Source organism: Eptesicus fuscus, chromosome 8 (assembly GCF_027574615.1).
Source record: "Eptesicus fuscus isolate TK198812 chromosome 8, DD_ASM_mEF_20220401, whole genome shotgun sequence".
NCBI lineage: Eukaryota > Metazoa > Chordata > Mammalia > Chiroptera > Vespertilionidae > Eptesicus > Eptesicus fuscus.
The window spans coordinates 74,963,677-75,237,355 of record NC_072480.1 but is presented as its reverse complement, the minus strand read 5'-3'; the positions used below and the strand labels follow the sequence as shown (position 1 = coordinate 75,237,355).

The following is a 273,679-nucleotide window of genomic DNA, read 5'->3' as shown; positions in this document are numbered from 1 at the left end:
ACCAAAGCCCCCTGGCAGCAATGTTGGGAGCCCCGGGCATTCTGTTAGGGGAAGGGGGTGGGGGAGCAAAGGGAAGTTGAACATGCCTGGACGTTTCTAACTGCATGCCCAAGCAACCCTGTCACTGTCACCAAAAAGCCAGCCAGCCCCCACCTGAGCGGCGGCCACAGCTTGGACCAGGACGCCTGTGAACCCACGCCTGTGAATGACCGAGACAGCCATTGGGATGGCCTGGGTGACGGCCCCCAAGGAGGTCCACAGCCTCGTCCTCAGAACCTGTGGATATGTCACCTCACGTGGACAAAGGAACCATGAAGACATGATGAACTGGGGACCTCGAGATGGGGAGATCATCCTGGCGGGTGGCTCAGAGGCAAAGAGGAGATGTGCCGATGGAAGCAGAGGTTGGAGTGATTTGGAGTCACGAGCCAAGGAATGTGGGTGTTTCTAGAAGCTGGGAAAAGGGCAGGAAATAGTCTCTCCGCTGGAGCCTCCAGAGGAACCTTGGTCTTGGACGTCTGACTCCTGAACTGTGAGAGAATAAGTGTGCATTGTTTAAGCCGCTGTTTGTGGTTATTTGTGACAGCAGCAGTAGTTAAGTGATGGAACCACGCACACCAAAACCTTGAGGCCCCCTCCCACCCCCTGGAAGAAGAACCTGACTGCCCACCCCAAAGTCCAAAGTCCCCAGGAAGTGACCTTGAGGACCCACTGAAGAGCAGATGACAGGGACAGGGCCCCTCTGGACAGGGTGAGCACAGGCACCTCTTACAAACCCTCCAGCGTCAGGAGGAAGAGCCCTTCTTTGTGACGACATGTGAGTCTGCTGCCCGTAGAGATAAATAGGCTAAACATTTAAATTATTCACCTCCCACCATGTAAATATGTGTGATTATTCAGAAAACCTAGTGAGTGTGTCCATTCTTAATATATATTTTTAATCCTCGCCCTTCGATATGTTTTTATTGATTTTTAGAGAGAGAGGGTGTGAGAGAGAAACATCAATTGGTTGCCTCCCATACGTGCCCCAACTGGGGATGGAACCCACCACCTTTCAGTGTATGGGACGACACCCAGTCAACTGAGCCACCCGGCCAGGACCCATTCCTGATATTTTAAACCTGATTTTATGGTCTCGTCAGGGAGTGAGGGTCAGACCCAGTGTCCCGTGTGCTCATGAACGACACAGATGTCTGGCTGCAGCGGTTCCATGTCATCGTGCATGTGTGAGGTTGTGTGAGGCTAAGGTATTATTCACTTTTTAGATTTTGACGTCCCTCTTACTTGTCCACCGATATCCGCCTATGTCTGTGCTGCGAGAAGGGAGTATTCATTCCCATCGTGAGAGAGCAGCACGAAGAAGACAAACAAACCGAAACAGTGGAGAATGCCTTTAGCAGCTGAGGTGCAGGAAAACAGGGCAGCTTCCTCCTTCGGCTATTGTTCTGGGAGCTGCCCTTAGAACGCCCAGCGCCCCCCCCAGGATGACTCACCTACCTCCCCGCAGGAGCAAAGGATGCTCTGTTCTCAAGGAGGAAGAGCCCCACCCTGGAGAGAGAACCCCCGACCCAAACGTGGGCGTCTGTGCCAGGGGGCAAGGCCTCCTCGTGCCACACGCTGCTCTTAGAAGAGGATGCTCTCATGTCACACCAGGTCCAAGAAATTCTCCACAAGAGCCCCAGATGGCAGGGAACTTATATCAAATAACCGCCACACCAACTGCTCCGGCCCAGAGGGGAGACAGGGCGATGTCTGCATACCATCAAAGGGAGCATGGGGGGGGGGGGGAGAGAGATGTGGGGAGATCATTCCTGCACAATCGCTTAAATTCTTTCTAAAACGTACATTAGAGAGAAAAAAGGCATCGAGTTCAACATTAAACTGGACTTTCATTGTATAAAAATTTTTAAGTTAACACGTATTAATAATGCCACCACCAGATGTTTCAGACCCTTGATCTCCACGGTTCTTCATACACAGCAAGGACCTAAAAGCTCTCTGCAATTTGGACACTTCATAGCCGGGCTGCTACTGACTCATGAATACAAGCATTAGCTCCGTCTCTGAAAACACTGCGTCTTCTGAGAAGAAGAGCATCAGGGACTCCTGGAAAATGCTTCCGCGCTGCCGGCTGTCCTGTGAGGACACCTGTAATAACACGGCGGCCCGTCTGTGGGAGCAGGGTGCCCGCGGGGCAAGGATCTTCCATGTGTGAGGTCCGGTAAGAACCCTCCAGGCTCACATTCACAGATTATCACCATTAATCCTTTGCTCTTTGTTTTCCTTATTTATAGGTCAGCCTATAAATAAGGCTTCAGACACAGCATCACAAAGCCGCCCATCCATAGACTGAAAAAAGGAAGAGGCAGGAGTCATTGCCGCTCGGCAGGCACCGACGTGAGAAAACACAGGCATACTGCTCAAATGTGCACCAATGACAGCCCATGACAAGAGCCTCTGGCTGGGAGGACAAAGGATCGGTCTACCTGGGAGCTAATAAAACCCTGGGATGCTATATAAATGCCTACAAAATTTGATAGTCTTGCAGTCACCCAATATTTAAGGAAAACCTCATGCATGGTGTGTCTCTCATCCATGGAGATAAGCTTTTGGTCAGATACACGAAAGAGCAAGAGATTTTAGGCACAGTGTGGGCCGGCTTTCCAGGAGACCTGGTCTGAAAGCCAGGCCTAGGACACACCTGGACCCAGATTTCACCTCCGTGACTCCTGTCAATCCAACAGCAGTAGATGCCAGCCAACAGAAAGTGTACAGGCAGTAAGCTGTGAAATGCAGTGCAGTGCTTGGTCAGGCTACCCCCCTCTGCCCCCCCCCCAGCCCCGCCCCCCCCCCCCCCCCCCCCCCCCCCCCGCTCAAGCAAACGCAGGATCCCAAAGACGGAGAAGGAGCTGCATGCTGCCCCGAGGACAATGGCCTGTCCAGACCCCACTCACTGTCATCACCTGGGCCAAGTGCATGTAAACCACGTGATCTGATTTAACAGTGACTGTGCTAAACGTATCAGGTGTTCTATTACATAACTGACCTCTTCCAGAAAAGGAGGTTTCAGAATGCCATTACAACTTCACTCTAGAAAACAGCGTTTTCATGTGTCTTTTCCAGGCCATATCTCTTGATATTTGACTCTCAAAATAAGGTCCATTGTATAAAACAAGCACAGGCTGGAAATACTATAGTTTTAAAAGGCAAAATACTTAAAAGCTAACTTGAGCTCGAACTTCTAATATTCTCCTTATATTATCTGAACACGAGTTCAGGTTTCCAATACAGAACTGTTCCTCCTCAGATCAGAGCAGTGACTTCCCTCTCGCCGGGGTGGCCACGTGGGTGCTGGGCCAGTGCCACTGGCTCTCAGCTTGTATTTGGCTACTTGGGTTCCTTGGTAATCATGCCTCCTGGGAAGTAGGGAAAATAAATCAATACACTGTGGCAACTGCACGTTCTTTCTACATTTCAAATACTTTCCAAGAAACCAAATGAAACTAGAGAAAAGCATACCGTTGGCATTAAAAGATCCAGCATCAGTCCCTCTGGGACTCAATGCAACATCTCAACTCAATTCTGGCAACCTGAGTTGATTTTATTCTCCAAAGTATCTGGGGATTTCCTGGATAGATCCTATATAATAAAAGGGTAATATGGAAATTGGCCCTAACAGGGGACCGACCAGGAATGACAGGTCACTATGACGCGCACTGACCACCAGGGGGCAGACACTCATTGCAGGAGCTGTCCCTTGGTGGTCAGTGCGCTCCCACAGGGGGAGCTCCACTCAGCCACAAGCCAGGGTGAGGGCTGCGAGCACAGCGCCGGTGGCAGGAGCCTCTCCCACCTCCTAGGCAGTGCTAAGGATGTCTGACTGATGGCCTAGGCCCACCTTGGGGAGCAGGCCTAAGCCATCAGTTGGACACCCCCAGAGAGCTCCCGGGCTGCCAGAGGGATGTCTGACTGCCAGCTTAGGCCCAGTCCTCCAGGGAGCAGGCCTAAGCTGGCAGATGGACATCCTCCGAGGGGTCCCGGCCTACACCCTCTCGTGCTGAGGAACCCCCCTGAGTGCACGAATTTTCGTGCACTGGGCCTCTAGTGTATATATTAAAGGCCCACACAATCAGGATGTGTGCACAGGGCCCCGCCCCACAGTGAGCCATTGATCCTGGTCCTTCCAGATGACATTCACATCCAGAATGTTGAATGCTTGAAGTACTCTTTGTGGTGATGGAAATGCCTATTCCGGAAACTTTGCCTTGTAGTGTGGTTCAAAGTTTGGGTTCCAGAGTCAACCACCTGGGTTCAAATCCCAGCTTGGTCCCTTACTGGGTGGGTGACCTTGAAGAAGTTACTTAATCTTTCTCTGCTTCAGTTTCCTCATCTGTAAAATGGGGTTCATAAAGTACCTACATCATTGGGTTGTTTTGAGGATTAAATATGTACAAATGATTATAACAATGTCTGGTGTGTGGTAAGCATTCAATAAATATTAGCCAATGTTATAATATTCAGAGAATTAGCCCATGAAAGCCAGAATGGACCACAGAAAGAATCTAAACCCAATCAGATCTACGACCACGTTCCCTGTGTTTCAGAGTTTGTTCATGATTTCCCACGGCGATCTGCAGGGGCCCGGAGCTCCCTCCCACTCCTGACCCATGAAACACAGACTGAGACTTGAGGTTTGCCATTCATGTTTTGCTGCGGATTTATTTGTCCAGCACCTACTTGGGCCTCCACATCTGTGGCTCAAATCCTGGCGATGTCACTCTTCATTTGTCCCTGAATTCTGAGGTCTGAGGGTGCAAGCCCCTGAGCCTGGCACGGGCCAGGTCTCCACACATCCCAGCAGGCAGGTGTGACAGAGGAACTCTGAGTATCTCTCCTCACAGAGCAAGCCAGCGAATATGAGCACCTGCTGTTGTCGAGGCAGAGTACACAACCCTGCAAAGAGCACACACACAGCAGAAGCCCCGGGGCATGGTTCTCCTGATGCCCCGCCTTGTAAACCAGTGTATCTGGGAGCCCAGAGCCTCCCGGAGGGGATCGCCCGAGAGGGTGTGCCAAGGGGGAGAGGCTAGTCCAAGGAAAGCGGTCGTTTGGGGGGACCATTTGGCCCTACATCCTCACCTGACTAAGTTATCAGGATAACCAGGTTCGGCAGAGAGATTAAAAAGTAAAAGTGGTCCCACTAACCTCTTTTTAAGTTTTTATTTCAATATTTTCTTTTTTTAAATAGCTTTATTGAAGTTTAATTAATATACAAAGAAATGCACATATTTAATGTGTACAAGTTGATGAGTCAGGACCTACAGGAACACCAGGAAACCCTTGCCACAGTCTTAACGGACATGTCCCTCACCTGCAAAGGTTCCCTTCTGTCACCCCTTTGTATAGGAAGAACATGAGCTCTACCCTCCTAACACGTTGTGAAGTGCACAGAACCGTGGTGCTAGCTGAGGGCACTATGCTGCCCACTGATCTCTAGGAATTGCTCATCTCAGGTAACCAAACTTCACAGCTAGGGAACACGTCCCTTTCGCCTCTCCCGGCCGCCTCTGCAACCACCATCCTACTCTCAGCTTCTGTAAGTTTGACACTTAAATATCTCTTGTAAGTCGAATCATGCAGTATTTGTCCCTTTTTGCCTGATTTGCTTTACTTAGTAGAGTGTCCTCCAGGACCACCTGTGTTGTCCCAAATGGCAGGATTTCCTTTTTTAATAAGGCCGGATGTCTGAGTGAGGTGTTGAGAGCATTGGCACCTGCATAAGAATGTAGATGGTGGGGGTGCCAAGGGACCTGCCTGGGGGTTTTAGGAAAGGGCCACCTTCCCATCCCTGGGAGGTGTAGGATGGAACAGGGAGGAGGGACACTGAGAATAGTAAAATGACCCAGAGCCCATGCCCAGCTCAGAAGGAGCTGGGAGGGAGGGAGCAGGGATTCAGCAAGACAGGTGGTCAGAGCTGGAGAGTTTCATTCTCTTGCTGCCACTATGCTTGAGGCCTGGGAAAACTGGTGTCACAGGAAAATAAAAGATGGCCTCTGGCTCAAGGCGCTTACAATCTCATTGGGTGACAAGACAAACTCAGAAAAAGTTCAACAATGAAAGCAAACTTAAGTAGCACTTCACTTATACTTAGAAATGTCAGGTGACTACACAAGATTGTAAAATAAAGTGCGTTCGGAGAGCCTCAGGGAAGAGGGCTCAGAGCAGACACAGGCAGCCTCCTCGGTCCTGCCCTGCCTTTGTCTGCTCCTGTCCCAGCCCCACCGCTCTGGCCCTGCCGGTCTGGGTGAGCTCCCAGATTTCCAGCTGGAAGGCTGAGAAACAGGGATCATGGCAGTCCCTGGTGTTGGGGCCTGGATGGGCCAAAAGAGGAATATGATCCGAGAGTCTGGACCTCCCTCCCTCCAGGGACCACAGGTAAGATCTGTAGGGGGATCCCTCCCATCTCCACCTTCTGCCATTGAACTTTGTGTCTCTGCAGAAGTAAGCCCCTGTGAAGCAGAGAGAACACGTCCCCCTTCTGTGAGCTCCCACTCCACCCTATGGGGTTGGTGGCTCAGGACATATCTATTAGTGTGAATACCGCCTCTCAGTCAGTGAGCCTGGTCCCTGTGGTTGCTGATGGCTGACCCTCCCTGCCTTCACCCCGAAGTGAGCTTCACACATTCCTACAGGAAATCAGAGCTACAGATGCACCTTCCAATTCACCAGAAGCACATCAAACACGGACCGAATCCAAAATAGGGCTCTCAGCAAAGGGTGGCATTACATTTACCTCCTGCAATGAGCAGAGATGGTTCCGCCGTCACCAAAGGGGATGCACCCAGAGCACCAGCCCACAGGACAGGCTCACCGCTGAGAAGCAGTCCCTCACCCAGGTAGTACCCATACTCACACTTGCCCCTCCTAAGTAGGTACCAACTGCTCTTTGTAAAAATAGCATGTGTTTCAAAAACGGGCATGGAAGTGCCATCTGCCTTGTTAATTTTCACACCGAGTGCTCTGTGCCCCATACTCTCTCTGGCCAGTGGACCAGACATTGAAGTGGAGAGGAAACTGGTAACAATGGAGCCACCGATGGGAGTGATAACGTGGTCTGCAGCACAGTGTCGTCCCAGTTCTGACGCAGGTTGCTGTTTATAGCCCTGCTCCGTGTGAATTCCGTCCAAAACAGTAAACACTGGAGAACACGCCAATTTATAATTAGGAAGTTGGTTTATTACTTTGTTTAGAAAATCGAAAAATTTAAATTCAATCTCATCGTACATTTTCAGATTCTCCTCTCCAAAAGGCCCCACAAACAACCCGCAAAATACCAAAAAGGTCAGAAGGATGACGGCACCATCATGGAGGGTCTGAAAAAAAACTTGGGTTCCCATTGAGCCAAGAGGAGGAGCAGGAGCTGGTATGGCGAGCCTTGAGCATTTTGAAGCAAATTCAGCTTCCTCCCTTTCCTCCTGAAGAGGGATGTGGTTAGCAGGGAAAACAGAAACTAGGGAACCCAGTGTGTGTGTGAAACACCCACCAGCCAGGGCACCTGCTGTCCAGGTAGTAGGAGAAGGCAGGTTGTCTGTGGGTCTTGAAGCTCCAACTGAGACTCCAAGAGCAGGAGGAAGTGATGTGCAGGGCCTGGCACTTACCTTGGAACCGGTCTGTTGCCTCCTACCTTCCTTAACCTAGTGCTGAATATTTAAACACATCTGATTTAATTTTAGAAATGTCATTTATTCAAGCCTTAACTTAGAGGCAATATTTTCCAAGGCTCAACACCAAGGTCACTGAAATTGAGTTAACCTACCTTGACATCTATTTAAACTTTTAGATCTGGGCCTATAAATCTGTAGCAAATATTCATTTAAGCTGGTCAAGGTCATAGCTATTTAAAAGGAAAGCTCCTTTTCTCGCTTTTTCCCACACAAATACGATTCTACGCATTGATAAAACTTCTAATGCAACCCAGATGTGTGAACTTGGCTGCAGGGCTATTCGATGATCCATTTCCTATTGAATGAGATGTGGCAGTTTGTGTTTTTTGAAGAAAGTGGTCCAATTTCTGTAAGTTGTCAAATAGATGTACAGAACAATCCTATACATCTATTTGACAACTTACAGAAATCAACCACTTTCTTACCTCTCACTGGCTGCAGAGTTTGTAGTGGTATTTCCTGTTTCACTGCTGATATTGGTAATTGTGACTTCTTTATTGTGTTTTTTTTTTAGTCTTGTTAGAGATTTGTCAATTTTATTGACCTTTTCAAAGAACCAGATTGCTGCTTCATTAATTTTGTCTACCGTTTTTCTGTGTTCAATTTCACTAATTTTGGTTCTTGTTATTTTCTTCCTTCTGTTTTTGCCTTGGGTTTATTTTGTTCCTCTTTCTCTAAGTTCCTGAGGTGGGAGCTGAGATTGTTGACTTGAGAATTTTTTCCTATTCCCTAACATATGCATCTGGTCCTGTAAATTTCTCTCTCAGTACTGCTTCAGCTATGTCCCACATATTCTGATATGTTGCATTTTCATTTTCATTCAATATATTTAAAACATTTCCCTTGAAGCTTTCACTTTAGCCAAAGGATTATTGAGAGGTGTGGTATTTATTTTCCAAGTGTTTATCAATTTCATTACCTTTCTGTGCTTGATTTTTAGTTTACTTCCATTGTGATCAGAGAACACACTCTGTATGATTTCAATTCTTTAAATCCGTTGAGGTTTGTTTTATGGCCTAGATATGGTCCCTCTTAGGGGGACCATGAGCTCTTGAAAAGAACATGTATTACGCTGTTTTAGGGTGGAATATTTTATGAATGTTGACTAGAGCTTGTTGGTTAATGGTGTTGAGTTTTTCTAAATATTTGATGATTTTCTGCCTAGTTCTATTTCTGCTTTCAGTTCTATTAGTTTTTGCTTCACATATTTCACAGTTCTGTTGTTTGGTGTATGTGCATTTAGGATTGCTATGCCTTCTTGCTTAATTGCCCATTTATCACTATGGCAAATTTTCTTTGCTCTAATGTCACTTTATCTGATGCTAGAGGCCCAGTGCACGAAATTTGTGCACGGGGGAGGGGTGTCTCCTCAGCCCAGCCTGCACCCTCTCCAATCCAGGGACCCCTCGGGGGATGTCCGACTGCCGGTTTAGGCCCGATCCTAAACCGGCAGTTGGACATCCCTCTCACAATCTGGGGCCACTGGCTCCTAACTGCTCACCTGATTGCCCCTACCTGCCCCCATGATGGCCTGGTCACCCCCAACTGCCCCCTGCCATCCTACTTGCCCCCAACTGTCCCCCCGCCAGCCTGGTTGCCCCTAACCCACCCCTCCCCCCACCAGCCTGGTTGCCTAACAGAGCAGCCTGTTGCTCTATCATTTGGTCGCCCCTCACTAACACCCCTGCCAACCTGGTGGCCCCATGCAGCCTGCTGCTCGGTCGTTTGATCACCCCTCACTAACCTCCTTGCTGGCCTGGTCACCCCACGCAGCCTGTTCAGTCGTCTGTTCAGTTGCAATGGTCACTTAGGCTTTTATATAGAGAGATTAATAGAGATAGTCCTGCTTTCTTTTAATTAATGTTTATATGATATATTTTTCCCATCCTTTTACTTTCAACCTGCCTATGCTATTATATTTGAAGTGAATTTCCTGAAATCAGCATATGATCAGGTCATGTTTTTTTTCATCCACTCTGCCCAGCCCTGTTTCCTAATTGGTGTATTTAGACAACTTACATTTAGTGTAAGCATTGATATAATAGGGTTTAAATTTGTTTTCATTTCTCTGCCTTCTTGTGGTTACTTTAACATATTTGAGAATTCAATTTTTACTTTCTATTATGTTTTTGGGTATGTTTTTTTGCATAGATTTTTTTTTAATGGTTACTCTAGGTATTACATTATACATATACTAAAGGCCTGGTGCACGAAATCCGTGCACATGTAGGGTCCCTAGGCCTGGCCTGCGATCACGGCCCCGGCACTGTCCACATCTGCCACCACCCACCCCCGGTTCCCTGTTCCCCCTCAGGTGATCAGAGCCTGCCAGCCAGGGGGGAGGGACTGAGAGGTTGGCCGATCGGGGCCTGCGGGCTGGGGGCAGCTCCTGCATTGAGCGTCTGCCCCCTGGTGGTCAGTGCGGGTCATAGCCAACCAGTCGTTCTGCCGTCCAGTCGATTTGCATATTATGCTTTTATATATATAGACTAGAGGCCCGTTGCCTGAAGATTTGTGCAAGAATAGGCCTTCCTTCCCCTGGCTGCCGGCACCGGTTTTCCTCCGGCACCCAGGACCCAGGCCTTCGCTCCGGTTGGAGTCTTCGCTCCGGCCAGAGCCTTCAGTGTTCGCTCTGGTCAGAGCCTTCAGTCTTTGCACTGGCCAGAGCGCTGCTCCTGTAGCTTCCTCCACCCCCCACCCTCCCCTTCATAGTAGGCATCCTGCCCTGCCGGGCTGCTCTGTGCCTGCATATGCAAATTAACCCTCCATCTTTGTTGGGTTAATTTGCATATACACGCCTGATTGGCTGGTGTGTGACGCAGATGTACGGTCAATTTGCATATTTCTCTTTTATTAGTGTAGATAACCTATCACAGTATACTGGTGTTACCATTTTACCAGTTAAATACAAGTGTACAACCCTTACTTCTCTTTATGTTCCTTTATTCACTTATAAAATATTTATCTTAAATCAATTCCTTTACATACATTGAGAATTATATCAGACAGTGTTGTAATGTTTGCTTTGTCTGTCAAACATGATTTCAAAAGCTCAAGAGGACAGGGAAAGTCTATAGCTTCACCCATATGTATTTTTTTTACCATTTTTTTCCTTCTGGTATTCCAAAGTTTCTCCTTTGATCTTTTTTTATTGGTTTATTTAGAGAATTTCCTTTAGTTACTCTTTTAGAATAAATCTACTGGCAATAATTTTTCTAAGTTTTCTTTCATCTGAGAATGTCTTGATATTTCCTTCATTCCTGAAGAATATTTCCACTGGATATAGGATTCTGGATTGACTGCTGTTTTCTTTCAGCACCTGCAAAAATGTTGTGCCCCTTCCTTGTGGTGTTCCTCTTCTACCAATGAAATTGTTTTTCCCCTGTAGGTAAGGTATCAGCTCATTCTCACTCTGCTCAATGTTTTTTCTTTGCTTTCAGTTTTCAGGAGTCTGTCTAAGATATGTTTTGGTGTGGTTTTGAGGGGATTTATTCTGATTGGGGTTCTATCAGCTTTTTACATATTTGTCTTTTAACATTGTATCTTTTATGCCAAAATTGGGCCATTTTCAAGCCATTATTTCTTTGAGTACTTTTCAGCCCGTTTATCCTCTCTCCTTTTGTGATTACAATGATCTAAATGTGGAGTTTTTGTTAGAGTCCAACAGGCCCCTGAGGCTCTGCTCAATTTCTTTTCATTCTATTTTCTCTCTGTTGTTCAGATTGAACAACAATTTGTTTTATCTTCAAGTTTACTGATTCTTTCCTCCACCTCTCCTGTCTGCTGTTGAGATCACTGATTAGGGTTTTGTTTGTTTATTTCTTTTAATTCAGTTACTGTATTTTTCATTTTCAAAATTTCCATTTCATTCTCTATATCTTCTGCTCCTTTGCAGAGACTTACTTTTTTTTCCCCTTTTTAAAACATGTTTGCAATTGCTCAATGAAGTGTTTGGTGGCTGCTTTAACATTTGTGTCAGATGATTCTATCACCTCTGTCATCTTGGTGTGGACATCTATTACCTTTTTTAAAAAATATTTTTTATTGATTTTTTTACAGAGAGGAAGAGAGAGGGATAGAGAGCTAGAAACATCAATGAGAGAGAAACATTGATCAGCTGCCTCCTGCACACCCCCCACTGGGGATGTGCCCGCAACCAAGGTACATGCCCTTGACCAGAATTGAACCTGGGACCCTTGAGTCCGCAGGCCGACGCTCTATCCACTGAGCCAAACTGATTTCGGCTCTATTACCTTTTTAAAAAGTCAATTTGAGATTGGCCTGGTTCCTGATGTGACAATTTTTTATAGAAACTTGGACATTTTATATTCTGTTATACAACTTTGGATCTTATTAAGTCTTATAATTTAGTTGGCTTCTTCTGGGTGCTACAACAGGGAGGGGAAGTAAAGGCCCTGCCTCTTTAATGCCATGTGGTGGTAGAAGTCCAGGTTTCCTCCAGTTACATCTGAGGCCGGGGCCAGGGGAAATTTTCTTATTATCACTGGGCAGCGGTGGGAGACCTGTCTCTCCACCAGGCCTACACTGATGCCCCATGCCTAGGACAGCTCAGGGTGCCTGGCTGTACTCCCCATGTGTCTTCACAGTTACTGTGATGGGGGTGGCTTTGTTACCCCTGGGTGGTGGTGAAAATCCTGACCCCACTAGAACTCCTCTTCTGTCATCCCAGTGGTGGGGATGGGGTGGTACACCAGGCTCCCCGTGTGACCTCCACCACCAAGTGTCAGTGTCAGGGGTGAGGAACTCAGTGGGAATGAAAGTCAGGCTTCTGACTTGGCTTTCTCTGCACCACCTTGTGGGGTGTAAGGAGACCTCATGCAGCCTCGTAAGGCTGGAAGTCTAGACCTCCCACTCATCTTTGGGACCTGGGTGGGGTGAGGTCACAGTGCTCCTGTGGTGTGTGGCTGGGATAGCTATCGCCTAGAAGTTTTCTGTCTGGCTACTCGGCCCCCTTCCCTGGTCCTTTGGCAGAGAGAGCAGTCTTTGGTTTGGAGTTTTTATTTTTTTTTCTATGCCTATTGGTGTCCCCAGGTGGCCAGCTTCTCTAGCATCCAGTCTGGATGTATTGAGACAGAAAAAATCCCAGGGACCAGGTACCCCCACCCCCGCCCCTCGCCACCACTGTGTCTTCCTAGGGCTCTGGGGTCCTTGGCTGGTTGGTTTCTTCTCTCCACCTTTCAGAGTCTTCCTATGTCTTTTCGTATATAAAGTTCAGGGTTTCTCATTTTACGTAGTAGGAAGATTAGGAGAAAGTATATCCACTCTCTCTTCCAGGAAGTGGTCTTTCTTGGGTTAATTTTTAATGTTATGTCATGGCACAGGCATCCTCCTAAGCTGCTCTTCTGAATAGATGAGCTCTAAATATACACCTCACTCTGGCTCTCTGGTTGAATTCATTCAAAAAGAATTCCTGAGACAACAAAGGATGTTGCTGTTTCAGTTTCACAGATAAGAAGGAACCTTGACCTTGAGGAAAACTCTAGCCCATTTTCATAGCAAAATCTCAGGGGGTTTGAACAACTCTAACCTCCTCTGAGCCCTGTGGATTAAAAGAGCCAGTTTTCATTTTTGTTTCTATTTTAATTTCAAAGTGTTTATTTTGCTGTAGTAGATCATGCACATCGACATAGGTTTCAACAAAATAAAGCGATATGTTGGCTTACCAAGACATCTAGCTAGTTATTATGCTTATGTGGGTCACAGTGACATCTATTTTATTTATTTTGAAATTAAAATTATTGTAATTTTTAATCAGAAAGAGAAGAAAAATGATCTATAGTGATATCTACTGGAGGATCTTGGCTAGTTTTACTTGGAATACTCTGGATAGGTAACCAAATGATGCCTACATGGATTTTGACCTTTCAAGTGAAAAGCTGATCTAGCAAAAGAGTGAATAAATTTTAACATGAGTCATCCAGAGCTCTAGAATGTCAACAAATACAAATGAAAAGTATTTTAAATTTTCTAAGAGAAATCCCCTCTAAACACGATACTCTGGAAGGAAAAGACAGGGCTCACCCACGGATGGGGGGGGAGGTCCGGTTTTTCATAGTAAACAGCCAGGGATTTCCAGTCTGACTGAAGCCATAGGGAAGCTACAAGAATAGTCGTAAATGACACCTGAAGAGTAAAATCTGAAGAGTAAAATCCATGGCAAATACCCATGCCTCAATGAGCCAAGGTCTCATGAATTAACACATCTATGCTTCATTTTTGTGAGTCTGAGAGGGATGTTAGTACCAGCCCAACCACTGATTTTAACAGCCTCCCTTACTGAGGGTATAAAATGTGCCAGACACAAAGTGATGGGAAAAGGGCTAGTGAAGTCGTTGCCTCGACAGTTTATAGTATGACAACCCTGCTCACATCCAAAGTCTGGACATTTGGATAGAACCTGAGCTTAGGATTCCCACCTCAAGTTCCCACCTTGCTTTTCCCAGGGCACCTTTTATTTATTTATTTATTTTAAGTATATTTTATTGATTTTTTTTACAGAGAGGAAGGGAGAGGGATAGAGAGTCAGAAACATCGATGAGAGAGAAACATCGATCAACTGCTTCCCGCACACTCCCCACTGGGGATGTGGCCGCAACCAAGGTACATGCCCTTGACCGGAATTGAACCTGGGACCCTTGAGTCTGCAGGCCGACGCTCTATCCACTGAGCCAAACCGGTCAGGGTCCGGGGCACCTTTTAAAATAACCACTTAAGAGTTGAGCCTTCAAAAAGTTAGTGACCTCGGCCCCACTGCCTCCTACCCTGCTCTCTGTCTCTTGATTGCTTGTGACCTGGGATGGAGGGCTGCCCTTCTTCCTTCTGCTCATGGCATCCCATTCTGAGACCTGTGAGTAATGAATCTTGTGGCTGCTTCCTTCGTCTGAGTGTATTGAAACGGAGCCCTCAATCAAAATGATCTCTGAGTTTTCACTTCTTCAAAGAGAGGTCAGATGCTGAGGGGCCTACTTTATGCCTCCTCATTCAGCAAGTCATAATTTGCATATTCTTTTTTTATTGTTGCTAATCCTCACCCAAGCATATTTTTTGCATTGATTTTTTTCTCTTTTCTTTCTTTCTTATTTTCTTTCTTTCTTTCTTTTTTTTTTTTTTTTAGGGAATGGAAGGGAGAAAGGGAGGGGAGGAGAGAGAAGAGAAAGAGAAACACTGATGAGAGAGACCTCTGGTTGCCTCCCGCATGTGCCCCGACCTGGGCCAGGGATCAAACCTGTAGCCCAGGTACGTGCCCTTGACCGGGAATTGCATCCATGACCCTTTAGTGCGAGGGCAGGGCAAATACTCTAACACTGAGAACACCGACCAGGGCTCTGCATATTATTGATTTAATATACCAGCTACTCACCCCTCTACACACATGCTCTAACCCATTCAAACAGGACACAGGACACTCGCACTGCAAGACACCATCGGCACCTTACAGGTGAGGTTTTAGCTCCTTATGCTCATCAGGAGCTGCCTTCACACTCACCCCAGGTTCTTGCTGCTCAACAAGACAGGCTGTGCGCTCAAGGTCAAAAAGGTGAGTCAGAAGGTGACACAGCAGTGCCATCGCCACAAACCCATCATCACCGCTTTCAACAAATCTCATGGGGGAAGATCCCAAAGACTGTGACACAGAATCACTTGTTTGTATAACTGGTGCTTAAAAAAATAATAGACTTTAATTTTCAGAGCAGTTTTAGATTTATAGAAAAGTGGGCCAGAGTTCCCCTATATCCCCCCTCTCCACACACAGCTTCTCCGATTATTACCAACCTGCATGCCATCTTTCCCAAATGCGGTTTACAGTCCAGATGACAGATGGCTGCTCTGTGTGCACAAGACCTTGGACCCACTTGGGAGAGAGTGGTTTCCAGGCAGCCTGGAGGGCGCCGGGAGGGCCCACCCAGCCGCGTGCCTCACATGGATAGCAAGAAGACGCAGATAGTGGCCCAATCCATAGTTCCACTAGTGCTGCTGGGTAAGTCCATCTTTTTGGATAAATCTTTAATCTTTGTGATTTTCTCTCTCTCCTCTCCAAGATGGTGCTGGGGTGTGGGGGGGTGGGAGTCTTTGTGCTGCGCCCCTCGGCTCTGAGGGGTCTGCACTGTCTCAGGTGGATCCGAGGCCGCCGCGGCTTCAGCCCCTCACAGCGCCCCCTCTGGAATGCTGGTTCCCACTCAGTCCCTGGTGGCCGCATCCTTTAAACCCCCCACATGGGGCCCCTCCCCTAAGCATCCCACCAGTGCACCCCTCAGAGGCTTCGGGAAACTTCCACAAGGTGCACTCAGGCTGTCTCACTGCCTAGCCCTGTGGCCACTCTAAGCAGTTCGGGGGGGTCCCTGAGATGTGGTCCATCTCAAAGGACGCAAGCGGGGACCCTACCTGGCATGATGGGTGAGGAAACTGCCCCTCCTGTCCCTCCGCAGGCCCTCCCTCTCTCCCCATCAATTCCCTGATCTCCCCACCCCACCCCCCGCCCCATGTCTCCCACAGGGGCGTCCTCCCACTCCCAGAGCCCTCTGTAAACTGCCCCCTAGAGAAGCAGCAGACATGCCTTGGGGTGCACGGGTCTGCAGGCACACATGAACTCTGAAACACGCTGCGTCAGGGAGGCACCACTCCCCTTTCCTGTCCTCCACCACGAAAACCTCCTTTGAGAAACTCCGCGTTTGAGTCTGATGCGTGCACCCGCACATGTACATGGACCCAGGGACGCACACGCACTCCTGTGCAGGGAGGGATACCCGAACACCATCACCAGGGGCCCTGCAAGTGTCCTTGGCGGATGAGCACATTCAGCTAACGTGGCTTCTCACCCAGAGCAATTCTGACACCTAGGGGACAGCCTTGGTTGTCACAGTGGGGTGCTGCTGGCCTCTATGGAAGCCGGACATTGTGAAACACCCCGCAGTGCACACGTCGCCCACAGCAACAGACAACCCACCCAGACGCCCATCGTGCGGAGGTGAGACCTGCGCTGCAAGCCACAGGGGCCTGGGACGTGTATCCGGAGCTCATAGAGCACTCCTACACCAACCATCACAAGACAGCTGCCCCCAGTAAAAAATGGACAGAAGACCTGGACAGACACATCTTTAAAGAAAACACAAAATGGCCAGTAAACACAGGAACATATGCTCAATGCCATTAGTCATCAGGGGAATGCAAATCAAAGCCACAAGGAGACACGACTCCACAGGACGGCCTGGATGAAAATGATGGGCGACAGCCAGTACCAGCGAGGATGCGGGGGAACTGGAACCCACACGCTGCTGGTGGGAGTGTGAACTGGGGCGGCCGCGGTGGAAAACTGTGGGCGCTCCTCCAACAGTTAAACCCAGAACTACCACGTGACCCAGCAAGTCCACTCCTAGAGAAATGACAGCATACTTCCACACATACACGCGTACATACAGATTCCTCATAGCGTTACTCATAATCGCAAACAAGTGGAAACAACCCAACTGCCCATCAACCGATACATGGATAACAGGGGACGATCCAAACAATAGAATATTAACCAGCCATAGAAAGGGAGGAAGCACTGACGTTTGCTACCCGAATGAGCCGTGGGGCATTGTGCTAAGGGGAAAAGCCGGACACAAAGAGCTGCATGTTATATGATTCTAATTACATGCAATGTCCAGAACATCCAGACAAAACCACAGAGACAGGACACAGATTAGCGGCTGTCAGGGACTGGGGGTCGGTGGAAATGGGGGGAGTGACTGCTAATGGGTATGGGTTTTTGTTCAGGGTGATGAAAATGTTCCAAAATTAGATAGTGGTGATGGTTGCCCAACTCTGTGAATAGACTAAAAGCCAATTGTACAGCTAAAAAGGATGAAATTTTATGGTATGTGAATTATGCCTAAATAAGGCTCTTATTAGAAATCAAGTGAGTGGTAGACCAGACAATCTATACCCACACACACTCACACGCACATTTACTCACCCATGCAGACAGACAGACAGACAGACACACACACACACACACACACCTCTCACACATCAGCCCCTCCTGGAAAATACCAAGCTCTCTCACAAATCACTTTCACTACTTTTCCTGCCACAATCCAGAAGCTGACTGAGAAATGCATGAGGATGCTGTGCGTCCCTGAGAAGGGGACTAATTCCTAAGCTGACCGCACTATACCCTTATATTTCTATATAAGCCTCTATCACAAAGCTTGCTGGAAATCTCTCAGGCCTGTATGAGTACTTTGCTAGATCTTTATTTCCTTGTACCTTCTAAATTGTATTTTTCTAAAATTTCCACATCATTTTGACATATCCTATCCTTTACACACTTCAATCCGGAGCCTCTGTGCGGTTCAGACTTTGCCTGCTCAGCAGCACCACCTGCTGGCACATGAGGGCCCTGCAGGGGGTGGTCTCAATAGAAAAGGCCCCTGTCCACAGCTGGTGGAACTGAGGGAATTTTAAGCTGTCCACAACGGGGCACATAACTGCCTCAAGAACTGTCCACGCTCTGCACCCCTCTGGTCACTACTGCAGGTAAAAACTTGGTTGCATGTATCTCAGTCTGGACACTCACACTACTTTATACATAGCCAAACAGCATTTTTGACCCATTATTAACATACACTAATTTTCTTACAACAAATTATTGTGTAAATCAAAATGAAAGTGTACCTTGGTTCTTAAGACCTTCACCCAGAGCTTTTGTGCGATTTCAGAAAGCACCATCAGTGCTGTTTGTGGGTTCGGTCACCAACATCCACACCTGCCCGGCCTGCACCTGTGTGTCATTCATGGTATTCTCCATGGTCACCAACATCCACTCCTGCTCATCCTGCACCTGTGTGTCATTCACGGTGTTCCACATGGTCACCAACATCCACACCTGCCCGGCCTGCACCTGTGAGTCATTCACAGTGTTCCACATGGTCACCAACATCCATCCACACCTGCCCGGCCTGCACCTGTGAGTCATTCATGGTGTTCCACATGGTCACCAACATCCACACCTGCCCAGCCTGCACCTGTGAGTCATTCATGGTGTTCCACATGGTCACCAACATCCACACCTGCCCGGCCTGCACCTGTGAGTCATTCATGGTGTTCTACATGGTCACCAACATCCACACCTGCCCGGCCTGCACCTGTGAGTCACTCCCAGTGCTCCACATACCTCAGGACTTCAGCTTGCCTTCTGGAGAGTCTGCCAAGCACTTACATACACAAATATGTTTCATCGTAAGTTGCTTTCTTTTCTTTCTATTTGTAATACAGATGAGGCATACTGTTTCTTTTAGCTTGTGTTTGGGTAGGTATATGGCCTGTGAATTCCATTTCAAAAGATGAAAGGAGACATTGCTCCAAGGTCTGTTGAAAGAAGGGTGCTGGGTTTGATGCTGAGCCCTTTGTCAGAGAGGGCCCTTTTCAATTCTTCCATTTTCCTGGTTTTGAGGACACACTGGGTTTGTACTTTTCAACTACTTCTCCCATCTGTGGAGCTTCCCAGAGGCCCCATCATGTCTTTCGGCTGTGCTACTGCTTCTCTCTTCCTAACACTTCTCCTGGCGGGGCAACTAGAGGCCGCTCGCCCATGTGGATGGCAGCGTGGAGAAGCCCACAGGAAGCAAGCAGGCCCTGGGGCAGTCAGCCTGCTTAACGAGCAGCCTGTTCTGCCCGGTCGGTCGGGGTTTCTGAAGGGCTGAGCTTGCCTGCAAGAAAGCTGGAGCCACGGCAGCCTTATTTCTATCCTCCAACAAGGACTCAGGAGGCAGCCCAGAGCTGGCGTAGCAGCTCAGCCTCCTCTCAGGACTCGCCTCTGTCTAGCGTCCTTCTCTCTCAGCCATCTCAGCCTGTGGCTTTGGTCCTCAGAGACACAAGATAGCTGCTGCCCTTCCCAGGATCACATCTTAATCCACGCAGGGGGCAAAAAGAAGGGGGAAGCCCCAAAGCCTCTCCCCACGGGACCGTCTGCCTGAAGCTCTGCTGTAGAGCTGTCACACGGCCACCTGGGAAGGTGAGAGGGACGACTGAGCAGTGCTGACAGGTGTGTCATCCTCACTAACAGAAAAAAAAATCCAGGTTCTGCTAGAGGGAAAGGGGGGCTAATATGAGCGGGAAATTGCAGTTATGTCTCCCTCACTTCTTCCCTCGGTCCCAGCACACAGGGACGGGGGGGACGGCATATTTCATGGGCACCGGGTTAAGTGCCATTGCAAGGGCACAGCTGTGGCTCTGCCCTTCTCTTTTCCAGTTAAAAATAAAACGTTTGTGCCTTTAAACGCCATATTTAAAACAAGTAAATATTTTTTTGCCTAACTGAATAATAACAGTTAGGCAGCTGTCCACAGGTGCCTCCCGCTTTTCGCCATCCACTTCGTTAATTGTTCAAGGGCTGGTCTCTACCCAGCGGGAAACAACTACCGACTAGACCACGGAGCTTGCGCGTGGTTCCCGCTGCCTTTGGTCTTCAGACTCCATTCATTTCCAAAGGGGCCCCAGTCAGCACCGTTCCCCACCCCGTCACCGAGGTCGTGTCACAGCCACACTGAGCTAGCGTCCCCTGTCACAGTCTGCCTTCCCTCCCGGGATCCCCTGACCGCCTAATCTTGTACACGTTAAAGCATCACTCTCTGTGCTCTGAAGTGCTATGGGTTTTGACAAATACACATTGCTATGTATCTACCGTTAACGACATACTCAGAATGGTTTCACGTCCCTGTAATCCTCGGTGCTCATTTCCTTTTAGCACTGAATAAAAGCACTGTCTGGTGTACCAGTTTATTTACCCACTCACCTGCTTAAGGGCATCTTGGTTGCTTCCAACTTTCGGTGGTTAATAAAGCTGCCATAAACACCCGAGGGCAGGTTTCTGTGTAAACACCAAGGAGAGTGATTGCTACACCGTATGGTAAAAGTGTGTTTTGTTTTATGAGAAACTGCCCAATCGTCTTTTGAAGTGGCCCTGCCATTTGTATTCCCTCCATTTCCATTCATGCCCAGTGAACGAGGCCCTGTTGTTCTGCCTCAACACGTTTCAATGTCCAGTGGGAATGACAAATGTCATAAAGCGGGGTCACCTGAGAAAGGAAGCATCCACACAAAAGGAGGAAAACCAACACGTCACGGGCTACTGCCTAGAGGAGCTGGGCAGTGACCGTGCCAGGCCCCTTCTCCACCTCACGCCCAGGCCCCGCGGCAGTTCCCAGTCTCCCTTTGCCCAGGGGAGAAGCTGAAGCGCGGAGGAGCCAGGCAGGTGCTCAGCACGTCCCGGTGGTGATCACAACAGGCCCCGGGTGCTTGGCTATTGCCTACTGCCCATTCTACATCGTGTGTGTCAGCCGTAAGGCCGAGAGAAACTGCCTACTTCATAGACTTCATCAGGGAACTTGAAGAGTTAACCTGGAAGTGAGTTTCAAATCAACTCCCCGTTGTTTTTTCCAGAGTGACTTTGCTAATGCATTTAGGAGAAGGCGGAAATGGCAGGCTCACATCCCCGATGAAAGATAAATTGCTTTCTCCAGTTTCCTGGCCTCCAAACGGCGGGGCTCCAACAAGATCAGGCTGCTGACCGCATCCGACAGCACGGTTCGAGTTCAGCTCCCTGTGGAACAGATAGCGGTGTCGCTGCGGTGGCGCGGGGAGGGGTCCTTCACACAGGTTCATGGGAAGGGCCGCCACCACTCCAGAATCAGCATCCAGCTTACACAGAGACCCAGCTGCCATTGACGGGAAAAGCAAAATGAACCGACAGGACTCCATTTGGAGGCAAGAAAAATGGATATGGAAAGAATCCACTCCAGCCCTGGCCCGTGTGGCTCAGTTGGCTGGGTGTCGTCCATGCACTGAAAGGTTGCCGGTTCGACTCTCGGTCAGGGCACATGCCCCAGTTGTGGGCTGGATTCCCGGTGGGGGAGGGGAGAGGGGGTGCAGGAGGCAGCCAATCAATGTTTTGCTCTCACATCCATGTGTCTCTATCTCTTCCTCTCCCTTTCTCTCTCCCCAAAAATCAATAAATATATTTAGAAACAAAGAAAGACTCCACTCTACCCACTCTTCTGGTGGGATGCACCATGGACACACATCTCAGAGGAAAGACAGACCTGCCTTTGGGTTTGCAGCTGCGGTGCAGGAAGCTGGGCAGGAGGCCTGGGGCCGGGTCCTTCCTGGCACTAATATTCTGAGCGTCAGTCCCAGCAAAGGCTCCCGGTTCTGTGTCCACAGGTGCCAACCTCAGACAGCCACCTCACTTAGCAGAAAGCCAGGAGGGAGGGTGTCCTTTGGGTGCCCAGAAAAGCCACTTGACACAGAAGCCCTCCTGAGGGAGGGTGACACACACATGTCCGTTTCCACTTTGGGTCAGAGTCATGAAGCTTCTAAGAGACTCTTTTTTAACACGTGGCCCTTTCCCAGTGCCAAGGCCACGCCCATTGCACTGTGGCTCTGAGTGTTACCCATGCCCGTACAACTGGCAAACTGAACAGTTTCGTGCTGCCTGCTCTAGCGATGAAAAGAACCTAAAACTGCCGGCACTTTCATAAACAAAACACTAGGAGCAGATGGTCGTCATGATTTTTGTAAGGAGGAAAAAGCACCGTGTTTATCTGAAAGGTCCGGAAATCGCTCCCTTACATTCAGGTCATGTATTTGCAAGCCACGTGAACTTCTGGCAAGGCTAGACAGAAACAACCTCTGTGACTCTCTCCAAGGATGGAATTAGCCACATTCACACACCGAGTTAGTCCTGATTGTGAAGACCCACAGCCGCTGCAGCATGCAGGTAACCGAGGACCGCAGAGAGGAGGGAGATCTCTACCTTGCAAGTCACATTATGGGAAGATTTTCTATTAAGTGATAGAAATGTCAAACTTATACAAAAACAGTGAGAACAGTGTAATGACTGCACATTCACATCTGTGCCCAGCCAGCCTTGCTTCCTATACACCCCCCAACCCCCAACTGCTGCCCCCACAAATCACCTAAGGCAAAACCCAGCCACTGTTGTATTTGCACATGTAAATCATTCGGTGCATAGCTCTAAAAGGCAGTGACTTTTTATAAAATATGAACACAATACACTCAGTAACGCCATGGCCGTGATACAGTTAATAGTCCTTCAGGATTAAATGTCTAGCCAGCGTTCCATTGCCTTTTCTCTGTTTGCTAAACCCAGTTTGCCTGTTTGTTTGTTTACACTGGAACCCTCACACAGCCAGCCCATATACTGCAGTTGGCTGCTCTTTCTCCCAGGTCTCTCTTGATTTACAGGTTCCCTTTCCAATTCCTTTTCCTTTGCAATTTTGTTGTTGTTGAAGGAACCAGGTCGCTGGTCAAGTAAACCTTCCCACAGTCTGGAGTTTGCCAATGCTGCGCCTTTAGTGGTGTTTATGGTGCTTCCTGCATCCCTCGGTCCCCAGTACCTCCTTTAAATTGTCCGTTAGATCAGAGGCTCGTGCAGATCCAGTTCAGCGTTTTATTTATTTATTTACCCTCCTTGGAAGAGCACCTCAGACTCTCTGTGTCATCTCCATCCCCTTCCCTTCCCATCTCCCTACATCTGCTTTGAGGTGAATACCTGCCTACCTATAGGGCAATCCAGTCCCGTTCCTGCCAATTTTTGTAGTTGTCTGAGCAGAGGGTCACCACACACGGTACTGTGTCCCTCAGACTGGATGGGTCTCTTCTTCTCCACCTACTGAACTCTGTCCACCCTCCAAAGCCCAACGGAGCCTCTGGGGGCCGAGGCACCCACCCCCACAGGAGGCGACTCCATGGTTAACGACTGTCTGTACTCATGGGACATACATCAAACCCAGCCTGTCCCTGACATCTCTGTCTGCAGGCCCCTGGCTCCATTCTTCAACCTGGTTGAAGTCCTGGTCATTTTATTTAACCACACCCAGGATTACAGCTCAGCCCAAGAGACACGTAAGTGCCCATGAGTGTTGGGTCACTGACCACACACACACATGCCTGCAGCAACACGCACACGTCACTTTTCACAGCCTCTTGCCAGGGGAAAGTTGTCTTCTGCAGTTTGAAAGAAGACATTATATTTTCATTAGATAACCACAGAACTGGATTCTAAAGACTCCATTCCCTCTTCCTACTTCCCAACACACAAACCTGTGTGCTTCCCTATGCAGGTCGGGGAGGTATGCAGACCCCTTTTCCTTAAATTCCTAACTTTGCAGCTATTGCGATTCTCTTCCTGTGTCTAGCTTCAGGAAACAGCGAAAGTCCAAACTGCATAAGGTGGGAAACCTTAGCACAGTAACTTCAGATACTGGAAAAGAGGGCATTTCATGACGAGCCATAAAAGTACTTGATGTGTCTCTTTAAGAAGAGAAGGAAAGAAAAGGATTCAACATGCATAATTCAGCCAAGCCTGGATATTTGAAGGAGAAATTATACAGAGAAGTCATGCGGGTTGTTGGGTTTTTCGAAGCATGGAGAAATGTAATATTGCATCTCAAATACATTTCATGGTCTACTTAACTTAATAAATAAAAAATTGCATTTCTGAGTTACAGATGGTGCCGATAAAATGAAGGCACACGTGAATACCGTTACCAAGAGTGTAACTGGAAAAGTTGTCTATCTCAGTATTGAGATCAAATTTTCAAATAGCTAAAATGAGACTACAAATACAGACTTATGGGAAAAACAAACACATATATGATACCATAATCAAAGTTTGCATAGGTTATATGCTTTCTAAAAGTATTTCAAAGTTTTTTGGTGTTTTTTGTTTGTTTGTTACAACACAAGACAGTGGTTCCTAATGTTTTTGGTATGAAAATGTAATTTCAATATAAAAATTGCAAAGTCTTACCAGATAGTCATTTTTGAAAATATATGATTCAGAAAATGCCTAAAGACTAAAAGTTATTTTTGTAAAATTTCATGTCTTTTAGATGAATTTGAATGAATGCAATTGTCTCTAGAACAGTGAGAGGGAGAGTAACAGAATCCCACAGGAGGCACTGAGTCCACACAGAGGCCCACGCCGAGATCTGAACCGCCTCTCACATCACTGGAGGCCGAGGAAGCAGGGAAGCAGCGGAGTCCTCACAGCTGGCATGGAGATGCCCCCAGAGCAAAACGGAGAAGAAGGAAAAACCACATGTGAAAACAAAACCTACAAACTGCAAATCGCAAGGAAGTACTTTGATGTCTGCGAGGGAGAAGCTGCAAAGCTGGACCAGGAAGAAAGTGAGGGGACCCATGGCAGATCTTGGAGGTCCCTCACAGAAGAAGGGAAGAAGAGGGCCGTGCCTGAGAGGGAACTGCCACTGTGGGCTGAGGCAGGGGATCCAGGAAGAAAGCTACAGAAGGTGACAGAGGGGCCGAGTTGTCAAGGTCCTGGCAAACCAGCACAAGGACGTTGGCTTTTGGCTTTTGTCCTGAGTAAGATGAAGTCACCGGAGGGTTTTGTGCAGAGAAAGGGCTTGAGCTACCATCTTAGAAAAAACTCATCTCTTGCCCTAACTGGTTTGGCTCAGTGGATAGAGCGTCGGCCTGCAGACTCAAGGGTCCCAGGTTCGATTCCGGTCAAGGGCATGTACCTGGGTTGCGGGCACATCCCCAATAGGGAGTGTGCAGGAGGCAGCTGATCGATGTTTCTCTCTCATCGATGTTTCTAACTCTCTATGCCTTTCCCTTCTTCTCTGTAAAAAATCAATAAAATATATTTTAAAACAAAACAAAAAATCACACAACTCATCTCTTTGCTCTTTTGAGAGATGGCGGTGGGGTGGGGGTGCGGGGAAAACAAACATAGATGCAGCATCACCTAGGAGGATTTGGCTTCTGCATCTATTCTGAAGGTGCACCAGCAGGACTTCCTGGCAGAGTAGAAGTAAGGGTGAGAGAAAGCACAGTCCATGTGATAAGGTTTATGGCTTATGGAACAGAAGGATTTGCAGTGAACTAAGGCAGATAGAGAAGGCTGTGAATGAAGCAGGTGTAGAGCCATCTATGACTCATTCAGGTGGAGGTGTTGAGGAGGCAGTTAGATGTGGTTCGGAGGAGAAGTCTGGGCTAACGGTATAGAGTTGGGGGTCACTGATATAGATGCACCAAAAGCCACAAGGCTATGGAATCACCAAGGGATTGAGTGCAGGCAGAGATGGAGAGGAAGCTCTAGAATGGGAGAAATAATCACATCTTTGAACTGATATGAATCCAGTAGAGAATAAGGACTCTATGATGGAGGGAAGATAAAGGGGGACAGCTGGAGTGAAGTCCTAGAGTGGAGAGGGGGGTACTGGGGTCCAGGTGGCAGGACTAATGTGAGGAAACGTCCTTGTAGTGCAACAGACAGGAAGGCAAGCATGTGGTGGAGAGCCACGGGGTGGGTGGGCAGGTGGAGAGACAGGTAGGAGGCGCTCTTGTGGTGGATTCAATTCTTCCTGTAGAGTAAGAATCAGGGTCTCCGTAGGAGAGAGTAAGGATGGAGAAAGGTATTGGGGCCAAGCAGAAAGGAAGGGTGAGCTTCTATTGGGAAGCTGGACAGCCTGTGGAGATAGAGCAAGATTGCCCAAGATGTTGAGGACCCACTGAGGCTCATGGTCAGGAATTTAAAAGCAAACAGTCTGTATGGTAGTATATTTTGCAGAGCTTTATTGAGACCTGGCTAACATACATAACGTCCGTCTTCCCTTACGCAAGTACAAGCAAGGGCTAGGCAGAGCTGGAGTCAACCAGGGTTCTGGTTTTGCCATGCTGCCGCAATGAAGCAAGAAGATGTTCCAGTTGAGGAGTGTACAGGAGTGTGATGCCTGACAGTGGACGGAACACTGGGTAAGAAGGGGAGAGAGGACCTAATGGGGGTGAGGAGGGAAAACGTGGTAAGATCAACAGATTCATTCCATTATTTCCCCAAAGATTAAATGAAAAATAAATGAACGAATCAAGCATGAGCTCAACAAATTTTTAAAGATAAGTAAAGTCCAAGAAATAAAGACAAAGCAGAAACAAGTGAATTAGAAGTTGGAAAAATCAATAGAACTAAAGTTAGAAATCAGTGGCTGAAAACAAAAGCAAGAAAAGAGATCTATTCGCTAACTAATCAAGAAGAAAAGAAAGTAAAAATATTCACATTAAGAAATGAAAGAGGAAAATAGTCTTGAAAGAAGAGAAGTTTTAAAATTATATAAAATTTCTTTGTACGACTATGAACTTGTTTGAAAACCTGGGTAAAATGGGTACTTTTCAGGGGCTATATAACTTATCAAACAGACCAAATTCCATGGAGGAAAGAAAGTTTCCAAAGAGCTACTCCTTCCAAAAGCACTAGATCCAGCTGGTTTCCAAAGCTTCATAGAATGGGTCATTCCAACACATATGACAATTACCGTATAGAAAGAGGACACATTTCAAGTTCTTTTAATGAAGAGAACAAAGCATTGATACCAAAATCTGACAAACACTGCACAGAAGTAAAACCTAGACAATCCTACATAGAAGTACCAAAGTAAAAATTCTTCAATAAATAGCATCAGATATTTCCAGTTCTTATGTGTAGGCTGCACTTAGCAACATGGTTCCAAACAATACAAGCTGGAAAGGGGGTCAGGGGAGTCACCGTACTGTAGAGGAACCAAACAAACATGACCTCAGCTCAGTGATCAAGGTCAACGTCCACAGTGATGAATTGTGGTGACAGCATGTTCCCCTGACATGATGTGATGAGAGGGGCACTTTACCTCTGTTCTTCCTCCCCAAAACTCATGACTCCATCATAGCCATGAGAAAAACATCAGACAAATCCCAGAAGTGCAGTCTACAAAACACCTGCAATCCTCCTCAAAAATGGGAGATTATATTTTTCTAGGAATTCGTCCATTTCATCAACATTGTCCACCTTTGTTGGCAGATAGTTGCTCACAGTATTTTCTTACAATCCGTTATATTTCTGTGGTGTTGGTTGTTACTTTACCACTTTCATTTCTGATTTTATTTATTTGGGTCCTCTCTCTTTGTTTCTGCATCTATTCTGAAAGTACGCAGGACTTGGCTTTTGGCTTTTGTCCTGAGTAAGATGAAGGCTAGAAGTTCATCAATCTTGTTTATATTGGTTTCATTGATATTTTGTTTTGTTTTTTTAGTCTCTATGTCATTTATTTCTGCTTTAATCTTTATTATTTCCTTCCTTCTGCTTACTCTGGGATTTTCTTGTTGTTCTCTTTCTAGTTCTTTAAGTTGTAGGATTAGATAGTTGATTAAAATTTTTTCTTGCTTTTTGAGGTAGACCTATAGTGCTATGAACTTCCCTCTCAGGACTGCTTTTGCTGTGTCCCATAGATTTTAAGTTGTTGTATGTTCATTTTCATTTGTTTCCAGGAAATTTTTGATTTTTTTCTTGATCTCATTGGTAACCCATTCATTATTTAATAACATGCTATTTGCCTACATGTATTTGAATGTTTTTGAGTGATTTTACTGTAGTTGATTTCTAATTTCATTCCATTGTGATCTGAGAAGAGATGCTTGATATGATTTCAATCTTCTTGAACTTGTAGAGACCTGTTTTGTATCCTAACATGTGGTCTATTTTTGGGAATGACCCATGTGCACTTGAGAAGAATGTATATTCTGCAACTTTGGGAAGAAATGTTCTGTATATGTCATTTAAATCCATCTGATCCAATGTGCCATTTAGAGTCACTATTTCCTTGTTGATTTTTGTCTGGAAGATCTATCCAATGAAGTCAGTGGGGTGTTAAAGTCCCCTATCATGACTGTCTTAATGTTGATCTCTCCCTTAAAGTTCTTCAGAAATATATATATATATTTGGGCACTCCTATATTGGGTGCATATATGTTTACCAGGGTTATATCCTCTTGTTGGATCAACCCCTTTAATATTATGCAGTGACCTTTATTGTCTCTTGTAATGGCCTTCATTTTGAAGTCTATTTTGTCAAATATGAGTATTGCTAACTCAGCTTTCCCCCCCTCCCCCCCATTTGCATGGAAAGATTTTTTCCATCTTTTCACTCTCATCCTGTGTGAGTCTTTTGTTCTGAGGTGGATCTCCTATAGATAGCATATATTTGGGTCATGTTTTCTTAACCATTCCCCTACACTATGTCTTTTGATCAGAGCATTTAATCCATTTACATTTAAGGTTATTATTGATAGGTACTTATTTACTGCCATTTTAATTCTTTATGCCTATGTTTCTCTCTCTCTCTTATTATTATTACAGAAGTCCCTTTAAAATTTCTTGCAATGATGGTTTACCTTTTTTGTTTTTGTCTGAGAAGTTCTTTATTTCACCATCTATTTTGAATCATTGCCTTGCTGGATATAGTAATCTTGTTTTCAGATACTTGCTTTTCATTACCTTGACTACTTCATGCCATTCCCTTCTGGCCTGTAGAGTTTCTGATGAAAACTCAGCTGACAGCCTTATGGGGATTCCTTTGTAGGTAACAAATTGCTTTTATCTTGTTGCCTTTAAGATTTTGTCTTTAATTTTTGGCATTTTAATTATGATTTGTCTGGACATGGGCCTCTTTGGGTTCTTCTTGCTTGGGACTATCTGTTTCTCCTGAACTTGTGTGACTTTTCCCTTCACTAGGTGAGAGCAGTTTTCTGCCATTATTTCTTCAAACAGGTTCTCTATCCCTTGCTCACTTTCTTCACCTTCTGGTACTCCTATGATGCAAATATTGTTAAGTTTCATGTTGTCCTATAACTCCCTTAAGTTGTCCTCCTGTTTTTTAATTGTTTTCTCTTTTTGGTTCTCTGATTGAGTGATTTTTTTTCTACCCTCTCTTCTAATTCACTGATCTAATCCTCAGCTTTTCCTAATCTGTTTATTTCTTCCAATGTGTTCTTTATTAGTGCTATGTCATTCTTCATTTCCAATTGGTCATTTTTCATAGTTTCTATATCTTCTCTCATGCTGTTCAGCATCCTTGTAATCATTACTCTGAACTCTATAACTGATAAATTTTTTATCTCCATTTCATTTAGTTCTTATTCTGAAGAATTCTCTTGTTCTTTCATTTGGGATTTGTTTTTTGTCTCCCCGTTTTGGCTGCCTGTTAGGGTTTGTCCTGTGGATTAGATAGGTCTGTTACAACTCTGTCTTTTTGGAGGGACTCTGGTGGTCAGATGCTGTTTGTGACTGGCACTGAGTACCCTGTTTGGGGATATAAGCAATCCATAGCTTGTGGCTCTCTCTGCTGGGTGCCCTTAGAAAGGACTAAGATGTGCATCAAGGTCTGCTTTTCCTAGGCCCGGGTCCAGAAGCAGATCAGGCAAAGACTTAAAGCATCCAGAGATTTGCCTCTGCCTGTAGGCTGATTGTTATTTTCAGTCTCTTAATGAGCCTCAGGCTGCAGATCACAGCAAGGCATAAACTCCACAGGGTGGGGAGAGAGGTTTTCCAACAGGATGGGACAATTGCTTTCCCCCCAGGCAAAAGCTGCCTGGATAGTAAAGGTCTGCCTAAGAAAAATGTCCTCTGCAGTATGGGGGAATGACTCAGCACAGGAAACCAGGCAGCTCTCACCCAGAGCCCCAACCCTGGATTCTCCTCACACAGCTCTAGTCCACTCTGCCTTCCCTCTACCAGAGCCCAAGGTGAGTGGTTGCACACAAAATTTTGTGTGTTTGCCCTTTAAGAAAGTCCCTGCATTTCCAGCCGTCTCTCCCTGGCAGACAGTAACCCCACTGCTTTCCACAACCAGGATACGTGGGCACCTTTTTCAATTCTGGTGCACTGGGCTGGGGAGCCCAGCTTGGTGTTTAGGCTCCAGCACTGTCAGTGGGGATGCCCCACAGCTGAAATGTCCCTCCGGAACGCCAGCTGCTGTCTGTGGGAGCCTGGCCAGCCCTCTCACACCTCTGCACTTCCTACTAGTCTCTATGTGCACCCCACTTTATGTCCTTGGTTATAAGTGTTCTCTCCAGCTAGTCTTCAGTTGATTACTCAGGATGGTTTTTCTATATTTTAGTTGTAATTCCATTTTGGTCCTGGGAGAGTGTCAATGCAGCTTCCACTTAATCTGTTGCTATTTTGGAAAGTCTCTCTGCTACTATTTAATATTGTCCTGGAGATACTGGACAATGCAGTTAGACAAGGGAAAGAAATCAGAAATATAAAGAAACACATAGAAGAAATAAAATGATAATTATTTGCAGACTTGTTTGTGCAATTATGTAATTAGATGGTATGAACTTTGGTTCATATCAAAATAAAAAGGTAGCATGAATGGCCAGGAAAACTCTACCAAAGAGCAATAAAGTCACGTTAGCCTGATCAGAATTAAAACATGCCATAAAGCCTCAATAATTAGTGTGGTACCAGAGAATGAAAGGCAAATAGACCAATGATACAGAACAGAAGCTCCAGAAATTGACTCAAATGCATACGGAAATGTAACATTTTCATGGTGGTATCTCCAATCTGTGGAATAAAGATAGGAATTTTTATTTATTTTTATTTTTTATTTTTAATATATTTTTATTGATTTCAGAGAGGAAGGGAAAGGTAGAGAGAGATAGAAACATCAATGATGAGAGAGAATCATTGATCGGCTGCCTCCCGCACGCCCCCTACTGGGGATAGAGCCCGCAACCCGGGCACGTGCCCTTGACCGGAATCGAACCCGGACCCTTAAGTCTGAAGGCCAATGCTCTATCCACTGACTGAAACCAGCTAGGGTAAGATATGGATTTTTTAAAATGGCATTAGGACCACCAGACTAGAAAAGCAAAGTTGGATCCATACTTGACACTAGACAACAAAATACATCCAAATGGGTCAAAGGTTTAAGTATAAATAAAAGTACTAGGAAAAAATGGGTGATTCCTTTATAACCCTGGAATAAGAAAGCCTTTTAAAACTATGACTCAAAATCTAATTGAAGTCAACTACATTTTTAAATGGCAAAAAGGAAAGTCAAGAAAATGATAATCTGAGAAAAAGTACTTTCAACACATATCTCAAGGGTTAATCTCCCTTAATTTATAAGGAGCTCCATTATAAATTAAAAACATTAAATGATTAACAGGCTAATTTTAAAAAGGCAAACAAGAGACTTAAATAACTTAAACAAATGAGAAAATGCTCAATCTCACCTGTATGACAAATGCAGTAAGCTCTAGCTAAGATAGTTGTTCGCAATTCTCAGACTGACAAACACAAAAAGTAGAAACTGGCTCCCATGGGGAATCTCTACAGAGAGTCATTCATGACTCCTTGTGGGTGAAAAATGGAAACCATGGGGTGGGGCACAATAGTAACCTTGAGCGAAACTGTCCAAAAGCATTTGCCCCTGACAGCCTCTGAGAATCTGAAATCCAGCATATGCATGAAATATATACAAACATACATACACAAAGGTCATTAACTGCAGCACTGTATGCAGTAACAAAAAATTGAAAAGAACTCAAGCATCCACCAATGGCTGTTGAGCTATGGTATAACCACACAGAGGGTTATTGTGTGACTAAATAAAGACTAAAGACATTTCCTCTTTACTGATATGGAATTATCTTCAAGATATATTAAATGGGGGTAAAAGATACAGATCAGTATTTGCAGTATGCTACTTCTTGCAGAAAACAGGAGGAAACCAAGAATACATCAGTGTGTCTTTGTATTTGTGTAAAGACCCCGGGAGGCACATGGGATCCTGAGGAAGTGACTGCCTACAGGGTGAAGAATGGGCACATGTTGACGGGATCAGAGCAAGAATTCTCAAGGTGTACCTCTCATATTACAGACACTCCTCCATTTACGAGGGGGTCATCCTATATAATAAAACCCTAATATGCAAATCGACTAAACAGCGGACCACCGGACGCTATGACACACAGTAACCACCAGAGGGTGGATGCTCGATGCAGAAACTGCCCCCTGGTGGTCAGTGCACTCCTACAGGAGGAGCGCTGCTCAGCCAGAAGCCAGGCTCGCTGCTGGTGAGCACCAAGGTGGTGGCGGGAGCCTCTCCTGCCTCCGCAGCAGTGCTAAGGACCCCTCAGGGGATGTCCAACTGCCAGCTTGAGCTGCTCCCCACGGACATTGCCCAGGGGTCCCAGACTGCGAGAGGGCGCAGGCCGGGCTGAGGGGTCCCCCTCCCCCAGTGTACAAATGTCGTACACTGGGCCTCTAGTATCCTCATAAACCCATCATAAGCTGAAAATATCGTAAGTTGAAAGTACATTTAATACACCTGACCTACCAAACATCATAGCTTAGCCTAGCCTACCTTAAACATGCTTACAAATTAGCCTACATCTGAGCCATTATCTTGAGTCTCATTTCAAGAATAATTGCCTTCCTCTTCTTCTCACCAGAAGCAGGAGGCACAAGCATATGGGCTTTTTGTAGACATGATGGGACACAGAAACACAATATCCAAACACGCTGGCAACACAACACACTAGAGTACTGGTTGTTTCCCTCATGATCACTGGGTTGAATGGGAGCGGAGGCTCACTGCCCAGCATCACAAGAGAAATCAACCATATTGCTAGCCCAGGAAAAGATCAAAATTCAAAGTACAGTTTCTACTGAGCGTGTATCGTGTTCACACCATCGTAAAGTTGAAATACCATAAGTCGAACCATTGTAAGTCAGGGACCATTAGTATTTTGACTTTGAACCATAAAGATGTTTACTATTTATTACAAAGCAAAACACAGGAAAGATGACAGTGAAAGTAGTGGCGGGAGGAGGAGAGACCCAGACTGGCTCCCAGGGAGAAGAGATGCAACGGTGAAAGATTCAGTATCAATATGAAACTGAGGTTTGGACTTGGTATAACTACTAAATGGGGAGTCTTGAAGGTCTCTCTCAGCAACCAGAAAATAATATAATCCAATGTTCCATATGTAGAGCAATTGAGAAATAAAGTGCAGAACTCAGAAAAGAGGAGATCTGGGACCTGGAGAGTATATGCTAAGCGAAATAAGCCAGTCAGAGAAAGACAAGTATCACATGATCTCACTCATATGTGTAACCTAATGAACAAAATAAACTGATGAGCAAAAAAGATGCAGAGGTCTTGAAGCATGCAACAGACTGACCTATTTCAGAGGAAGGGAAGGGTGGGAGTGGGGTGGGGGGAAGAGATTAATGAATAAATTTATAGGCATAGCCCATGGACAGACAATAGTTCAGGGAAGGCCTGGGGAGGGGAGAGGAGCGGGAGCAGGGTGGAAGGGGTCAATGCGGGGGAGGTAAAGGGGACATCTGTAATATTTTCAACAATAAAGATAAATTTAAAAAACACACACAAAAAACAAAACAAAAAAAGTTATAAAATTCCTACACAGTGTATGAAACTGAATACAAAATTACAATACACTGCAATGAAATGTTGCTAGCAGCCCATCTTCCCAAACCCAGGATTCCAAAAGTGCCTTATGAAACCATTCTCACTTGAATGAACAAAGATTATGTTTGTCCCCTGGAACAAAGGAGCCAGCCACATTCCAGAAAGGTCAGTGTTAAGGTAATCTCAGGTGATCTCTGCAATTGAGAAGCTGTAAACCTCTGAGAATCTCTCAGCAGCTTTTTGCTTTGCCAGGTGAGTTGAGCCATTATGCTCTGTTTTGGGTTTTACATGCACACATGCACTCACTCACAGACACACAAACACAGACACACACACACACACACACGCACACACACACACATCCCTTCTCCTAGGGTTACCAACAATTATAGCATTAAGGGCCCCATAGCAGGGAGGCCGCCTCTCCCAGGGGATCCACAGCCACCTCTCCACAGGCCCTTTAAGAGCTCAGGAGGGACAGACTCCAGGACCAGCTTTTCCAGACTCTCCAGGGCCCTAGGGAAGGCCTCAACTTCCAGAGGCAAAGTGTGCTGCTAACCCAGAAAGACTGGATCCCAGGGAAACTCCAGGTGAGTATGCTCACCTTTGGCCTAGTCTCTCACTGGGCTGAGGAGGTGGGGATCTGCCCCTGGGCTTGCCCATTGACCTGAGGCAGTCATTGTTGGCAGTGCCTTTAGGTAAGCGGGCCCTCAGGTAACAGTGGCTGTGGCCACTAGGCAATTCCATTCCTGCAGTTAGAGACCCAGAGGCCCAATATCTCTGATAGACAACCCTGCTAGATAAAAGTTACCCGCTTAAAAGAAAGTGTGTGAATGAAAACATGTACAGTATCAGCCATTTATACAAAAATGAGAGCTATAAATATACATGCTTATATTTAAAAAACACACACAATAGAAGGATATACGTCAAAAACTAAAAAGGAAAAATAAATTACTTATGGAGGAAGGTTAAAACAAGAAGGAAGACCCAGGGACAGACCCTAGACATCTCTGAACCTTACTTGGCTTTGGAAATATGCAGTTATCCTATACAGTTACAAAACGAAGTGGGAATTTAAGCAATCATTGAAAAAATAAAAATAAAACAAAGGAACTTATTCACCGGGTTGGTGGCATTGCCACACAGAGAGGATTTCAAAACACAGTAATCTGACTAAATCTCCCAAATTCCTACAGGCCAAAAATCTAAATTCCACCTTCCTTGGGGAAAATGTTATTGTGACCGTGAGTATTGCTGTTCTGACACTATTGGATGTGTATGTAGGAAATAGCAAATGAGCAATTATATTGCTGTCATTGGAAAAAGGGATTTGGGGCATGGGAACAGAAAAATACAGATCCAAGATCTAAGTGGTCCTAAAATTGAATTGCAAGTATCAGAACTAACTCATATAGATGTTTCTCTTCTCTAGACCATCTGTGAAGTGTAACTTGCACCTAAGTGTGCAATTGATGAGTTTTGACAAATGTATACACTTGTGCACCCACTGTCACTCCAGAAATAGAATATATGCATCACCCAAAAATTCCCCTCCTCACCTCTGCAGTCAATCCCCACACCTGCCTTTGACCCTCAAAACCCTGACGTGCTTCCTGTTGTTGTAAGATTAGCTTTCCCTTTTCTAGAGCTTCCTGTACATGAAGTCATGTGGTAGCGACTCTTGTGTGTGACTTCTTTCACGCACAATGCTTCTGAGTTCCACCTGGGTTGTTGCATGAGTGAACAGCCTGTTAGCTTTTATTGCTGAATAGTATTCTGTAGTATGAACTCATAGATATATTTTAAGTTAAAGCGTATAATATATCCCAGGCCTGTCCACTGAAAAGGCATAGAAGCAATGACCAACCCAATGCAATGGGTATTCCGGGTGCCTAGCTTGTATACTATTCTTTTTAATTAAAGTACAGTTGGCATAAGTATTATATTAGTTTCAAGTGTACTTCTCAGAGTTCGGAGATGGTCCAGGTCTCCTGAACCACATTGAGTGGAGTCAAAAGCCCACCATGAAGAGGTTTCCAAGGCCTCCAAAAAGGACAATTTGACTAATAAAATAGCTGTGATGGATTTTAAAAATATAAAATATTAAAATCATTGAGTTCAAAATTATATATTTTTTTAAATAATAAGTTTACTGATCTTTGAGAGAGAGAGAGAGAGAGAGAGAGAGAGAGAGAGAGGTGAACCAGCTAACTTCCTGGTGCAGAGAATGATACCAGGATGATGCCCAACCAACTGAGCCACTCTGTCAGGACCAAAATATTTTTTTTTAAACTCTAACCAATTCCCTTAGGACATTGCTATGGAACAAACACCCTATTCTAGAAACGTTTAAATAAGAAGGAAAGAATTAAGCATTTCTACTGACTCTCCTAGAACTTAAATAAATGAAAAAGGAATGACTGAATGAGAACATCTGCAACTCTCGAGAATTAATAGACCTATGTAATAGGCCAATGGCTGCCAACATCCCCAAAAGACAGATAAGCAAACAGTCACATACTTCTCGGTTGGAAGGGTGCCACCATGACATCATCTTAAAAATAAACAAAGATCCAGGAGCTGGTTCAGGTTCTCATGAACTACCAATTTATAAGAGATAAAGGGACAAAGACGCATGCACGTGCTGCTCTGAGGTACAACAGCACAGTCTAGACACTCCACATAGCAAAGGACACACTCATCTCAGCCACTGAATTACAAGGAGAGTCACCAGCTGTGTGGCATGACTACCTCCATGGCCACATGGTTCTTGGTGATGTGGTAGAAATGACTGTTGAAGGGTAGCAGCACACACCACCCCAACATATGCCACTTTGGTGTACAGATTGTTTTGAGCTGAAGGCAACTAAGAAAAAGCAGATACACGATCTCTTCTGCCCAGGAGGCCCAGCTGCTCCCCCAGGCCTGCCCTTCCCCTTGTGACTGGGAAGAAGCATTGGGGCTGCCTTTATTCCTTTATTCATATCTAGCCCTTCCCCAAGGGCCACCAACAGAGTTCCAGGCAAATTCTCCAGAGACAATTTTCCTTCAGAACTGCAGGGTGAGCTCCCGCCTTTGGCATGAGCACGGTTGGGTGCAGTCCCAGTGAGAAAGCAAGGATGGGGACAGCGCCTAAGAATTGGCACCTGTATGAACAGCCTGCAGGGGTGGGGTGAAGGGGGTGCAGAACAGGGGTCAGCACAGGATGGGAGACCAGTCCTCAAGCCTATAGGGTACAATCTCATATATTGCTTTCAGAAATGTATATTCTCAGAGAGATAATAAGGTTTCCCAAGCAGAAAAACAGAGAAAAATTGTAATAATAAATGTGTACATTTTGGTGCATATTTAAATTTTTTAAAAATATTTTTTATTGATTTCAGAGAGGAAGGGAGAGGGAGAGAGATAGAAACATCAATGATGAGAGAGAATCATTGGCTGCCTCTTACATGCCCCTACTAGGGATTGAGCCCACAACCCAGGCATGTGCCCTTGACCAGAATCCAACCTGGGACCCTTCAGTCCACAGGCTGATTCTCTATCCACTAAGCCAAACCAGCTAAGGCTCAGTGCATATCTATACTAATAAAAGAGTAATATGCTAATTATACCAGATGTCTTCCGGACATCCTTCTGGACAAAGCCACGGTGGCAAGGGCCGAGGCAGAGGCAGTTAGGGCCGATCAGGCTGGCAGGGGAGGGCAGTTGGGGGTGGTCAGGCCAGCCGGGGAGCAGTTAGGGGGCAATCAGGCCGGCAGGTAGAGGCGGTTAGATGTGATCAGGCAGGCAGGCAGGTGAGTGGTTAGGAGCCAGCAGTCCCGGATTGAGAGAGGGATGTCTGACTGCCGGTTTAGGCCCGATCAGGCCTAAACCGGCAGTCGGACATCCCCCAAGGGGTCCCAGATTGGAGAGGGTGCAGGCCAGACTGAGGGATACCCCCCTCTCCTGTGCACAAATTTCATGCACTAGGCCTCTAGTTTTTTATCTTTTCTCAAAATGATACATACCTTGTATTTACAAAATTGCTATCATAGTGCATGGTTTTATAATTGGCTGATTCACTTCTTAGAACATAAAACATGGGAGAATGATCATCCTAACTGCTAAATAATTTCACCAAACCCCTAATACTGTGATTTTGCTTTTCCCTAAATATTCATCATCATAAATAATGACCATGATAAACATCTTTGTTCATGAATCTTTGTAACAGTTTTAAAAATTAATTCCTTAGTTTAAATTTCTACAAGTGGAAATTGCTGATTGAAAACACAATATTTGAAGTTTTTATCCATACCATCAACTTGTTTTCCAGTATAGCTACACGGATTGACATTCTTACCAGCAGTGGCTTTTAACTTTTTGTCCATAAAAATGGAGAAAAGGAGCGCTCCTTGTTAAATTTGCATTTCTCTCTTTATTTATAGTGCAGTGTTTCCTGTCTTTATGGTGGTGTGTCATCTCTGCAGGCCTCAGAGTGAGCTTTCTGCTAAGGCATTCATCCTGTTGATTCTGCTGTGTAAGAGATTTGCATATATGAAGGCCATATCTTTTGTCATGTGGCCATTTTTTTTTTTCTAGTTTTTCACTGGTGGTTAATCTTCTTCATTGAGATTGCTAACATACAGTTTTTTGTTTGTTTTTTTAAATATATATTTTTACTGATTTTAGAGAGAGAAAGGGAAAGGTATAGAAAGAAAGAAACATAGATGAGAGAGAAACATCAATTGGCTGCCTTTCTACATGCCCCCTACTGAGGATCAAGCCCGCAACCTGGGCATGTGTCCTGACCAGGAATCAACCGTCACCTCCTGGTTCATGGGCCAGCACTCAACCACTGAGCCACACCGGCCAGACTCTAACATACAGTTTTAATGTTCAGGTAGTAAAATCTCTTCCTTTTCTCCATTTCCCTCAGATCCTTTAGTAGAATGCATCCCCTTCTCTAACAGAATCACTTCCAACAATCTAGCACTACTTGCCGCTCAGTTTGGCCAATCCATCCACTGCCTATCCTACGTGCTAGTGTAGTGCCTCCCAAATATTTCCATGGTGTGTACATGAAAGATGAAACATCTGTACAGGACACAGTGAGTGGCCAGGGCTGTCTCAGACCTCCACAGGAGGCCGAGGGGGTCAAGGCTTCAGTCCGCCCTAACCCACGTTGGGCACAGCCCACTGCTGTGGACCCCAGGGAAAGAGATAGTCCGAGTCCTCACACTGCTCAGTGGCTCTAGAGACACAGGAACCCAGATTGCCAGAGAGGAAAACAGTAAGAACCCTGCTGGAGCCCAGGCACACCCCCAGGGCAGAGACTGTGAACAGCAATCACAGGAGGACTGCTCCAGGAACAGGTGATATTTTTGTGGATCTTGGATAAATGGGCAGGGTTTTAACAGGAAGTGAACAAGGCAAGAGGGAAGAAGGGTTTCTTTGCAATGAGAATGGTTCAAACAAAGCAAAGACCATGTCCCCAGGTGACCCACTCAGCACAGCTGGGAGAAGGTGGAGGTGCACACAAAGTTTGGTATCTTGCTGACACAGCATGTTCTCCACTGATTCATACTGACAGATGCACTTTCTCTGGAGGAGACTTCGGCGCCCTGATGACCTTAATCATACAGCACATATTATAAAGCACACAGTTAGATAGAAAACCCACTGCCTTTCTGAGAAAACACTCACAATACCACCGCCCCTCCTGGGCGTGCCGCAGAAGTGGTGCTGGCTGCCAGGGATGGGGGATGAGAAGATTTGGGGCTCTCGTAGCGGATCTGCTTTCCAGGCACCTTCAGGTCGTGTGAGGAACGTTCCTCCACCAGCTCAGAGTCATTATTCCCAGTTCTAGGTAATACGTGGCATCCATTCAAATCAATGATGAAAAGCGCCAAGTCAATTCCACTTAGAAGAGTCCATCTCGGAGATCTTGGAGACCAGAGGACTCCCTGGAATCTCCAAAGGCCATGCAGAGACTGTTGGGAGACTGATCCACTCCAAGCCCTTCTTACCTGCGACCTGGAGCCCCTGTGCTCTCCCTCTGTCCACCACCACACCTCACCCTGGCCCTTTAAGACCTATTAGGAGAAGTATTCATGCTTCTAGCATCAACTAGTAACACTGCAGTCATTTGTAAATGCATGTGCAGTGAACACGTATTCTAAAGAATCAGAACTCCTGCTAGCTTCCTGAATAATATAAAAAGTCCAAGCGAAGAAGACGAAGGGATCAGGGAAAGTTAAAAAGAAGTTAATTATTTATAGCAACACTGAAAGCTCCGTTTCCACAAAGAACACATTCGCCTTTTGAGAAGGCCCCGCTTGGGACTCATAAAACCGCAAAGATAAGACCAATCAGGGTCAGCCTCTTAGTGGGCACTTCCCAGGACAGCTTTGCAATATTAGACGGCATACAAGGAGAAAACAATGACTCTCTCGGGAAAATGACATGAGCTTTGGAAGACAAGGCACCAGGAAACCGCAACGCCTATTACACTGTGCACAGCTTGGCCCCCAAAAAGGCCACAATCATTGCGATTCGTTCATTCTTCATTAAGCGGTGATTACAGTCCACGCCAGAAACACTGGAGATCATCAAAGAGCCAATTTCCTTCCAAGCATCAGTTTCCTGTGGTCATTTTCGCCTTTCCCAAAATACATTTTCAGTCCAAGCTGCTTCCGCAAACCCCTCTGTGAGACTCTCCCATAATGTGACCGCTGTCGCCTCATAGTTTTCAAGTGCCCCTCTTCCTGCAGCTCTTTCCGACCCCTCCCTCTCCCCCGCTTTCTCCAGGTGGATACGCCCACACCTCCCGGCCCCTCCCAGAATTCTGTACAATCTCACATCACACATGCATGAAGGCATTTTGTTTAGCCACCTGAAGTTACCAATATTCAAAGGTTTTTTGCCTTGCACAGAGGCAACCTCATGATTCAACCTAATATTTCAGATGGTCTTTATTTACTTTAAGTCCAAGTCAGGGACTGCATTTTAATTGTGGTGTTGTTCCTGCCCCAGCTTCACACACACACACACACACACACACACACACACACACACACACAAACCTGTGCCCAGTACTTGTTTAAGACACTCAAGAAATTGTTGGGGCGTGGGGGTGGGGAAGGTTGGCATCATTCACCAATCAGAATGCACAAAACTTGTAAAAGAGTAAACATGCATGACAATGGCATTCTAAAAACAGGAGCGCTCACCTGTGCCACCTGACAGGCCGTCACAGCCACTGGCACTGGTTCTGCCCCTTCACCTCTGCTGGGCAAGGAAACTGCTCATCATGATAAGTACATCTTCTGGATCTCTCACACTCAAGTCTTACGATGAACAAAATGTTCCCAGACAAATGCTTCCTTGCCTGACTCGTAGCTTGTTTGGTGAGACATCTCCAACTGGGGGAACAGGAAGGCAAGCCGAAACTCTGCTGCACAGGACTGTGGGTACCACGGACATCGGGTCACCTGTTCAAGGGGCGCTGCGGGCGTGTGTGGGGCAGAGGCAGACTGGAGCAGACTCTATCATTCACTCCCGCTAAGGCAAGAACGGCAGTGGTTGCTCCCACAGATCTGGTGTCTACGTACGAAAGCACCATATGGAATCCAGAGAGCTAGAAATCTGGAGAGCCAGTCAAGCTTTAAAGCTCCCCTTGCTAAAAGGTATGGTGTATACGTGCCCATGTGTGTGCACACAAGCCCATGTGTGCATACGAGCACGTGTATATAGCTCTATGAGGATTCTGCAGGTTAGAGGAGAAAGAAGAAATCACAGGACGGCGATGTTACTCAGAGCAGAGACACGTTCTGGGACACAGCTCTGACCACCACTGTCGGGCACACCTTGCACTCATAGGACCCTGACAGCAGCCCCCTGGCACGGTGCCGCCCCTGCCCACATGATGGAGAGGAGGTTCCACCCCTCGCTCACGCTTGTGGGGCTGGCGAGTGACAGGGTGACACACTGGACTTTGAACCTGGCGTTCTGCTCTGAGTCGTGTTGCTCATCACCACACAGGCACCTCGTGCTGCTCAGCTGGGGAGACTCAGTTACACTAGGAAACGATTCAGGCAGTCAGGTTGTTGATGGAGGGTCTCCATTTCCACCCAGGTCAACCCCACCCCAGCCCTCAAACCCGATACACAGCAGGGTCACTGAGGCCTGGGAGGCCGGCCACTGCCGGGCTCCGAGTGGTTACGGGCAGTTAATGTGCAGCCATGCTGAGCACTGAAAGACTAGCTCACCTTCCAGCCATAAAAGCTAATGATAAGTGGGATCTGGACCCTCTAAATCGTCCTCTCGCCGAGGGGGAAGCGTGCCTCCTTTCTAAGTCCTTTTCACAGAGCAGAAGCCGCAGGCTTGGGGCAGCATCCTCCCAGCAGCCCTCTCCCCCTTCGCTCTCCCGAGAAGTGACCATCTCACTACCCACTTTATTCCTCACGTGGGTACATCTCCGAGAACCGCAACTGCACCTGGGCAGTAAATAAGAAAGCTTGTCAGAAAGACGAGGCGCTCCCATCACAGGAAGACAAACAAAGTTTTAGGTTTCAGCCTCTCGTCTGCGAACCATCACTGACCAGGGAAGTGACAAAAATCAAGTTTTCATCCTGCAAAACTAAGCACAGATGCTGGTGGGGCGACCACACTGGAGTTCAACCTCCCAGCCAGCCAAGTTCAAACAGCCAACCATGTTTACAAGTGCAAGGGTCTGTCAGCAGAATTGTGGCTCAGGACCGCTGGGTCCGGGGCCATTTACAAGTTACCCCCCCAGGAGCCCACAGGAGAATGCCAGACCTCCAGAGACGGCACAGCTGTGACCCTTAGCCAGGCACACCTGTAACAGGGTGGAAACCCCCACAGCCCTGAGCGCGTGGCCAGGGGACAGCAGCACAGTCTTAGCTGTCCCCAACAAGTCCAACAGTGTGGGCTGATTATGGCGAATGCCAGCCTAGGGCAAGGCTGAGAAAGCTCTGGATTTAGAGCACAGGAAGTGTTATCAGTGTGACTCAGTGGTTGAGCGATGACCTATGAACCAGGAGGTCACGGTTCGATTCCTGATCAGGGCTCGATCCCCAGTAGGGGGGCATGCTGGAGGCAGCCAATCAATGATTCTCTCTCATCATTGATGTTTTCTCTCTCTCTCTCTCTCTCTCTCTCTCTCTCTCTCTCTCTCTCTCTCTCTCTCTTCCTTCCTTTCTAAAATCAATAAAAATGTATTTTTTTAAAAAAGTGCCCAGATGAGCCTCTAGCTGCTGGCTCAGATTCACACCTTCCCCTTCGGTAGTCGGTGAGAGTGTTGCCTTGTCTAGTGAAAATGGTACTATGCAGTTAGTTTGGGGAGAAATAGCAACACATAATTAAATTCAGGCAACACTGAAAACGGGGAGCCAGCACGTCCTTCCATTAAGGAATGCACGCGAGCTCTCAGGTTAGCCAGAAACCAGGAGAAAAGCATCCCCAGGCAAGGATGAAGGGGTCAGACTGAGCTTGGAGGAGTGTGGTCCTCCCCCGCACGGTGTGTGCTCCTCATTCTGTCTTTGCACTGATTTGGTGACTGGCAAGAGCTTCCGCACCCTCTCAATACGGCAGCACTACAAATTTAGACAAAAGCTCTTGTGTTTTTGAAAAGTGAAGCCGAGGCTGGGAATAGTTCCCTTCAGGTGCACAGTGTTTTGTTTAAAACCTAGAGACATTTCTCATGATCTCTCACCGGAGCCAACCTCATTAAAAAATGTTAACTGAAATGAGCACCAGAAAGGCAAATGAACAATCATCTTGAGATGTCCTCACCGAGGTGTCAGTTTGCCGGCCCCCAGCATAGGACCAGTGAAGCCCTGTGTCAACTGTTCTCCCAGATCCAAAACCCATCAGCCTCCTACAAAGACCAGAATAGCTAAGAGCAAGGCTTTTGGGTCTGATTAGTAGCAAGAGCTTCCGGATCAAAATAAAGTTTAAAACCGGCCTCTACCTGTAGCTGTCCCCTCTAGTTGATCTTGAACAAGCCTGATGACGTCAGATACATCGATCTGATGGTCACTTTCTTCCGTTTGGGCCTCATTGGATCCTCGCGGGGAAGAGCAATCCTTGCTTCCCGTTTTCTTGCACAGGATAAATCTCCAACAGTCAAACATCGGTCTGTGGGGTGGGAAACAAATTTTAGAAGGAAAACGAGGTCACACTGCCAATACATATCTGAGTTATTTTTTTTTTTAACAAAGCCCAAATAGCTAGATACAGCCTTTAGCAGAGTTTATACTGAAATGGATATAGTATGCTTAAAATTAAATTCATTCTTGCCCTGGCCAGTCTGGCTCAGCGGTAGAGTGCTGACCCATGCACCAATAAGTCACTGGTTCAATTCCCAGTAGGGGGTGTGCAGGAGGCAGCCCATCAATGTTTCTCTTTCATATTGATGTTTCTCTCTCTCTCTTTCTCTCGCGCTCTCTCTCTCCACCTTTCCCTTCCTCTCTCTCTAAAATCAATAAAAACATACTTCTAAAAAATTAAATTCATTCTTCTCCAGTGAATATCTATCAATGTTCAGTTAACCAAACAACCTTCTTTTATAATATTGAAGTGAAACAAAGGGTTGTATAAACAAAAATTTACTTCTGCTGTTTAAGAGAAAGCAAAACCTAGATTCCCCCCCCCCCCCCCCTTGACATTTAGGCTCTTGTTTCAAGGATATAAAAACCCCTGGTTCTCCTGGTTTCAATGTCACAGTCTATTTCACTGAACTGGCAAACTTTCAAAACCATGCCGAAGGCTTATTCAGATTACTTAAGAACATTTTAAATCCCCTAAGAATGTCCTCAGAGTTCCAGAACAAACAGTAAAATCTTATTTCTCCGGTGAAAATTTGGCAGAGAAACATAAATCAGGTTGTTTTAGGAGCAATCTTGAATTTAAAGAGACAACTAGTAACTATATCTCGAACAGAAGCCATCTGAAATCCTTTGCTGGGCAAACAATTCACCTTTATTAGGTAATTACTAACTACACTTCTTCAGACTTAGTGTTTTGGAATATTTATGGTTCATTACCATTTCTTCCCGTTGGCTTCATACTGGCAGGGTCCCCTCTTTAAGCATAAAGGCATAAATAATTGGACTTGAATAAATTCGACGTGCAGCTCCACAATCTCACCTTTACATTCTGCATTATCCATTTCAGGTTTACTTTGGTCCCTGCCGCAAGGACCCCCCAGGGAAACCCTTACTGCCCCTTCAGGAGAACGCTGGGAGATTAGAGACTGTGGCCTGCCCATGGCCACTGTTCTGCATCAGTCAGCGGAGAGCTCCCTGCTGTCCCGGACAGGTCCTGGACACTCGGTCCATCAAGGTTCCCCCTGATCCCCGGCCACAGGATGGCCGCTTGCGCCCAGCGAGGCTCGCAGGTCTGGCCACCCTCTGGACACACAGGAAGCTTCATAAGCTCCCCCAATGCCGGCTGGCCCTGGGGTGGGGGGAAAGGGGTTCCAATATGCCGCCTACGTGACAACTGCGGCAGAGTCTCAGTGATCGTTCCAGAGAGTAAGGAGCCACCACAAGACCCGGGGGGGTGGGGGGGAGGCACACAGTTCAGATCCCAAACACTTTGGGGGTGTCACCAATTCCACACCTGTCCCTAACAAGGAGATGTCACATTTCTCCCACCCCCTCCTCTTCCTGCCAAAACACAGTTGCCCTGGGCTTCACTGCCTGTCCTATAAGATTCGCCCTTCCCTTTGTTTTTATTAATGCTGTTGTTGGTCAATAACTTGTTTGTTACCCATATGCATCATTCGTGACCCTTGTCCAGGAATGTCTTCCAGATTCGTATAACCTTATTCCTTAAACTTCTTTGCACACCACCACCACCAGGAACCTTCACCGTGAAAATGAGAGAAGATGAGCCATATGCCACACCCACTCTCCTCTGGCAGGACCTCGCGCCTCGTCATTTGTCACTTGTCCTTGGTCCTTGCTTCATCTTTCAGAGAAGATCAGACCACCATACCAGGTGCTCCAGGAAGGGCACAGACTGTCCAGCACAGCCAAGGCCTAAAGACTTCCCATTGCTTAAATCTAGTTTTGACATTAAAAAAGAGGAAGAGGCCCTAGCTGGTTTGGCTCAGTAGATAGAGTGTCGGCCTGTGGACTGAAGGGCCTCGGGTTCAATTCTGGTCAAGGGCACACACCCGGGTGGCAGGCTTGATCCCCAGAAGGGGCATGCAGAAAGCAGCCAATTAATGATTCTCTCTCATCATTGATGTTTCTAGCTCTTTCTTCCTCTCTGAAATCAATAAAAATACATTTTTTTTAAAAAAGAGGAAGAGTTCTCTGATTTAAAACAATAACAACAACAGAAAATACTGATTTGTCCTCTTTTCTTCTAGATTCTATTGGGAGCGTTTCAAACCCCAGCAGGCTGATGGTGATCTTAAACCTGCCGAAGGACCAAGAAAAGGCTCTTCTGTGCCCACGGGCTGGGATCTCCCCCAGGTCCCGAGAGAGCTGTCCATAATCTGAGCCCTTCCAGCAACCCAAGAAAGGTTCCGGCGGTTTCTGTCCTCTATTCGGCAAGATTTTACAAGTATCAGTGTTCACTCGGTCTCCAGATAGGATTGAGAAGATCCAAGGTTTGGTTTTAATTTAGTTTGTTCTGAAAAACAGAACAAACGCGCCCTTCACCTGACTTGCTGGGGAGGCCATCCCCCACTGGGACAGGACAAGGTCCAGGGCGGCCTCCCCTCCCTGGCAGGCCAGCCTGGGCACCTGAGACTACTGGGTTTTGCTGAGGACAGCTGGTGCCCGGGGCCTGGGGAGGGTGGGGCTTCTGCCCAAGGCTCCCGCCTCCCGCTGGGATTTTTATTGTTCAGCTGTTTTGGACAACAGTATTCCCAAGAGTCAAGAATGTCATGCCCCAAACAACCCTGAAACTCACAGGCAGACACAGACACAGGCACAGTGGGTTTTCCACGGCTCCTATAACCCTGGGAGCACAGAGCACAGTCCAGATGTCAGACCAACCTCGCCTGTCATTAATATCTGTTCACTTTAACAACGTCAAGACTGGCATAACCACAGAGCAGCAAACCATGGCGATGCCCTTTGGGTGTTGTTTCCGACTGAAAAACAGCCATGCTAAGCAGCTAGGACTGAGGGGAAATGACAGTGGGCCCAGGGCTGGTCTTTGTCTCTCGCTAGAGCCGAGGTGTTTCCCACACAGCACACAGGTGAGAACTCGGTCACTGGATAGCCGGGACTTGGCCAAGCACAGTGGGAGATCCAAGTCAACTAGCTTCATTGGCTCTTCTATCTGCCCCGCCGGCGTTCCAGCATCCCGGTGTGGTCCACCTGGGCACTCAGGGCACAGTCATCAGGGCAGCCCCCACCCTCAAGGAGCTCGGGTCCTGGGAGAGCCGGTCTGTACATGGACCACAGTCCCACGCAAACAAACAGGCCGACATCCCGGCTCAGCGGCGCTCATGCTCACGGTGCAGTCACAGGGCCCTCGGGAGAGTTTGATGAAGGGAGAACTGGGGGCCGTCCCACCAGGGCCCATACTCGCGCCAACAGGGAGCAATGGCATCCGTGTGAAAATCGGACTCTGCCTGCTCCAGCTGCTGCTTAATTAAAGCAGGAACACGAGAAAAAGGCACTTCAAATAGTAATATCCCAACCAGCCGCATTGGTGGCACTCATAACAAATGCATTCTCAGTTATGAGTCGCCCATATTAAAAATGTAGTCTTACCATTCACAGAAAAGGAAGAGCTGAAGGTGAGGGGGGAGGCCAGTGTCCAGATGTGAGGGGTCCAGCTGCTTTCCCTGCACCCCCTTATCTGTCATCTCCTCCTCCCCACTGCTCCATCTCCTCCATCCATCTCCATCTTCACCCCCCCCCCTCTCTTCACCCCCTCACTCAGGTTCTACCTTGCACGCCCCTTTTGTGTGGACAAGAGCAGGGCCTATCCCGCAGGAGTCAGTCCAGCCCTGCATTCTTTCTCTAAGCTTCATTCTGAATAAGAAGCGGACAAGGGAGAAGGGAGACACTGCAAAGAAGTTCAATGCTTGCCAGCTGGTACTCTCATTGGCATCCACATCACCACTTTCTGATTAAATTTGTTCAGAGTTTTATCTTTGTTTCAATTTAGTAAAGCGAACCTCGTTTCTCAAACGTCTCCCATCTCGAACAACTCGCTTCTCAACCTGACAGCCCTTTCATGCTGATGCCTGTAGGATGCGTCATGCATCTCTTGGGTGGCAAACAAGGAGAGAATATGAGTCCATTTACCACTGTTAAAATCCCGGGATACTGTGCTATGAATATGTTCGTGTGTGGTTTTGCTTTTGTGGCTGCCTATAATTATTGTTAAATTTTCATTTATATTTCATGTCTTTTTGTTTTTAAAGTGTTTATAGATTAAATAGTACAAGAGACATACACTGTATATAAGAAAGGTTACAACAGGGAATCTTTTGGGGTTCTGGAACAGATTAATTCAATTTACATTATTTCTAATGGGAATAAATGACTCTGTGTTCCTTCCGGAACAAATTAAGTTTGGGAAATGAGGTTCCACTGTCATTTGAATAATACTCTTCACTTTCTCAAGAGACTGGGCCGAATGGCCCCGAACTGTGAGTTACGGCCAGCAAACACTTCACCTGCCAATCCCAACGGCTGCCTGCCAGGTGCAGCCTCTTCAGATGGACACTTGGTCGCTCCGTGCCCCCTCCAGCTGGTAGGGACTGGTCGTTTGGGCTCCAAAGAGATACTGGGAGGTTCTGGGGAGGGCTTGGGTTTCCTGTGGATTCTGGAGCTGACTAGGGCTGCCATGATGTTTGATGAGTCACACTCAGGATAGGCCCCTGACCACAAAGTCAAGCTGTCCAGCCCTCCAGATATCCAAGAGCTTCAGGGTAACCATGGAGTGTCTGGCTCCTGTCATGGGCTGCAGTTCTGAAAGTTTTAGTGGAGGAAGCCAGGAGACAGCATATTTATGTGGCAGTCCCAAGGGGGAAAGGCTATGGACAGGCTATGCCAGCTCAAAGCCCATGAGGACACTGCAGGCACCAGGGCGGTCCTCAAGGGGTGCTGTCCTCCAGATGGTGCTGTCCTCAAGGGGGTGCTGTCCTCGAGGGGGTTCTGTCCTCAAGGGGGTGCTGTCCTCGAGGGGGTGCTGTCCTCGAGGGGGTGCTATGTGGGCCTCTTCCAGCCACCCTCAACAACTGCACAGCCAAACTCCGCCCAGTTCCCCCGTAGCCTTCTCTGTAACGCAGGCGCTCAGCCCAAAGCAGTTCTTGCTGCAGGTGTTTTGGTGAAGACACCCCCACCCCATCCTCTATGGGCCTCTTCCAGGGAGAAAAGTCACTGCCATCGCCAGGCCTGCTTCAGATGCGGCTCCAGGCCCACCTCGGCCAGGTTCGGAGGGCGTGGGGGCCCAGGACCCACATTCTAACCAGCAGCCTATGAGACTGCGTGCAGCTGCAGGCCTCTCTCCCCTGAAGATCACTATGAAAACGAACCTGCGTGTCCTCCGTGCTCAGCCCAGGGTCTCCCTGTTCTCGGGAGCTGACACAAAGGGTGAAATGGAGTGAACTTAAGAGAAAAAAGCTTTACACAGAACATTACATTTCTCACATGATTGTTACTATCACGCTTCTAACTCCTACTTCGCCAGGAGCCTCTTACAATCGTACCACATCAACTAAAGTGGGGCCAGATGCTGTCAATCAGAAACGTTCTTGAAGATACTACAGTCTCCTCTGCTTCAATTTCAGGCTCTCTCCCCACCCCACCCCCCATACAAAAGTTACTAAATAACCTAGCGGCAGAGACCTCTCCTTTTGAACTGACTGTAATTTCCCTGCGAGTCACCAAGATGCTGCCTTTCCCGGGTAAATGTCCAGATCTTATTGAAAGTCTCCAACCTCCGAAAGGGAGCATGTCGACTAGAAAGCTGATCTTGGCCCACTTGGTTATGACATGAATGCAATAAAGCCCAGCGGTGAAGGGGGAGGGTTTCGCACAGAGATGTTCTCCCTGCACGGCGCCCTGCAGACCCAGCACCTGTATAAGGTAGATTACTGTCCCCCTCCTCACTGTTCTTGCAGGTCTCTTGTATGAAAACCTTGCCTCTACCACTCTTTAAAAAAAAAGAGTCGCTCCAGAAATTGGGAGTTTGTAACGCAAAGAGAGTTGTAACTAAGCCTCCAGGGCCCCAAGCCCCCCCTCTCCGCTGCAAGCCTCTTGGTACAGTTCCCTACAGCAGCCTTTCACACCCATCACTTGCTTTCACAATTCTGTGAGGCAGCCAGGGGAGGCGTCACCCCCATTTCACATAGAACAAAACTGAGGTTCACAGAGGCACTGGTGTTCCTGACCAGCACTGCACCCAGGTTTGCCATCTCTGCCCAGACTGTGAAGGCAGGACTTGGGAGGGTGCAGCAGGGCCCAAAGTCTGAGCAGCTGAAAATCGAAGGGGATTCTAAAATAGAGCCTAAGACCCTCTCTTCCTATGGGTCCCGTTTCACCAACTCATCCTCCTCTCCACCCACCGGGGGCTGCAGGACAGGACGGTCCCCTGTCCCCAGAGGTGTGAGGAGAGGGCGGTGGGCCCTTCCAGCGGCAGCTGATCCGAGGAGGCTGGAGCAGAACTCAGAACTCGAGAAATTTCAGTCTCAAAACCAGCTTTGGGCCAGTCAGTCCATCGATTTGCATATTAGAAGACCCTCCAGTGTGAGGGCTCCACAAAGCCCCCCCCCCACACACACACACTTACCAGCCAAGTGGGGTCTCCTGCCTGCACCGGAGTGGGCTGCAGGCACTCCACCAGCACCTCTGGGGATGAACTTCTATTTTTGTGGCTCAGCCCTGCCACTTGGTGGCCACGCATCCTGGGGCCTCCCACGGCCATCCCCTGCACATCCTGCCTGTGAGCTCGGGGTCACCTTAACTCCTTCCTTGGCCAGGGCTCACATGCCGTCTGTTAGGGACAACACCAGGCCACCTGTCCCCGGGCAGGGATGTTTCCAGTAAAGTTAAGACTGCAGTTGCTCCAGAAAAAAGTCTCCTCCAGGTTCCTCCCCACCCCCCACCCTCCATCCGGGATCCTATTTAAGTGTTTAGTGCTACACAGGAGCCAACCAGGTGACGAGTAACAAAGGTGACGTTAAAAACATGTGGTGAGAACAGCCTGGGAGCTGGATGAGAAAATGACATTCTCTTCTTTAAACTGCAGGAGTCCTCTTGTCCTTACCCCTTTCGAAGGCAAAGCAGCTAGACTTCCGGCCAAGGTCCTTTCCACTGCTGAGCTGGGGACCCCACCGGCCCAGAGGAGCGTGGCCAGGCCACACCCATCCACACTGCCCTGTCCCCACACCTGTCCCCCAAACGGATGCTCAGCAGGCAGGGGAGCTAGCGGTGCGGCTCTAGGAGGTGGGAGGGAACCTCAGAAGGAGAGGGCCCCTTTGGGTGACACCTGCCTGGTCCTGCCCATGACCATGGAGAGGGTATCTGTGCAAGTGACGCCCTGGATCCGAGCTCCCAGGCAGGGATCCTGGGGCTCCCAGAGGCCCGACACCTGGCGGCAGCAGAGGTTTAGGGGGGAATAGTCCGAGTCCGCCCAGACCACAGTCCCTTCGCCTCCGGAAACCCTGTCCGCCCACCTCCTCCGGCCACTCTCCATGCACCCCTCCCGCCCCCCGCCCCGCACACCTTGCCCAGCCGTGGGGCCGTCCGCTCAGCTGCCCTGCGTTCTCGTCCTCCAAGCCCACAGGTGCCAGCGCGCTAACACCAGGCTCCCGGGCGCTGGCCAGGGGAGCAGGGGGAGGGGAAAGGGGAGGAGAGAGGGAGGGGGAGGGGAAAGGGCAGAGGAAAAAGTGGGAGAGGGGCCGGAGAGAGAAGGCACGAGGGGGTCGGGGGGAGAGGGAAGGGAAGGGGCAGGAAGGGTAGGGCTTGGGGAGAGGCCGCTGAGAGGTGGGCGACGGGAGTAGAGCAGGAGAAGGGAGGAGGGGAAGGAGGAAAGGGAGGAGTCGGGGGAGGGAGGGAGAGCGGCGGCAGAGGCAGGGAGGCCACGGGGCCGGGAGGAGGGGGAGAGGGAGGGGGAAGGGGTTAAAGTTTGGGAAGAGGGGACGGACCGGCGGAGGAAGGAAGGAGGGAGGTGGGAGGGCGAGGCCGGGGGAGGGGGCGGAGTGAAGGGCAGGTGCGGGGAGGAGTCGGGGAGGGACGGGGTCAGGAGGAGTTGAGTCCAGGGAGCCGGTGACAGAGCCGGCGGGGGAGGGGAAGACCCCCACAGGTCAGCCAGGAGCGAGAGGGCTGGGGTCCTGCCTCTGCGCCTGGAGTCACTCCGGCCCCGGATCAGACCGCACGACCGGAGGGGCATAGGCTGGACTTGGGGGTCTGCTCGGGATCCCCCCGGGCCCCACCCCACGCCCCGGGCTCACCTGCACAACGGGGGTCCCACCCGCTCCCTCGATGGACCGGGCCAGACTCGGCCAGAAGGGAGAGATTGTGAGTCCTCTCTGAGCCCGGGTGCGCGGGGACCCCCCGTGGACCGCAATCCTCCCCTGAGCGCCGCGACCTCCCCGGAGGAGGAGCCGCGCTGCGGGCCGTCCTGGGTGGGAGGCGGCTGTGCCTGCCCGTAGCTAGTCGCCGCTACACGTAGGTCAAAACCCAGGAAATCTGGGCTCCGCAATCTGTGAGGACTATGGCTACCCGAGGGCGCTTGAGGCGGCTGGGGCTCTCTGCACCCCTCGATATTGATGCCAAAGCGCCTCCCTGAGAGAGGCGCGCAGGTGCCGCGGCGCCGGCTGCAGGGCACCTTTCCTTGGAACACGTTTGCAAGAAAAGGAAAAAAGACCGCGCCTTTCAATTCCTGTCTGCCACGGTTCCCGGGAAGCGGAAGATCTAGATTAGAACTAAACTTAAAAAATAAAAAAGTGGCACAGGAAGACTAAAACATCCTAAATGTTTGTGTCTACATAAACTGTAATCGGGGCTTTAAAATGTCTGCCTTTAGTGGGTACAAGTGGGCAGCCCGTTTGAATAAAACAAAAAACGGAGTTCTGCCGAGAGGAAAATAAATACAAACCCAAAGGCGACTCCTAGTGCAAGACGCACCAGGTGAGGAGTCACGGGGCCGCCGGAGCCCCGCACAGGGACTTGCCCACACTGAGCTGGAGGGGAGGGTGCTTGGGCCCTGAAGACCCAGGTGGGACCTGACGGGGTGGGTCCTGGGGCGTGGGTGGGGGGGAACCTGAGGCGCACAGCACCACCTGAGGACTTGTGGAGAATCGGGGGTGCTCCCGGCCTGGGCGTGCACCCTGGGGTCCAAGGTCTCCCTGCCTACGATGCTGTGTCTCCTCCAGGCACCACACTCTCCTGCGAGGTGTTGAGGCAGGTGGTGCGTGCTCCTGGGAATAGGGGTTCCTGAATGAACAGGGCCAGCAGGACGGGCAAGCTGTGCTGGAGAAGGTCTGGGGCGGTTTGAGGGGGACAGCAAATTAAATGGAAGGGGAACGCCCTTACCCAATAGCTTTGAACCCAGGAAACAGGAGGGGCTCATTACTAGAAACACCCCCAAAAACCTGTGAGAAAAAGGTCGTAGTGGGCCAACGTGGTGTTTCTTACCTGTTTTTTTTTAAAGCCCAACCCCCCATTTCCCATGAAAGCATTCTCTCTGACAGGCTATATTAAATATCGTTTAATTGAGCGATAAAAGTCCCAAAGGAGGCGGCCCCTGGGGCGCGCCTGGGAGGAGCGCTGTGCAGGATGTGAGAGCAGCGAGCACCGCTGGTGCAGAAAATGAGGGAATCGGCCAGTGACCCGAGCCCAGACCCCGGCAGGAGAATGCCTGCAGGCTCAGATCCCACAGCAGCACAGCCTAGACCCCAACCTGCCGCAATGGGGGGGGGTTCCCACGCAGGATCCTGAATAATCATCTCTGTTCTGCACCCCACGAGCTGGCGTGGAACTGGTAGGCAGCTCCCTGGTACCAACAAACCAACAGACCCAGCCTGTCTTACCTGCTCCATGAACACTTACTACTTTGGGACACGGCCACAGTGAAAACACAGAGGACAAACCCCAAGATTTCTGTGCTGTTCAGAAAATCTTAGGACTAATTCTTAAGATGAGGTAATTCAAGAGGAAATGAATTCCCCCAAGAACAAAAGCCCAGCTCAGCTTATCACTGTCCTGAGCAGTGCCCTGCTGATGTCTGGCTTGTTATGGTCAGATGAGTCCTTTGTGACTCTGTGGTTTTCACAGTCACCAGAGCCCCAGTGAGGCACACAGGAATTACCATCACAAAGGGGTTCTAGAAAGTGCAGCGGAGGAGTAGAAACCTAAGGGATAATTCACACAGGGGTGTCATGTGCTTGCGGCGAGGAGGTCCAGCCGTCATTCCGTGTTCAGAGCACACAGTTCGTGCCTTGGCACACGCATGTTCTGAGCTCTGTCTGGAGAGGTGGGACTTTCCAGTTCACCTGCTGCAGATCCCACATCAATCGCAGAGGCCTAGAGCGATCACGTTACATTCAGCAGCCTCAGGAAGGTTGTGAGAATGGGCATCTGTGATCCGTTGTGTTTGGAACTCCATTTGGTCACTGTGCCCAGCAAGCAGTTGAGAAAGGTTCATCTGCCTTCCAGATTTTCCCCAATTTCTCTTAGTGTTTGAAACGTTCCCATTTGAGATTAAACTCTTTATGTAAAGCATTGGTCTCAAAATAAGTCTAGAGCAAAATAAATAATAACACCTTAGCTAGTAAACACTTACTATTCTCCATCTGAGATGAAAAAAAAAAAGGTGTCAGGACACCCTTCCTCCCTCCCTCCCTCCCTCCCTCCCTCCCTCCCTCCCTCCCTCCCTCCCTCCCTTCCTTCTGGAAACCTGGGCACCTCAGTGTGTTTTGGAATCTGTCCCTCACCCCCTCCCATGCTGGGTCCAGGTGGAGAGGGAACAAGCTGGGACACTGGGAGCAAGGTGAGGGCTGGTTGTTGGGAGAACTGAGGGCCATTGTTGGGGGGTTGGGGCTGCCTACCCCATCCCCAGGGCTTCAGAGAACCAGTCTGGAAAGGGAAGGGGGGAAGGAAAACATTATCTTCTGCAGTCCCCTAAATCAGCAGCAACCCTGCCTTCACCCTGGCAGCCATCCTCCCCTCTATCCGCCCCCCCCGCCCCCCCCTCCCTGCTTACTCCTGAAGGAAGGAAGGCAGAGGTCTGGTTTAATTGCTGCTCTGCTGATCATGGCTCCTCCCAGCTGGTGCCTTGGCCCCACAGGGGGAGGACTTCTACAAATCTAGTTCTGAACGCATATGGCCCCCAAAATGCTGGCTCGGCAGGGCAGGTGGGGTGGGGCCCAGAGCCCTCCAGGCAATGGGGTTTGTTCAGGCAGCAACGTGATGCCTGGCCCAGAGCTACATTCTGGACATTCACAGGGCACAAAGCATCGTCTGCAGTTCCATGGAGCTCACCTCCCAGAACCAAGCTGGGCTGTGAACACAGGCCAGGCAGGGGAAGAAGACAAGACAGGGCCCTGAGTGGTGGGGGGGGCCCCTGGGTTGTCCCAGTGGAGCAGGAGACAAACCTGATTTGGGTGGGCTGAGGAGAGAGTGGCAGGCAACATCTAGACACCTTTGGAAGGTTTTGTAAAAGGGGAGATGAGAAACGTGTCAGCAGCTGATGGGAGGCTACAGTTTCCGATGGGCTCTCTGATGCTGATGGGACCACCGAGCAGATAGGGAGATGCTGGTGCCAGTCGAGAGGGAGGGGGAGATTGCTCACCTGCCACGGGTCACCTCTGTTAGGAGAGATGGGTTACATCCTAATTTCCAGCCTTCCATTTCAGGAGCGCTCTTCTTCCCCATCCAGGTTCTGCATGTCAACGAGGTGCCCTCCCAGGCTCAGTGGCCCAAGGAGCACCAGAGGAAAGGCATGGCTGGTAAGCCTCCGGTACAGCTCTGGGCGGAGATGTGAGCTCAGGTGTAGCTGAGCGGTGCCCCATTTAAATACCCACCCTCCGTCCCCTACTCATCTCTCCACAGGCACCCTGCGTGCACAGGCTCTGTGCTCACCTGACTGCTCTAAAGCCAGACTAAATGTCTCCATGTTTCCCCCAAACTATTATGGCTTGAACTGTGTCCTTCCCCCCAAAAGATATGTGGAGATCCTAACCTCCAGCGCCTCAGAATGTGACCTTACAGAGGCAATTAGGCTAAACGAAGGTCATTGGGATGGGTACCTAACCCAATATACCAGTGTCCTCATAAAAATGGGAAATTTGGCCACAGACATGAGCAGGGGGAATGCCACGTGGAGGTGAAGGCAGAGATGGCTGATGGGTCTAGAAGCCCAGGGTCACCGAAGATCACCAGCTCCCCCAGAAGCTGGGGGAGAGCGTGGACCAGATTCTCCCTCACGGCTCCGAAGGAACCAACTTGTTGACACCTGCTCTGAGACTTGGGCCTCCAGGACTGACACAACCGATTCCAATTGTTCAAGCCACCCAGGCCATGGTGCTTTGTTACAGTCACCCCAGAGAAGGAATACAGTGAGCAGCAGGTAGCTTGCTCTTCCATTGAGTGCTGTAGAAGACACAGACAGGTTTCCAAGACGGGCGGCCATTTCTGTGCTGCCTGATTCTTCTTTTTATACAAACTGTCCCCCTGTCTAACTGTCCTAAGACAACCTCCAATTGCTGACAATAAGAGTGAGGTCTCAGGTTTCGTATGTTAATGTCACTGGTCAAGATTTTAACCTGCATTTGCCTCTTATCACATACATTTTCTTTTTTACTTAACTAGTTTATAAAGACTGAGGAACTATAATCATCCATAAATGAAACAAAATCTTAGCTAATTAAAGCATGCTTATTTTGATATTTATTTCATATTTTGAGACTTTATAACAGATCTTTTGAAAATTCTGAAGGTATCAAAACTATCTGAAATTCTCAAGAGGACATATTTCTTCTTAGTTTACTTAAACCCTCTCCCTTTCTTTCAATCTTGTAGAAACCAAATAAATAAGGCCCTACCCAGTTTGTCTCATCGGATACAGCATCGGCCCTCGGACTAAAGGGTTCCAGGTTTGATTCTGATCAAGGGCACCCGTACCTCGGTTGCAGGCTAATCCCTTGTGGGAGGCAACCAATCGATCTCTCTCACATCAATGTTTTTTGCTCTGTCTCTCCCCCTCCACTCTCTCTAAAAAGCAATGGAAACATATCCTTGAGTGAGGATTAACAACAATAAAAAACAAAGACAAATGAATAAGAGCATTGATGAGTATATTTTTTCTCAAATTACGATTTTGTGTAACTAACTTTAAAGGATAATATATACTCTTAATAAGTAACACATCCAGGAATCCATATTTTCATTAAAGTTTTAATAAATACATTAGGACAGTCCGTCAACAGGCCCAGGGTGCAAGGCGTGGCCTTCTGTGGCTCTCAGGGTGTTGTGATTTCCCATATCTTGCTGATGGGTCAACAGAGCAAATAAAATGATGTAAGGACGGAGACAGGGTGCCTCGAATAATCTGCTGTGGGCAATGAGTGTACATTTCTCTGGACATCGAGCAGCAAGTGTTTACTCAAGGTCCACCTCCTTTAGCCATGACCCTTGCCCCCTAATTGTGGGGTTGAATTTAATATGAAATTCTTCATCTGATTCATAAATGGTTTCTCAGATTTCCGTAGGGCTTCTGTTAGGCTCAAGACTCATACATGTATGTCAATGATGAGTTAGAAATCTGCTATCTGATTGGATGTTTCTGAGTGATTCTAATAGCTCCCTGGATAATAAGAATGAACAAAGGTGAGCATTTTCCCTGAGGAAGTTAATATGACTCTAAAATTTTAGGGGTGTCCTCTGGCACAAGAAAGGAATTGAGAAATTAAATGTTCCAAGATTTCTCCATGAAAGAGAAGCTTAATAATGTATGGGTATTGATCAAGCTGGGATGTGACCCAGAGAAATAAATGGTTGTGCATTCCCCATGTATACAGGTGGATGGCATTGGCTGTTTACACCTGCCAAGCCTCATACCAATGTGCAATCTCCTGGCTCATCCCAGCTGCCAGGGTTAATGCGGTCACACATTCAAGTCACCTGAGGCAGGTGTGAACCGTGGACACTAAACAGCAGCCAGCAGCACTGGGAGCCTGGATTCACCTGTGGCATTTACTTCCTGCTGCAGCCCTGGCATTTTGTAGAGTTCTGTGTTGGCTACTGGGGTTTGGTCTGGGACAGTGAAGGTCACCCATTCCGTGTGTTTCTCAGTGCTTGCTGTGTGCTTGCTTGCTGGCATTCCAGGGCTGGCAGGGGGAAAGTTCCAAGTTTATATCTATATTTTTATTGATTTCAGAGAGGAAGGGAGAAGATAGAAACATCAATGGTGAGAATCATTGGCTGCCTCCTGCACGCCCCCTACTGGGGATCGAGCCCGCAACCTGGGCGTGTGCCCTTGACTGGAATCGAACCTGGGACCCTTCAGTCTTCAGGCCCACGCTCTATCCACTGAGCCAAACCAGCTAGGGCAAAAGTTCTAAATTTAGAATTGCACACAGCAGAGCCTGAGGCCTGACAGTCCCTCCCCGGGGTCTGGGGTGGTGACACCTCAGCTGAGCAGGAAGCCTTCAAAAGGACAGTGCCAGCTCAGGTCCAAAGAAGCTGTTCCTGGGGGTCCTCAACTGACTCCACCCTTTTCCCTCATGCATGTCAGAATCCCAGGAGCTGAAACCTGGCATCAGGCTTTGGGAGGGGATGGCAGCGGCCAGTGGACGGGGAGGCAGATGGTCACCAGAAGATGCAGGGCTGGGGAAGATGAGGATTGGGGGCTAAACCACAGGCACCCCCCAGCCAGGTGGGGTGTTCCTGGGTGTTCAGGCAGTGCCTAGGATCTAACTGGGTGGGCAGTGGTGGGCGCACAGAACTAACGAGATCTCCATCATAACAGAATTGGGTGCAAACAGCATAGCCCAGGAGACCCATGAAGGGCTGGGGGCCTGGAGTTTGGCCAAGAGGAAAGGGAGAGGAACCTAATGGGAAGGGGAAGCTTATACCTCAGGAATGTGGCTGAAGGCATGAATCTTGGGTATGATGATCAGGGAGGGGGGCGTGTGGATGGGCAGAGCATTAAGAAACCTCAAAACTGTGTTTCCTGTTCTGTGAGGCCCCTCAACCACAGCTGGGCACTATGGTCTCAGTGAGTTCAGGGGGACCCTGGGCCAGCAGGGGCAAAAGGGGCAGAAACCACTCCACTCCGTACGTTTTCAGGAAAGCTGTTTCCACAGTCTGTTGTCCACTTGATCTGGCAACAAAAACCCTCACTTGGAGAGTGTTTTTTCTCCATAGCTTCCGTTTGCAGACATTTAAATCCAACTTCTCAGATGATTTTTATTTATAAAGAAATTAAATCAGACATTTTTTCTTCTTTATTGCAAGCAGATTCAAGACTCCTGCTTAGATAATCTGCAGAAAAGTCCAATATAATTAATATTAACTCATACTTTATCTACAGAAATAAAAGTTAAAAACAGCATACAAAATAAAACTGTACAGAAATATAAGATTTGGTTTAATTTATAATTTAATGTTTCAAAGCAGGTTAATGAATTACTATCAATTAAACATGTCTGGAGGCTGACATTATCTTAAACGCACCTACTATAGTCAATAACTTAAAAATAAATTCCAGTATTTATGATGATGACAACTACAGATTCCATACCTGCTAAATACATTTTTGAAGATTCTCTTTTATTACATTACATAATCAATGGACATTTTAAATGGCAATGCAGACATACATTATAACTTTAAGTCACAGACAATATATGCATATTAAAATTCTGTGTATTTTGATAAGGTAAAAAATAAAGCTATATAAACTGATCTTTATATATTTTTTCTGCAAAAGTAGAATCACACTTTAATAATACTTCCAACATGTCTTCATTAAAACTTTGTTGATAGACAATATCAGAATGATTCTCATTCTCATTTACCTACCCTCTACTTTTAAAAAAAAATGAATTAACCAACAGAAATTTTTCCTGTTTTTAAAGTCACAAATGGGAAACTTCCAAAAGAAATGTAGAACACAAGAAACTGCATACCGCGGTGTTATACTGAGTTATCAAATAAATAATATTAACTTAAAGGTAAAGTAGAAGTGGTTGCTTTAGGTTATTACTCGTCAGTGCAAAACAGGTGAACTCAGTGGTTTAAAGAAAAAGGCCAGCAAACTCCCTTTAGGTTGCACTGATCACTTGGTGATGCCCAGCAATTTAAGAATAGTGAGCACAGCAGGGGTGAGACATTTTTGTAGTTAAAGTTGCAAGATCTCACCAGGCCAAACTGCAGTTCTAGAAACCTGTGATTGCAGAAGCAGGTTGCTTTCAGCCTCCTTCCCCAGTCCAGGCTGCCACCACTGGGTGTTACCTGGTCTGTGTTCACCCTATTGAGTCAGATGCACAGGAGTGGGTTGACTGGGGTTCTAATAGGAATGCCAAGGGAAGGAGGCTTTTTTCCTAGCTGCCCCGTGGCAGAGGGCCAGCCCGCGATCCTAGACTCCTGTGAAGACGCTGCAGCTGGGAGGGTCCGGATGCCACTTTCTGCCACTTGTCCTAAGGGCGAAGCTTTGGGGGGGTGTCAGTTGGGAGGGGAGAGGTTGGACTTCCTGAAAAGGAGGAGCTTGGGCCAGGGCACTGCTGCTTGGGCCACCCAGCAGCTCCGCTCAAACCCAGGGGCTGCCCTGTAAAGCCTCCCCGTGTCGCCGTGGGCACTCAGCATGGAGGCCCAAGAAGCCTTGTCTCCTGGGGGCTCCTCACGTGATCCCCTTAGGAAGGAGGCAGGATGCTTGGGGCCTGGGGAACGTGCGCGTGTGTGTGTGTGTGTTGTGTGTGTGCATGAGAACTGGCACATGTGCACATGTGTGGCTGTGAGTGGATGCGACGCTGAGAGTGAGAGAACGTGACATGGTCGGGACCACTCGTGCTTATAGATGTTGGGCTGGAATGCGGGTTCGGAACTAGATATTCTGACCAACATGGGAAATTAGGAGTTAATGATCTACTAACATATGCAGTCACGAATAAAGAGTTTCAAAACTAAGAAAAAATGCTTAGTTACTTGCTTTAAAGTTAAAGGCAAAAAAATACTAACTCCTGTGAGGTGAAAAGAAATCACATTAATATCTGAATATCAGAGACATATCTGAAATGTCATTTCAGTGGGGTTCTTCTCTTCCTCCCTTTGCTTTTGTCTCGGGCCCTTACAGGCAGAGCCCCTTCATTTCCCACACACGTTTTTAAGAAACATCATGGAGCATGTACATACAGGCTTAGTAACTTTCATATGCGACTTCAGTTATCCGAGGTAAATGGTAACCGTCTCAACACAGGTGGAAAGAAGATACCGAACCATCAAGTAAGAAGCTTCTGTGTTAAGGCGGAAAGATGGAAATTAAAAACAAAACCCAAAGCAGATGAAATTGCAGTGAACTGTGAAGAATAAGCATAGCACACATTATACTCTGAACATGCCTTTCACCTAATCACTGCCACCAGAAACACCAAAAACGAACAGGTGTAGAGAACAAAATCAAACCTGAAAATTCACATTCATCAGATATCGAGACATTCAGCCAAAACTCTCACCAGAATTTAAAGTGGCCAAAATTTCATCAACTTAAAAAATAAAAAGCTTTAAAAACATACTTTAAAAATTAGATATGGTATGTTGACAAATAAACGAATAAGAGATATAAACAGCTATGAAAATACTTCAGTGCAAAGGCAATTTTAAGATTCCTAAAAAAATACATTACAAAGAATTTGTTAACTAAACATACAGAGAATCTGTCCCCCCTACAGGTATTACACGTATACCCATATTAGGTTCTTAAAAACGGCTGTAAAAATGCACACACCATTGTTTGCAGGGTCTAGTGTGGACCAGAATGGCCACGGGCTGCCACCCCACACACAGAACATGGGGAGTGACAGGAAGACAGGATGGACGGGTGAGTGTGGCGAGGAGGACCCCCAGGATGGACAGGGCGCCAGACTTTCGTTACCTAGTCTTTGGTATGGCATTTACACTTCCCCTCAACTTATCCCAACTACTCTGCGTTCACTGTTCTTACTGTGAATTTATCCCCTACATCAAATAAGTATTCTAGGTGAGACATTATACGATCAAATTGTGAAATTTGAACTATGTAACATCCAGCATCTCGGAAGCAGACTCGGGGTTCGCTTACCAGCGTCCCCCAATTCCGCAGCGTGAGATTGGCCAGTGGACCAGGTCTCTGCTTTTAGGTTAGTTTCCGGGTGACACTTTTCTAAAAAGGCATCAGTTTTAACGTTTAAAGTTTGAATCTCACACTGAAATGTCTTCCTTATGGACCATTAAGGCTATTATGTCAACTAGGCTATTTCTAGAAATAGAAACACCAGTGCAGGAAAGTGACAGAACTTGAACTCAGCAGCCTCCTGATGGTCTACCCGCTGGACGCACGTACAGCAAGGCAGAGGCCAAACAGAAAGCTCAGAGTGAGCTTTGGTCAGAGCTACCAGGGAGGTGGCAGCCTCGAGTGGCGATATTGCTTTTTAGGACTCACGGGCCATCTCAGGGGCAGACCCGTGGGCCTGTACAGATTTTGGAAGATGAACCGCCCCCAAGAGGCCACCTCTCCAGGAGGGCGCGGAAAGAGACCACCACCCTTCCCCCAGCCCCCACGAAATAAACATTTCCCAACAAGAGTAAACTGACACGCTTCACCCTTGGAAGCAAAGGTAAGTATCTCAAAACTTGTACTGGGAAAGCTTAAATGGACAGTATTGCCCATTCCTCCTACGTGAATACTCTTTTCCCCTCCCAGGGGACGGGAAAGGAAGAGACATGGAAACACAGAGTCCAAAACACACAGGAGTCACACCTCCCCCAGAGGAACAAACTTTGAAGCAGACACAACCCTAAGAATCAGCTTCAGTACGTGGAGGGTTCTGAACAAAAGCAACAGCATGGGGGGCGACTCCGACGGGAAATGGATGCGCGATTACTCGTGTCTGTGCCACAAGCGGAAGTACCAGAGGGCTCTGGAGAAGGAAGCGGCGGCCAGACCATCGGTTCCACAAGGGAGAGTCACATCTGTGCTTACAGGACAGCTGTGGGGTGACTGCCTCCCGCCTAAAGCTGGACTGCCCATCTCCAAGCAGATGTCCTCCTCGGGTGATGCGTGTGGCGGAGATGACGGAGGGCGTGGCGCAGACAGACCCTGACCTGGGACGGATGTAGCAGGCCCTGTACCAGGCCCAGTGCACGCCTTCCTTTTAGCAGCCCAACTAAATACCTGAGGCCACCAGGCCTGTGAGAAGTGACAACCCGGACTGCCAGCCTCCGCACTCCAGATGGGTCCTGGTGCCCCCTCTTCCTCCTTTGGGGGCAGAGGACAAGCACACGCGTGCACGGCGCACACTCGCGTGCGGTTCTTAAAGGCTTGAACTGGTGATCTGTTCGCCACCTGCCTCCCCGCAGAGCCCGTGGCAGCAGGGTCTCCCGCCGGGATGGCGACAGGTGTCTGAGTCACAGACCATGGGAGGGAGGACCGAGCACTCCTTGCTCTCTGGGCACGTTAGCGTCACCTGTGTGGAGCAGGAGCCCGGCCAGAAGGCTGAGGTGTGGGGGCTGTGCAGAGAGACAAAACGGCTGACTTCAGAGTGGTCCTGACTCTGGGTGTGCATGCTCTGTCGGAAAACAGAGAAGACAGAGTCAGGCCCCTCCGCAAGAATCCCACCCACGATGATCTGATGCAATCACTGCCATGGTTCTGGTCGGGGGCTCCCACTGCAGGACACCGGTCAGCCGGCGTCCATCCAGGTGCATCTCGGTCTGGCTACAAACTCCCCTTGCTGTCCCATCGTTGGGTAAAGACAATGTTGATAAAGGCCCCAGGGACTAGGTCTGATTGTCCCTGTAAGAGTGCCATGCCATCCCTCAGAGACGGGCTCCACGTCATCCTGACCGGCCGGCTCGCTGGCTCCAGCCTACGCTATCTCTAGTCACACACGTGGGGCCTGTGCTGTGACTCGTCCTAGACACCTTTATGTAGGGCAGGCAGGCAGGGAGTGAGGGGCAGCTAGAGAGGAGAAATGTATTTTTTAAAAATATATTTTTATTGATTTCAGAGAGGAGGGGAGAGGGAGAGATAGAAACATCAATGATGAGAGAGAATCATTGATCGGCTGCCTCCTGCACGCTCCACACTGGGGATTGAGCCCGCAACCTAGGCATGTGCCCTGACGGGGAATCGACCCGTGACCTTCTGGTTCACAGGTCGATGTTCAACCACTGAGTGCCGGCCGGGCGAGGAGAAATCTATTTTAAAGGAATGAGCATTCCAAGAGTGCCTGCTTTGGGGCAGAGAAGGGGGTTTGTCAAATCTGAAGACTCTAGCTCAGTGTGACCACGGCTGCGTTTCCTCTCCTTGTTTTTTTGGGCCCAGACACAACACCAGGCTTCAGCTGACAGACAACAGTGCATCCGTACCAGACCCGCCTGGGCTAACGTTCACCACTCCTTTTTTTATTTCCCAAGAGGGCCTTTCCTGATGGACCTGTGAAAGGAAGCCGTTTCCACCACCAAGGACGAGGAACGAGATCGTTCTGGCACACCGAGCACGGAGCACACCACGCGGGGACCTCACGCAAGTGCACGTGGAACCATGTTCACCACGGCGTGTGTATGTGCATGTAGGGGATCTGTGCACATCCACATGTGTATACACAACACTCAACCATATGCAGTCCAGCCACTCTCAGGCAGGTCACTTACCTGGGATAGAAATACACATACATGTGTGTGTAAAAATGATTTCCTTTTTTTGTTTGTTTTAAATGAATCTTTGTTATCAAAACGGCACAGCACAGCAAAACTTTGGAGGAAAAACAGACAGTTTGAAAGATCACAGCACACCCAGGGGGCCTGCCAGGCAGCATGGTGGACGCCGTTACCTATCCGTGGGCTAATCACGCCTCGGCCCCGGCAAGACGTCCTTCAGCAGTGGCCTGTCCGGACTCAGCGCGGCATCGACCGCTGTTTTGAGTTTCGAGCTCTTCTGCAAGGCGAGGAAAGACACTGAGATGGCTGCCACGTGGGGAACCAAGAGAGCTCACCGGGCCGGCTGAGGGCAGAATCCAGCCCTGTAGCTGGGGTGGGGGCCAGTGCCCATGAGGGCCGCTCACTAGGCCCCTCTGTGTGAATAGGGCACGTTGGACTCACGTGAAAGTCTGTGAAAACCCGGGGCAGGATGGGCACGGGGCTCTCAGTGTGGGCATTCCCAGGGGCTCCGCTGGGGGAAAGAGGGGGTCTCCCTAGCAGGAGGGAGCTGGTGCAGAGGACGGGCCACGCGGGAGAGCAGGGTCTCAGCTGAAGGGCCACCTGCCGGGCCTCTTCCGACCCAGCAAAGGCCAGCCTCTGTCGCGAGCACAGGAAATGCTTCCAGACCCTGAAGCCAAAAATCCTGCCATACTCAGATGAAGGCTTCTCAAGTGCCATTTACTAGACAGCTGCCCCCCACCCTCCCAAAAACAGCACCAAGGTTCCCTGAGGGGAGGAACTGTGCGCCTGCCCATCCTTGTCCTTCTGCCTGTCTTCCTGTCTGCCCCAGTCCTTCTGTCCTCCCATCTCTCCTTTTCCTTCTGATCCTCAGCCCTGTCTCTAGTCAAACAGAAGAGTCCTGTCCACGGCTAGGATCCTGAAAGCCCAGTGCTGCAGGTCAGCAGGGCTGGAATATGAACACTGAGACTTTCCAGTCCGATCATATTAGTTTCTCAGTAATAGGAAGAAGATTTTAAAAAGTGAAGAACCACAGGTCTGAATTGCAGAATGTCTTCTGGGGAGGAGAAGAATGAGCTAAACAGGAGGTAGAGTTATTGCCCTTTGAATTATATATAATTCAATTATATATAAAAATATAGGTAGTTATAAACACACACATATATATATATATGTATGCACACACATATATATATGAAACTTGGTGCCTGCGATGTTTTACTTTTTAATAGAACAGGTTAAAAGAAAAAAAAATCCATCCATTTGAAGTACTATATATTCCATATAAGAACTAGCCTAATGTTTATTCCTCCAAAGTTTTGCAACAATCGGGGTGGTTTTATAGCAACACCAGCCTTCACCGCGTGTGTGCCAGGAGCGTGCTGGCTGCAGGGACTGTGTGTGAAGGTGTGGGTGTGGGGACACCTGTGGTCACACCCCGTGTGGCTAGACACCACGGAGCACTCAGTGACGGCCTGCTCCAAGCAGCCAGAGTCTGGCTTCTGTAAAGGTGCAGAAGCGAATCCACTCTCACTAAGCGGCATCGATAGTTAGAGCGCTCACGTTCAGCACAGAGCTGGCACGACTGGATCGATTCCATCAGCGCCCCTGGGACTGATGGAAGTGTTCCCAATAATTCCATCCTGAGCCTTTTCAGATATGTACACAGCGACATGAAGCTAGGTAATTAATTCTAATTCTGATGGCACCAGATTAGAAAACTTTGCCAATAACCACTTGAACTGAAAAAAAAAAAAAAAAGTACCATCTTATTAGTTAAAAAATAGTGTTTAAAATGTATAGAAGAGTAGCTGTTATTTAAAGAAAAAAGGAGCCTTTCCTTGCTTTAGGCGTTTTCCTATTAAACATTTTCCTAAGCTGCATTCGTAAACCGTGAATACCAAATGTGTTTTCAAAGTATCAATACTTTGGGGGAACACATAAATGTGGTATTTGGGTTCATGGGCTAACAGCGGGGACACAGACACCAGTCTCTAGAAAATGCGTTGTCCCTCAAATCTTGGCTCTGATAAAAAGGCTTTGATCCAAGGCGACTGCCACAGAGAAATGCTGTGTGATTGGCTCTACCTGGCTGAGAAACAGGCTACTACAACTATTTAAAGCAAAGTAGAAGGCTTTTTTCTAGAAACCATCAGATTAAAACAAAATTTTTAAAAATGAATTTGGTAGAACTTTTGACTCAAAACACATTTCTCCTGGCTTTGTCCACAGCCCAGATGGCTGGCCCGAGCACACTGCACTGGGGAGGCCTCGGTTTCCCTGTCTGCAGAATGGACTTAAGAGGTGAATGTGAGCGAGGAGGTCTTGCTACCCATCCTCTCTGGGCTGCGGAGAGAAGGACGGCACTGAGGAAACTCTGCTCACGCAGGGGCTTGCGTGACTTAGCAACTGCCACACCCACACCTTCACGTGCAGGAACCACGAATGTAAGGCAGCACAGCCTGATGCGATCGGCTGGGCCTGAGTGAAGACGCAGCCGACCCCTGCAGGTGGGGTAGAATACTTCCAATGGACGCTGAGAGAGAAACACTGGTTAGTGGTATTGATAGAAATCACAGTCTACATGACCTTCCCACATCCAGGTACAAGTTAGCCCTGTATTTCCTGGTGTGGTGGTGGTTATCACAGACATAGGAGCCGTGAACAGCAGTGTGTTCGGCAGCTCTGGCTATTAAAAGTCAGTCCTCTGTTGTCCTGTGACTATAAACTCTAACATGCAAAAAGGCAGAAAGCATCACCTTGTTCCGTCAGAAACTCAGGCTGCTGGAAGTCTGAGAAAGCATAAAGATGGTGGACTGCTCGACAGAAAGGCACTGGTTCTTAGCCTGACAGTCCCAGCAGGTTCAGGAGGGACCACGCACATCGTTAGATAAGGTAGCAGTTTATTTAGGCACAGAGGTCAGAAGACGGAAGGGAACGAGGAAAGGAAGAGAGAAACAAGAACAACGGTGAGTCTGATTAAATGCCAACAATGTCCCACGTACACCAGTGCAGCGTGCTAAGCGACCAGACAAGGCGGGCCACGTTCCTAACAGTTCTAGCCCCCCGTGTCCGGGGACTCTCACTTGCTAGAAGGCCGTATGGACCTCATTCTTGCTGTATTTCTCCTCCTTGCCAGCAAAGCCCTAAAAACACCCCTGTCCTATATCACTTGTTTAAAGATGAAAACTTGAAACAATTCGTAGGGCAGTTAGACGTGCATACTCTCGCCGATCTCCTGAGTTTGTGTCGGCACCGACTTTACAAACATGGCAGGTACATACAGGAGGGAATCGCTAGGAACTGGTGCCACTGGCTTCACCATTTGAAATTAACACCAGAGTTCTGAGAAAGCTCACCCACCCAGATCCCATTCCACTGCCGGGATCAGACGGGGTGGGGAAAAGGCAGTGCCAGGCCCCTCCACTGCACCCCAGTGAGGGCTACGTGTTTTCCATCCCAAACCTGGGCCAACAGCACTTGGAGATGCAGCTTTCCGGAGTGCCTCACCACTGCTCCCAGGACCTATGACATGTCCTCTTCTCCTTACGCCCGCCCTCCCTCCTTCACCTGCACAACCACCTGTGCTCTACGAGGAAGACAGGCAACCCGCAGGAACAGCCTCAGCTGTGGCTTCCGCCCTCTCACCAGGGCCCTTCCTTCTCCTTATTGAGGCTCTGCACCTCCATGGGCAAATCACAGGGGTGAGGGGGTGGGGGACGTGCCCTCCCTGAGACTGCAGGGTTGAGGGGGTGGGGGATGTGCCCTCCCTGAGACTGCAGGGGTGAGGGGGTAAAGGTTGTGCCCTCCCTGAGATTGCAGGGGTGAGGGGGTGGGGGATGTGAGCTCCCTGAGATTGAAGGGGTGAGGGGGTAGGGGTTGTGCCCTCCCTGAGATTGCAGGGGTGAGGGGGTGGGGGATGAGAGCTCCCTGAGATTGCAAGGGTGAGGTGGTGGGGGATGTGAACTCCCTGAGATTGCAGGGGTGAGGGGGTGGGGGTTGTGCCCTCCCTGAGAGCTCTTGGAAGGGCCAGCATGGTTTTAGAAAGCTCTGAGTGACACCTTCTGTGTCCTATGCCAGTTTGGACATTCTGCATATCTCACTTCTTACCTGAATCCAGAATTCAGCTTGTTGGCCTTAATTTGGGAATGTGGAAACTAAGTAGCCCGACTAACTACCAGAATTTCCCAGTGTAAATGCTAAAGTTTTGAGTCAAATTCACCATCCCTAAAAATAATGCAATTTTATCTTTAAAATAATGACTGATTTAAACAAACTTTTTTAGATTTACATGCAATAATTGGTCTTTTGTATTGGCTTAATCTTTTTCTTATTTTAACTGACTATATGCTTAGGTCTAAACATTGGTCATCTTGAATTTTACCTAAGTTAATGTTTAAAATCATCTATCATGAAATTTATTATAATACCTGTATTGATGACCAAACCTTTCATGCTATCCTTGGCAATGACCGTATCCTGCTCTGAATCTGGGGAGCTGCGGCGCCCATGCCCCTGTGGGAGCCGCCGGGTACCTGGACTCTCTCTGTGGCGGTGGGCCACAGCTGCCTGCACAGGACTTTCTTGAGAACATCGGGAAGGAGGCTGATCGTGATGAGCAGGATGATGGCCAGCCAGGCAGGGCCACTGGATAACATCTGTATGAACACATAGTACATCCTTTGATAATTGAGGAATGGCCTGGAGCGTTGAGGGAAAGAAGAAAAACAACAGGATAGCAGGTCAGAAATCATCAGGAGAAACACCGAAATCCCGCTGTTTCCTGCACTAGCACAAAGAGCCCATTCATCCTGGCAGCTTTTACTCCTGGCACGATGGTCACTGGGTAAGCCGCTGAACCTGCCTGCTTCGAATTAATCACAGCCCCAATGGGCTGGAGAACTCCCCCTGTAATGCTGGGGTGTTCCGAATGGGAAAAGGAGGAGGGAATTGTCTGAAGTCCTCCCAAAGGGAAAGTAAGTCCCTGAAGTTCAGTTTCAGAACAACAAAAAAGATTAAAATAGGTAATTTTTTTGGTATCTCAGAATCACAATGGCTATTAACGTGAAGATTTACAAAGGTTCTGCTCGTCAGAGCTCTAGTTAACTATGCCATAAAATTCTTAAAAATTGCCTATAAGAATACAGAGCATGAAATGGCTTCCCGGACAGGCAAATCTATAACTCAAAGGAAATATCTATGTTGGGCTCCGTAAAAGAAGTTGAAAAGGATGCAGCAACTGATATAATGCTGAACTTGAGTTACAGTTTCATGATCCCTAAACCCCGAGGCCCAGGAGCCAGTCAGAGAAGTTTCCAGGATGAAATATTCCTCTTCCACGGCTGCAGCGTTAGCAGCTTTGAAAAGTTCACTAGAATTTCAGGGACTTTTTTAAAGCTTGGCACAGGGTTGTTGGAAACCCACTCAAAACGTATCTAACATTTCTGTATTTCCAGATCGCAAACAACATGTAATGCATGGCTTTGGTCACGAGGGGGCAGTAATGTAATGAGAGGTTGGGTGGATATCAGTGACTGCCAACATGGGGACAAGGTTGATCACAGAGGCTTTCTCTACTTTCAGGGGCTGCCCGTGTTTCTCAGGAGCTGTGCTCCATATTGAAGTTGCAAAGTGGAGAGGATCCAGCCAGGCCTAATTGAAGGAGGCACTCTCCCCCAGGTCACGGCCACTCCTCACTTACCTTCCCCTAGTCCCAGCCCTGCTCAGGAAAGGCTCTGCTTTATGGGGAAGGTAGAAATGTACACAGGAGAATAAGACAATATGGTACCTGTCGTGACAGGAGAATGAATAAATGCTTAGGGGACGAGATGGAACCGTCTGTGAGGTGACTCGAGGGAAGCATTGAAGAGGACAAGGAACCACAGGGTTCTGAAGGATGAAGAAGAGCTCAAGAGGCAGGCTAACCAGAAAGGGCATTTTGGGTGGTAGGAAGAGCACGGGCGAAGGGGTGCTTGTGACAGCACCCGAACACATGTCAAGTGCAGCCACTTCTTGCCCTCCTCAGAACTGACCAAACCAACACTGCTTCTTGAATGCTTTGTTGCAATAATATCTAAACCACATGTCCTATCTGCTTTTCACTCACACGCTCGTTTTCAACACGGCGGTCTTTCTCAAACAGCAATCAGACTCTGCCACTCCCTCTGTTTAAAATCCTCGATGCTGTTCCACTGTGGTCAGATTGGGGCTGTGGTCCTACCTGTCCTATAGGCCCAGTGTGGCCTGCTCCTACCTCCTTTTCCAGCTGGACCAAGGCTCCTCTCCAGTCACAGTGGACTTGCCATGGCCCTGCCACAGTGCTTTTGCACATGCATCTCTCTTCCTTAGGAGTAGGGCTCTGTCTGGAGTCAGGCTGCCTCCACCCAGTGGTGCTGCTCTCTCTGTCCATCTTATCACTTACAGTGTATGGAGAATGTGGTTAGGAGGAAGACGGAATGAGACATGTGCTGTCAAATACTTAGCCCATGCCTCATTCCAGGAAGCATTTAATAAGTGAGACCTGTTATGATGGTGGTGATTTTCTCCCAGGTTCCAGTTTAAATAACAATTTTATTTGAGAAACCTTCTCTGACCTTCAGTGTGAAATAGGTCCCTTGCTATAGCATCCGGTTGGTTCCTCACTTGTCAAAATCCCAATAAGTTATAATCCAGCATGTTGCCGCCACTGAAAATGTGGGGTCCAAAGGGTAGAAGGGGTAGGGACCATGCCTACCTCATTCCCGCCATGGCACAGTGCCTTGCACACAGCAGGCATTCAACAAATACTTGCACACAGGAATGAGGTTAAGTGGAAAATGTGTTTTGAGACCCTGATGAAAGATACTGCAGGACTATAAAGGTAATAACGATTACAGAATACTTATAATTCTTACCAGATAATTCCTCCCCAGAGGAGGGAAAAGACAACGTAGAATAGCAGCGACCCCCAGATGACAAAGTGGTTTATCCAAGTCCAGTAGTGTGTATCTAATGCCAGCTGAAAGAAAAAAGGTGATTAACAGGGATATTATCTACATGTCATGTGAGCCATGGCGAGGAAAGAAAGCCAGAAAATAATGAGACCAACCAATACCTTAATTTTAGCCAAAATGTCCATATGAAACTGGTCAAGGAAAACAAACCCTTATTCTTCCAATGAAGATACAGAATGTGTGAGGTCACGTCCTTGTAATCACAGCATTTCTAGTAACTCCCACCAGGATCCGGGGGAAACGCACTGGGAAGTGTTTCTCCAACAGCAGGGACTCAGGGGCGATCGCTTAAGGTATTGGCTATATTACTACTAAGAAAATTACTTTTGGAGTTTCTTTGTATCACTTTTTAAAACTCAGATGGATAGGTGTGGGACTTTCATAATAATGTCCCGTATAGAATTTGACTTTTAAAAGAGCTGGGCCCTGGCCGGGTTGACTCAGTGGATAGAGCGCCGGCCTGTGGACTGAAGGGTCCCAGGTTCCATTCCGGTCAAGGGCACATGCCTGGGTTGCAGGCTTGATCCCCAGTGGGGGGCATGTGGGAGGCAGCTGATCAATGATTATCTCTCATCATTGATGTTTCTATCGCTCACTCCCTTTCTCTTCCTCTCTGAAATCAATAAAAAAATATATTAAAAAATAAATAAAACAAAAGAGCTGGATTTTCCATAATACACTGATTTCAGTTAAAGTGCATTTTTTATTATGCTGGGGGGCAGGTGGGCTTGCCAATGAAAATAATTCTAATCTGAATCCTTTCACAAAGAAAAGGCTCATTGAGGGATGGGTGGAAAAGGTGAAAGGGATTGAGAAGTACAAATTGCCAGTTATAAAAATAGTCTCGGGCTGTAAAGGACAGCATAGGGACTTCAGGCAGTAATAATGTAATAACTATGCATGTTATGGGATGGGTATTAGACTTATGGACAGCATAGGGACTACAGGCAGTAATAATGTAATAACCATGCATGTTATGGGATGGGTATTAGACTTATGGACAGCATAGGGACTACAGGCAGTAATAATGTAATAACTATGCATGTTATGGGATGGGTATTAGACTTCATAAGGTACATAAATGTCTAATCACTATGCTGTACTCCTGAAACTAATATCATATTGTATGTCCACTGTAACTGATACATAATTTAATAAAAAACACCTGCCTTCTATATCATTCTGGAGGTCTGCGTACTGGGTCGCAGGGTGAACTGAGTCTGCGCCTCGCTCGTTTGAATGGTGGTAAGAAGCCCCCTGACTGGGCCCAGGTGCTCATCTGGGCTGCGTGCTAGTGTGGACTGTAACTTGGAACGGATTTGTAGTTCAAAGATGGGGAGACCTACACATGCCGGGGTTTAACTGTGGCCAGCAGCAGCACCAACACAGGAGAATTTACCTTTAGTGTGACGGTAAACACCATCACAGTGAACACCAGCGTCCCAAAGGTCCAGTTTCCGAAGATCTGTGGGGACAGAGAGTCCAAGCCGTCTTTTGTTAATATGCATCTTCCCCCCTTCACACTCACAACCAGAGTGTTTAGAGGATACATCTCATTGTTGCCCTGCGCCAACACTTCACACCCCCAAGATACAGGGACTAGAGGTCTTGTTACTACAAAGTGAGAGGAGATGGCAGTGAACACCCTACCCTGGGCACTCAACCCCCGGCTCCCCAGTGCCGTCCCTCAGGGCCGAGAGGGATGTGACCGAGAGGTGGAAACAGCCCTTCCTACACTGACAGTCCTGTCACCCCGATACTGGCTCCCTCGGTGCTGTCAACACGCATCAGTCCTAACGTCACAAACTGGGAGCAAGAAAAACACGGAAGAGCTGGTATTACATACGCACGATGCTAACTCTGGTTTTTCCGTTTCGAGTTTCATGTCGAAGCGACATTTACCCAATTACCCAGTTCTATGCCTTCTGTGCGTTCAAGGGTAAACTCAGTAGAGTTTCTGTCTATTCTCTTTTGGACTCGAGTCCAACGCCTGCCTGCTTTGGAAGAAAAGCAAGTGCTGGAACATTTTGCTAATAAGCAGCGAGAGAAAACAATCACGTCACGTATGTGCGACACATGGATGGGATTTCCTCGGGAAAATAGCAGGAAAGGGAGAAATGAGGCAGACAAGACAGAGCTGCGTGAAGGCACCCTGCAGCCAGTCTGATGGCCAGAACCACAGACATGTCAACAGTCCCTCAGAAGAGGCCGCCGAGAGGCGAGAGCAGGGAGCAGGGCTCCAGGCGCCCGAGGACCTGGGAATGGTGTGAGATGGAAGCACTCACGGGTCACATCATGAAAACAACACATTCCCACCTACAGACAAAGACACAAGCAAAATAGAACACCTACTGCTTGAGACTTCTTTCCCTTACGGGGGACAATTCTATGAGTAAGTTTCTTCAAGGTTTCCACACTAAGAACCTGCTGTGCCTGGTACTGCGAACCATGCCTCTGAGAAAACGTTCCTGTCCTTCTTTAACAGAATATAAAGCTTTATTTCACAACGAATTTAAAAAACTGGAATACAAATTGTCAACCTACACGTGACTCGATTCAGGTGAATGTGTAGGCTACTCATCTTGTGAGACATCTAGTGAGGTAAGAACTACTGGTAGAATTCCAGAAGAAAAACTAAGTAACGTGTTAGGACTTTGTTGTAAACAGACTTCATAAGTATCCCGCCCCCAATGAACATCTCTTTACACTTCATTCTACTTCAGCACCATGAGCGAAACTGGGTTCCCGTCACTCAGAGCTACACTCACCAGTGGCTCTCAGTGGGGAGGGGAGCGGGAATTCTGTCTCCAGGGGACACTTGCAGTGTCTGGAGACATTTTTGGTTGTCACCATGGGGGGAGGGGAGGAGAGGTGCTACAGGCATCTAGCAGGCAGAGGCCAGGGGTCTGCTAATTGCATTGGGCAACCCACAACCAAGAGCTCTCTGGCCCCAAGTGGCAATAATGGTCAGGCTGGGAAACACTCAAAAATAAGTGTTCTCCCTTCAATGCTTAATTTCTGAGGCAGGAAAATTTCATAACTCTGAGTCTGGCTGCAGTCTGGCAGAGGACTACAAAAACGCTTGGCCAGCTGGGTGTTGGAGAGCAAATTGGCTCTGTTTTGTTTTCACTGGAGGCTGATGCTGTTAGCCAAAGTGAGGGGTGAACCTGCTGTAGGGCGAGGGGCAGCTCTGAATCCCATGCGGGCACCATGGGCGGGACCTGGCAGTAAGGCCGCCAACCTGCCCTGCGCTCCACTTCCTCATACCCTAGCCCGCTTGTTTGCCACCCCTGCTGGGTAGGAAACCTGGAACTCATTTTAAAAAGTGTTCGATAATAGCAAATTGTGGAAATGGAGTCTGCACAGAGAGAGACAGGATATCTCCAACAGCGTCACAAATCAGGGACACGCTTTCAGCCACTCAAGTGACTTCTTTATCTCTCTCTCTCTCCAGAGGTAAGGGGGTACTGCTCTAGGGCACTGCCAGGTTTTCTTGTATTTGTGGATTATGGTAGCCCTGGGATCACAAATTAGGCATCCCGATGCCTAGTCCAGTAAAACACATGGGCCTCAGCTGTCATGTTTACAAGTGAACAGCAACAAAGCACAACTAGCTTGAACCCAGAATTGAAACTTTGGTTAGAACCCTGGGCAATGCTGGGATCTGCTCCACCCTCACCTATGCTCTCGCGCTATTTCTGGCCCTTTGGGATAGACAATCATGATATTATCTCTATAAATTCCTCTGAATTTTCTTATTTGTTTTAAGGGAGCCTTTAGGCTAACTGCTAATAGCCAATGTATTATTAAAAATGTTTGCCATTATTTCTATGGATTTTGAGGTGGGAGGTGGCATGGTTCACTGGGATACCAATCCTCTTCAAAGAACTGTCGGGAGGGACCATCTTTTTTCCAAGCTTCATTAGCTAGCATGCCCCCCATGAGCCTGATTTCCTAACTGTTATCTCCATTGAGAATGTCACTAACTTCATAGCCTCACTCAGATGATAATAAGAATTTTGTAGAATGTCCCTGGAGCCTGCCCTCCACCAGATCTACATTTAATCCCTTCTCACACTTCTTCCTCTCTCTTCTGAAGATGGGTATTTTGCAGGAAATGTTCCTGCTTTTTAAAGCCCTAAGATCCAGACCAATTTAATTTTTATGCATAAAAATATCCCACAACAAACCTGACTTGCATTTTTTTCAAGATCACAGCCACAAGAAACACCTACTACATTTCCTTCATGCACAGATTCCGGATTGCTACCAAGTCTGCTGGCACAATTTGTCCTTGCTCCACGGGCTGGCGATGGTTCAAATTGCAGCTACCTTGATGTTTACTGACTCATATTATATTACGCTCTAAACTTTCAAGTGTTCGCCTAGGAATCCCTGCTGTTCAACAATAATAATCATTGCCTTAGCATTCTCATTTGAGAAGTAATTATGGCTCATGACGTCTGTGCTGAAAATGCCCCTAAGTGAATTTCCCTTTTTAAAAAGTTATCCGTGATTCAGTGTTCTCTCAATACTACATTCAGTGTTCTCTCAATACTACTACTGCTGTACACATTCCTATAAGATGATTTAGGTCTTTAAAAAAGTGGTCCTCCTCTACTGACAATCAATAAAACAGGGCATCTAGTAATACCACCAAGAAGATGCTTTCTCGTTTATCAGGACACACCACCAGAAGAGCGATGAGCATTATCACCTCCACGTTGCCCTGCCACCTTAGAACCAAGGAAATCGCCATCAGTCACCTGAGACTACCCGTGTTTACTGGCATTTTGCAGGTTTACTTGAATTACTACAGAACTAGCCTATGACGCTACTTTTAGTTCTGCAAGTGATCTAACACTCTTCTCCCGCAAGCAAACAAGAATTTAAGCATCAACAATGCAGAATGAGAAAGGCTCTCTCTGGGGATGCCCAGGCAGTGTGTGTATGGTGGGGGCAGGGGGGGGGGTAAGAGGGGGGAAGGTGTCTAGAGCTACAATAGCAGACATGCAGCCTTGGCCTTGCACTTGACCTGGAGTGGCCTTGGGCTATGCCAATCTCTTGGAGCTCCTGTCCTCCTTGTGACACAGGGTAAGTATCCACACTAGGTCCTTTACACCCTTGTCACTCATAATTAGGGATGCTATGAGTATTATTTGTCTTGCTGTTACACTCTAGGTCCTTAGATTATTTAACTTCTATAGAGTATTAGTGAGTTGGAGCTAATTTCGCCTCTAAAATGCATAACTATAGACAGACAAACACCTCACATTAAATACTTTGTTTGGCACCAACTGCCCCATGTACTGCTTCCTAATATCACCATACGTCTCAGAAGCTTTTCATATGACAGGATGTGCATTATGTGTGCTCAATCTTTGTCGTGACAGGCCAGTGAGCAGAGGACTCTCACAGCTCTTGGCTAATGAGTGGCAAGTCACCCACCAGGCATTTCTTAGTGGGAGTGGTAAAGGTCAACTTGTGTTTTCTTTACTCTGATATCTCTTTCTGTCATTGTTTCAAATTCTAATTAATAGTTCTGTCCAATAATGGCTGAGCAAAGGCATGCAAATGTTAATTATGGGAGATATAAAAGTGTTGCAGAAAAGCATCATTTTAGAAGTTGAGACGTTAGTATTTAGGATCTGTAGGGGCTCAGGGCATCCTTAAGGAAACAGGAAATAGGAGATAAGTCAAGAATTGGTAGAAATCCTTGGATCATATGCAAGGCCTCAAAACACCACCGCATCCATTGACCCACATCGGTATAAGGAGTGGCTGGTGGAAGTTCGGTTGGAGACATATCAGGGCTACTGGAATTTGAGCAGGAGGAGAAGATGCTGCTGAGACTTCACCTTGGCAAGGCCTCTCTATGGTCTGTACCCCAAAGCCCCACCACACTGGTCAACCAGCACTCCCTATAGGTTCTTCAGGCACACCTATAATTTTACTATGTAACACTGAGATTAAACAATTAAGCAGCAGCATGGACTACAACAAATACTATAAATTTTGTACCAAATATCCTGGGTTTGAGTTCTAATTACCTGACTTTGTACAAATTCTTTAATCTGTCTAAAGTGTAGTTTCCTCAACTATGAATGTGTCCATGGGCGATGGCAGTTGAGAGGATAAGATTTGTGAAAGTGAACTGCAAATAAAGTGCCCGATGAACAGCACTTACTTCCGTATCGGCTGGCTACCACGGTCCTGGAATTTCAGTCCTCAGGACACAGAAGCTTAGTTCTTTTTAAGATACATACGAGATGCTTACTTAAAGCATAACCCATAAGGACAATCTTATAAAAGAAACATAAAGAACAGTAAGACAGCTCTATTTAATGACATTTATGACCTGCTAGCATCCAGAAATTAAAATAAACTAAGACAAAGAACAAGTTCCAGAAAAATGCAAAGTTTGTAGAAGAGTGAGTGAAAAAATTTAAAAAATTCTCAAGATCAATGTAGTAAAAACTGGTTTACGTTATAATGAAAGATAACTGCACCTTTTAGTAATGAGAAATGAGAAACAAACAAATGGGTAAACAAATTCCATGAGACCTGTAGCAAGACCTTCGGGTTTCAAGCCAACAGTTCTAAGAGATGAGCCACACAGGAGGACAACATGGGGAGAGGTGTTCTGTCAGACAGGAAATGGAGCAAACTTCTGTTCACGAGCTACCCTTATTTACATCAACAACAGTGTTTATTTTTACGGCTAGGTAAATATGTAATATTCGGGTAGGGCACAATTCTGACATGTGCTCCATGTCTTCTGCAATTGTCCCAGGTAGAACGGGTTTGCCACATTCAAAGCAGTGTCCCCAACAGGCCCCGCATGCCTGCATATGTTGCCTCTTATTTAAGGTAAAGGGAAGCTCAAACAAGTCAATCTGAAAACCATCACTGACTCAGTGGCAATCCTGACACAGAAATCCAGAGGTAAACACCAAGTACAAATGATCAGATGTACACAGACTTCTCTAATACAACTTTCGTCTACAGGAAGGAGAGGGGAGCAGCAGCTAATAGTGTTTCTACTGACAAAGCACACAGAAGAAGTCACAATTTGAAAATATTTTCGAGAAATATTTTATCTAGAATGCACTCCAAAAACATATAGAGGACACACCCACAATTGTCTTACCATGTGTGTGTTGGTAGTCATTATCTGAGAGTGGGAAGGAAAGCAAGTCGCAAAAAGAAAAAAATCAAGATACAAATAAAACAAACCCTAGAAATTATGCAACAACCAGAGAGCTGATGTCTATTAGAAACTATCAATCTACTCATTGCAAAGGAAACAGACACTTAAGTGCATGTGAAAAAATGGGAAAATGTGTTAAATACAAAAGTAATTCCCATATTAAATAACCCATGCTTGGCGGATCTAACTGAACCACTAGATAAATAGCTAATGGTGAAATATAAGTTACAGAAACAAAGTCTGAAAACCTCAGGAAGGGGATTTCCCACAGTCAGCCGAGCTATGCGGAGCAGTGCATTTACTGACGTCCTATGTCCTGTAAGCGATTTGGTAGCTAGATACCCAACTATCAGGAGACCCCACAGGCTGTACTGAATGACTGCACTGACCACGGATTGAACACCAATCAAGGGTTATTCCCAGGCAGCCAAGACAACAAGGCCCAGTTCGGTACTAACCTGTCCATTGCTGGTCACAGTTGCATTTTCAAACATGAAGTAAGCACCAAAGAAAAATACCAGAGCGTCGAATACTCCTAAGAATGTCCAGTAAATGAACGCTCGCCAGCGGAGTAGAGCGTTCTTGGTGATATCTCTGTGGAAGGAAAACAGTGAGAACATAGTGGCTGCATTCCATTAAAATGGGCCTCAGCCAGGGACCCTGCAGTCTCTACTGTGCTCTGCAGTGACCACCTGTGTCCACTAGGGGTCTCTAAGTCACTGGAGAGATTCCCCCAGTGAAAACATCTGACAAAAATCACAACCAGGGCACTGGCGTGGGTACCATCCACCCATCCTACTTGGGTGTTCCAGTTTTACAGACTCTGTATTCTTTCTTACAACTATATGTGAATCTAAAATTTTCTGAAATACAGTAAGTTTAATTTAAAAAGCCGTAAAAAAACCCAGTAACACATTGACATATGCCAGACATCCTGAAGTGCAGTCCTGAAATAGCAAACATAATTTCCTTGTTATTAAAACATACTTTTTAACCGTTTGTACTCGGATGCCGAGTGTGACTCGACACGGTTAGCATCAGTAGCAAAGGGTTAGCGAGTGCAAAGGGTTAAAGCAGAAAAGAACACACCAAAATCAGATCTGTTAACTTTTCTCCCCCCTCACTGAATAAAGCAGAGCATATGTGGTTTTTAAAGAATTCAGATCATATGCACTGGGTTATAAGGGGATAGACATCCTTATCCCCAGTCCTTTCGTAATTTATCAACAAAAAAAACCCATGGTAAACAAATAAAAAAACAAAAGGCATGGTAAAGAAAACACAATATGGTAAAAAAAAGAACTGACTTGATATGTACATTTCAAATGCAACATAAATCTCCTATCTATTAGTAAATTTGAAGTATAATCAGTCAAATTACATTGATTCTTGCTTAAGGACTCTGGTAAAAGCAAGTGCATCAGCTGACACTGCATGTTTCTGGTTTTAAAGTAATTCAACCAGGCATTTATTTGGAGGCACCGCCCTCTGGCTGCCTCGTTATTCTCCAAGCTCTAAAGCAAGTGTGCCTGAGGCGCTGTACCTGTAGAGGGAAGGGTCCCTCTTGAGTGTGTCCATGCTGACGTGCTGCTCCATCAGGCTGTACAAGAGAATCGGAAGGGAAGTGAAACTGATGTTGTACAGTGTCAGGTAGGCGGTGTCGTACAGCGTCTGCAGGAAGGAGAACATCCACTGAAAACAGCACCCGTGCACCTTGTTAAACTTTTTTGATTGTTAAACATATATTTTTAATTTGCAAAGACGTAACACGAGCAGTCTGGAATACAGACAGAGCCTTCTTTCTACAGATTTAGAAGGACCAGGACAATTTTCAAAGCTTCATGATGTCAACTAGTCAAGATTAAAATCATGGCTGAGAGAAGGCCCGACAGTAACCCACCCCATTTGGCCACTGCAAACTTGCAACAAAAAAAGTTGCATAAAAGCTTGCTATTTTGATCGCCATCTTCAAGCTTCAATTTCCCCCAGTGCCGGACCCTTCAGATGAAAGCAGGTGGCCACAGCCCATCTGAGCAGGACAGGAGAACAAGTGAGCGAGGGAAAGGAGGTGCCCTGACGGTCTCTTCTCCCGTCAGATGGCCTGCACACCTCTGCTTGGCACTTGAAAGTGTCAGAAGCCAATGAATTCTGAGACACCAAGACAGAATCTCAGATTTAGATTCAATCTGTTCAGAAAGCCCAACACAGCTCTCCTGGGCTTGGGGTAGGCAAGTTCTGGGCACATCACTCACTGGGCCCCACGGGAAAGCCTGCAGTCAGCAGACATGGGCCCCTCCACGCCACTCCTTCTCTCCACCTGCTGATGGGCTGCTGAGGGCACTTAGGCCTCCCTCCCCATCCTGGCCTGCATGCTTCTGCTGTCTACTCTCCCCTCACTGCAGCCTACCTGACACTGTACAACATGTGGGAGGTAGATAAGGCTCAGGGGAGCTTCTGACTTAAGACATTAGAACTCACCTGCTGTGAAAACCCACAGAAGAACTGGTATAAAAACTGAGGGAAAATGAAGCAGACATTCTGAAAGACAAGTCACATGCCTGTTAGTTCAAGGGAACACTGGAAGAAGCATCTAACCTCCTCAGAGGTTGTCCACGTGACAGCACTTTATCTGGGGAGTGACCCAAAGTGTCCTACGTTCTCATATGAGCAGGCAATGGGCTTTACATTTTTTTCTCTTTTTCAATAGCACCTACAGTGCATATGTGACCATGTTCTGGAAACTCTGAGAACAGATAATGTAAAAGCAAATTTGTTGAAGACACAGAAGGGAGCAATGTAGGTGTCAGTGTAAACAGGAAAGAATCAAATTGCATAATGAATAAGGAATTAGTTCAAGGAATTATAAAAGAATGCCCCTTTCTCATTCATGATATCTTCTTATTGATTCCACATGAAATTGTGTGAATGGGAGAAAAGCGTTGGATCAGCCCCTTCCTTACTGACAATTACTTCTATTTTTATATAAATCACCCCTTAAGGCATCTGTCTAATGTGTCATTCCATCACGTGTAGTATATTTCACCGAAACAGTTGATAGGAGCAAGGAAGTACTTCCTTCCTACCTTATAAAAGAAGTATTGCACAAGCTCCGATATCCTAATATAATAAAAATGCCCATGAACGAGTAGCATCTTCTTTAAATGCTTAAATTTAGGTATTGCATAGTCACTGTTCCTTGCAGCCTGACGACCTTCCTTTCCAATGACGCCTATAAGAAGGGAATAAATGTGCTGAGTACACGCTTTCTCAAGAACATGCAAGTGAAAATGGGAATAAGAAAATAAGGTTAGATACAACCATGGCTGTGAGATTTCTCAGCCATGAACGTACTAAATCCTAGACGCTGCCCTAAATGTGTCATCTGAAGCCTATGATCTTGCCTTTGGCTGTATCCCCTTCTTGTTTAGCTGAAGTAATAAATCTCAGTTACCAAGATGCGCAGGAAATCAAAAAACAAGAGGCTTACCTATGCCCACATGGGCCTCCAGGATCATGCTGACATCATTTGCGCCATCACCGATTGCTAATGTAATAGGGTGCTCTTTTGAAAATTTGATTAATTTAACAATCTGGAAAAGAAATACAGAACTGATCTTCTCTGTTTTGATAAGGTTATCATTAACTAAGTTTAAATAAGAAAGATATAAGTTAGGTAAGAAAAATGAAAAAGTTATTTACTTAAGCAGGGGTGGGGGACCTTTTTTCTGCCAAGGGCCATTTGGATATTATTTATAACATCATTTGAGGATCATATAAAATTATCAACTTAATAATTAGTCTGCTATATTTGGTCAAGCATTAAATTAACTCACTCCTAATGCCTTGGCAGGGCCAAACCAAATGATTTTGCGGGCCTTACACAGCCCGTGGACCGGACGTTCCCCATCCCTGGCTTAAAGTAAGTGTACTACATTCGATCTATTTTATCCATATATGATATATTTCATATTGAAAGAAAAACAAAATAAAGCAAAAGTAGCTAAGGTTTGATTACAATAAGATATGGCTGGTTAGAAAAATGAAGATAGTCATAAAATAGATGAAGTAGTTTTCAGTTACAGCTACACTCACATATTTAAACAAAAGGGAAAATATATTTAAATACAAAAAGAAAAATCTCAACATTGTATTCTATTAGAAAATATTACTATTTCAAACTATTTGCTATCAAGCATCTACTTTTTAAAATAAGCTATTGTAATGCTATTTTAATTTTCAAACTTGTCATGTGTGTAAAAACAAATCTGAAAGTCCAATGCAATTAATAATTTCCAAATGTTTTAGCCAATTTTTTATAATATATCTATTTTCCATTCATGTGTCTAAATGATGGTTTGAGATACACAAGTAAAAAGATTAGGGGGAAAATGTATAGATTGCCTTCTTGTTTCAAGATGATAGACTGAAACAAAAATTAATTTGTAAAAAAGTTTGTTAGACTTGGTTCAGAACTGCATTTATGTATAGTACATATAAGGTTGACATAGAATCAAACACATAAGAGGGGGGTAGGGAATAAAACCGTTTTTTATCTTAGATAGAATGTATATGAGTTTTCGAGTCTCAGCTTGTCCTCACAAAGAATTAGCCAGGGAGGTCCAGTCCTATATTCTTAGTAACACCACCACTTAACAGGTTAGTGAAGTGCACGTGCAAGGACGCTAAACATGACCTCTTTGCACGTGGTATTTAGGACTTTACCTTAACCCACTGCGTTAGTCTGAGCAGTTACGGTTTTCTTTCATGAATCGTTCACAAGAAATTGGTCTAATGTATCTAAAACGTGGTTTAACAAAATTGGAACTGTTGTAGTTTTATATCAGAAAGAGATCTATATTCACATATGTATGCCATAATGCTGTAAAGAGTATTTTTAAAAAAACCATCAGGTGTGTGTTTCCACAAGAATATGTTGCAGTGGGTAGAACATGAGTTTGGAATCCGACAAATGGGAAACCAAATTCTGGCTGTAATTTTCCAAATGCCTCCTTTTCGAAAAATTACCCTGGTTTTTTGCACCTCAGGTACTTCCTTTGTAAAAGTAGATTAACACCAGCCATCTATCAGGGTTACTCTGAAGGTGAAATGGGTTCGTGTGACTGGCTCAATAATGCTAAGGTCACACCGTCTGCCTTCAGTGTTCATTCCCGTCAATGATCGTACCTTTGTGGTACGGTTTTATTTTATGAGACAAGTCAGACAGAGACATCGCCCCTAGAAAAGGGTCATCCATTTGATTCAGTGAACTCGTACTAATCACAATAAGCAAAACAAGACCCATGTTTTAAATTTCTATCACATTTGCTTCTATGTAAAAACGGTGGTACTTGGCTAGATTTAAAAAAATAATAATCAGTGGTTATGACAACTAATGAATGGCGTTCAGTATTTAAATACCCATCAACCACTAGCTAATGATAAGGGACAGGAGCACGGACCTGGGCCTTCTGCAGAGGGGCCATCCGGCAGCACAGCACGGCGCTGCAGTTCCGGCAGATTTCAAGGAACCGTTCTCGGTAGTTGCTGGAGCTGCCATCTTCTCGGGGTTTCATTATTAAAGACAGCGCAGCTCCATCAATAATTAAACCATAGTCTTGCATATCTGTTGAAAGTCTGTTAATGACACAAATCAGAGAGATTACTCAATAACTAAGTTTATAGATTTTAGAAGACTACATAACTTTCTTGAATATCTAGAGATGATACAAATCCATGATCAAGGGATTAGGAAGCTAGTACAGTAACTTGATGCTGGTCCATAGATTCTGTGACTTTAAGCAAAACAATGTATAAGGAAACCGATTTTACCATAGGCCAATGTACACAAGAGTTAAGTTCTCGTGGCGTCTCATCAATGTTATAGCAAAACAGCATGGACTGAAATGATGTTTTTCAAGGACCTGCTATATAGTAACTCCCGCCGCTTATCCTCAGAGAACACTCTCCAAGAGCCCCCAGTGGTTGCAGGTAGTACCGACCTATATACACTATATTTTTCCCGATACATACATATATCTGATGAAGTTTAATTTATAAATTAGGTACAGTAAGAGATCAACAATAATTAATAATAAAATAGAATAATTATAATAATACTAGAGGCCCAGTGCATGATTGAATCATGCACGTGTAGGGTCCCCTACACGCTTTCGCTTTTCGCGGTGGAGCTGGATGCTGTCCGCTGGTGCACCAGGCCTTTCAGAAGCCTCCGGCTCGGCGGAGGCTTCTGAAAGGCCTGGTGCCGGAGCAGACAGGCACCCAGCTCCCCCACTTTTGATGGTCCGCGGCCTCTGAGGGAGGCTACCCTGCTGTTGAGAGGCGCTTCTCAACAGCAGGGTAGCCCCCCTCAGTGGCAGCGGATCCGTGCCTCTCAATGGCCGGATAGGCCACCCCGAGTCCCGCCCCCCAGCCTCCTGCCACCCAATCGTGGGCATAGTGGAGTGATGGTAATTTACATGTTACTTGATTATTAGATAGGATAATGTAATAGAAGTTATATGAACTGGGTCATTCTGTCTCTCTTGTGGATATACTGGACAAAGGGGTGATTCACATTCCAGGTGGGACGGAGCAGGACAGCTGAGATTTTACCACACTATGCAGAACAGTGCACAGTGAAAACCTGTGCATTATTTCTGGTGTTTTCCATTATTACTTATTGACCATGACCACAGGTAACTGAAAGTGGGGAAAGTGAAACTGTGGCTAGAGAGGGACTATTGTATTTCTTGTTTTATCAATATGATCTTTAAAGGACCGAATGTAAAGCCTTTGACTAAATTTTAAAATTGTGTTTTAATTATACATTCACATTTCACTTAGGCAAAGCAAACACACAGTTCTAACTGTGGATTCCTGTGTGTGTCCCAGGACTGCCCAACAATAGAAGGAAAGCATTTATCTTGCAGTCTAAAGAGGTCAGTCTTTATTCCCAAACTTCCTGGCCACATTGGCCACCCTCAGTCTTCAACTTCACAGCTAATATCTCCTTGGTATTATGCCTGTATGACCTGCATTGGGAAGAACATGGTTATAATATTTCTCTTTGCTGGGTTTCAAAATTACAAGGGACATCTCTAATCCCCAAAAGGAACTCTGCAGAATTAGGTGAAGGGAAATAGCTTTGTACTATTTATGAACAATTTAAAATTTACATTTGATTAGAGAGCTGCTTTTGCTTTACCTACATTAATGACAACCTAAGACGATTCAAATAAAGTCTATTCTTAGATCACGCAAGTAACACCAGCAAGGACAACATTTATAAAATGTATCAGAATAAATTCCGAGTATTCTTGGAAAAAACAACAACTCTGGAGCATATATTGTTTTGTCTTAACAGACAAGCAACCATGTATTATTAATATTTCCTTCCCTGGTCTGGCAGATGCTCTGAGGAATCCAAAGTACTGCCTGTCCTCCCCTACCCCCCACCCCAAGTGTCTTAGAAACAGATGAGAACGCAGCCGGTGTGGCTCAGTAGTTGAGTGCCGACCCATGAACTAAGAGGTCATGGTTAGATTCCCAGTCAGGGCACATGCCCGGGTTTCAGGCTCCATCCCAAGTAGGGGGCATTGCAGGAGGCAACCGATCAATGATTCTCTCTCATCATGGATGTTTCTCTTGCTCTCTCCCTCTCCCTTCCTCTCTCTGAAATCGATAAAAACATAATTTTTTAAAAAGACACATGAAAATGATCCTATTCATAATATTTTATAAATCAATCAATCAAGTCTTTCTGTATCCTTTAACCAGCAGTGTGAAAGTACACACACACACACACCCCTCTCTTATGCACACCCTCTGTGTAAAAAGACACGTTACAGTTGCTAAAAAGAAATAGCTCTGCTCATGTTTCAGGTGGTCCCTCTAACCACGCTGATGCTGTTACTGATGGGAGGGCAGAACCACATTCCCAGCAAGGGTGTTGAGGCTCTCTCCTTGCAAACGGAGGTCACGTACCCTGAGAGGTTGTCCCTGGTTAAGCTGCCATTGTGGCGCAGGACAGTTTTACTCAGCTCAAACAGGACATCATGTAAACTCTGCTCCTCGATTTTCTTGGTGGTTAGTTCAAGCAGCTGTGTGTTCCTCCTGAAAAGTTTGCAGGCGTAGCAGGTGGCTGCTGCCGTCTCCATCTTGTCCCCGGTGAGCACCCAGACTTTGATGCCGGCCTTCTGCAGAGCTTCTATGGTGTCAGCAGCTTTCTCCTGGAGCCTGGAACCCAAAACACGGAACAACAAACACCAGGGCTGACAAAGGCAAATCAAAACAAACCATTTCAGAAACTTGTGACCTATTAAAATATTTTAATAGGCCTTCAGAATTAAAAAGCACCACTGTGCCCTGGCTGGTTTGGCTCAGTGGATAGAGCGTCGGCCTGTGGACTGAAGGGTCCCGGGTTTGGTTCTGGCCAGGGGCAGATGCCTGGGTTGCGAGCTCGGTCCCCAGTGCGGGGCGGGCAGGAGACAGCTGGTCAATGATCCTCTCTCATCATGAATGTTTCTATTCCTCTCTCCCTCTCCCTTCCTCTCTGAAATCAATAAAAAGGTATTTTTTTTAAAAAAAGCACCATCACACTGACTCATGATCTTATGGTAAAATGCCCGAATCTGTCTTTAAAGTGTATTAAATTTTTACCCCCTCCCCAACTAAACACTTTCTAATACCTAATAGATAACATGGATAAAATATCCAGAAGTAATGGCTGTCTTGCATTGCCATACACCAGCATGGCATTTTTGGTCTAACTGGGACTCACTACCCAGAGAGGCTTTAGGCAATTGTAAGAAAGACCATATAACCACCACCAACAAAAAGTCCAGGGAAAAATAGATCTGGAAAAGAGATGGTCAGTAATATTCATTATCTTTTCTTTTGGCAAAAACTGTTCAAATTTTGCCTCTTATCAAACTGGAGCCCAGGCTGCTGTAAACCATGCAACACGCTGACAATGTTAGCAGTGGTTCTATGACTGGCTAACAGGCATCACAAGATTCCGAAGTGTCAGCTGCTGTGTGAAGCGTTTCTCGTGTGACATTTCACGTTTACAGCCAGCATAAGGGGTGAGGACTTCATCACCACCCCATTTTACATGTGGAAAATCCAAAGCTGCAGAGGTTACAAAACGTGTCTGAGGGTAAATGGCTCTCTTGACATTGGTCAGACTGTCTCACTATCCATGGAAGTCTGGCATCAAAACCATGCTTGCCTCCTTTGGGGGTCCTGGCCTTTTTCCAAGTTTTAGAGTCTTAGGTTTTGATCGGCGTGTGGAGTATCGCCATGTGTCTCTGCCAAGCACTGCATAGAAGAAATGGATTCAGATTCTAACTGGAAAGATTTGGTTAGATTCTGGAATCAGCCTCCAAGGTTGACCACACAATCATAGTATTTTAGAGATAGAAAAAAATCTCTAATTTCTTTTTTTTTTTTTAAAGGAAACTGAGGCTGAGAGTGGTCTGCAAAGAGGCTGGCCAGAGATTTTAAACATGTACACAAATATCATCACTTCAAAGCCACCCACACCAGTATCTATTATCAATATTTTGATGTCTCAACTCCCCAATGAGTCAATCTGCTCCACAACCCTCTTGAGGGCCCCTGCACATCGGCTCTGCCTGCTCGGTTCCTCCATTCGAAAGAGCCTTCCACTTTCCTACCACTTCCTTCCAGGCCCAGGCCCAACCCTCCCCGGGGGGGGAGGGGAGGGGGGGGGAAACCACCCTCCGGTATATCTCTCTCCTGCCGAATGCACAACTCCATTCTATGACCACGGTTCCACGTTGTAAACCTGTCCTGTGCATGCTATGCTTTCTCATGCTTATACTTGTGTCCATACCTGTTATACTCTGGACTGAAGGAAGAAAGGGACTAAAGAAACAAAAACAAACACACAAAAAAAAACCCCAAACAAACATGGAACAAACTGATCAGTCTCAGAGGGAAGGTGGGGATGGACAGGTGGGGAGAGATTAACCAAAGAACTTATATGCATATATGCATAACCTGTGGACACAGACAGTAGTGTGGTGAAGGCCTGGAGTTGGGGCAGCGAGGGAGGACTGGAAGGGGCCAATGGAGGGAAAAAGGGTACATCTGTATTGCCTTCAACAATAAAGACCAATGTAAAAAACAAATCCAAACAAACCCAAAATTTCCTGCATTGTCCAATCTCATGCTATTGAGATTGAGAACGCAGTAAATGCTTGTTAAAAACATAGAAAAACTGTAGGTTTCGAGTTAAGGATTTAAATTTTGGACCAATATATCAATATTAAAGTCTTTCAACCTTAATAGGAAATAAAATCTCAGTAAACTTATGGAGCTTCTATTTCATTCTTTTATATTGGGATATTTTTTTTCTTTTCCATTTTTTCATTCTGTTCTCAGCAGGCCCATGGCCATTTCTTAGTGCATTAATAAGCCTTAAGTAACTTTAAGCTCTTATTTCAGACTTGTCACAGATTAGAGGCTCTTTCTTTAGAAGCATTTGAAAACCTGTCATCAGTAATTTTACCAGTTCTTCTTATATTATTTGCAACATTCCACTTGATTACATTGAGCACGGTAAGAACTACATTTTTACACCTGTATTTGGGAAGAACTAGTAACAAATTTAGACACATTATTGATTCCATTCTAAAGAATAATTTAAAAAAATAACCCTGTAAGATATCGTGACTATGCAGAACATAATTCAAAACTGCTGACTATTTCTGGTTTCTTCTGGGAAAGTGTGAATTCAGGAATCTTATTCATGGAAAGTAAAACATCACCCAGTCATGAGTTGCCTGTGATAGCATCTCCCCTCACCCTCACCCCTCCACCCCCACATGCAGTCAGACAGCCTGTCTCTTCTGACCCGTGAACACGTGCCTTCCGTGTGGCTGACACTTTCCTCTGAAGCACCCAAGTGGCATCATGCTTTATTTCTGGAGATGGCATAGTGTTTACTTACCGATCCTCAACGGCGGTAGCACCAAGCAGAATAAGATCTTTCTCTATCTGTTCATAGGCTTCTGCTAATTTCTTATCTCGATCTTGAAGGGCCACCTTGCAAGCCTGTAGCAATTTACAAATGCCTTCATATTCTTCTGGGCTGAGCCTTTTGTACGCAACGCACAAAGTCCGAAGCCCCTCCTGTGGGAGACAATGCATTTCACGTGAATTCCAGGGTCACTGTGCCAAAACATTATGTTTCAATAGCTTTCTCAATATTTCCTTTCTTTAATTCGAATTACTAACCAAAGAATTCTAAAACAGCCAAGCCTAAAATGGGTTGACAATTTACAACCTCGTTATTCACATCTATATCAAATATAATCATTACAGATTACAGAAAAAATTCCAACTAGTAAGCATGGGAATAAGTAATAAAATCAGGGCCATCCAAAGATAAGACTATTTTGAAAAATGAGAGGCCCGGTGCATGAAATTCATGCATGGGGGGGGGGGGGGGGAGGTACCCCAGCCTGGCCTGCACCCTCTTCAATATGGAATCCCTCTCACAATCTGGAACCACTGGCTCCTAACTGCTCACCTGCCTGCCTGCCTGATGCCCCTAACTGCTCTCTCCTGCCGACCTGAACCCCCAACTGCTCTCCCCTCCTGGCCTGATTGCCCTAACTGCCTAACTGCTCCCCTCTGCTGGCCTGATCGCCCTAGCTGCCAAACTGCTCTCCCCTCCTTGCCTGATTCTCCAACTGCCTATCCGTGCTCCACTCCTGGCCTGATCCCCCTAACTGCCTATCTGTGCTCACCTCCTAGCCTGATCCCCCTAACTGCCTATCTGCACTCCCCTCCTGACCTGATCCCCCTAAATGCCTATTTGCTCTCCCTTCCTCTCTGTGCCCTTGCCCTTCAGACCCTGGCACAGGCTTGCTGAGAGCTCTCCACCGTGGTGTCGCCCCCGTCCTGATTGGTCATTACATGACAGCATCCTGGCCAATTTGCATATTCCTCTATTATTAGTATAGATGAAGAGATAAACTTTTTTTAGGGTAGTAATTTGCAATTCTATGGTGAATACCAAATGATATTTCTAAACTAAATATTTTTTACACGGGAGTTTGTAATTCCATTTGATCTTATGTAGCACTTGCTAAAGAAAGCGGCTAGGCTATGTATCAAACCCACTGGGTCCACAGGAGAGTGAAATAAGAATTTAGGAATAACAAACTCTCTGCTGTGATCATAAATTCTGGGCAATACCACACACAGAGAATGAAGGCACCAGCCCAGCCATCGAGGCACATGTAAGTTGGGCTCTCAGAGCTGAGAGGCCACACACAGAACACTGGATTACATCAATGTGTTAGCGTGGGGCTTTCACAGCAGGAATGTGCCTGTCCCTTCCTCTCTGCTGGCAGGATGGCTACAGGGAGATGGTCTTCTGCCCCTCAAAGAGAACGTTAGCGGATTTCCAGGAGCTGAGAGAAGGCTCATGGCATAATCTGAAAGAAGTGAGCGCGTTCCCCTGTGCACTGTGGGTACACAGAATGCCTGATGAAAAGTTTAATGTCAGAAAGCCAAGTTATTAAAGACTTAAGACAAAAGTTTAAAACCGGTTATAAGGGAAAGGGATCACCTAGTTAAGAAATGGGCCCCGGAGTGGAAAGTCCTGTACCCTTTTCTGCAGGAGCCCCTAGGGCAGGAGACATAATGCCATAACGGTACGCTGTGGGAACCCTGAGTTTGAAAGTCTGGGTTTTCCTGATGCCCAGGCAGCATTGTTTGGATAGAACACACTGACTTCCATTTTGGTCCCATGAACTTCCTTTCATTCAGATATGACTTGCGTCTGAAGGAGTGGGAGGGGTGCATGGGAACCCAGGGGCAGAGAACATCCTCTCCCCTCTAATTTGTAATGAGACCACAGGGTTCAGCAACAAGCATCCCGTCCAGAGCCTATCCTACTGACTTGTGTGGTTATCAGTGTGGCCAGTGTCACACAGTCATCTGGCCACAGTGGGAAAAGGCCTCGCTGTCATTTCAGATATGGTTTTGAAGTGACTTGCAGATGGGGCTGCCCCCTCAGGGGTAACCTCGCTCACCCTACATTAAAACTCATTGTCTGTAAGTGGACTACATTCTGCACATGTACACTTAAGTGCTTAAAAGAAGTCCTGCATCTTCTATTCCAACAGGCTCTTCACCTCGGTGGGTAGCAGAAATTGTGCCATTATTTTCACGATCCCGTACACAAAAGGTTCCATAATCTTAAGCCTGCAGCTTATTTACTGATTCCTGCTGGTTCCGTGGCAGCTGCTTTGTTGGACCAGTAGGTGTTACTAGGCGCTTTAATAGGAAGTGGAAGCCAAAGAGTTTGCACATGGCAGCCACATTTAACAGAGTTTACCATTGCAGCAGCTGATGCAGGCATGCATGGTCTCAGCGGAAGAAGGACAATGTACACATTTAATGCCATAATATTTAGAGTCAAGCAGGGGGAATGTGTCTATGAAGAGCCACACATCACTGGCTAACAGTCTGATGTGGAGGGGAGGAGGGTGGCCCTCTGTCAGAGATGCACAGCTTGTCCCACACCCACAGCAGTCCTTGGAGAGAGGGAACTGGAGCCTGGGGTGAGTAGGGGGGTCAGGGGTTAGGGGGAGCTCGAAAGCTCAGATTTGCCAACAAACTGAACAATATTGCGAATTTATAGGACAGACTGCTTCAGAATGAGAGGTGGGAAGAAGACCAAACAGGTGAAGACACACGAAAGCCTAAGAGCCAACTGATTTTTGAAAAGGAATCATTAGAAATTGTTCAGCATAAAGATCTACTTTCTCCAATATAATCACCACAAATGTGCTTATAATGTGGACCCCATAATCATCTACCAATCGACCCAGCCCCCACCTCAAAATAAAAGGAAACAAAACATGCAACAGGCTCCTGAGTCCACCTGCTGGGGGTGGTACCCAGGTCGAACACCACCCGTGTGGAAATCAACGGGGGGTTTTCCAGGTTGTGCACACGTGGCCCATTCTGACTTTAAGTGCATCCCTTAAAGCCACGCGGCATCCTCAGTTAGGAGTCTTTCCTTCCTGACCCGGGAGAACCGTGGGACCCGTGCCCCGGAGCCTCCCATCTCACCACAGCGTTGCGCTCCACTCTGGATCGGATCTGATCGACTTTGCCTTCTATGACTCGGGGAAATATTGAAGAATCTGCTCCTTTGCAAAAGAGAAAAATTTCTCCTAGAAAATGAGAATAAAGAGATGTTTGATTTAATCACAATTTGGGGAAGACTAAGTTAGTGTTCATATTATGCTACTAAGAAACAAAAACAGGAATACCAGTGCTGAGAATGTTGTAAAGGAGATTTCAATAGTTCAGTTACCAAGTCAGGAAAAAATTAAATCTACGGGTCACCCCAAAGCCTCATTTTATCCTTACAACCCCAGAAACCTCCTAGGAAAGCCACAAACAAGGAAAATAAGTGGCTCCGGGGTGTCCTGCCTCCTGTCACTCTGCCTTCTCTGGGGTTAGGATGTGAGTGAGCAATGAAATGACCCTGGGACCAGGAGGGGGTAAGGAAACGAAGGGTGTGGCTGACCCAGAAGTGGGGATGACGATTTGTGAAATGCGAGGAGGTAAACATCAAATCCCAGTAGAATGCAACGCATGTTGACGTAGAACACGGCATCTGAGTCACCATCAACCAGAGTTACAAGAAATGTCTGTTTTATCATTGTGGCCCCACCTTTCAAGTAATGTCCCAATTACTATGCACATATTTGTACTGTAGATGCATGCTTCTTGTCCCTCAAGATAAAACGATTTTCTCTTCCAGATAAGTAGGGGGACTCTCTAGTCTATGACAAAAGGAGATTAGAGAGACAGAGGCACCAGCCCTGAAAGACGGGCCTCTCGGGCGTGGAGGCTCCAGGCCTGCAAAGCCACGGGGCCCTTTGCCAGGCGGGCTTTGCTGATCTTCAGCTCCTGGAAGGAAAAGCTGGGGTGGCCTCTCACAGGCTGCAGGGCTTGAGAAGCGGCACTGCCACTGTGACCTGTGCTGTATTCTTATTTTTCTTCAGACAGAAAGTTCGAATGCTGAGCTACCTGGCCTGGGGTTGATCCTTAGAAACCTTAGATGTTGTCGACCCTCAGAATTGTATCTGGGAAACCAAATCCAGAGGAACCAGGAGAAGCTGGCAATGGTCCCACCTCAGCAAGTCCCCAGGTGGGGCGGTCAGGGAGGGGCTAGACCATACCAGCTGGAGCACACGGGGAACCCACCAGGGCCCATGTACTCAGCTACAGTACACATAGTGCACCCTGGCTAATTTCCTTGGTCCCAGAAAGAACTAACTCCTGGGATACACACAGTGAAAACATCTATATATATAAAAGCCTAAGTGACCATTAAGACCAGTCAACCGAATGACCAGTCGACCAGTCACTACGACATGCACTAACCACCAGGGGGCAGATGCTCAACGCAGGAGCTGCCCTCTGGTGGTCAGTGTGCTCTCACAGCCAACCTCCCAAGGTTCCTCTCTCCACCTCTCACCCTTCCCCCTGCCAGCCAGGCCTGACCGGCCCTGATAGGTCGGGACTGGGCGAGACAGGCCCAATCGGCCCCGATTGCTGGCCAGGCCAAGGGACCCCACCCATGCACAAATTTGTGCACTGGGCCTCTAGTTAAAAATACAGCACAATTTATGCTCACACAAGTCTTGAAATTAAACCAGTGGTAACGTCAACCTTTGGCCAGAAAGGATGGTGTCTAGTGATGTCTGTGTTGCCAGCACACGACCTGAGCTGTGGCAGAGCAGAGGCTGGGACAGACCTGGGAGCATGGCCAGCCACACAGAGCAGGAATCCACCAGAGCAGGAAGTCCCATCCCTAGAAGATGCCCACGCAACCGCCCAGGTCTGTGACCTGGGATTCTTAGTCACAAACCAACCACCCTCTGTCACAATCCATTCCCTTCTGCCAGACAATTTCTAGCCAATGTTCCTATGTCATCAGATACAGCTTGGAACAAGAACTGTAGTCCAGATGACATAATGATACATCCTTAAACAATAATACATTTCTTTTTCTAGGAAAACATGGGTGACTCATAGTAATGGCTTGTAAAAGGCTTAAATTCTTTACTGTCTCAATGTGTCCATTCCTCTATGCCCACTTCAAACATGGGACAAGTTCAGTCTTAAGATTTGGGTGAGGAGAGACTTGGATACAAAAATATCCACAATATAAAGCAAAATATAATCTTCAAAGACAAGAGAAGACACTATTTGGCACCAGCTTTGGATATTCTTTTCCAAGTTTGTAAGCAAGCAGGCAGCTACTAACCCAGAGCGGTGCACACACAGGTGATAAGATAAAGCAGCACACAGGTGAGGTGACCCTAACCTGCAGCAGCTCACACAGGTGACCTGATGCTAAGCTACAGAAGAGCATGCTGTGGGACTGAGCTCAGCTCTGACGGCTGTAGCACACTTCTCAGTGGAGAGCTCTCAGCAAGAAATTCAAGTTGTTAACTGGCTGTAGTGGCCTATAGTCTCCAGTCTCCGCTAATGGAATCAAGGGTCCATTAAGTTGTAAAACCAGTGCAATCAGTGTCATCTCTGGGGATGTTACTACTTAGAGAACAACTTGTTGAATTAAATATTCAAACTTCTCTTACAACGAATTGATGCAGTGGCCAGGTCAGATGGCATGACAGTCTCCCCTCTAAGCCCACAGTTCCTCAAAGATGCCTTCAGAAATATGTAGATATCTCGTGGAAGAGATATTCTAATGACATGGATGCCTTGGGCATACATTCTTAATGTGACCCCGTCCCTTTTCAAGCTCTCGTGATGCCCTTTTTGATGGTAAATGGAAGTAGTTAAAGGAATCTTCCGAGGTACATCCCGTGGGTACCACCACTGTGACCACGCAGTTCAGGAGAATGCATAGGTGGGGCAGGAGACGGTTTGTGGATAACGGATGCATTGCTTCCTAATACTGTGATCATTACTGCAGGCGCAGGGCTGCTGCATGATCAGCTCCTAGACTTCATATTTGTAAGGGGGAAAATATCAAGACAGAAAGATTTCCACAATGCAATGCCTTTCTTTTGGAAAACTCTGAACGGCTTAAACTCACAGGAGAGTCCTTCATTTGTGCACAGTGAAATAACCTTCTGCTCTTGGGCAAGTGTTAGCATATTGACCTGAACTGTTTCAAACACCATGGTGTGTATGCTTCCCATGACCTGCTGATCCTACTGGTAAAATCTCTGCTTCCATGGGTATGGGCAGTGTTCATATTATAAACTATTTTATGTCCCATGATATATAGGGCAAGTCTTACTGGTGGAGCCCACTCTTATCCACATAGGATAAGCTGGTTCAGAGGGGAGGGAAACATGTGGATAAAAGACCCAGCTTTAGCCCGGCTGGCGTAGCTCAGTGGTTGAGCATCAACCTATGAACCAGGAGGTCATGGTTAGATTCCCAGTCAGGGCACATAACCGGGTTACAGGCTCGATTCCTAGCAGGAAGTGTGCAGGAGGCAGCTGATCAATGATTCTCATCATTGATGTTTCTATCTCTCTCTCCCTCTTCCTCTCTGAAATAAATAAAAATATATTATAAAAAAAAAAGAGAGAGAGAGAGATACAGCTCTACGACAGCCAGCCCAGCTCCCAGGGCAGCCGGGGCACTGCCACCAGGCTCAGCATTCAGCACATGGAACTCCACTCTTTGAAAAATAACACACAGGGCAAAGGTATGCCTTCAGCAACTTCCATGGTCTTAGAGGAGAAAACAAGGTATTGCTGGTTCTATCAGAAAAAAGTCAGAATGGCTCTGTTTAGTGAAAGGTACTTTGCGTATTTACTCTCCATTGAAATGAAATTCTCTCCACATGAGTGTTAGATAAGGACTGACGTAAAATTCCCCAGCATGCCCTCAGATCACTATTTTAGGCTGTGTCTGTTTAGTTCCAGGGTAGTGGCTGCATTTGGTTGCTCACCAGGCAACTTTCCAAAGAGATAAACATAGCCTGGTATTGCCTAGTTTTAAGAAACCAAACAGAACAGGATCCCACATCTCTTGATAAAATGCATTTTGAAGGTGCATTCGTAAATTGAACTTAGCAGTAATTATTGAGCAGGCATTGGTAGTGTTGTGGTGGATATACTGCTGAGAAAAGCATAGGTTCTGCATTTAGGATTGCTTGCAGTCTAGCCAGGTCAAGAAGACAAACAGCTCATCTGACTGAGGCAACCAGGACAGGCTTCCTACCAGGTGGCTGTTGAGCTGTCCTTGGAACAATACAAATGAGCAAGAGGGCTTCTAAGTGTAAAAGTCCCTACCAGGTCGAGAACTTCAGGTAGAAAAGCCCACACTAGGTAGAGAGCCTCTAAGCGCAGAAGTCCCCACCAGGTAGAGAACTTCGGGTAGAACACTCCCCACCAGGCAGAGGGCCTCCAGGTGAAAAAGTCCATGCTGCGCACATTCTGAGGCTGCTGGGAACGAAAGCTAGGAAGGCAGCTCGGGGCTTCCAGGAAAAAACCCTGGGAAGGTGTGGCGGCCTGACACCGAACAGGAGCCACCGGGCCCCGCCAGGACAGTGAGCGCTCGAGGGCCTTAAGAAGACCGACATGGTGGCAGGATGATAGAAAGGCAGAGACTGCGATGGAGACCTTGGAAAGCAGGTGCTGTGTGAGAGGACTGAAGGAGGGGGAGGAAGAGACACTTTGGAGATAGGCTCTGCAGGCCTTGTAGTCAGCCTAAGGTGCCTGGGAGAGAAACAGGAACACGAGGAGCGGAGGCGTGATGTCACCTGCAGTGGGTGTGAGGGGCTGTGTGACCTATAGTTGTTTCATCTATGTGTTGTTTTTTTTTAAAAAGAGAATAGTTAAATCTTTAAAGCTCCTGAAGAATGTGAGCATCAGAAAAAAACCCATCACAATGTATAATTTAAGACATCAAAGAAAAAGAAATTTCTACCTGTATCAGATTTTACAATTACACTCATTCTCCTTCTTACTGAGTCAAAACTCAAAATTTCCAGCAATTCAAACCTGAAAAATAGATGAAAATTTGTCTTTAGTACCCATCTGGCTCTGTATGTCAGAAAATCTGGGTATTTATCAGCCTTTCCACAGAGGAATGTCTGGGGCAGTCCTCTCCCCACCACACCCGGGCCTTTGAAAACATCACCTCCATCCATGCCCCACCCCACCTCTGCCTGGAGGGCACCGCTGACAGCAGCTGAGGGTGGGGAGAGGGAAGGAGGGAGAATTTGGAGGTAGGGCAGTTTCCTCCAGACACATGGGAATGTCTGGATTCATGTGACTGGTGATCTGGCTCCACGCTGCTGCCACCAGTGCCCTTTGGGAACAGAGGGCGGCTAAGGCCAGGCTCTTATCTCCTCACCACTAGGATCCTGGCCTTGGACATCCACCTCCTACCCCCAGCCTGCATTACAGATGCTCATGGAGTTTGTGCATCAAAAGAACTATCTATCTTATGCGCGGGGATTCACCTTCCTAAATTCTGTTGAGCACAGATCCACAGGTTGTATAAGAGCTTTTAATCCCTGAGAATAAACCAGTGTCCTTTAAATTGATAAAAGTCATCAGAAGACTCATGATTTCTGTCTGGAGTTTGAAACGTTGAAAATAGCCGAGCCACCTGACAATACCTCTGAAAACTCCTTAGGGTCTAGACTCCAGCCAGTGGCTCAGAAGTGACTGTGAAACTTCTGTGATGTCAATCCCCGCTCACAAGCTGAGGAAGGGGTTCAGAACTGGCCTCCCCAAGAGGTGCCACTTTGGCAGGTGGGTGGATTATTTTGAGCTGAAGACAATCGAGACCTTGCAGGCTCATGAGAAACTTTTATCTCTCCCTTAAAAAATTTAAATTAGGGGCCTTGCCCATAATAAGAGCTATCAGCAGCCCTGACCAGGTGGCTCAGTCGGTTGGAGTATTGTCCCATACACCAAAAGGTTGTGGGTTTGAATCTGAGTCAGGGCATATATAGGTGCAGACAGGAGGCAACCAATCGATGTTTTTCTCACACACTGATTTCTTTCTCTCTCTCTCTCAAAATCAATGAAAACAAAACAAGGATTAAAAAAAATAAGAGCTATCACCAGAGAGAACGTTTTTTTGACCTTTCTCTATGGCAAGGTAAACATCTAGTTACTGAATCCCTGCTCTTCTTATCATCCTGCGAATGAGCTCCCCTCTGAAGCCCCAGGGCAGGGGTGGGGAACCTTTTTTCTGCCAAGGTTATTTATAACCTCATTCGCGGGCCATACAACACTATCAGCTTAAAAATTAGCCTCCTATATTTGGTCAAACATTTAATTTACTCACGCCTAGTGCCTTGTAAAACAATTCTGCATTACATCACAACATAATGTACAATATTCTTACCTTTCAATGTAATTATCCCTATTTAATATCTCCATGTAGTTATCCTTTAGCCGTAGGTATGTAAAACCAAGTCTGTAAAGGAGAAGGCAAACCCAGTGGTTAATTTGAAATTTTGATATTCCTCTTTCAATAAAATATTTCTGTTTTACATTCTGGTAAAGCTTTCTTTTCGAAAAAGAAATACTCCTGGTAAAACATGGGAAGTAAACTAAATTATAAACTTAGGAAATTATAATACTGAACTTATTCACCATCTCACAAAAATTCTCCAAGGACCAAGTGAATTTCTGACTTACTCTCCTAAGCACCACAGTGGTGAGGTCCATTCTTACTGGTAGGTATTAACAGGTTCAGAAAGACAGCAGGTGTGTGGACTAGTCCCTGGCTATACAGACCCAGTTTTACTCACTCATCAGTGGGGTTGTTCAGTAGAGGTTACACGCCAGGATTAGAAGGACCCTGAGAGACTGTCGTCCTCCAGACCAACTCTCACTTAATTGGTGAGGACACTAGTTGTAGAGCAGGCTGCCAGTCAACAACATCTGCAGAGCCCTTAATCTAACATCCTCCTCCTCTATCAAACCCGTGGAGCCAAGGGCTGTTAGGCCGGGAGTGGGGGCAGGAAGAGGGGCGTGGCTTCTGGACTCCAGGAGCTTACAGCTGTGGGAGGTGAAAGGTATCAACCTAATGACAGCATGGAGCCATAATGGTAGGAAGGCACCATGCCCAGGCAGGAGCTGGGGGGTTAGGGGGGAGGGGCAGCTGAAGGAAAGGCTTCTTGGAAGGCGAGTCTAGAACTACAGGCAGGAGCAGCCTGTCCTCACTTCTGATATCAATGATAGAATATGGCTTAATTTCTGAACACACATTTTCCAAGAAGAGAGAAATCTAGCTTTGAGAAGTCTCCTATACATACTGTGTGGATTTATATACTTAATAATTGACATGATTTACATACTTACGTCACTATTCAAACTGCAAGGGAAACATACATTAGTTTAGTCAACAATAAAAACACTCTTCTAATTAGAGGAGAGGTGTTCAACACCCACTTATCAATGGCAGCAAAGAGGAAGATTAGTACCGTTCGTGTTAAATTTGCATTGTAAGCTGTGATCATTAGAAGAACATTTCCCTTAACTTGAAATTATGCCACATATCTGGAATATTTGAAGTACTTTTCCAAGTGTTTGCTTAAATGCTGTATGTAATGAGGCAGCAAACACTCCCAATAAAATGATACTGAAGGAGGGTGCAAGAAGCACATAGACTTAATATGATAGGATACGAAGATAGGGAAGCTACCAGTAAAGAAAACCCCAGCACCCCAGCTTAAACCCTCTTCATGTTGTGTGACTTTGGGAAAGTTGCTTTACATCTCTGGGCATCAATTCTTTAGGATGGATGAGGAAGACTTCATGAGGGTGTCTAAGGTTGCTTGCATCATTAAAAGCCTGTGATTAATTGGAAAGGCCTCTAACCTTCTTACTGAAGAAGTGAGGAGGAAAAACTACCCATGTAAGACAGTGAGTGACAAACACTGGCAGCTGGGACCACGCTGCTTCTCACACTGACGGCAGGCTGTGGAGGTCGAGGGGACACTGAGCACAAAGGCAGTACCTGCTCAGTTCACCCCTCAGGAAGCCTTCCAGGCACAGGGGCTACTGACTCAGGACAGGTCCAGTGTGAGTCCAGGAGGAGTACATTATTGGGGTGGAAAAGAACTACAGGACCAGCTCAGCACACCCCTCACAGCTGGGACCATACGCGCATGCAGCCAGAGACGTACCTCTGGACACCCTCCACTAAGGCCACCTCGTCGGGCGAGGACGATATGTACACACAGGATTTCCCCGAGTCTAGTGACTTCCTGGGCCCGTCCACGTCATCGTCCTCCTTCACCTGGATGGTGTGGCACAGGCAGAGGGCCCGGAAAAACAGCTCTTCTCGCTCCTATAGAAATGCAAGACAGAAACCCACACATCTATGGCATATCGGCTTAAAGGAGGAGGAAGCCAAACAGAAGACAATAAACAATAAAGCAGGACATGCAACTCTTAAGGGTTAGGGAGAATTAGTTTTGCCTCTGGTGGTCAGAAGGTAGAGTGTAACTGTGGCTTTTGTTCATTCTTGAGCACTTCTACGGTAGCTACGATCAAGACCAATGGGCCATGAAGACGGAAAGGAATGTAGTGAGAGGAGGTGACTGGTTCAAGGTCACGAGAGGAGAACACAGCCGGGTGGAGCCTTGGGCCAGCGGAGGCTGCACTGCAGGGCAACCAGGAACCTGGGTTCCCTGGGGACTCCAGAAAGCTTTCTCAGGGGTTCTGGGATGCCACGATGGCTGAGGAGGGTCAAGGAGGGCTGGACTTGCATCACATGTGCTAGGCAGGGGAGTTCCAGAAGATGGCCAGAGGGTGCCATGCCTGTGGAGCACCTCATGAAGGCCATAGACTACCCGTCCTCTCCTCTCAAGACAGGGTGAAATCACCTGAAGCACGTGTGTGGGGGGGTGGTTCACTTGGTCACAACAGGCAGTCACAGCCCAGGCCACTAAAGCAGCCATCCTTGGTGCCCTAGGGGTCACCACACAGGACTCTGCGGTCACCAAGCATTCTGGGATGGTCTCCTGGCTGACCACTGCTGAGAGTCACGGCTGCCTCCTAGAAATGCTGAGATCTGAAGCCACCGCATTTGGTGTATGTGGGTGCATGTCTGTGTGTGAGTGCATTGCGGGTGTGGCCTATATCTGTGTGCACACATATGAAGATATGTGCATGGGGTCTGTAAGTACATGTGCCCGGTCTATAAGTACATTATGCAGGCATGTGTGAGTGTGGGACATGGGTCTCTGTGTGCATGTCTATGTGCACATATGTGCATGTGAGCTCACATGTGCATGCATGTGGGTTTGGGTGCGAGTGTGAGCACGTGTATAGTACAAGCACATGTGGTATGCAGGTCACTTTGCTCACAGCTGACCGTTTTCCTGCTCATCCACATTTTTAAAGCTGTTCATAATATGACGTGACTGGCCAGGTTAACTGGTGGGAAATGGTGGCATCTTACCATTCTTCTCACTCAAGTCGCAGGAAGATTCAAGTCCTTCCTGGATCCCAGAACCAGAGGGGATACCAGGCTACCTTGTGAACTGAGACAACGGGTGGTCTATGGCCTTGTGAACGTGACAGTGTTGGTCCAAAAGGGCAATCACCTACCCTCCCACTGACCCCCGGGGAGGAGTCGATCATGTCGATGCCGGTGGCGCCGGGGAGAACCTGCCCGTTGCAGATGACGTGCGGCACGTAGACGTGGCCCTCGATGCAGCACTCCTTGAACTCCATGTTGTTCTCGGTGAGAGTACCCGTCTTGTCTGTGAAGATGTACTCCACCTGCGGACACAAGGCGTGGCTGGGGTGCTGGCTAGGATCCACACGCCCCTCTCTGAGGGGAGAAGGAGCGGCAGGCTGCCTCAGACCCCAGGCAGCTGTGATTCCTAACACCAGTGTTTTACCCCAAACGTACCCCTTCACCTGGTACCTGGCTTTTTTCAAAGTGAGGATCCACACTAACAATGAATATTTCACAATGTTCCCTCCCCTACAACAAGCTTCTCCACCGATCTCTGGAGCTCCTGTGTCATAAAGTCATTCTTAGCCTTACTCTGAGGCAGAATAATTTGCTGCACTGAACACAGCTCTCCGTTTATCTTGTTACAGAAAAAAATTCTTTCCTCCATGAATTTCTCTGGAATGTACAAAATATACCATTTACGATTGCAAAGGAAATGAACTCCATGGAGGTGAAGCTATTCTAATACTGAGCCACCAACTTATAATTTGCACATTGCTGACTGGGACAGTACTCCACGAGGGGTGTGGAGTGTCCCAGAGGAAAGATTTGAAGGTCAAACTCATGAACAAGCAAAATATCATCGTTTAGTAACAAGTATCCTTGCCATGAGGAGGTGAAGCAATATGCAGCTATCAGCGTCTAACCATCTATTTTCAGACCAATGTTTTGGGGCACAAGGGAGTGGATTTCAGCTACTAGTTGAAAATAGCTGTTTATAAAAAAAACCTACTCAAAATTTCTTCCTGTAACAAAAATAATAACAGCATTTATCAAATACTCTTTTATGCAAAAGTCTGGGAAAAGGTTAGACTGGTGTAGCGGGAAGGCTCCCACTGAAGGCCAGAGGACCAAGGTGAGGTCAGGGGGACACGCCTCTCCCCAGTATGGGCTCTGCCCCCCATCCAGGCGATCCCCAATGACAATGACTCTTGCCCGGGGCAGTTCCATTAGACACTGTGGTGGATGCCTCATCTCTGTTATCTCATTCGATCCCCACTGAACTCTGGCAAGGCAGGTGCCTTTATTACACCCATTTTATAGATCGAGCTCAGTGTGCACAGCGCTCATGCCACCTGCCCCAGGCCATGAAGTCATCAATGTGGAGCAGGATTTCTTTTCTTTTTTTCTTTTTTTTAAATATATTTTATTGATTTTTTACAGAGAGGAAGGGAGAGGGATAGAGAGCTAGAAACATCGATGAGAGAGAATTATCGACCAGCTGCCTCCTGCACACCCCCTACCAGGGATGTGCCCGCAGCCAATGTACATGCCCTTGACCGGAATCGAACCTGGGACCTTTCAGTCCGCAGACCAACGCTCTATCCATTGAGCCAAACCGGTTTCGGCGTGGAGCAGGATTTCTATGTGGGGATTTTGAACCCTGCAATACATCCAGCTACTGAAACTCGCCGGGGTCCCACTTTGCTCGTCTTTAAAATGAGGATAACTGGCTCAGTGTCAGAACTGAAGGAAATCATGAATGAAAGCCGAGTGCAATGCCTATGAAGCAGGTACTCAATCCACGTTAGCTCACCTTTACCCCTTCACCTTGGTTCACAGCATGAGCGCCATTTAGGCCACGGATGAGCGTATCTCAACCAGTTAATGTAATTAATTTTGCATAATTATAAATATAAAAGCACTACCAACTGTGATACAAGTAAAGTTAAAAAAAAAAACATCTAACAATTTTGTTGTTGTCTTTCCCTAGTTACAGGTTCTATCTCTCTGCAATAATTAAAATGGAAAAATTGTCATCTGGCCATCTGGATGATTTGCCTGCGTGATAGGAATCATTTAGAATCTAGACACCTGGGAACATAAAATGGAGGGACTCAGTCATCACAAGATTATAAAAGACACTTCAGAAGACACTGACCTGTCCTAACTCTTCGTTTAAATCCGAGGTGTTGACCAGAGGCCCTTCGCCCATGTCCTCGTCAAACATCTCTTCATCCCAGGTGATGAAATACGAACCGAGGAACTTCTGCATCTCCACCGTGACGTACATGGACACGGGGATGATGTAGTTGAACAGAACCATGAAGGCCAGGAAGTCCGTGAACGCCCTGAGAAACTGAGAGAACATCGTGTGATTGCCCACGTCCTCACACCAACATCACAACTATGTAAAGCTTAGGCACAAATCACCCAAGTGCAGATTTTAAATACAAGCATTTCAAATCCAAAGATAAGGCTCATTCAGGGGCTGCAGTAGCCATTGGATGACTTACCTGTCACTTAATTTTAGTGCTGCGATGGCCCCAGGCCAGCCAGGCCTCTGTGCTGAGGAGGGTGAAGGATTAAGTCACCTGTTAGACAGTCACTTGCTAGGAGACAGGAGGCCTCCCAGCTGAGAGCCTGTAGGAAACTTTACATTGTGTGTATCCCAAGTTTCCTTTGAGACTCTGACAAATGACCAACTGACTCTGTAATAACCCACAGATGCCAAAAACATCAGTCTGATACAAAGATTTTTCTATATAGTCTGTTCTTATCTCTAAGCCATTTAGTTTTATGGGAGGCCCAATTAAACACAGGAAAGAAGTGGGGACCCTAGTCTGGATTTGTATAAATCCTAGTCTGGACTCAGTGGGCCCTGGTCTGAATTTGTTCCAGACCTGCTTTGGACTCAGTGGGCCCTGGCATGGATTTGTACTAGACCTGCTCTGGACTCAGTGGGCCCTGGCATGGATTTGTACTAGACCTGCTCTGGACTCAGTGGGCCCTGGCATGGATTTGTTCCAGACCTGCTCTGGACTCAGTGGACCCTGGCATGGATTTGTACTAGACCTGCTCTGGACTCAGTGGGCCCTGGCATGGATTTGTACCAGACCTGCTCTGGACTCAGTGGGCCCTGGCATGGATTTTTTCCAGACCTGCTCTGGACTCAGTGGGCCCTGGCATGGATTTGTACTAGACCTGCTCCGGACTCAGTGGGCCCTGGCATGGATTTGTACTAGACCTGCTCTGGACTCAGTGGGCACTGGCATGGATTTGTACTAGACCTGCTCCGGACTCAGTGGGCCCTGGCATGGATTTGTACTAGACCTGCTCTGAACTCAGTGGGCCCTGGCATGGATTTGTTCCAGACCTGCTCTGGACTCAGTGGACCCTGGCATGGATTTGTACTAGACCTGCTCCGGACTCAGTGGGCCCTGGCATGGATTTGTACCAGACCTGCTCCGGACTCAGTGGGCCCTGGTATGGATTTGTACTAGATCTGCTCTGGATTCAGTGTGCCCTGGCCTGGATTTGTTCCAGACCTGCTCTGGATGCAGTGGGCCCTGGCCTGGATTTGTTCCAGACCTGCTCTGGATGCAGTGGGCCCTGGCCTGGATTTGTTCCAGACCTGCTCTGGATGCAGTGGGCCCTGGCCTGGATTTGTTCCAGACCTGCTCTGGATGCAGTGGGCCCTGGCATGGATTTGTACTAGACCTGCTCTGGACTCAGTGGACCCTGGTTGGAGTTTACACCCAGCTCTGGCCTGCATTGAGTAGACACTGGTCTGGATTTGAACACAACTCTACTCTGTACTGAGTGGACACTGATATATGGCTCAGGTCTGGACTCACTGGGCCCAAGCAGAAAACTATTCTGTTTTAAGTAGAAGAGGTTCGATCAAATTATTTTAATATACTGGTTTTGGGCAAAATACTTTTGATAAACATTTTTCATTTGAAAAATGAAAGTAATTCTTTCCATATAATTGTCTCTTTTTTGTCCACATACGTACCATAAGTAAGTACCATTTACCTCACAATCATTAATGAGCATTCACTGAGCATCCTCTAAGTCAGCGGTTCTCAACCTGTGGGTCGCGATCCCTTTGGGCAGTGGTCGGCAAACTCATTAGTCAACAGAGCCAAATATCAACAGTACAACAATTGAAATTTCTTTTGAGAGCCAAATTTTTTAAACTTAAACTATATAGGTAGGTACATTGTTATTAACTTAATTAGGGTACTCCTAAGCTGGCCTTTGCTAAAAACTCAAGAGGCCAAAGAGCTGCATGTGGCTCGCGAGCCACAGTTTGCCGACCACTGCCTTTGGGGGTCGAACGACCCTTTCACAGGGGTCGCCTAAGACATCCTGCATATCAGATATTTACATTATGATTCATAACAGTAGCAAAATTACAGTTATGAAGTAGCAACGAAAATAATTTTATGATTGGGGGGTCACCACAACATGAGGAACTGTATTAAAGGGTCATGGCATTAGAAAGGTTGAGAACCACTGTTCTAAGTATAGACATTGCTCTGGGTCCTGGAAACACCAAAAGCATTTAAGGTGCATCTATATGAATTTACAATAGGAACTAATACCTTTCCAGACTTGGATATTCAAATCCAAAGAATGCAAAAGCAACCATTATCTACAGCTAGAGAGGCAACCGATGGTTTCCATATCAATGCATGCACTTACTATACAGATTGGATCAACCACAACTTCATCATGTTAACACATTTTCACAACAGCAGCCCACAGGGAATCGTTGATCACTGAAAAGGAAATCAGTGTCCATACCAGGTTCCTCTGTCTTTCTGCTTCGGTTTTCTGATTATACCATGGCTCATCTCGGGATGGTTCACTCTGCCACACGTATTTCAGGACAGTATTTATCAGCGCTTTGCCGATGAGAATGCAGAGGTACACTATGAGGAACACATTCATTGATCTAAAACACAAGACAGTAATGGTTACTCAGTCACTGCTCCCTGAAGAACTGAGAGTTGCACACCTTGTGTGTCAAGATGAACACATTGTGACAAAACAGATTAGGAATAAATGGCACAGCAATGAGTGCCATTAAAAGACCCCTCTCCCAATCCACTGACAGTGAAAATAACGTAAGCTCATTTCTGAGTCTCCTCCATGGTCACTGGCGTGTGATACTAGACACCACAAGGGAAACAGCTCAGTTAAGGAAAGCTCTGTAAACAGGAGAGAGACTCCACACAACTGCGTTGCTGATACAGGTTTCTGTATGGTCTAGGTCTCTATCATTTAAAGAACATCCAGAAATAAATGTCTTCTACCTTTAAGCACCAACCAATGAGCTCCGAATTTAGAGCTGACCACCAGGAAGGGAGGAGAGATGGAGGGAAGTCAACACTAAAAGAAATGCCCTCAGCGTAAGAATAATGCTCAGTCTGTAGCCAAGGTCTTAGCAGACCTCATGAAGAAGGGGTGATTTTCCAAAATCTATTTCTGAAACTTATTTGTCAATGTAGACATCTGGAAACAAAGCGTTCTTGCTTAAGAGCCAAGTCTGCATTTTGGTATTTGATGAAGCCAGAGATAGACTGGGACCTGGGATCACATTTCAAGACTGGCGTTCTGAGAGTGGGCAGAAGGCACCCTGTCAGTCTTCCCCCCCAAATCTGAAAGTAGCAAACATCTCTGTTAAAAAATTTGTAACCACTCAGTGGCCCACTTCATGTCAAAGATACACTTTAATAAGAGGCAAAGACGGAAAAAATCTGGGCCACATTTTTTGACAAATGCAACTCTCTCCTTGATGTATTTTCACAAAGATTTTATGGTTTAATAAAAAGAAGACTCTGTTCTCCCTGCTAATGCTTTGCTCAGGAAAACATGTGGTTTCAATACCCCAAATTAAAAATGACCCAACTTGGATTTTTTTCATGAAATGATGGGAGGAACTGTTGGGCAACTGCAAATGACTTCAAACCGGGACTTTGGGGTGTCCGGGGGGTCCACATGAGGAAGCCTGCAGAAGTGGGCTGAAGGTGTGTGGCCATTTACACTCCTCCCACCCCCACCCAAATAAGACAGTCTGTCTAAGTGTTCAGCTCTACTGTCTATCTAGACACCATGAAGGAATTGCTAATCAGGCCAAGAGAAAAGTGTTTTTATATCTACTGTGATTTGGTCTCATAAGTCACAGGTTTTTACCCACTTCACACAATGGGGACTGAACCTTACTTTTCTACAGCGGATCGTTTCTGGGATTTTGATTGATAATTTAATGCCATCTTGGTTTCCATGCCCGTATAAATAGCAACACCTGTAAAGTAGAGAATAAATGTCAGAACAGTAACACAACTGTATTTGCCTTTACATAGTAAGTTACACACAGCTATGGTAAAAATGGAATTTGGGGTAAAAGGAATTATATTTCTTATTTCACTGGGCAAGCTAGCTGTTCATAAACAGAGTCACACAATAGGGTTCTTTAGACTAAAGAAATATTTTTTAAAAAAATTTCCTGCACAGAGAATAATCTGTATCTTTTATAATAAAGTTCAGATATTAACCTTTTGCACTCGGATGTCGAGTGTGACTCGACACGGTTAGCATTAGAATAAAGGAATCGAGAAAAAAGCAAGCGAGTGCAAAGGGTTTTAATAATTTGGGTTTTCCCACAAAAGGGCACAGCAATTTTAACTAAAAATTTATTTTAATTAAAACATAAACAATAACCCACACAGAAATGGGAGATACTAGTAAAGAAATAAAGCCACTAAAAAAAATTTGTTACAAAATACACTGTTTGGATTCTTTCATGGATTAACTTTGTTTCTGAGTCAAAATCTGTAGGCACTTAATATATAAGCAATATCCTCAGATGTCATTGTTTTATGGATTGCGGTTATACATCAATACTGCTTTTCTTAGTGATGCAGAATTATTGCTGCCATCAAGTCTATAGTACTTCAAAGTACAGAAGGTGCTTTCATGGTACCACTATTGTAATTACTTAACATACCCTTAATTTTAGAGGCTATCTACACTAATAAAAGAGTAAGATGCAAATTTACCGTACCTTCACGTCACCCACCAGTCAATCAGGACTGAGTATGCAAATTAACCAACAAAGAGGGCGGGTTAATTTGCATACTCAGGCACCGAGCAGCCGGGGGCAGGACACTTGCGTTGTCGCCATGGTGATGATGCAGGCATTCTGCACCACCCTAGACGCTCTGGGCCTCTGGGCAGTGTGGGAAGGTGGAAAGGCAGCTCCAGGCCAGAGTGAAAAGGCGGTTCTGGCCGGAGTGAAGGCGGTGCCGGCAGTCAGGGGAAGAAAGGCCCATTCTTGCACAAATCTTTGTGCACTGGGCCTCTAGTTACTAATAATTCACTAATTAAAACATTTACCGAAGATTTTCTCAGTGTTCTTTAGTGTGGCTCCTCTAAGAAGCAAGTTTTCCGATCCTAATGGCCTGTAAAGACATGAATGACCAGAAACAGGAGAATGAATGGAGAAATCATAGTGAGAGGCATGCTACAAGGTGAAAGTCAACTCACTTGCCTAACAGACTTCATTGTAAGAGGAAGTCGTTTAAATGTAGATTTGCTTATATTCGTATTAGAAAAGTCAGCCTGGGTCCATGGGACAGTGTGTGTGACCCTTGCCTGCCGGAGGTAAAAACCCGCTCTGCTGGAAGAATTTTGCAGAGTTCTAGCTCTGCAGGCACCCGCTCTCCTGGTGCGGCACTTGTCAGCAGGCTCCCAGACCTACCGAGCCAGGTCTGAACATTTTAACAACATTCTATTAGCAATCGCTTGTGAGGGTGGTGGGCTGACAAGTGGGGTCCCTGCACCAGTGCCATCAGCAGCACCAGACAACTTGTCTGAAGAGTCACCTCGACAGACTGAATCAGAAACCTGCTCCAAACAGGTATCAGGCTTCAGGACCACTGGACGGGAGGACCCCCAAATGTTCTGGAAAAGCAAAAGGGTGGTGCCTCTGAGTCATGTGGCATCAAGCCGTTTCCATCCCGTCCAGTGTCTGTCACTCAGTGTATCTCATGGAATACAACCACACTTTAAAGGTGAGGGCTGGTGCCCATCAGTAAATGAACAGATAAAAAAGCTGTGGGACATTTATACTATGGAGTACTATGCAGCTGTAAAAAAGAGGGATCCCTTAGCCTTTGGGACAGCATGGATGGGTCTGGAAAATATAATGTTAAGTGAAATAAGCCAATCTGAGAAAGATAAATATCACATGATCTCACTTATTTGTGGAATCTAATGAACAAAATGAATTGACCAACAAAATAAGACCCGAAGCATGGAGGCATGGAACAGACTGACATACCTCGATGTGGGGTTGGGGGGACAAGAAGAGATAAACCAAAGAACTTATGTATTTATAGGCATAGCCCATGGTCTCAGGCAATAGGGTAGTGAAGACCTGCGGGGGGCAAGGGGGTAGGGTAGGGACTAGGAAGGGACGGGTGTGTGTATGGGGGGGTAAATGGGATCTATCTGTAATACTAACAAGAATAAAAAATATATTAAAAATAAATAAATAAAGGTGAAGGCTGGGATACTCTGTGTGCCTTTATAAACACTGGCAGTCAAGTCCACAAAGACCCTCTAAATGCAGGTGGCTGTGAATCTGGAACAATCCATGCATTTGCTACTTTGGGGAGAAACAGGCAACAACCAAGGAATTTAAAAAGCATTCATTAAGAACAAGCACTGCCCTAAGCACTCAACACTCAACAGGGAGCGACCGACAACACCTCTGCCTCCCGGAGGTGCACATTCGAGCAGTTCCCCTCGTTGATGGAGTAATAATTTCTTCTCGTTTCCCAAGAGGGAAAGGAAACATGAAGCAGAATCCAACTTTACACAGTTTGCTATTGTCAGCATTCTCATAATTTTCTTTGGAAGGGAAAGAGTTGAAAGCTTTTGCTGAAGTTTGCTTTTTACTCCATCAGTGTCTTTAATTTCCTTTAGCCATGGAATGTTGAGAACCTACTGAATGCTCTACACCTCAAATGTGTGCAGTGTATTTAGCTGATACAGTTCAGGACTGTGTCCAGCTGAAGACGAGAAAGAGGGGGCTGCTGGGAGTGAAGAGTTGGCTGGGACACACTTGACCGGGCGTGTCTGCCCAGGGCTGCCCGAGGGTCTCAGGACTCGCCCCTCAGCCTGGCAGCCACATCGAGAGCCTCCAGGGCCGCATTCCTGCTGCCGTCTGGCTGTGTTAGAAGCACTGTTGGCCTCTGTGAGCTACACGAACAATAATTCATGTTGAGCGTGCTCATGAAAACAAATGGCCCCTTTAAAAAGTGGCTCTGGGAAGTCTAAAAATAATTTACTTTAAAAAGTACTTTGCTTCCAGTTTGGACAGGAGGATGAAGAAATATTACCCTGAGTGGATTAAGAATTTAGATATATAATTCATAACTGTCCACACCACAAACTTATAAACATCTTTAAGTACCCAAATATTAAAAGTCTGCGGAGTAGTATAAATGCATAAAAAGCTAAACTAGGATTGCTATCAAAACACAATATGTATTAGTAATTATCTTCCCAAGATGTTTGGCATTAAACTTCGTCTAAACAGAAAGCATGAAAAGTCTGCAGTGTTTACTTTGTCGGATTCATTCCATCAGCAATATGAATAAATCGTAATCTATTACTTGTTCAAACAGTAATTCTTATAAGACACAGAAATACAGGTCATTTTTCCAAACTAACTAGGTATTAGCTGTAGATTAATATCCATTTAGGAAAGACCATGGCAATACCTCCATAAATCCTAAAAACTGCCCTAGCCAGGGCAGTCCTCCTGGGAAGAGAGTCCGCCTGTGGACTGAGGGGTCCCAGGTTCGATTCCGGTTGGGGGCACATGCCTGGGTTGCAGGCTCAATCCCCAGTGTGGGGTTTGCAGGAGGCAGCCAAGCAATGATTCTCACTCATCATTGATGTTTCTCTCTCTCTCTCCTCCATTCCTCTCTGAGGTCAATAAAAAAATATTTTTAAAAAATTCTGAAAACTACCAACTAACCCCTGATAAATAATGATGAAAACACGCTAAGAAGTGCACAAATTGTTTCCTTTAAACAAATAGTTTCAGGAGCTTACAAGGAGATAAGCCCCAATGAATTCTATTTCAGTAACTTATTATTTTGCGACAATTTCCCATTGAGTTTATTTCTACTTATGAGCAACTTTAAAAAAAAATACACAAAGTACTATCAGGATATTGGCAACTTGGAGACTGCTTAAATTGGTGGGGGGCGGGGGGAGGAATAATTTCTCTAACAGGTGCGATTTATTAAAAAGGTCAACTCCTAAACCTACTTGAAGTCAATTTCCAAAACTCTAGCTCTCGAATACCTCGGCTCCAATGAACTGACAGGACCTTGAAACAATGTCCGGATAAAACATCCACAGGCCCGAGGAAGCAGACACAGCACAGACCCAGAGAGATGTGGGCTGGATGATAACATCACCTGGTCCTGACCACAGGCGGTTGAGCACACCCATGCCCGGCCAACAGATGGCTGTGATACTGAAACGGCCCTTGTGCGGCACATCCCCTTAAGTCTAGGTGAAATCCGGAGCCAAAACCATACCCCAGTAATGATTATGGGTAGATCATACATTCCGATAAAGGGCTTCCAAGCCAGAAATCTTTTAACTTCACAGTTGACGACATACTTGTCTATATATTCTGAAAAGGAATTTCTTTTTTTTTTTTTTAATTGATTTCAGAGTAGAGAGGGGGAGAGAGAGAAACATCAATGATGAGAGAGAATCATTGATTGGCTGCCCCCTGCATGTCCCACACTGGGGATCGAGCTGTGACCTCCTGGTTCATAGGTCGACAATCGACCACTGAGCCATGCTGGCCGGGCTGAAAAGGAATTTCTTTTTTTAAAATAGTTTTTAAATCCTCACCCGAGGATATTTTTCCATTGATTTTTAGAGGGAGTGGAAGAGAGAGGGAAAGACAGACAGAAACATTGATGTGAGAGAAACACAATGATTGGTTGTCTCCTACAGGAGCCCTGACCAGGGCCCAGGCTGGGGAGGAGCTTGCAACTGCAGTGCAAGCCCTTGACTGGAATCGAACCCAGGACCCTTTGGTCTGTAGCTGACACACTGAGCCAAACTGCCTAGGGCTGAAAAGGAATTTCTAATGGGGGAAACCACACCCTCTCCTTTGCCAGGGAACTGTTACATGGGCTCCTGACCCTTCCCCGCTGTGAGACCCTCAGCAGAGTCTTGTGAGAGAACATTTCCTACGAGCGTCTTTCTTTTTTCCACACATATAGCTGTATACTCAAGAGAAATCAGAAAACACTAGAACCTAGACTTCTGGAAAAGCCTAATTCTACTTTCAAAACCCAATAGAACAACAACACTAAAAAACTTATCAGTAAAAAGAAATGCACTTATAATTTAAAAGTAAAGAGAAGAAAGTCTCCAAAATTGTTTAAAAGAAGCACATCGCCTCACCTCACCACGGGGTCATTCTGATCATTGTAAACATTTATGCGGCCCACAAACCTGGCAACAGAAAAGTCAGGTTAGTGGCTCAGCAGCAACACGGGGGTGGGGGAGCCTGGGGGGAAGAGGCGGACCGGAAGTGCCCTGGCTTACACACCTGCCTTCCTATTTCTATGAAAGAAGGACTGTGCACTCACGACCTGGGGTTCTTTACCAAAAAGCACATCCGTGTGTAGCTAAACCACTCTACCTTCCTCCCCTTTTCTTAGTTTACTTTCTGTTCTTATTAACCCAAGACTTAAATGATTTTCCTTAAAATCACTTCCTCAACGTAGAAAAAAATATTTTTTCTGCAACAAATTTAGTTTCATTAGGCCACTTCTAATGTTTGTATAAGTAGCTATAGATTTAAATGTTGTCGGACTCGGGAAATATATAAGTAACCTATTTTTAACTCAGTCTTAACTTTTAAGCAGTGATTGACATTCTCTTTCCAAATCCCCAGGCCACTAGACTATTTGGGGTGGAGAGCAAGAACATTTAGGGGATAAAGAGATACTCATGGGGAGCACAGATCTTACTTGTAGAGGTCAGGCTGGGGCTGCTCGCACTCAATGGTAGCGTGGAGGCCATCTATATCTTCTTCTGTTTGAAATCCCTTTGTGTCTTGAACTGCATAATGTGTCTACAGATTGACAAGAAATGTGAATTCACAACAAAATGAACAACACAAACCTAGCAGCCAATGCCTCCAATCCCAGGGCAGCATTGACATCTAATTTTTTGTGCATATAAATAAGACCAATGACAAAGCCTGGCTAGCATATGAGAAAAGTATAATAAAGAGTTTGGTCCTAGCCGGCGTGGCTCAGTGGATAGAGCATCAGCCTGCGGACTGAAGGGTCCCAGGTTCTATTCCGGCCAAGGGCACATGCCTGGGTTGCTGGCTCGATCCCCAGTAGCAGGTGTGCAGGAGGCAGCCAATCCATGATTCTCTCTCATCATTGATGTTTCTATCTCTCCTTCTCCCTTCCTCTCTGAAATCAATAAAGAAATATATTTTTTTAAAAAGAGTTTGAAAACATTAAAAGTTATAGACTTATATCTATAAGACTTATATCCTGCTGTTTTTCTTATATCTATTAGGTGCCAGAAAGTTCTTCCATTCTTACCCAGTTTCCTCAACTTAAAACTAATAGCAGTGCTGGGAATTCTTCAAAATTGGACACCTTGATTTATCTGTCATGGTGGTGACTATCAATTAGGAAAAAAATTTAAGAACTAAAATATTCTCTTGTTTATATAACATCCTATTGATTATAGCAGGGGTGGGGAACCTTTTTTCTGCCAAGGGCCATTTGAATATTTATAACAACATTCACTTAATATAAATTTATGTTGCTATGAAAAAAGCTCCTAGATTTATTGCATTTCGAATCCTGCCTGGGGTTGCCTAGGCAGGGCCAGACCAAATGATTTCATGGGCCTGAAGTGGCCCACGGGAGACGCTCCCCACCCCTGGTTTACAGAGAGCTGTCATCAGCATCAGAAACTACCCTCGTCCGACACAGGGGAATGTAAGCTTTCTGCATAGCTACTCACTTGGCTCCCACCTGAGGGCTCCTCGAACCTCAATGTTCATCAGAATATCTACAGGGGGCTTGTAAGGCACTGACTCCTTACTCCCACCGGGATCATGTTAGAAATGCAATTCTCAGGCCCCATCCCAGCGTTTCTGATGCCATGCGTCTGGAGTGGGGCCCAAGGCCTGCATTCCTAACATGATCCTCCATGATGCCTAAGCTGCTGGGCTGGGACCCCGTTTGGAGACCATGGGGCCAGATGGTATTAGTAAGCATGGACAGACAGGTAGGCTCGCCTGGGAGGAGAGAGGAAAGCAACCCTCGTGCATGAGGGCCTGGTGAAGGAGACACATCACTACGTCTCCTCTTATCTGTCTCTCTAATGATCAAGTGTTAGACACATAAAATGTTCAATAAATCAGAACAAACAGGAGATATGAGCATGGCAACCACAGCAGCATTTGTAACATTTCAGGGCATTTATTGTGTATCAAACACTTTGGGAAAATTTCTAGTTATGTCTCACAGGAGCCCCTAGAAGACAGGTTTGTCCCTATTTTATGGATGTGGAAGCTCCAGAGAGGCCAGATGTCTGCCACGGTCATGAGGAATGAATGTGACCAGTGCAGGGGTCCCACTCCCCACTGTGCTTTTAAGCAAAGGGCTCAGATCTATCCAGCCCCCAAGCCAAACCCAATGCACAGAAATGACGTTGGAGGGTACACATTCGAGATGTTGAGCACACCACGCCAAAGGTCAAAGCGAACTGTGGACTCTAATATCTCCGGTTCTGGACTGTTATGAAATTTTACCTGAGAAGAGTGATACAACTGGAGGCCTGCAGCATCTGTTCACAGCGATGCTGAGGCCTCTGTGAGCAGCCACATCCCTCCCGGGAGAGGGGTGGAGAGGGCAGCCCACTGCTCACAGTGAGGGTGTGGGTGGTTCATCTGTTTTGTTTATTTATTACACAGTGTATTCATCCAGCACTTGATTATTAGAGAGGAAGACGCAAGGAAAGTTAGAGATGTTTCCTGTCAGAAAGGACCGGTACATAAACTCCTCATGCTCCAGAGCCCAGTGGCAGGTTACAATAAACACCTGAAACCCAACCCAGGGATCTCCATTCCCAGAATCACTGTTGCTCACAACAGATTTTGCCAGAATGTCAACTCCGTTGGGATGTGCTACATAGAAAATGTGAAAGTAAATGCCAAAAAACTCCCACAGGACTTTGTACAACGAGACCATGAATTATCCATAAAAGATTAGCATATTCTTTAGGGTTTTGCAAAAAAAAAAAAAAAAAATTTATCTTTCTCATCCTAGAAATTGCCTATAGTCATAGGTTTCTTTTAAGCATCGTGTTAGTTGCAATTTTGTGACCTAATGCCTTGATTCCATAGAGATATACTCAATCTTATAAACTCCTCGGAAGCTTTCAGATTTTTTAAATAATGAAAACCTTAAAATTAATAGTGATATGTTCTATTCTCTCGTGATTGTTAATTAAAATTTGTAGCATCAGCTACCAGTACAGAATTCCATACTGAATGTAAGAAATTAATTATAACTTCAGATATTATTAAAATATTTTAACAAAAAGACACTCATTGAAGCAACAGTGAGTGCGGCAAAAATCTAGACTTGTGTGTGACTTTTCACATAATTCCAGGGTAGTAAAGACACTAATTCTGACTTTCAAAATGAAATGAAAACTTTCAAAATTTCAGCAATCGATTCATTGGTACCTCTGCTAAAGGACACAACTACATAAATAACATGAAGTTATTTCTGTTAACTCAATGGTTGGTTGTTACGAATACCGAGGGTGGAAAGAAAAAAGTAGAAAATAGAAAGAAACAAAAGTCAAAAAACCATTTGGCCAGCACAAGTCCCTGGGTTTCCACTGGAAGTTGGATTTCCAAACATGATGTGGTTTCTAGCTCCACAAGCACAGCCGGGGAAGAAAGGGGAGGCCCTGCACAGGGTCTCCAACAAAAGGCACGTTACTTTGTGACTCGACTCTCCATCTAAGCTGGTGGTGGTCACGTGGCAGGTCCCGTCTCCACGGCTGCTGGAGAGGAAGATTAAGTCACAGGGGAAGGACTCATCCTCCTTGACCATGACGATGTCCCCAACCTGCAGGACAGACAGACAGACAGTGCCATCAAATGAACCCTGCCTCTGTGCAGCAAGGTTTTCTTTTTGCCTAATGTGCCAGTTGATACTCACCGGTACCATTATGGTGTTTGTTTACCGGAGGATATATGGATGCTAATGTGACTCTAGAGAAAGAACATTTCCCAGGCATTTTGCCCAAACTGAGACAGACCAGGTGAGGTTTCAATGTACCAATTTTAGATCTGCGAAGCATCAAAGTGCATTACGATTGAATATTTTGCGACGGAAACACAAACATCCATAACAGGATTATCCTTGATTCAGCCCAAAAGGATGAGTTCTAGTGTTTCATTAATGTGTGCAAGTGGGAATTATCCTTGGAGGAAGGCGCTGACTTAAAACGAAGTGTCTCATAAACCAGGTAGGAGAGTTCTAAACGCTGGCTGAACAACAGAACCAAGACACTGTCCAGATCCCTCAAGCGGGACTAAGAAGAACGCAGAAGGGGCAATCACCTTAAAAAACCAGAGCAAAAAAGAGCCACAGAATGTCTGTCATACGGATTTTTAAATAAGATGAAACATCCCACTTTTTGTGTATTACCAACCAAGACATCTAAATGACCTCCCAGAAGGCCCCTTTCCTCTGATTGTGACTTCAGACTTTGTGTCTGGAAGGTAAATGACCATTAAAATCAGGGCGACTAGCCAGAGGGTTCAAATCCTTCCAAGCGCTTGGATGTTCCTGCTGCCACTGCGGGTGCTTCCAGAATCAGGGCATCAGCGTGCTTCTGCACTGTAAGTGCAGGTCCCTCTCACACTCCATTACTGCCCCAACTGAGAGACTGGGAACTTCACATTGGAGGGTTATTCCTCAAACAGACCTTTGTGTTTAGTGAAATTCCTATAAAAATCCCAGCAAAGATTTTTGTAGACACAGATGGGCTTATGCTAAAAGTGACGTGGAAAGGTATAGGCCTAGAATACCTACGACAATCCTGATCAAGAATGAAGGGGGGGAGGAGGGAGTCACTCTGCCGATGTGAAGGCTTTCTATGCAGCTGTAGTAGCCAGGATGTGCCGGTCCTGGCAGAGGACTGGCACAAAGAGCAATGAAACAGAACAGAGGACAGTGAAACTGAGTCACACGAATAGCTTCTGACTAACTTCAACAAAAGTACAAAAACAATTCAATGGAGAAGGAACAGCATTTCCGTCAAATGATAGTAGAATATTTGGGCAATCATAAGCAAAAAAAAAAAAGAAACTTTGCCCTAATCCTCACATTTTGTGTGAAAATTAATTCCAAATGAAGCATGAACTTAAATGTAAAACATAAAACTGTTAGAAAAAAGTGCAGAACATCTGTGGGCTCCAAATTAGGCAAAGAGCTCTTAATAGTTTTTAAATAATATATTTTTATTGATTTTTAGAAAGAGAGGAAGAGAGAGGGACAGAGAGATAAAAACATCGGTGAGAGACAAACATCATCTATCAGCTGCCTCCTGCATGCCCCCTACTAGGGACGGAGCAGGCAACCTAAACATGTGCCCTGACTGGGAATCGAAACAGCAACTTCTTGGTTCTTGGGTTGATGCTCAACCACTGAGCAACACCAACCAGGCAAGAGCTCTTAATCTTGACCCTAAAAGCATGATCCATAAAAGGGAAAAAAAAAAATCAATAAATTGGACTTCCTCAAAATTTTAAAATTTTGCTTTGTGAATGCCCCATTAAGGGATTTCTGACAAAGGACTAGTATTTAAAATATATGAACTTTCAAAACTCATCAGTAAAAACCCTCAATCCAACTAGAAAATAAGTAAAAGACATAAAGAGTTGTTTTTTCCCCACAGAAGAGGATACACAGATGGTAAATAAGCACATGGGAAAAACAACTCAACATGGTTAGCCATTAGGGAGATGCAAATTTAAACCTCACTGAGATATCAGAATGACTAAACTAAAAAATAGTGCCAACACCAAATGCTGGTGAGAATGTGGAGAAACTGGATCTCTCACACACTGCTAACAGGAATGAAAAACTGTCTAGCACTCTGTGAAATTGTTTGGCAGTTCCTCTTAAAACTAAATATGGATTTGCTCTGTGACCCAACAATTCAACTCTTGAGCTGTTATGCCAGAGAAATAGAAACTTTAGTCATACCAAAACCTGCGTACAAGTATTCATAGCAGCTTTATTCCTAACAGCCCTAAACTGGAAAAGATATACATGTCCTTCAATTGTTGAATGTAGGCAAACTCTGGTCTAACCCACACCATGGTCTCATCAATAAAAGGAAGGAGCTACCGATACAAACAACGGGGGTGAAATCAAGGGAATTAGGCTGAGTGAAAAAGGCCAGTCCCAAAAGGTTTCTGACTGTGCGATTCCATTTATGTAATGACATTCTTGAAATTACAAAGATGGACAAATTAAAGGTTCCTTTTCTAATAGCCTGGCGCAGCCTCTGAGGACCTGAGCCATTATGGCCAATGAAAGATGATGCCTAGAGTCACAAAGGACGTCCGATTGTTCTTCCTGGTCTCACAGTCGATTGAGAATCCTCTGGTTTGCACAGGCTGGATACAGAGTAGACATTTCTCACAGGAGATCAATACACTAAAAATTCAATCTTCTGCTGGTGGACACTGCTTAGGTATGTTTAAAGAAAGAGATGTTTACTAAAAGTTACAAATTGCCAGTTATAAAAATCGTCACAGGAATCTAAAGTAAACCATAGGGAATATCTATATATAAAAAAGACTAATATGCTAAGTGTCCCTGCGGGAGTTTGACTGGGAGTTCTATTGCTCACTATGATGTGTGCTGACCACCAGGGGGTGGCACAGAACGAAGAAAGGCCCCGGCCAGCAGCCGGGGAAGGGAGGCCCTGGCCAGCAGCTGGAAGGCCCCGATCAGCCCTGACTGCCGGCCAGGCCTAGGGACCCTACCCGTGCACGAATTTCGTGCACTGGGCCTCTAGTAGTCAATAATATTGTATAGGCTTATTGGGGTGATCAATTTGCAAGGTATATGAATGTCATGCACCTGAAACTAATATTATTTATCAACTGTAACTGAAAAATAATTTAATAAAAAAGGTTCAGAAGACTTTGCAAGGGCATTAGAGTTGTTCAAGGAAATTGCATTTAGGGCCTGGGGTCTAAAGGAACCTGTTAACGCTGTTCCCATGGCTGTAAGGCCCTGCTCCCAGACCCTCACCTCCCTGACCCCATGACCACTAGGAAAACATCACCAATAGACACTGACTGAATTCAGAATTACTAAAACACCTGGACAGTAAAATTTATAAGGCAAAGAAAATGTTTAAAAACTTAAAAATACAGCCCTGGCCAGTGTGGCTCAGTTGGTTGAGTGTCGTCCCATGTACTCAAAGGTTGATAGTTCGATTCCCAGTCAGGGCACATGCCCAGGTTGTAGGTTTGACCTTGGTCAGGGTGCGTACAGGAGGAAGCTGATTGATATTTCTCTCTCACATCAATGTTTCTCTTTCTCTCTCTCCCTCTCCCTTCCTCTCTCTCTCTCTCTCTCTCTCAAATCCATAAAAACATAGTTTAAAAAAATACATATAATAGTGGGTACAATACACATAACAGAAAGTAGGTTAGCAAAGGTGGACCCCATGCCGATGACATGTGAACAGGCCTCCCACTGTGTTCTTGTAGTCCGGACTCGGCCCTTTTCCAAACACCACGACCCCCAAGCTGACTGGGCTAGCCCTCTTCAGGGCTGTGCCTGAAAGTGAAGGCCCACTTTCCTGTCAGTTCACACGAGAGCTGGCAACGATCCTTTTCTGCAACTTCCTGAGAACCCCACCACGACTTCTGGCCAGGAAAGCAGACCAGAGAGCCAGTGGAGCTGCCAGGCAAGGAGGAAAGGTGGGTGGAGGAGAGGCCTGGTCAGGGCGACAAGGACAGGAGAAGGTGACAGGAGGAGGACGGCTGGGCTCCACCCCTAGGTTCACAGCTAAACAAGACTCCAGGACAAACTGTAAAAATTATACTTATTGTTTGTACACATTTGGTGCTCTAAACAGACAATATAGGTTTGAATGCAATCCACTTCATTCAAACACACATTTATAGATTAAAAATTACATGTTACATTAATAATTTAATGGAGAAAAAATTAAAATGAAACTTTCAGTGAGGTTTCAGTCTCAATTTCCATAATTTCTAACTAGTGAAGATCATATTCATATGAACTTTAGAGTGTTTCTAAAAGCGTTTAAAGCTTTCCTTGTCTTGACTGGTTAGTAAGTTTGATCCAGCGATTTTCAACTGGTGAGCCACAAGAATTTTGAAAACATGCAATACCTATTTTATTTAGTCAGGGGCACTGACCTCTCTTCCCTTAGGTTGTCAAATAAAAAATGACAACAGCCAACACAACAACAGCCACCTGGTGAGAATGAATAAAAATTACACCTATATACTTTTTTCAGATCAGCAAAAAATATATTTTTGGTGTGCCACAGAATTTTAGTAATTAGCTTATACGTGCCATGAGATGAAAAAGGTTAAAAATCACTGGTATCTATAATAATAAAAGGGTAATATGCTAATTAGACTGGACGTCATTCTGGACGTCCTTCCTGACAAAGCTGGGGCCAAGGGAAGACAGCCCAGGTCCCGGGTGCCTGCCAGCGGCTGGAGGAAGGAAGCCTGGATCCCGGGTGCCAGAGGAAAGCCGGTGCCGGCAGCCAGGGGAAGGAAGGCCTAATCTTGCACCAATTTTCGTGCATCAGGCCTCTAGTAATCTCACAAACTTCAAATAACCCTGTTGGGACTACTTACAGTGGGAGAGGCTATTGGGGGTTGAGGATGGAGGACAAGGTGTATATGGGAAATTTCTGTACCTTCTGCTCAATTTTGCTGTGAACCAAGTTCATGTTAATAAGATTTTGCCTTGTTCTAAAACAGATTTTCTAAGTGTTTAGAGCTTTCCTTGTCTTGACTGGTTAGTGAATATCATCCTGCTTTAAAAGTTATTAAAACTTTAAAAATAAATAAATAAGTTAAAAAAAAAAAGTAGTGATACGAGTTTGCCTGAAATATTAGGGGAAGAGGTTGGGCATATCCTATATAATAAAAGCCTGATATGCTAAGTGTCTGGTCATCCAGTCGGCTGTTCAACCAATCAAAGTGTAATATGCTAATGATACGCTAAGGCCACTCAACTGCTTGCTATGATGTGCACTGACCACCAGGGGGCAGACAGTCAACCGGTTGACCAGTTTCTATGACGTGCACTGACCACCAGGGGGCAGATGCTCCGACCGGCAGGTGAGCTTGCTGCTGGGGTCCGGTGGATCAGGACTGAGCAAGATGGGCTGGACACGCCCTGGAGCCCTCCCACATTCCCGCCCTGGCTGGCCAACCTCCCATGTCCCTTCCCGGCCCTGATTGTGCACTGGTGGGGTCCCTCGGCCTGGCCTGCACCCTCTCACAATCTGGGACCCTCAGGGGATGTCGGAGAGCTGGTTTTGGCCCAATCCCACAGGCCAGGCGGAGGGACCCCACTTATACACAAATTCGTGCACCAGACCTCTAGTACCTAATAAAAAAATCTCTTACACTGTTGTTGTTTTAAATTGTTATTGCTTTACACCAGTTATTACTTACTCTCAGCTTTCGGCTCTGCTTCCGAACCAGCTTGCCATGCTGGATGAAATGAACAGGGCACTGGTTCATGGCGTTATCTGCTTTATGGCGAAGCCAGTCTTCATAGCCCTGAAAAAAAAGAAAAAATTCCATGTGACAAGTGAAACATGGAGGATCCCTCAGCTCTGGGCCAATCCTTCTGGACTTTGTTGTAATGGGCCATGACAGTGAGTACGGTACAGCCAGCCTCGGCCCATTGCACAAGCGAGGTGGCCTGGAGCCCTTGAGCTCCCAGCTGTGTCCATGAGAAGGACAAATGTGGTTGCAGAACCACCAGAGTCACGTTTTATTTTCCTTGACCTCACATCCAAAACCCACCCATTGGCAAGTCCTGGCATTCTTCCCTCAAATGGATCCTAAATCTTCCACTTCTTCATGTCCTCTGGCCACCATGCTGGTCAAAGTCCCAGCCTTCCTTTGACCCTAGAAGGAGGGACCCCCCCCAAACTGAACAGGGACAAGACTGGTCCTGTCACTGCTGGGAGCCCCAACTCTACACCATCTAATGGGGCTTTCCCAAACTTTCTCCCCCATCTAGACATGTGTGGAATGGCCATTCTCGAGTCCCCTGTGGTGACACACCAGGTGGCTCAAGCCAGGGCCATGGTTTGGGGCCCCTGAGGGGCCAGGGCCTGCTCCTGGCCTGAGGTCTGGGGCAGGGTCTTTTGGTTTTCCTTCTACTACACTCGCCTGGTTCCTAGTCCAAGTGTATGTATCAGAGAGGCCCCCGCCACTGACACTGTGATGCTCTACAGTACACATGTGGGCTTATGTGTATACATGCATGTGCATGTGTGTCTGTGTAAAGGTGCACATACACAAGGCTTCTTGGTGTCTGCCTCCCTCACTGGAATGTCTCTTGTTCAACAATACCATCTCTAGGGCCTACAAAAAGACTCACTAGATGAAAGAAGCTCAATCAATATCTGTAGAATAAATGAATATGTATAATACATAAAATTAGAAAAGAAAAATATTTTTCAACCATATGCCTGGATCATGTTCCACCCAATGTTTCTGGGTCTTCTGCCTGATTTGCTATTCTCCACTCTGTCACTCAGTGCAGGAGAATGTATTTTTTAAAACAAAATCAAGACATAAATAAAAGAATAAAAAATAACTTCCCCAAATCAGTTTTTAGCATTTATATTGCAAAAGTTTTATGTGGGAGGGCTCCAGGGTGTGTCCAGCCCATCTTGCTCAGTCCTGATCCGCCAGACCCCAGTTTGTGGACAAAAATAAGAAATACATACATAAATCACTCCTCCAAAAAAAGAAACTAAAAATGTCCTATTCCTATCACTCCATTAAAACTATTAATACATAAATTATTACTACATGAATATAATTATATATAAATACTAGAGGCCCGAAGCATGAAATTCGTGCCAGGGGCTTGGCCCTCGCAGCCCTGGCTTCATCCAGAAGGTCGTCTGGCTGTCCGGTCTAATTAGCATATTACGCTTTTATGATTATAGATAATTCTAGCCTATGTGGGTATAGTTTTTCAAAATTAGAATCACACTGTACTTGCTATTCTACTTTGTACCCTCAATATATCATGGGCATTTTCCCATGGCAATTTGAATTATAGTTATACATATAATTCTGATAAACATATTTACAATTGTGTTTTTGTGCATATCCGTTATATATTCTTAGTATAGATTCCTAAAAAGAAAATGTCTGAGTCAAAAGATAAACAAGACTTTTAGGCTTTTAATATGAACTGAACAAAAGTCCTCAAGAAACTTGGCACCAATTATACTAGTATTTCCAACACCTGAACTTAAATATTGTACATTGAAGAGGATATATCAGCACACCCATGCACATATGCATTTTATTGATTGTAACAAACATTGGAAGCTACTAACACCAGCTATTCCTATGTCAACTCAGACACCAGCTCAAGCATTGGAAAAGCAGCCTGACCTAATTCTCATAACTAACAACTCTGCTAAATTCTTTTGTTCTTAAATAGGCACAATTTCAAATTCTTTCCAATTTTAAATTCTTTCCCCAGTAGAAGAAAACACACACTTTCCAACCAAGAGTTTGATGTTTTCCGGATTGATTAACATGCCTTCCGAGTTGGGTTTCACTGAATGTGGAAAGTGTGTTTAAGAATGATGAATTACTTCTTCCCTGTACTATTTCCCAGTACATGAAAGGGAAACCAGGCACCCAAAGAGCTGTCTACATCTCCAGATGTGGCTACACATCTGTACCCATGAGCTGTCATGTGGTGGAAAGTCTCTGGAACTAGATGGTGGTGATGGTTGCCACTGGCTAAATGGATAGTGGAAATAACTGAGATGCATTCTTTTTACTGTTAGTCACTGGCTTTATTCATCAGGACCAGAAAGAAGAATTCGATCCACACTCAGTGAGTCAGGAGTTAGCATGCTCTAGTATAAAGCCATACCCCAGACCCTCTGTAGGGAGCAGATCCTTGCAGTTAAGACTGTCAAGAACACAGCCAGGTTGAGCAACTCATCTAAAATCAGACACCATCCCTGGCTGATTCAGTGTGAAACTATAGTTTCTTCCTAAAACTCACAGGGCACCAAATTAGCATCTAAGTTATAGAATCTCTCTCCTACTCAAGCATCAATCTGAAACAGTTATAAAAATACATTTTTAGCCTAACCGGTTTGGCTCAGTGGATAGAGCATTGGCCTGCGGACTGAAAGGTCCCAGGTTCGATTCCGGTCAAGGGCATGTACCTTGGTTGCGGGCACATCCCCAGTGGGAGGTGTGCAGGAGGCAGCTGATAGATGTTTCTCTCTCATCGATGTTTCTAACTCTCTGTCCCTTTCCCTTCCTCTCTGTAGAAAATCAATAAAACATATTTTTTTAAAAAAAGCTTATCACTTTAAAAAAATACATTTTAAAAATGTAGTTAAGCTTTTCTATGAACTAGCTAAATTAAACCATATTACTTTGGGTAAGAGGCGACATCACACAACAAAGATAACGACCTTCTCCCTCTGCCTGTGAAGTCTTACCTGTTTGATAGCTGTGACAGTGATGACAAAGAACAGTGGCAGTCCACTCGTTACTGGACTTGTGGGTGTATCAATAATCAACTGCAATTAAAAGAGAATTGTAGAGCCCTTGTCAGAAACACGCATCAGTGACTTTAAACAGACTGGCTGGCCCTGTCACACGGCCACCCGACATTTGCTTTTACTTATTTTAAATTGCTTTACTGTTACCTGACTTCCTCCCACCACTAGAGCTAAATTAGATAAGAAGCAAATCATCCTACTTTACTATAAAACTGAGGGCAGTTCTTTTTAACTAAGGGAAATGCTTAAGAAAACCATGTTAGCGGTGGCAAAGACACAGACTGATACCAGTGTACATTTTATGTTAATTTACTACTCTGCTTCTGGTGCCACACTTTAACTACGTTATTTGGATAACTTAATGTGGGGGAAAGTTTAAAAGTCCTTCAATTGTATTTTGTATAATTGACAAACTGGATTGTTGCTCTTAAAACACATCTGACGGATTCATTTCCTAATTCATAACTCATTGTGGTTTTCACACTTCTTCCCCCCCCCCCCCCCCCCCCCCCCAATCCACCTCTCTCTTTAATGCTTTCTTTGGAGAATCTACGTACACTTAGAAGAGGGTAAGTGTCATAATGCTTAACTGGGCTGGTAAATTTCTCCTAAAGATTAGGAAGCGCCTGATCTCCCCTCATTGCTGGACAGTGGCCAGAACCAACGCAAATGCAGAATGCCCATGTATGTTTTAGCACCTAGGTCCCTGAACCAATACACTTGTCCTTGAAGAAAATAAAGGAAGAGACTGTAGTTAAGTGGCACCAAGTTCGTGCTCCTTCTTATTAGCAAACCACAGTTAAACACCTGAGAATAAAAGATCACTCATTTAGATTTGAGGTGATAGAGAAATGGTCACTGGCCTTACCTGGACCAGAAATATGATAAGAAAATAAAAGTTGGCGATTCTTCTGAATTGTTCAAACAAGTTCTTGGGTATGAAGTTCCAAAATGTGTACTGTAGAAAAGGAAAACAAAAAGGTGTCATTTTGGTCACCTTTTATTTTTTGTGTTATTCATTTTACTACATGATAAGTAGCACTGGATCTTACTGTACAAAATGGTTAGTTTTATCTTTTTATTTTTGTAATATCTTTCTATTATTTCAGAGAGGGAAGGAGAGGGAGAGAGAGAGATAGAAACATCAATGAGGAGAGAGAGAGTCATTGATCAGCTGCCTCCTGCACGCCCCCAACTGGGGATCGAGCCCACAACCCAGGCATGTGCCCTTGACTAGGAATCGAATTGTGACCTCCTGGTTCATAGGTCAACGCTCAACCACTGAGCCATGCTAGCCAGGCCAAAATGGTTAGTTTAGATACAAAACCCGTAATTCAAAATTTAGTGCGTTTGCAGACATTTTTTTTTCAATTTGCTGACCACAAAAACAAATTGCTGGCAGAGAATGTGTTCTCCAAAGGCAGGATGTATGAGTTCCCTCCTACATTATTCAAGGTAATGCAAACTACCTTAACAATAGTTTTATTATTAAAATGTCTTTCGTAAAATATAAACCTATGATTGTTAGCGTACATGGTTAGCATTTTCCCTTGATGGTATTTTCTTTATAAGCTTTTTCTGGAGTGGCAGTGTGACTAGATGGTAAAAGAAAGCTAAAATAGAAGAAGCCAACGTTATTAAGTGGTCCTGACCCAGTTTGGAGATGGTTCCTACCCAAGGGGTTGTCTGTGTCAGCAATACACACAACAGTCCTTCCTCTTGATTCAGAGGGAACGGAGAAACAAGCAGGGAGAATGGTTCTGGGTGCCACTTCCTCTCCAAACCTTGCAATTTTGCTTCAGGAGGAGAGTTTCCCTAACTTTTGTGCTGAAAACAACCATGTCCCAGATGTCCTTAATCTACAGTGAGCATCAAGCATGGAAATGGTTTTTAAAATTCTATTTGTCAAGTTTTTGCCTTTAATGAGGATAGTCTAATGAGAAAGGGCTCTGCCCAATCTGCATGGTGACCCTTGCCCTCTGTCTGTATAATGAACAGAACCTACATCAGCTCCAGCTGGGCAGTGTGTGGCATCTCAGACCCAGACATCAGGGACCAAGCCCTGCTTTAGTGTCAGAATCTCAAACACAAGTTCCTGAAAAGTGAATGGTCCTAAACTATCCAACATATTCTGAATTGGGTTTTTACATCTATTTCACCTATTTCCATATCTACAGTTTAAAGAAAAAGCTTCTTTGCCTTCAGTTTCTGACTGCTTAGAGAATATACAGAGAATTTCCATTTTCTATTCTAATTTATATTCACAAGTTCATAATGAAGTTCATTAATGAGTGAGAAAACAAAGGAGTGGTTCCCCCATCCCATTGGGCATATTTTCCGTTCCCTTCTCAGATTGGCCCCAATAAATTACTCCAAGAGGGTTTCTAGAGGTTTAGAAAAGAAATTAATTTTCTAGGTCCCAAACCCAACACACCCTCCCTTCCCTTATCTTTCATGTATCGTTTCATACCAGTCTTTTATGGGATATGAGTGGAAATACCTTCTCTTAGTAACCTGTCTTTTAATTCTCTTAACAAGAGAAAACTTTAATTTTAATTAAGTCCATCTTATCAATTTTACCTTTCAAGGTTAATGTTATTGGTGTTGTATCAAAAAAATCATTGCCAAACTCAAGGTCATCTAGATTTTCTTCTATGCTATCACCTAGGACATTTTTAGTTGTGTGTTTTAAGATTTAGGGTTATCGTCAATCTACTTAGAGTAAATTTTGTGAAAATGTAGGCTCAATATCTAGATTTTCTTTTTCTTTTTTTGTATGTGGAAGTCCATTTGTTCCAGCACCATTTGTGTAAAAGACTTTTCTTTCTCCATTGCATTGGCCTTGCTCCTTTGTCAAAAATCAGCTGACTATATTTATGTGGATCGATGTCTGGGCTCTCTATTCTGTTCCATTGATCTATTTGTCTATTCTTTTTATTTATTTATTTATTTTTTATTTTTTTTGGTCTATTCTTTCACCAATACCACCTGTCTTTATTACTGTAACTTTATAGAAAGTATGAAGTTGGGTAGTATCAGTCTTCCAACTATGTTCTTCTCCTTCAATATTGTGTTGGCTATTTTCAGTCTTTCATATATGAACTTTAGAATCAATTTGCTATTATTTACAAAATAACTTGATGGAATTTTGGTAAGGATTGTGTTGAATCTATAGATTAAGTTGGGAAGAACTCATTATCTTAACAACATTGAGTATTCCTATTCATGAACATGGAATATCTTTCCATTTATTTAAATCTTCTTTGATTTCTTTCATCAACATTTTATAGTTTTTCTCATATAGATCTTGTACATTATTTTGTAGGATTTATACTTAAGAATGTATTACTTTTCCTTTTGGTGCTAATATAAATGATGTTGTGTTTTTAATTTTAACTTCTGATCTGCCAGGTAACCTGCACAAATTTGGAATTTAAAATCAGTTAAAAGGCGCAGGCGGTGTGACTCAGTGGTTGAGCACTGACCTATGAACCAGGACATCCTGGCTTGATTCCCGGTTGGGGCACATATCTGGGTTTCAGGTCCCATCCCCAGTGGAGGGTGTGCAGGAGGCAGCGAATCAATGACTCTCTCATCATTGATGTTTCTATCTCTCTCTCCCTCTCTATTCCTCTCTGAAATCAATAAAAAACATATATTTTTAAAAATAATAATAAAATAAAATCAGTTAAATGGTTTCTTTATTCTAATCAGGCATAGAAGTCCTATGCTATAGCTTTGATATTAAGTTTTGTAATTTCCGCATTTCATGGACTAAATTACTATATAATAAGTTATTACTTTGATTATATGTTAATATGGTCAAAAGAAGATGATTATTTCCTGATGATGTATAAGAAAATTGAAAACCAATCGAGATAATTTAAACATTCATGACTGCACTAACAGTAACATATGGATAAAATAAAATAAAATGAGCATATAATTACATATATAAGAGCTGGAAAAGTGATATTAGTGGGCCAACTATACAATTTTCATCTTTGTTAAATGGTAATCATCTAAATATTTGCTTAGACATACGGGCCACAATAGAATGTAATGCTTTGTGTACTACAAAGAATAATAAAACACTGACCTATATTCAGCTACCAAGTCCTCCCTCCTGTTGTATACAGTCAGTACAAGTCCTCCCTCCTGTTGTATATAGTCAGTACTTAATAGCAGAAACCCCTGGATTGAGCCGTAGGCATTGAATAAAAAGGGCCTTTTCTTGCTATAAGAAAACTGAGAAGTCTGAGTCTACCAGAGATCCTCTCTTTACTTCAATAAGATATTTTGGGAAATGTTGAATTATACAAGACAATTACTATTCCTGGCATTTATTTCACATCACAAAAAACTACATTCGAAAAGTCTTTGCATTTGTTCTGTGTGTCATTAGCCCGGAGATGAGAATGCCTCACAAGCATCTGAGCTCAGTTTTGTCCATTCTCTCTCTTTTTTAATTCTTTGTTGCTTAAAGTATTACATGTGTCTCTTTTTTCCCCCATTGACCTCTCCCCACCTGCTCCCGACCCCCAGCACATGCCCTCACCTTCCTACTGTCTGTGTCCATTAGTTATGCTTATGTGCTTGTATACAAGTCCTTTGGTTGATCTCTTACTGTCCAATCTATTCTGCTCTACGCATAAGTACCTCTGGTTCTGGCTTGCTCACTGAGTATGGCTCATGACAAAGAAGAGAACAGTCTCACTTGGTCTACCTTTAGTCATGTGGTGAAAAGAAAACTCTAAGAAAAGCTGCCAGAAAGTAAAATGAGAGCACCTGGAAACCGCCCCTAAGTCTCGGCTATTCTGTACCTGAAAGTGGATCCAGCACCACAGGTGTGCACGGGACAATTCTACAAACGCACTGGAGGCCAGTCACTGGTCTTCTATGAGAGACAATCAACTCACATGGACTTAAAGTTTCTCTTTCATTTATGACTGTGAGACGGAAATGTAGAAAATTATGCCCCAATTCTGGATTACTGAGTTAGAAAGTGAGTGAGCATCATGATGGCCCGGTAAGCGAGGTAGTGCTGGCCCTGTAGAGGGAGTGCTGGGCTCAGGGTCAGGTGCCTGGCTTAAGGACTGGCTCATCCACTTTGTTCTAAGACTTGGTGCTTCAGGAATAGGCTGGATTTAATAAGTAAGAGTTGCTTCACAGGGTTGTTTTAGATCTTACATGACATGATAAACTTGGAAGTCATTAAGAACACTGCCCATATCTAATTGGCAGGGGTAATTTTCCCTTGCCAATAATCAAGAGTTATTTAGCTGTGTTGAAGGTATGGAGTGATAGTACAGCCTGAGCCTATTATTTAATTATGCAGCATCTTAGGGCAGAGCTGGAAACCAGATGAATTTTGTGCTCAAAAGTAGTTTTGTGAAATTGATAAAGCAGTGCTCCATCATTCTCTCGAGTCCAGGACCTGCTGCCCGGCGAGCTCAGGCAGGCCCTGGGCGGGGAGCTCTGCGTGTGATCAGAAAGGAAGGAAGGGGGTCATACTGAGGAGCAATTTCTTAGTTTTCCTTCTTCTATCAGACACTTGTCTGGTGTGCCTCCCCCAAAAAGGAAATGGAAGTCAAATCAATCACTGATTACCAATGACCGTGCTTCTATGCCACAGGCCAGAAGTTTAACATAATTAGATTGGCCTTTTCATCCCCTAGTATAAATATGCCCATGATAAATGAGACTTCCTGAGCACACGCTTTTGTGTCCTGAAGAAGTCTTAGCTAGCAATCCTTTTCTTTAAGCAGAAATAAAAGTTTTCTTCCCAAGAAAACATAAGATACATTACCGCAAACATATTTTCCAAACCTGCTTGTAAACTTATATTTTGCAAATTAAATTGTAGTTTTGATATATCCTACGCTGTTTTTAAATGAAAACAATCTCGTGCTCTGGATTTCTACCCCAGTGGATCTAAATCAATGCCACTGTCCACCCAGCTACCGGCTTACAGTCTAAGTCCTCGTCTTTCTGAGATCCTCTTCCGCGCCCGAATTTGATTAGCAATAGAGGTGATGTGATGTTGCACATAACTTTCCCTTTAATTGATACACCTTCATCCACTGATAGGAAACCATGAATCCTGCTTTTTGAGGAATGCAGATCATTCTCTGCACACACATGAACTGGAGAGCACAGTCCCCCGTCCACTCTGAGCTGAGATGAAAGTGGGTCAGTACTTTACCCAACACTCAACCCCTCTTCTATGGGGACTTAGCCTGACCCACCTCCTGAAAGGATGTTGACTTAATTCTATTAGTTCCTACTCTAGAGTTTCCTGGTATGAAGGAGTTTTCCTGAGCAGAAAACAGTTTCAAAAAGGCCCCCAGCAACCTGCAAGTCCTTATCAAACCCAATGTCCAGCACAGGGTTTCCTTTGTCAGCAACCCAGGAGGCTTTGGGGGCTCCCATGCATGTAGGGCAGCTGGGGCCAGGCAGTTACCATGTAGGGAGAGAAAAGATACGCCAGGCAAAGGAAAGGGTGGTGAGCTGCAGAGTGAGGAGGGAAGACAAGACATCGCAAAATTATTGCTGGCTATCGGCTGCGGGAATATTTGAAAGAAAAAAAGGAAAATAATAAATCGGTTCTGAAACTTGAATCAAAGGGGACAGGATTTAGAAATCACTGCTTTCAGTTTCCTTCCCCAAAACATTGGTGGGGCTTTCAACCCCCCAACCATATTCTGCCAACTGCATCAAGAAGACCCTCTGATGCCTGCAGTCATCGAGGTGCTTTGCGTTTCAGAAAGTTCCTCCACAAAGCCTTGTACAGAACTTTCCACGTTTCCTGGAGGACCTGGGGCTGAAAGGGTCGAAGCCAAGCTTTGTCCCCAGAGGGAGAAAGCAGCTGCACAGGGATTTTATCAGCAGCTGAAGTGCTTTGACAAACATCCTACCCAGACTAGACACTGCGCAGTGTGGGCAGGTCACCCCATCACCTGTTCCCCAGCTCCTGTCCTGACAAGTTCACACATGGCACAACATTTTAGTATTTTTCAGTGCACTGCCCCATTTCCTGGTGCATTTGTGCTGCAAAAGGAGATTTTTAAGAAATGTTTTTAACAGAGACAAACTCATAAATAACAGAGAACAAATTGATGGTTGCTAGATGTGAGGGAGTTGGGGGTGCTTAAGGGATTAAGGTAAAGGGATTAAGAAGTACAAATTGCCAATTGTAAAAATAGTCACAGGGCCCTAGCTGGTTTGGCTTAGTGGATAGAGCATTGGCCTGTGGACTGAAGCATCCCAGCTTTAATTCCGGTCAAGGGCACATGCCCGGGTTGTGGGCTCCATCCCCAGTAGGGGGCGTGCAGGAGGCAGCCGACCAATGATTCTTTCTCATCAGTGATGTTTTATCTTTCTCTCCTTCTCCCTTCCTCTCTGAAGTCAATAAAAATATTTTAAAAATAAATAATTAAATAAAATATAGTCACAAGGATGTATAGTACAGCATAAGGGATATAGTCAATAATATTGTAATAACTATGCATGGTGTCAGATGAGGTACTCCTTAAATTATATAAATGTCTAATCACTATGTTGTACAACTAAAACTAAGATATCATTGTATGTCAATTGCAATTGAAAAATTTTAAAAACCTTTTTTTAAAAAGAAATGTTTTTGAGATTTTTTCTTTTTTGGCCACACTAGTGGGTTGGCAGGATACTTATATGCATAGAAATCATCTTTAGTGATCGCTACTTAAGACTGCATTAAATTTATAAATGTCACTGCTGGACAGACGCATTTTTGGATGTGGAGTTTCCCTTCATTCTATTTCTCCTTTCATAGATCATATCTGGGTAACTGCGTACTCCATTTATTTGGTTGAGATTTTGTTTATGAGTAATTACCCACATTGTGTTTCTGGAGATTGAAGCTGCTATTATGTATTGCAGTTTTAAAATAAAATAATTCCATTAAAAAACTGCCTTGAAAAATAACGTTTTTCTGTTTGCAAGTATTCTTAACAAACATTCTTTGATAGCTCATAGAAGAATGAAGTCGGTGGACCACACAGATCTACATACCTGGCCACTCACATGTGAATTCACTCAGTCTATCCCAGATCTATACAGCTAGTGAACCCAAGAACATGTATATGCCTTCATGGACACATGTGTGCAGACGCCCAGGAGTGTGTGTATGCCTTCATGGACACATGTGTGCAGACACCCAGGAGTGTGTGTATGCCTTCATGGACACTTGTGTGCAGGCACCCAGGAATGTGTGTATGCCTTCACGGACACATGTGTGTAGGCACCAAGAATGTGTGTATGCCTTCATGGACATATGTGTGTAGCCACTGAAAAGGAAAGCCATCATTTACCTTTTTTGTCAAAAGCCAACTACAAAATTCTCCACCCTATTCTCAAGACCCATTCACCAGGCTACTCTCTCCAGTCCCACCCTAGTCAACAAAAACAGGGCACTTTGTTCACATGATGACATTCTAATCACTTTTCTTCTTCTTTGCATTTATTGCACCTAGCTGACAGACTCTGACATGGATTTGGTGTTTTTGCTTACAAGGTGGTTGCACACACAGCCTTTCACTGGAGACATCTAACATAGTCTCTATTCACAGATGAGGAAACTCCAGCCTGGTTTGTGATGGGCACATGGCCAGACAGCAAATAAGTAAGTGGCAGTAGTAGGAACTGAACGTCCTAGACTTCCAATGTGACACTATATCCATGACATAATTAAGAGAAATGGAGAAAATGTGCTGTTACATCTTGGCAAGTCTGAACAGTGTTTTGGGGACAAGCAGAGGGATAACGAGTTCACAAGCCCCGTGTAAATTGCAATCACAGCCCTCCGTCGGGAGTGGATAGCAGCTGTAAAGGCAGTTCTCATCTTAGGGTTGCTAACTGCTGTCAGAAAATCCCAATGCTCCCCAAAGGAAGTTAATAAAGACAGGGAGGTTACCTTGGCGGAGACTATTCTGTTGTCTGGGTACCTCTGCGGAATGTAGGCGTCAGCACCTGGGGGAGGCTCCTTGTGTCCCACGTAAATGGTCCGATTGTCGACCCAATTCTCTTCTCCAGCACACTGTGGAAAACGGAGTGGCGTTAGCACAAGCACCTCAGACGGTGGGTGGGAAAGTTCTTCCCTGGAGTGTTGGCTTTTACACTTGTCCATATGAACTTACAGCTTCCTGCAGGGCCACGGGGAAGAGCTGAGCCCCACCTGCCATTGCCAGAGATCGCCACCCCCACCTCGATCTTACTCAACGCTTATGGGCTAAGTGCTTCCGATCCCTGCCCAATTCTTCGAGGAAACAGCCTGAGTGGGCACTCTGCACTCCCAGTGAGAGCTGAGGGGCAGCCTTGAAAAAGCTGATTTACGGTGGAAATGACATGGGGTGGGTTCGTGTAAAAAAACAGAACACAACAGCAAAATCTTAAGGCTTCCAAAAGAGAAAAGACAATGATGGACAGAAATTTGGGGAAAGGTCTTTAATGAAAAAATGAGTAAAATCTTGAAGACAGAATAGAAGAATTATTCAGCCATTTCAGGTGTCTCTATCAATAGGCTTTCCTGGAAAGAGAGGAGACTGCGGTCTGACTCATCTTGGTATTACTCAGAGTGCTGTGCGCACGAGGATTAAGTAAATATCTTCTGAATAGAAGGATCCTTTAAAAACACCCTACCAGACCGTAAGCTATCATGAGCACTTAAGTGCCTAATAACAACACTATAGTGACTGATTTGAGGCTAAAATGCAGCCTCTTATAGACATCCCAGTACGGGGTCCTGGCCCTCCCTCAGACTAGCACCCCAGAACACGGTCCTAGGCCCCTTCCCCCTCAGACTAGCAGCCAAAGCATGTGCCCCCCCAGCCCTCCTTCAGACTAGCACCCCAGCACAGAGTCCTGGCGTCACATCCCAATTCCGCGAAAGGAACTCTGAAGAGATCAGCCTCCCTGGGGTATGATGTACAGTGCTGGGAAGGAGAGGGACACCTTTCTAATTGCAGAGGACGTCAGTGTGATGGGCATCGGAGTAAAAGGTCTGGCTCAGTTGTTGCTGAGACACTCAAGAGACTCAGGCAAGTTTCTGAGCTTGAACTTCCTCCTCCATAAGGGCATGACAGCACTTTCCTCAGAGCTGTCGGGAATGAACTGGGCCAACAAAATACTTGGCCAAGCTCCCAGCGGGGCACAGGTTCCTTCTGCTCTCCACCTCTGGGTCCACCCTTGACGGCTTCAGGGAACCCTCACTTTCCAAAGCCAAAAAGAGAAGGGTAACAAGAAACCCAGCATTTCTATTGTTTGAGGTTATTATAAGTCTTGCATTACCTGCCGCGCGCCCCCCTCTCCCCCCTTTCTTTTTCCTTATACTATCATCACCTTTGCCCATCTATCAACTTCTTGGGAATAAGACTTTTCATGTGTCCCCTCTGTACCGCTCCCCCCCACCTGTGGAGCACAACATCCGCGGAGCAGCATGCTTGGGCATTCTCTTAGCAAATTCCACCCACGTTTCCTTTCATGAGGGCCCAGCTTTGTGGGACAGTCCATGTGACTAAAGGATAAAGAGAAATCGCCTCTGTGACTCCACCCGTGTTTCAGAGGCTCAGCAGGGACGCAGGAAATGGCACAAGATCCCTGAACAGAACCGGCCCAGGAGCCGCCGACCTCACTGGGCATGAGCTGAGGGTTTCTTCCTTGGCAGGAGCTTGGCATGTGGCTCCCTCCAAGGAGCCTACTGCTCCATAGGATCGAGGGGCTGCTGAAGGCCCAGCATGCGGGAGTCCTCCCTCCTCAGGCCCTCTCGTCTCCCTGCAGCCTCCCTATTTTGGGTGAGGCCACCCATGAGGGACGTTTACTTTAAAAATCTGCCTAAAAGCTTCATAAATAAATCTCTGGCTAGGAAAGTTAAGAAAATAAAAAAAGTCTCTGACGTCTCTTTCTTTCTCAGGACATGGCCAAAGACGTGCTTTTCATTCCTGTGGATTCAGGAAGTGACACTGACAAAGACTATATAACAAATGAACCAGAAAAGGAAAGGCATACAAACATAAATTTTAATACAAAAATAGAAAACCTTTCTACTAAACTTCAAAGATAGCAGTTGGCTCTCAGCCCTAGTACTGACTCTGGAAGCCCAAATCCTCCCAGGGGTCACGCCGTGGTGCCTGGCGTGGAGCTGGTGCTTCCCGGCACTCTGGCCGGGGACAGAGCGCACCCGTCTCCAGGGAGGCTAAGTCAGAACGTATTTTATTAAGGCTAACGCATGTTCTCAACCCTGTCTAGTAGATCCGTATTGTTTTTCATGTAACTATTTAACATCTTAAACATAACTCAACAGTGCAGTGCCGTTTCAACAAATACAGGTCAGAACACCGTTCCTGCCGGTGGGACGAGATGGGAAAATGAACTGAACACCAACATGCAGGAGGAATGGCCTAGATCTGCACAACAGAAGTCATTTGGGAATGGACCACATACTAGCTACATAAAAGCTAACCCCTGTTCAACAACGCTGCCTTTATACAGTTTCCTGGGGATGGAACAACCAGTTCCTTTAAGCTCCTTGCTTCTAGGAACAGGTTTCCCCTCGTGGACTGAAAGGTCAGCGAAGCTACGCTTCCCCCCCCCCGACATGGCTCAGTCAGCACAGCGGAGCCCAAGGCGGGGCACAGAGGAACTACATGCTCTGAAGAAAGAAAGTGACCGGTGATCTTACACAGGGCACTGACAGGCAGGGGACATTTCTGTGTTCAGATTAAGACCCCGGTGAGCTCTGGATGTTGTTCTCTGCCAAATGTCCAATTCTAAGGCTAAAATTAAATGTTCAAAAGCTGAAGAGAATACAACAAAGAGGGCACTCCTGGAGAATGGCTGGTTTCATCACCACCGTTATAACCACTCCCTCCGGGTCACGCGTGTGTCCTGCTGCTGCTGGGCTGTGAGACTATGGAGGCGTGACTCAACATTTCTGTACTCAGCAGTAACATGAGGGATTAGGCTAGATCAGCTCTAAGTTCTAAGATTCTGGTTCTCTGTACACTTGGCAGTGAAAACACACTTAGTCCCTATGATGCAATTCTTAATCTAGCCAGTCTTGAACCAACAAACGCCAGTCACACTGTTCACTGTTAAATTGTGGTACAGACAAAAAGGAAGTTATGCCACATGGTGCTCTAAGAATGAAGATGTGGGTTATAATAAATTCTCCCAAGGGCAGCAAAACGGAGACACTGGCCTCTCTTCCTAGGTATTCATCTTAGATAGAATGTGTGATAATGCCCAACAGACTCCACGTGACTTCTCCCTCAGAACCCTGAGACGTTGGTCAGCGAGGCAAGGCTGGAACCAGCACTAAGCGGTCTTTCTTGGCTGGCAGGCTTCCTAACGTCTCACTACCACCAGGTGCCCTGACTGAATCAAGAAGACACCTGGCATGCCCGCTGGAAGGCTGGCCTCAAGTTCCAATCAAACGTACAAATCTCAAGTGTGAGGATGGGGCTGAGCACTCAGTTGCTTCTAAGATGCAAAATTACCCATCCACACGCCCTGAGCTGTTTCCAGAGGGTGGTGGCGGAGGGGTTCCCACTGAATTTTGGGAATCACCAAACCAACAGCTGAGAGGCCACTACTACCTGGAGAGTTTGCAAACCACCAGACTGAACACAGTCAGAAGAGGGCAGACAAGAAGAATCCAAGGAATCTTTTTTTCTTATTATTTTTATAAAATTAAATTGTCACATACAGAAACAAGGGAGGAAGCATCAAAAAAACAAGCAAACAAACTAACAAAAAAAAAACCACACAAACAAACCCAAAACCAACAACAAGGCTTATTGGGAAAAAATGTACCATCAGAGAGACTAGCAGAGAGAGTGGTGGCCAGGTGGGTGCCTTGTTTCATAAAGAAGTTCCAGGAAGAGTGTGAGTTTGAGAGAAGAACCACAAATAAGGATGCCTCTTCCAGCAGCGAGTGAGACCAGGGATGGAAAGCGGACCCCCAACATGTTCTGTGGGGCTCTGCTTTCATAACCCCTAAAGAATAAATAAGGATTGCTAACAAAGCCGTCACCTTGAAGTAATAGAGCAAATTAATATATGTACACACACAACAGAGGGCTCAGTAGCTTTGTCCTGATGAGCTAGAAATGAAAACTTCTACTTCTGTTCTATAGTGTGGAAAACACTGCAAACAAATCTGAACATTTTGCTCACACCCGCAGTATACTTACAACCAATCTGATAAGATATGTAGGTAGATGGTATATTTATTTTGGCAAATTACATGTTACTACTTACTTCTTAAAATCCTACTCAGTGTGCAAATGAATTCTTGTAGTAAATCCAGAACACATGTAGATGTGACACCCGTCAGTAACTTATGTTAACACAACAAACCCTCCTTCCTCTACTTCTGGTCTTGATGAAGTGATCAAGCCTGAAATGGTTAAAATTACGGAAGGATCTAATGTCCAGTGAGTTCAGTAAATGAAAATTGGATAAGCTGTTATTTAACAGAGCACTTAGATGGGCTACATCACTTGTGGGTTAAGAAATGCACATCAAAACCACAAGGAGACACAACTCCTTACCCACCAGGATGGCTAAAATAAAAAATAAGAGAGTTGGGCAGTAACACAAGTTGGGGAAGATGTGGATAAACTGGAACCCTCATATATTGCTGGTGGGAATAGAAAATGGATAAACTGGAACCCTCATATATTGCTGGTGGGAATAGAAAATGGTGCAGCTGCTTTAGGAAACAGTTTGGCGGTTCCTCAAAAAGTTAAGCAAAGAGTTACCATATGACCCAGCCATTCTACTCCAAGGTATATACCCTCCCCCCAAATGAAAACACACGTCCACATAAAACCATGTACGTGAATGTTTATAGCAGTACTTTTCATTATGGCCCAGAGATGGGAACAACCCTAATGTCTATCAACTGAAGAATAGACAGACAAGGAGTATATCCACACAATGGAGTATTATTCACCCATAAAAAGGATTCATGCTATAACATGGAGGAACCTTGCAAACATATGTAAGTGAAAAAAAGCCAGACACAAAAAGCTACATGTTGTATGAATCTATTTACATGAAATGTCTGGTACAGGTAAATCCACAGAGACAGCATTTGCCAAAAGATGAGCAAGTGACTACTAATAAAGTTCTTCTGGTGGCGATTAGCATGTTCTGGATTGGAGGTTGGTGATGGCTGCACAACTCTGTAAATATATTCCAATTGAGACCAAAAAATCATATACTTTAAAAGAGTGAACTTCATAGTATGAGAGTTATACCTCAATAAAAACATTGCAAGTTTTTTTAAAATTAAATCTTTGTTGTTGAAAGTATTACATATATCCATCCTCCTTTCCCCACATTGAGCAAGTATTTTTGCTTAAATGAAAGGCATATGTAGTTTGCCTGCATGTGAGATAATTATTTTTCGTGCTAGGGACATAATGGGATAATGTTTACATCAAACATCATAGAACTCACTTGTACAGCTATCATTAGGTAATTCCTCTCATTTTCAGCTTGCTTTTGGTTCAGTTATTCTAGAGCTTTTCCTCTGTACTTTCTTAGAGGGAGAAGGAGTTCTGGAGTGTCTGAACAGCTGCTTCCCCTTTTCAGTCTTTTGTTAAATTCTAGGAACTTAAGCATAAAGCTCTTCCTAAAATCGTTCAGGAAGTAAAAAAATTTACCAGGGGACATGATCAGATAGAATCTCATGCAAAAGACCTCTTGACATTATGCTTTCGTTCTTTTTCTTATCTATTAACCCACGAGCAAATGACAAATTACCTCAAGGAAAACGAGGAGGACGTGCTATTAGCTAAATCCGTGGCTTTCTGTCTAACTCTGGAAACAGTAGGCTGTGATAGGGTCCTATTAACATTTCTCATCTTGTTTAACCAAACAGAAGGACAGAGTTCACAGAGACCTCGGAAGCTGGACCATCTCACTTTGCAGAATGGCTGAGCTCGTAGACCCCTTGTCTTGCCAAAGCTTGGCCCCGTTAACCAGAGGCATGACTAGGCTGATATGAGCTGCTGGGTGAACTCTCCATCCACGTTACCACCTGCTCACCTGTCTATTAGCAATGTACACTTTTGCCAAAGGTGTGTGTTTGGGGCGCAGGATGTTAAGTAATGCTGACTGGTTTCATTTCTATGATACACACAAAAGACAGGGTGACAAAGGACGGAAGGATGGACCACAGTGAGCCTTACAGGCAAAAGGTCTGAGACATGGACTGCCTTTGGTCTGGGCCAGGAGAGAGCCTCCTGGAAGAACTTATCTGGGGCTGGAGGAGAAAGGCTGGCTGGACAGGGCTAGGTGAGGTAATGCACAAGGGCGAGGTGGCTGGAAGGCCACGTGAAGAGGAGAAAGGCGTGGTTCATGCCTCACAGCGGGGGCACCTCCCTTCTCCTACCCAGTGTGCCCTCAGGCACCACCCAGGACACCCACAGCAGCTACCTTCCAGAACAGGGAGGATGGCTGCAATTCCATAAAACAGGGCATGGAGAAAATGTCCCCATAAATCATGCTGACATAGCTATCTGAATATCCTTCTCAGCTTCTTCCTTAATTCTTTTCTCCTGAGGATATTTTTGACAATCGGGGTTGATCCAGGGCTGCCTGAAAAGCAGTGTTTCTGACAGGTAGGGCGTGTGTGTTGGTGGCTGAGGAAACATTCTAAGCCCCAGGGAAGCGTTACCTGTGGGGAATGCTCTCTAAAACATCCGTGCCCCTCTGTTCAAGTGACACTTAGGCTCGAAAGACGTATGGCGCAAGGCTCCAGTGTGTGCTCAAGTGTTCTGTTAAATATTCATTCCTGCTCCCGGAACCTCGGAGTCCAGGGCCCAGAAATGCTCACCCTCCAAGTCACTTGACTGATTTCCTCTCTTTAAATAGACTTTAATATAACCTCCCACTTGACAGAGAGGAATACTAAGCCAAGAACCACCACCAAGGAGGCCTGGCTCATTAACAGGAAAATGTCATGCACTGACAATTAGCAAAATGACTTAAACCAGGCTCAATCATCTATTTAAAAAATGAGTGACAATATACTAGTCTAGGCCACCAGGTGACCTTACCCACAACTAATAAAGTACTGAGAGGAGAGATAGTAATTCTGAGGGACAGGCAAAGCTGAGGCACTAAGGACTTGTCTGTAATTAAGTGCTTAATCCAGGTGGATAAAAGGATCTAAACTCTGTTCTGTGCTTTTACATGAATCATCCCTTTGTCCAACGTATCTATGGTGGATCCGCTCCCTGCCCGGTATTCAGTTAGTAGCAGCCTCTGTATCAGACTGAGTGCTGTGGTTATCACAGTGCTTGTGTTCAAGTGAGCCCTTTTTAACTCCCTGGGGGAATCACAAGACATTCTGCCAAGATGTCGGAGAACTAGGGGTCAAGACTCATATCCTTGGGGACCACACAGGTGGTTCCATGGTGGAGTCGGTCTCCTACAAAAATACTAGAAAATCATAGTTCTAACAAGGGATCTGTGCGCCTAGGATACAGAAGAGACTCTCACAGCTCAATAATAAAAAAGACAATAATAAAGATTTAAATAGATATTTCTCCAAAATCCATATCAACAGTCATCTGGGAAATAAATGCAAATCAAACCCTGGCCACGGGAGAGAAGCCAGACACAAAGGTCTGGATACTGTGTGATTTCATGACATGAAACGTCCAGAACAGGCAAATCCACACAGAGAAGTTAGATTTGCAGTTGCCAAGGGCTGGGTAGGGGAGTGACTGCTAACGAGTGCTGGGTTTCTTTGGGGGGTGATGAAATGTCTTATAACTAAATTATGGTGATGATCCTATAATTTGGTAAATGTACTAAAATCCATTGAGTTGTACTCTTTAACCAAGAGAATTTTATGATATATCTCTCATTCAAGTGGCTGGTTGGCTCTTTCCCTGCAAATTCTGGGGTTCCAAGCATTGTGCCTCATCTGTTTCCAAGTCCATACAGCCCTCACCTCCGGCAGCGGCACCCAACTTCGTTGAAGCTGCTCCTACCTTCCCGTATCTCTCACCGCAGCGAAGGGTGGCCTTTACCAGAATGCAGGATTCTCTCCATTTTAGGGGAAATGAACATTTTTCAGGTTTGGTTTTTAATACAGAGCATTTCCTGATGAATAAAAATGAGTTGAAAGCATTTATTTCCAAAGGAGTATGCCTAATAGGGGATACACTTGAAAATTTCACACCCAGAGCACAATGGGATAGACACAGCTGAGAGCAAGCATTACATCCTCACACTCTGGATGTAAACCAAGGAAAATAACTCACTCCTAAGGACTCACGGTGGCTACCAATTATTTTAGGTGTAATGCCGTGTTCCTCCCTGAACGGCAAAGCCAAACCTACTAACTGAAGAGAGAGGGATTTCATGCACTCTCGTCCTCCCCGATCCCTCCCCCACCCCCACTCCAATAAGGACAAGATTCCTCTGAAATTAGAATTCAACCAGAAAACGGCTGAATTACCAAAGGGAAACAAGTTTCAGCAATCATGGCTTTACCAATTTTGCCACTGGGGTATGGCTGCCTGAGTACTGAGGTTAGAAAGCACACAAGGACAAAAGAGATGGTTAAAAATATGCTGCAAATCCATTTTAGCCAGTGTCAGCCACCTAATGGGAGTTTTGAATTTCAGCTGAAACAAACAAAACCTATTAGCTGAATTACATTGTAGGACCAGGAGCGGAACACAAGCATGTCATCTAGCCTCAAATTACTAGATCAATTTTTATAGAGGTGGTTCTTCTCAACAACCATTTTCAAATTTACAGAGATCCAATGACAAAGCAATTCCTCGTTCTGGTATCTGTTTATAGCTTTAAAGGGCACCATTTCTTGTTCGATGGTGTAAGTAGACAACATAGGTGTTTCTAAAAATAGGCATTTTTCGGGCTCCCTTTTCCCAGGCAGCGCCAGCGCTCTTGTGATGAAGACAATGGTGACATTGGCTCCTTTTGTCCTCCAGCCCACATCCCACACATGTCTGTGTGGGCAGAGTTTTTCACTCTTGCTGCCGTGAGCCTCACTCAGGTATAATGAGATACTACAAAGGGGAACCTACATATTGATGAGATCAAAGCTGTCTGCCGGGGATCCCCAGCCTTTCTGAGGGCCAGGAAGCAGGGTCTGGACCTCAAGGCTTCGAGGACACCCTTGGTGAGGCAGACACCCGGGTCGGGCCCTCCCTTCTGTCCACACTACACCTGCGACCCTGGCTCCTCGTTGCACCCTCACCATTCTCACCGTAATCAATGGTAACAGCTGGGTTTTCCTCCCCAGAAAACTTGGGGTATTTACAAGTCTCTCAGTGTCATTTTTCTGCCGCGAACCTATTTTTTTAACACAATATCATTGGATCACAAAAGCACAAGCGATGGTCGACTTCATTTGGAAACAGTGACAGTCTGGAAAATGTTAAATGTCAGCTGACCTAAACTATAACTTACTGGGTCTAGAACTGAAATAAAAATATAATTGGACTCAAGAAACCTTAGAGACTGAAGCTGCTTGGATGGGTAGTAAGCACTGAAAACAGACTCCCCGGTCCTTGTAAAATGCGATAGGAGCAAAACCGACACTGATGTCATCCAACTCACCCTACGTCTTTGACAGAAATACATTTCCAGACAAGGTTGCATGTGAAGAAGCTGCCATCTTTACTGCAACTTTAAACCCAAAATAGCAGGAAAGTGTCCAAATGGACTGGGTTTTCGAACCCGATTTCCCACTGTGGCTCTGAGCCACCTCCTTATAATGCTCTTCCATCATTGCATCTTCAGCAATGGAGACATCACCACCTCTGCACGGGTTATCCGGAGGGCTCAGAAGCCTCACCACAGGGAAGGCAGCTTCCTGTGAAACTGCAGGTAAATTACCTTCCACCACCTATTGTGTGTGTACCACAGAGGCTCAGCGCTACTAGAACCCGGGACAGGCTAGGACTCACTGTGTGCTGGCTCTGGGTCTGGGCAGGGCCAGGTGGGGAGAAGAGGAGCAGGGAGGTGTCCCTGCCTAGAAGGGGGACCCACAGAGTCTAGCTCAGGAGACAGATGCACTTGTGCAGGACGTGTTCCCAAGTCAGAACTCAGGGAACCAGGGCCTGACAGCAAGCATCAACAACTGAAATGGAAGCTGACATTAACAAGTGAGCTAGCCCTCCGGCATATGGCTCAGTGGTTGAGCCTCGACCTACCAACCAGGAGGTCATGGTTCGATTCCTGGTCGGGGCACATGCCCAGGTTGTGGGCTCAATCCCAAGTGCGGGAGGCAGCCAATTGATGATTCTCTCTCATCATTGATGTTTCTATCCCTCTCTTCCTCTCCCTTCCTCTCTGAAATCAATAATAATAATAACAATTATACATCTAATCTAATAATAGACAAATATGCAAATTGACCGCACCTTCGCTACACCACAGAGGAAAGCCCTGCATGGAGGCCACGGTGCCAACTCCAGCCCTTCATCAAGGATAAGGCCACTGCTGCCCAGCCCTGCTGGCACTTGCCCCAAAGAGAAAAGGACAGGGAATCATGAGTCGCTGACGCAATAATTACTATCCTTCTGTGAGCCAGAGGCCAAGGGCTCCCATGGCCCGCAGCACAGCACTCTCCCTCTCCCCCTCTGTCTCTGAGAGCTTCGGAAAGGGAGATGGAGGTGGGAGGCCCAGCAGTCCCATGCTGGGGTCAGCAGCAGCGTGCTAGTGTCAGAGGTACAGGGACAGAGACCAGGTTCTGAGGAGGACAGGGGAGAGAAGTGGGCAGACTACTGGGGCTCTGTCCATTTCCTACACCTGCTTCCCACTGGCTAACCAGCACCGATGGCTCTCATTAGGACAGAAATAAATCATGGTGTGTCCCCAGCTATGCAATGCAAATTCAGTAGCTTCTCAGTAGTAAAATGTGGGTTAAGATCCAGAACACCAACAAGCCAAAGAAATTAGCCAAAGTACATGGGTCAGCAGAAAACACTGCACTTAGGATGGTGGATTAAAATCAATTAGCAGGAGAGCCCTGGCTGGTGTGGCTCAGTCGGTTGGAGCGTCATCCCATGCATGACAAGGTCACGGGTTCAATTCCCGGTCAGAGCACATACCTAGGTTGCAGGTTTGATCCCTGGTTGGGGTGCTTAAGGGAGGCAACAGATCGATGTACTAGTATCTCTCTCATACCAACGTTTTTTGTCTCTCTCTCCCTCTCTCTCTCTCTCCCTCCCTCCTTCCCTCCTGCCCTTCCCCCTTCCTCCCTCTATAAAATCAATTTTTAAAAAAATCAATTAGCAGGAGAGATGCTCCAATAACCAAATATCCAACTCCCTATAAAAACTGTCACCCAGGAGGCTGGCAGGAAAGCCATGTAATTTCTATATTTATTTCCCACTACTGAGTCTCTTTTTCTAGAGATGAATTAACCAGAAAACTACACAAACGACATATCCAATTCACAAACAAGAACATGTTGTTATACATATAGGCTTTTAACAGCTGAAATTATAAACTTTCAAATGCCTTGTAGGCATCTTTTCTAAAATTGAATATATATCTAATGAAGGCAACTGCAGGACTGAGTCAGGAATTACGGCACACTGTTTAGTGAAAATACTGACAAATTGGATAACAACATACACAGAACAGCCTCAGCAATTGTGGTTCAGCTGGCTGGCTACGGTCTAGAAATAGGCTGCCCGAAATCGGCATCAATCTAGGAAACAGAAGCAATGCCTCTATTTAGGGAAGATCACTGCATTGGAGCCTGAGGCTGAGGTCAATCCCTTGTCACCAAACCCCACAGAGGGATGTGCCTTGGGACTAGGAAGGTGACCGGGCAAAGACCATCAGCAAGTCCTTCGACCTGAGGCTGTGCTGGGGTGACAGAAACCAGAGAGAGAGCCACCTGGCCACCTCTGTTGTCTAAAGGTGGCTCCACTGCAGACCATCCAGGACCATGGGCCAGAGTGAAGAGGAGGACAGGGGACGAGGGTGCAGGATAAGGCAGAGAGAGAGAGAGAGAGTTCCAAAAAGCAGACCTGGGCCTGGAAACCCTTTAGAAGAAAGAACTGAGACTCGGAACACAGCCGTGAGGGGAGGGGGCCGCGTAAGCCACCCAGAGCCCAGTGAGCAGAAGGTCGGGGCAAAGTTACAGTGAAATTCTGGCTGAGTTCACTGTCATTTTTGTTAACATAATAAAACAGCCAGTGAAACATCTCTAGGCTGCAAAGTCCATGGATTTCTAACAGATGGTATAACAAAGTACAAGTGCACTGTCCTCAATCACACGCTCTGGTCATTCCCTCCACCCTCCAGGTAAGTGCTCCTGCAGTGGGAGACTGGCAGGGTCAGTGTCAGCAACTGTCCACAGCACCTCTGCAGAAGGTGAGAATTAGCACACCACCTCATAGACAGGTGGTAGGTGATCAAACAAAAGCAGACACCGCACAGAGAAATGAAGCGGAATTCATTCTGCTCATTGTTACTCAGGGGTGAGCTGATCTTTCCAAGGATTCTGGGGAGGCAGCTGTCCAGCCTTCCACCAGCAAAAAATGAAAAGCAGGCAAAGCACAATCAATGGCTCCTGGGTCTCAGACCCCACAAGCCGAGACAAAGATGTGATGCTGACTGTCCTGGAGGCAGCGGCTGGGCCCGCACTGTCTTCCTGAAAGACCATGGAGGCACACACAGACGGCCTGTTCATGGTTGGCAGGTCGAGGGACACCAGCAGCAGGAAAACGGTTATTGCAGCCAGGGGTCCAGGAGACGGAGAAGCAGCATCCTCACAATTGGCTCCCACAGCAAAAGCATCTGGGGATGAGGATGAGGGGCCCAGACTACAGTCTGGAGGCCCCGATGGGCAGGCTCCCTGCTGCTGGTCCCAGGATGACTGCTGGGGGGCTGGCCCCACTCCCAGACTCTGGTCCTTAGGAAAAGTGAGCCTGGGATGCAGGGGGCATGAGTATCTGCTGCCTTCTCTGCTGGAAGAGGCTGCCGCTGGGCCCGGGAGCCATGGGTCCCAGGCAGGCTTCCAGCCCGCAGGATGAGAATGTGTAAAAGTCATGGGAAATGGGCAGCCACACAGAGACTCTCCACACCACTGGCTCTATTCCCTGGGGCCACAGGGGCATGGACCTATGCGGAGGGGGGCAGGAGAAGCTGTGCACTTCGGAGCTGGCCTCCTACCCAAGGTCAGGGGATTAAGCCGGGCCTGCCCTCTCCTGCCCTGGGCTGAGTGACATGAAGGTTGAAGTGAAACGCCTCTCTCTCTCATCCCCACCAAATACCTCAGAGAAAAATGCCCAGCCCTGGGTGGGCTGCTCCTCCAGGGTCAGCCAAAGCATATAAACTCAGAAAAGAAAATGCATGGTGAGGAGCGCTGTGCTCCTAGGACCTTCAATGCACTAAAAATCACTACATAAAACTTTGTGGTTCCATGTGAAGTGGAGCTAGGTTCTGGATTCAGATAACTACAAATGTGGGCCCATTTTCATTGTCTGAGCTATCCCCACTGCAGCATGTCCAACGCCCCTCCCTGCCCTGCTTCTGCATTGCCGACAGGCCACCAGCCACTGTGACAACCCAAATGCCCCCCGAATACCCCAAACACCCTAGGCAGGGCGATCCTGCCTCCATTGAGGACAACCGCAGTGGCGGGTGGCACCTGGTTCTCTCTCCCCAAATAATAGATGAGTAGAATTAAGAAGGAAAGCACGTGTGTCCTCACTGACTGGCTACCAAAGTGGGGACTCCACAGGGATGGGCGGCTGCCACCTCCTTTCTAACGCCCAGCTTGCAAGCAGCTCCTACTGGTGGAGATGGGGACTGTGCAATCTGTCACACTGCAGTTAGGAACCCATCCTACTTTGTGCCCTGGGAGACTATGGCTGGAATGTGAGCCCAGTCAGGATGCAATGCTGAAGTGGAAAAACCCAGGGCAGGAAATGATAAGAGTTGTGAGGACGTGGGCAAACATACCGTGAAAACCTCTTGGTCCTTAAGACCTTGAGGATGTTACCGATCCCAGAAAGAGAGGAGAAAAGCAAGGAAAGCAAGCTTTAAGCAAAGTGAGAGGTAGGAACTGTGTGCAGCTAAGGGTAAGGCATGCTTACGTCCGGCACTAAATCACAGATCAGCTTCCTTTTAGTGTGCAAATTCTATTATATCGTGAGCATTTGTCAGCAAGCACTTTTTGCTTCTGATGTTCTGAGTTGTGTGACCCTGAATCAAATTATTCCATGGAATGTACCATTTGAGCATAAATGGTTGTGAAGGTCACCGAGTTACGGTGATGAAAGCTTCCGGACAAGGACACAGAAATGAAGTCACACTCACCATTTCTGGATACTCTGCTTATGTTACACACCCCAAAAGAGACCATCTGCGGCTTTCTCTTATCTTCGGGTAACAAAATTACGAACAACATGCTGGAAGGTTTGGTCACAATCCACTTTGAACCGTTAGAGACTGAAGAACAGCCTCTCAATCCATTTTCCTGAATCCATTTTCCTGAATCCAGTGCAGAGCAGTTTTATGGACCATCATGTAGTTTGCTCTGATGAAGACTTGGCAGCTTCCTGCATTCTATTTAACTAACTGATAACGGCCTTTCACGTCACAACTCATAAGCTCAGAAACGGCCCGTCAGCTTTAGCAGCAGCAAGAGGAAAATTCCGAGGTAGAGGGTGCAGCGATCCCACTTCTGCTGGGATTTTATAAATGCCAAAGTAGACAGTAACAGGAAGAGGGTTCTGTGGTAATAGACTTTTTTTAATGAAGAAAAGTACCCAAGAGCATGTGATAAGCGTTCCTGTCCCTGCCATCCAACATTGCCAGATGTCAACATTTTATTATGCCTGGAACGAACTCATCACAGATAAAGCCCCCAATTTTCCCTCTTCAGCCCTCTTTCATTTGTTGGCTAATTTGGTTAACCCATGAACCATGAGCTTCCAGTCACTTACCCAATTGCTCTGTTGGGCTTTCTTTCCCCTACAGATTCACAGAAGTTTGCTACAGGTGACGGGCACTGATAATTGCAGTAAAGTATTGCACATACCTCCTCACAGTCAGACACTTCTCTTTTTTAATTTTCAGAGTCTTATCACATAGAAGTTTTACGCTGTCATGCAAATTTGCCAATCTTTCTGTAAACACTTCTTATATCTTGATATTTTTAAAGGAAGTATTATCTGACTTCAGCTCTTAGGTGATAGAAATTTGACAGCTGCTTGTTCCAATGAGAGAAGATCCCTGAAGGAGGGAAGGAACAATAAAGTCCCAACAAGACAAGTGACTTGCCAAAAGCAGCATGCGGAGAGCAAACCCCAGGGGTCTGATTCCCTGTCCGGTCCCTCTAACCTAGAGGATCAGGTGTGCTCTCCCTGCTGGTCAGGACCTGGAGCACTGAAATAAGATTCCAAGAAGTCAAGCTGTGAATAAATAAATGATTAGGGGAGAATAAAAAACTTTCATAAGTGTTCGTTTTCATGATCTTGATTAGATTAAAACTCCTTGATAACAGGGATCATATTTAATGTTGGTTTCTAACTTCTCTCAAGGGTCAGAAATTCAAACACCTGCAGGACCAGTTGGGTACTACGTGAGGGAAGTGGGTGGGTGTGTCCCAGGGCCAGCAGCCATTCCAGGGGCAGCTAGCTGTGGAGATGCAGGAATACAGGCTCCTGCTCAGCACACAGTGGGTCTCAATCCCCATTTGTGTGATGAATGGAAGCACAGAATCTCCCACTGAGCAGCCTTCTTTGACATTAATCTCATGAGTTCTAGATAATTTGAAAAAGATAAGTGACTTTGTTCCCACCTTCTGAACTGCATACATGAAAGAGATAGAAAGACAATCTGCTCTGATCACAAAACCTCCAATGGATTCTGGCTTGGGGATGATCTACTGTTCTTCAACACAGTGAAGGCCTTATATTTCTCCTCCTTTAAAACCCCGAGCTGCAGCTGTCACTGAGGCATATTGACAGAAGGCTTACTGCAGTTCTTACTGAGCTGACGATGACAGGAATTAGTACTGCATATCGATTGAACAAGGTTTTGTTTTCCGTTGTACACATTTGTTTTAAATGAAAAGCAACCCACATAAAAAATGCATAACTTGTTCCAAGTAGGTTACTATAGTTCTCTAAGAGAATAACTTACACAAGGTGGTTTATTTTTTTCAAATGACATGCCATTAATTAAGAATTTGCCAGTTAAGAACTGATGTCATTGTGTCTGCTTGGCAAAACAGGAACAAAATGAAGTTGCTCCATAAAATAAATAAATACTTAGAGAAAAAAAAAAAAAGGATCCAAAACTCCTTTTAATCTTGGAAGATCTTGATCTCAGCAAACAAAAGATAAAAAATGCCCATCTCTGACTTTTACATCAATAAAGCAAATAAATTGGCTGAGCCATTCATGATGACAGAGACGTTTTATCGGTGTACAAGTTCAATGGACTGTTAACATAAACTGAGAGGTCGTAGTCATGGCTGGCTCGAACCCTGTGTTACACAAATCAGGTAACTACGTCCATACATCTGCACAGAAGGAGCACAAAGGTCACAGTGTAAATCTGGTCTAGATATTACACTACTGGAAAGTGGCTGCCTCAAAAAATATATATATATATATACACGTAGCGAGTGGGCGTAAGTCCCAACAGAGCACAGACCTTTGCCCTTTTTATATGAAGTTGCCATTACTCAGTTGCCCTTGCTCATTCTGTAGAAACTTCTTTACCCAGAGGTCCAAAATATAACCATATATCTTATATAAAACTCCGTGCCCTCCATACAATTATACCTATCAATCTATAATAATAAAAGCATTACATGCAAATCAACTGAACGACCGAACAGCGGAACAACCATCCAGACGACCTTCGGGACAACCTTCTGGACGCAGCCGGGGCTGTGAGGGCCGAGGTAGCAGGGCTGTGGAGGCCCACTCTTGCATGAATTTCGTGCATCAGGCCTCCAGTATTTTTTAAAGTAGGTATAATGTAGCTACATTAAAATTCAAGTTTCAACCATTTGAAAATATTTTTGCTATCAGTTTAGTATAGGTCTCTTGAGTTCATCATCAAAAGTATATATACTTACAATGAAATAACTACTAACATAACTCATAAATTACCATATGAGCCAGCAAATCTACTCCTTGGTATATGCCCAGAAGAACTGAAACATAAGAAGACACAAAAACTGGACATAAATATTCATAGCCACATTGTTTATACTAGTCAGAAAGTGGAAGTCTCCCAAGTGTCCATCCGCTGATGAATGGATCAGGTGTGGTGTATCCACACAATAGAGGATTCTTCAGCCATAAAAAGGAATGAAGCACTGACATATGAACCTTGAAGACACGCTAAGTGAAAGAAGCTAGACACAAAAGGTCATATATATGATTCTGTTTATATAAAACTAGTAGCCCATCGCATGATATCGCGCAGTAGGCTGCCTGCCACTTCTGCAGGAGCCAGTGGGAACCGCAGCGTGACGCCGGGAGCCGTGTGGCTTCCACGGGAGGCAGAAGCGAGCCACTGGCGCCCACGGGAGCCGGGAGGGAGCTGCACCGCTTCCGCAGGAGCCGGGAGGGACCTGTGCTGCTTCCGCGGGAGGCAGGCCTTCTGTCTCCTATCCACACCTGCGCTCGGCCACGGAGGCTGAGGGCCGGCCTCCCTGTCTCTGTCCGCTCCGGCTTCAGGGGGCCGGCCTGAACCGGGACACAGCGGCTCGCCGGCCCCCCTGTCTCTGTCTCCATCTACACTCCGGGCCTCACCAGCGCGCAACCTCCTCCTGTCTGGTCATGACCCTTTATGGAGTCTCAGCCTAATTTGCATATTTCATCTATATATGGTTGTCTTTCATCACTGATGTTTCTGTCACTCCCTCTCCCTTCCTCTCTGAAATCAATAAAGATATATATACTTTTTTAAAGTTATTTCTTGTGAATTTTTTATTATGGACAAAGCCAATAATATAAATTTTTCTAGGTGATTAAGGAGAGGCAGATGTTTCTCTTGAGCCTGCAAGGTTTCAATTGCCTTTAGCTCAAAAAAGAAGAGAAGTACTTCATGAGAACTTTCATATATATATAGATGAAATATGCAAATATATATAGATGTCTACAATAGGCAACTCTAAAGAAACAGACAGCAGATCAGTAGTTGCCAGGGGCTGAAGGAAAGGGGGATGAAGAGTGGTTGCTAATGGGTGCAGGGTTTCTTTTGGGGGAGATAAAATTGTTCTAAAATTAGAAAGTAGTGACATTTGCACAATTCTGTGAATATCCTAAAAATCATTGACTTGTACACCTTAAAAGAGTGAACTGTTTTATCTCAATAAAGCTGTTGTTTACATATATGAAAAAAGAAGAAGTAGGTGTACTATAAATTCTGGAATGGGAATGAAAACCCATTCTTGTTTTTTGCAGTCTATCCAAATCTAAAATATGTGTAAACTTCTCACCACTTCCTTTTGGATTTGATAGAATTACTGAGCATTTGGGCACAAAGGAGGATGCTAACCTAGCACTCTTAGCTATGTGCCTGGTGACTGAGACAGTGATCCAGCACCAGCTCCCAGGACACCTGCTCTGAAAGCCACCCTCATCTTCATTTTCCGTCTGGATTGAATCTCTCATTACAACATCCATCATCTGCTTCTGCCCCCATTACTTAACAACCCTCTCATCTTTCCTACAAGACTTTAACTCTTTGAGGCAGGATCTGGGTCTAATTTTTTCTGGAACAAATCAGCTCCATCTTAGGACCTTAAACAGGATAAGAAGGAAACAAAAGGTATGAAAGTATAAACGGCATGTTCCATTTTTACAAGAAAGAGAAGAATTTGGTATTATGTTGTGGGGGAAGAAGAAATTTTCCTCTACCCTTCAAGATTCTTTCGGCTGGTCTAATTAAAATAACATGAGACAGATTAACAAGAGAAAATAACCCTATTTAATTACATAGGTACACATGGGAACCCCACATACACGGGAGAGTCAGAGACACCACATATACAAGAGGTTCAGAGACAGAGTAAGGGGAAATGAGGTATATGTGACATTCTGAGCTAAAGATCACCTTAGGGCTTCAGAGAAAAGTCATTGCAGGATAATAAGAGCAGATATTCAGTAATTAGTAGTTTGCCCGGCAATACAGATAGGTCAAAAAGTTATTTTTGTGCATTCAGTGTGGCTCAATGATTGAGTGTTGATCTATGAACCAAGGTTTGATTCCTGGTCAGGGCACATTCCTGGGTTGCAAGCTCAACCCCTAGTAGGGGGTGTGCAGGAGGTAGCCGATCAATGGTTGTCTTTCATCACTGATGTTTCTGTCACTCCCTCCCCCTTCCTCTCTGAAATCAATAAAGTTATATATATATATATATATATATATATATATATACTTTTTAAAAGTTATTTCTTGTGAATTTTTTATTATGGACAAAGCCAATAATATAAATTTTTCTAGGTGATTAAGGAGAGGCAGATGTTTCTCTTGAGCCTGCAAGGTTTCAATTGCCTTTAGCTCAAAATAATCCACATACCACAAAGGTACATCATCGGGTGACTTGCTCTGAACCCTTACAGTATTTACTCAAGGAAGTGACAAAACACAAGTATTACTAAGTGTTTTGTACTGAGTGAATGAATTTGTTCAATGATTTTGTTTTGCATTTTAGCTGATAACTTCTGATGCCTCAGCTAAGGGGTTAACCACAACTGAAAATGTGAAGGAAAAAAGGACAAGGAGGAAGAGAAAGAAAGAAAAAAGAAGAGAAGTACTTCATGAGAACTTCTTAGGTTATAAATGAAAGAAATGCCTTCCTTGAAATTTTATTCCAGCTTCAACTACCAAACTGAACATTCTGAAGTCCATTTCTTCACCAGTTGCTGCACGTGAGTCAGTTTGATGAAGAACATGCACCTAACATGAGACGTTTCGAGATAGCATTTGTGAAAATCATAAGATGCTCTACAAGTATAGTTACTAGTGGTTCTTTGACTTCACATATGAGGAGCTAGTACAACAGATCTCAGAAATCTGAAAACGTGTATTGATCAATTCATTTTATGTCAAATATCTGTAGGAAGCATATACTAAAATTTAATTGAAATCTTAGCAGTGTGTGTCCATGTATGACCAGCTCTGATGAGAGTTTTAATGAGTATCGTGGAGCTGGCTCTGGAAACACTCACAGCACTGCTGTGCTGAGGAGGTTTACCAGCCAGCTCTCTGAGAAAACCACCAGTGTCCAGCTGGTTTCTAGCTACCCTGACCAGGGCTGTGAGAGATGTATGGCAGCCCGACATTATATCACATTTCTACTAAACACATGCGATAGACACCCCCAGGGCACTTAGAGCACAGAACATAGTGAAACATAGAAAGTAATATGTTGTGAGTGTTTACTACCTCCCCCTCCCTCTCCCTCTCTCTCTCTCTCTCCCCCTCTCTATGTTAATCCTCACCTGTGGATATGTTTTCCATTGCTTTTTCAGACAGAGTGAAAGGGAGGAGGGAGAGAAGAGAAGCGGGGAGAGAGAATGGGAGAGAGGGAGATCGACTGGTTGCCTCCCACTCACACCCTGCCCTGGGGTGGGGAGAAAACCGAAACCCAGGGACCTGCTGCCCTTGACCGGGAATCGAACCCTCGACCCTTCAGTATATATGGCCTGATGCAACACCAGCCAGGGCAACTACTACCTCTCTTGTTAATATAATTTATTTAAATGTAAGTGTGTATAGTTTATTTTGTAATAATGGCTCCTAAGACTCCTGAACACATAAGTTAGTGCAGGCCAGCCCCAGCACACAGTGGGCTATTTCAGTGTGGGGGTTTCTAAGAAGTTTATGTTGCTCTGAACAATGCTTCCACAAGGGGAAATCATTCCTGGGACATTGTTATTGACAACTGTCAACTTATGTGACAATACATAGGCTTGATCCCTGGAAGGTAGAATATGCAGCGTGCACATTTTAATCTCTGCACTTAAAAAAAAAAAAAAAAGCCATAGGGCGCTCTCCCTCCAGGGAGCACACCGGTGCCATTCCCTTGTCTACCCCCACAGGCACATATCTCCTAACCCCTAAGGGATCTCATGAGACTTGCAACCAGGGGAGCAATGGGCAGCAGCAGCTCATCCCTGAGCTAACCTGCTGAACCTATCTCCAATATCCACACCCCCCCTGCTTTTCTCTGACTTCCCCGTGAACCAAAGCAGCCCAGCCTAGGCTCTCCTGTTGCTTCTTCTATGCCCTTGCATGTTTTTGCTGCAGTCAATACATGCTTGTTTGCTTTTCTACAGAGAAAGAGAAAGAAAGAAGAGAGAGAGAGAGAGAGAGAGAGAGAGAGAGAGAGAGAGAGAGAGAGAAAGAGAGAGAAGCACCACATACTACAGATGAATTGAATAAGCAAGTATGTCTGGCACATGGTGGATGCCCAATAATTATTTTTTGAGTGAATAAATACATGCATACTGCCTTAACACAGATAAATTAATGCTTTAACTTTGACTGGACAATCACCCCATGGTGGAAATAAAATATGTGAGAAAGTTTGGGGGTCTCGACAGTAGGTATTAACTCTAGACTGACATGAGGTATATTCACAAGTAGCATTAATATCCTATATACCGTATTTTCTGGCGTATAAGACGACATTTTAACCCAGGAAAATCTTCTATACGCCCAGTCGTCTTATACACCGGAAAATACGGTAATAAAAGGTTAATATGCAAATTGTCCTCTTGGAAGTTCGACCCGGAGTTCCATCGCTTGCTATGACATGTTCTGACCACCAGGGGGCAGCACAGAACATGGTGGGTGACCAGCAGCAACGGTGGGGCACTGAGGGAGCAAGGGAAGGAGGAGGCGGGGAGGCCGGGAGGCGGGGAACCTGATTGGCCCTGATAGCTGGCCAGGCCTAGGGAACCCTACCCATGCTCGAATTTCGTGCACCAGGCCTCTAGTTAATAATAATTATACCAGACATTTACAAAATGCTTTATAGTTTGCAGCTCATTTATATGCACATCTGAACCTTATGATAACCCTGAAAGACACTATCTTGCTTGCTGACAAGGAAACTGAGAAACAGTCTGGGAAGATGAGTCAACGACCTTTGTTACCATAAACTAACCATGAAGCTCCGTGGCCTTACAAGCTAAGGAATGCTACAGTCACCCACCAAGACATGTTGAGAATAGTGGGGTGTCTGCTGTAGAATCCATAGCAGCCACATATGTGGACCACACACCCATTTTTAGTCCAGCTTTAAAACTCAGAACAAAATCTATAACAATATCAACAGCTGCCATTTTAATGTCTCACAGGCAGCCAGAAACTTTAGATTCCTTTGCAACAATCCTGAAGGGCAGGTTCTTCTTGTTCTTATTACAAACAAGAATCCAAAGTCAGAGCGGACAGGCAAATATTGCACAGGCCATTCGGAGTTGCTTAAGTTAGATGGCAGAAACATACATGTTGATTATATTGTCTGTATTTTAACTTTTTAGTATAGACATTTTCAAACATATACAAAAAACTTTTGCAGGGTATAGATTAAACAAGATGGGTCATAAGTTAACTGTTGTCAAAGCTGGACTAGATTGGGTTCATTATGCTATTATTTCTATACTTGAGATCCGATGCATGAAATTTGTGCAAGGGGCTCAGTCCCGGCTGCCTCGGTCAGCCCTTGCAGCCCCGGGGAGCCCTAGCCAGCCCTGGCTTCATCCGAAAGGTCATCTGGATGGTCGTCCTGCTGTTTGGTCTAATTAGCATATTAGATCTTTATTATATAGGGTTTGATTTTTTCACATCAATATTTTTATCTGTATTTTAATTGCTGTATGATATTCTATTGTATTTCACAATTTGAAAATTTTTTTAAAAAATTTATTGATTTTTAGGGAGAGGGAAAGAAAGAAACATCAATCGGCTGTCTCCTGCACACCCCGCACCAGGGACCAAGCCCAAAACCTGGGCATGTGCCCTGACCAGGAATCAAACCAGCAACCTTTCAGTGCACAGCAAAACGATGCCCAACCAACTGAGCCACGCTGGCCAGGACCATTAACTTTAATTCAAAAACAGTAAAGAAACACATCAAAAATGACTTCAAAATCTAAGGTATTTTTCTACTAAAAGCATAATGTTTAATCGGGCATTATCACCCTCAGCCCTAGAGACATTTTGGCCAGGATAACTCTGTCGTGGGGTCTGTCCTGTGCATTGTGGATGTTAGTAGTCCGGGCCTCTGCCCACTAAATGCCAGGAGCATCCCCCAACTCTGACAACCCAAAACACCAAATGTCTGTTCAGTGGCAACTCTTCTCCCATTGAGAACTGCCATGTTAAATATATGAGTATTTTTTTATAAAACTTTTAGATGATAGACCATGTAATCTACAGGTTCACATGGTAATATACTCCTAAAACTCCATTTATTTTTCAAAATTTGGTTCAAACATTTCAGCTACACGAATACTGTAAATTAGTCATTCTTCATAAAGTATTTCTACCTCCAGACCCACATGTGATTACTGAAAGTTCCATTTGCTGATTATAGTTCTCTTTATTTCTATATTAATAATCCAGCTTCCTGATTGTTATACAAGTATGGAATTTGCTAATTGATATTTAATACTACTCAACAGCTATCTACTGTATCAATTATGTTATGTTTTAAGTACTATCTTACTTCTAGGTCAGCTCATTCTCAACCACAAAAGTCATAGCCTGTCTTCAAAGTAAGTTAATTTTGTTGATGGTGTTAAATTGCAAGCTGTATTCCCCAGACTATTAGTGGCCCATGACTATCATGACTGCCCTAGGAATTCATGCTAGACCTGAAGTTCTTATCTTCTATCTTATTTTCTATCTCTTGTGATAAAACTTTGGGTGAAAAATGTAAAGACAACATCTTTTTAGCTTATCTTGTGAGCAGGACTTCTAGATCATCTAGCACGTGTAAATAATCCGAGGTTTCTCAATCTTCCTGACTAAGTCCAGAGGAAGTGGCCCCCGGGAAACCCTTAAGCAGGCAGCTGCCAGAAACCAGGAGGAAGCAAGCCTCCCAGCGGAGGAGGCATCAGACGTTACTGGAAGTTCTTGATGTTACGCCGGTGACTACATTTCTCTTTAGCAATTTTAGGGCAAAGAGAACATACTGCAGTTATCTGTGATGAAAAGTAAATTGTTGGCATTCTACTGTTATTCCAGACTACTAAACTATATTATGGCATTCTGTTTGGTAGAGAGAGATGTGTATAGTTAAAAACCAACAAAAAATTCTCCCTTCACTACACAGGCCCACCCCTGACTCCCTTAGCAGAGAAAAGCGGCCCGCCAGAGTGCGTACACTACACTGCTGAGGTGCAGAGAAGGGCCCTAAACCCTGTCAGCCATACCACAAAAGCAACATTCCTTTGAAAGGAGCCACACCTTGTATACATAATTAGACACAAGGTTCAAAGTGAAATGCCCTTGGGAAGGTAACACAAATTGCCTAGGATATAAATGACTTTATGACTGTGGAAAGAGAAATAGTCCAATAAAAGCATGTGATACCACAGAGGTCATAAAGATTATAATCTGACCACATAATTACTTTTAAAATAATACTTATATATAATAATATTTATGATAAACATATATCATGCAGTATTTGATACTGTATATATAGGCATATACATACCATCTTATATATAAGCACATATACATACATGTTTAAATACACACACATATACACCCTAATGTCAAAAGAAATGAAAAACTGGTACAATATCTGCAACATGCCTATTAGTCAAAAGGGTAATTTCCTCAATATAGATAAAAAGAGTTCTCAGATATCAAGAGAAAAAAATGAACAGCCCAATAGACAAGTGGTAAGGCATATTAACAGGATATTCACAACAGCCTTAGTGATTAAAATCTAGCTTCAGTATTTTCCCCAAAGCATGTGTGTTTTTCTTTTTTCTTTTTAACTTATGTACACCTTTTGTGCCCACTTTTATCTATAGGGCTTACCATATTTTCTGAAGAAGTTGGAACACTTTTTATTAAAAATTTATTAAGCCTTTGACCAACACTGGGTATATTTTATGAGAACACTGTTAATTCAAGAAATACTTATTCAATGATGAAAGACTTCTAAAATAAATGTTATTAAAAATGCTACAGAAGCCTGGCCAGCATGGCTCAGGGGCTGAGTGTTGACCTATGAACCAGGGCATCGTGGTTCAATTTCCAGTAGGGGCACATGCCCGGGTTGCCAGCTCGATCCCCAGTGTGGGGCGTGCAGGAGGCAGCAGATCAATGATTCTCTCTCATCATTGTTTCTATCTCTCTCTCTCTCTCCTTTCCTCTCTGAAATCAATAAAAATCTAATTTTTAAAAATGCTTCTGAAGGCGAGGGTGATATATAATCAGAAAGGACCCACAGGAGCTGAAAAGTATTAGTGACAATCTATTTATTAAGCTGAATGTTTGTGTTATTATTATCCTTAAACAACGTATGTACATTGCATATACTCTTGTATGCATGATATATTTCACAATGTTTACAATCTCTTCCTCCAAAAATGCTAAAAAAGTGAAATAAGCTTTCTTTCTTTCTTTCTTTCTGTCTGTCTGTCTGTCTGTCTTTCTTTTTCAAAACACTGAGGCATTGCAAATAGAAGCCTCAGGCCAGGGGTGACAAATTCCAGCTTGCTCTTAACTTTGATACTGCTAGCATGCCATTGGGCTTACAGGGGCTGGGCCACACAGCATCAGCATTCTCCTACCCAATCTCATCCACTTATCAGGGCATTGTACAAATATCACCACTCTGCATTCTATGCTGTGGAAAAGGTTGGAAAGCACTGCAACAGGGGACAGTAATGGCTGTCCTTAACAAATTTAAGATGTTAAAAAGACATCAGCATGACATTGAGGCTCTTCTAGCAATTAGAGCTGACCACACACTGAAAGTTTTATGGTACAAATGCTAAAGATAATGACCTATGAGCAGCATTTTCTGCCCGATAAAATGGTTGTAAAATATCTTTTACATTATCTCTGTAGCTGGCTAGCTAACAACACAATTGCTTATTCAGATTACAAAAATAAGCATAAATTCCCATAATTTTAAAATTATACTCATACTGATGATTACTTCTCAGAAGAAATATGCTGACTACATGCTCATCAAAATTAAAAGGTAATAAAGACCCATCTTGGTTTGCGAGTCCTGTAATAGCTTCTAGCCTCTGCCTATAAATGTTTTATATATTCATCCCATCCTTTCGATTTTGTCTTATCCTTTCTTTTTGCACACAGTCCTACATAATTTTTTTATTTGCAAAAGGCTATAACAGCGCTGTGAAATGTGCACATCATGCACTCTCTAAGAAAAGCATTGTTTTTTTTGAAACACGGCCAAGAAAACTATTTTGCCTTTGCCATATCTTGGCATAATTGGCCCACATTCTGAGTGGAGCGAATCCTTGCGAATCAATGGCAGGGCGTTCCAGGAGGCTGCATCAGCGACTGCCAGTCTGAGGACAGACTGCACAAAGGCTTCTCTGCCACCCTCTCCTTTAGTGTCTACTTTCCTGTGGGCCCCTAATCGGGGACTAGGGATCAAAAGTCCCTTCCCTTGCCCGGCCAGCATGGCTCAGTGGTTGAGCACTGACCATGAGGTTACTGTTCGATTCCTGGTCAGGGCACATGCCCAGGTTGCCGGCTTGATTCCCTGTGCGGGGCGTGCAGGAGGCAGCTAATCAATGATTCTCTCTCATCATTGATGTTTCTATCTCTCTCTCCCTCTCCACACACACGCTAGTATATACACTAAGTGGCCAGATTATTATGATCTCTGAACGCATAATAATCTGGCCACTCAGTGTATATCCTATATAATAAAAGGCTAATATGCAAACTGTCCCCTTGACCAGGAGTTCGACCAGCAGGCAGGCCCACCAACCGCCCATGTCCCCTCCCCCTGGCCAGGCTGGCAGGACCCCAGCCATGCACGAATTCATGCACCGGGCCTCTAATATACACACACACACACTGAGTGGCCAGATTATTATGCATTCAGAGATCATAATAATTTGGCCACACACACACATATTTTTTTTAAGAGTCCCTGCCCTTGCTCTCCGACCAGTCTCCCTCCAGGATCCCCTTATTCTCAAGCTTTAAATATCACTGGTAAGTGAATCACTCCCAAATCCACACCCTGGCCCTGACTCTGACCTGAGCACTTGTTTGCTAGACATCCCGCTGTCAGCACACACATCAGCGATCCTACCTCCTGTAGTCAATCCATCCAGAGATATTCTCCCACCCGTCTTCACCCTTCTGAACACTTTGGTGTTTCTTATGACTCATAACCAAAACCTAAGATCAGACCTATTACTTATGTGCTTATTTTACATCTAGATCAATGGTTTTCAACCATGGCAGCACATCAGTACCACTTAGGAAGCTTTGAAAAACCAATACCAATATAATTCAACAACAACAAAATAAGTTACCCCATAAAAAAATGGGCAAAGGACTTGAATAGATATTTCTACAAAGATATACAAATTGTCAATAAGCATATGAAAAGATGCTCAACAGTGCTAATCATTAGAGAAACTCAGATCAAAACTGCAATGAGAATGTTACCTAACACCCATTAGGATGGCTGTTATAAAAACAAAACAAACAACAAATAAAACAGAAAATATCAAGTGTCAGCAGGATGTGGAGAAAGTGTGCACTATGGTGAGAATATAAAATGTGCAGCCACCATGAAAAATAGTATGGAGGTTCCTCCAACAATTCAGCATAGAATACTATATGATCCAGCAGTTCCTCTTCTGGGTATATATCCAAAAGAAGTGTTCATAGCAGTAGACAAGACCTGAAAACCCAAATGTCCATCAATAGATGAATGGGTAAACAAAATGTGGTATATCCATGCAATGGGATATCATTGACCTTAAAAGGAAGAAAATTCGGACATATGCTGCAACATGGAGGGAACCTGTGCACACTATGCTAAGTGAAGGAGGCCAGTCTCAAAAAGATAAATACTGTATGATTTCACTCGAACAAAGTCTCTAGAGTAGTCAGGTTCACAGAGACAGAAAATAGAAAGGTGTGTGCTAGGGAACAAGGGGAGAGAGAATGGGGGATTTAGTTGGGGAGTTAGTGTTCAACAGGTATAGAGTTTCGGTTTTGCAAAATGAAAAAGTTCTGTCACCAATGTGACTATGATTACACTACTGAACTGTACACTTAAAAATAACTGAGAGTCAATTTTATGCTATGTGTTTTTTACTACAACTGAAGAAATTAATAAAAGCAAAAACAATGCTAGGACCCTGTCTCTATGTGTCTCTAATTTAACTGGGGTAGAGCCTGGGTATCTTTTTATTTTAAAGCTTCTCATATGATCCTAATGGACAGCCATAAGAAAATCTATAAATTATAAACAAAAATAAAACTCTCTTTAAGAATATTAATTTATTGCATATCTTTTTATCCTTTGCCCACAATAAGTGCTTAGTACTTCCTAAACATTCACATGACTACCAACTGAAAAAAAGAATGAATGATTGTCTCAGAAGTGATGACACTCTATTTTTAAAACACTGGACTAAAATCACAAATACCAGTAGCTAAATTCTGTTGCCAATTTACCTCAAGACTAGTAAGTCTTTTACTTGGCTATTCAGGGCCTAGTTTTCTTATTAGTAAAATAACAATGCTGATCGGTTATTATGTGCCGGGCACAGACTTATTCACTCCCAGAGGTATTATTATTTTTCATTTCATAGCTGAGGAAACAGAAGCCTAAAGAGCCTAAGAAACTCATCAGTGGGGGCAGGGATAGGAACTGGAGTTTTGTGACTATATGCTTTAACTTGGGGTCATAAAAAAGTCTCAAGAAACAGTAAAAATTAACAGAAGTTAGCAAAAGCCAGTGTTACATGAAAGTTCATTTTTGTTTTATGCCCTTTCCTTTTTAGTTAAGGAGAAAAAAAAATGAACCTATAGAGGCACCAATGAATGTGCTCTGTAATCACAACCTGTGTGTCCAGACCACGGCAGGCCACACTCCTCAGAGACACAGCTGACACGGCCACAACGGTGGGGTGCGTGTTTCAGGAGGAGACAGAATAAGATGCCACTTGATGGACAGCCGAGGTGCCACAAAAGCTGGGCAGCACCAGGGCTGGAGACTGGTAATTCTGTAGTCTCACAGCCATGCACTGTGACATTGCCCGGGGACCTTCCCCTTAATAAACAGCTTGCTGGACGTCAAACATAAAAGCCACCTGCTAATTCTCCACATGAGCCCCTCTGTAGGCTTCTGAGCTTCTGATTCAACAATCTTATCTCCCTACCACCAACTGAGTTAGAGTGTTAACTTCATATCTAAATAAAAATAAAAATAAATTTACATCACAGCGTTTTCATATACTTAACCCACTGAGTGATGAACAGGGATGCAAAGAATAAGTGGGGGTAGGAGGGTGGGTGTCAAGGGAAAGTAATTGGGAAATAGTATGTCTTCTGTCCTTCCATCAGCCTAACCACGATCTTCCCACTGGGTTAAACCTGCCTCCTTACTACCTGATCAACTACCAAAGTTACCGTTTTAAATTATGCTCATTTCACTTGGTTTGAAACACTGCCATGTAGGGTGACTTTTTCAGACATAATTTTACTCATTTTAAAGAATTTTAATGTAGACTCCACCTCAGGGTAAAGCTGATTCTAGATGCTGAAATTCACCTTAAAGAGACTGAGCAGCAGCCAGACATGTCCCTGGGAAGGTGCGAATAGAGCTCTACGCGTGTTTGGGAAAGAACCGCGTGGTCTCTGTGTTGCCTGTGATCACGGCTTGCAGGATTTCAGTGTAAAATGGTTCCTGACACTGCCTTTAACCGTTTTCTAACCACAGCTGAGCATATGGGGGACATACCACGCTGTACTTTATTCACCAGGGAAGACGACTAAGTTGGCCAGGTGAAAAAGAGTGGAGAAATGTATATCCTGGCAAAAGCAACATATCCTGGCCTAGGGAGATGAGAGGTGACGCAGTTCAGCGAACTTCACAAGTGTGGCTTGTTACTGGATGTTATTTTAATTCCAAAAACTCCTCTCCTTTGGATTCTCCAAGAAAATGAAGTATTACCTAACAAAAAATGTCTAAGGTTAAATAAAGTCCAATATAAATAAAGTTAAATATAAACCACACGCTTTACAGGAAATTTCTGAAGGACACTTTTTTTTTTTTTTTAACTTAAGCAGTGCACACCTTACAGTGTTTCCTAAGAAATGTGTTGTGGAGAAAACTAGCCTTCAAAAGATGACATCTTTTCCACATCTGGAATAGGCCTGAAAACCTTGGCAGGCATCGGGCCTTCTGCCTGCTGGCCAAATCCTCAACGTGGTGGAGCCGAGTAGGCAGCATGCCAGATGGCTTCCCAGGGCTTCCTTCCCCTCCCAAGGCCTTCCAAGCAGAGCTCCAGCCTCGAGGGCGGAGATTCAGTGCCTGCCAGGGGGACCCAGCCTGTTCCAGGACAAAACCAGCACCCTGCACACCGGTGGGCTGGCTTCAAAGCGATTCCTGCCTTTCTCACTCCAGCAGACGTGCTCAGTATTCCTGGCATATACCCTCCTCCTTACCATGAAACCTCCCCCAGGACAAGACCAGGCCTTCTGCTCAGCTAGCCTTCTCCTCCCCCATCACCCATGAAGACGTCCTACCAACAATTGTAGGAGATGGGTGATGGCCACCTCTTCTCCCTCCCTTCTCTGTTCTCCTCGTGTTCAATCACCCTTTGGTGGATACACAATGCAAATGCCACAAGTTTGTTCAATATTCAGTGAGCAGAGGACTAAAGACCTTTCTGAGTTGCTAATACTTTCAGTTACAAACTGACGATGTGATTGCAGCCACTGCCTCCAAGGCAGGCGCTTTGGAAAGCCGGTCCTGGGAAGCCATGAGCACTCTGGAGGGCTTGGAGCGAGGTTCCAGGAGTGGAAACGGCTGACTGTGAGTACCTCATGCAACAGCTTCAAATGGCCAATCTTAGGCCACTTAGAAAGTTCTGCAAGACTGTACTAGAAGCAGCACTTCCTGGACCGCAGTGAACTGATTATGGGGAGCATACAAAAGACTGCCAATCACTGTAGACCAGTACAATACGAGGAACTGCTGCAGGCTGACCCCACTGAAATTCTTAACACCAACCACAGTGATCTTTTAGAATTAGATCTTTTACAGGTTGGCTCATTTCACTCCTTTCCTCATATCCTCCAGGGTTTCCCATCCACTTAGAGTAAGAGTGAAAGAGGTGCTGAGGCCGGTCAGTCACTGCTCCAGCCACTCCACACTCCTCACCGCTCACACCTCAAGGCCTTTGCTGCGTCATTCCTCACCGGGACCACCTCGGCTCAGACACCCCCCTCCCAGGGTCTTTAGCCCACATTAGTTCATCGAGGCCAGCCCTCCCATTTTGTTTAAAACTGTTCCAGGACAAAAACCATTGGAGGTTTTTCCATAATACTCATCACCATTTGACCTATTCTATATTTTAAAGAACATTTCATTGAAAAGTCACTTTCATTCAAAAAGCGCCCATCCCACGCGTGCAGCCCAGCCTTCAGCAGGGTACCCAGACCCAGATCAAGAAACACAACGATTCCCTCCTGCTATTCCCAGCCACTCTCGCCAGAAGGATTGGCATTGGGACCTCTGTGACTCGTTTGAACTTCATGTAAATAGAATTGGGTAATGTGTACTCATTCTGTCCTGCTTCTCTGGCGTAATCCAAGGTCTATGAGTCACGTGTGCTGTTCATGCTATTTCATGCATACTACGCCATTGTATGAACATACCATGAATTATGTTGTGGGTTCTTCTCCTACTGTTGACAAATGTGTGCGATGTTTTCAGCTGCATATATTTAATTTGACTGGATATTGCCAAACAGTTGTCTGAAGTGGTTCTTAGTTTATACTCCCACAAGCTATAGCCATCCTATCTAATAATAGACAAATATGCAAATTGACCGCACCTTCGCTACACCCAAGCCACGCCCACCAGCCAAGCCACACCCACCAACCAATCAGGACGAGTATGCAAATTACCCCAACAAAGATGACGGCTAATTTGCATATCAAGACAGCGTCAAAAGAAGCCAAGAGCTGCAGAAGGGAGTAAAGCTTCGAAGAAGCAAGCAAGCGGGGGGGGGGGGGGGGGGGGGGGGGGGGGGGAGAAGGGAGGAGCGAAGTCAGGGCCGGGGGCGAAGGGAAAAGCAGGCGGGCTGGCGGAGAAGGCGGGGCGGGCGGGGCGGGCGAGGCGGGGCCGGGGGAGAAGGGAAAAGCAGGCGGGCTGGCGGAGAAGGCGGGGCGGGCGACAAGGGAGGAGCGGAGGCGGGGTAGAGTGCAGCAGGAAATCCTATTGCAGGATTTTTCCTGCAACGGGAACGCTAGTATATTATATATATGAGTTCTGGCAGCTCCACATCCTTGCCAATACTTGGTATTGCCTATTACGTAATTTCAATAATTGATTTGTTTACTGTTAGTCTCTCCCTCTAAAATGCACGCTCTATTAGGTGTACAGCATTAGGGCACAGATTTTCAAAACAAATTTGTCAAGCTACACTGATAGGAAACCTGCACACTGAAATGTATTGTAAACATTACTTTAACATGCTAGAAACCATTCCAATTTTAATTTAATTTGTGTTGCCAGGTTAATACACTTTTTTTAGCAACTCAGAATAGAACTATTTTTATTGTTTGTAGCTTCACAATGATTTTTTTTCTTTTTTAATTCTAATAAGCTATACTTCAAATCCTTCTGGGAAGATGGAAGACTAGAACTCCTAATTAGCAGTTCTTTTTCTTTCATCAGCCTGACCCTCCTAGCTGAGTGGCATTGGTGACTTATATTTACTTACACTATTTCCAACATATTGAAGCAAAGCTAAAATAACACTCAACTGTTGGAGTTCCTATCTCAGGAGAAAGCCTGGCTATCCTATAAAACTAGCTACTACTTTTTATGTTCTTACTATAGGTCAGACACTATTTAACAGCTTTACATATATTTTCTCATTTAATCATTTTAAGATTCCCATGAAGAAGGCATTATTAAAACCCCCACTTTACAGACAAGACAACTGAGGCTAAGAAAAACTAAATAAACTTGCCAAAGGTCAAATATTTGCTAAGTGATACAGTCAAATTCAAACCCAGGGTAGCTGGATGGGGCTCCAAATCTCACCCTCCATCCACACAGCTCTCATAACCAGTGACATAGCCATGGTCCACATGTAAGCAACTCTGCAATGCAAGGTGTGGTGCACCTGCTCTGCTTATGCTTCCATCAGCGTACAAGGGCAAACATACAACAAGTGAATGGATGCATGTGGGCAAAAGTCATGCTTCACCTGCACTGTAGCCAATTTAGCAACTATTCCAGGATTTGGGTACACTGTTTGAATGTCTTATCAGATTCAGAGGGACATTTCCTTGTTTTACATTAACTTCCAGAAAACAAAAAGCTAATGTTAGCTACGTTCTGCTAACATTTCCTTTTGATGTCCTGCCTTACGTTGCACTTTACTACATAAGCTACTTCAACTCTTTCCTGGAAGCAGGAAGACTAGACCATCTCATGAGCAGTTCTCTTCTTCAGTCTGACCTCCCAGCCAAGCAGCATCAGTGGTTCACACCATTTCTGCTATATTATATTCTGGAAACTGAGGCCTATTTAAAATAATGCTCAACAATTGGGGTTACCAGCTCAGGAGGAAGCCCATGCTACCCCCCAAAACACTCTGATTACATCCCCACATGCAGCCATGGGGCAGAGCGCACCAAGCGCAGGATATAGGAGAGTTCTTGTTGTGTCAAGAAAAATAAAGTGCCGTGGACAGAGAGACAAATCCATATTGTTATTCACTTTGGAAACAACAGAATTATAAAAAGGAAATGACGCAGAGGAGAAGCGTTAAAGTATTGGGTCACATTGATTACTAATATTTACCATACTAGTAAATTAACTTTTGATCCAAGACAGATGGGGTTTGGCTGGACCCTCGTTTGATGGTTACTGAACAGGCAGCTGAAACTTCACCTCTGCCCAGACTCACTTTTTTTAGTTTGCAGATTAGAAATCAAGACAAGACTTTTCACTTACATCTTAAATTTCTTTCTGGTTACTAAAAATTCCTTGAAGGCAAACCTATTTCAGTCCAGTCTGGATATGTATAATATATATCTCAGGCTTTCTAAAGTAGGCAATTGATTATGAACTATGAAAACCTCAGAAGGCTGGATGAGATGTAGGCTGTGCGATTCTAGCTGGGAAACAGGTCGCTGTGTTCAGTAAATGTGTTGTACTGTCATGGTAAGAGTTTGAAATTTAGCTTCTATCTTTGCCAAGATGGCATTTCTCCTTCATTTCTACTTTATGTTTTATTTAAGAAAGAACACATAAGGAACACAACAATTCCAGGATTTGGGTACACTGTTTGAATGTCTTATCAGATTCAGAGGGACATGAGAAAGTACTGCTGAAAAACCCACTTCCCTCTCACAACAGCAACCAAATTTAGAAAAGTCCCCTGTAACGCCAGCACGTGCTACTCAGTCAGCTCTGATTCCGAAACTTCGGGAGCTCTTGGTCCTATTAATCCCTCAACATTTGACATATTACTTTTTTTTTTTCTAAGAACTCTGCTCTTTGGGTCATGAGATGAAACCCCAATTGTCTCTGGTATCGGATAAAACCCTGAAGTGAGGGGTGGTTTGTGAGTAGCTACTTACCCTAATGAAAACCTGTGCAAACAAACCAAAAAATATTTAACTTCTACTTTTTAAATTTTTACAGAAATTCCCCTCCAAATATGTTCAAGCCTCCCTCTTAAAGAATCATTCACAAATATATGATCTGACCCACAACCCTGCCTATAAATCCCCCAGTGGAAACCTACCTCAGTAATCCCACCCACCCTAAACCTGCATGGGGGCTCCAGTGTCTTCACGGGTCTAATTGTCTGGGAAACGATTATGCACTCCAACCCTGTTACTTCACTTACTACTACAGACTGGTGATGCAGGAAGAGTGAATGTGTGCATCTCTTGAGGAGAACATCATCAACGTCACACTTAAATTGTTGGGCCAGTATCAAAATTACAACACCTCGTGTCCCCGTGTGATCTTGCTGTGAGAATGAACTATTATGTATCAGAAATTTGCCGTCCTCATTTTCCCTTATCAGCAGTTCCTCCCACAGGCTTCAGTGGATATCCCAGATCTATGTAAATAAAGGCAAAATAATCCAGTAAAGGAATCCCAAGACCTCAGGAGGGAGGTGCCCAAGGAGCTGCTAATGCAGAGATCCAGCAGACTGGACCCCAAGATACTGCCATTTCACTCTGCATGTCTTCCAGCTCTCCAGCTTGGGGTGGTCGGCCCAAGGACGTCCCCACATTCCACTGCCTATGTTTACAGCCACTGAGGTTTCCCACAGGTTATCTTATTTCCCACAAAGCAACACTCCTGTCCACAGTCATCAGGAACGCACACTGAACACAGACACAGAAAATGACAGACGAGATGACTGTATCACACTCCCCAAATCTATAACTAAGAATTAGCCTTTTAATTTGCTTAAGTATAATCATTGGCCAATGGAAAAGCATGTTTATTGTTATATCTAAAGTATTTGCCAAATCATACTTCGGAGACATTTAAGAGTGATCATTTTCTCCCCCAATAGGCTTCAACTCAGGTTCATTTCCGATTAAAAGAGCAGTTCCCAAGACTTCCCCAAATAGTCATTTCCCAGGCTTTCCTTGCTACCTTTATAAGAGGTGAGCCAGCCTCACAATTTCCTTAAACCTCCTGTGAGGAGGGCAGCCTGCTGGCCCCATGGTGGCCTGACTACGTCAGCTAAAGATAGCAGGATAACTAAGAATAGCTGGGCGCTGTGGCAGTCCCTCTGACGTTTTTTCACTCGCAAACACTGGACTCTCCAAAGCTGGTATTGCAGAGGCAAACAGACTCATGTGCTACTTCAGTAAACCCATGAAGGCTGCAGGGAGGAAAACGTAACACTTAGTAACAATGAGTTATGAGAGGTAGTATCTGATCAATAGTGGAGTGGCATGCCACAGAAAGTCGTGCTCAATCAGACACTGGAGGATTATTCGAATCCTGGACCATCCTGGATGCTATCCTATCAATGAAGTCTTCCAATCTTAAGATTTAATCACTCAGGGATTTTAGATGCCTGGACTCTCTCCTGGACTTTGAGAAGGAACTCCTTGCTTTAAATCCATTCAATAAAGCACCCAAAAGCTGCCAGTATGAAAACCTGCTTTAGCCAAACCTCCCCATCACTCTAAATAGGTGTGTCCGCTCACCCATCCCTCCACATCTGGGGGAGGCTCGGGCAGAGCCTGGTGCACAGGTGGCTTCCTGGGAGGGAGGCTGGGTGGCTGGGGGAAAGAGGCAAGAGGGAGACTTGCACTGTACGTGCTCTTTCACGTTTGCATTTTGAACCATGTGTATGTATTATCCATTCAATAACTCCAACCCATCAGTAAGAATATCAAGTTAAAGATGAACACCAGGGGTAAAGAATAAGTAATATTTTTAAAGCTACATCAATACTGATGCTGTGACACAGGTGTCAAGCAAGGCTGGGGAAGGGGGGCAATCAGCAAGTTCACAGGCCAGCAGCCACCCCCTTCAGTCTAGGACAAAGGCAGGTGACTTTTGGAAAGACCCTTTGGATGTGGGCTGACTGCCAGGGGGACCAACTTGTAATGAGAGAGTGGTAACTTAGAGACCCACCCCCTGACCTCTAGTGAGGGGACAGGCGCTGAAGGTTGAATCAATCACCAATGGCCCCTGAGTTAATCAACTGTGACTAGGTAATGGAGCCTCCATAAAAACCCCAAAAAAGGGGGTTCAGAGTTTCCAGGTTGGTGAGCATGTGGAAATTTGGGGATAGTGGTGCCTTGGAGAGAGTGTGGCAACTCCTCACCCTTTCTGCCCTATGAATCTCTCCCAACTATTCCACTGGCGATTCGTGATGTCTACAGAATGCAAATGAATCAGGAGGCTTTGGTTAGAAATAAGTAAAGATTTTTACTCAAGGGTCTTAGGGCTTGCAAAATGGAAACACAACTAGGCAATATCCTGAGTGTTTCAAAAAAGAAAGAAAAGATAGGAGTTCTTACAGGAAAAATTACAGTATTAAGAAGATTCAGTCATTCATTCTTTGCTTCTAGATTGAGCTGAGATGATAATCTTCCAGATATCTGGTGATCTGGGTCATGGATGTCAGGTGTTGCCACCTGGATTCAGATTCTGGCCCTGGCAGAACATAGCTGATTTCTGTCCCAATTCCTGAAACCGGCTTCAAAAGCCTTAGGAATTTCCTGTGTGGTAGGAGTGTCCTTTGTCATTCATAATGAACCCCTTTGACCTCACCTCCTTAAGTGACTCAGGTAGGTCCCTGGAGAGTTTCAAGGGAGGGGCTGACCACACATGGATTACAGGTTGGAATTCTTCCCCACCCCTCTGAGGGCAGAGGGAGAGATAGCTCAACCACGTGGCCAATGGCATGCTGAGACCCACGGAGAAGTGTGGGGAGCTTCCGGATGGGTGAGTGGCCACATCAAGTGCTGGGAGGGTGACAGCTCTGACCCGCCCTCAGGGAAAGGGCAGTAATCCTGCACTCATCCCAGACACCCCCATGCATCGCTTCCATTTGGCTGGTGCCTGCTTGTGTCCTTTATAAAACAAAACTATAATTGTAAGGATTGCACTTTCCATGAGTTCTGGGAGCTTTTTTTTTTTTTTTTTTTGTAAATTATCAAACCTGAAAGGGCTGTTGAGAACCCTCGATTCATAGTTGGTCAGTCAGAAGTACAGGTGGATCCGAGACTTCTGGCTGGTGTCTGCACTGGGGCAGTCTTGTGGGGACTGGGCCCTAACCTGTGGGGTGGCTCTGCCTGCCTCAACTCCAGTATCATGTCAACATGGAGTTGAACTGCATGACACCTGCTGGTGTCAGAACAGGCTCCACCAGCTATGACACCAGATGCATAAATGACTCTGGAGGTGCAGCCAATTCTCTTAGGCCCACTTTCCTCATTTAAAAATTTCAACCATACCACGTAGGCCATATGACAGGCTTTTCACGATATTAAATGATACATCCCCACAAAATGCTCAGACGGCATACGTGAAGTGATTCCTTCGGAATCAAAGCTACTGGGCAGCCTCCAAGAGGTGGGCTGCCTGAGGCACCTGGTTCCTCCACACCCCTGGAAGGCACTGGCTGGCTGGGAGAGGAAACGCAGGTGTGTATGTCTGTGTGAGTTAACCCAGATGTCAGCCAACTGGATCTTCTCCACAACCTAGACTTCTGGGTCAAACTGTCCCAGGACATTTGAATTAAAATGACTCAAACTATGATCCTATATATGGCAGGATGTCAGCCTGGCCCCTCATCACCTCTCAGGGTCTGAGGCAGGGGCAGGCATCGCACCTCTCCCAGCTGCCCCCACATTCTGGATCACCCTCAATCTTTGCCTCTAACTGCTGACTCCTTCTTTTGCTCACATTAATCAAAATTTGGAAAACAGCTTTTTCACCATCACTCATAAGGCAACACAATTTGGGGGGGATCTGGAGATGAGGTAGACCCAAGGTGGACCTGAGAGTGTTACCATGTTATGATGTCCTTCAGCCCTAACTGACCATGGGACTCAGCTCTGTCCCTCCAGCCCACTCTGCCATCCTGTTAGCCCCTACCCTCATCCCCCTAAACCCCCATTCTCAGGTCACACCTACCATCTTTGGCTTCAAGTCGAAAATTATGGAAAACTTTTAAACAGTGACAGTCACAGTGGGATGGCAGCCTGGTTTCCAGCCTCGATCTCCACTTAAATCCTTTACTCCCCACTCACTCCAATGTGTCCAAAAACACATGTGCTAAGACTTCTGTCCTCAATCCACAAGGCCGTCTCTGTCGAATCTTTCTTTCTGCTTGTTTTCCCTCACAGTGATTTTAAAAGTATTTTAAGTTGTTCTGGGGAGAACCTCCTTATTGATTCAAAAACAAAAATAATAAAATCACATAATCTTGACATCCAGAGATAATCACTGGCTAACATTTTGTGTATATTTTCCAGATTTTTTTCTATGCATGTATTTACATGAAAAGACAGTCATACGTAAAATGGGATCATGTTATAAGTACAGCTTGCAATATGCTTTTTTTTAATCCAACATAGTATACACTTCTTTCCACATCAATAAATTTAAATCTATACCACCTTTCTAAAGGACTACAGTTTTTCCTTGTATGAATTTTTAGCTATGTACTTAATCAGTCCCCTATTGATAGAGATTTGAATTGCTTTCTTTGCTACAGCAAACAGTGCTGCGAAGAACATTTTAATATGATCATCTTTGTGCATTTGGGCCATGATTTCTTGAGGTTTATTGCTTGAAATGAAATGGAAATATATACTTTGCATCAAGAATACATTGTTTGATTAAATTAATTGGATTATTCCCACAGCTGGCATGCTAATTTAGATTTTAATAGTGTTTCAAAACAAAGTAATAAACAGGAAAATTATATAAAGAAACAATAAAAGGTAGTCTATTTATTTCTATTGCCTCTCTGAAAGTTTATACACCTGAAGCAGATGATCATAAAATTACCTAGCTGTGCATCAAAAGGAGACTCAGGCCCACACCTGCGGGCCCCTCCCACCAATTGCCAAGATAGCACCTAGATACACACAGATACAGTTCAAATAGGCATAGGCTGTAGACACAAAGTCTTCTCTTATGTTAAAACCAATGTCCAAGTTTTAAGCCTCCTTCATCCCTTAATACCCAATTCTAATAGACCAGCCTTTAATCTACCCTACTCATGATTGCTGAGGGCTAACTCCACCTCTTCGGAGGACAGTCATAAGAACCTAAACAGAGGGGCATCTGGCCACAATCCAGAAGTGCTGACCCAACATCTCCCCACTCCCCAAAGCCCACCACACACAACTTGGAGGTAAGCCCCCCAACTACAGACAGTGTACGGGTTCTGAACAGGCCTCCTCAAAATATACCACTTGGGCAGGTGGATTTTTTTGAGCTGACTTTTACCTCTCTCTTAAAGAATGTAAGTAGGGACCTTGCTCATCGTAAGAGTTAACACCAGAAATAACTTTATATGCAGAACGTTATAAACTTGTTAACTGGAAACATTCATTTTTGGCTGGCTAACAAATACAATTTTATGATCCCAAACAGAAAGCACAATGAACATCGTTAGCCAAAAATGCATCTAAAATGGTTAAAGCTTCAAAAACTCCAAATGCTTTTATTTACATTGCTATTGTGCCTTTTTCCAATGTTACAAAGTAATGAGTGCTTCTTACAGAAACGGCAAAAATAGAGACAAGCACAGAGAATCTCATGTAGTAAACAAGGCAGGGAAATATAATCTGGTTTACACCTTGAGGGAGGTCATGGCAGCCATTTTTAACACAAACATATTTTTAAACGTTTTAATATACAGTAACCTAAAGGCTGTACAACCAGACGCACTAAAATCACAAATATTTACAAGAGTGTGTGAGGATATTTACTTTCGACACCATTAGGTTTGGTGGTTAAAATGCTGCTTTCTAAAACTATGTTTTCTAAAGAATTACATGTCCCTCCTGGACAGGAAAGCCAGTACCTCCTCTGTTTTAAAAGTACATTTTTAAATAAAAGTAGCCAAACAGGTTAGATGTGATTCGGGAGGGGGAAAAAAATTATTTTAGCTCTGAACTTTTCATGTATTTACTTCACCAGCCTTTTATTACATATAAATGAAGCCATAGTTTGCATTTTACATTTTGTCCTGATCATTCAGTTTTTTATACTTGAAAAATTTTCCTTCCCCAAATAGAAGAATCTCTGTTCGTGGTTCTCATTTCTCATTCACAGAGAATTCCTAGCAGAATTTCTTGTTCCCAGAACGTGCCTGCATCCCCCTCAAAGCCCACCACCACCAGGTCTGCTGGTCCATGAACGCCGGGAGCCGAGAAAGCAGAGAGTACAAGCTGACACTACTCCCAGCCATCTCTGAACTATTGCTTTTGTGATTTTACCTTTCTAATGCTTGTTGTAGTTGGCCAGAAGCAGAAAGAGAGAGGGTTGGAAAGTGGGGCAGGAAGAATCCTCAACCATCCATGGCATCCCACCAGGACCACCAAAGGGCCTTCCTGATGCGCTGGGATGGCCACGCTCAGTTCCACTGAGTTCCCACCAGCAGAAACGGTGCTGGCTTCCCAGCCCCTGCACCTCCTTTTCAATTTCGCCAACTGCCCACGCATCTCCATGCACATTCTAATCACGTGGCCTGAGCAGTGTAGGGATCAGAGCCAACAGGCAGGAGTCAGGCTTTGGCCTGGATGAGGGTGAGCGAGGGGAGTTTGCCCTGGTCCTGGCCCCCGACCTGCCCACCAGAAGGCAGAGTCGGTGCCTGTGTGGCGATCAGGGAAGGAAGGAAAGCAGAGTGGCTCTGGCATGGGGTGTCAGCCCCATAGATCAGCAGCACCAGGTGGCTTCCCCTGAGTGTCCCTGAGCTGTGGTGGAGCAAAAGCAAGGTAACTACCAGACTCGCAAGCAGCCACTAGGAACACCTTCTGTGGGTTCACACTTCAGCTCCCAGAGCAGGTCGGTCACCTAAGCTCTCTGACCGTAAGATCCGGAACCCCTGGGGCCTGTGGGCACTTTTGGGTGCTGATTCAGGCAGGACTGTGGACACAGAGAATAGTTAGCTCCACCAAATAATTTATTGCAGGGATATTAGGCAGCGCACAGCATCTCCAAGAGGATGGAGAACCAGGCTCAGAAGATAGGCCACAGGGAATTGGGAGCAAAAACCCCAAACACTACAACACATCCAGCTCTTCCTCCGTGAGATGATTTCAGTGTGAACAAAGGGAAATGTACAGTACTTCTAAGGAAGGGATGCTTAACATCCTGCATTCCATCCCTCACAAGCAGAGCAATACCCAGACAGGGGGACTTGGAGTTTCTGGTCCTTAGGGACCAACCCAAGTTACTCGGGAATATTCACAAAGCAGCAGACAGGGTGCAAATTAACACGTGCAAAACAGCCACACTTGTGCGGAAAGGGCACAGATTAAAGTTGCACTTGAAGAAAGACTAATCGGTAAAGAATTCCCAGAGAATGGGAGATTTCAATCAAGTGTGGAAAGAACAGATGGGGCAGTGCTGTGGTGAGGAGAAAAGCAGTCCTGGCGTGGAGGGAATACAGCCAGCACCTTACAAAGCTAAAACACACAGGCCGAGTTCATCAGGATCCTGCCTCTTTCATACATTTAGAGTTGTGCCAACACATTCTTCTTAGGCAGTTTGGAGCAACCTGAGGCACTGGTCCTTTTGGGAAGTTTTGGGTCCATAAACATTGCTGCAGGAAACAATTCACGTGTCCACTGACAGATGAATATATAAATAAACGTGTGGCACACATACAATTATTCAGCTTTAAAATGGAGGGAAATTCTATGAGGACAGTGGGGGGCGGAGATAAGGGCAGAGGGTGGGGTGGTAACCGGGTGGAGGGGAGCTATGGAGGGAAAAAGAAACAATTGTAACAATGTGAACAATAAAGATTTATTAAATTTAAAAAAATAAATTAAAAAAATAAAATGGAGGGAAATTCTAACACATGATGTAATATGAATGAACATTGAGGACATTATACTACCTGTAAAAAGCCAGTCACAAAAGGACAAATACTGTATGAATCCACTCATATTAGGTACTTAAGACTAGTCAAAATCATGGAGACAGAAAACAGAATGGAGGTTACCAGGGGCCACAGGAGGGGGTAATAGGGAGTTAGTATTTAATGGGGACAGAGTTTCAGATTTGCAAGATGAAGAGTTCTGGTGATGGATGGTAGTGATGGTTAGACAATAATGTAAATATATTTAATGACACTGATTTTTGGATCATAAAATGTTTAAAATTATAAACTTAATGGTATGTATATTTTACCACAATAAAAAATACTGCTGCACAATTATCTATGTAATATAATAGTTTGGAAACTATGAGATAAACATCTTTGGGCGTTTGCATCCATCCAGTTGAAAGGAATTTTAGGGATAGGACAGGGAAAGGTGGAATCCATGGCAGAAGAATGCATAGATGTGGGCTTGGAGCCACTAAAATGTTTATCTTACTTTTTACAGAGGATGGAGAAAAGTCACAAGATATGGGGAATAGGGAAACATACTTCCACAGAGGATAGAGGAATGTTGCAAGATAAGAGGGAGAGAAAGAGAGGAGCACCACGTGAGCTTTGACCTTTGAAACTGATACTATGCAGCAGAGTGAACAATGAGGAAAGCACAGGGGTCCTAAATTAAGGAAGGGTCCAATTAGAAAGAGTCATGAAGAGACAAAGAACTACAGTCTTTGTAAACCTGGAAACAAAGTCTCAGCAGAATTAAGATTTTTACATTTTTTCCCATTAGAGAGAGAGTGGATTTTTCCTATTTGGGGACCCTCCCCAGGGTGCTCCCCTTTTGGGAACCTGTCCCAGCGAGAGTTTGTATATGCTTCCAATAAACTTCCTTGTTTTTACTAAAGAAACCTTTTAGTCTACAAATTTATTCTTCAATTTCATAGGACAAGGACCCACAAAAAAAAACTGCACCCCGAACCCCATGTATCACTGTGGTCAGGAGCTATTTCACCTTCATGTTCTTTTGTGTCTCCGTCAAAGCTTTATTATACAGAATACTTGTTATGTCATAGAAGCATACAACATAAGCATAGGATGTGGGGCTAGAAAAGCAACTTTCCCAAATAAGCAGCCAGGCCTGTCCCACCCCTCACCCCCCACCTCTGCTCCTTCCTTCCTGACACCCTGGCCCTAATGCCTTAGACCTGGGAGAGGGGGAAGGGTTGGGGCTCCTCCAAGGGGCTGTCTCAGTCACATCCATCAACACAGAAAAACCACCACAGCATTTTCTCTGGATGAGATGAGAATGTTCCCAGTCAAGTGTCTGTGGCTCATGAGGGACCCCTGAACCCAGAAGATTCTACCCAATGAATGGGAGATGTGGGCTGGAAAAGGCAGGGGAGACCAGGCATATCATGGAGGAATAAGAGACATCAAGGGGAGAGGAAGTCCGAGAAGAGCCAGAGAACACAGCTGGAAGAATGAGATGTAATTAAAACCACATCTCATTTTACTCCTCCTCTGTCCTACACCAGCCAGCCTGGCTATCACTTCACCAGCATTCCTGGCTTTCTTTTTCCTCAATTGAGTATATCCAAACTGATATCCGGTTTCATTTCATCCTTATCAACAGTTACCTGTCAGCAAAAGATCAAATGGCCAGAATGTGATCTTCCCACAGCTGAATGGGGAATGAAATTTCCACCCTGCCCGAAACAATGGGAGCCTTAGAAGCACAACATTAAACAAGAATTAAAAACCCTCTGAGGTCTTCTTCTAAAACACAGGCATAATGACACTTAAAGAAGACTATAAAATTGTCATTTATGCAGTGCACAATTTTTTATTTGAACATGCTCAATAAATAATATGAATCCTTACATCCACAAGAACCATGAAATTTTTAAAAATCACTTCAACTCACAAATATTTGTACAGCGTGGTGAACTCTGTGTTATACAGTCCTACGAGGACTACTAAAACATGAATTTATTGCTACTAAAAGTACACTGAAATTCCACTGAACTTGTTTTGAACTTTCAAGGCTCTGCTCACATTAACCAAATACGCTTCATTCATGAAATCAGCCAGATGCCAACTCTGGGCCTGTTCAAACGCTGAGTTCCAAGGTCACCACTGGAAAACCCACCCACTTTGACAGTGTCACAACAGTAAAGGCACAACCCCCAGGGGTGCGTGTTTAACCCCAAGCCCCAGACACGACTCAGATAAGAAACAGCTCTTTGTTATTCTGTCCAACAGACATAAGAAAAGGCGGAAGTGGGCACCATCTGGTCAGAATTGGTCCTCGGCCAGACTGATCTCACTCCAGCCACAGAGCTGCATGTTGGAAATAGGTTTTCAGCCTCAGCTGGTGCACTAGGCTGGTCCAGAAAAGGAGGGTCCGAGGAAAAGAGAAGTTGGGGCCTGTGACCACCAGTTAATCAACAGCAGCATTTCCAGCGATAAAGACAGGGCCTCTGTTCCAGGACTGTTCATAGGTATTCCTCTCTTTCTACCCACTTTTTACTGGCCAAACGACAGAACCTAGCTGAGCTTCCTAAAGACGGTTTGTGTGGTGGTGACACCATGAAGGGAAAAGGACCTGCCCTGGAGACAGGCCAGCCTCTGCCTCCCTATCGCCCATGTGTGGCCTTGCACTAGTGGCCTGCACATTCGGGGCCTCCCTCTTACCATCTGTAAGTTGGGGGTCTAAATGATGCCACCTAGACAAGAGGACTTCTGGAAACCAGCCTTCACACCCGGCTCCCCTGGGAAGCTAAAAACCTTCGGCATTTCATGCATTTCTGGAGGGCATAGGCTTAATGAGGCTGCTATTTACCAGTGGGGACACTGCACTGTTAACTGTTGGGGAGCTACTGACCAAATTCTATGGGAATGTGGATGAAAAGGGGACCACATTTCTGAACCTGAGAAGCTCAGGGGAGGCCTTACAAACATAGAGACCGAAAGTAACCACACAGGATGGTCGAAACATAAAACTCCTACCTAAGTAAGGAAGGGTAGACATGGCCTAGGTCTGCAGCTTCCTTGACAAAAGTCAACCTTACCTCAGTTAAGCCTGTCCATTGTCTTCTTGCATCTAAGATAATATACCCTTGGAATGTCTCAGTAATCCCTTTTCTGGACCCCTCAGGATACATCTACCTCAGAACCCATCATTATTGTCTTATTCCCCCCAAATAGCATCTCTACTAGTATGTGCTGTAAATGTGAATTAAATATCCTACCCCCAGCAATGTAAAAGAAGTATTTGTCTCTGTTTTACTCTGTATCCAATCCCAGAGATTTCCCCACTTTGCTTTGTCCCGCCTCCCTAATCTACTACCAATGGATTTCATGTAACCTCCTTATATCCCCTCCTTTGATTGTAATCTTACCTAATAATAGAGAAACATGTAAAATTGACCGTACCTCCGCTACACCCACAGCCAATCAGAGTGAGTATGCAAATTAACCCAACAAAGATGGCAGTTAATTTGCATACATACCTGGGTCCCGGGAACCTCCTTGACACCCAGGTCATTCCCAGCCAGCCATCGGAGGGGGGAGGGGGGGCGGGGAGTCCCCCTTCCCAAGCCTAAAGCCTGGGGCGGAGGCTTTAGGCTTGGGAAGGGGCAGAGCCTGTGATCGGAGGGGTGGGGGAAGGGGTCCCCTTTCCAAGTCTAAAGCCTGGGGCGGAGGCTTTAGGCTTGGGAAGGGGCCGAGCCTGCGGTTGGAGGTGCCAGGGGTTCCCCTTTCCAAGCTTAAAGTCTGGGGCGGAGGCTTTAGGCTTGGGCAGAGGCCGAGCCTGGGATCTGAGGGAAGGGGAAAAAATCAATGGAAACATATCCTCAGGTGAGGATAAAAAGAAAAATAAAGAAATTCATATCCTATGAAAGACACATCTTGAAAATGCTTAAAGAAAGTTGTCATTTTTTTTATGGTGAAGGGACTGGAGTCCATGTTGATGAAAACACCTTGGTGGCTGCGGTGGCTGGCAGTGGCTGCAGCAGTGGGGTGATGGGACTGGCGCCTTCCCCTGTTCAGCCCGGTCGCCTCCCGCAAAGGGAGGCCAGAATGCGGCTTAGGTCCGCTCCCAATGGGGAGCGGGCCTAAGCCATTAGTAGGACATCCCATGAGGGCTCCCAGTATGTTAGAGGGGGCAGGCTGGGCTGAGGGACCCCTCCCCCGTGCACAAATTTTGTACACCGGGCCCCTAGTGTATAAAATAAGCTGTAAAACTGCCATTCTCCAGAGCATTTTATCAATCCATTGAGACTTTGCTTCCCAGCAATTGTCATCAGTGTGGCTCAAATAAAATCATAAATACTCTCTAAAGGTTGGACATTTCTTACATTGACAGGAAGCAGAAACCAACTGCAGTGATTTTCGAGGAGCAAGCAGCACTGAGCGTAGGGAAAGAAGGATGGAGAAAGCATCTGGAAGCAAACGTGGAGAAGAAGCCTGTGAGAGCTCTTGTTTTGGTTTTTAAACTGATCAGTAAAATGTCTTGCAATTCACACACTGGGCCATCATTACTAGAGCCTGATGTCCAAGCTCTGTCCAGCGCTCTGTTCCCCAGACATGGCTGGAATGAGAAGCCTCATATTCAGAAAGTTAGTGAGGGCTTGCTTCTCCCTCCCACCCTCTCCTCATCGGCAGGCTCCAGAACTGAGTCAGCCAGGGAGGCTCCTTCAGGTTATATTTAGAAAGCAGAGAAAAGATTGGAGGGGACACACGCAGCCTCCCTTTCAGTCTGGTTCACACATTGGGCAGTCTCCCAGTTCCTGGAGATTCCACTCTCTAGTAAATCCAAGTCTGGAATTCCAAAAAGCCACAACTTCCAGCGGCTTCAAAAATGAAAGCGAAACCTATAACCCCTGAAACTCGACCCTCTGACAAGTCATTTATGAGCAAGTTTAGGGGGGTTCCCCTTTTCCCTTCCTTCTTTTTGTCTTATCGGGTGGGGTTGAATTTTGATGTAAGTTAGCTTCTTTCTCTCTGGGATTTTAGTTTGAACAGTAACTAACTTAGGACAATTTTCCCCTTGACTACTTCAAGTCACTTTTTAAACCACAAAATGTTACCGTGATTACTAAATTCCAAATTACAACAGAATAGGAAAGGAAAGTGGCTCTGGATTAAGAAAGAATGTCAAGAACCCCGGGTCCAACGCCTGCGGTCAACCTACCCTCCCCACTCGGGGCATTGGCGTCCTTAGAAACGCCCCCTTGTGTGAGGACAGGTGTGTGAGGACCACCTGGAAGGGAGATGGGAGGAGATCTGGTAACTGCTGCAGGCCAGCGAGGACTGGGGGTCCCCTAAACCTGGCCCCCAATTCCGACCTGCTATGGGCTGTGGCAGAGCGCTCAGCCTGGCCTGCAGCCTGGCAGGACCAGGGCTCGGGCACCTGGAGGGAAAACGGGCAGTTCTCTAAAAAGCAACGGCACAATTTATGAAATCGAAGAATTCAGTTTAAGAACAAAAAGAATCTCATATCCCTTTTACAGTAGAAATTACAGAAAATTGCTTCTCAGAAAAGCAACCATCTTACAGAAAAACATTCTCAAATGAAATTTTAAATAATCTATTTGCTATTAATTTTATAGGTAGTAAAGGAATTAACTGAAAATGGGAAACTTATTCAAACCAAACCAGTCAGTTGGCAGAATGAAGTTTGTGGAAGCAATTTCACATAAAATGCTTTAATTCCTCATAAATGCACTTCGCCAATGCAACTTTATAACAGCATATACAAACTTATCAGGATGACTGTTATTACTGAATGTACTGCCAACTAAACATACGTTTTAAGGTATTCTGTCTCTTATTAAAGAATTAATTATTCTAAAACAAATGTCAGATTTTCTTCCCTGGAACAATAATCATGGCTCTTATTTGCTCTCCGATAAGCACATATTAAGCAAAACAAAGTTCAAATGAATGCTCAATTTCAAATATTTAACTTACAGTAAAACTTACTACCACCAATTATGTAAAGGAAAAAAATCCCTCCTACCTGGGTACATTTTCCATTAAAAGTTAATTAGTGCTTAGATTTCAATAAGTCTTCTCATGACCCGATTGTGATCTTTTTCGCTGATTTAAAAAAAAAAAAAAGTTTCCAAAAAAGCAAGATATACAATATCAAATGTGGAATAAGCTACTTAAAATTGCCCATAAATCAGTTTCTGTTTTGGGATGATGGAAAAGTTCTGGAAATAAATAGTGGTAATAGTTACATAACAAAATGAATGTACTTCAAGCCTGAATAATACACTGCCTTAAAAATGGTTAAAATGGTAAATTTCACTATATATGTTTTACCGCAATAAAAAACATTGTCCATAAACCAACTTATTATATAGTCATTCAATAAATCAACCTTTATACCGTTATAAATCATCCTAATTTATCTATTAAGTAACATTTTTATTTGTCCATATAAGTAATTTTAAAACTTTTTAAAAAACAACACATATAACATATGCCATATTTTAAGCAATGAAACTTGAGGGGCTGCCATGTGCTCCTATTAAATAAGATATAACTCACCAGCCACCTCTCTGTTCACATTCCCCTGACCACCCATTCCCAGGGACCCTTCCCCTCAGGCCCTGCATCCTCCTCCATGAGGTGCTCAGTGGGTCCAGCCTTCAAGCTTCCTGTGCCTGGAACCACCCACCAGCTGGCCCCTGGTCCCTAGGGACCTGGCTCCTGTCACATTCCCATGGAAGCCAGCCCTCACCTTCTCTACCACCCCAACACGTCTCCTGATCCTTCTTTCCATCTTATTTTTGTCCACATCACTTCTAATTCCCAGCATGCTATGTGCTTATTTATTTTCTACCACCAAAATGCAGTCTCCAGGAGATCCAGGGTGTTTGTGCATCTCCAGTGCATACAGCAGGTGCTCAATAAGTATTTGATGAACATGTTGAGCACCTAGTATGTACTAAGTACATCAAATACTTTTCCTTACAAGAATCTTGACGGGTTTACCCCTACACATATTTTTCAATGCCATGAGGCTGCCTATTCTATTCTTATTTTACATCAGAGAAATGGTAAAATGAGTCAAGGGACATCAGAAATGAGGACTCTCACCATCATGACAATCATTCCAGCTTTCTTTGTATGCATGTTGCTTTCAGATTTATATCAAAGTTTATTATTACAGGGAAAAATGCATTATGTACCTCATGGTTAGCTAACATTTTAATTGTTTATCTATATCTGAATCAAAACAACTACTTTCAAACACTTTCTAAAAAGAAAAGGTAATTTAAATTATTCCACATGCATAGCCTTTATCTGTGACTTTCAGATTTTCTATCAGGTATTTTATCTGAAAGTGACATATAAATCTAGGTCTGGTTTACCCTAAAATGGCATATCTGCCACACCAATGATTAGTCCTGGATTTTATCACCATACTTGTATTTTAGTGAGCAACTGCTGAGACCTCCTTGAAAAATTACACAAAAATCTAGATGACATTCTAATGGCAAAACTTCCTTGTCCCTAATCCTTTGCAGAAAATAGGTTGGAGGAAATCCTCTTTTCTCTGAGGCAGGGAGATTATGTAATGCCCAGGAAATGGCAGCCTCCTTTCCAGACAGCCATGAGGTCTGTGCGGAGAGAAAGGAGAAGCAGGCCAGCTGCCCCTGTGCGCGGAGCCGGTGTGAGGGAGGGGGACACCAACACGCCGATCTCAGGCTCACATTTCCCCAAATACGAACTTGAGCTATTCAGTAAGTGCATCCCTCCACTTCAGAACTTCATTTTGCAGACGGTGAGGGAGGACCATGCTGTGAGGTGGAAGCACTCCACTGTGGCTTTAAATAGTGTCACGATTATTTATGGTTTCTATTTAAGGCTGGAACCACTCAGCCTTGCACTTGTAGGCAAAATGAGTGAAAAGTATCCAGAACTCTTCCAACAATCATCAGAGGCCATATTCCTGACCAAAGGTTGACAATGCTTTCATAAAATTTTATATAATTTCTGATATATGCTTATAACAGCATGAGCAAATATTTCATGAAAGATAATAAGGCTGTGATTTAAAAACAAAACAAAACAAACAAACAAAACAAGAGATAAGTTGATTTGAAAACTTACAAACTGCCATGAAAACATATGAAGTAAACGGAAGTTTGGGTAACATAGCATGAGCGCCAACAGCATGTTTTGGTCCCACTACTACAGATTATCGCAGAGATTGATCACATGTCCCTATTATTTCAAGTTCAACTTCCAATTATCCCTTTCCAATTCTGCCAAAGGTAAAATGTCATCCTGTACAGAGGCAGGTCAACAGAACAGAAAGTCCCTAAAATGCAATTCCATTTACTGAAAGAACTGGATCGTTGCCCAGCAGCCTCCATGTAATAAGCAAACGTGTCCAATCCAGTTATGTGGCATATATCGTGACATCTGTCCTGTCAACAGCCAGACGCTGTGGATTTGGATTGTAATACAAAACCCCAAACAATATACCATATTGCCTTTTAAAATACCAGCCACCCTTCTCCTACCAACCTCATGCAGGGGGCAAAGAAGATGAATCAAAAGGAAAAGGAAAAGATACAAATGCATACAACCATAGGAAGATCTGATCAAATCTTAGAAGTTGTGGTCTATTATATTTAATAATGGTCCAATCGCCTAAATTAAAAAAACAACCCATTCCCACTAAATGTTTATCTCATTTTACTTTTCCAGATTTCGTGGAACATCTGTTTCTGTAATTATCTGATAAAACAGTACGCAAGTAATGTGCTTTTTCAAACTTTCCTCTTTGATATTCCCCACCTATTTCAATATTTACAATCTAATCAGTGCCTACTTTTAATAGTATACTGCTATGGACTGAATTTTGTTCCCTCAAAATTCTTATATTGAAGTCCTAATCTCCAATGTAACTGAATTTAGAAATAGGAATTTTAGGATGTAATTAAGGTTAAAAAAAGGTATTATCTCTCTCTCTCTCTCTCTCTCTCTCTCTCTCTCTCTCTCTCTCTTTCTCCTACTCCTTCCCTTCTTCTCTCCCTCTCCTTCTCTGCACACATGCACTTAGAAGCAGATGTTGGTAATGAACCCTAATTTCTCTGGATTTCACATCTGAAAACTCCAAAGACTTTTATTCTTTAGTTTACTACTAGCCTCCACATCCTCCTGAAAAGTCTACAGCAACGCGCAGTTTACCGAAATCTAAGCTCATAAAGGAAAAAGCAGGTCCATGCACGTCCACCTGGGGATAAATTCACCAACAAACTAAAAGAGGTGGAGTGTTTTAATGAAGCGATCTCCCTAGTGAACTGTGAGTGAAAAAAAGGACACTCTTAATTAGTATACTAATGACAACAACACCAGCTGGGGCTGACCTAGGCAAACTACACACCTGATCATCCTTAGCCGCAGGTAAACCTTTTACACGCACACCCGAATGTACAGGACACCGGTTAGTTAGACAAAAGGGCCACCTGTATCTGCTACGCAGAGGTCAGTGTTCTTGTGCAGAATAGACACAGCACTCCTTCACAGGGCTGCTGTGAAGATAAAGGGAGAGACTCTGGCTAAAACTCTTGGGGAGGACCCAGCACTGCAGACATAAATGAAGGACAGCTCCCTTCTCTCTGAAAGGGCACCAAGCTGTCCCAGGCTGCTGGAGGGGAGTGCCTGTATGCACAGTAACCAGGGTGTCTTTCACAGCAGTCCTCTACTTTACTCCCTTTTGGGGGGCATGAAGAGAGGGGACAAGTAGAATAAGGATGGAGATGCCGCATTTCCCAGGCGACACTTTCTCCCACCTCTGTTGAACTCTTAATTTACTGGCCTTTGGCCAAAGAGTCTTTTTCACAAGGAACAAACCTTCTCTTGAAATTCTCTTGTCTTGTAAACCAGGAAAAATGATCTTATTTTCATTCCCTTTCTGAGCCAAAAACAATTACCTTTGTCACATGAGAGATACAAGAAAGTGACAGTGCTTTCCTGAGTTATTTTTACAGCCCTTCACAATGCACAAATTATTTTCACGTCCATGAGTTCATTTGGTCCTCATGACCCAGAGAAGCAGAGACAACAAATGCCATTAGTGTCATTTTACAGTTGCCTCTGGGGGTTAAGTGAATTGCCAGGCGCAGAGCAGGATGAGAGACAGGGCTGCCATCCAAAAGGCCGCTGGCACCCCGATCTAGAAGATCACTGCTGGCATGAATCTCAAGTAAGGTTCTGGTTAACTCTGGTCTCTACCAATTACATAATCCATGAGACAGGCGCTGCCGCAACAGAGCAGAAGTAAAAATGAATGGAAGTTAAAAAAACTTCTTGCCAGTGGCAGCCTATCTTTGTTAAATTCTTTTTTACATGCAAAAAACAGACTGCAAATTTCTCAATGGACCGCCAACTCTGAGTGCAGCCAGCTAATGGAAATTTTGACACCACATAATGCATGGCATACTGCTGTCTCCCGAAAAAGTGACTTCTTCTATTGTCTCCATTGTAAACTTTTTAATGTGCCTCCCAAGAACTGCTCCGATTCTGAATCCCATAAAAAATAAAATCAAAACCACAGGAAAATGGGAAACATTTTGCTGACAGAAAATCAGGAGAGGTCGGAAGTGTCTACATAAATACATTCAGAGTAGGAATTTTAAAATATATCCACCTAGATTAGCTTTATCCTTAGAGAATGACTAACTCAATTAAATTATGTATGATTTAAAAAAAAAAACACTGAAAGAAAAGGCAATTGCAAATAAGTATAAATATGTTACTAACAAATTCCTTTTGGGGAACATAAAGAAAGACCATTTTTATTCACAGAAAATGAGTTTCTTCCCACTCCATTTAAAAAGGTGGAAAAACTACTTAAAGGGTTGGTTTGAAGAGGTGACTAATGATTAACTTGCCCACAGTGCTCACATGTTTGGGTCTGGCCTGTGCCCAGGTTACAAAAGGAACAGTTGATAGAGGAAACCTAAAATCCTCTCCTTTGGTTCTCTGTCTAATGTTTTGGTTTTTTTCCTACCCGGGCGTGCCAGCAGGAGTAAGCCAACTACCCTCCTGTAGATACTGCTAAAAGGGCTTCCTTCCCAGGATATACTCCAAAGGAAATAGAAACTTCCTGGGCTCTTGGCGACCACAGTCATGTACATTCTAACACAAAGAGAGCACATCAGGGGGCGGAAGCAGGTAAAGCACATTAAGCAACTTGCAAAACAATGTGAACAGTTTGCATTTAAGCTCCTCAAAGTGTCCACGAAACCGGAAGAGCCAGTGTGCTTCCTGGGGGGTGAGGGCGTGTCACAAGCAGCTCAGGTGCAGTGACCAGGAAGCCACAGGGCAGTCCTGAACTCTGAGGGTGGCTGCTCGCTCCAGCAGCTGTGGTCGTGGGGAAGCCACACAGTGAGGCATTGCCACGTTACACCAAAAGTGGGGAAATTTATGTAGACGCATCCATATTTAAATGTTGACAAGAATTTCAAATAGTTCTAAAGCCACTGAATGGGCCAATGGCAACATATTCAAAGGGCCGGTGTCCTGTCTGTGTTCTCCGACAAGGGTTCTTAGCTTTCATAAGGGCAGGCACTCCTCTGAGAAGCTAACAAAAACTGGGAAACCCCTGCCCAGAAACCAAAAAGCATATATGCAATAAGTTCTGCACTCTGTTTCAAGGGAGGTTGGGTCCCCTCAGGGACCCGTTAAGAGCACTTGTTCTTGACCGGACTCCAGAAGAGGGGCACTGCTGCTGGTCTCTCCTTCCCAGGCCCCATGGTCCAAGGAATGAGGGCAAGAGAAGAGGAAACAAATCCCAGGGTCCCCCATTATGAGAGGGTCAGCCCACAATCCACCGAGAGAGCCCGAGTCAGGCACGGTGACATACTGCACACGGAACCTAACAAAGTCAGGTTGGCCCATGGGAGGTGCAGGGACTATGAGCTGCGACCTTGGGGACTTAATCCCCTCCAATCTACTGTTTATTAAGTGAGTGGCCTTCCCAGCTCATTTCCACACGTTTATAACTCTATGAAATAGACCAAGGAAAGAGGATCCAAAGGTTTGAAGTGACAGTAAACATGATTTTAAAAACTGGCCTTGGAAGTACCATACAGTTTCCTTCAGAAGCGCCCAAGGGCAACTTCTTCCACGTCCTTATTAACAATAATGATAAGAAGGGTAATCACTCATTCAGCAGATGCTGGCCGAGTGCCGACCACACCCTGCACCAGGATTGTTTGGGTGTAATGGGGAGAAGCTGAGATTCAGAAAGCAATGTGGGATCCACAGACATAAAGAAGGTATTTGGGGTGTCCTCCAAGGCAGAGGTATTGATGGAAAAGGGACAGGGGTGACCTGACAAGGGCCATCTACAATCAGGAGAGGCCATGGGGCTGCTGATGCTACTTTATACTCTCTCTGCCTGGGACGCACACCTCGTGGTCTGTCACTCGCCCCTTCAGGCTGCTGCTCAGTAAGGCCTGTAAATCCCGCCTTACAGTCCCCCACTCCACTCTAGGGTTTCCAGCACCTGTCACTTTCCAAAACGCTCCCAAAATTTATTCATGTGATGGTTCCTGGCTGCCAGGCCCCAATCCAAAGGTAAGTGCCATAGGGACAAGGATTTGGTGTCTTCTTACTATGTGGCTCACCAATTTACCAAAGGCACTCACTAAATGTATGCTGGGAATAGATTCAGTGTTTCTGAGGTTCCAGCATGAGGGCAGAAAGGTGACCGCTGGAGGGAGCCAGCTGGGAGGTAATGGAGATGGTGACGAGAGTGCCCACCTTTAGCTGTGTAGATCAGTGATGGCGAACCTATGACATGCGTGTCAGCACTGACACGCGTAGCCATTTCTGATGACACGCGGCCACATGCCGAGGATGAAACATTTGCTGCTCCTGAGGATGAAACATTTGCGACTAGAGTCTTGGAGTTAGTTTTTTCCTCAAAGTGACACACTACTCGAGTTATGCTCAGTTTTTTGGCGAAGTTTGACACACCAAGCTCAAAAGGTTGCCCATCACTTGTCTAGGTCAAATATATAGTGGCAGGAGGAAATTTGACTTTGGGTGATAAACACACAATGCAATATACAGATGACTTATTATGTAGAATTGTACACTTGAAATCAACATAATTTTATTAACTGTCACCCCAGTAAATTTAATTTAAAAAAATTTTTTAAAGAAGCACATAAATGGAATAAACATTTTAACCATCTAAAACAAGAAAGTAGCCCAGACAGCATGGCCCAGTGGTTGAGTGTCGACCTATGAACCAGGAGGTCACGGTTCAATTCCTGGTCATGGCACATGCCCAGGTTGTGGGCTCAACCCCCAGTATGGGGTGTGCAGGATGCAGCTGATCAATGTTTCTCTCTCATCATTGATGTTTCTACTCTCTCTCCTTCTCACTTCCTCTCTGAAATCAATAAAAATATATTTAAAAAATAAGTAGGACAAGAAAATAGTTTAGCTGTGAAAGAAACAAAGAAGTGGGGATAACATCAGGAGGGAAATGTAGGGTCAAGAAAGTTTATTTTTAAAAAAAGGATGGTTGAAGGTATGATTACATATTACAGGGAGGGCTGTGGGGGTACCCAAAGCACAACTACGGGACAGGCCTTTATCAGAACGAGGTCCTTGCCCCTCACCAGGAGGGAGGCAAGAGCTAAAAAGGGAAGAGCTGGTCAGGTGAGTGGGAGAGGGAGCCTCCTGTCTGATTACGGCAGTTCTCTCCATGAAATACAAGACAAGGTCGCCCATTCTCCACATGAAGAAGAAGGGGTATAGAGGTCTGAGAAAGCAGGTGAGAATCGCAGGGTTGCTGAGCAGCATTAAATCCACATTTCAAACAAGATGTCCCTTGCCTGCGCACCTACTTATGCAAACACTGCACCCTGCTCAATCCTCCAAGCTACCCCTCAGGGAGGCCCAATAATCACCTCCATTTCAAGATGAAACCAAGCATGAAGACATCAGTCAGCCTGCCCTTGTTGGTTTCACAATCAGAGGCCAAGGCTGGGTCTGAACCAGAGTTTGGTAGGCTTTGATGCTGATCTTTGACCTCCACAACCTATTTTGTTTTTCTCAGATACAAGTATCCAAGTGAAAGCAAAAACAACCCCTATCCAATCCTGCTGAATTTCTAGTGCTGTAAAAATTGCTTTTCACTGAACATAAATAGCATTTTTGCCTACATTTAACTTGGTTTTTAAAAAGTATTTATAAGTCTGGGACTTGGGGATCTAACCATCTCATATTAACCCATTGGAACAGATGGTCCCAGCACATCTGCAAACAGAGAACTTCCTGTATAATTAAACAGATATGTTCGTCAGTGGAGTCAATGCAGTTTTCTCATCCCTAGAAATTTAACTGACTATAGCAAAACCCAATAATACACATTCCTTTTCTCCTGTGTTATTAAATTTACCCTTTGGCATGAAATAAAAGCATCTCAAATCCTTTGTTCCTAATAAGCAGGCATTAAAAAGGGTTTGAAAAAACAATAGAAAAAAATTAACTTAATAGCTACAATGTCAAGGTTGAATTATACATCTAGGCAGATGCTTTAAAATGTCTAGTTAAAACACGAGTCCTGAAAACAGGTATTGGGCTTGGTAAACCCGAGTGTAAATACTTTACAAGGCCGTACTACAGCCTTGCTTTATACTGCCAGCGCCAGACCAACTATTAGTCATGGATAATACGCCTAAGGGTCACCTATTTCAAACACCTGAAGCCTTGGCGGTGAAAGTGGCTCAACTTAGCGATCCGGTGGTGTAGACTCCAGGAGCTGAACAACAGGAAGGCCCCCGTTTCAACATGTGAAGCTGTATTAGGAAAGACAACTCCAAAACTATGCAGCCTTTTAAGTTTTTTAAAATAAAGTGGTATAACTGAGTCAAACAAATAAGTTTGCCTTTGAGAACAAGAAACCTCACAGGTACCATTTGGTGATAAAAAAAATAAATAAATAAAAGTAGACACATGTGCATGTATAAAGTGGCTGAACTTCATAGCAGCACAATATACAATAGCTAAGATTTGGAAACAACCTAAGTGCCCATGAGCAGATGAGTGGATTAAAAAACTGTGGTACATCTACACCAGTGGTCGGCAAACTCATTAGTCAACAGAGCCAAATATCAACAGTACAACGATTGAAATTTCTTTTGAGAGCCAAATTTTTTAAACGTAAACTTCTTCTAACGCCACTTCTTCAAAATAGACTCGCCCAGGCCGTGGTATTTTGTGGAAGAGCCACACTCAAGGGGCCAAAGAGCCGAATGTGGCTCGCGAGCCGCAGGCAGTTTGCCGACCACGGATCTACACAATGGGATACTAGGCCGGGCTATAAAAAAGAAGGAAATTTTACCATTTGCAACTGCATGGATGGAACTGGAGAGCATTATGCTAATCGAAATAAGCCAGTTGGAGAAAGATAAATATCGCATGATCTCACTCATTATGTGGGATATAATGATCACCATAAACTGATGAACAAAAATAGATCCAGAGACAAATGGCAGGGGAGATGGGGGGCAGGGGGTTTACAGATCAACCAAAGAACTTGCATGCATGCATGCATAATAGCATAAACAATGGACACAGACACTGGAGTGGTGGGGGATTGCCCTCAGGGGTAGGAAGGGGGGGGTCAAAAGGGGAAAGAGAAGGCATATATAAAACTTTAGACAATAAAAAAATAAATAAAAGTGGTTGGACTTTTTAGAAGGTTTAAAGCACTCTAATATAGCCATGCTTCTCCACGGACTAATAATGGTTATTTTTTCCCTTATAAAGAAAATCCTAATGTAACAAACTGCTTCAAAACCAAATATCTACTGTCAGCAAGGAAAACCACCCGGCTTTTAAGTTTGCTATCTTAAAACCTTAAAAATGTAAGAAATATCCTAGAAAGCAAACATTATAAGATGGAAACAAGTAGAAACTTTGACAAGCAGCAAACAAAAACCAGTAAGCGATATCCAGGCCGAAGAACTGAAAACAAATGACAGAGACACAACTAAAGAAAGCTCCTGACCTACAGAACTTTAAAGTCAAATCTCCTAAAGGTGGAGCATGGATGGGAAGGAGGAAAGGAAGCGTCCTGCCAGTGAGGTGGTCCCGGCCTAGAAGGCTCACCCGTAAATAAATGTTATGGCCAGACGTGGCCCATAGACTTTCTGTTTGGCCTGCCGTATTTTAGCACACCCTTGTTTTAAAGTTTGCCAAATCTTATCTGAGGCCTACACACTGCTCAATAGCAGGGCGCCCAGTTTACCTCTTCACCGCATCCCGGGCCCCGGCTAACTGACCAAGAGAAGTGCTTTTGCTCTCTCCTTGCCCACCTTCCCAAAATTATGTTAACAGCATCATCAACAACATTATGTTAACAGCGAGTAGTGATAAATTCACTGAGCACTTCCCCGGAGCCAGGCACCATTCTTAGCTCTAGGCCTGTATGAATTCACTGAATCCCCAAAATAACCCTATAAAATGGGTACTTCTATTATTCTCAGATAAGAAAGCTGAGGCAGAGAAAAAGAAACAACCTGCCCAAGATTACACTGTTAACTATGCCTACAGAATCTATAGGTAACTCAGGAAGGTACACTGGTTTCTTTCAGAATTTAAACTACATACCTGAATCTAAGTTTTCTACCTCACATCTACAAAAAGGAGATAACATTAGTTTTCTATCCATTTGGTTAAAAATTTCTTTAACAAACAGATCAGCCCTAGCCAGTTGGCTCAGCAGATAAAGTGTCAGCCCTCCAATTGAAGGGTCACGGGTTCGATTCCGGTCAAGGGCACATACCTCGGTTGCAGGCTCGATCCCCAGGGCCCTGATCAGGGCGCATTCAGAAGGCAACCAATCGATGTGTCTCTCTCACATGGATGTTTCTCTCTTCCTCCCCCTCTCCCTCTCCCTTCCACTCTCTCTAAAAATCAATGGAAAAAATATCTTCCAGTGAGTATTAACACACACACACACACACACACACATCAAACTACTTCATGATACATAAGCACTGTTCTATTTATAAATACAAAACATCCCTAAATGGCTTATTGAAGAATGGTAGCAACCATACTTGGGTGAAAATTGCTGTTTAATATTTTAACCTTGCTGTTTTGGGTTCTGTACTCATTTAAAAGTTATTTTGATTTTCTGAACTTATGTATGCTATCCCAATACTCCATTGATGATGGTTTGAATGTCCCACTGATCGTGATCTCACTGGTCATCGAAGCACATTCTTCTTGGGACCCAGGACAGAACAAGTATCCTAAATTGTCTCAGTAGCTACAGATAATGTGTTTCGGTTGACTCAGTGGTCCCGGAATCAGAACAGACCCTAAATTGCCTCAGTAGCTACAGAAAGTGCATTCCTGTTGACTCAGTGATCCCAGAATCTGGACAGCACAATTATTCTAAATTGTCCAGGTGGTCCCAGATAATGATAATATGTTTATGTTGATTCAGTGATTCGTAGATAACTAAGTTGCTCAGATTCTGCTTCTGTGAAAATGCTTTTCACGAAACAGGTTCCTCATTCCAGACCCAAAGATGTAATCGATACTTTTGTGATTTTCTGCCAATAAAAGCAAGGCGTGGCAAGCTGTTCCGGGCTGCGAGATTTGGAGCTTTTGCTCCCTCGTATGCCACTGGCCTTTAATAAATGACTCCATAATTCGACTTTTTTTAGGCGTCCTTTGTAAGATGGGGGTTACACCACAACATTATATCCCTCCAGACATTCAAACAACCAGTAATATATGCTTTGCAACCTGCGGCTGTATATACAGCCAATCCTGGAAGAGAATTCTCTCATTTACTTGCCTATTCTATCTCTTTGGAATTAACCCAGAATAAAATACCTACAGCAATGTTTTCTAAGGACTTCTTTATCGTTTGGCAACCCTCATGCATCAGAAGCAGCTGAGAAGTTTTCTTTCTCCTAGTAATTCTGACTATGTGATCACTACCAGAGAAGAGGGTTTAAGCCACAGCTGCAGGAAATTTGAACGGTCAACCCCAGACTTTTCGCTCCTCTAGCAAAAGGAAATATAATGTGGTCCTACACATCTTTGGAAAGATAACCAAATTATAAGAAAACAGATCATGACTGTTTCTGGGAAAGGCCAAATAAGTTTAATAGCATGGATATGAGCTTAATAGCATAGAAATGAATGACTTTGTATGTGAATATGGTGTAGTAGCCAAATGACCAGACTGGAAAAAAAAAGTGCAGAAAAATAGACATAATAATAGTATCCCATAACTTGCAGTCCAGGCGGCATTACCAACAATGCATATGCTGGGAAAGTCCATTAAAAAATATTTACCACTTGGATGTGAGAGAAAATTTTTTTTCTTAAGTCTAATAACATAGCAAAAGGGAATTTTAAAATGTAAATTACACTGACATTTCTACAGATTGATATAACAAAAAACAGCTGAAGGCCTGGAGCAGGCGTCTTCAAACTACGGCCCGCCGGCCACATGCGGGTGTTTTCGCTGTTTTGTTTTTTTACTTCAAAATAAGATACGTGCCGTGTGCATAGGAATTTGTTCATAGTTTCTTTTAAACTATAGTCCGGCCCTCCAACGGTCTGAGGGACAGTGAACTGGCCCCCCGTTTAAAAAGTCTGAGGACCCCTGGCCTGGAGGAAGTAAGAGAGTAAAAGACATACAAAAATTGGACATAACGTCCGCCCCAGTCTCAGGATGAAGGAGTCGGGAACCCGTGGGGAAGGTCAGGCCCACCAGTCAGTGCACCTGGGCCAGGTCAGAGGCAGAGGAAAGATGTCCCATCCACCCTTCCCCTCTCATGGGGACAAAACTGCGCTTCACTTCTCACAATTCAACCCTTCTTTTTACTGCAAAATGTTAAGAGTTGGAAGAGGGTTAAAATTAACGCGAAAAATAGTTGGAGTACATTTTCCCTTTGAGGAAACCGAGGCAGTTTGAAAATAACTAGCCTAGGGACCCACGCCTCCTGGGTAATACAGCTGGGAAAAGGAGGTACCTGGCCAAGAAAGCATTTCTCTTATAAATCTGGTTACCTATGGTCACTATTATTGGTTTTTCTAAAACGTATTCCTGTAAAAAAAAAAACACCAAAAAAACACACAAAGGTGGCACCTGATGTTTACCACTCACATTACAGTATGAACTTTGGGAAATAACATGAGTCTTTCATCAGCTAAGGTAGAATCAGAGAGAGAGAGAGAGAGAGAGAGAGAGAGAGAGAGAGAGAGAGAGAGAGAGAGAGAGAGAGAGAGGTCTCCACTTAAGGTAACTCTGACTTTCGTAAGGGAAGAACCACGAAAGGTGCACACCAGTTCCCTAGACTTCTGAGTCTTCTGGACAGTGACTAGATTCAGGAGAAAAGCATGGATTTGGCGTTCTCCTTGGATGAAAAGAAACTTTCACCTTTCGCCCTTCCCAAAGAAAGCTCATCAATATGAAAGCCTGCCTCTGGTCATTCCTATACCAGGGGGGGGAAAAACCAAGTTCCCATCCTAAAGCCCTCTTTCCGGTCCCAACCCTCCGTGCGCCGGGCTTGTCAAACCTGTGACTAACCTCGGGCAGGGGCCGGCAGCCGCTGGGGAACACGGAGCCTTTGGTGAAAGACAGTGGCCAGGAAACAACACCCTCCGGGGAGGTCTCTTTCCCTCGGCACACACACCCCCTTTTGACATCCAGTGCCGGCGATCACTGCCGCACGCAGTCTTTCTTCCCTCGGTGCGAAGTAAAACAAAACGAACTTTCCCCCTCCCGGCCTTCCCCCTGACCTCACCATCCGGTCACCAAGGAAGGTGGATTCCAGGGGACTTCAGAACACCCGGGGCCTCCGAGCTGATTGGTTACTTTCAGGGGGGGGAAAAAAAGATTCCAAACTTCACTTCTGAATCCCCCAGTGGTGTGGCAAACAGGCACAACCACCGCCTTTTCCTGTGGAAGCGTCACCCTCCCAATCTCCTAATCCGCCCGGAGAAGTGACAGGCGGAGGCCGAACCTGAACATCCCTCCAGCCCTGGGCCCGGAGCGGAGCCTAAGGAGGAAGGTCTGCCGGGACCGCTCCATCCCAGCGCGGGCTCCAGGGAGGGACGCGGCTGTGCACCGGGAGCAGGCGGGGGCCGGGGCCGGGGCCGAGAGCGGGCGCGGGCGCGCTGGACCCGTCGGAAGCCCGAGGGTGCAAACTCCGTAGGTCCTCCCAGCGTCCTGCTCGTCCCCCGGGAGACGGCCAGCTTCAGGAGGCCGCCCAAGCCGTCAGGGACCCCGGGCTGGCGGCCGCAGCGGGATCGGGGGCTAGGGGCGGCGGTGTCTGTTTCCCCCGGGTCCCGTTCCCGCCCGGCTCCCGGTCCTCCCGAGGGCGGCACTCACGTATCTCTGCACGAGCGTCCGCACGAGGCTGCAGTCCATGGCTCCTCCGGCCGCGCCCGCCAGCGCTCAGCGCCCCGGCGCCCGGCTCAGCGCGCCCATGGGCCCCGGCCCGAGTGTGGCCGCGCGCCCCCGCCCCGGTCACAGCCAGGACGCGCCGGGCGGTGCGGGGGGCGGCCGCGGCCCCTCAGCGCTCATGCCCCGCCCGGCCCGCGGCGGCCGGCGCGGCGGTGGCTGCTGGCGGTAGTGGCTTCGCGCGCGGGCTGCCGGCGGCGGGGCTACGGCGGGGAGCGCGGAAACCCGGGCGGATCCTGCTGCTGTTCTGCTCCCCAGCTCTGCTCTGGGATCTGCTCTCTTTCCACTCTCCTGCCGGGTCCTCCGCCCGTCGCCCCGCTCAGCCCTGCCTCCGGCCGCCGGTCCGGGCGCTCACGTCACGGGCGCGTGTGAGCATGCGCCCCGCGGCCCCGGCCCCCGCCCGCACACTCGCCCTCACGCGTGTGCACGCGCGCTGGGGGCCCTCCCTCCCCGCCTCGGCAGGTTCCCTGCCCCCGGAGCGAGGGAGAGCAGAGGAGCCAGGGACTGAGGGCGGAGGCCGACAGGTGGGGGCGACGCCCTGTTGCTTCCGCCTCCGGGGCGGATTCAGTGAGCTCTGCCCTGGAGGCGGGCGGCGGGGGCTGTGCTCCTGCGCGGGGCCTCGGGGGGCTGGAACTAAGCGCCCCCCTGCGGGACCGGGGCGCGGGGACTGTGTGCCCTGCGGAAGCCCCCCTCGGCCGGCGTGCCGGGGCCCCTGTCGCACGCCGACCCGAAACTTGAATCTTTCTACTGAAGGCCGGACGGTGGGAGAGAGATCGCGAAGGTACCCGAGGGATGCCCGCGGGGGAGGAGATATGGGTGGGGACTCGGGTCTCGTTGGGCTGGAGACCGGCCAACCCGGATCCGGGTCGCGCTCCCTGGGGAGTCCAGCACCCACGTGTGGCCCCTCCTGCTTTTCAGGTGAGACTGGGCGGAAGTGTGGCTCAGGTGTCTGCCCAGGGTCGCGCAGCTTTTCTGGGTAAGCACTGGGTCTCCCTCCTGGGATCCGTGTTCCTTTCTAAAACACGACCGGATCCCTAGCCCTGGCCTCCCGCCCCAAGTCTCCAGACCCTTGTAATCCCGTAGCGTGGGGGGTTTGGAGTCAGCCTCAGAACCTGTTACACCAGCCGCCAGCCCCAGCGGGCAGCCCTCTCCCGGTCTGGCCGGTCCAGCTTCCGCATCTGCCCCAGGCTCTGCTTGGGCAGGCCACCAGGAGGCCAAGCCCGGACCGGGGTAAAAACTCCAGGCTTGCCCTGCCTCCAAGTCCGGGGGTGGGGGGGCACACACTTGCTGCTGTCAGCTCTGATGATTTCAATCCTAGGGAACGTTTCTGTTTTCCCAACAGTGAAACAAACTCTCTCAACTACACAGTCAGCCTTGAAATAATTGATGTACTTTGTTTACAACCTCCCTTCTCCTCTCACAGGTCACCACAGAGGCATTAACAACACCTTTAGCAGCCTGTAAGGAGCAGGGCTCCTGACCCGGGCAGGAATGCAATTGAATATGAATGTTCTCCTGACTGGCTGCAGAAGAGAAGCAGAATTGGACATTTTTTTAGTTAGCCACAGATGACTAGAAATGAGTATTAGTGAATGATAATAGTGACTAAACTATCTGGATTCTGAACTACTTTACTTCAATAAAATGTTCCAGTTTTTGGTCAATTAACTCATTGATTCTCCACTCATTATCCAAATCTATTCTCTGCCTTCTCTGTCCTGCTCTGTGCCCCAAAGGCCTATAGGCATTATTAATGGCTCTTCACCAAAAGGGGTGCCAGCTACAGACTGGAGCCCACGGAGAGAGGCTGGGGTATTTCTTCCCTCCTTTCTGTCCTGACCGCACCCAGATCTGTATGCCTCTGTGAGGACAGTTCTTATTGGGCTTCCTTTTTCCATTGTATTATGTCAAGCTCCAGGAACTACAGTTCTCTGCCCTATGCCTCTTAAGCCTGGGGAAGTGAAGTCTGCCTCCCATTGTTGCTGGTCCCTGGGTAACAGCATCCTCTGACGGGCTGTTGAACCATGACTGCACTGCAGCAAATGGTCCCTTCATCACATTCTCTTCCAAATCTCCTCCCAAGAATTCCTTCTGCTTCCTGCCAGGACCCTAACTGCTAGATTGGGGTTTTGAGTAGCTTTCTACCTTGAAAACTGACATTTGGATTAGGGGGGTGGGGTGTGGCTCGGGGAGGCAGAGATGTGTATGGAGGAACAGAAGCAGAGACCACTTAAGGCTGCTGGGTAAAGGCTGCCTGTCTTTCAAGAGTGTCTGTTTCATTCCATGGTAAATTGCATGTTGTAGTAGACACCATGGTTACCAGTGCAGCAACCATGCCCTTTTTTCTTGCTGGCAGAAACCCACGTTGGTCCAGGTGTCCACCTTCTACATGGCTAGGGTAAACTGGTTCATGTAAGCTAATCTTGGTAACTCCACTTTTCCTGTAATTAGTTTAAGCTAGTGAATCCTGATGTTGGGAAAAGTTTCCTCACTCTTAAAAAGGCATATAAAGAAGAAACATTCCTTGATTTCCTGCTGGATGTTGTCTGGATGTGATGTCTGGCTTTTTGCAGCCTCTTACATCCCTGACAGGAGGTAACCTGAGGAACTCTGGGGATGACAGCGTGGAAAATGGGAAGACTATGGGTCCTTAATGAAACCATTAAACCATTAACCAATCCTGCTGTGTCCCTAACATGGGATTTCATATCATGAAGATAATAAATATCCTTATTGAGTTGGATTTTTTGGTTACTAGTGGCTGACAGCATTTTAACTTTAAGCTTATGGAAACAAACCAGTGAAGACTCCATGTAAGTAACAGAAGACCCAACTCGCCCTGAGAATCATTTATTTCTGTATAATAAGCCGTCACACACTGGGGAGCTTAAATAACATGAGTTACTATTTCTCAGGACTCTGGTTTGGTGATATGGTTCTTCTACTCCACCTGGTGTTGGTTCAGATGGCTTCAGTCACATGTCAGCATTTGAGCTGGGTGGCTGGGAAGCTGGGCTCAGATTGGCCGCTCTCTCTTCCCATGGTTTCTCATTGTTTAGTGGTCTAGCCCCGTGGTCGGCAAACTGCGGCTCTCGAGCCACATGCGGCTCTTTGGCCCCTTGAGTGTGGCTCTTCCACAAAATACCACGGCCTGGGCGAGTCTCTTTTGAAGAAGTGGCGTTAAAAGAAGTTTACGTTTAAAAAATTTGGCTCTCAAAAGAAATTTCAATCGTTGTGCTGTTGATATTTGGCTCTGTTGACTAATGAGTTTGCCGATCACTGGTCTAGCCTGAGCTGCTTTCCATGGCAGCTGGGTCCCAAGAGGGTCAAAGAAGACAAGATACCACCGCTGAAAGCCTGAGCTGGGAAGTCCCAGGACATCACTTCTGTCACATTCTGTTGGGGAAAGTAAGTTCCAATGACAGCCCAGATTCAAGGGAGGGGCAGAATAGATTTCACTTCTTGGTGGGAAGAGGACCTCGTACATAAAGGGATGAAGAATTTGTCAGTGGCCACCTTTATGAATAATCTACCATAGACAGACTTACACAATAATGGAATGTGTTGGTGCAGTGTTGGAATATATCGGCAATATCACAGTAAGTTCAAAGTGCAATGGCTGCCAGAGACTCCAGGTCTACATGTTTCTTCACTCACATCCAAAGGGAAAAGAATTTTCTCTCCAATTGAAACAGCTAAGTCCTGTGCCAATTCCTGGCCAATCAGTCACTAGGCTGTTGGAATGCCATCAGGTGATTGCCTTAGGCCTGGGTTGAGTGAAAATCCCTGGCTAGTAAATATCCAAGGGGAATGGGATAATCTTAGTCAGCTTTGGGTCCTCGGGACCTATCCCTGACCCACTAGCAGTATGGCTGCTTCACCATTGTGGTCTAATGTGATACATCAGGAGGAAGAGGCAATAGATAGGCTGCAAAACCCAAAACTTAAATGAAACTGAGGGTCTGCAGCTGGATGCTCAGGCTACAGCCACACCCACACCTGTGCACAGACTCATAAACACCTGCTCGCCACTCCTCCCCTTCACCCCAGAGGGGACTGGGATGGAAATCAGAAATCTTGGATTCATTGACTTCTAAGTGAAAATAAGGGAGGGTCAAAAAGCAAGGTCTTATTGGAAGGGCAGTTCAAACAATTATCAAATGGTCATGGGGTGGGGGGATCATTGTTACTGGGCCATCAAATAACAAACCTGAAGCGAAAACTGCTGATTGAAAACATAAAACAGGAAAGTGTGGGTTATTAACCTGTTTTATTTTCAGGTAGGAGGCTTGACCTCTTCAGATGAGCATCCTTAGTGGAGCATTCTGTACACCTTTTGTGGGTCACTGTTACCACAGGTTCAGAATTATGTCAGTGCTATCTTCCCATGATTGGTTCTAGAATTCTTTAATGGCAGAAACTCTATTTCCTGTACCTCACACAGGCTACCCTCTCAACTCCTTTATCCCTTCTGACTGGAATCTTCTACCCCACTCCTTGTTTGTCTCACAAAATCCTACTCATCCTTTGTAGTCACACTTGAATGTCATTTTCCTACACATCTTCCTCAGTTCCCTCTGTTATAACTAGTTACTCCCTCCCTTAGCACACTTAATGACACCACTTTAGTGGCACTTATTTATCCCCCCTGGACCCCACCTGCCAGCCTAGACATTCTTTATTCAGTTGGTCCAGAGTGGGTCCAAGCATCAGCTTTTTTTTTTTTTGCAAAGCTCCCAGATGCAAATTTTGAGATCCACTAATCTAAATGTCTGTCTCCCTGCCTGAGTGTGAACTTGTTGAGGATGACGTCAATTACTGATTCCTTTTTACTCCCCAGGGCATAGCACGGTCCCTTGAACACATAATGGGTACTGAATAAATGGTAAAAAGATTAAATGCACCTTAACTGCTATTTCACCCACTAAGCTTTATTATGATAGAATAAAGGGAAGGCACAAAGTTTTAGCATGTGCAAGAAAAAAAAAGTGTACAGAGAAATCTATCCAGAATGGACACCTGTAACCCTGCAGGAATGCTGTGGGGAGCGAGGTCTTGGGTAAGAAATGTCACTGAGGCCATCTTACTCCACCACGCTCTACCAGTCCATTTTTCCTGGAATGTGTTGATGAAACATTGCCTCCCACGCCTGGGAGGAGCTTGTGGGGCAGTGCCACTGAGTTAGCTATCTTTGAAAGTTTAGATTAACTTGGTCATTACACAGGTATGAAAAATGGGGTATGTTCACATTTTATTATCATTCTTAACCTTTTGCACTCGGATGTCGAGTCTGACTTGACACGGTTAGCATTAGAATAAAGGAATTGAGAAAAAAGCAAGCGAGTGCAAAGGGTTAATCCAAAATATGTGAATAGCACGAGTGGCAATCACAAAGAATTAGCAAGATTTCATCTTCCAGGTAGCGTTAGTATGATCTCTACCATGAAAATCATCACCAAATCCCGTGATTCCAGGTCATCCATAGGCTTGATTGTCAGGGAATCTCATATTTGCCCCCTTTAACATCCGTTCTGAGAGGCCATGCATTCTTGGATTCTGTGTCTTTGAGATGTTCTTCTCCTCTGTCAGTCCTCTATCGCTTCGGGTATTGAGGTACAGGTGAGGAGTGAGTCCAGGATGACCACAGTCTCCAGGCCCTTTCCCTCCACAGTGAGGTGTTCATTGCACAGAGGGGACCAATTGTACACCTCCCAATGGGTAATCATGCAAAGGGATTGCTTTCCCAAAATGAACCTAATTAGGATTAATTTTGCTTCTCAGTTTCTTATTTTCTCTTAGCTTTTTCAGTGAGAATACATGAAAGGAAAATATGCTAAGAATTTGTTTCTCATTCCTTATTTATTTTTTACACCCCCTTTCCTGCGTTGTTTTTTTGTTTGTTGTTTTCTCTAAAAAGATCAATTATGTTCATTCAAGTTTTCTTTCAGGGATAAAAGTAAAAGCCTAAGTTCTGAAGTGCTTAAAATTACAAATAAAGTCACTAAAGCAATTTGCTGTTCTCGTTTATTTCAACAAAAACTTTAAAATATTGTTCCTCCAAAGTAAATAAAATCATAGGATAACTGAATTAAGAGTTAGACAATAATTAGCATTGTTCCAGGTAATTTGCACCTTTGCTTCCACAGGTCACTTTGATGTTACATAACATCACTTTACTGCATATTCTATTTATGAACTCTTTTAAAAAATATATTCTTATTGATTTCAGAGAGGAAGGGAGAGGGAGAGAGCTAGAAACATCAATGATGAGAGAGAATCACTGATCAGCTCCCTCCTGCTCGCCCCACACTGGGGATCGAGCCCGCAACCCAGGCATGTGCCCTGATCGGGAATCGAACCAGCAACCTCCTGGCTCATAGGTCGATGCTCAACCACTGAGCCACACCAGCCAGGCATAAACTCTTTTAGAAAACTAGGAAAATGCTTTCTCTTGTCCCTTTGTTTTTATAAACATAGACAAAATGGTTTCCCTTAAAATATCATTTACCTATCATAATTTCTAAGAATATTTTATCAGTTTTAACTAGAAATGAACAGATTATAATCGAAGAGGCAAAAGTACATTAACAAATGTAATGGTTTTGATGACATTCTGCTGAGTGAACTAAGCTAGACAGAAAAGGACAAATGCTGTGTGATTCCATTGACATGAGGTCCCTCAAAAGTCACATTTGCAGAGACAGGAAGAATAGTAGTTTCTTGAGGGTGGGGTTGGAGGTGAGAAGTTAGTGTTTGGTGGATGCAGAGTTTCATTTGGGAAGATAAAAAGAGTTCTGGAGAACTCCCCACATCCAGTGGAAGGTGCTGAGAGGCCCAGTTGGGGTTGAGGAGCACCGGGATAAAGGTGCTTGGGTTCTGTCCCACTGAGGGAAAGGTTCACCCCAGCACCCCACCCCTTTAGGCCCAGCTTCCTCACACACCAAATAGCAATGTTGGAACAGGGCCAGTGCTTTGGAGGGTAAAAGACACAGAAGTATGACCCAGGGTTGGTTCCCCCGGCTTAGGGGAGACAATCAAGGATGCATAGTGAGCATGGAGGATGCATGGAGGAGCAGAGGGAGCATTGCTAAATGTCATCATTTGTGTAATTTGACTCAGAGGCCTGGCCTGTCTCGGAGCCTTTTTACCACCACTGTCCCACTAGGTCACTCCTCCTGTGACCTTTACACCATCACTTGACCTGGCCAACTAGTCGTGACCTCGTCACAGTGTCCACTACAATGAACTTTGCTTTGGACCTGCATAGGAGAAGCCCTGGCACGTGTGTCTTTGAAGGGCTGATACCTGGTTAAGGGCCACTGCCTATAACAAAACCAGGACACCTGTGGCCCACACATCCTAACAAAGTCCCAAAATGCCCTGATATTCAGGGCTATCTGGAGAGTACCGTCAAACCTTGATTCAGCTTCCAAACAGATCTTCTGAGGCTGCTGCAGTAGAGTAGAGTCTTCTGTGAGGGGGATGTGTGGATCAATCTGAAACAACATTCCAGTTGGAAATGGAAGAAGAAAGGCAAAGGAATGGATGGTTTTTTCTGTGCAATCCTGCAGAGGTGTATCAAAAGTTTACTTTCTGAATTACAATGACAACTTTATTTACATAAAAACTAGAGGCCTGGTATATGAAATTCGTGCAGGGGAGCGGGGGGATCCCTCAGCCCAGCCTGCACCCTCTCCAATAGACCCCTCGAGGGATGTCCGACTGCCGGTGTAGGCCCCATCCCTGCGGGGCCTAAACCGGCAGTTGCACAACCCTCTCACAATCCGGGACTGCTGGCTCCTAACCATTCACCTGTCTGCCAGCCTGATCCCCCTAACTGCTCTCCCCTGCCAGCCTGATCCCACTAACTGCTCTCCCCTGCTGGCCTGATCACCCTTAACTGCCTCTGCCTTGGCCCCGCCACCATGGCTTTGTCCAAAAGGACGTCCGGACAGTAGTCCAGAAGATGTCTGGTCTAATTAGCATATTACCCTTTTATTAGTATAGATGCATTTTAACTTTAACTAAAGACTTGCACTTGCATAGCTTTAAAATAAAATAGAATTAACTGGCTTATAATAATAACCAGACATCTTCCCCTCAACTTCAAATCCTTTTCTGCAGAGGCAATCACTTAGAACTCTTTGCTTTCTTTTTTTTTTCCTTTATTGCTTCCATATCTATATATATAAAAGCCCAGCAACTGAACGTTGGAATGACCAGAACAAGTGGTCGACCAGTCACTATGACGCACACTGACCACCAGGGGGCAGACACTCAATGCAGGAGCTCCCCCCTGTTTGTCAGTGTGCTCCCACAGCGGGAGCAGCCGCTCAGAGGGCAAGTTCACAGCTGCTCAGCTGACTGGGATAAGCGGCACTCCCACAGCAGGCCTATCCCTGCAGGCCACGCCCCCCACCCCCACCAGTGCATGAATCCATGCACCAGGCCTCTAGTTTCTAAATAATGTGTGTATCATGTAATTTTTAACTTTTTAGAAAGCATCAATTGATGTTCTACTAGGAAAGATGAAGTATTCCCCTCTTTTCTACTCCTATGCACTCCCTCCCCCACCACCACCTATCCCCACAGACCTTTACTACAAGGCTTCATTAAATCAGTATTCTGTGTATTAATAATATCATATTGTTATGAGCGAGTAAATATCAGTGCATGCATTCTATGCTGCCACTGCACTGTGATGTACTTTGACTACATTTTCTTTCTTACACAACTTTTCTTTCTTGAAGGAAGCCAGTGCTTCCCTTTCTCATTCTCTCAGTTTTCTATATAGTTACCACTAATGTACAATCAACTCTGACCAAGCTGTAAAACTTCTCTCAATGTGAGTAATCACATCAGTATTTGCCAGTTCCATCTTTTCCCCTGGAGCCATCCCTCTGGTTACACTTTGAAGTCCTGCCCCCATGTAACTTTCTAAGCTTGTTGCCTGCACTTTGTCCTCAGGTTTCACTTCACCAATGTCTTGGGAATTTTCTCCACTTCTCTCATAATCTGTTTTGGGGTTTTCTCCTGGATTTCCTGATTTATTTCTTTATTTTGATGAAATATATTCTCCAGTAGCTTCCTGGAAAAGGGTGCATAGAAAATAAATGTTAAAACATTTCTTCCCAATGTTCTTGATGGGTGATTTGATTGGCATATGGTCACAGGTAGGAAATTCTTGTCTTAAAAATGTTGAAGGTGGAAGATGTTGGTGGCATAGTTTTTAATCTTTCCAAATCCCAACATTAAAGCAGAGCAACTACATAGACAAACTAAAAATCCATGAACCACATTTATAACAAAATTAGGTGACAAGGTCACCCTGGATCCCCAAATACAAGTGGCATATAAGTAGATATTACTAAGGGAAGCTCTCCTGGTCCACCATAGGTACTGGAAATTTGCAAATTAGTCACAAAATAAACAACTGTTTATTTTGTGACTAATTTGCAAATTTAGTCACAAAATAAAAACAAATTTGCAAATTAGTCACAAAATAAAAACAAATATATTTTTATTGATTTTAGAGAGGAAGGGAGAGGAAGAGGGAGATAGAAACATCAATGATTAGAGAGAATCATTGATCGGCTGCCTCTGGCATGCCCCACACGGGATCAAGCCCACAACCCAGGCATGTGCCCTGACCAGGAATCAAACCATAACCTCCTGGTTCATTGGTCGATGCTCAACCACTGAGCCACACCAGCCAGGCTAAATAAACAACTTTTAAAAAATCAAGCAAAGTGCATGTGGAAATTTCTTAAAACTTATTTCTTATTTGGGGAATCTAATTTTAATGAAAAGAACTCATTGCTCCGAATAACAAGTAGATTTAGTTTAAACCAGTCATTTTTCTCTATAAATTATCTTCCAATAATTATCTCCTGTTTTTTAATCTAAGCTATAAATGGAGGAAGGCTTACCAGTGATCACTTTCTGGGCTAACATAGCAGGAGGTAGTAAGACTGTAGTGCTTCTGTTGGTGTGACATCTCTTCTGAAACATGAATGCCCAAAGCTTCCATGCACCTGGAGACGCTGTTCTCTTCCATCTACTTTTGGAAGCCTTAACAACATAAGCCATTGCACAAATGTCTTCAGCCAAAACCCAAGCATCTTGATCAAATCCTATTGATGTCTGGGAACCTGACATGACTTTAGGCTTTGAAGATAAAAACAAATTATATTTGCCCCTGGCTTGGGAAAATTACAAACTCAATTAAATTGCCATTCATACCCTAGTCAATTTGGCTCAGTGGATAGACATCAGCCTGCAGACAGAAGGGTCCTGGGGTCAGTTCTGGTCAAGGGCACATACCTCAATTGCAGGCTCAGTCTCCATTAGGGGCCATGCAGGAGGCAGCCAATGATGATGTTCCTCTCTCATTGATGTGTCTCTCTCTCTCTATCTCCCTTCCTCTCCCTCTAAAAATAAATAAATGAATAAAAACATATTTTAAAAATGCCATTCAGTACAGCCACAAATTCTGTGTACCCAATTTGAAATGTTATCCTATATAATAAAAGCCTAATATGCAAATTGTCCCCTCAGGAGTTTGACCAGGGGGCAGGGCCATCTGGCCAACCGTCGGAAATGAGGCCCCTGCCGGTGGCCGGCATCCAGCAGCCAGCAGCCACTAGAGACCTTACCTGTGCATGAATTTCATGCACTGGGCCTCTAGTTAATAACAATAACTTAGCACATGCACTAATTTCCATATTTGAAACCCTTTATAAGCACCCTTTCTTTCTAATTGTTTGGAGGGAACATGCACCAAGTGGCAAAGGTAGTCACATAAAAATTAATGTGTAGGTGTTGATTACGATAAAAATATTACATTACCTGGTAGGCAATGCATGCATCTCTATAGGAACTTGCAGAGATCATATCTTGTACTACTTTGAGTGCAATAGGAGATTTGGGATCTACTCTCAAGTCTGTAGGGGTGCTAACAAGCTTCTTTGTCACCTGTTTGGGCTCTGATTTTACATTGTTTAGAATTCCATGTAAATGAAGAATGGAAAAAAAAAGCTTAACTTTTTCTTGTTTTCATTCTTGAGATTTTGAAACTATGTGAGGACAGACAAGAGACAGATGAAGCCATGGGAAACATTGGTCTGCAATGAAGGGACCTCAGAATCTCCTGACATTTCTTGCACCCCACAATGACCAGATGTTTCTGTTTCCTACTTATAATTTCTCTCTACCTTACTTATCCCCTTCATTTCCTTCCACCCTCTCTGCTCATCGCCCCACCCCAGAATCCACTTATTGAATGCACACTGGTGAGCTGGGGAGGGCTGGGCAATTATAATGTCATCAGATAAGTGGGGGACAGGTAGAGAAGAGGAGGTACCCTTTGTTCATCTTGATAGCTGCTGTATAAGAATCAATACTACCTAGACTTCTTAATGACAGATGAAGGAAATGCTGATAGCACTGTGGCTTTCTGGTCCAACTGAATACTAAGTGGCTGCTTAGGACCTATTTTTAAACCCTATTATTTGTTGCAATACAATTATGGAATAATTTTACTTTTGTAAATTTTACTATAAGAATTTGATCATATTACCCAATTTAGGGTCATTCTATTAACAATTAAATATTAATTAGATCTAATTGCTTTTTATGGAATGAAACCTAAACATCTCCATCCAGTTTTCACAGACTCTCATAATCTGGCTGATCCTTATCTATTTAGCTAGATTTTTTTCCTTTCACTTGCAGTGCTCATTCATCCCTCTGGAACATTCCTCGTCTTCCTGTGTGTTGGGAAAACCTCATTAGATCTTTAAGAATGTGTCCCTCCTTTACGTATATGTGCTTTTTTCTCCGGTATTGCTAAAGGCAGGATTTTATGAGGCTCCCAAGATTCCCACACTATGCTATAGACCAAGCATGTCAAACTCAAAGGCTAACATGGGCCAAATAAACAAGGTTTAAGTTTATGTGGCCTGAAAAAAAAAACACCCACAAAAGCTTCAATTTTCATAGAAACGTAGGTTTATTTCGATAGAGACATGCTGAATACAAAGGGCTAAAATAAATGAGTAATCGTTAACATAAAATGCTGGGACATTTGAATAAAAATTAATATTTTTTTCTTGAACATTAACTTACCAGACACTGAATAACCGCACAAATTAATAAGTGTAATGCAAAGAAACCTACTTTTCTTGTTCTCCGAAAGCAATGTATTTCCTGTTGCGCACACCAAACAAGTCAGTCCAAGACTAATGACATGGCAATCGGCTGCTGAAATATTTGCTGCTAGTATTAGTGGAGAGAAATGGTGCACCTTCGTGTAAGGTGCATAAGGGAAATGAATGCAACACGATTATAGTAATCAGTCATTAGCAAACGTTGTAGTTCATTATTAATAATTATGTATAATAGGATATTGTAAAAATTAAGTTACAAATTTTTATTAAAATGTTTCTTACATACTGTTATATTGGCTGGGCTGCAAAAATATTCGTTATGGGCTGCATGTGGCCCGTGGGCCACGAGTTTGACATGCTTGCTGTACACTCTCTATAATCCCTTCCCTTCTAGTGGGAGTTGAATTGTGACAATGAACCCCTCACTATGTTGGGACATCTCTCCTGTGATTAGGTCACATCATACTGAACAGAAATGCACTCTTTTAGCCTTAAAGGAGGACTACATGGTAGGGAATGGCAGGCGGACCCCAACAACTGAGTACAGTCTCCAGCTGTCAGGCAACAAAAAACAGGAACCTTAGTCCCTCAGCTGCAAGGAACTGTGTGCCGCACCAGGACAGCCATGGGTGAACCTGAGAGAGGGCAGTGAAGGATGGAGAAGACAGACAAGAGAATAAAGCTGGGGCTAGGTGGAATGCTGTTTCTCTGATGGAGAGTCAGCACCACAGCCTGCAAGCCGAGTCTTTATTTTATAGCCAGATTAATAAAGTAAGGGTGTGGTTAAGATGTTACAATGTTCTCGAGGGTTTTGAATCTACTCAATTACATGCACCCGATAAAGCTTTGTTTACTTGCTGCACCTCCTGCAGCCTGTATCACTTAGCCACTTGGGACCACGGGTTTGGACCATAAGGTCAAGCTTACAACTATAGCATTTGTCTATAATTGAGCTGTTAGGGCTTTGCCCTCCAAGCTAGGACGTGCACATGGCTTTGCCATGAGAGGACCGTGCCCTCTCATTAGTCCGAGGCTTGAACCTGTCCCAACACTGTAGCTGCTCTCCACAGGACTGAATTCTGGCTACAACCAGTGAGCTTGGAAGGCAGCTCTGAGCCTCAGAGGAGACCAAAGCCTCAGCAGGCACCTTGATTTCAGCCTCATGAGACACTGAGCAGAGGACTCTGCTAACCATACTCAGTCTCCTGTCCCATGGCAACTGTGAGATAGTTTGTTATTTTTAGCACCTAAGTTTGTGATAATATGTTATGCAGCAATGGGAAACTAATACAGGTATCCCATGGAACTCAGTATGGCCTTTTCTCATAGCACTTTGCCTACTAACATATAATTATTTGATTAGGTGCCTCTCCCTCATACTGCTTTTGTGAATTCTCCAGTAAAGGCCATAACAGTCATTTTTGCACTTGGACGATAATTACCAGAGTACATTTGAAGCACAAAGAAGAACCTGCTTGGACAGATCGCTTGATATCTTCCACGCCCTCCTAGCTCATTCTGACTATAGTGCCTTCCTTCTGCCTGCCAAGACCCAGTCCAGACTCCTCCTTAGTGAGCCTGCTCTAGGGCATGTTGGCCAGTTTGGGGCTATGCAGCATTTATAATAAGCGGTCCACCTGCTTCCTACTAGCCCTAGTCTCCTCTTGAGGCATTCCATTATGTGTGGTCTTGGATGAAGGGTAGTTCCCAGCAATCCTTTTTGTAGGAGATGGTTCTCTACTTCATTCCCTCTATAGTACCTGATGGGGGGTGGAGGTGACTTATAGTGGATGGAACATATGGCATCTCTGACCACAGGAGATCAGTGAGAGGGACTTTCCCTCTCTGCTCCCTGATACAGCCAGAGGGTGGTGTTTGACCATCACTTGTGACTTTTATCCTTGAACAAATAACCCAAAGGCAAAGAGGTGTGTTTGCAGATGGAATCCCTCACAGCAGAAGCACCTAGCCTAGGCCAACCGGTGATGTGACTACCCTGTTCCCAGACAGCATGGTGATTTTCTCAGTTTGTTTTCTAAGCCTGACTTCATAGTCTCCCCCAATTCTCTGGGCCCTGTATCCTTCCAGTGAATTACTCTTGTCCTATAAGATCATGTGATTCCTACCAACAGCCCTGGTGGAGTCACCTTCCTCGTTCTATTGGCTATCATTGAGCATTTCTCCATGAAACATCTACAGCTGTCATACTATCAATGGTAATTCTGAAGTCAGACAATTGGGTTCAAATCCTGGGTCTGCTACTTAACTAACTTCCAGACCTTGGAAGGCTGCACATGCTCTCTGGGCCTTGTCTGTATAATGGGGAATAAGGACAATCCCTACTTCATGGGTTATTCCCAGACTCATGAATTAACATATGTAAAACTCGTGAGACTGTGCCATTATGTGTTCTGCTATTATTTCGTCCTATTCTGTTTGACTATGAACACTGTTATTTTATATTTTTCCAACATAGCTTGTAAGGTCCCTCAGGTAAGAGGCTATTCTTTATTTCTGTTCCCTTCAGGTCACCACGCATGGATGGAGTTCAGGCATGGCATGATGTCATGGGACTCATGACCACAGGTACTTCCCCAACCGGAAGATTGCACCTGCCCCTGGATAAAAAGGCCTTACCAGGGGTGGTTTCTAGACAACACTGGGTGCTCTATGCATTCCATACGTTCTTCCAGAGAAGGCTCTGGATGCTGATGATCCTAACCTAAGTGTTTATTGCATCCCTGCAGGGAACTGATTAAAGCCCAGATAACTCTACTCCTCTTCCCCCCTGATTCAGCAGCCCTTCCTTTCCCACCTCCCCTAACCCTCTCCACCTGCAAGTCACTTCTCATAGCTTTGGGGAAATAGTTTCTGCTACTTCTCATAACACAGGGTGGCTTGGATCCAGTCCTGTAGCTTTCTCTTTTTTAAAAATATTTTATTGATTTTTTTACAGAGAGGAAGGGAGAGGGCTAGAGAGTTAGAAACATCAATGAGAGAGAAACATCGATCAGCTGCCTCCTGCACACCCCCTACTGGGGATGTGCCCACAACCAAGGTACATGCCCTTGACCGGAATCGAACCTGGGACCTTTCAGTCCACAGGCCAACGCTCTATCCACAGAGCCAAACCGGTTAGGGCTAGCTTTCTTATTTGACCTTGAAAAAGCAGTACTGTTAATCTATTCAGACTCCATTTAGGGGCAACATTTTCCAATTAAATAGCTGGAAAGAGATTAAAAATATTTAACAGCCAGAATGGCAACAGCATAGACATCAACTGTGATCACCACATCAAATGGACCAGGGTGTACTGACGGTATCAGCTCAAAATACAGCACTTGCAGCTAGAACAGAACAAAGAAATGAATTAATTGCAAATAACCAAATTTGGTTTTAATGTAATAAGTTAATAAAATAATGAGCCCTGGCCCAGTAGCTCAGTTGGTTAGAGCATCGTCCCAATATGCCAAGGTTGTGGGTTCAATTCCTGGTCAGGGCACATATAAGAATCAACCAATGAATGCATAAATAAGTACAATGATAAATTGACCTTTCTCTCTCTCTCTCTCTCTCTCTCTCTCTCTCTATCTCTATCTCTCTCTCTATCTCTCTCAGCAAAGAATGGGTTGGGATGGATGAGAAGGAAAAGGAAAGGAGTGGAAAGGATCAGAGGAAAAAAGGAGGGGAAGGAAAGGGGCTAATGGAACTTGATGGGAAAGTAAAAGTGACATTGAAGGGTCATGGTGGTAAATCAAAATGAATCAAAATAGGGAACATGTTGTAGCCATGGTAAACTTGGACTAGGTCTTTCTATGAGAGGATTTGGAAGAAGTTGATTTATGATAAATCAGGCAGAGAGCATCATATTACATTTTGGTGATTTGGAACCCTTTATGACCAGCCAGACATTCAAATCATGCTATGGATCAGAGTTTTTGCTGATTTGAGGAAATGTGGTCCCATATCAAACTTTCTATATTATCTGAAGAATGGGGAGCAGAAGATGTATTGGAGAAGGAAGAAGAAAAGAATTAAATGGAAAGGGATGGAGGGTGGAACAGACAGTGTTGTAAACCCTGTGAAGACAACAGTAGGATCTCTATAGCAAGTAGTTTAGATGAAGAGATGGATTAACTAAGAAGTACATCAGAGGCAGGAGTGAGAATAAGGGTTTGGGGCCGACTGGCTAGGTCCTACCACTTCTACTTACTAGACCCTGAAGTAGTGGTAGTCCCTTCTCAAATGATTATTGTTAAACTAGAGGCCTGGTGCACAAAATTTGTGCACAGGAGGGGGAGGGGCCCCTTAGCCCAGCCTGTACCCTCTCCAATCCGGGACCCCTCAGGGGATGTCCAACTGTTGGTTTAGACCCGATCCCTAAACCGGCAGTCAGATATCCCTCTCACAATCCTGGACTGCTGGCTCCTAACCGCTCACCTGCCTGCCTGCCTGATTGCCCCTAACCACCTCTGCTTGCTGACCTGATCACCCCTCACTGCCCCCCACTGCCGGCCTGATCACCCCTAACTGCCTCTGCCTGCCGGCCTAATTTCCCTCAACTGCCCCCCCCTGCCAGCCTGGTCACCCCACACAGCCTGCTGTTCAGTCATTTGGTCATCCCTCACTAACCCCCTGCCAGCCTGCTCGCCCCACACAGCCCCCTGTTCAGTCGTTTGGTCATTCCTCACTAACCCCCCTGCTGACCTGGTCGCCCCACATAGCCTGCTGCTCAGTTGTTTGGTCGTCTCTCACTAACCCCCATCCAGGCTGGCCTGGTCACCCTCCACAGCCTGTTCGATCATCCGTTCGGTTTCGGTTGCGACAGTTGGTTAGGCTTTTATACATATAAATTAGTTAACCATTATTAAAGTGCTTAGAACAGTACCTGGTTGCTAGTATTTGTTAAATGATTTAATGTTAACTGTCATTACTTGACACTGTTTTACAAACTGACATTGACTTAACAATTAAAACCACCAGCCTGAGAAAAATTCATCATGATAGTTACATAAGGCAGTACACATGACACACAGTTTTTGTGAACATGGCTAGATATGGTGTGGCAGGTTCCCGGAACCTTCTTAAGAGGGAGCTGGAAAATGACTGTGGCCCCCTTCTTTTTCCCTTTCTTCATCCTGTTGCCTGAATTGTGAGGTGCAGGTACCTGGAGATGGGAAAGGGGTAACCATAAGGAATCTGGGACCCAAAGTCCTCCAGTGCTGGGCTGCTTACCTCTGGACACTGTTTATATAAGAGAGAATGATAAATTCTTATCTTACGGAGGCTGCTAATAAGTTGAGTGTGTGACATTCTCACCTGAACCTAATCTTAATACTCTGGCCAATGCATTCATTGTCATCTGCACCTGACATGCAACTTAGACGGCATGAAATGGGTTATAATCCCAGTGTCTTTTCCTGTCATCTGACTTATTTGGGATACAAACACATCCTAATGCATTATTAACACATTGGCAGACCACATAAAGCACAGATGGCTAGATATGTATGAACTACTTGCATTAATCATGAAGTAAATTTTATCTTCTGGTACTTTCTCATATAATGACAGTCTAAGGGTGGTTTACTTTTACTGGTAAATCTACCGATATACCGTAAATGAAGTGAAACTTCAGTGAGGATTCCTGAGACAGAACTTTTAAACTTTTAAACTCAAGTTTAATAAAACAAATATAACAAATAAAAATAAAATTTAAGATTCTGTTAAATGTCTCAATAAGCTTCTTTTTGTAAGGACCAACTTTAATAAATACATACAAAAATAAATACAACTGATATAAAAAAAAAACTGGTAGTTATAGTTCAATGGGATTCTACTTTGATAAAGACATGAAATGACCAGAAAGATGAATCTGATAAAGCATAGTGAATAAAGATGATAAGCAGATGGATCATAAGCCAGAGAAATGAATTTAAATGTCTAAATATGATGTGTACTTTATGAAGACCACTGAGAAGCATTTGACAAATGTAAACTTTCCATTTTTCATATTCTAATGTCTAAGATACTGGTTGACCAGGAGTGATAAATAACAACATTAATGAATTTATCTATCAGTTCATCCATTCTTACATTTACTCATTTAACCACTGCTGATGTGGCACCTGTGTGCCAGACACTGTACTAGGGTTTGAAGAATGCCAGATACATACAGGTAAAGACAGATACAGACCTGTGCTCATCAAGTCTGTATCCATTGGGGGAGATAACAGCAATGACCTCATCCTTAAAAAAAAAAATACACAGTCAAAACCTCAGTGAAAGGCTCTGAAGGGAGGTGACACAGTCTCCCATGTGTCAACCCAGCCTGGAAGGGGCCAGGAAGCTGTCCCTGAAGCTAAACTCCTAAAGCCTTAATTCACTTTCATAAAGTGAAGAGAAAAAAAAAAAAAAGGAAAGATGGTTTCATATTTTCTGAGGCAGGCCCCCTGCAATCCTCCTCCTTTCTCTTATCAAGATCTTCTCTTTCCTTTGTCTCGGTGTCTCTATTCTGTGCACTTTGAATTCCCCTCTCAGCACCCCTTCCCCAGAGCAGAGCTTGGCCCTGCAAAGGGCCTTTGCACAGTTCACAGGGTGCAGACCTGCTCCTTCAGATTTTGCTGTGTTCCGCACTGCAGCCACCTGGAAGTTGGAATCTGCAGACCCGCCCCTCCGCCGCCCCCCCCCGCCCCCGTCAACCGCCCCCCCCCCCCCCCCCCCCCCGTCAGTTTGGGCTTCTGTTGTATTGGTTTTGCTGTGCCTTTTGATGAGGACCCGCAGCCACTTCAGGTGTCCCATCGGGTGTCCCACTGCCTTCCCTCTATGATTTTAAACACAGATAATGATACCATGTTGGCTTTCTAGTTGTTGGTGATTTATTCTTACCTGCTCACATTTCCAGGTTGTAGAAAGACGTAGTCATTTGGTTTTGTTGTGGATGTTGTCTGTGGGTTTGGGGGCAAATTACTTAACTTCTTTGAGTCTCCACTTCCTTCCTGGGCTAAACATAAAATAAGGCGCTATAAGAAATACCTAGCACGTGGAACACACTTCAAAAATATTATTTCACTGTAATGTTTAATGTTAAAATGCTACAGTTTTAACATTGCACAATTAAATTCTCTACTCAATTTACAAGTTAAAGTAATAGTAAGGTATGTTTGAATAAATTGAAAAGATGTATACATACAACTTAAGTTTAAAATTTAAAAACAGTAATAAAATTAGGGAAATGCAAAATACTAAAGATTACAAATTTTACTAGCTAGCACATGGATGATTTTCTGGTATAATCTGAGACCATATTAAATACATCTATCTGCTGCCCTAGCCGCTTTGGCTCAATGAATAGAGCGTCAGCCTTTGGACTGAAAGGTCCCAGGTTCGATTCTGGTCAAGGGCACATGCCTGGGTTGTGGGCTTGATCCCCAGTAGGGGGCATGCAGGAGGAAGCCAATCAATGATTCTCTATCATCATTGATGTTTCTATCTTTCTCTCCCTCTCCCTTCCTCTCTGAAATCAATAAAAATATATTTTTAAAAATAAATAGATACATCTATCTGCTTAGCTTTAGAGTAAAAAAAGGTAGTAATCAAATTTTTATTTTTATTTTATTTTATTTTATTTTATTGACTTTAGAGAGGTAGGGAGAGAAGGCGGGAGGCTGGAAAGAGAGAGAAAAACATCGGTGTGAAAGAGAAACATCGAATCAGTTGCCTCCAGTATGTGGCCCAATATGATGGAACATGCAACCCAGATATGTACCCTGACCTTGAATTGAACCTGCGACCTTCTGATGCACAGGACAATGCTCCAAACAACTGAGCCACACCAGCCAGGGCAGAAATCAATTTTTTTAAATGGTGCTATAAATATTTAACTTGGATAAATTATCCATTAGTTTTTTAATAATAAAAGTAAATCGATTAAATTCGTATTACATAAGCGAGTGATTGTTTTTCTCCAGAAAGTTTTGTTTATATTGACTACCTGACTGGCTATGATAAATTGTTCCAGTAGTTTTTTGAGGAACCCACAATCACATTTTAATCTTCATTATGATGGTATTGATCAAACCTAATTTTGAATGTCTTATAACCACTGAGCTTAAAAAAAAACATACCTATGATGTTAATACTGTTTCAAGTTTGGTTGAGAAAATCATAACAAATAGCTATACGAGTACACTAATAGCTAAACTCATACGCAAGGCAATGAGAACTCTTAATTGTAATAAAGTAAGAAATGCTAATTTTTCTTGGTCAGTTTTCTTGAAGTAATGAGAAAACTTTCATGGTCTCAATATAACAATATCTGAATTTGTTCTAAGAAGGTAAATTAAGCTCCTATATAGCATATTCTGTTTTTAAAAAATCTCTCCATACATTAAACAGAAACCAAATGAGGACATTATATAGCTTATTCCAGTGGTTCCCAACTGGGGCAGATTCTGTCCCCCAGGGGACCTTGGCAATACCTGGAGACATTTTTTATTCTTATGACTGGGGGAGGGGGTGTTGCTGGCATCTAGGGGATCCTGCCAAACATCTTACAATGCACAGAATAACCCCACAACAAAAAATTGTCTTTTCCCAAATATCAATGGCATTGAGGTTGAGAAATCTTGTCTTACAGTCATCTCTTGGGTATGAATGGATTCATAGACCTGAATCAGATGTCAGAATGGCTTCCTCTCCTGTAGTATGCCCATTTTAGATGTCAAACAGTAGCCTCAATCAAAATTATGGTCAAGGTAGCATATGTAGCATCACCAAGATTTATGGACACGGATGACCATCACCACTGAGATTTTATCATGTTTAAGTCTAGAATTATGTTGAACCAATTTTAAGGAAACCAAGAGGGGTTAAATTTTTTAAAAAAATTATTTTGTCTCACTGTTGTCATCCCACTGGCAAAAAAAAAAAAAAAAATGAGAAGAAGAAGAAGAAAGAAAGAAAGAAATGAGTTAAGTTTTGCTTGAGAATCCTTGGCAAAATGCTATATGGAGGCCCCACCTGGTGTGGCTCAGTGGATAGAGAGTCAGCCTGCAGACTGAAGGGTTTGATTCCGGTCAAGGGCACATGCCTGGGTTGCAGGCTAGATCCCCAGTAGGGGGCGTGCAGGAGGCAGCCGATCAGTGATTCTCTCTCATCATTGATGTTTCTATCTCTCTCTCCCTCTCCCTTCCTCTCGGTAATAAATAAAAAGTACTTTTTAAAAATGCTATTGGAGCACATTTTGACTCATATAAAAGAACTGTCTTAACAGGCAAATCAGAGCCAATGGATTAGGCTGCTTGGCAGGTCTTGAGGTGTTCCCACCAGAAACGTTCAGGTGTAGACTGGACAACTGTGCAGGTGTGTGCAGAAGGCATGCTGATTTAGAAGGAGAGTTGACCGTAGGATCTTTATGGCTTCTTCCAACTTGGATATTCTTGACTTTAAGGTTGACTTAGGATGGCCATCAAGGCTGCTTAGGGAAATGTACTTCATTATAGGCCTCTGAAAATAGCAATGAGCATTTGTGGGGGGTCTTCAACAGTTTTGGAAACACCATCCCAGACTTCATTTCATTTGATAAACTAAAGCTATTGTTCCAGCTGTATCCCTAGCAAAAAGAAGCTCTGGACGAGGATGCTTAGAAGACAAAAGCCATGAATAGCAGAAGTGGAGATGAAAAGCCAGTGAGATAACGGCAGGTATGTGCAGGGCAGATATAAAAAGGAGCAGAGGCTGATGATTCACCATTCTTGCAGCTTAAGCCTCTATCTTTCCTACAAGCTTGTTCATTTGGAAATATACATTTTAAAAAATCGAAGCATACATGAACTGATAAAGTATATAATAACAATTTCATTGCCCTACTATTCTGAGCAATAAATAACAAGATAAAGAAAATTTTATTGACTAAAATTCTTCTTTAAAAGAATATATTTTCAGAAGAAATACTTTATTATGCTGCTAAAGGGAGTATGCCAAAGCGACCAAGCAAGATTGTTAAGGTCCTCTGTATGAGAAAGAAAGGACCAAGTGTGCTCCTAAGAGACACACCGGCCACTCCACTCAGCATGGAACATTATTCATCCCTGCTCTGAGGGACAGTTTGGAGGCAGTACAGAATGTAGGACAAGACAGGAAGCCCTATTTTTTTAATCCAATGAAGCATTTTAAGAAATGATTTTTCCATCAATAGCAGGAGAGGAACTTTCACTGAGCTTGAGAAAAGCAAGTGTTGCCACTTGAATCTTCAACATACACAGTCACCTAGACTTCTGTGAAAAAGAGTTTTGGATTCCTCGGATCTGGTGAGATCTGTAGTTCTCAAAAGTTTCCAGCTGCTGCTACTGCTGCTGCTGCTGGCACTTTGAAGAGCAAATCCCAAATTATTTCTTAGGGGGAGGTGAGGTAGACAGATTCCTTTTCATGGCACTTTTTGGTAACCATTACCCACTGATTTTTCCTACAATCTTTTTTTAGTTGAAGAGAAAAAAGTGATGTAGAGAAAGTGGCTCTATTGTTGGATGTGATTTTTAAAGATGGTGAAATTGAAGAAATCAACTCAAATACACATTTATTTTTCCTTTTGGTGGGTGACTGATCACACGGGATCCCCCTGTGATGTGAGGCTGTGCAGGGTCCATTCAGAGAAACATGGCCAAACAGATAAAGGTCATTAACAACAATTTCAGACTTTACTGGTGCTTCCTGGGGAATGTCAGAAGGGATCCATCTCATAATCTGTCACTTTTCACAATTCCCTTCCTTTGTGTCTCACTGCTAATTATGCCTCCGTTGGGCTCTCTCCAGACGACATCGGAACTCCCCATGAAAAGACACACAGACTTCCCTGCCCTTGTCCCACCTGGTTTTTCATTCACCCTCAGAGGTAAATCTTCTCGACAGGTGCAGTGGTGCTTCCCAGGTGTGTTTTAGAACTATATATGTGACATTTTGGTTGTCACAATACTTGATATGGGCCAGCAGTGCTGCATGTCATTGAGTTGTCTTTAATGTCACCCTGGATGTTCACACAGGTGAAAATCCTCTCTCTTATCTGAGTCTAGAATTTAATTCATTTGCATATAAGCAATTGGCGCATGGTTTTAAGATACAAACTATATACTTGTTTTTAAAATTCTTGTGTCCACATGAAAACATGCTCAAAGTCACTTATTATCCGAGAGATGCAAATCAAAACAACAATGAGGTACCATCTCACACCTTCAGAATGGCTATCATCAAATCAACAAACGACAAGTGTTGGCGAGGATGCGGAGAAAAAGGAACCCTCTGCACTGCTGGTGGGAATGCAGACTGGTGCAGCCACTGTGAACAGTATGGAGTTTCCTCAAAAAACTGAAAATGGAACTCCATTTGACCCAGTAATCCCACTCCTGGGAATATATCCAAAAAAAAAAAAATCAGAAAGGATATATGCACCACTATGTTCATAGCAGCACAATTTACAATAGCTAAGATTTGGAAACAGCCTAGGTGCCCATCAGCAGATGACTGGTCAGAAAACTGTGGTACATCTACACAATGGAATCTATGCTGCCATAAAAAAGAAGGAATTCTCATCATTTGCAGCAACCTGGATGGAATTGGAGAACATTATGCTAAGTGAAATAAGCCAGTGAAAGAAAAATACCATATGATCTCACTCATTTATGGATAGTAAAGAACATTATAAAGTGTGAACAAAAAGATAGATACAGAGCAGTAAAGCATCAAACAGACTTTCAAATTACAGGGGCAAAGTTAGGGAGAGGTGGGGGAGATATGAAATCAAATGAAGGACTTGTATGCATGCATATAAGCATAAACAATGGACGCAAAACTCTGGGGGGTGAGGGCATGTATGGGGGTGGGGTGGTGGGTAATGGTAAGATATGTACACGTATAATACCTCAATAAAAAAATGTCCACACCTACCACTGGGTTGCCATTTTTCTCTATTTCTTGCACAGTATTGCTTCTGAATTCCGTTAAAAAAAAAAAAAATCAAGCCCGGCCGGTGTTGCTCAGTGGTTGGACATCACCCCACGAACCAGGAGGTCACAGTCCCAGTCAGGGCACATGCCCAGGTTTTGGGCTCAGTCCCCAATAGGGGGTGTGCAAGAGGCAGCTGATCAACGTTTCTCATCATTGATGTTTCTCTCTCCCTCTCCCTCTTTCTGAAATCAATAAAACCATATTTTAAAAAATCAAGACAAATGCATTAAAGTGTGTAACTACCATGTTTTTTACTATGGTCATAATTAGGAATTTACATACTTAAATATGTATTATTTTATTATAAATCACTCTTGATTTTTTCTTTATATTTCTTTGAATAGTGATGTGGGCACTATATAGATTTTATTAAAAATTGTGTGTGAGAGTAGGTCATATCATATGTGAATTTCATTTCTGGGTAGTGAAGGTGGCATTGGAGACATGTGGGCATCCCCACCTTCACTTGTTCCTCAGCTGACCATGCAGCCTGCCTGAGAAGGTCCAGGATGGGGCGGGGAGTCCCTCTGTGAGGTTAAAAAGGGAGAGAGAGATTTTATAAGCACAACTCAACATTTTTTCTCTTTATCCTCGGCACACATGTATGTAGTCACTTTTAGACAAAATGTCAATACAACTCATATCATGTTCTCATTTGTTTCCCCCTAGAAAATGTATTGCCACAAACTAGTAAATCTGGTCCCAATACCTTCATGTTTATGTTATGTGCTAGGGCAATGGTCGGCAAACTGCGGCTCGCAAGCCACATGCGGCTAGTGAGCTGAGGTTTGCCGCTCTGTTGACTAATGAGTTTGCCAACCACTGTGCTAGGGGAATATATATGTATATATACATAATATCTATATATATAAAAGGCTAACTGACCAACCGTACATACGTCTGTCTGACTGACCAACTGGCTGGTACATATGACGTGCACTGGTAATTTAAAAATAAACATTACTTGGCATGTGCGATACATATAAAGCTCTCGCTGGCACCAATCGCACACATGTGTTTCGATCTGTCATTGTCGATTGTGAATTTGCTTGTTTTTCTTGCATATGGTGGGAAAGTTCTCCTTCTCAGAAGGGACTTTTGGTAATGTTTCAGTGTTGTGCCGCGTGCTATCGGCCATAGTACAAATGAGTTTAAAGTACTGTAGTGTTTGGGGATGTTTCAGACAGTTGTTTCTTAAAACAAATATGAGATCAGAGGATTCTGCTTACAGCGAATGGTTAGTAAAACTTGGAGATGGAAAACTTGATAGCAGTTTTCATTTAGGAATGGATATTATTGAAATTCCCCGTGAAATGATTTGTAACAGATCTATTATTGAAGCTACCTTTGGAAATAGTATATCTATAGATAATATTAAAAATATATTTAAACATGCAATTCTTTGTCCTAAAAATGATCATGTTCATAAATTAAATAAAGAAATTTTGGATATACTCTATGGAGATTTTCACAACTATTTGAGTGATGATTCCATCGATTCAACAAATGATGCCGAAAAGGAAACTTTTCCCATCGAATTTTTTATTTTATTTTATTGATTTTTTACAGAGAGGAAGAGAGAAGGACAGAGAGCTAGAAACATCGATGAGAGAGAAACATCGATCAGCTGCCTCTTGCACACCCCACACTGGGGATGTGCCCGCAACCAAGGTACATGCCCTTAACCGGAATCGAACCCGGGACCCTTCAGTCCGCAGGCCGACGCTCTATCCACTGAGCCAAACCGGTTTTGGCGCATCGAATTTCTTAATAGTCTTCGGGAATGCCATGCCATAAATTAAAATGGTAAGTAGGTGCAATCATCATGCTACTAAGAAATCTTAATAGTAAATGGGGTCTTTGTAATGGTACTAGGTTTATTATCAAAAGATTGCTACCTAACATAATCAAAGCTGAAGTATTAAAAGGATCTGAGGAAGGAGAGGTTGTTCTTATTCCAAGAATTGATTTGTCCCCGTCTGACACTGGCCTCCCATTTAAATTCATTCGAAGACAGTTTCCTTGATGCCAGCATTTGTGATGACTATTAATAAATCACAAGGACAAACTCTAGACCGAGTAGGAATATTCCTACCTGAACCCGTTTTTGCACATGGTCAGTTATATGTTGCTTTCTCTTGAGTTCGAAGAGCATGTGATGTTAAAGTTAAAGTTGTAAATACTTCATCACAAGGGAAATTAGTCAAGCACTCTGAAAGTGTTTTTACTCTTAATGTGGCATACAGGGAGATATTAGAATAAGTTTAATCAATTTATCAGTCATTGTTTTTATCAATGTTTTTATATCATGTTTTTGATGTTTTTATATCATGTCTTTTTTGTTGTTATATCATGTTGTTATTGTTTATTTATTAATCAATTTATGTATTATTTTCATATGCATTTTACTAATTTTCTTTCATCTCTGACACTTCTATTATAGAGAAAGGGCAAATAGCGATATTAAAATATTTCTTCTAATTAGTTTCCTTTCAATGTGCACAAATCCATGCACTGGGCCACTAGTATAATATAAAGCTATCTATATATGTATATCCCTCCCTCCCTCCATTCTTGCCTCCCTCCCTCCCTTCCTCTCTTCCTTTTTTTCTTTCTTCATATGGCTGAAAGCAGCAAATTTCCACTTTATTTTCTGCAATTGACTCCAAGTAATTTCCGTTAAGCTCCTGAAGAAAAACCATTAATTGAGAGAAGAAAAAGCCTGAAAGCTTATCCCTTTTAACTTTATACTTTCAAAGTGAAGTCAAGAAAAAAACCCAAAACTAAAGAACTAAACACACTGGCATTTGCAAATGTAACTTCTGAAGTTGCTTGCCAGTGCTGTAAATTATTTAACATGTGGAATTAAACCTCACGCAGAAGCTGGGGAGCTCCGATCATGTGGGCACCGATAAGTCAATAGTGAAGTTTTGTCAGTGTTCGAGCCCGGCTAATGCACATTCCAAGAAGCACTTACTGCTATAAATACCGCCCTCCCCCCCCCCCCACCCCCCCACCCTATAGTGGTAAGAATCTTGGCAGACAGGTAGGTGGTGACTGGAAGTTAACAGCCCCCCTACCTCTACCCCAACCCCCTATCAGAGGGGTGGTCCAATAGGGCACATGGGGGAGATACCTGCAGTTGGCAACTTTGTCTTTAAGTCGGTTGGGGTTAGTCCAGCGCGATGTGGTGTGACTCGAGAAGCACAGGGGTTAGAATGCTGGACCCTGGGTGACCAGTTGTCCTGGCTTCCAGGACTTTCCTGGTTTAGCATGGCAAGGTCACCCTCTGAGCAATCCCCCAGTTTCTGGTAAGTGGTGACAATGATCACCCTGTTCCTCTAAGTCATTAGCAGGCAGTCCCCCTTTAAACGTAGGCCTGTCCCCTGCCCCTTTTACTCCACCCTACTGCAGTATTCCATCAAGGTCATGTCTCTGTCCTTTGTTGGGTGTTAGTGAGGACCTGGAGTCTCAGTCCCAGGATGGGATTTTGGAAGCAGGAGAGTAGGGTGCTGTTGGAGGTGTGAAGATTGTGGGGTGTAGGGGGAACAAGGACTGGTGAGGTAGGAGGAGCGGGGTTGGCATGGAGACTGAGCACACGCTCCTGTCCCTATGAAAATGTCGCTGGTCCACAGATCCCATCGCATTTCCTCTTCTGTAATTAAGAGCACTGTATACCGCAAGGCCCTGAGGGTTTCTTCAATGGTTAAATAAAATAATATATAGAAAGCGCTTATCATAATGCTGGACACATTATAAATGCTGTACAAAAACATTACAGCTTTTTTTTTTTTTTTTCCAGCTGAGCCCAGAAAAGGCCTCAGCAGCCTGCACACCCAAGTCCACACCTCAGTCAGGTTTGGCCTCAAGTGAAATGCATTTGCTACTCCTGACCTTGACAAAAACATTTGCATTTGAAGCGAACTTGCTGGGAGATACAGCCCCTTATCTGTGAGGACCAACATTTTTCAGATTTGTGATTAAGCCCCACTTCTTCTTCTTTTTTTTAATCACAGGAGGTCTTGTCTTCGGCATCAGAAAGCCCTCCTACCTGACACTGGCCAGGAGGTGAGGGGTGGGGTAGAGGCCATGGCAAACATATGGTCAGGACTTCTTAGGGAACATTTTCTCTTGGGAGGAATTCCACAAATTCAGGGAAGAAGAAAGTACAGAGCTGCCTCCTCTCCAGGTCCTGCAGTGGGTCCTGTGTTTACTACAATATTTATTGATCAAGACCGAAGAGCAGCTCTCCCAGCAGCTGGCCTTATCTCAGGAACTGAGGTAGAGCTGGTGTTGGAAGAAGCAGAAAGTATAAGTCTCTATAAATTCAACTCCAAAAATAAAGTGTACAACTTTTCTCTAAATGAATCAACCAATACAGTGATTCACAAATACAGTGCTGCCCTTTATAGGAAAACACGGAAAGTATTTCCCCAGACATCGAGTCTTGGGTCTTTCTAAGAATAATGTACTATAACTAGTGTAGAAAACCTCTTTGATTCCAGGAAAAAATGTTGGAAATAAATCATTGATGTTTTTTCTGGAGTTGAAACAATACAAGGATACAACCTTATATTTTCAAGAGCAATAACAATCCTTATGTTGACACAATGCTTAATTCTTTTGTGCTAACTTTTTTGTTATTAAGTTTTTTCATATGAATAAACTCAACCCTGCAAGCCTGGGCTGGGCTGAGTAGGCTCTCTATATTACGTATTGAGGTCCACGCATCCTGTGCCAGAGACTGGCAGAGTCTGACCTTCCTATGCCCCATTGCGACTTGATCATGCAACGATGGAGGATTGCTTCTGGCGGAAGCATGAGAAGAAACCTGACGGAACCTGCCCTTCTTGTGGCCAAGGAGAGGCCAGTCAGATAACAGCCGTTTAAGGGAGAGATCTGAAAGTTTTGCATCCTCTACTAAATTGCCAAAGTGCTTTGACTAATCCACTTACAATCTTGAGTTTTGCCATGTCAACATAAGAATATTGATGTAATTCATAAGATTATTGTGAGGACTATCTAAGGCGATAGATTAGAAAATGTAGAGGGAAGGCAGGGGTGGGTGGGCAGGACAGGGCAAGAGATCAACCAAAGGACTTGTATGCATGCATATAAGCATAACCAATGGACACAGACAATGTGGGGGTGAGGGCCTGTGCTGGGCGGGTGGGGTGGGCTGGGAGAGGTCAATGGGGGGAAAAGGAGACATATGTAATACTTTCAACAATAAAGAATTTTTTTTTAAAAAAGAAAACATTTATCTGAGTGAAATAAGCCAGTCAGAGAAAGACAAGTATCACATGATCTCACTTATATGTGAAATCTAATGAACAAATTAAACTGATGAACAAAATAGATCCAGAGACATGGAAGCATGCAACAGACTGACAAATCTCACAGGGAAGGGGAGGCAGGTGGGAAGAGATTAACCAAAGACCTTATATGCATATATGCATAACCCATGGACACAGACAATAGTGCAGTGAATGCCTGGGGAGGGGGCTAGAATAGGGTGGAGGGGGCAATAGGGGGAATAAAGGGGACATCTGTATTACTTTCAACAATAAAGATAAATTACCAAAAAAAAAAAAAAAGATTATATGCCTGAAAATCAAGTAGCCTCCATATGAAAAAAAAAAAAAAAGAGAGAGAAACATTTATCTGACGTGTGTGAAGGGCTTACTAATGGGATCTGAGAATAGAATTTTGTTTCATGCACAGAGACAGATAATACATCTCTGAAAACTCTTCTAGTCAAGAGCATATTGAGATCACGTCAAGTCTCAGTCACTAGCGGTCCACAAATAATGCTGCCTTTACAATGAAAAGGGGATAAATATGGAATCAGACTTTTTCATTCTACTAGCAGTCTTCTATTTTCACAAATGGAGTTATTTCATTTTTTCCTATCGAAATTCAAGTGGAAAACTATTTAGTTGCATTTGGTCACTATCTATAAAACATCTTATTCAGTGTGGCTATGTTCTTTACATTAATGAAAAAGTGCTTTTTTTCAATCTTGGAAAACTTTAAACGAAGGCTCAGACAGCACGCATTCTTGAGCTGGTTTGTTGGATGCACAACCCTGGACGCATCCCTCCGTGGTTGGAACAAGGTGCTGGAGCCGCCGGAGGGGCCTAAGTTCTGGCGTAGCAGAGGCAGTTTATTTTTAGATGCTTTGGGGCTCTTTTTTTCCCCCCCTTCCTCTTATAAAAATAGTGTACATTTCACCAAGACTGCGAAAATCATTGAAGAGCAAGGTGATAAGAAGCAACAAAAGCAATTTATCCTGTCACATAAAAGGAAAGTTGACATAAAAAAGAATTTGTTACTGTTTTAAATGAGGGAATATATAGAGCCCTGAGCTGAGCCTTCTCTATCCTAAAGGCCCAGGAGTGCGAAGGAGAACAGAGTGAAGGGCGCACTCTCAGGGTGATATGTTATAGTCACTATACGTTTGGTAATACCACCAACTAACTGTTCACTTAATCTGCATATACCACTGTTATCTTGCTGGTCCAAGGGCAGCCTAAGATACAAAAGGGCCTGGCAGGTTCAGAGGCATGGCCTAGGAGTCCTGAGAGATCTTGGCTCCTCCGAGAGACTTCCCTGCAGAGTGATCTTCAAACCCACTCTCACAGCATCCGCAAGGCCATCCCATGGCCACGCCTGCTTTGCCAGCCATCCCAAGAAACAGCACGAAGGTGCTGCCCTGATTTACTACTCCACATGTGTTTTCTGTGTGTCTGTCATGTGCCCAGTACTGTTATTGGAACCTCCTGAGAACAACGTAGATGCTACCCTCATGAGACTCATGCTCAGCATCTCTTGTTTTGGACCAAGGCCAAGGCAGATGCCTGGGAAAGAAAGCTGATGGGAACTCCTTCCAGAAATTCTACCTGAAGAACGCTGTGTTTGTAGTTAGGTTCCTCTCTATCCCTCATGCTCTCCATTGCTGTGGTGGGAGAGCATTAAGGAGTGTGACAAGACCATTTTACAGTGGATTGCCAGGGCCCTTCGATCAGCTATTGGTAGAGGCAAGAAGGGAATCCAGGTCTCCCCTTCCTGTTGAATCGCTCTTTCCACAGAGTCCCACTCCTTCCTCTGCAGCCAAATTCTGCATCTACTAGAGTGGGGCTGTGTGTCATGTATTTTGAGGAGCCCAGAGAATAGTATTTTTGGAATTGCATGTCCTGAAATTCAATCTCAGGTAATAAAGGGTACAAAGGTATGAGATTCTTTCCCCCAAACAGGAGACCCTCAGATTGTTTTGAAAGACTTGGATAGATTTAGAATCTTTTCATGTATGAAGGAATCTGTGGGGCTCCTATTCTCCTCTCCCCTCACGTTCTCTCTGGACAGACTGGCTCACTCTCTGGCTTCATTTGTCATCTAAAGCCTGTGGGGGAATCCCACAAGTCAACTGGCTCAGACCTCCTTTATACAGGCCAAGCCAGGATAAACATAAATACCTCTGGACACCTCTGCTCTGACAGTTCAGCCTGAAGTTCAACACTGAAAACTCAACTCCATCTTCCCCCCAACTTGCTCTTTTTCCACATCCTCATTTTGATAACTGGGACTGGAAAGCAGTAAACTTTGGTGGGGTTATTTTCATGGAAGAGATATTGAAAAATATTTATTAACTACTTTTTCATTATAAGACACATTCATGTTTTTTAAAATTAAAAATAATACAGAAGTGTATAAAGTGAAAATTGAAAGCCGCTTCCTCTCCCAAACACCTAATTCTGCTCCCCAGAAGTGTGTGTGTGTGTGTGTGTGTGTGTGTGTGTGTTCCTTTCATCTCCATAATATTATATTCTAATACTTGCTTTTTCACTTAATAAAACATCTTAGATAATTTTCTGTGTCAGCATGTTTAGATCTACATTATTCTTTTCTAAATAGCTATATTGAGTTTTATTCTCTAGCCCCATCATATTTATTTATCCAATTTCCTAGTGATAGATGTTCATATTGTACTCATTTCTGTTATTACAAAAAATTCCAGAGTTAACCCTTGTTCATGTGTATGACCATTTGTCTGATGGTGAAGCCTTAAGTGGAATCTCCAAGACTGTGCATTGTAAATTTAATTCATATTGTCAGATTTCTCCCCTCAAAATTGTGCCACTTTATACTCTCACTAGCAGCATGTAAGAATACCCTAGTTTCTCATCAGACCCCTCTAATGCTGGAGGGCTCACTAATAGGTGTGAAATACTATTTAATCATTGTTTTAGTTGATTCTTCTCTAAATTCATTGTGAATTTGATCAGTTGGGCCATTTTATTTCCTTCTTTCTGAACTACTTATTCAGACAGTTTTGCTGTTGTGCTTTTTCTTTGTAAAACTTGCTTGCATAAGAAAATTAGGTTTTTGTCATATGTGTTGCAAATATTTTCACAGTTTGACCCTTGTCTTTTTCCTTTATGCATTCTTTTTTTTTTCTTTATTGCTTAAAAATGCTAAGTTTCTGTAATCAAATTTACCAGTCTTTTTCCTTTTGACTTTTGGGTTTTCTGCCATCCTTGAAAATGCCTTCCCCAGTTCAAAATGATGTGCCTTTGTTTTCTTCTAATGGTTCTATTTTAAAAATTCTCTTCACCACATACTCATGTGGCTATATGGAATGACGGAGAGTTACAGAGCCCCCTTCGTCACCACCACCAGTGATGTCCCAGGACCATTTAGTGAACAGCCCCAATCATTCTTCATTGATCTGAAATAGTACCTCTCTCATATACTAAATGCACTTATACACCTGGGTTTATTTTTGGATTCTATTTTCTGTCTAATGATCTATCTACCTACACCCACACCAATTTTAGATCGTTTTAAGTCTTTTGGCTTGCTTCTTGTTTTGATAACTCCGCTTGATTGCACAGCTCTCCTTCTGACAGACTGCTGTATAATCACTGTCACTGGCTCCTGCATATTATAAAGTGGTTTGTGTCTCTGTGCAGATTTTTATCAGAATTGCACTCAGTTGCTTTGGTAGTACAGTGGCCTAGGTCCGTGGTTGGCAAACTGCGGCTCACGAGCAACATGTGGCTCTTTGGCCCCTTGAGTGTGGCTCTTCCACAAAATACCACGGACTGGGTGAGTCTATTTGGAAGAAGTGGCATAGAAGAAGTTTAAGTTTAAAATATTTGGGTCTCAAAAGAAACTTCAATCGTTGTACTGTTATTTGGCTCTGTTGACTAAGAGTTTGCCGACCACTGGCCTAGGTTGTTAAGGGGATAAGTCAGAGAAGGGACTGGATATAAAATCTGTCCAGAATGGTAAGATGAGCACATTCAGGTCCTTGGTTTTGCAAACCCTAGGCATGCAGTTCATAATAACCTTAGAGCAAGCATGTCAAACTCAAAGGCTAACACGGGACAAATAAACGAGGCATGCGGCCCGCCGGCCAAGAGTTTGACATGCTTGCCTTAGAGGACAACCCCTCAGGGGTATATGGCCAGTGGGATAACAAGCCACGGAGGTAGACCAGCAGCCCCTTCCTCTGCCTTCTCCTTACACACAGCCTGCAGCCTGTCCACTTGCACAGCCAGCCTTAGTGGGGGCCAGGCTAATCTGGACTTCATGGCTCAGGCCACAGGGTTACCACTAAAACTGCATTAAATTGGCTGTGTGGAGCCTTTTATTTCCTAGGTTAATTTCCCTTTCATTCCCAGGTTAATAGTGCTGAAGTACTTGCTTAATGTGTCTTGTAAGTAGCCTGTATAAAACAAAAAGCAAAGCAAATTGCAGTTTTCTTTGACCCAAATCTCTTCAACAAAGAATTCTGGGCTGAGACTGAAGCATATCATATTGTCCACAAACTAGATTGTTCTCGCTCTGTACCTCCAAGAAGAGAACCCAAGGGGGATGTTTTACTTCAGCCATGTCCAAACAGCTCTGTAAAATCATAAAACACCTCTTTGGGTTAACAGTTAATATGTGCTACCAAAAAATAATGTTAACTCCAAACCTTAAAATATGTTTTGTTATAACATAGTTTAATAAAGCAATGTGGAGTCAAAGATAAAATGTCATATTGTGTCACATATGCTCTCTTCCAAGTAGCATGTTCCTTATCTTATAAGTTGAGTATAATCAGGAAGCCGGCCTTTACCTTATTTCTCAACATCAATAAGCCAGGCACGCTTTTAATATTTAGCTCAGCATCACCTTCCTGGTGACTTAACAAACTTTACCAGCAAGTTGATTTTGTTGAACTTTATTTCCTGAACTTTACATTTTTAAATGATGGGTGCTTTTCTTATTCCCCAAATATAAACTTTTGTATTGTGTATATTTTAGGGGAAAAAACATTTTTATTGAGTTATAATTCACATACCATAGAATTCATTCATTGGAAATATACAATTCAATGGTTTTAATATATTCACAGAATGGTGCAACCATTAACACAAAGTTTAGAACATTTTCATCACCCCCATGTGAAACCCCTTACCCATGAGCAATCACTCCCCTCTACCCGATCCCCCCCAGACCTAGGCAACTACAAATCTACTTTCTGTCTATATGGATTTAATGATTCTAGATATTTCATATAAATAGAATTATATATTATGTGGTCTTTTGTGACTTTTTTTCTATGAACATTTTAAATTCTTTTTATTTTGAGATTATTGTACATTCACATGCATTTGTAAAAAATAATATAAAGAGACCTCTATGTCATCCTCCCAGTTTCTTCCAGTGAAACATCTTGCATAACTCTAGTACAATATTGCAGCCAGGAAACTGACACTGATGTAATCTATTTAGCTTATTCAGATTTGACCAGTATTAATGCACTTGTGTATGTACCTGCACATGGGTATGTGTTTACGTCTGTGAAACTTCATCACACAGTCAAGATATAGTAAAGTTCTATCACAATGATCCCTTATGCTGCCTTTTAAAATTTTTTTAAAAATTACAATTGACATTATTTTATATTAGTTTCAGCATAGTGGCAGATAATTCTATATTTAACAAAGTGATTCCCCCAATTATTCCAGTATGCACCTGACACCATACATAGTTATTACAATACTAGAGGCCCAGTGCACGAAATTTATGCATGAGGGAGGGTGTGTCCCTCAGCCCAAGCAATCTGGGACCCCTTGAGGGATGTCTGACTGCCCGTTTAGGCCCGATCCTACTGGTAGGATCGGGCCTAAACGGGCAGTCGGACATTCCTCTCACAATCCAGGACTGCTGGCTCCCAACTGCTCGCCTTCCTGCCTTCCTGATTGCCCCTAACTGCTTCTGCCTGCCAGCCTGATCACCCCCTAACCACTCCCCTGCCAGCCTTATTGCCCCTAACTGCCCTCCCCTGCAGGCCTGTTCACCCCTAACTGCCCTCCCCTGCAGGCTTGGTCACCCCCAACTGCCCTCCCTTGCAGGCCTGGTCCCTCCCAACTTCCCTCCCCTGCTGGCCATCTTGTGGTGGCCATCTTGTGTCCACATGGGGGCAGCCATCTTTGACCACACAGGGGAAGCCATCTTGTGTGTTGGGGTGATGGTCAATTTGCATATTACTCTTTTATTAGATAGGATTATTGACTATATTCCCTATGACTATTTTGTAACCACCAATTTGTGCTTCTTAATTCCTTCACCTCCCCCACCCCCTTTCCATCTGGCAACCATTATATTGTTCGCTGTATCTATGAGTCTATTCCTGTTTTGTTCATTTATTTTGTTCTCTAAACTGCATGTATAAGTGAAATCATATAGTATTTGTCTTTCTCTGTCTGACTTATTTCACTTAGCATAATACCTCTAGGTTCATTCATGCTGTAGCAAATGGTAAAATTTCCTTCTTTTTTATGGCCAAGTAATATTCCATTGTATATATGTACCACATCTTCATCCAAACATCTATTGATGGGCACTTAGGTTGCTTGAATATTTTGGTTATGATAAATAATGCTGCAATGAATATAGAGATACATATATCTTTTCGAATTAGTGTTTTAGGTTTCTTTGAATACATATCCAGAAGTGGAATTGCTAGATCATAAGTAGTTCTATTTTTAATGGTTTGAGGAAACTTCATGCTGTTTTCCATAGTGGCTGCACCAATTTGCAATTCCACTAACAGTGCACAGGGTTCCCTTTTCTCCACATCCTCACCAATACTTATTTGTTGATTTATTGATGATAGCTATTCTGACAGGTATGAGATGATATTTCATTGTGGTTTAAATTTTCATTTCTCTGAAGATTAGTGACATTGAGCATCTTTTTATATATCTATTGGCCATCTGTATGTCCATTTTTAATTGGACTGATTTTTTTGATTGGATTAAATGATATATATATATATATATATAATTTAATATAAATAGAATTATATATTATGTGGTTTTTTGTGACCCAGGGAAGCCCTGGTCCTGGGTGCCGGAGGGAAGCGGGTGCTGACAACCGGGGGAAGGAAGACCTATTCTTGCACAAATTTCGTGCATCGGGCCTTTAGTATATATATAAAAGCCTAAGCCACCGAACGACCATTCAGCAGCTATGACACACACTGACCACCAGGGGGCAGATACTCAACACAGGAGCGGAAACCACAGTCATGGAAACATGGAACAGACTGATGAATCTCAGAGGGAAGGGGGAAGGCGGGAGGACGGGAAGAGATTAACCAAAGATCTTATACACATACTAGAGGCCCGTTCACCAGTGGAGTCCCTTGGCCTGGCCTGCAGGGATCGGGCTGAAACCGCCTCTCCTACATCCCTCAAGGGGTTCCCTGATTGCGAGAGGGTGCAGGCCAGGCTGAGGGACCCCACTGGTACACGAATCCTTGCACCAGGCCTCTAGTTTTCAAATACTTTCCTCCATTCTATGGGCTATCTTTCTGCTTTCTTAATAGTATTATTTGCAGTACAAAGTTTTTTAACTTTGATGGCAATTTATCTTTAATCAATAACTTTTTATTGATTGCTTAAGCTTTCGGTGTTGTATCTGAGAAATCATATAAAATGTTATATTTTAGGTCATGAAAGGTCAGAGATCAAAGATGATGTCTGTCTTGTTTACTATCCCCAAACTTATCAGTGCCTCGCACATAGTAGGGTCTCAAAATATATTTGTTGAGTGAATGCAGCGCGGCAGGATCATGTGCCCCAGGGCTTGTTTCCAGATGTAGAATCTCACCCTGACAACCTCTCACTCATTGCTCTGCATCTGAGGTTTGAGTGGCTTTCTTCCTGGGTGCCTATCCTGATATTTATGCCATTGAGTTTCTTGCAAAGATGACATTTTGGTAGCAACCACCATCCTCCCCCAAGGCAAGCAGTAAGTTAAGACATTAAAGGCTGTGGACCCCTGACCCAGAGGGTGTAACACATATGGGCCTGAGCCATAGCTGAGCCTAATAAACAATAGGTTGGGTTGAACTATGTAAAATTGCCTCTATTTAATCTGTTTCACTTAAAACAAGGGCAGTTGAGCATGGTTCAACATAAATTTTTTTTAATTAGATTTAACCTAAGAACATTGAAATAAATTTAGTTAAAATTTATTCTCAACAAGTATTTTTTGAGAGCCTATTATTGGGTCCAGGTTCAGCACCCCTTTCTCCCCAGATAGAGCAAGATGCCATTAATGGGCACATGACGCACTGGCACTGCCTGTCACCACCTTTTCCTCTCTCTGTTGTTCATCATCACCTCCATCTTCCAATTCTCTTCATTCTCTCCTTCCAAGGTGACCAAGGACTGAGGTTCCCATCAGAGCAGCTGAGACCGGCCAGTGGCCATGACAGCTGCAGGAGCAGTGGCCTCTGTCCATGTTCATTTCAGGTTCATGTTTCACGTTTAAAGCCTGATGCTTTGCAAGCTGGAGATAGAGTCTTGCTCAAATTCCTTGCTTCCAAATTCTCTTTTGTCCTAAGGGAATGATAGACCTTTAATTTCTGAGAACTTCTTTGGTCTGTCAGAACTTCTTTTGTCTTCCTATTTCTTTCCTTTATTTTTTTTAAAACATATATTTTATTTATTTTTCACAGAGAGGAAGGGAGAGGGATAGAGAGCCAGAAACATCCATGAGAGAGAAACACCGACTGGCTGCCTCTTGCACACCTCCCACTGGGGATGTGCCCGCAACCAATGCACATGCCCTTGACCGGAATCGAACCTGGGACCCTTCAGTCTGCAGATCGATGCTCTATCCACTGAGCCAAACCGGTTTCAGCAAAGGTCTTCCTATTTCTTACAAATAGTTGGAACAGAGCCTGTGGGGAACACTGAGCCCCTGATGTCAGGCAGAGATCAAGGACAGGGGACATGTTGTACACAGCAAACCAATGACATTAAGTGAAGTTCTTCATAAATGATTATTTATTTTTTTCTGGATACACTAAGAGGAATTTCTCTTGGTCAGTTTTTATTTAAGTGTTTGTAATATTTTGTTGTCACTGTGGATCTCAAGTGCTTGAATGATTTGGAGTTTTTCCTTTTCTTTTTTATGTCACTAAATCTACTTTTTCATTTTCTAAGTGAAACTTGATAAGCATCTTAGATAGTATGATACATTATTCATAAAGAGCTGGTTGAAGTGAGAAAATTTAAGTTAGCCATCTTCTTTAGCAATTCTACTTGTATTACAAACTGTGTGGTTTAAGTGTTGATGATCTATGCTCATGAATAAGACATGCCTATCAGGAAGGTATTCTGCAACAGTTCTCATATTCATTTTTGCTCTTCTGACTCTTCTTTCATAATAGCTGTGCTTTTCTTGTATACCATATAGGGTCCAAGATTTCAGTAGTACAGTAAAGTTTTACAATTGAAGAGGCTGCATTATAATCAACTTCAAAGGCTGATTCATAAAATTAGAGGTCATTTAAAGTTTTGAATGGCAAAATTCTGACCGTTCTTCTAAATGCTTTCAAGGCCTTATTGGCTTGACAAGTGTTAACATTGGGATTTGCAAGAGTGCTATATGGTGAGTTACACTTAGTCCTGGAAAATTCATAAGCACTTCATGACTTTTAAGTTTCAGGGCCTCACAGTGGTTGGAGCACTTCCTATATAATAAAAGCATAATATGCTAAGTGTCAGAACGATAGGTCGACTGCTCGACCAGTTGCTGTGACATGCACTGACCACCAGGGAACAGATGCTCCAACCTGTGGGTTAGCTTGCTGCAGAGGGCCAGACATGCCCTGGAGCCCTCCCTTGGGTCCTTCCTGGCTGGCCAGCCCCCATTGGCCCAGATTGGGACTGGGTGAGACGGCCTTGATGGGGTCCCAATCGCCGGCCAGGTGGAGGGACCCCACTCATGCACGAATTTGTGCACCTGGACTCTAGTTTTAATAATAAGACTCGGCTTCCAATCCAATCTGCCACCTTTCAGATTCCAAGGGAGCTCTATCACTGTCTTGCTGGGTTTCTACTTTTCTTGCTTCCTTCAAGGGAATCATATTCCTTCTAATGCTCCGAAGGTCTGTGTAGTCACTCTCAGGTGCTTCACATGCTTGCCAAAAGTACTTGGGGGAGTTATTGTTATAATTGTCTTTAGTTCTACCTTGAATTGTTCTTTGAATTTTAAAGCTTTTGAAGAAACACCTTCTGATTTATTTGCCAGGCCTAAGGCTCTGGTTTTTCCCAGAGACTATCAGGGTTAGCAACACAGAACAGCATTCTTCTGCTTGGTCTTCTCCACTACTGAGCTCTAAACCAGCCTTCTCTTGCAACCTCCATCCCCAAACAAACAAGAAAATGACTGCAAAAATGTAGGAAATCCACTGTCCAACATGTGACTTAGATAGGAGAAATAATAGCAGAGTCAGGAAAAGGGAAAAAGACTGACTCCACGTAGAGAACAGACAGCCGGCCATGAACTTTTGGAGCAAAGTGTTAGAATCCTTAGTTTGAAAATCGAGGCTCTGCATGGAAACTGAATGAGGCAACGCTCCACCACCTGTTCAGCTGTCGCTTTACTGGAGCTGGCCCACCATAGGAATTCTATCTTTTTCCAAATATCTTCTACCAGATGACATGGAGCATGAGGGACTTATGCAAGCGTGAATCCTCAGTTGGTTCCATGGCACTGCTGGGAAAAACATGGCCTTTGCATGTCTCAGTATAAATAATGTTTCCCCCTGGCTGCTCCAGATCTAGTTAGAACTAAAGGTTACCAATTGTTACAGTATGCAGCTAGTTAGATATTAGTGAAAGAGAAGGGAGACAGACATCTAATTTAAGCTGGATTAACTAGGAAGGGCCAGCTTCACAGCCCTCCAGGGGACAGCCACATCCTCCATCAAATGGATGCTAATCCCCAAGTAGGCAGGAAAGATGGCTTTCCAATCTCCCCATGCAACAACTGTCCTGTTCCCGTAGATTAACAGGGAAAGGGGACAGATAGACAGTGAGGGGGAAATTTCTCTGCTGAGACATGCTCAGTAGAAGCCAAGATGGTACAGGGGTGGTCCTTTTACTATGCGGCATGCACAGTAGGAACAAAAATGGCACCATAAAGGCGAGGGGAAAAACCTGGGGAAAAGATCAGATAGGATAAGGGTATGAAACCCCAAAGATTCAGGAAAGGGATTGGGTAGTTTGAAAGAAAGCCTGTTCTTCCCCTAGCCCCGTGGTTGGCAAACTGCGGCTTGCAAGCCACATGCGGCTCTTTGGCCCCTTGAGTGTGGCTCTTCCACAAAATACCACGGCCTGGGCGAGTCTATTTTGAAGAAGTGGCATTAGAAGAAGTTTAAGTTTAAAAAATTTGGCTCTCAAAAGAAATTTCAATCGTTGTACTGTTGATAGTTGGCTCTGTTGACTACTGAGTTTGCCGACCACTGCCCTAGCCCAAAGAAATATAATCAAAGCTTAACAAAGACCCAGGTCTTGTGAGCTGCGCACTCTCTCTCCCTTCAGCAGCCACATGGGCTGAAGTGCATGCAGCACCTATTGCAGGCCAGAGGGAATAGATTACACTATGTTGCTGGAGCCTCAGATGCTGGGCTAATGGCACAGCAGCTCTGGGTCCTGGTCCTCCTCCTGGGCTTGGAGAGGACAATTCAGACCTGCGGCCCCAGAGGCTGGACTTCTTCTGAGCTGAGCCACCTGGTTGTGAATGAGACATCACCTGAGTTCTTCCTTTGTTTTTGCTTCAATAAATCTTGCCACTATACCTCAAATCCTCCTATGCATTCCTGAAAATGCATTATGTATCCCTGAAATGCATTTTCTGTGAAACCATAGAAAAGTCCTATAAATATCACCCTACTGGTTTAGCTCAGTGGATAGAGCATCAGCCTATGGACTGAAGGGTCCCAGGTTCAATTCCAGTCAAGGGCACATGCCTGGATTGTGGGCTCGATCCCCAGTATGGGGTGCGTAGGAGGCAGCCGATCAATGATTTTCTCATCATTGATGTTTCTCTCTCTCTCTTCCTCTCCCTTCCTCTCTGAAACCAATAAAAACATATATATATTTTAAAAGTCCTATTTCTTCAGGCAACACAACCCTTCTTCTTGTAGATGACGAAACTGAGGCCCTGGAAGGGTACATGGCTCATATAAGGGCACAAGGCAAGATCATGGGAAGACCCTTGGCAGTCTAGAAAGTTTGACCTAATGATATTATGGAGAAAACCTTCTCTTGACTATAGAACTCAACCTCGGACAATTTTGCTTGCTTGCTTGTTGTCTGTCAGTTGAAATATTTCTGTGATCTTGCCCTGCGATGGAGTTTGGGGGCTGAGACCACTGAAGGACAGTCCTGAAGCAAATAGATGGTCACCAGGTGTCGGTGGGACTTTGTTTTGCCTGAATGGGGCTTAGAAAATGAGCACAGAGGTAGATTATTTACAATTACGGAGAGAGAAGTAGGAACTTCAGACAGACTTGGTCGGAATGAACAAAAGGAGGGAGGAATTTAGGAAGAGAACACAATTGCCTCAAAGTAATTATGTTAAATTTCTGCTGCATGATGAGAAATATAAATTCTTTCCCCATTAAATCATCTGTAAAAATGTTTCTCTTAAATGAGTATGATGTTGAGTCTGTTTATAGGGGAGGGGCAGTGCAAAAGGCTGGGTATGGATGGCCTCAAGGTGGGGACAGGATGAAAACAGGGCAAGCTTTGTTTAACTGCCTGGGCTGCAGGGAGAATGCAGCCCCACCTGCATTTCTCGTTTTACTGGCGAGGCTCATGAGGGACCCAGAAGAGAAATAATGGCCAGGAGTTTTTCAATAGAGTTGGAAGGGTCCATGGAGGTGAAGACCCAACCTACCACCTTCCAGAGGGGAATAAGCATTTCCAGAATATTATAAATTATAGTAGAGGCTGGATACGAAGAGGTCACCATAGGGACCTCTAAAAGTAATGTAACAAAATGTAGAAATTATGGATGAAAAAGGGGATTCTGCCTGGCTGGTGTGGCTCAGTGGTTGAGTGTTGACCTATGAACCAGGAGGTCATGGTTCGATTCCCTGTCAGGGCATATGCCCAAGTTTTGGCCTCCATCTCCAGTAAGGGATGTTCAGAAGACAGCAGAAAAATGATTCTCTTACCACTGATGTTTCTATCTCGCTCCCTCTCTGAAATCAATAAAAAATGTATATGTATATATTTTAACAAAAGGGGTTCTATGGAAAGTAACCTCACAAGTTGATCTGATCACAAATTCCTAACTGTACAGGTCATGGTGAGTAGTCCATTACTTTTTAGTAAAAGGTTTATCTTTGCCTTAAGTAAGCCTTGTCCATTGTTCTTGTGCAACGAGGTTAACACACCTTTGAAATACCAGAAGTAATTCTCCTCAAAGCAGGTATTGGTAACTCACAAGGAAACACACAGTCTTGTTAACAATCCTGTAATCTGATTGCTGATTGGCTGTCTCCCTCCTGCACGTACTCTTCCTTATGGTCCCTCTTAATTTCAAAAGCACAAAAGAAGCTGCAGAAGTGTTCTCTTCCAGAGTGTTTGAGCTCTTGCTTCCCAGCATATGTTGTCAATTTGGCTCAGATTAACTCATACAACTTCCCTACAAACTTCCCAGGAGTAGAGGAGGATAAACATCTTTCCTTACTGGTTGCCTGGGCTGTGAAAAGGAAGGGGCAGTGACTACATACGGGCACTGGGGGTGTTAGAAATGGTCTAAAATTGGATGGGAGTTATGCTTGTACAACTGCAAATTTGGGAAAACTGATTGAATCATATACTTAGAAAGGGTGAATTTTATGGTATATCAGTTATACCTCAATAACACTGTTTAAAAATAATAGCAAAAACATTTCTCTATAGGCTTGGACGTTTCTTATGTCGACAGAATTCAGAAGTTTTGTGGCCAAATGAATGCTTCTCCAATTTTAGACCAGGCACTGCCCAGACAATGAAGTCCAGTCCAGTATACCTACACCTTGTGTTATCCTTCAGTTACAGATGATGGAACTCCCACTACGAAACTGAGCATCCGGTACATCTCAGAGGAGCATCAACTGACACAGCACCAAATACAAGGTGGCACTGACTCATCGTGAAGGCACAGTGGTGAGGGGCACCTCTAGGCGCTTTGTGCGTCCGGGTTGTATGTCCCTGGCCCCCAGAGCTTGAGGAAGTGCTGGCCTGTCGAGTGGTGCTAGAGAAATACTTATGGAAGAATTAAAATATGAAATGTTGATTTTCTTGGTGTCCTGGCCTAATGAATACTGTATTTGATATTTTACTTGCATCAACGCTACAGTCCCAGGTAATGCAGGGAAGCCAAATTTGAATAAATAAGCTACTTAAATCCTGAAACTCACAAATTTAGAGAATCAGGTCAAGACCAGCAAGCAGAGTGTCTGGTAGCCTTTTTCCTTGCCTGACCCCTTTGCTCCTTTAAGGTCCTAAAGGTCATCTCCACTCAACATCGCCCCTCAGTTTATAAGCCTCTATCCCTGTTACCCTTTCCCATGCTATTGGGTTAAGTCCAAGTCATCTGAGATAAGTGTGGAGGTCAGTACTGTCAGCTCCACCCAGGCCCCAGCACCTTTGTGAAAGCGCCAAATCCCTGTGAGATCCACAGCAGGATGTCTGCTCCTTTCCCTTATAAGGCGGGAGCTGGCCATAAGGCCTCCAGTGCTGCTGTGAGACCTGACAACTGAAACAGGGAAATGAGACTAATCCTTCTCCTGCCCTTGTGACGGAATGAGGAAGTACACCATCTCTTTGTCAATGTTGAGGAAACAGAACAAAACACACAAACACCGAAAGAAAAAAATCCAAAACTCTTCCTGTTGGCAAATCCTTTCCACAAGATCATTTCCACCAATTTAGCTGTTAAATTTGTAACTCGATCAGGCCTGTTAAGAATTAGGTAAGACCCTGAAACAGAGCCTACCTCGGCCACATTCCGAAGCTCAGCACTGATGGCCAACCAGGGATGTGCACCGTTTTGCTCTTTCCTTGGGTTTGAGTACAAATTCTCGGTGTGATGTTTGGGTTGGAGGTGTGACACAGGTCATATTGAGAGGGTTAACTTGAAGTGCAGGCAGATAGGGCAGGGGTCCAGTGGAAAACAAAGGCAGGGGGAACATAGGCAGGGGCAGACACGGCAGTTTGAGCAACCCTAATCACAGAAACCAAACGAGCAGAAATAATGAAATGTTTTTGGACACAGGGCGGAAGGCATGGGAAACCGAGGGAGGCCCTGCAACAATAAAGTGTACGTACATGTAGAAAGAGAGAAAGTTCCGGTCCATTGCTGGGCAAGAACAAGGAGGGAATCAATCAGATGATGACACAGGTAGACACAGAGCAGACTTGTAGCAAATATGTACCCTGGACTACAAGGCTTAAGGGGGGCAGCCCATTATTGGGCCCTTCCTCCCCGTGAGGGAAGTCTGAATCTGCTTGTAATAAATTTCCCACACTTTTGCTTAAACTAGAGGCCTGGTGCACGGAATTTGTGCACTGGGGGCGGGGGGTTATCCCTCAGCCCAGCCTGCACCCTCTCTAATCTGGGACCCCTCAGACACCCCTCTCACAATCCAGGACTGCTGGCTCCCAACCGCTTGCCTGCCTGCCAGCCTGACCATCCCCTAACCACTCCCCTGCCAGCCTGATTGATGCCTAACTGCCCCCCTTACGGCCTGATCACCCCCCAACTGCCCTCCCCTGCCAGCCTGGTCTCCCCCAACTGCCCTCCCCTGCAGGCCCAATCACCCCCTACTGCCCTCCCCTGCTGGCCTTGTTGCTCATAACTGCTCTCCCCTGCAGGCCTTGTCCCCCCCAACTGCCCTCCTCTGCCAGACTGGTTGCCTCTAACTGCCCTCCCCTGCAGGCCTGGTCGCCCTCAACTGCCCTCCCCTGCTGGCCTGGTCATCCCTAACTGCCCTCCCCTACAGGCCTGGTCCTCCCCAACTTCCCTCCCTCCACTGCTGGTCCGGTCACCCCCAACTGCCCTTCCCCGCAGGCCTGGTCCCCCCCACAACTGCCCTCCCTTGCAGGCCCAATCGCCCCCTACTGCCCTCCCCTGCGGGCCTGGTTGCCCATAACTGCTCTCCCCTGCAGGCCTGGTCCCCCCCAACTGCCCTCCCCTGCCAGCCTGGTTGCCCCTAACTGTTCTCCCCTGCAGGACTGGTCATCCCTAACTGCCCTCCCCTGCAGGCCTGGTCCTCCCCAACTTCCCTCCCTCCCCTGCAGGCCCGGTTGCCCCCAAATGCCCTCTCCTGATGGCCTGATCGCCCACAACTGCCCTCCCCTGCCAGCCATCTTGTGACCACATGGGGGTGGCCGTCTTGTATGAGGGCATGATGGTCAATTTGCATATCACCTCTTTATTATATAGGATCTTTTGGTCCATAGAGCTCATTCTTTGGCGTTGTGAGACACGACCATGGGAAAAACCATCGGCTCACCATTCCAGTGATCAATATCTCCAAAGCAGTAGAAACATGGAAATGAGGCAAGGGTTTCTGATTTTTAGCCCTCGTGGGGACCACTGGACTAGCTTTTTTTCAGCACCAGGACAGCAATGGTCTTCATGCCCAGGGACAATGTTCAGGACTAACCAGGTTGGAGCAAAGCCACAAAAGTCAACCATAACTAAACATTTATGAATACCCATTTAAGTATTCATTTGGTTCTTATGATGCTTGAACAGACTCTGTATTACACAATCACTAGAACAATCCTGGGATATTCATTCACCCTGTGGAGGGGAAGAACAAATTTGGTCCTTTTTTTTTGCCCTAAGAAGAGATGAGCTCGGGAGCTCCAGGTGGTTAGCATAAAGTAGAGACAAAGCGATCCGTTCTCTTCGTTTCCCCCCACGCTAACACTCTGCTTAGAATTTGACACACCTGGTGAGAAGTTTGGAGCAGCAGCCCCTTTCTCAATTGTTAGTGGTGCTGAGGGATAAACAGAAGGACATTCAAAAACCGAGGTGAGTGAATTAATTATTAAACAGCCTAGCACAATCAATACAATATTGCTGGTGTGTTTCCTTGTAGATATTTCTGGAGTTTGCTTCAATATTTAATTTAACCCCAAACTGTAGGTCATTAGAAAATGTGTATTTCAGGTTACCACAAGACACAGCTTGCATTATGTGGTCGCACCACAGGAGGACTAAAATTCTGGATGCAGGTTTTGGGTCCGGTAGCTATCCTTTTAAAGACCTCCTCTTCAAGGAAAGGTTAAAAGACACTTTCACATGCTTTTCTCATTTCTGCCTTAAAAAAAAAAATACACAAGTTGGCTGATTACTTCATTTGTAAATTCTTCTTAAATTAAAGAACTGCCAAAGAACCTGGTGTGATAGAGCCTTTGTTAAAGATTGTAAGAAACAGAGTCGTTGACATTAAAGTGCCGTGTCACGTGTTTCTGGTTACTGGTCTGCAAACAATGAGACCAAAGGGGGAGAAAACATGTTTGTGATTTTGGTGCAATTGATGATGTAAAGATAGAATTCTGCTCCAGGGCATGTGACTGGATTGCTTTCTTGACAGGGGAGGTGGACATTAAAAATTTTAAAAAATTGATTTGAGAGAGAGAGTGGGGGAGGGGGGAGAGGAAGAGAGAGTTCAATTTGTTGTTCCACTTATTTATGCATTAATTTGTTGATTCTTGTATGTGCTCTGACCAGGATTGAACCCACAACCTTGGCGTATCAGGATGACACTCTAACCCACTGAGCAATTGTGAAGACATTTTTTACTTGGCCTCAAAAAAACAAACAACCCCCCCGCCCCCGCGCCCCTACACACACACACACACATTTAACTTTCATCCTTTTGAAAGTTATTGGATTATTTCATTGCAGGATTGAATGAATTTTCCTCCCCAGGCCAAGCCTCTCCCCAGCAGGGAGGGCTGGGAGGAGTGATGGGTGAGGTGGTCAGGGATGTCTGTTGTGAGCACTCCTTGGAAATAAAGTTACAATTTCACATATTGACATGGTTTGTTGTTGTTGTTGTTGTTAATCCTCACCCGAGTATATTTTTCCATTGGTTTTTAGGAAGAGGGAAAGAGAGAGGGAAATACAGAAAGAAACATCAATGTGAGAGAAACACAACAATTGGTTGCTTCCTTCACCAGCCCTGACTTGGGACCCCTTGGTCCCCAGGTCAATGCTCTATCCGCTGAGCCAAACCAGTTAGGGTGGCTTTTTGTTTGTTTGTTTGTTTGTTTGTTTTTTGTTGTTTTTTTTAACACAGTTGCTCAGAAGAGCAATATCAAAATGTCTCTGTTTGCTTCAAGACATGCATATCAAAGCAGCTTCCCAAACGCTCCTTTTTCATTCTGAGGTGTGACGGGAAGGCCCTCCTTCCACACATGTTCTCCCTGTTGTGTCACTCTCACCATTTGAGATTTTTTCCTGCTGGTCTGAGTCATTACCCTGCTTTTAGAAAGGGCAGCCTTTACTAGTCATCAATACCTCCTGTATTAGCTTCCCGTGGCTGCCGGAACAATGTACCACAAACAGGGCTGTTAAACAACAGAAAGTTATTGTTTCACAGTCCGGAGGCCAGAAATCGAAGATCCAGGTGTCCGCAGGGCCCTGCTCCCTCCAACAGCTCTAGGGGGCGGATCTCTCCAGGTCTCTTCCAGCTTCTGGTGTTTGCTACCAATCCTGTAAAGACATCACTCCAATCTCTGCCTCCATTGTCATATGGCCTCCTTCCCTCCCTGTGTGTATATGTGTGTGTGTGTATGTATCCAAATTTCCCTCTTCTTATGAGGACACTCGTAATACTGGATTAGGTGTGACCAGTATTAGGTGTGACCTCATCTTAACTTGATTACACCTGCAAAGATCCCCAAAAGACCACATTCTTACAGGTTCTGATTGGACATGACTTTTGGGGGACACTATCCAACCCTGTGCACCTACCACTGTCCTTCCAGTGTGGCAGCCAGAGGGCAGTGATGATATTCGTGAGGCAGGACATGTGGTCAAGGCTGTAGACACTGCTTAGGGAGGAAAAGGACTGCTGACGTGTTCTCTGAGGTGTGGCTCTGGGGCCTATGGTATGGGAGACAATGACAGGGGGGCAGGAGCTCAGAAAGGAAACATAATCCAATTTACTTCTGCTTTGGACAGTGCTTTCCAACCAGCTCACAAATTCCCCGTATCTCAACGCTGCCCACTACGCCGACTGAACCAGAGGAGGACTGGTGAGTAAGTGCCTGTTGGAGTCAGGGTGGGGGAGGTCTGCCGCCATTGTCCGGGAGCAGGGTAGGCAGGAACCACCACGGGGCGGCTTCTCCAAGCCCCACACTGGTATTCGACTTTGTGCTTGATGTTCAGAGCTATGCCTTTTAGACTGCACAACCTAAATGGGATTACTTTTTACTAATTTTAAATAAGATTGCTCCTTTAAAAATATTTTTTTATTGATTTCAGAGAGGGAGTGAGAGGGAGAGAGAGAGAAACATCAATGATGAGAATCATTGATTGGCTGCCTCCTGCACACCCCCTCTTGGGGATCGAGCCCACAACCTGGGCCCTTGACTGGAATTGAACCCAGGACCCTTCAGTCCACAGGCCATGGCTCTATCCACTGAGCAAACTGGCTAGGACTAAGATTGCTTTTTTTTAAAAAAATATATTTTATTGATTTTTTAAAGAGAGGAAGGGAGAGGAATAGAGAGCCAGAAACATCGATGAGAGAGAAACATTGATCAGCTGCCTCCTGCACACCCCCCACTGGGGATGTGCCCGCAACCAAGGTACATGCCCTTGACCGGAATCGAACCTGGGACCCTTGAGTCCGCAGGCCGACGCTCTATCCACTGAGCCAAACCGGTTTCGGCAAGATTGCTTATTTTTAAATGAAGAATGTGTTTGCATTTTAGCTTTATGCAAGGCTTCAATGTGTTAATGGAAAGCAAATTCCAAATATGTACAAAGTAACATTCAAATCATTTGCTAAGTTGCCTTGTGAATGCTATAATTTCTGTTTCTAGTTCTGAAACAGGCTACATTAAGGGGGCAGTAAGGTACTTTTTATAAAATCCAATTAATTTCAAGAGTAAATTATTTTTAGCAGTAATGGAGGGACCGTGTGGAAAAGATCTGACTCAGCAAATGACTGACCAGTCACTTAGAGTCTAATGATTTCAGTTCACATGAATTGCTGTTCCTTTTCTAGTTGTTCTGAGGTTTTAGAGGTTGCATGGAAGAAACAGACTTTTCTCTACCCTGCTAGGTTCTTTCAGCTTGTCTATAACTCAAATAGACACGAGACAGACTAACAAGAGGAAATGACCAAATTTGATTACGTAAATATGTATGGGAATCCCACATACTGAGAGTCAGACTCCCCACACACATGAGTGATTCAAAGACAGAAAGTTAAAATGATGTATAAACGACATTTCGAGCTAAGCATCTCCTTAGGGCTTCACAAGGGAGGAAGGTTAGTCACAAGACGAGGAGAAGAGCAGATGTTCAGTAATTAGAAGTTTTCCCTGCCCTCTAGATAAGGCCTAAAATGTTATTTCTAGTGATAACTGTTTTTATGGCCCCTAATTAAAGTTCTTTGAGGGAGAGGTAAAAGTATCTTGTGAACCTGCAGGGTCTTGATGCGTTCAGCTAAAAATAATTCACATGCCAGAGAGGACATCTTGGGGAGACCAGTTCTAAACCTCCTCAGAGTCAAAAAGTAACAAGAAAAGCAGAATCATCATTTCAAATAAACTATAAACAAAATAAAAATATCTCTTCTATAAAAGGTAGAAGTGTTATGGGAATACTAGAGGCCCAGTGCACAAAACTCATGCATGGGTAGGGTCCTTAGCGGCTGCCAGCTGCCAGCCGGGGCCTCCCTTCGTTCCACGTCGCCCCCTGGTGGTCAGCACATGTCATAGTGAGGAATCGAACTCCCAGTCGGCTGAACTCCTGAGGGGACACTTTGCATATTAGGCTTTAATATATATAGATTCTTTTCAACTTGAAAGTAAAATCGGTGATACCCTGTGGAGGCTCGCACCCTTCTCGGTTGCAGCTCCCAGTGGCCCTGAGGGTGCACAGCCCATCCAGGAAGCCCCCAGAGGCAAAGGTGGAGCAGGAGCAATGGAGTCCAAAGAGGAACGAGCAGTAAAAAATCTCAACATGGAAAATGCCCAACAGGAAAACGGAGGAGGGGACCAGGCCCCTGTGCAGAATGAGGAGGACCCGTACACTCTGGGAGGAGGCGAAGCCCAGAAGCCTGGAGGAAATGTCAGGCTGGGGAGGGTTAAGCGACTTGTCTAATTTTCGAGGGGCCATATCTAACAAGTGTGTTGATCACAATGCAGTGGGAGATAATGTAGAAAAGATCGCAAAGCAGCAGATGGAAATCAGGAGAAAGACTAAGGAGCAGCAAATGAGGCATGTTATATGCTTCCAAACTCCTGAACCTGATAATCATTATGACTTTCGCTTTATACCTTGAATCCTAAGGTTTTCACTGAAGCTAATAATTCGGCCTCTGCTCCAAAAGCCAGTAGTTTTGTGATTTACTTTTCTGTAAACCTTTTGATGTTTCCTCTTACTAGTTTCTAATTGAATAATGTTTTGTCTCAGTGTAAAACTCTCTGTCCAGCAAGGCAATTTCACTCAGTTTTTGGGAAAAAAATCTTTTCATGATGTGAAATTAATAGAGCAGCTTAAAAAAAAAAGAATGTAAAATTGGCATTGAGCTTATTAACACTATAGCGATTCCTCTGAATTGGCAGCTGGTTCACAAACATAGCATGAAAGAGTGAAGAGTGTCAATATGCCTCTAAATTGCAGTGAAATAAACTTTTAGTGGGATAATGGAGGTCACACTTATTTTAATAATATATCTAAAAAAACTGAAGGGATAACTTGAGTTTAACTTTTATTAATAAATAAATTTATTAATAAACATGTTTCTATTGACCCACCATTTACCATTTAAAACATTTTTTTATTGATTGATTTGTTGAGAGAGAGAGAGAGAGAGAGAGAGAGAGAGAGAGAGACTCTGTTGCTTTCCATATATGCCAGCTAGGGATCGAACCCACAACCCAGGGGCCATGACCAGGAACCAAACCTGAGACCTTCAGGTGCACAGGATGATGCTCAACTAACTGAGCCACTCTGGCTGGACCCATATGCCATTTTTGATCTTACTTAAATTTCCTCATGAAGAGAAAGGAGGAAAACCTTCAAATATTAACAAATAAAACATGCCCTTATATCCAACTCTAGAAATGAAATTGAACAGTTTCCTAGTTTACAGGAAATACACAATATAGAGCAAAGAATAACAGGAGGGAACAATCAGACAAATCTAGAATATAAGGTATGCTACACAAAAACTGGCCTGGTCTCTCCAAAAAGCCAGTATTAGGTAACTATTGAAGGGAGACAGTTTTGGGACTGTTCTAGATTGAAAGAGACATAAAAACAAAATATAGCCCTGACCAGTTTGGCTCAGTGGATAGACCGTCGGTCTGCAGACTAAAGGGTCCCAGGTTCAATTCCAGGCACATCCCCAGTGCGGGGTGTGCAGGAGGCAGTGGATTGATGTTTCTCCCTCATTGATGTTTCTAACTCTCTATCCCTCTCCCTTCCTCTCTGTAAAAAAAATCAATAAAATATATTAATATATATATATATAACGCATGAATCTTGACTAGGTTCTCTAATAAAAGGCATTGGACTTTATATTAGATGATATTAAGGAATTAGGTTTGTGGCAAGAGTATTGTGTGCTGGAGAACAACCTTGCTTTTCAGAGGCACATGCTGAGATTGTTTAGGGTGAATTTCCATGATATCTGTATGAAATGGATCAGAAAAAAGGATAATACAAATAGTTAAGTCAAGGCGATAGGTGTTTTATTTATGCTTCCACTAAGTTTGGAACTATTTGTGAAGAAAAAATGTGACAAAGAGTGATACACGTAGATGACTTGATCGTGAGGCAAAGCCTTCTGTTTTCTTGGTCCGAATGTTTTCACTAAACAGCCATGCCTTTTCAGTTGTTCTGTCAGCAGGCATGAGAGTGGTTAGCTATGTGGCAGCCTGGGGCTGAGGGCAAGCAGCGCTGCCCCTGCCATTCAGTGACACAGCGCTGCCCCTGCCATTCAGTAACAGTACTTGGGCACACTGGAACAATTTCTTGTGTAAGTTTTCTCTTTAATCTTGCATCCTGTTTATGAAATGGCATCCAGACAAATGGTCTTTCTGGGGAAAAGTTGGTTTGGAGACCATTGCTTTGGAACAGTGAGTCCTGCAGTGTCTCAATTTTCCAATAATATAGGTAACAATTACTTGGTGCCTGGCCCTAAGTACCTTATGTACATTAACTTCACAACAACGTTAGCTATACCAGTAGGTCCACATCCATAAAGAGACATTGACTCACCCAAGATCACCCAACTAAAATGTGGCAGAATTATGCTGGAGAGGAACTGCGGTGATGACTGCAGTTTATTTTGAAATACATAAATAACAAGAGGGATTGGTGAACAGAGAACTGACTAGATCAGTGGTCGGCAAACTGCGGCTCGCAAGCCACATGCGGCTCTTTGGCCCCTTGAGTGTGGCTCTTCCACAAAATACCACGGCCTGGGCGAGTCTATTTTGAAGAAGTGGCGTTAGAACAAGTTTAAGTTTAAAAAATTTGGCTCTCAAAAGAAATTTCAATCGTTGTACTGTTGATATTTGGCTCTGTTGACTAATGAGTTTGCCCACCACTGGACTAGATGAACAGATGTGGATAAAATGAATCTAGGTGATGGGTACACGGGTGTTCACTAAACAATTCATTCAGCTTTTCTGTGTTTAAGGTTTGTCATCACAAAATATTGGGGGAAATATTTAAAAGTGGCAGAACTGAGGTTCAAACCAAGACAGCTTTGCTCCAGAGCTCTTGGCCACCACGTGCCACTGCCTCTCCAGCAGGAAGAATTAGACCCCAGAAGCTTAAGGGATTTGACCCAAGTCTTGTTGCAAACATGTTATAGGACTTTAAACTGAAGACGTTATCTGGTCAACCCCTTTCCTGTTAGATGAGGCTCAGGGAGGGGATGATCTGCTCAAGGTCTAGAGAAGGATTAGGGCCCTATCCCCGACTTTCCACTGCTCATCCCCTATTCCAAGTTGCCCTGTCTCCTCATCAGACCAGCTAGACACTGTAATGTGTGATCCTGTTTATCATCTACATGTTTTGGTCACAAAACAGGCCTTCTTACCAATAGTTGGCAACTAACTACAGTGTTGTCTCTCCTTTTGATGCCTCATAGACTGTCACAGTTTCCAGCTCCCACAGTAGAGCCCTGTCCTTCATCTTCAGTTGTGCCATGTGCTTTCTTGGAGTTCTCAGTTTATTGAGCTGCACAGGAAATTTCTACCCCTGAGTTTACACTTCTTCTGGTTTCACTCCTATTTTTAATACCTTGGATTCACAGAGCACTTTCTTTTGATGAGGTCAGGCACTTCACAGACATGATCAAATGAATCTTCCCGGACTGGTGGGTGACCAGCATTGTTAACCAGAGGCCACAGATGAGAAACGACAGCCTTGAAGAACTCAGATGGTTTGTATGTGATTGCTGGGCAGATGAAAAAAAAAAAAAAAAAGACAGAGCTGGTTATCACACTTGAAATAGAATCTTTATTGTTTGATTCCTCTTCTAGGGGCCTGGGAAATGGATACCAGCATTTTGTATAAGGGAGTTATGTTGAAGAATAGAATTGTAGCCAATTTGGTTTGCCTCAGTGGATAGAGCGTCGGCCTATGGACTGAAAGGTCCCAGGTTCAATTCCGGTCAAGGGCATGTACCTTGGTTGTGGGCACATCCCCACTGGGAGGTGTGCAGGAGGCAGCTGATCGATGTTTCTAACTCTTTATCCCTCTCCCTTCCTCTCTATAAAAAATCAATAAAAAAAAATTTAAAAAAAGAATAGAATTGTAGCATTTCAATGCTAGAAGGGACTATGGCGATCAGCTGCTGCAATCTCCTCATTTTACTGATGGGTAAGATTAGGAAAGTTGGGGGACCTGCCCAGAGTCACAAAGCTTATTAATGGCAAATCCTCCAGCAAGGTCCTGCATTGCGGGGCTCTTGGAATTCCACTTCTCAGTGATTAATATTTTATTTCCTTTTAAGTAGTATTAAGTCACACACATAATTCTTTGCTCTAGGCTCACACAAGTCCTCCTCAGCTCAGGGTAATTATGGTCTTCAAGGAAATTAACTTGGAAGATTTACTTCAAGCCTAGAGACCTAGAAAAGTTTGTAAATTTGAATCCCTTTTCCTAGTATGTTAGCACAGACAGCACACACGCTTGGAGAAGAAATGCGGTGTGCTGTAGGGTCCCGCCTGAATGATCAGATCTGGAGAATGGCATCCACATGCAGAGTACAATTAGGGGCCCACTCAACCTTGGGCTTCATTCATTCAGCAGCATGTGATTATATCCTGGGCACAGTGACTCTCAACCTTGTCTACCCCTGGAATTACCTGGGGAGCATTGACAAATCCCCATGCCAGGGTCCAGCCAGGCCAAATGCAGCAGAATCTCAGGGGTGGGACCAAGCATAACATTATTCTTTACAAGTTGCCAAGCACATTCTGCTGGTCCTTACAAGTGGAGAACCACTGCCCTAGGGCCTCACTCAGGCTGGGTGCAATATAGGGGCTCCTTGAATCAGTGCTTAATTAAATTGGACAGATGCTTCTACCCCAAGCCACAGGACAAAGACCCAAAAGAGTGCTTATCAAATTGGCTTGTTATCTGGCAGCTTAGAGAAAACATCCATCAAGGGCCACCCCCCAAGCGATGGACTCAGAAGACTTGGCAGTCGAGTCCTGGCCAGGTTTGTTTGGGAAGCTCCCTTGGTGAAACTATACCCAGAAAAGAAATGAAGACTCAGATGCTCATTTGCTGTCTGCTCAGAATCAGCCTCAGCATCCTCACAGGAATACAGTGCCGGTGAGGGGACACGTTCCCCTCACTTTAGCTGGGTTTTCTGTTCATTGCTGCTGAAAGCATTCCGACTGACACAGCAGCTTTTTCCTGGCATTTCATCACGCTCTTAAAATAAAAAGGGAAACCCAGTTCTTCTAATTCTGGGTTGGCAAGTTAGTTAATTTGCGTCCCTAATTGCTAAGCTTTGAGCACTGGCTTGACAGAGACAGCTAGCAGAGTGTCGCAGAATAGAAACCAATGCCCGCTGGCGAATGAGACAGAAAAAGAACCAGTTTGAAAGGACGGGTAATTTAAATGCTGAATGAAGGAAAACACAGGATCCTGTCTTTGAAAGAGACGTTGATTTTTTTCCAACAGAAAAAGTAAGGGCAGAGTGTAATTTGGAATCCCCCACAAGTGAGTAATCAGTATCAGCTAAATCAAATCTGATTTAAACATGTGATTTCTTAAAAGAGTTTTTAGTTAAAAAAAAAAAAAGTCACTCATGTTCTATTATTGTGCTTCCAGGGCTTTTCACTTTTCCTTAGAAAATGCCCAAATTCTGAAATAACTGGAGTTAGCCAGAGTTCAGCTAGCCCGAATAACTGAAATAGCACCTAAAAACGGGTTTTGGGTGTTTTCATCTAGCACATTCCCTTCGGTTCTGTCAGACCTGTTCCCACAAGCCCAGGGGCAGGCGTATGAATTCTGCTGATCTTTGTCAGTGACCGCAGGACACAGAGAACACAGGGCAGTGGCGTGGAGCAGTTCAGCCCCTCCTCTTTCTCGGTGACCCTTGGCTCTCAGGACATTGTCCAGTGCTGCCTTCTCTGGGTATGGGGCAGGGTTTTGGGAGACCCTGGCGTCCTTCCCTCTTCCTGCCCATCTGACCTTTCAGGGCAGAAAAGGAAGGCAATGCAGAGGCCGTCCAGGGCGTGAGATGTGCCCCTTCTGCCTGCAGGCATTTGCCCAGCTGCTTACACAACAGAAAGAATTTGTAGGAATTGAAGGAAAAGGAGAGACTCAGATGAGGGCTGCTGATGCCCCTGGAGCTTGCTGGAAAGAGTGGGCCAGCCCCTCAGCCTACATGCACCCCACCCCAAACCTATGTGGCTTTGTGAATGCTGCTCTCCCCTCCCCACTAGACAATAGGAAACACCATAGATGCCTTTTGTCATTAAAACAATAAGGCAGCGAAAGTCTGGGGGGATGGTCCAGAGCAAGGGTCCTCAAACTTTTTAAACAGGGGGCCAGTTCACTGTCCTCAGACCGTTGGAGGGCCGGACTATAGTTTAAAAAAAACTATGAATAAATTCCTATGCACACTGCACATATCTTATTTTGAAGTAAAAAAACAACATGCCAAAAACACCTGCATGTGGCCCGCGGGCCGTAGTTTGACGACGCCTGGTCCAGAGTAAAGGAGACTAGGAGATGAGAAAATCAAAAGCAATATATGACCCTAGAATAAATAGATCCTGTGCCAGAAGAAAAAGTGGGCTGAAAGACATTATTGGGTCAGTGATAAAATTGGAATGCAGACAGTAGATTAGATAAAAATATTGTGTTAAATGTACTGAACTTGATAGCTGCACTTGGTTATGTTAGAGAATATCCTTGATGTAGGCAACTTACTCTCAAATAGTTTAGCAGGAAGATCTCTCCCTTCTCTCTCTCTCTCTCTCTCTCTCTCTCTCTTTCTCTGTCCCCAGCACTCTCTGAAGCAAATGGGCATTTGTTAACAATAGCTAAATCTGGGCAAAGAATGTATGGATATTCTTTGTACTATTCTTGTAAATCTTCTATAACTTTTCCAAATGAAAAGTTTAAGATCTCTGGCTGAATTTAAGAAACCTCCCTGTTTTCTGGTCTGTAATGATTCCTTGGGCTTTTTTGTCTTTCGTCACCTCAGCAGTTTTGAGGAATGCTGGTCATGCACTTTGAAGAATGTCCTGGAGAGGACACGTGGTGGCCTCTCAGGCACCGGGGCCTTCAGGGTGATTAAGCTGCGTCACCACATCAGGAATCTTCCTCATCTCCGCTCTAGGGCACAGCCATGGATCCACATGGAGAAGAAAAGCTCATTCTCACAGCAATTCTCACAGTGAACATCAAGCTTGTCCTCCCACACCACAGACCCCACCCTCAACGGACAGGATTGTTAACCCTCCAACGACAAAAGCCAGTGGAGGATGCTCACCGGCTTTCTCACACCAGAGGTGGGACGTGATCAAAGCTGATACCCTCCAGCACAAACCTCTCCATTCGCTGCAAAGCCCTGAAAAGTATTTTGGAACAATTGTCCGCATTTTCTAAGAGCAATTCTCATTCCAAACGAATGAAATGTAGATCGGTTCTTCCATAGAGTACAATCGGTCCAGATGAGGCTTCTCTGAGTAATCAGTAATAATACCTGGTTCCTAGGGCAGGGGAACTAAGGTTAATAAACTGAAGTCAAAGCTCTGACCTGTGTGACCCAGTTGGTTGAAGCGTCACCCTGTACACAGAAAGGTTCGATTCCCCGTCAGGGCACATACCTAGGTTGCAGGTTTGATCCTGGGTCCAGGGCACCTACAAGAGGCAACTGATTACTGTTTCTTTCTCATACTGATGTTTCTCTTTCTCTCTCTCCCTGCCCCCACTCTCTCTCTACCTTCCTCTCTTTCTAATGAATGAATGAATGAATAAAAACATATCCTTGGGTGAGGATTAATAAGTTAACAAACTGAAGTCAGGAATGCAGGTGGGTAAACATCTTATTTCCCACCTATTGTTTTTCTGTGCTTGGTCTTGGGCTATTATCCTCTTAACTATAGTTATGCATCATCTAAGTTGCTTGTTTCTTTTCTTTTTTTTTTTAATTTCTTTATTGATTAAGGTGTCACATATTTGTCCTCAAAGTTGCTTGTTTCTTAATGCCAAAAGCAAGTTTCCTGAAACCCAGCACTTCATGTACAATTATTTCCTGCTTCCTCCCTTCTAGCTTCCACGGTTTCCAATTACCTTCCTCTCCCCCAACACAAGAAAAATGGTATTGGTTGTATACTTTTAAGTTATTGCTTTATAATTTTTCATCCAAAATTTCATACCCTGTCTCTTAATGGCCTAATATTTTAGGTAACAACACCCCCACCTATTGTCTTTACAGTTCTAAGAAAGTGGGGGAAAAAAACCTGATTTGAATTCTTCATGATAAAGGTTCCCATAAAACATTTGGAAACATGCCTTCAAATGCAGATTGATAGAAAAAAATCCTTTCATCTTGAATTTTTTTGCCAAGAACTTTAATGCCCAGAAATTCATAATATGAAAGCAGTTTTCTTATTAACAAGTTGGTTATCAAAAGTTAGTTCAAGGAATAATTTCATGTAACCTTTTATCTTTACTAGAGGCACAGTGATGTTTCACTGTAATACCTTACTTCCGCCCTGAAATGATCTCTATCACATAAATCCACAACACTAGCTTGATTATAAAGTTTTGCTGTTTCTGGAAGAGATTCTAAAGCCAGAGATACCTGGCTTTGTGCAGGTAACAAAATGCTTCTGGTTTAGGGGAAAAAAGGAGGCTTACTGAAAGAAGTAGACACAGTGAGCCCTGTGAGAAAGCGGGCACTCCCTGGACGCAGCAGGTGCGCAATGCTGCCGAACCTCCTCCCTCCCAGACACCTTTGGCAAGACGAATTGGTGGTGTCAGCCAGCGCCTTGGTGCACAACATTTTCTCTGTGGCTGTAAATAGGTTTGTTTCTTTTTTCTGAACACCCATCTATCAAATACATGTGGGCAAACAGCAGATTAAGAGTATCATCCCTTTTTTTATTGTCTTTGCTCTTCTCTAGTTTGTTGGAAGGGCTCCTTTGGCCATAAAATAGGTGACACACTTAAATCATCAAATAATAAGAAGTTACTATCCTTATTGTGTTGCAACTCCTGATAACATATCATCTGTACAGATTATTTTAGAAATAACTTCTCTCCATCCTCCTCTCTATTTACAGCAACTGGAGATCTTAATTCTTCATGAAACTCATAAAGCTTCTATCCCATCATAAAAGGAATTTTCTCCTCTATGCATTCCCTTATTCATTCCATAATTACTGTCTAATCCACCCCAGACACTGTCCTAGGTACAGGTCTGCCCTTCCTTATATAAGGTGTGAAGGGGTAGAGAGCCACAAAAACATCTGTTTCAAAAAGCTGGAAGCCGGGCCAGCATGGCTCAGTGGTTGAGCATCGACTTATGAATCACAGTTCAATTCCAGGTCAGGGCACATGCCTGGGTTGTGGACTGGACCCTCAGTAGGGGGCATGCAGGAGGCAGCGATCAATGATTCTTTCTCATCATTGATGTTTCTATCTCCCTCTTCATCTCCTTCTCCCTCTCCCTTCCTCTCTGAAATCAATAAAAAAAATATATGTAAAACACACACACACACACACACACACACACACACACACACACACACACACACACACAGAGCCAGGAAGCCACCATGATCCTTTTGGAGCACTGGGGAAACTGAGACAAAGAAACTGTTTTCCCAGGGTTGAGGGCAGAGATGCAATTTAAGCCCTGACTGAGTTCCTTTAATTCTCCATCCTCCACGCCGTTCTCCCTGTGAGTTCATGCCCCTGCAGCTATTGTTTTACATAGATCATGGGAAAACAGCGTTTGGGTAATAAACAGTGCAGTCCTTTGCTGGAGTCATTCAGTGTTCTTGGCACCTCACGTCAGCGTGGGAGGGGTGGAGGATCTGTAGTTGGATATATTAGCCTGCCAAGCTCTTTCCTGTTGGCCTCACAAGTCCTCAACCTTTCATGTTCAAGAAACATAATACTATTAGTTTATGCTAAATTAATAAACTACCACTCTAACCCAGAGCGAGGGCAGACTTGTAGGCCAGAATCTATATGCTAGTTTTAGGGGAAGCTATGCCTGGGACCTGGAGCAGGATGTATTTGGAGTCCTCTATCCCGGAGGGCGAGTGGGCCTGGAAGCTTTCCCTGGGTGCTTCTAAGTTGTCCTGGTTAGCCTAGTTTATTTTCCTTTACTTATGTAGGTTTTATTCATTTTTATTTTTAAATTTTTTTTTTGGTCTAAAGAGCCAGGATTGTCACATAGAATAAGGCAGCCTCTTACTTCGATAGTGCTGAATATACATTGGGTAATTTTCTAGCATTTGTATTACAGGTAAAACACCAAAGCTGTCCCTTCCCTTCCTCCCACGCTACTAGAATATGTAATCTTGGGCAGGATATAGAAACTCAAAACCAGACACCTCTTCCTGGGAATGTCAGGGAAGAGTCATGCATGTCCTGATTTGTTCTGGCTCAAGGATTCGTCTTACTGGACCCCAGACATCAGGATCAAGAGAAAAGAGAGAACAATACAAGGGCTAGGGCCCAGCTGCTGTTGCTCAGTGGTTGAGCATTGACCCATGAACCAAGAGGTCACCGGTTTGATTCCAGGTTGGGTTTGATCCTCCGTGGAAGGCATGCAGGAGGTAGCCGATTGATGTTTCTCTCTCATTGAGGTTTCTATCTCTCTATCCCTCTCCCTTCCTCTCTCTCTAAAATCAATAAAAATGTATTTTAAATAAAGACAAGGACTAGGAAAAATCATTTTAGTTTTAGGTCTGGCCCTAGGGGCCAGGTGAATTCCAACCTCTGGCTGAATTTGTAGGAATTAGTGCTGAGATTGGAAGTGAACTAGACCTGACCCAAGGGTTGTGGGGCCAGGAGCCATATTGGAAAGAAAACATCCTTGAGGGAAGAGGAGGGGCCCAAGAGTAAGACTGGGGCTTCCCACCAGACTCCCTGCTTCTCCCTCCTCCCATCCTTACAGCAAGCCCAGAGCCCTCGCTGGCAGCCATGGCCCTGACAGAGATCCGGTCATGCACTGGTTCTTCCCAAACCTGGCACCATGTCTGCCTGGCAGCCACCCTGCTCTGGCCCCATACTTCAGCATCTGTAACTAGGTTCCTATTCCATATGTCCAAGTCATCTTTTGAAGCCCCTTTTGGTAACTGGGCCCCCGTCTTGGCTCTCTGCACGTTGTCCATATGTCATTGACATTAGGGATGGGTGCTACCTGCCCTCTTGAAAGAAGTGCCCTACATCCCTCACCAGGAAGCAAGCTGAGGTAGAATATGCAAAAGCTCCCCTCATCTCAGACTGGCAACATGTGTCTAGTCCTTCAGCCCATCCAAGATAGAGACTTCTGCTGCTATTATCCCAGTGATATTGGGGAAGGATGTGGGTTACTTGGCTGAAAACCACAAAGACAGCTGAATATGGAGCATGCTTTTATAGCTGGAGAGGAGGAAATAGCACATGCTGTTGTCATTGTAATCAGAGGTTGACTTGAGCTGCCAGAGTATAAGAAATGTATATTCTCAAAGTTCAGCCATTTCTATGCCTTTCTATTTTCTTTGTTGCTGTTGTGTTTGGATTTCCTAGGTTTCCTTAGGAAAAGCTTTCCTCAATATCCCAGCTGTGTCTTTGAAAATTCAAGAGGACAGGAAAGTTGTCCAGCCCCTGGCCACTGAAACTGGAAGAGCAACTAGCCTTAGAAAGGAGAGGACATTGGCTGTGGACGATGTGGCTGGAAAATGGGGACCAGTGGATAAACCGGGCCAGAGAAGTAACAAGGACACTCAATAGAGGATGTGGGTGATGCCAGGGATCTCAAAACCTTGCCCATTTAGGTGTCTTCCTTATGTATGAAGTTGGTTTTATTTGCAAAGCTATGGTTACTACCCCCAACTCCACCAGTCTGAAATTGTCTGCCCACCAGCATTCTCCTCCCTGGCTGTGTCCAGATGGCCCTGATGTCCTGCTCGCCCTACTTACCAGGACATTCTCCTGCCACCTGCTTCCTCTCATGCCTATTCAAACTTTCTCCTGTCCTTCTTGCTAAATGCTTCCTCAGTTCCCCTTCTACCTGTTAAGGAAGATTAATCTAATTTTGGGCTGTCCTCAGAATAGCCTGATCCATTTCTGACTTATGGTTCTGTCATTCTCATGGGTCCCTGCCAGGACATTGTCATAACTGATTTCACTTAACAGTTTCACAAATTGTCTGGATGAAGGGCCACACAGTGACACCTACCTCAGGGATTCCAGGAGGAGGCAGGTTGATGAGGTATGACTTTCTAAGTTGTGTTCTCACCTTACTGATGGAGTGAGCAAGTGTGTCCTACAGCAGACAGGCCTAGGTTCAAACCTCAACCAGCCACTTATGACACACTAGAGTCCAGGTGCATGAAAATTCATGCACTGGAGAGGGCGTCCCTCAGCCCAGCCTGCCCCCTCTCACAGTCCAGGAGCCCTCAGGGGCAGGAGGCGACCCGACGATCAGGGGAAGGCAATGCCCCATCACACCTCTGCTGCTGCCACTGCCGGCAGTGCAAGCCTTGGCAGCGCAAGCCTTGGTTACCTGAGCCTCAGGCGGCCCTGGGCGCCACGATCCGAGGCTTGCCTGCGCCTCAGGCTGGCCCTGAGTGGCTGGGGGCTGAGGGGACTGAGGGACTCTGGAGGCAGGCGCAGCAAGGCCGGGCCTGCCTGGGGGTGGGCCTGGTCTTGCTGTGTGCCTGCTGTCCCGGCGGGTTGAGGGGACTGGGCGCCACCATCTGTGGTTGTGGGTGCCGCCGTCTTTGAGTGCGGGGCAGTCAATTAACATATTCCCTCATTATTGGCTGTGGGCGCCACCATCTTTGCGATGGTGTGAGGATCAATTAGCATATTCCCTCTTTATTAGATAGGATACCCAGCTGGGCAGGCCCCTTACCAAGCTGAGGTCTAATATTTTTCATGCACAAGAGGGAAATCAGATATCTACCTCATAGATAATGTGAGGATTAGAAATAATACATGTTAAGTAGCCAGCAAAGCCTGCAGAACACAGCAGGCATATGTTCTCATATGATGAATATGATAGGGGTGATAGAATATGAGAGTAAATTATAGAGGTATTGAGCTGTGTATTGTTAAAAATAATGTAGAGATAAATAATAGGCAGTGTTCACTTTAGCCCTTTTGTCAGTAGAATGTTATTTAAATATTTTTATCCCTGTGAAGCTTTTCATAATTTAATTTATTTTATTTTTGGTTAATCCTCATCCAAGGATATTTTCCATTGATTTTTCAGAGAGAGTGAAAGGGAGAGGGAAAGACAGAGAGAAACATTGATGTGAGAAAAACACATTGATTGGTTGCCTTCTGCATGCACCCTGACCAGGGCCTGGGCTGGGGAGGAGCCTGCAAAGTACCCTTGACTAGAATCGAACCCAGGATCCTTTGGTCCACAGGCCAACGCTCTATCTACTGAGCAAAATCAGCTAGGGTGCTTTTCATAATTTTATGTCTTATGTTCCTAATAAGATTGTACATTCTTTGAAGAATAATAACAGGCATGGAGTGCCTACTCTGTGGTAGATACTAAACACTTTACATGCATTATTTCTTTAAATTTATGTCTCACAATAGCCTCATTGGGTAAGAGCTATGATTATCTCAGTTTTGAAGATTAGGTAAGGGGGGCAGATTCCTCTGTCTGTATAGTTTGTCCTTCCTATCTGTTTTCTCTTGAAGGTTCCTAATACTTGTCATTATATCCTCAGGCATCAACTTTTCTAGGAAGTATTCTTTGAACAAGCCAAACTAGGTATACTTTATTCTTAGCAGAGCTACTGGAACCCTATGCACATGTGGTATACCTCTGCCTCCAGAGTCCCCCAGTCCCCTCAGCGCCCCAGCCACCCAGGGCTGGCCCGAGGCACAGGCAAGCCTCAGATGGTGGCTGCCCAGTAAGTGCTTGTCATCTTGCCTAATTCATGACCTTTAGGACAGACACTGGAGTTTACTCCTCTTTTGATTCCTAGCATCAGCACAATGCCTGACATATTGTAGCCTAAATAGCCTTTTGAATGAATGGATGGATGAACTGGGGGTCTAGCAATGGAAGAGAAAGAAAAGGGTGGGTTTGGAAGGAACTCAGAAGGAAGAATGGATAAATCTGCTGACAAGAAGAGGGTAAGGAGGAGTCAAACCCAAGAATTTTAGGTTGTGATAAGAAGGACAAAGGTACAAATGCAGGAAGGCAGATGGGAGAGATGACGAGGCTCATTTGCAGACAGGTGGAGTTTGAGGTTAAGAGAAGCGTTCAAGTGAAGTATTCTGGCCCAGACAGATGAAATCAAAACCCAATGTACTGCTGTGGTCAACAAAAATGTCAACAAAATATTGCTGTGCATCATCAAGAAGGATGTTGGGAACAGAGCAGAAAATATACTACCAATTTCTGCACCTGGAAATCTATATATTTTTTGTTGTTGTCAAAATTGATAAATACTTAATAAAGCTAGGAAAAATGCAAGAAAGCTATTAATATTCTCAAGCATACAGAGAAAATAGTTTTACTTTCTAGTTTAAAAATAAGCAAAAGAAAAGATATATCTTAGGAAAATGTAATGATTAATAGGTTAAGCAAATTTTTGATTACCTGATTTCAGAATAGGAAGGGCAGAGAACATGCATACAGCCTGTAAATAGTTAAGTTCAATATGAATTAATATAATAAAAACATACATACATGTACCCTCACAGAGAACTCACAGTATGCCATGACTCTTTGGAGTACCTTCACATCCATCATACAATTAAGTACTCACAATCTCCCTATGGCACCAGCATTATTGTCTTAGTATTATTAGCCCTGGGTAGACTGACTCCTAGTGAAATTAAGTTGCATTAATCATCCAATTAGTAGCAGGCAGAATTTTTAAAACAAAATAAGTACTAATACATTCAGCAATAAAAAATTGAAATTTGTTAGCACCAAGAGATAGATTAGAACCAACATTTCAAACATATATATAACACATTATATATAATATAATAATATAATATAATATAATATAATATAATATAATATAATATAACTTATCTATTTTATGCTGCTGTTTCTCAAGCTGGAGAAATATATGGATCTCACTTGAAAAAGAAAACACTGTTGCTCCACAGTTTCAACAAAGTATTTTTAAATTATGCCAGCACTTAATATGTACAAGTGTGAAATCATGTGTAAACTCATATTTATAGCAAAGAAAATAAGACAAATCAATAAAATCCTAATTAACAACATTTTTTCATAATAGATGAGTTGTTTTGGTTTATGTAAAATACCAATTAATTTGCCTATTTTGTGCTTCAGTAGCCCAACTAATTCTTTTGATTGTGAGCATAGTACATGATCAGTTGAGTCATCATGATTATATTTTCTTTTTCCTACCAAACTCATTTCACCAGGATTCATTTAGATGAGCCCAAACTATATATATAAAAACCTGAACGACTGGTCGACCAGGCGCTATGACGCCCACTGAACACCAGGGGGCAGATGCTCAATGTAGGAGCTGCCTCCTAGTGGTCAGTTTTCTCCCACAGTGGGAGCGCTGCTCAGCTGACTGACGGGTGCCAGACACCGGGCTTACAGCTGGCAAGCACAGCTGAGGCTGTGGAAGCCTCTCCCGCTTCCGTGGCAGCGCTATTGGGCAGCAGCAGCAGGCACAGCAGCGTGGTGCCCAGCTCAGGCATGGGCTCCTCCCCGGCTGCCTGCCACTTTGCACACTACTACATCCCTCGAGGGTCCCGGATTGCAAGAGGGCACAGGCCAGCCTGAGGGACCCCACTTGTGCATGAATTTGTGCACCGGGCCTCTAGTCATTTAATAATTACCATCAAAATATTGTCTCTCTAGGATGCTATCTGCAGAGTACTGGTCATAAGCACAATCAAGAGTATAGATAGGGCAGGGCTCTGGCAATACTCATTCAGATAATTCTCAATATGCTGAATGTTTTCAGATTAAGATGGAAAATATGCATGGCATCATGTAATAGAACTCTTGGACCCTAAAAAATAGAGCATGACCTCTCTCTTTTATTGTTTCTATCTATCTATCTATCTATCTATCTATCTATCTATCTATCTATCTAGAACATTCATATTAAAAAAGGATTTAGAAGCCTTCTTAGGAATGGATCCATAATTCCAAGAAAGATCCATAATTTCTAAGGCATGAAGCATTGAATACCACCATGGACTCTAGACTCAACCTGCCTGATTTGACCTCTCTAGCTGTCTGACTTTGGGCCCTCAATTAATTCTCTATGTCACAGTTACCTCATCTTTAAAATGGGGATAAAAATAGTTCTTACCTCGCAGGATTGCTGTGAGGATTAAATAAGTTAATATCTATAAAGCATTTAGGATAGTGCTTGGTACATAAAGACATGCCTAGATATTATGACTATCTATTCATTCTCTAAAATATAAGAATCTATATTTTTTACTTTTTAGTAATAAAGAATATAGAATCATTGATGCAAATCTATTTCTTAATATGACTCTCATTAAAATATGGAATGACAGAGATCCATATTCATTTCATTGTCATATAAGTCAATTAATCTCAGGTGTTTTATAAAGCAACCAGTCTAATAACCATAAACCCTGAAGGTTTAGGAAAATCAGGGGCTGACGGTGCAGATGTGTCCAGAAGGACAATCCCAGCATTCAGCTTAAATGATCATGTCCACAGGTTGCTAAGCACCATCAAAAGGAATCTTTGGAAGAATAATGGTAGAAACTATTAGAATTTGTCATAACCCTGTGTCATCAAACTTTAGAGTTGAGGACTCAGTTCAGGGAGATAAGTAACTCACCCAAGATCAGACAACTAGAAAATAGTGGACTTGGACTTGAAACAACCACAAGTCTGGCTCCAAGCCCCTTGCTCATTCATTACCATGCTGTCTCGAGACCAAGGACGGCAGAGAAAGACTGTGGGAGTGGTTCAGGGGAACCACTCTAGTCTCCTGTTGCTAAGGCCAGCTCTAGTTGCTGAGGTAGCTTTAATGAAAACAAGGGGACATGAAGAGAGCTCTCAGAAAATCCTCCCAAGGGCTCAGCACCATGCTGGATTTCTCGTGATGCTTAAGTTCACTCAGGGTGGGAACTCAGTTATTACTTATTGGCTGACTATTTAGTTCGTGAATTCACATCTGAGTAGGGATGCATAGAGACTTTGCAACAAGCACAGTTTGCCATAAGTTTATCATAGGGGTGAAGACAACCATTGTGTTGGGGGATGAACCATTGTGTTGGGGGTTGAGCTACCACTGTCCTGTCTTGAGATGGTCTTTTGCACTTCTTGTGAGAAAGGGCCTCTCTGTGGAATATTTCCAGTGAGGAAATTCAGGCCCTGGGATACTTGTGTTTGGAGAAGGCAACAAACAGGCAACTGAGTGAAGTCCTCAGGGCTGCATTTTCACTTGGGGTGGGGGTGGAGTATCTCCAGATTCAAAGGCCTGGATTCTCTATTTCTCAGCCCCAAGCTTGAGCAGGTAGAGTCTGAGGGTGTAATGCTTGTCTAACATGTTGTGGTTTGAGCTCCCCTGGGACCTCCCCAGCACTTGGCCAGGCTGAGTCTTCTATTCATTGCTTCTCCTCTAATCTTTTCCCCACTTTAGGAAGGGTCATGGAAGATCCTGCAGTAAGGTTGCAGGCACCCCAGGTCTTTCTATTTCTGTCTGAATCTCAAGGCCTGAGAGGAGCACACATTTGAAGCACGAGTGGTGTGCATACATCCAGCCCCGTGGACCTTCCAACAAAGACAGATGAGGCAGTTGGAATCTAGCCAATCGAAGTCAACTCCAGTCGCTGGGCTTGATAAAGCCACCTTACACAGAGGGTAGGAGTGAGCAGCTCTGCACCTTGACTTAGCAAAGGACACGAGGAAATAAACACATGGATTCAGGTTATAGTTGGAGAGAAGTTTCCTGGCAGAAACGCTTCTTCAAGATAGGCTCGATGTATCCAGGTCGAAAGAAGGAGATGTGCCAGTAAGAATTGATTGCTGGGTAAGGAAGTGGAATCACTTTTTTTGAAGGACTGTAAAGATAGAAATAATTTCCACCTGTCTAGGATGGGTTAAATAGGTCCTTCTGAAGGGAAGAAAATGGATCAGAGTTACTGTCAAGGTCCTTCCTAGCCCTAGTGATTCTGCAGTTTCTCCACCATTTGAAATAAGAAAAGTTCAACTCTGAATGCATTTTGGACAATTGAAAAGTCCGGATGGGCTTTGCCTGGACTTATAGGTGATCTGTTTGCATATGAGGTGGGAAGTAATTCACATTATAGAAAACACTCTGATTTTGGATTCTTATCAACAGCAGCTTATGAGTACAATGAGTACAGCAAAATGCCTTAAGTCATCCAAAAAGGCATTAAAGATAAATGTAGCCTGGTCAGAGTGGCTCAGTCGGTTGAGGGGCATCCTGTGCATCAAGAGTTTGCCAGTTCAAATCCTGGTCAGGACATAAACTTGGTTTATGGGTTTGATCCCCAGTCAGCAACCAATTGATGTTTCTCTCTCACACCAATGTCTCTCTCTCTCTTTCTCCCTTCCTCTCTAAACATCCCCTTGGGTGAGGATTAATATATATATACTAGAGGCCTGGTGCACAAAATTCATGCCCCGGGGGGGGGTGTCCCTCAGCCCAGCCTGCACCCTCTCCAATCGGGGACCCCTTGAGGGATGTCCAACTGCCCATTTAGGCCCGATCTCAGTAGGATCGGGCCTAAATGGGCAGTTGGAAATCCCTCTCACAATCAGGACTGCTGGCTCCCAACTGCTCGCCTGCCTGCCTTCTTGATTGCCCCTAATCACTTCTGCCGGCCAGCCTGATCATCCCCTAACCACTCCCCTGCCAGCCTGATTGATGCCTAACTGCTTCCCTGCCAGCCCGAATGCCCCTAACTGCCCTCCCCTACCGGCCTGGTCCCCCCAACTGCCCTCCCCTGCAAGCCTTGTCCCCCCCCAACTGCCCTCCCCTGCCAACCTGGTCACCCCTAACTGTCCTCCCCTGCCAGCCTAATCACCCCTAACTGCTCTGCCCTGCTGGTCTGGTCGCTCCCCCCGCCCCAACCGCCCTCCCCTGTAGGCCTGGGTCCCCCCAATCTGCCCTCCCCTGTAGGCCTGGGTCCCCCCAATCTGCCCTCCCCTGCAGGCCTGGTCCCCCACAACTGCTCTCCCCTGCAGGCCTGGTCCCCCCCAACTGCCCTTCCCTGCAGGCCCGGTCCCCCCCAACTGCCCTTCCCTGCAAGCCTGGTCTCCCCCAACTTTCCTCCTCTGCCGCCCTCCCCTGCAGGCTTGATCACCCCCAATTGCCCTCCCTTGCAGGCCTGGTCCCTCCCAAGTGCTCTCCCCTGCTGGCCATCTTGTGGCAGCCATCCTGTGTCCACATGGGGGCAGCCATCTTTGTGTGTTGGAGTGACAGTCATTTTGCATATTACTCTTTTATTAGATAGGATTTATATATACATACATATATACATATATATATATATATATATATATGTATATATGTATGTATATATAAATGTTACACTTTAGCATATTTTAGGACAATATGCTAGTGTGAAATTCATTCCAGAAATACTAGAAAAAGTTCCAGACATGGAGAAAGCAAGAGAAATATTAAGAGGCAATCAATTGCAATAGTCACTTCTTGGAAAAAAGCAGATTAGAAAGACAGTTATCAGTCGGAAATAGGAAGCCTTCAAGGGCAAGACTGAAGTCTGTAAAACCCTGAAGATCAGAGGCAGAGTGTACAGACTGGGTGTTAAACTCAGGATCCCAGAACTGGGGGAGAACCTCCTTTATTTGGAAGAGGCAACTCTGCATACTCAGAGAAGGTATTTGTTTTTCACAATTAGTAAATTCATGGAACTCCTTATCTGTAATTAGCCATGAGAAGATTTAAATGGCTTAAACAAAAAACAAACAAACAAACAAAAAAACTTAGCCCTGGTCTCGTGGCTTGGCGGTTAGAGTGTTGGCCTGTGCACCAATGGGTTGCAGGTTTGATACCCAGCTCGGGTCAGGGCGTGTGCGGGAGACAACTAATGGATGTGTCTCTCTTACATCAATGTTTCTCTCTCTCCTCTCCTCCTTCTCTCCTTCCCCCCCCTTCCTCCCTCCCTTTTACTCTCTCTAAAAATCAATGGAAAAAAATATCCTTGGGGGAGGATTAAAAAGAAAAAAACAAAACAAGATTTAAATGGCTTAAATGAATTGGAGGTCAAGTTACAAATTACCATGAAGGAAAGTGGGATATTTAACCAGCTGATGTCAGCAGTGAGAACAATCACACCACTCACAATGCATGCTTATACCACTATCCTACAAGCAGGGAGCCCTGGGCTGGTGGACCTTGGGTCACTGAAATGATGACTTAAGAGCCCTCGCAGGTGGAGGCTGCCATCATCTCCAAGGAAACTGCGTGCAGTTAAAGCAGGTTAAAGTCCTTGTCAATTCAAAGAAATAACTGTTTTCAAGTTATTGGTTTTATGCCAAACATATGAATATCACACATCATTTATGTTATTTCACAAGGCCAAAATTAAGGGTAAAAATATCTTTTCTTAGCCTTGTAAAGTGCTTAAGTACACTTTGGTCGTTCCTCTAAATATTTATGATTCACAAATGGTCTTTCCCCTAAGTGCCTTTTGAATCGTATTTAATCAGCATTTATTTATTTATTCATAGCGAACACTTATTGAATGGCAATATATCGATATTGGGATACAGGTATTAATAAAATGTGGCCTCTGCCCTCCAGGAGTTCACAGTCAAATGGATAAATCACGGGATGACTGGTGAGGGCTGTGTCCAGAGGGTGCTCTCAGTATCTGGACTTCATCCCAGCCCTGACCGTTCCTGGGCACCTGAGACATCTTCCAGAGGTTGATGAAAGAAGGAACTACTGAAGGAGACAAAAACCATGATCAACTGGTTTTACAGAACCCGGAAAGAATGGTGTTCCTGACACCACGAAAAGATAGTAGTCTACTGCTGGGGAGAGCCCAAATGGAATGAGGCTCTGATCTGGGCAAAACTAGGACATCATGGGTGACCTGGCCAATGCCGCAGAGTGGCTGTCTGTAAGGATGAGAACAGGATGGAGTTGGGAAAGTATCTATCTCACATGTGGGCGTCATCTACTTGCCTGCGAGGTTTGTCCGTTGGAATTAGTGCTACTGAGGCACAAAAATAGTTAGGCAGATAGGGGCGGGACCATGGGAAGGGAAAGTGAAACCCAACTAGGCAGAGTTACTAAGACACCCCAACTGGGTGGGGAAGGAAGGGCCTGTGTGGGAGACATGAGCTTTACAATGTATGAATGTTAGTAAGGTAGGCAGCTCGTAGGTAACCAACCACAAGACCGTGAGGCTTAAAACCAATTCCAAGAATGTTGTTAAGGCAGAATTCTTCGAAAAGACCAACCAGGAACTAGCAAGACTGTCTCCACCCCCTAAATTAAAAAGTGCTTGCTTCCCCTTGTCCTCTCCGTCTCCTCTGGCGGAGCACACAATGGATACCTGACATTCCCGTTGCAGGGAAAGCACATCCTCCGCACGCACATGGACTATTAGACTTTAATTAGCTTGGATGCTAAACTACTCTGGGCGCTGGTAAATGGCGCTTCCCATTGCCCACGTGGCTTATGGCCTTGTGGGACTCTACACATAGACTAATAGAGTTTAATTTGCATGAATGCTCTCAATAAACTTTGCTCCCATTAATTGTTTTTGTCTTCATTCTTTGTTTTCGAGAGACAAGAATTTGGACTCAAACACCCACATTTTGGGCTCCACTACAACTCCACTATTCAGCATCTTAGCCCTTTGCACTCGCTTGCTTTTTTCTCGATTCCTTTATTCTAATGCTAACCGTGTCGAGTCACACTCGACATCCGAGTGCAAAAGGTTAGCACTGACAAAACCATGTTGCATTTGTTGTACCGTATACTCATCACAGCCCCCATGAAGTAGACAGGATAGGTATTTTATCCCCACTTTCCATGGAGGTGAATCATCATTAAAAAAAAAAAAAATAGGGTGCTGAGTTAAAAATAAAATGGCTAGCTGCTGTTTTCATTGCGTTTTGTCAGAGATCGGAAAGAAGAGTTAAAATCCAGAGGCAGGTAAGAGCAAGGCCTTATGAGGAAAAGCAGAGGGAGCCAGAAGCCTGAGGTTGGGAGAGGGGATGGAGGGCAGAGGGGTAGATGCATCTTGTGCTATCCCAAGGGATGAGGCCCTTGGGGAGTTTTTTTAAAAAACACCCATCCTGGGCCCAATCCCAGAGATCCTGATGGTATTTTGAAAGAATTCTTCCCGCAATTTGTGCAGCCAGGATAGAGAACCATGGCTAAAGGTGTCAGTCAGCCTAGTACATTTTCAGGGATTTTGTGAGGATAATTTATGTAAAGTTCCTGGCACTTAGTAGGCACACAATAAATCTTGGTTTCCTCTCCATCTTTTTTACTACCTTCTACATAATTTAAATATATGACAATGGCTCTCCCCCCGCCCCCCAGCCGCCTGCCATATATTCTGCAAGCCTTGCAAGAAATGTGTCCTTGCTTTCAAAATTGTGACCTATGAGATCATTGCAAAAGAAAAGCATTTTTTAACCATCATTTTCTTTATTTTGCCAAAATTGCACTTTTGAGTCTATTGTTGGCAGGGACCGCAGCATCATTTTTAAGTATTATCGCACAGTAGACGCTGGCATTGTGGAAACCTGACATAAAACACTCTTTCTATCCTGCTTTGATATTGATTTAATATCAGAAGACCATTTTCTCTTCATCTTAACCAGATGCTAAAAGGAACTTGAGGTGGATAAGAAGGACATTTCCTGAGAAAGATAATGCTCATTTAACCTACAATAAAAGTCAACTTTTTCCTTTCACTTGAAATATCTTGTTGCATTTTTATAGTTAGAAAGGGACATATAACTGTGTGTTAAGAGGCAGAAGGATTCTAAATAATAAAGATAAATCTAAAGGACACATTTACCTATTTAATTTATGTGGATCCTTCATTTCTTCAGTTTTATTAAGATATAGTTGATAAATAACATTGTGTAAGTATAAGGTGTACAATGTGGTGATTTGATATGCAGGTGTATAGTGAAACAATGACCCCACCAAGGCTAATTAACACATCCATCACTGTACACAGTCACTATTTTTTTTTGTGTATGTATTATGGCAAGAACATTTACCATCTTAGCGTTTTTATTATGGTTGCTTTAAAAATCTTGTCAGACAATTTTACTATCTGATTTGCTGTAGTGTTTATGCGAATTCATTTCCTTATCAAGTTGTGCTTTTCCTGCTTCTTGTTATGACGGGTGATTTTCCTTTGCATTCTGTACATCTTAGATATTATATTAGATTTCTGCTCCTATTCAAGTATCTTATTTTATATCTTTTATTATTGATTTCAGAAAGAAAGGAAGAGGGAGAGAGAGAAACATCAATGATGAGAGTGAATCATTGATTGGCTGCCTCCTGCACGCCCACACTAGGGATCGAGCCTGCAACCTGGGCATGTGCCCTGGCTGGGAATCGAACCATGTCCTCCTAGTTCATAGGTTGATGCTCAACCACTGAGCCATCCTGGCCAGGCAAGTCTCCTATTTTATCAGAAAGTCATTCTTGGTTATGCTTAATGTATAAGGCTTGGCTTACACTTACCTTTGTGAGCTGTAATTACAATGACAATTTATTGTTCAGGGCCCTTTCAATGCTATGCTGGCCAACTTCATATTTCACCAAGGTTCCAAATTTTACTAAGCATGTACAGTATTTACTTTCTACTTAGAAAAGTGAACCCTCAATATGGACATATATTTTATACCCCATGTGTTAGCATGGAAGACCATGTGAACACCACAATAATGACCAGCATTCCTGGCTGGGAGGAGAAGGAGCAGGTGAGCAGTTCTGGGATCAGAGAAGCAGCAGTCGGACTTAATCCCAGGTAGCAGTCGTTTGCTGGCACGAGGTCTCTTGGTGCCTATGGGTTAAGATGTGTCCGTCTCAAAGATACTCTCCAGCATCTCAAAGTGTTTGCCCAGTGGCCAAATGTGGATTCAAATTTAGGACTCTGGAGCTGGAATGCTCTCTTTCAGAAAGTAAGATATAAAACAGCATGATCTGAATTCATTAACAAATTAGTTAACTTTACTCATTTAAAACATGGTCACAGAAGTTTTCCCCGTAGATGTGATCTTGTTTGTGACTCATCTATTTCAAGTGGACGGTGATACTTTAGAGACAGGTAAATAAACCTCTGCTTACGGAATCAATGAATCTCTACAGACCAGGCCTCTA

At 44.8% G+C, this 273,679-nt stretch overlaps 1 protein-coding gene and 1 pseudogene across 1 annotated transcript; one reads left to right on the top strand and one right to left on the bottom strand.

The window, feature by feature from the left end:
- Window positions 1–63,739: 63,739 nt before the first annotated feature.
- Window positions 63,740–199,447, bottom strand: ATP11A (ATPase phospholipid transporting 11A). Its single transcript, XM_054719971.1, has 30 exons — window positions 198,808–199,447; window positions 135,482–135,604; window positions 127,397–127,486; window positions 126,466–126,546; window positions 123,416–123,523; window positions 117,657–117,785; window positions 114,642–114,745; window positions 114,070–114,120; window positions 109,960–110,024; window positions 108,787–108,868; window positions 107,365–107,515; window positions 104,714–104,911; window positions 102,699–102,872; window positions 101,270–101,433; window positions 99,481–99,552; window positions 98,047–98,120; window positions 93,187–93,290; window positions 90,047–90,228; window positions 87,055–87,306; window positions 84,531–84,705; window positions 82,559–82,661; window positions 82,155–82,300; window positions 81,550–81,609; window positions 80,615–80,742; window positions 79,530–79,665; window positions 73,261–73,326; window positions 71,763–71,866; window positions 69,405–69,570; window positions 65,046–65,149; window positions 63,740–63,779 (listed from the first exon to the last, which is right to left on the bottom strand). The coding sequence occupies exons 1-29, from the start codon at window positions 198,844–198,846 to the stop codon at window positions 65,057–65,059; spliced, it is 3,420 nt and encodes a 1,139-aa protein (XP_054575946.1). The 5' UTR covers window positions 198,847–199,447; the 3' UTR covers window positions 63,740–63,779; window positions 65,046–65,056.
- Window positions 199,448–249,575: 50,128 nt separating this feature from the next.
- On the top strand, window positions 249,576–249,936 carry LOC103288301 (protein BEX4-like; annotated as a pseudogene).
- The last annotated feature ends 23,743 nt before the right edge of the window (window positions 249,937–273,679 follow it).

Coding starts and splice junctions, on each gene's coding strand:
- ATP11A (XM_054719971.1), bottom strand. CDS start 198,846: ATGGACTGCAGCCTCGTGCGGACGCTCGTGCAGAGATAC. Junction 135,605..198,807: donor GGACGCTCGTGCAGAGATAC/GTGAGTGCCGCC, acceptor CGTTTTCCACAG/TGTGCTGGAGAAGAGAATTG. Junction 73,327..79,529: donor CTGTGACCAGCAATGGACAG/GTTAGTACCGAA, acceptor CTGTCCCCACAG/ATCTTCGGAAACTGGACCTT.